The sequence below is a fragment of the Schistocerca cancellata genome, chromosome 8 (genome assembly GCF_023864275.1).
Source record: "Schistocerca cancellata isolate TAMUIC-IGC-003103 chromosome 8, iqSchCanc2.1, whole genome shotgun sequence".
Classification (NCBI taxonomy): domain Eukaryota; kingdom Metazoa; phylum Arthropoda; class Insecta; order Orthoptera; family Acrididae; genus Schistocerca; species Schistocerca cancellata.
The window spans coordinates 330,631,071-330,919,428 of record NC_064633.1 but is presented as its reverse complement, the minus strand read 5'-3'; the positions used below and the strand labels follow the sequence as shown (position 1 = coordinate 330,919,428).

Genomic DNA, 288,358 nt, shown 5'->3' with positions numbered 1-288,358 from the left:
CTAACCACTGCGCCACCTCGCTCGCACCGAAAATAAACCCAAGATATATCTATTCAGAAAAGCAGATAAAAAATCGCTTGGCGCCTTCCTAAGAAACAATATCCACTTCTTCCAAACTACTGTAGCTGTGTAGGCGTAGACCAGATGTAGCTTAAACACAAAGAAACAGAATCACAGCAATTGAGAGACTAGTAGCAAATAAATTAGTAAGAGACAGAACTGACCCCCATGCCACACAAAACAGATCGGAACACTGTTGCATAAACAACGAATAAAGTATGCCAGATTTAAAAGAAAGCAAAGTCACCAAGACCGCCGATGTTTTGAGGAATTATGTGTGTGATTGGGAAATGCAAAGGCTCAACCAGAATGTGGTGGGGGAGGGGGGAGGGAGGGGTTAGCGAAGTGAAATGGAAAGATAAGACATCCTGATACCAAAAATACGACCAGGAGATAGATATAACGGGCGTATGATTCGTTATGAGTGGGAAGATAGGACAGAGCTTGAGATACAGTGAGAATTCAGTGATAGGATTGTTATCGTTAGAATCGACAGGAAATTATGAACGCCAGGTATGCATTCCAACTTTACAATGAAAAGATGGAGAGGTGGAGAGTATAAGTGGATACTGACCGCGTAATTCAGTACTTAATGGGAGATAGTAATCCAGTAATAATGAGGTACTGGAAGGCTGAAGTTGGGTAAGGAGATAAAGAGGTTATGGGCTCCGTAGTAGGAATGAGGAAGTAAATTAGTTCCGCGATAAATTTCACATTGTGCAGCGAAAAACTTGTTGAAGAATCGCAAGAACTGGAGATGAACTTGGAAAGCCCCAGAGACACGAGAATATTCCAACTCGATTACATCATAGAGAGACAGAGATTCCAAATCAGATACTGGAGTGTAAGGCGCATCCAGGCGCTGATATAGATTCAGTCTAGTAATGATGAAGGTAACTGAAGTTTACGAGAAACGTTGTTAAGAATAAATGTGGACAGAAGTGTGATACTGAAGTACTGAGGAATGATTAGATACTATGAAGTTGCGACAATGAATACCACAGTAGACAGCTCAGTTGACGAGAAATAGACATCTCCAAAAATGTCAATCACGGATATTTGACTGAACATATTGGTGGAGGAGGTAACTGTGAAAAAAACAAAGGCTTTAATTAATAGCTGAAAGGAAGAAGTACAAAAATGTTCAGGGAAAGAGAGGAATACAAGGTTACAAGTCAGTCAGGAATGAAGAGAATAGGAATTGTAGGGACGCCAAGGCGAAATATTTGCAGGAAAAAGATGAAGATATAGAAAAAGTGCTTTGAGGGACTGACTCAAGTAACGTTACGAATATTTAGGCGATCTAATGGCCACCCACTACTGGCAAGAGGTGAATTTGCTTGTACGGTTGAGCCCTGGCGGACAGCCCCAGGGCCGTCAAAGTGCCGCAGCCGATCCAAAGGCAGCGACAACTGCTGGCGAGCCCAGGTGAGAGCACAGAGGCTTCGCCGGAAATGGGGAAAATCCCGTTTGGACGGCGCGTCGATCGCTTAGGAGGGCCGGTTTTGCTAACTCCAATGGCGGGCTATGAGACAAGCTGAAAGATGACTTCTTACAGCTCTTTGAGAGTCTATAATAATTAAACAATTACTAAAGCAAATCTGAATGCATCGGCGATCTCAGATAAATGAAGTACATCCATTGATACAACAACATCTCAATATCGTTAAAACTACAGAAGTTAGTACTTCACAGCGAATAAATGTTTACACAATGACCCCAGAATAAACAACTTTTAATCGCTTCATGTGATTCAATAAACAATATCTCAGAAGACTAAGGCTCTCATCCCTGAATGCTACGTATCTGAATCTACATTATTAATAGATTTATGATGTCTTTTATATCTTCCTCATTATGCAAATGTCTGGCAGAACATCTTATTCTCCACATTTACGCATCAAACGAACACAGTATCAGTAACTCATGTTTTGTCATACTTATGTTTGAATAAAAGTGATCAACTGCCTGTCAATCACATGTGTTAGGTTACTACTACGGAGCCCAGTTCATAACTTCTTTATCTCCTTTCCCAACTTCAGCCTTTCAGTACTGCATAATTATCAGATTATTATCTCCCTTTAAATACTGAATCACTCGGTCAGCAAAAAAGAACCAAAAGATGTATCTGTCAAGAAGGCATAAATAATATTTAACGGTAACTCGTTGTCATTTAACGTGAGGGCACTTTCTCAAGAATACTGGCCTATTTATTTATGGACAAACCTGTATTTACATTTATTGTGAATGTTCTGAGTGTTGTCGCATTTTACAACATTTATTTATTTGCATATTGTTATAATGTATTAATTTAGTCCAGGAAGTGGCCAAGACAAGTCAAATCATGTCTAGAACGATGTATTTTTGGTAGGGATGGCCTTTCAGCCAATGAAAAGCGGATAGTGGCGGAAAACCACGGGAGTCAAGTACAGACAGTGGCTTTTCAAGTGAAGCTCAGCTAAGCGATTCTGGACACTTTATGTCGAGTGCTGGCAGGAGACAAACCTGCTGTAGTAAAGAGGGACATTAGATCATGGAGCGGTTTGATTCTTGCCAGTGGACGGCCACTACCATACTTCAACTTCCGAAGGGACTTAATGTTTCGACAGGTCTGAATGTGCTCCATAATAGGACTCCTAACTTTTGCAACTTCATGTACAGAACTGAGAACAGACAGAGTATGAGTTACTATTCATTTTATCGCGAGTGTTAATTTGTGAATCATCATGTTCAAAAATGGTTCAAATGGCTCTGAGCACTATGGGACTTAACGTCTGTGGTCATCAGTCCCCTAAAACTTAGAACTACTTAAACCTAACTAACCTAAGGACATCACACACATCCTTGCTCGAGGCAGGATTCGAACCTGCGACGGTAGCGGTCACGCGGCTCCAGACTGAAGCGCCTAGAACCGCACAGCCACAACGGTCGGCATCATGTTCAACTCTAAACTGTTTTGAGCTGATGAATCATGTATTGTAATCACGAAACGAACGTAGTTTTCGCGAGTCTGTGATGACTATTTAATTTGAGGATTTTGCTACCGTTGTCGTATGACTGTCAATGTGACTTTGCTGCAGTTAAAGGTATTTTCTGTCAGCATTTTAACTGAATATCATAGGACCACTTCCTGTTTGTCTCAGACGTCCTTTCTTAAGTAAATGTTATTCAATATAATTCTCTGTCGTTTACATTCACTACTGGCCATTAAAATTGCTACACCAAGAAGAAATGCAGATAATAAACGGGTATTCATTGGACAAATATATCATACTAGAACTGACATGTGATTACATTTTCACGTAATTTGGGTGCATAGATCCTGAGAAATCAGTACCCAGAACAACCACCTCTGGCCGTAATAACGGCCTTGATACGCCTTGGCATTGAGTCAGATAGAGCTTTGATGGCGTGTACAGGTACAGCTGCCCATGCAGCTTCAACACGGTACCACAGTTCATCAAGAGTAGTGACTGGCGTATTATGACGAGCCAGTTACTCGGCCATCATTGACCAGACGTTTTCAGTTGGTGAGAGATCTGGAGAATGTGCTGGTCAGGGCAGCAGTCGAACATTTTCCGTATCCAGAAACGCCCGTACAGGACCTGCAACATGTGATCGTACATTGTCCTGCTGAAGTGTAGGGTTTCGCAGGGATCGAATAAAGGGTAGACCCACTGGTCGTAAAACATCTGAAATGTAACGTCCACTGTTCAAAGTGCCGTCAATGCGAACAAGAGGTGACCGAGACGTGTAACCAATGGCATCCCATACCATCACGCCGGGTGATACGCCCGTATGGCGATGACGAATACACGCTTCCGCGATGTCGCCAAATACGGATACGACCATCATGATGCTGTAAACAGAACCTGGATTCATCCGAAAAAATGACGTTTCGCCATTCGTGCACCCAGGTTCGTCGCTGAGTACACTATTGCTGGCGCTCTTGTCTGTGATGCAGCGTCAAGGGTTACCGCAGCCATGGTCTCCGAGCTGATAGTCCATGCTGCTGCAAACGTCGTCGAACTGTTCGCGGAGATGGTTGTTGTCTTGCAAACGTCCCCATCTGTTGACTCAGGGATCGAGACGTGGTTGCATGGTCCGTTACAGCCATGCGGATAAGATGCGGATACGAGACCGTTGGGATCCAGCACGGCGTTCCGTGTTACCATCCTGAATCCACCGATTCCATATTCTGATAACAGTCATTGGATCTCGATCAATGCGAGCAGCAATGTCGCGATATGATAAACCACAATCGCGATAGGCTACAATCCGACCTTTATCAAAGTCGGAAACGTGATGGTACGCATTTCTCCTCCTTACACGAGGCATCACAACAACGTTTCACCAGGCAACGGCGGTCAACTGCTTGTGTATGAGAAATCGGATGGAAACTTTCCTTATGTCAGCATGTTGTAGGCGTCGCCACAGGCGCCAACCTTGTTTGAATTGTTTGAATGCTCTGAAAAGCTTATCATTTGCAAATCACAGCATCTTCTTCCTGTCGGTTAAATTTCGCGTCTGTAGCACGTCATCTTCGTGGTGTAGCAATTTTAATGGACAGTAGTGTAAATTACTGTTGTTGGAACAGGACCCTTCATATTAAATTCATCGTTTGACTTTTATTTTGTATTTCTATGTATTTTATTTATTTGCAATTCTACCCAACGCATAGACTATTTGACTGTATGATCATAGGTACAAGTTATTATTTGCAGTGAATTGGCTGTGGGCCGTGAAAGCAGACGTGCACGGCTCGACCATATGACTACATTGAGCTATTATTTGTAAACAGAGTCGTGCATAGCCTAACTGCCTAAGGTATAAGCAATATCAGGCAAAGTCGCAACTCGTTTGCTTGCAGGAGATAGTGTATGGAACAGAATCTACTCAGCAGTAATCGTTAGGTACCGTCGCAAATGGAGTTTTCTCCTCCGGGTTCTAAAACTAATCCCTTTAGAATTGCAATTACAATTATAACACTTTACAATATCCTGTGATCCAGGACCAAACCTGTTGCATAATAGGTAGTTCGCGTGGGGGCTCCGAGCATGAGATTTTGCCGCAGCTGCAGGCCTTAGTACTACGAGAAAAAGCGAGGTCTGGGAAATTCGCCGCGCAAAGTTCAAAATGAAGAAGAAGTCTAGGCAGGTACGTGCGGAGTTCGAGTCTGCAGCGGCCAGCGGCATAGCGACAGTGGTGGTCACAGCATCGCGGGCTGCCAGGGGCTACTTCGAGTTGATCAGCATCGACTCTTTGGGCAGCAGTGCCATCATGTCCATCGAATTAATTACTTGCACCGATAGCGTTAATATGACCCCGCAGGGTAATCGTCAGTGTGTGTGGTTCAGATAATGTGAGTGGGCAAGGCTGACCAAAATCTGAAAGTGATAGTGTTGATAAAGACGACATTAGTAGCAGATATTCCGAAATCGGGGAAGGAAGATGGGTAATTGTGGATAATTCAATGACATGGTTAAGGTTCAAATGGTTCAAACGGCTCTAAGCACTATGAGACTTAATGTCTAAAGTCATCAGTCACCTAGACTTAAAACTACTTAAAACTAACTAACCTAAGGACATCACACACATCCATGCCCGAGGCAGGATTCGAACCTGCGACCATAGCAGCCGCGTGGTTCCTTACTGAAGCGCCTAGAGCCGCTCGGCCATAGCAGCCGGCCATGGTTAAGGGAAATGCTGACAAAAATTTGAGCTGTAAAATAAGGGTATTGGGTACTGAGATTGGTTCAATAAAAACGGAGATAGATTCAGTAGGGACAACTGTAGCAGAAACTGTAAGAGCTGAGGTGAAGAAAATTAAATCTGATATAGAAGTGAGGATAGATTTAAAATTAGAAGCTGTAAGGGCAGATGTAGGGAATTTTTCTGAAAAGGTTGGCCTAGTTAACACCGGAGTCGACACAGTGGGAATAGATTTCGGGGGCAATTTGGAAAAGATACAGGACGAACAGGGCAGCGAAGTGAAAATTTGTGTGCAAAGATAAAATGTGCTCGAGGATGTGACCAATAAGTCTGTTAACAGTTTCTCAGATAGAGTTGCAAAATATGAAAAGGAAGTGCATTGAAATAGAGAACACTTTGAATCACGATAACGAATGTACAATTAGAGAGATTCGAGCGCGCACGGAGGTTTTCAGACAGTCGTTCTTCCCGCGAACCATACGCGACTGGAACAGACAAGGGAGGTAATGACAGTGGCACGTAAAGTGCCCTCCGCCACACACCGTTGGGTGGCTTGCGGAGTATAAATGTAGATGTAGATGTAGATGTAGATTTAGACGATCAGACAAAGAAACTGTGCAGCATAAATAGCAGTTTATACACTTGAGGTCAGAATTAAATTTCTTAGCAGCGAATCAGGCTACTACTGTGACAGGTGTTTCATGCGTTAATTCAAGAACCATAAAGTGTTTTGCGAATGATGGAAGATACTGTACAGCTGATTTTCTTGCTTCGTGTAGAGACGATTTTGTGAGAGGAATGTCGCAAGAGGCAAAAACTAAGCTCGCTAGAAGGCATCATGAGCGCAACCCACAATCATGGGCAAATTTAATGTGAGCTTCATTTCCTACCTACTAAATTTTTAAGAGCTTTTTCCTGAACAAATGCAGGAATGAAGCGAAGCAAAAGCGATTTCAGAATGAGTTCCTAACGGACCAATTTTCACACACGGAAGTGAGTCGATGTGGTATTTGTGTGAGCGTGAACGGCCTAAGTTGACGGATATAAATCGTCCGCTGCGCTGGGAGTGTTGGCTGAGGTTCAAGACACGCTTACCGGAATATTTGCAATGGGATCTTGTCCACAGTCTGACAAATTCCACTGACGAGTTTTTAAATTTTTTTTGAGATGCATAAACAGGTGTTGAAATTCAAGCAGCATTATGAGAAAAGTAGGCAGCAAAATGGGTACCAGAATAGTAATTATAATAATCACAAAAATAGTTATTATTGTAATAACAATTACCAAAGGGGAAGTGAAGTGGAAACGGAAACTTTCATAATGAAAATCAAAACCGGGAACAAGATTTCGGGAGCAAGAGACTCTTGAAATGCAATACCAGAAAAAGATATCGGTAAACTAGAGATCGCCACACATCAGGTCTAGAGGCGGCGAAATAAAACGGCGTTGAAAAGGACATGTTATTTTAATAATTCTGTGGGTGTCGAAAAATTCGGCAAATGAGCCACAAATGTTGGTGATAGAGGTCATGAGAAATAAAATCAGAAAGGGGAATAATTTTAAGAAACACAACCATAAAGAGGGCGCAATAAACTTTGTAAAATGTGTTGAGAGATTCGATGGTGGTGAGAATTTATTTGGTGAAAGGGGGATGAATGAAGGAATGAATATAAGTTTGCTGAAAGAATATATATTTGCTGAAAGATATGTGATCAAAAGAGAGGCAGAGGTGGATCTGAATTTGGTGGAGGTGGAATGCAAACGAATTCTAATGAGGCACTAGTCAATAGGAACAATTATAGTAATGTAGGTGAAAATAATAAAGATGATTTTTTATCAGAGAAATTAGGTGAAGCTATCTCTGAAGGCGGTGAAGCAGTAGTCTCGTCAGTTGGTGACGAATTTTGTTATGTTTCTGCGGATGTGGGTGATTTATCGTTAATGGAAGCTGAAGATGATGTTTTAGGTGCTGAAGTTGCGAAAATTGAAGCAAGTGATTTTCATATCTCGGAAGAATGAATTTGTGCATTTATTTCTATTAATGAAAGTGAACCGATGACTCTTAATGAAAGCATGAATTCTGAGTAGGTGTGGAAGGAAGAATGTGAAAGTAAAGTGTTAGATGGTAGATCAGAATCCAAAATGTCAGAGGAATCTAACAGAGAAGAAAATGTAGAGGAGAACGGGCTAGATCCGTGCTTTCCTGAATTCATGTGTACTGCGACTTCTAATCTGGAACGATGTAGCAGTGGCAGTCTATTTGGTGTATCGTCGGGAGTTGACGGTGTTCAAATGGTTCAAATGGCTCTGAGCACTATGGGACTTAACTTCTGAGGTCATCAGTCCCCTAGAACTTAGAACTACTTAAACCTAACTAACGTAAGGGCATCACACACATACATGCCCGAGGCAGGACTCGAACCTGCGACCGTAGCGGTGTGACAAATTGTGAGAACGTTGCAGCTACCGATATCGTTACTTCAGAGGAAGGGATCAGCATATTTGACGTTTACGAGGATGTCGAAACGAAGGATGCTGAGGGTGATTTAAATCCTGCAGATGAGCTGGAGGTAGGTCAGGAGAATCTAGGATTGGAGAGTGAGATTGAGGGTTGTTCTGAAGTTATAGTGTGTACCATAAATATGGAAGGAAAAGGAAGGGACGTTGAAAATGTTCCCTCTGATGGAACAGTGTTTAGAGGGACGTTCAATAAATAAATGTGCGACCTGTAAGTGAAATAAACGATGCTTATGAAGAAATAAAGTGTGCGTTTCTCGAAACTAAGAAATGGTGTTCCACCGGTTTTGCCTCTAAACATGAGTCCGTTCGTGAACAAGGAAAGAGGTCTCCAATTTGAGCAGTTCAGAAAACACAAATAAAATAAGATTCAAAAGATACTCACATTGTCGGGATAAATGTGAGCGGCAACGGTGGTAGAGGTGCACCTTGTGAATGAAAAATGTGGTGTGTATTAATATAAGTGTCTAAAAAAGTGTAATTTCATGTGTTTTTTCTTAATTGTGGGGTATAATTATTTCTTGTGTTAGCGTTAATCTGGTAAATTTAAGATAAAAATGATAATATATGGAGGCAAAACTTCGTGCAAAGAGTTAGCTAATATGAGCTACATGACTGTTGGTGCTCGGAGGTCAGGAGAACATAATTAATTTCGTTATTTTTGAAAGAGAAAAGTATAAATTGTAGTGTACATAAGATTTGGGGAGAAATTTCAAGCCATTATTTAAACGTGTAACTTGTAGTATTTTGGATGGGTTTCTCGTGTAATATGTGTAATTATTGGTCGTACAAAATTTGGTGCCTAGACGTAGACAGACCTCAATATAAATTTTAAATTGTTTGTGGGGGTAGAACATGTGTTTAGCTGTAAGGTGGGGCAAAGTTTTGGGGGTTTATTTCGTTGAGTAATACTGTAATATATGTTACTTTGGAGGGGTTCTTAATAATTAATGTAAGTAAATGTTGGAGATAATTTCGTATAAAGGCCATTAAAATAATTCTGTGGTTGAGTAATTATTTATACTAATAACATATTAATGAATTATGAACCAATTATCCAATGATTTAAAATGACAGTGAAATGAGCGATTTCTGCACAGAGTGATATTAATTCAAGATTTCTATTTATACATAGTTAAATTTTAGAAAATCTTAAAATGTTAGTTGATTTATAGTGACGAACAAATTTCATAGCGTGGAGGACGTGCTTTTCTAGTGGGAACAGGGACAGAATGTTTGAACTTACGAGCTGAATCAAATGTGTTTTGCACACACTGTAAGTCAGTTTTTTCTTGCTATCCTGTTTGTGAATGTATCATTTCCACTGCGGAGGGCGTTCAGTGACTGATTTATGGACATCCGGGAAGTCGGATAGTTACTGGTAACCAAACCACAGTCATTTGTCGATGGTTATAGTCCTTCAGCACTGTCGGTGACTGTCGATTCACGCATGTTCATCGCAGTGTTTACCCAAGGGTGTCATGAATTTCTGAAGTGGCGTCTGGATTGCGAACCATCTAAACTTCCAATGCCAGAACAACGATTGTGTGCAGTGTTGGTGATGGTGAGGCGCTGCAATGAGGACGAAGCTAAAAAGTGCTGTCAGATGAGCGCAAAAGCTCTAAGAACTTTCGAAAATCCGAGGTGTTTCGAAAGCTACATAAACGTTACGTGTTTATTTGGGTAGTTAATTAGTGTGTCACAATTTTTATAATTTGCGTAAGATTAGAGTAAATGCATACTGATAAGATGATATGACGTATCCTATGAGATAAATGCTGTTTCGTACATCACTGCAAAGATGCTTTGTTCTGACAAGCAAATAGGGTATTCTATTTATTATGTTACGTAAGTATGTCAAATTTGGAGCGATTTAATGTGCCAAATTAGCGAGCTAATGTGCCACATTAAATTGAGATGTGCAACGTTACCCTTATTTAGGCGAGTACTAGCAAGGGTTGAATTTGCTTGTACGTCTGACCGCTGGTAGACAGTTCCAGGGCTGTCGAAACGCCGCAGTCGGTGAAGAGACAGCTACAATTTCTGGCGAGCCCAGGTGCGAGCACAAAGGCTTCGCCGGAAACGGGGAAAATCCCGTTTGGACGGCGCGTCGATCGCTTAGGAAGGCCGATTATTCTTACACCAATGGCGGGCTATGAGACAAACTGAAAGATGACTTCTTACAGCTCTTTGAGAGTCTATAATAATTAACATCAACTACTAAAGCAAATCTGAATACATCAGCCATCTCAGACAAATGAGGTGCAGCTACTGACACAACAGTATTTCTATATCTTTAAAATTACAGAAGTAAATACTTCACAGTGAATAAATATTTACACAATGAACAGCTTTTAATCGTTTCATGTGATTTCAACAAGCAATATCTCAGATGGTAGCATTTGATGTGGCTCTCATCCCTGAATGCTACATATCAGTATCTGTTTTACTACCTGATTTTTGATGTCTTTTATATCTTTCTGATTATGCAAAATTTTTGTTAGAACATCATATCTCCATATTCTCCACATTTGCACACCAAATGAACACAACATCAGTACCTCATATGTTGATGAACTAGTGTTTTAATAAAATGGACAGTTACTATTGTGTCACTAACTTTATTTAAATGTAAATCCCAACTGCTGTTAATGCTCTGGTCAATCGCTTGTGTTTGCGGGCACCATAATTCAAAAGATAACCAAAACACACTTCTGTCAAGAAGGCATAAATAATTTTTTAAAATAATATTTGATGACAACTCGTTGTCATTATGACATGAGCGCACTTGCACAAAAATACTGGCTTATTTATTTATGGAGAAACCTGTATTTATATTTATTATATATGTTCTGAGTGTAACCAAATGTTATAAGATTTCTTTGTATATATGTTGTTCTAATATATTAGTTCATTCCGGGAAATGGTCAAGATGAGAAAATCAGGCGTAGGAAGACGTAGGAAGACTATTCGCTGACTGATTAGTTTAGGAATCTCGCTACCATTCTCGTATCACTATCAACGTAACTTTACTGCAGTTGATGACTGTATTTTCTGTCAGCATTTTAACTGAATATCATAGGATCACTTCCTGTTTGATTCAGATGTCATTTCTTAAATAAATGTTATTCAATATAATTCTCTCTCCTTTATATCAATTACAGTTATTAGAACAGAACCAATGATATTAATCGTTTAACTTTTATTTTGTATTCGTGTATTTTATTAATTTTAGCTAATGCACAGACTATTTGACTGTACCATCACAGCTACATATTATTTGAAGCGAATTAGCTGTGGGACATGGAAGCAGAGGTGCACGGCTCGATCTACGACTACATCGAGCATTTTTAAACAGAGACGTACTTAGCCCAAGTACCTAAGGCATGTGCAACATCAGGCAAAGTCGAAACTGATTTGTCTTTGAGTGAAGCTCTTTGGAAAGCGCCTACTCAAGACAGAAAGAGCAAATAAGTGGGAGAACACGGTACAATCAGCTCAACGGTTCATGCGTTCAGGCTACTGAAAAAAGTAATACACAGAAGAGTGGGAAAGAAAAATTAAAGATCTGTTAGAGACAATCGCTTTGACTTTAGGAAACGTGTAAGCTTCAGAGAGGATATTCTCATGTAATGGAAGTAAGATATAAGAAAAATCAAGACACTTTTATAACATGTGTTAAAACGTGAAATGTCCGTGTGGCAATGTAGGCCGGGAGGTCCCATCAGGGGAATTTCGGCCGCCAGTTGCAAGTCTTTTTTCAGTCGATGCCGCATTGGGCGACTTGCGTGTCAGTTATGATGATGAAAGGATGATGAGGGCAACACCCAATCCACAATTGGAGAAAGCCTCCAACCCAACCCGGAATCGAACCCGTGCCCGCTGCGTGGCAGACAAACACGTTACCACTTCGATAAACATGCGGAAGTGAGAGCTTTAGTTCTCGAAATAGCATCGACAAATGTAAAATGGCACAAAATTTTCGAAATTATCAGAAAAACGTGTGTAAGCTACAGGGAGAGACGCATAATAAGTAACAATATATATAACAGAGATAAGTGTACAATGTGCGTGCCTCTAAAACTCAGAATCAAGTCACGGTACGATCAAGGGAGTTATAAGGCGTGTAGACCTATCCTCCAGCCGTGAAGAAGGTTCCCGTTTTTATCTGAAGGGCGTGCTTTTGAAGATATAAATGCTGGGAAGTTTAACCCTCTAGAAATTTCCAGAGCATTCCAGAACATTCGAGAGTATTCGAAAACATTCCAGAATATTTGAGAATATTCCAGAGAATTCCACAACATTCCAGAATGTTCCGGAATGTTCCACAATTATCTGGGATATTCTGGAATATTCTAGAATAGTATGGAACATTCGGGAAGATTCCAGATTCTGGAACATTGTGGACCATTCGAAGACATTTTAGTGTGTTTTGGAATTCGTCAGAATCCAGAATTGCGAAAAAGTAGTGCAGTGAGTGAATGAAAACAGAAAAGTGTGAGTACTCAAAGTGATACAGTGACTGAATATAAATCGAAAATAAAGTGTGAAAAGTGTACTTCGTGTACTTAGTGTATTTGTTAATAGAAAGTTGATTTGATTTATATTTTAGGAAATGTCCAAAAATACAATATGAGGAGATCTTGCCAGCTCTGAAGAAAAAAAGCGCGAGAACAAGAACAATAGCAAAAAAAAAACGAAACAGACGAAGATCGCGAAGCACATTTAGGCGCCCAACGAACTGTAGGAAGTGGAGTAACCGAAGAACAACGAAATGAACGGATCGAAGAATCTTTTAATGGAAGACTGCGAACTCACAGTCAGCCATGAAAATATCAGCCTATGAGAAACACGGACGAGGACAAGTAAACAGTACAACCTAACAAATGAAGCACTCTACCATGACCCGAAGAAAGAATATAATAAACTCCAACACTTCGTAATCGGAAAAATGGATGACATCTGCCAAACTTGCAGCGTGAAAAAATTCAATAGAGGAACTCCAGAATCTGTTGCATGAATTGAAACATTCGATTACCACCACTGGAAGTACCTCTGGAAGAATTTTTCATTATAGACCGGGGAAACTCCAGAATCAAAAAACTATCTTTAAAATATAAAAGCGTACAATGTTTCCAAATGACTTCTTTCGGTATCACTTTAATTAGTACTAACAGAGATGAAATCGATTATGTTTTTTCCATCCAAGGACAAATCTATCACAACGTAGCATCATTACTACCACTACTCAACGAAGACCACAAATTTCTGCCAGTACAGGTAGATTTCATCGGAAATGAAGAAACAGGAATTGATCAACGATGCACAAATACCAGTCGATTGAGACAAGGAATAGTCCATGATACACAGAGGATCTTACACTAAGACAATCAATTGATTCACATATTCAAAACAACACTAGACCGAGTGATTTCTGATAACCATCAAGTTATAATTCGAGCTGACACAAGACCACCACGAGAACGCGAACGTCGCTTTAATGCAATGAAACAACAATTACTTTAAAATTCTTTAAAGCTGAAGAGTAAGAGATTTAACATAACTTATGGACATTAATGGACGCATTTGCCCTGAGGATGAGAGAAATAAAGAACTACACCAACACAGTAACTCATCTCACGCATTCTGTCTTACTGCGAGACAAAAGAAGTCTACTTATAAGATGCACTAACTAATTCAAATTTTGCAACTGCAACTGCAAAATGTTTACCACATATAACAGAATTTGTAGCTATTAAACTGGAGCATTACTATGTGTAGACCCAGAATGAGGCCAGATGGACAAGATCCATTTTTAAATAAGAATTTAGAGCCACACGTTAGATTTTATTTACTGTTAGAGCCTTTTTTGCTTTCTTTGTCGCTGTGGAAAATTGTTGTAGGTAATTCTCAACTAATTCTCAGAGTAGCTTGTGAAATATATTCCGTCCAGCAATCCGCAAACTTGTGTCTAAACTGCAAAACATCTGTGCAGACTCAGACAGAATTTTATGCCCTTCCACCGAATTAGTGCTGAACACACGACCCCTGTGATTAAAATCACATTCGCCAGAAGAACTTTGCAGCAAGCGCTATTAATTCATTTATCTGGAAAATGAAATGTGCAACGGGCATAAATAGTGCTTAAATTCTGCAGGCCCTATCGGGATGTTACCAAGACTCAAAGCTGCTTACCACGGTCTCTTAGCTCTGCTCGCTGTATCTCAAGCAAGCGAAATACTTGTGCAGCACACTTACACACTTTTCACCACCAAAAACGTACCAAGTCTGAATCCATGACTCTAGACTACAGGGTATCTCTAATGGAATCGGATGTAGAGTGCGCCCTATTAATAAACGGACTAAATTAGTTACTGGAATAAGAAATAACAACTTTCACGAAAGAACATTGAACTTCATTCTTCAGTGAAACTTTTTAGTTAGTCCCTACAAGAATATTTATATTAGTTAAAGGAAGGACTTAGACTCACGTTCTAAATTTAGGCTGTTTACAAAAAGCGTCGCATATTACTGCAAAGGTAGTACTGGTCAAAACTAGAAGAAAAGTGACGATAATGATATGTCCTGAAACCAATACCTGTTGAGATGTGGTGTGGGCAGGATTTACAACAGATGATATCGTATGTACTCAGGTCTGGGTAGAAACAAATCCTGTAACAATCATGGATGTGAGACAATAGGATCACTTCAGCTATCTGAGTATGACTCACAACCCGTCCTCACAAATCGTGAGTCATGCTTGGGTAACTCAGTCGGTTCAGCGCTTGCCCGTGAAAGGCAAAAGTCCCGAGTTCGACTCTCGATCTGACACACAGTTTTAACCTACCAGGAAGTTTCATGTCAGTGCACACTCTGCTGCAGGGTGAGAATTTCATTCTTAAATGAAACATAAATGTGGCCTGCTCAACTGATGCGTCTTTACAAGCTCAGTCTACAGACGGCATTAAATCTTATGGATCATGTACCTTTTACGTCATAAAGGTTTTAATGGGAGCCAAAGTAACTTTTAAATATGATTCAGTAACAGTTACTAATAGATATAAATGTAATATGGCCACATATGGTTACATCTGACAATTGCCGTACAGTTTTCTTTTGCTGTATATCTGTGGAGGATACTATGAGTTTACATGTTTAGATGATTAAAAGATATAAAAGGCAATAATTCTATAAAGAAAATATGTCTATGTGTGACAGTCAGGGATAGCAGCTGGTCTCCAGAGCAATCATCCAGTACTTCAGTGATAAATATCGCATTAAGCATTCAGCAGTGACAATTGTAATTATACTTCTTGACTATGTTGAAGTAAGTCCTACAGTTTTTATGATAATAATAATATGAAGCTCTTAATAAACGCAACTCAATGCAATAAGCACACTGGATTTATTGAACTGTGAAACAACGATTTACAGAGTTACGACGTATTGTAATATGGCCGTCTTTCTCACTGTAGCAAAAGCCGCCATTGTACCATACATGTGCTCTAGACAAGGCTAAAGGTCCTCCGCTCGCTGCCTACTATTAGAGAAAAACTCTTCGTTGTCTACTGACTGCCGGTCCTTTGTCGATTTGTGCTGCCTGCCTTGAAAGCACCATCGCTACTATCTCATGAATCTGGCCCTTGCAACTGGAGCCAAATCTGATGATACTCTTTAACAAATATTTCAACTCCAACCAACCGATGTAGAAGACTTAGTCTCGCACAGAACAATTATTTTGATGACATATTTTTCTGATGTATTGGAAATGTATTGTGTGCTGCTGCAACGACCTTTGAAAATTAGTTTCTCATCAACAGTAACAAATTCTCCAATATTGTAACTATTCAAGAGTTCCTTACAAATGCATCCAGAAAGCTCCTGATAGCTGCTAACATATCTGCTTTACATCTCATAAACCGACCTTTTTTATCATCAAATCTAATACACCTAAGTAGTAATAAAAATCTCTTAATTCATGCCGGATCTCAAAACAATCATTTCTGTTCCATCAGTTGTCCAAAGTTCCTATGCATTTGTGTTGTTTCCACCTTTGACGCGAATCAAGCGAAAAATGCCTAATACTCCACATATTTCATTTCGATCTGTCCACTTAGCACTCCTATCTAAAATAATTTTCATCTTGTCTTTTTATGTGAATGTATACATTTATAAAACGCATAATTTCATCTATCATCAATACTGATGATCTTATGTTTCTTCTATAATGCTTTGTGCTACCATTTTGGGCCTGGAAAGATACTGATAATATTTATGCTGGTACACCGGATGTCTTTTTATGCACATCAGTTTTCATCTGTTTTATTTGTTTGTCCCTACCAATAAATATATCGTCTTCAATACTAAAGGAAGTTAATCTTTCGCCACCCCCGCTTTAAGAGTTATTATCATATATTGGTAAATAATGACTAGAAAGGTATCAACAATTAGATGGCTATACAAGTATTTTGGACAGGTCAGGAAAACTGCTGGTGAATCCTGTGGATGCCTTGGGCAGATGGAGGGAATATTTTGAAGAGTTGCTCAATGTAGGTGAAAATACGATCAGTAATGTTTCAGATTTCGAGGTAGAATGGGATAGGAATGATGATGGAAATAGGATCACGTTTGAGGAAGTGGAGAAAATGGTCAATAGATTGCAGTGTAATAAAGGAGCTGGGGTGGATGAAATTAAGTCGGAACTCATCAAGTACAGTGGAATGTCAGGTCTTAAATGGCTACACAGGATAATTGAAATGGCCTGGGAGTCGGGACAGGTTCCATCAGACTGGACAAAAGCAGTAATCACACGAATCTTTAAACATGGAAACAGAAAAGATTGTAACAACTACAGAGGTATCTCTTTAATCAGCGTTGTGGGTAAAATCTTCTCAGGTATTGTTGAAAGGAAAGTGCGAGTATTAGTTGAGGAGCAATTGGATGAAAATCAGTGTGGGTTTAGGCCTCCTAGAGGTTGTCAGGACCAGATCTTTAGCTTACGACAAATAATGGAGAAGTGTTATGAGTGGAACAGGGAATTGTATCTATGCTTTATAGATCTAGAAAAGGCATATGACCGGGTTCCTAGGAGGAAGTTATTGTCTGTTCTACAAGATTATGGAATAGGAGGCAAACTTTTGCAAGCAATTAAAGGTCTTTACATGGATAGTCAGGCAGCAGTTAGAGTTGACGGTAAACTGAGTTCATGGTTCACAGTAGTTTCAGGGGTAAGACAAGGCTGCAACCTGTCTCCACTGTTGTTCATATTATTTATGGATCATATGTTGAAAACAGTAGACTGGCTGGGTGAGATTAAGATATGTGAACACAAAACAAGCAGTCTTGCATATGCGGATGACTTAGTTGTGATGGCAGATTCGATTGAAAGTTTGCAGAGTAATATTTCAGAGCTAGATCAGAAATGTAAGTACTATGGTATGAAGATTAGCATCTCCAAAACGAAAGTAATGTCAGTGGGAAAGAAATATAAACGGATTGAGTGCCAAATAGGAGGAACAAAGTTAGAACAGGTGGACGGTTTCAAGTACTTAGGATGCATATTCTCACAGGATGGCAACATAGTGAAAGAACTGGAAGCGAGGTGTAGCAAGGCTAATGCAGTGAGCGCTCAGCTACGATCTACTCTCTTCTGCAAGAAGGAAGTCAGTACCAAGACTAAGTTATCTGTACACCGTTCAATCTTTCGACCAACTTGGTTGTATGGGAGCGAAAGCTGGGTGGATTCAGGTTACCTTATCAATAAGGTTGAGGTTACGGATATGAAAGTAGCTAGGATGATTGCAGGTACTAGTAGACGGGAACAATGGCAGGAGGGTGTCCACAATAAGGACATCAAAGAAAAACTGGGAATGAACTCTATAGATGTAGCAGTCAGGGCGAACAGGCTTAGATGGTGGGGTCATGTTACACAAATGGGAGAAGCAAGGTTACCCAAGAGACTCATGAGTTCAGCAGTAGAGGGTAGGAGGAGTCGGAGCAGACCAAGGAGAAGGTACCTGGATTCGGTTAAGAATGATTTTGAAGTAATAGGTTTAACATCAGAAGAGGCACCAATGTTAGCACTGAATAGGGGATCATGGAGGAATTTTATAAGGGGGGCTATGCTCCAGACTGAACGCTGAAAGGCGTAATCAGTCTTAAATGATGATGATGATGATGATGATGAGGGAAAAAGATGACTCTAGTGTATAAACTACATCACTGTGCCCACTCTCAGGTTAATACAGTTATAAAGCAGTTTTGAATACACTGTCCCATATCATCAACTTTTCCTCAGTTTTGGAAATGATGCCAATGTAGATGTCTGTAGCTGAAGTACATCAAAGAAATTTTATTTTGGTTTTAGGTAGCATTTTTCCACGTTTTTTGGCAGTGGGTTAATGTACTTCATGGCTTGGAATACCATATGAATTTGGGTATCCTGTTAAGACCACAACTTAAAATTCACATTCACATACGTAAATACATCAAGAGTCGATGTAAAACACTTGCAAATAGATTGATATAGTATTATTTGAATGGATATACACAAAGAATAAAACATAGATTTCAAAACATTTTAAAAATTCTTCTACAATATCGCTTGTGTTGTTTATCATTTGAATTTATATACACAAAGAATAAAACATAGATTTCAAAACATTTTAAAAATTCTTCTACAGTATCACTTGTGTCGCTCTGTGAGAAAAATTTGAGTACAAGTTTGTAAAACCCTGTTGTTGGTGTGATATTTTAACTATGGAAAGCATAACACTACCATGTTCAACATAAATAACAATTATTTTCACATAAAACAAATGCACAATAAACTATTATGAGGTTACGTTTAACACGAGTCAAGAAAATTACTAATAAAAATGTCTGGTGTTTTCACCATTTAATGTACTATATATATGTTGGTACTTTGAGCCGTATGACTGGCACCTATGAGCAGAGAGGTGCAGACTAATGTCTACATTCTTATTTTAATGCTAGAAGTGGTTAATGTGCATGGTGTGTAGATATGTGTGCAAATTTGTGGTCAAACCGATAATGGGCACGACATGGGAATCCATCTACCCTCATGGTTTCCATTGATACCTAGTAGAAATTTGTCTATTACCTTGGTAATTAATATTTTACTGGCATAATGTCAGACCCCCCCGCATGAACCATGGACCTTGCCATTGGTGGGGAGGCTTGCGTGCCTCAATAATACAGATAGCCGTACCGTAGGTGCAACCACAACAGAGGGGTATCTGTTGAGAGGCCAGACAAACGTGTGGTTCCTGAAGAGGGGCAGCAGCCTTTTCAGTAGTTGCAGGGGCAACAGTCTGGATTATTGACTGATCTGGCCTTGTAACACTAACCAAAATGGCCTTGCTGTTCTGGTACTGCGAACAGCTGCAAGCAAGGGGAAACTACAGCCGTAATTTTTCCTGAGGGCATGCAGCTTTGCTGTATGATTAAATGATGATGGCGTCCTCTCGGGTAAAATATTCCGGAGGTAAAATAGTCCCCCATTCGGATCTGCGGTCGGGGACTACTCGAGAGGACGTCGTTATCAGCAGAAAGAATACTGGCGTTCTACGGATCGGAGTGTGGAATGTCAGATCCCTTAATCGGGCAAGTAGGTTAGAAAATTCAAAAAGGGAAATGGATAGGCTAAAGTTAGATATAGTGGGAATTAGTGAAGTTCGGTGGCAGGAGGAACAAAACTTTTGGTCAGGTGAATACAGGGTTATAAATGCAAAATCAAATAGGGGTGCTGCAGTAGTAGGTTTAATAATGAATAAAAAAATAGCAGTTCGGGTAAGCTACTACAAACAGCATACTGAACGCATTATTGTGGCCAAGATAGACACGAAGCCCACACCTACTACAGTAGTACAAGTTTATATGCCAACTAGCTCTGCAGATGATCAAAGGAATTAATGAAATGTATGATGATATAAAAGAAATTGTTCAGGCAGTGAAGGGAGACGAAAATTTAATAGTCATGGGTGACTGGAATTCGGTAGTAGGAAAAGGGAGCGAAGGAAACGTAGTAGGTGAATATGGATTGGGGCTAAGGAATGAAAGAGGAAGCCGCCTGGTAGAATTTTGCACAGAGCATAACTTAATGATAGCTAACACTAGGTTCAAGAATCATGAAAGAAGGTTGTCTACATGGAAGAGGCCTGGAGATACGGGAAGGTTTCAGATAGATTATATAATGGTAAGACAGAGATTTAGGAACCAGGTTTTAAGCTGTAAGACATTTCCAGGGGCAGATGTGGACTCAGACCACGATATATTGGATATGAACTGTAACTTAAAACTGAAGAAACTGCAAAAAGGTGGGAATTTAAGGAGATGGGACCTGGATAAACAGAAAGGACCAGAGGTTGTAGAGAGTTTCAGGGAGAGCATAAGGGAACAACTGACAGGAATGGGGGTAAGAAATACAGTAGAAGAAGAATGGGTAGCTTTGAGGGATGAAATAGTGAAGGCAGCAGAGGATCAAATAGGTACAAAGACGAGGGCTAGTAGAAACCCTTGGATAACAGAAGAAATATTGAATTTAACTGATGAAAGGAGAAAATATGAAAATACTTTAAATGAAGCAGGCAAAAAGAAATACAAACGTCTCATCAATGAGATCGACAGAAAGTGCAAAATGGCTAAGCAGGGATGACTAGAGGACAAATGTAAGGATCTAGAGGCTTATCTCACTAGGGATAAGATAAATACTGCCTGGAGGAAAATTAAAGAGACCTTTGGAGAAAAGAGAACCACTTGCACGAATATCAAGAGCTCAGATGGAAACCAAGTTCTCAGCAAAGAAGGGAAAGCAGAAAGGTGGGAGTATATAGAGGGTCTATACAAGGGCGATGTTCTTGAGGACAATATTATGGAAATGGAAGAGGATGTAGATGAAGATGAAATGGGAGATATGATACTGCGTGAAGAGTTTGATAGAGCACTGAAACACCTGAGTCGAAACAAGGCCTCCGGAGTAGACAACATTCCATTAGAACTACTGACAGCCTTGGGAGAGCCAGTCCTGACAAAACTGTACCATCTGGTGAACAAGATGTATGAGACAGGCGAAATACCCTCAGACTTCAAGAAGAATATAATAATTCCAATCCCAAAGAAAGCAGGTGTTGACAGATGTGAAAATTACCGCGCTATCAGTTTAATAAGTCACAGCTGCAAATACTATCGCGAATTCTTTACAGACAAATGGAAAAACTGATAGAAGCCGACCTCAGGGAAGATCAGTTTGGATTCTGAAGAAATGTTGTAACACGTGAGGCAATACTGACCCTATGACTTATCTTAGAAGAAAGATTAAGAAAAGGCAAATCTATGTTTCTAGCATTTGTAGACTTAGAGAAAGCTTTTGACAATGTTGATTGGAATACTCTCTTTCAAATTCTGAAGGTGGCAGGGGTAAAATATAGGGAGCGAAAGGCCAATTACAATTTGTACAGAAACCAGATGGCAGTTATAAGAGTCGAGGGTATGAAAGGGAAGCAGTGGTTGGTAAGTGAGTGAGACAGGGTTGTAGCCTATCCCCAATGTTATTCAATCTGTATATTGAGCAAGCAATAAAGGAAACAAAAGAAAAGTTCGGAGTAGGTATTAAAATCCATGGAGAAGGAATAAAAGCTTTGAGGTTCGCCGATGACATTGTAATTCTGTCAGAGACAGCAAAGGACTTGGAAGAGCAGCTGAACGGAATGGACAGTGTCTTGAAAGGAGGATATAAGATGAACATCAACAAAAGCAAAACGAGGATAATGGATGTAGTCGAATTAAGTCGGGTGATGGTGAGGGAATTAGATAGGAAATGAGACACTTAAAGTAGTAAAGGAGTTTTGCTATTTGGGGAGCAAAATAACTGATGATGCTCGAAGCAGAGAGGATATAAAATGTAGACTGGCAATGGCAAGGGAAGCGTTTCTGAAGAAGTGAGATTTGTTAACATCGAGCATAGATTTAAGTGTCAGGGAGTCGTTTCTGAAAGTATTGTATGGAGTGTAGCCATGAATGGAAGTGAAACATGGACGATAAATAGTGTGGACAAGAAGAGGATAGAAGCTTTCGAAATATGGTGCTACAGAAGAATGCTGAAGATTAGGTGGGTAGATCACATAACTAATGAGGAGGTATTGAACAGAATTGGGGAGAAGAGGAGCTTGTGGCACAACTTGACTAGAAGAAGGGATCGGTTGGTAGGACATGTTCTGAGACATCGAGGGATCACCAATTTAGTATTGGAGGGCAGCGTGGAGGGTAAAAATCGTAGAGGGAGACCAAGGGATGAATACACTAAACAGATTCAGAAGGATTTAGGCTGCAGTAGGTACTGGGAGATGAAGAAGCTTGCACAGGATAGCGTAGCATGGAGAGCTGCATCAAACCAGTCTCAGGAATGAGGACCACAACAACAACTGTCAGACTAACTACTGCACTTGCAGCATGCACATCAATTTTTCTTTAGTCTCTTCATGAATAACAGTTCCTCATCACTTTCATAACTATTTCCATCCCTTTGTTCCTTGAATTCAGAATGATTCAAGAAAAATTCTAAATAAAACTGTCTGGTGTTTTTATCATTTAATGTACCATATAGATGTTGGCACTTTGAGCAATATGACTGGCACCTGTGAAGAGAGAGGTGCAATATAATTCATGGATAGTTACCAGAAACAAATAACAGAAACACATGTAACACACGGTAGGTAAGGCTAAAAGAATAGATAACACACTGTAAAGATCCTCCATTCGAAAACTATGTTTTCTGTATATATATCTCTGTGCCTGTGAACTTGGAAACATTATCTTTCAAATTACATTATACATCATCGTTTCGTTGGTGGGCTGTGCTTCTTCTTTTCCATTACATTTATAATTTCCAATTTGGACTTCCTCAGATGGCAGTTGTGCTCCTTGTGAAAATTGTAATAAGATGACGCAAAATGTTCTACTCCTTCAGTTCATCAAACTCTCAGACCTGCAAATGAAGAGGTGTCTATGTGCTCCAAATGTTCCTCTTAGTGACCCAGTGCTTCTCGCTAGTGACACTCTTTAAAAAAAATGTTGGCCAGCCCTCCATGAAGGCTGGAAAATCAACAAATCTTAGTGCTTCCACACTATCGGCAGTTGTAGGAGAGCATCCTGTAATTGGCACCTAATAACATCTCCGACATGCAAGTCATTCTAACTGAGCAAATTCATCCAAAAGCTTGTGCAGTGATTTCAACCTTGTCATCGTCCATACTGCTGCAATGGTACCAAATCTCATGTGAAGTCATCCAAGGTTTAATTTATCAAAATTCTTCTTGAGTTCGAACATGTGTTACTTTACATTTCCACACTTGTGGGATTTAGAATTTGCTATATGACCTCAAACTCTCTTTATTCTGTAAACCACTTCTGGTGGGAAAGGTCTTGCCATCTTTTTGATTTACGGCCCTGAATACTCTCAATCACCATGAGATTGTTCTGAAAAATTCTCCTAACTCAGCACAATAGAGAACTGAACAGACCTGGCGAAGACAATTCCGAAGGCATTACATTGAGGTCAGCCTCCCAGGAAACACAAACATAGATGGCGTAATGCAACGTATAATCAGGCGGTTGAACGAAGAGTTAAGGTATGGAAGAACTTTAGCAGCAACAGAACTGCAGAAACATGGCAGGATTTCCACAAAGTCCAAAAACAATCCTCGAAAGATATTAGAGCGGTGAAAAAGGCATACGACAAAAATAGACTAAATGTACTCAAGGAAGATTCCAAGAAAAATACGAGACATTTCTTTAAAATATTCAGGGAAAATGTAATGGGTTATCAGCCTCTAAATATCTGCTTGAGAAGAACAAATGGATCTCTAGAAACAAACGCTAAAGAAAATTGCAACATTCTTAAGGGATATTTTGATAAACTCCTCAACTGTGAGAAGCCCAAAGAAAAATTATAGTTCACGAGAACATTACTAAACCCAGACTCGAAGCCGCCTACAATCACAGAGGTAGATGAAGCTATGAAACAACTGAAGAGCAACAGAGACCCAGGGGAAGATGGCATTATCGCCGAGATCTGGAAACTCACAGACCAAAATATTACAAGCAAAATTCATAAAATTCTCTTGGAAATATGAAGTACAGAGAAAATTCCACAGGAATCTAAATGCGCACTGATTCACGCACTCCAAAAAAAGGGAGACAGGACAGACCCTTATAATTACAGAAAGATCTCATTATTACTAGTCGCTTACAAAATTCTGTCCACGGTGTTACTGAACCGACTGGAACCACAAATGTATACAAAGATAGATGAATACCAGGAAGGGTTCAGAAAGGGAAGATCCTGTACTGAACAAATTTGGAATCTGCAAACACTCTTGAATGTCAAAAAGGCGAACAACACTGTAGTTACATTTGTGGGCTTTAAGAAGGTCTGTGACTATACCGACAGGCAGACCATCTTTGACACACTAGAAGACTATGGAATATACCGAAAAACTAGGCCACTGATAGAACAGATGCTCACAGACACCACATCCAAAATAAAATTTGTGGGAGAAATCTCAGAGCCCTTGAGATACATACAGGGGTCAGACAAGGAGATGGTCTCTCACCATTTCTATTCAACATAGTCCTGGATAAAATTGTCAAGCAGTGGGAATAAAAAGTAAAAGGAAATCAGATAGGAAGAACAAGTGCAAACAAGACTATCATAAAATGTCCAGCATATGCATATGACTTGGCAATACTCAGCAACGACACAGAAGAAGCGCAAGAATCCCTGGAATATTTACATCAAGTCTCTGCTAAAACGGGGTTGCAGATATCATACGACAACACACAATATATGGAAAGAAAGACCAACAATAAACAAGTCACGCACACAAAATACGGATGGTTTAATAGAGTGGAAAAATTCAAGTATCTAGCAGAATACTTACAAATAGGAGGATCAAACAAGGCATCCAATACAGAACGAACAGAAAAACTCCAGAAAGCGTACAAACTTACATGGACGCACTGCAATAAAAGAAGCATCTCAAGACAGGCGAAACTCAGGCACTACAATACGGTTGTACTATGCATCAGAAACGACCACAATCGGAGCATCAGGCATCACAGAGACTGAAAAGATAGAACGTAAAATCCTTCAAAAAAATTTTGGGGCAGTACATAGAGATGGAATATGGATGAAGAGGCCAACCGAAGAACTATACTGACATACAGACAGACTCACAGACTCATAGACTCACAGACATTATCAAGAAACGACGATTAACATTGTTTAGGCACATACACAGAATGAACAATACCAGACTCACAAAGTGGTTTTTTGGTGTAGTCAACAGCTCAATCAAAAACACCTACTGGTTTCATGAAATAGAAGAAGACCTAAAACAAGCAGGAATCAATAAAGAAATGATGGATGAAAGAGACAAATTCAGAAACAAAATTATGAACACGAAGAGAAGAAGAGACCAGGGAAAATATGGACAAAACAAATATATATGTATGAGGGTTGTCCAGAAAGTAAGTTCCGATCGGTCGCGAAATGGAAACCACTGTGAAAATCCGGTAAAGCTTTGCACAGATGCGTTGGGCAGTGTCTCTAGTACACACGTAAAGATGCGTTGGAAATAGCGTCTCCCGCCAAGTATGAGGGCCTGGTTACAGATTTCGCCTGTGTCATGAAAACCACATAACGCAACTGTCGAGCAGTTACTTCTTCATGCCAATCCTCGGCGGCACACTGCAGGGGCAATGAAGACGCTCCTACAGTGTTTCCGATAAGAAGTGTTTGATCACCCACAATACAGTTCGTAACTGGCTCCCCCTGAGTCTCATCTCTGCTCACAAGAACCGCTGGCTATGAAGACAAAATATTTACACAGACAACGAGCTGCAGACCAGTACAGATAACTGGCCGAGAGCACAAGCGGCTGCTTTCTGTGACGAGGATATTGGAAAGCTGATGCAACACTGCGACAAAACTCGAAGTTGGAGCGGCGACTATGTAGAGAAATAGGTGGAAGGTGTACCTAACTGTTGCAAATAAAACGTTTCTGGTTTTCACTGTGGTTTCCATTTCGCGACCGATTGGAACTTACTTTTTGGACATTCCTCGTATGTACTCCTGCTTCCAGTATTTATTGTATATGCTCATCTCTTAATTTGAATAGATCGCTCCATGAATCCTCATCATCACTGTTCAGTGCTATAATTTCTGCCCCCTCTGTTTCAGTCATCAGAACACCTGGAATCCCAATGTCCATAAAATCTTTCTTTTCCATTCACACATTTGTACTCATCTTCACATGAATCATCACCTTCTTCTTCTTCCAGTAAATCTAATACTGCATCTATCCATTCTCTCGCATGTCAAATGTTTAGCCAGTGTCCTCTAAAGTATTCCATTCTAAGTATAGGTAATCTGCTTCCTCATCTTCAAAGCCGCTGCACCAAACATGTTCCTACTCTTCATCATCAGCATCTTTGCAATCTTCTGCAGAACATGACATTAATTCTGTCACTGGCAATGGAACATCTGTCCTCCCTTCTTCTTGGTCTAACTCCTCCTCAATTACGGCCAGTAATCGCTCTTCCTCACTTTCTGGTAGCTTTCTTCTTTCACCAGTGAGTACAGTTCTCAACATGTTTATGTGCTTATTAGCCAGACCATCAAAATTGTCCCTAAAGACTAATTTAAGATCTTTATCGTCCAGATATACCAATGCATGTCTTTGTTTTAAGTACAGTACTACATTGTAGAACTTCTAGAAGTCGAGTCACAGAACCACCTTCACAGTCAGATTCTAAGTAGTTACTATGTTAGCAATTACTCTGTGTGAAGACTCGAAATCGATGCTAATCTGCTCCTTGACTTCCATGTATTTTCCTTTTACTGCTCTGCACAGTTTCATCCCTTGCATTTTGCACGTAACACAGCATACCATCTTGCTCAGCACATCTGATGGAGATTGTGCGAGGCATTATATGGAAAAGTGATGCTCGTCGTAAACGAATAAAATGTCAGTACACCAATAAACTCTACACACTCTGCCTCAACAATAATTTTACCCACAAGATGACCATTTATGAAAAACTGAGATATCTAAAGAACTGTAGTAGTGTTCAGCCTGAAGCGACAAACACGAGGAGAGGGCCACACCAGGCTATGGCGCGATATCATTCGGCAAGTTTGGGTAGCGGCGTGGATCGTTGTTAGGACGTTAAGCTTCGGTAAACATGAAAACTGCATGAATAGTCAAACATTTTATACGTATTCAAACTAGTAAGACTTTTGGCAAGTTTAGCTCCTCACCACCACCAGCAATCTGACCGCAGGCTTAACTCTACCTTCTTGTACATGGCGCCTTCCCACTGTTGAGCCACGTTTTACTCACTCTGGGTACAGCAGACTTGTGTCCTGGACAGCAGCTGTCCAGGACCAGGGAATTGCAGCTGCACACCATCCTATGCTAGTGTGGGCATCAGTCACAAGGGCAAGTTCCAATTCCCAACTCCAACATCCCCTGCAAGTGTGAATGTATGCTTTCCCGGCGTATACAGCTGGCGAAGAGTTCTCGGGCTTCCAGCCGGGTGGCGGTGTCTTCAAACTGCGACGTTTCGACGAGTGACATACTCATCATCTTCTGGCGAAGTGCCGAGACTTTGCGGATGCCGGTCCCTTTATACCTGCGGTGTGCCCCCCACCACCTGGCCGCGGGAGGCTGGGTCCAGAGGAGCCGGCGGGCGAGGTGGAGGGGGAAGCGGGTGCGCCGTTCGTGTCTCCGTCAGAGCATTGTGATCGCGTCTCGTGAGCTGGACGGTTCTTGTTGCGTTCCCGGCGTATTGCGGCTAATGCTGGATTCCAGGCCGCGCTCAGTTGGTAGCCTTCGTCCCTGTTCACAAGATTCTCGTGGACCCGTATTTCTATTGATTCTTTAATGACGCTATCCCAATAGCTCCCGGCCCGGCACAGCACCCTGGTGTTTTCGAAGTCAAAGGTGTGGTTTTCTTTGATGCTATGTTCCGCTATAGCAGATTTCTCTATCTGTCCAAGTCGAACATGCCTGATGTGTTCTTCGCACCTTTTAGAGATGCAGCGCTGCGTTTGACCAATGTACTGCACACCACATTCGCAGGCAATGTTGTATATACCAGGTGTGTTAAGTTTGAGTGGGTCTTTAGCTGAGCCCAGCAGCTCTTTCGTCTTCGGCGGTGGTCGGAAGACGGTATTTATGTTAGATTTTCTTAATAGCCTCCCGATTTTGGCCGATGTGGGCCCCAAATATGGGAGAAAGGCGAGTCTCTTGTTCACTTCCTCTTCCTCAATTTGTCAGCCTGTCTCCTCTTGAAGGCCCTGTCAATCTGTGTTTTACTGTACCCGTTTTTCCGAAATACCTCTCTTAGGTGGTGTAATTCGTCTGAGAGGCTTTCTTTGTGACAAATGACGTGCGCCCTATGTACCAAGGTGGTCAGTACTGACTGGCGTTGCGCCGGATGGTGGTAGCTGGTTGCATGGAGGTACAGGTCTGTGTGCGTCTTTTTTCTATATACTGAATGGCCCAGCCTGCCATCCGCTTTCTTCCTGATCAGTATGTCCAGGAATGGAATACAGCCATTCTCTTCTACTTCCATCGTGAAGGTGATATTTTCATGTATGCCGTTTAGGTGGTCCATAAACTCCTCCAGTGCCTGCCTGCCATGCTGCCAGATCACGAAAGTGTCGTCCACATAGCGGAAGAAGTGCCTGGGTTTACGGTGAGCAGTTCGTAGTGCCACCTCCTCAAAGTGTTCCATATAAAGATTCGCGATCCCTGGAGCAAGGGGAGATCCCATGGCCACTCCATCCACTTGTTCATAATGCTCTCCATTGCACTTGAAGTAGGTGGTCGTAAGTGCATATTCAAAGAGCTTCACTGTTTCAGGCTCGAAGTGTTGATTAAGGAGCGCCAAGGCGTCTTGTAGCGGTACTCTTGTGAACAAGGAGGTGACGTCGAAGCTCACGAGTAGGTCATCACTCTGTATTCGGATGTCCTTCAGTATTCTAACGAAATCCGCGGAGTTTTTCACGTGATGACTGCAGTGTCCCACCAGTGGTTTCAATAGTGTCGCCAGGTATTTGGCCAGTCCATAACTGTGCGAGTTGATAGTGTCCAGAATCGGCCGTAGAGGCACCCCATCTTTGTGGATCTTGGGCAATCCATACAGGCGCGGTGTCGTTGGCGCTCTGGGATACAGGTGTTTCTGCACTGCCTCTGGTAGATCTGAGTCCTTCAGTAGCGCCACGGTTTTCCTGGTCATCGTCGATGTAGAGTCCTTGTTGAGTTTCCTGTAGGCTGGGTCTTGCAGCAGAGAGCAGATTTTCTGTTGGTAGTCGACTGTGCGAATCAGCACCGTCGCATTTCCCTTGTCTGCTGGGAGGACCATGATGTCAGCATCATCCCTCAGTGCACGGATAGCCTCTCGCTCCGGCGCAGAAATGTTAGCTTTAGGGAGTCGTGACTTGTCGATGATCCTGCAGGTCTCCCTTCGGATCTGCTCAACTTCCTCCTTGGGTAGGCCCCGGATTGCTTCCTCTACGCTGCTGATGATGTCCCGTTTCGGTATGGTCCTTGGTACAGGTGCAAAGTTTAACCCTTTCGTGAGGACAGAAGTTGTGGCTGCATCTAGCACCTTATCTGTCAAATTTACAATAGCTCTGGTGCTATTTGTCACCTTCTGGGTAGACTGAGCTCCAGAGAGTCTGCCGAATTTGTTGATCTGTTTTGCGGCAACCTGTCGTTTTTGCACCTCACTGTCGGCGTGAGAGCTGCAGTCAACCCACTCCCAAGTGTGTGCCGGTAATGCTTCTGCCATTTTCAGGTGACATGCGATCAGGATGCGTGCATTCTTGTCCACTCGTCGAAACGTCGCAGTTTGAAGACACCGCCACCCGGCTGGAAGCCCGAGAACTCTTCGCCATCCCCTGCAAGATTTACAAAAAACTTCCACATCTCCATATGCTGTTCTACTCACATGCCAAAGGGAGGCAAGGTCGCCGTGAAGCAGCGCCACGAGATTTTTTGGTCTGAATACGAATCAAATGTTTGTCTATTCACGCGGTTTTGATGTGTTATTGAAGGTTAACATCCTGACAACGATCCACGCCGCTATCCAACCCTGCAAGCGTGGAGGCCATCCACCCCATGCCACCACAGGTGAGATGAAACTCGGCTCGGCATACATCCTAACATGTGCTTTAATTAATTTACAAAGAGTCACAGAAAATCTATCTCGGGTTTAGTGTGGACGGGTATGGATTTCTACAAGTCTGCTTCCTTAAACGCTGCACCGTCTGGGGCTGGTGCACCGAAGCATTATTTGGAAAAGTGGTACTTTTTATAAGCGAGTGACATGTCAAAACACCAATTAATCCTATCCTCTCTCTCTCAAACTTGCCCTATTAAGGGGCCTATTTATGAAAACTGAGATACTTAAAGTACTTCTGTACGCCACAGAACCCCGTGTTTCAGGGAAGATACACAAAATACAAGGTCATGCTTACGTGAAATATTTGGGTCGTCTCGGTACCACAGAGCTTTGTTCATACCTGTAGTTAACCAGCATAAACCAAACATAGTGACGCACTATTGATGGTTCAAATGGCTCTGAGCACTATGGGACTTAACTTCTTTGGTCATCAGTCCCCTAGAAGTTAGAGCTACTTAAACCTAACTAACCTAAGGACATCACACACATCCATGTCCGAGGCAGGATTCGAACCTGCGACCGTAGCGGTCGCGCGGTTCCAGACTGTAGCGCCTAGAAGCGCTCGGCCACTCCGGCCAGGGCAATATTGAATAATACAACTTGTAGATCGTATCTGACGCTGTATGAGCCATGTGCAATAGGCTACTACTTGTGTGCTACATATGACCAACACAGACCTGCAAGAGAATTGACAAAGTTTTTGATTGTTGCGCACCGTGGCTGTAGACAATGAAATGCTCTTAGTCATCGTCCATTAACTTTGATTTAATGTCAACAGAAACAATCGCGACAGTAAGTGATTCATGGCTGCCTGCTATATCCAGTCTTCTCACACTCATTGACCTATAGATAAGTAACAACTCCGATGACGTTAAACGTAAGGCGTAGTGCTCAGATACGATGAGATATATGGCAACGAAAACACTTACACTGTCAGGAAAAACCAGAATGTCAGGTCAATTTGCGCAACATTTCCGTTCATGGGAACTGATAAATGTTCCAAGAGGAGCGATCGCCATTCATTACTATTCTACTGCTTGTCTGCGAGCTCTTTAAAGGCACAAACCTTGTATTTCTACTCCATTGATTCACTTACTGCCCACATGTATCACGTTAGCGAAAAGAAGCCATCTAAAATAATGTGTTTCCATTTAATGGCGTTGCTTGCTACTGAGTTTTCAGTGTGTCCACCTACACTTCAAAGAAATAGCTAAAAGCAGTCTGCTGTCAGAATCTTACTTATTTACAATTTCAATTTCAAATCAGATGTATGGAAACGTCAAAACTTGGATAAAAACTCCAGTCGCAGTAGTTAAACATCACTGCATTCTGAATTCAAATTCATGCGATTCGCGCAGATTTAAATTTTAGGCATTACAGATGTTGGAAACCATAACGAAAAATATTACTATCGTAGCACATAAAAAGTTGAATATGTCCCAGGCAGAGTTAGGGTATAAAAGAAGGGAACTTGCTTTTAAAATTATCTGGCAGCTTCAAATATATTTAAATCAAAACGTCTTTACATATTCGGGCCTTAATATTAGTACCCATGTCATGTAGTCTTATATAATGCATCCTGTCAAGTAAAGTAACATGATACAAGATGTCACGTCGTGTAACAAGACACATACCAGCATATTATCGAGCATGGCATTTGTTATGTCGCGCAATATGACAGGACGCATCAATAAAATTTAGGATGCATGCAACCCTACTCTGTGATACTTCTTATTAGAGTTGAATCCCCACTCCCTGACACTTCCAATTGTAGAGGCATGCCACTCGAAAGAAGCACATAAATTTGTATCTGTTTGTTCTCACACCCCTCACCTGATATGTACGAGTAGTGGGTTTGGGGGAGAAATGGTCTCGGAGAAGAAATCGACCACGCCCACCCAAAAGTCAAGAAACTGTTTTAGGGGTAGCATCCCCCAAAGAACAAATCCATCCCCAGAAATTTTATCCCGCCAGAAAAACTTTTTTCGCTATTACATGTATGCTCTTCAGCCTGTTTCGTGCTATAATAGGAGAACTTAACATTCTGGTTACCAAATTTCTACCGCAAAATGTTGCAACAACCAATCCGAATTAAGTATGAATATTATTGGCTGAAACAATGTATACACGACGAAATACCGTCAAATTTTCATTCCTATACGAAAACTGACTAACTTGTTTTGTCCTCCAATAAATTTTCAATGAGACAGTTTAGGAGTTTTTAAGATTTTCGTGCATTTTATGTGCATCTGTAGATCGCTATGTCGAGGTAATGGGTAAAGCTTTCACAAAACAACAGAACGACCATTAATTAAATGTGTCTACCTTCTTACAAAATTGTAAATGATTCTCACGAATCTGAAACCTGAATTAGCGCACATACGAAAACTCACCAAAAATATGTTTTCTGCGTGTAAAATTCGAATGAAGTAAGATTTATGAAAGCGAATTTTCAATTTTATCGTAACAATGCTTTTTTTAAATTTATTTGATTCACTTCAAACCGTTTCCGCGCATTCAATTCACTTGAGAACGAATTTTACGTCCTTCACGTAGGTCTCGACGACGGATCAAGATTTTTCGACGAAAAAATTCGTTTTTATTTTAGCTGTTTATGTATCGTCCTGGAAAGTTTGACCCGATTCGTGCAAGTTTAAAATACAAAAGACTCGCTTAAAAAACCTTCCAGAAATGTATTTCTTTGCACATAAAATATAGCGCTCTTGAAAAACCTCACACAAAACGCTTTTTGCACGTACAAACCGAATGAAAGAGAGTTTTCAATTTTATCGTAAGAATGCATTTTTTATTTATTTGCTTCACTTTAAAACGTTTCAACGCATTCAGTTCACTTAGAACGAATTTTACGTGTTACCCTATGCTCAAATTTAAACCACAGTACTTCAGGAACAGAAAAAGAATAAATCGATTTGCACAGTTTGCTGAGATATCGAATTGAACCTGTCGATTCAGTAAACAAGGATCTATCGATTCGTGTCTGAAATCAAATGGACTATCGCTTCGATGCTTCTCGAGCAACTCATAGTGCTCACGTCGAGTGTATTGTACAGTGTCTGTCCTACCACAAAACATTGTACTTTCCTCTATCCAGTGGCATGGACAATGTATATGTATCTTTCATAGTTTGTAATTGACAACCGAAATCAACAGTTGAAATCTGTTCATTCTTTTTGGATCACATGTACTACTGAAATGCTATTCTGGAAACCGGAAAGGGGCATCGAAATTTCGATTTTCAATATTTCGCGTAATTACTGACCGAATTTATAAAATCAATATGGTGTCATAATCTACTGACTATGAGCTACGCTCAAGTTTAACACAATAAGACAAATATTAAATTGCAAACCGTGTGTTTGTCTTGAAACAGCATTTCTGACGGCGAGCAAATTCACATACTTCATTCGACCAGTATTTGAGAATGAGAGCACTTAACGACTTTCAGCAAAGATTACACATAACTTTAAAACGCTAAGGAAGCTTTTCTCGCCGACATCGGGACTCTGTTCGTGGAGTCAGATGTCAGTATTTGGCCTGATGTTTTAGCTTATTACTCCATTACACTAACGGGTATTCAGACGCAATTAGCAAATGGTGTTACTGAATTAAGTTCACGGATATGCGAGTGGCTCGAAGACTGCTTAAAGTATTTTGTCGTCGACGGCGAATGTTCATCAGAGACATGGATATCGTCATGAGTGCCCCAGGGAAGTGTGATAGGACTGCTGTGGTTCTCTATACACATAAATGATTTGGCGGACAGGATAGACAGCAACCTGCTATTGTTTGCTGATGATGCAGTGGTGTACGGTAAGGTGTCGAAGTTGAGTCGCTGTAGGGAAACACAAGACGATTTAGACAAAATTTCTGGTTGGTGTGATGAATGGCAGCTAGCCCTAAATGTGAAGACATGTAAGTTAATGCGGATGAGCCGGAAGATCAAACGTGTAATGTTCGGATACAATATCACTAGTGTCTTGCTTGACACAGTCAAGTTGTTTAAATATCTGGGCGCAACGTTGCAAAGCGATATGAGGTGGAACGATTATGTGAGACCTGTTGGTAAAGAAGTCGAATGGTCGAGTTTGGTTTATTGGGAGAATTTTAGGAAAGAGTGGTTTAGCTGTAAAGGAGACCGAATATAGGAGGCTAGTGCTACCTATTCTTGAGTACTGCTCGAGTATTTGGGATCCGTACGAGGTTGCATTGAAGGAAGACATCGGAGCAATTCAGAAGCTGGCTGCTAGATTTTCTACCGGTGGGTTCGAACAACACGCAAGTGTTACGGAGATGCTTTGGGAACTGAAATGGGAATACCTGGAGGGAAGGCGACATTCTTTTCAAGAAACGCTATTGAGAAAGTTTAGAGAATCGGCATTTGAAGCTGACCCCCGAACGATTCTACTGCCGCCAGCATACATTGAGCTTAAGGACCACGAAGATGAGATATGAGAAATTAGGGTTCATACGGAGGCATACATACAGTAGTTTTTCCCTCGTTCTATTTGCGAGTAGGACAGGAAAGGAAATGACAGTTAGTGGTACAGGGTACCTCCGCCACGCGCCGTTCGCTGGCTTGCGGATTATCTATGAAGATGTAGATGTAGATATATCACTTCAGGAAACATAGTTCAGGAGATTATAAACGTTTAGTTGCGTGAAAAACTAACTTTTGCTTAAAATGCAGCTCAGTAAAACATCAACGCCAGGCATGTGTTTTAAATTATTACTTCTTTACTAGTAACACTTTCGCAACGCACTTTATGTACTGTGTCTACATATATTACGTAACGCACCTGCAAAATTACATCGTTGTACGGCATATAGTTAGGGGGTATGACGTCATAAACACTGAGATACGTCAAAAACTAACTTTGCTTCAAATTAACCGCTAATTATCCAGTTTGTATTCATTTTGGGCTTCATAAAGAGAGCACTTAGCGACTTCTAACCCACATTAAGCGTAATTTCTAAAGTTTCCCAAACTATTTCTTGATTATATGCTTAAAAAAATGGTTCAAATGGCTCTGAGCACTACGGGACTTAACTTCTGAGGTCATCAGTCCCCTAGAACATAGAACTACTTAAACCTAACTAACCTAAGGACATCACACACATCCATACCCGAGGCAGGATTCGAACCTGCGTCCGTGGCGGTCGCGTGGTTCCAGAGTGTAGCGCCTAGAACCGCTCGGCCACCTCGGCCGGCGATTATATGCTTAAAAGGAAACATGTAGCACATTAACAAAATTGCAGTCAGACATTTGAATCTGTTTCATGCGAGTACATGGGAGTTACATTATTTAGAAAATTGGGTGTTTGGTGGTCGATTAATAATACAATAATAATTTCCGCTGTATCTGAAAACAGGTCCGTATCGACGACTTTCGAAGCAAATGTTACGAAGCGAACAGCATGCTATGGAAGTCTGGAATGGTGCACCTCGCAAAAGGCAATTTCTCACAGCGCCACATAACGCTGCACGCCTTCAACGGGTTAACAACACAGAAATTGGAATACATATGACTAGAGCGTGGAAAATAATCCACCCAGTCGCAGATTTTCCTCTTTTCAATTGCTGCACCGCTTCCACTATGGCACAAATCGAAGGACTTAAGTTCCGTCCAAATGTGGTTCTGCGACGTTCTCGTGTTTGTTGCGATGCCTTAAGGTCGGTCATTACAATGAACATATTTCGATAACTTGGCGTAATCTTCGGGTGATACATGAAGAATGCGCTACGTCGCACCTGATTTATATACATTGTCTCAAAATATGGTAGAAAACCCAAAGAGATTCTGGTCGTATGTAAAGTACACCAGTGGGAAAAAAACAGCCAATACCGTCACTGCGCGATAGCGATGGAAATGTTACCGATGATGGTGCCACCAAAGCGGAGTTAGTAAATACAGTTTTACGTAATTCCTTCACGAAAGAAGATGAATAAATATTTCAGAATTAGAAACCAGAACAGCTGTTAGCATGAGTGACTTAAAAGTAGATACCTTACGTGTTGTGAAGCAACTCAAATCACTTAAGAAAGGCAAGTCTTCCGGTTCAGATGGTTTACCACTCAGATTCCTTTCAGAGTACGCAGACACAATGGCGCGTTTCTTAGCGATCATATACAACCGCTCACTTGACGAAAGGTCTCTTCCTGAAGACTGGAAAGAAGCACAGTTCTCACCAATATTCAAGAAAGGAAATAGGAGCAACCCATTGAGTTACAGACCCGTATCACTAACTTCAATTTGCAGTAGGATTTGGGAGCATATACTGTACTCAAACAATATGCACCACCTTGAAGAAAATGACTTACTTGTGCAGCACAGCTAGCTCTTTATTCCCTGACGCAATGAGTGCTGTCGACAAGGGATCTTAGATCGATTCCATATTCCTAGATTTCCAGAAGGCTATTGATACCGTTCCTCACAAGCGACTATTATAATCAAATTGCGTGCATATCGAGTATCGTCTCAGTTGTTTGACTGGATTCGTGATTTCCTCTCAGAGAAGTCACAGTTCGTAGTGACTGAGTGAAGATCATCTAGTAGAACAGAAGTGATATCTGGCGTTCCGCAAGGTAGAGTCATAGGCCCTCTGTTGTTCCTGATTTACATAAATTATCTAGGTGATAATCTGAGCAGCCCCCTTAGATTGTTTGCAGATGATGCTGTAATTTACTGTCTAGTAACATCATCAGACGATAAATTCCAATTACAAAATGATCTAGAGAGAATTTCTCTATGGTGCGAAAAGTGGCAATTGGCACTAAACAAAGAAAAGTGCGAGGCCATCCACATGGGTACTAAAAGAAATTCGATAAACTTTGGGTATACGATAAACCGCACAAATCTAAGGGCTGTCATTTCGACTAAATTCCAAGGAATTACAATTACGAGCAACTTAAATTGGAAAGACCACATAGATAATATGATGGGGAAGGCGAAATATAGACTGCGCTTTGTTGGCAGAACACTGATAAACCCACTAAAGAGACAGCCTACATTACACTTGTCCGTCCTCTGCTGGAATATTGCTGCGCGGTGTGGGATCCTTATCAGGTAGGTCTGACGGAGGACATCGAAAAAGTGCAAAGAAGGGCCGGCCGCGGTGGTCTCGCGGTTCTAGGCGTGCGACTGCTACGGTCGCAGGTTCGAATCCTGCCTCGGGCATGGATGTGTGTGATGTCCTTAGGTTAGTTAGGTTTAAGTAGTTCTAAGTTCTAGGGGACTGATAACCACAGCAGTTGAGTCCCATAGTGCTCAGAGCCATTTGAACTATTTTTTTTTTGCAAAGAAGGGCAGCCCGTTTCGTGTTATCGCGCAATAGGGGTGAGAGTGTCACTGATATGATATGCGAGTTGGGGTGGCAGTCACTGAAACAAAGGCGGTTTTCTTTGCGACGAGATCTATTTACCAAATTTCAATCACCAACTTTCTCTTCTGAATGCTAAAATTTTTGTTGACGCTCATCTACGTAGGGAGAAATGATCATCATTATAAAATAAGAGAAATCACTGCTCGAACGGAAAATTTAAGTGTTCCTTTTTCCCACGCGCCATTCGAGAGTGGAATGGTAGCGCAGTAGTTTGAAAATGGTTCGATGAACCCTCTACCAGGCACTTAAGTGTGAATTGCAGAGTAATCATGTAGATGTAGATGTAGATTTTATCGCTTCCCACCCCTATCTTCACAATTTGGTAGCATGCCACGTTGGGCAGAGTGGTTGGTAGACGTTATCGCCGACCGCTGGACGGAAATTCCGTTCGCTCAATGCCTCTGACGCCCAAGTCGGGCGTGGAACTCGCTCTCGTCTGATGTGTCACCAGCTGGCTGAGCGCTGGATTCCACGCTTTACTGAGAGCAATGAAGCCACAGCCTCTATTGATCAGGCTGTCGGCCCTCGGTGTTGCAATAGTCTCCCATAGTACACAGTCTCAGAACGAAGAGGTATGTCTTAACGCTTCAGTATTTTCATATTCCGCTGAATTCCCTATCGCCATGCGGTGTTCCGCAAGCACAGATTTTGTTCATTGTTTGAGTTCGCTGTGTCTCCTGTGGTCCTAGAACCGTTCTTTGTCTGTCCGTACAGTGTGCCTGATTAATGCCCTTTCACCTTTGCGTGGAATACAGTAGATACACGGTTTATGGAACCGCAAGTCATTATACACCTTGCTCGCGCTTCCGGAGGCGAACAGAAAACATTTCATATTACGTCGAGCCAAGATTCTGCCGACTTTGTCGGCACAAGGAAGATACACGATTGTAATATACTCCTCGTCGTGTTCTATTTGCTGGGCCTGATGATTCTGCCTGAAAGCACTTCGGATATGTCTCCCGCCATATCCGTTCTTCTTGAATATGTCCTTAAGGTGGTTGAGCTCCACTTATTTGCTTTTTCCCTCTGCTGTCGCACGAGTCCTGTGCACCAGTGTAAGTACCACACCCGATCACAGTGAAGAATGACGACAACTGGAGGCGTGGAGATATAAATCACAGAGAACGGTTTACCTGCACGTACTGTACCCCATAGTTCTGTTCAATTTTGGCTTGACTAGGACGTTCAAATATGGGAGTCCGCATACTTCACAGAACTATGTTTAATTTGATGCTGCGACGGAAAGATTTCAATTGTTGGAGAAACTCCTGAAGTTTGTCAGTCCGGTGTGGCTACAACGCGAATGGTCATCAACATATCTAAAAAGAAGCATGTGAGCTCCAGTGAAGCTTTCTTCAGAACTTTCCGTTCGGATTAGTCCATGAACAAGTTTGCCATAACTGGTGACAGAGAGCACTCCAAAACGACGACAGCCGTCTTTTCATAATAGCACGCTGGTACGCTGTCGAAATACCATATTTTGTAAACCATTGTATCTGGTTGGTCATTCGAGGACAGTACAGACAAAAACCAATACGTTTATTTCAGGACTGTCGATGACCTCTTTTCTTCTACGTCTTTATGAGAATACAGTCTCTCGCATCATCCTAGGTGGCAAGAGTCATATTCATCCAACAGTTCACATATGTTTATGGTTTGACAAATACTCGGGCACCCTAATGCACCATGATGTCCCTGGGGAATCTCACGATCGTAATCCAGTGATAACGTCTGAGGCTGTTTGGCACATCGAATGAAACTTAGCAGTTCACATCCCAAATAATATGGTAGCTCCACGAGATGTGCTCATCAGCGAGTGACTGGAGCTGGACATGGCAAACCTGAAGCAGCTTGTGGAGTTTCGCATCGCCAAATCGATGCATTATTAGAACTGGAGGCAATATTACGCGATATCAGAGTAATGTCAATGATGGAGGTCTCTACCCTTTTTCCATCTGGTGGGTTTGGACTAGGAATGGTAATGAGAATGAAAGTGATGCCATAGTTATTGTACTTATTGAAAATACCGATGCAGTAAAAAAATGATCAAATGGCTCTGAGCACTATGGGACTTAACAGCTGAGGTCATCAGTCCCCTAGAACTTAGAACTACTTAAACCTATCTAACCTAAGGACATCACACACATCCATGCCCGAGGCAGGATTCGAACCTGCGACCGTAGCGGTCGCACGGTTCCAGACTGAAGCGCCTAGAACCGCTCGGCCACTCCGAATGGCACCGATGCAGTAGTTGGAAGTAATTAGGAGCACACCCTTTTCCACGAAGTAGACTGCCGCGTTGATGGTCCCGGTGCTATCACTGAAGCCACCGCCGTAGGTGTTGAACATTACAGGTAATGGGAAGCTGCCGTTGTCTCGGACTGACTCGTACACGTTGATGTGGGGGTTATCCTCAGAGACGTCATCAGACCGCGGGCAACTGGGACCGAAGTTCAGGGCATCCCAGAGCACACACAAGTTGGCTGTCAGCAGAGGAGCCTACGCATACCATCGATTTTCAGCAAACGGAGGGGATGGTGACGTTTAACACTAATTAAAAAATGTTCGTTCTTTGAAATTTACATCTGAAGATAACTTAAAACATTGACAGCTGCCTCTTCCCATCTATATAGACACTATCTTTTTATTTCTACAGGCAAGTGCATTACAATAGAAACGCTCATTTGTGTGTGTGTGTGAATTAATTAGTATGTCATTTACTTGTAATCGTATGAAAAGGTGAATCATGGTAGAACTAATATAATGATAGATCTACATCACATTTAATTTTTCCACATCAGCTGTTATAGCAAGTCAGGCAGACTGCCGTCGTCAAATACTGTCATAAAAACGAGGAAAGTTATCTTTAACAAGGTAAGTGTTTTATTCGTATATATTTTGTGGGAAACTGTAATCGTGATGGAAGATTACACACCTAAATGTTTGACACAGCTGGTAGGAGAAAACGCTGCATATTAACCAAACCCCGCGCCTCCTCTCCGTATCCTCCTATGACACGAGCACAGGATTTTCCTCCTATAACGCTACAGAGCTGTTCCTAGAACAGCTGAGAATTGGCGCCGACCATGGTGGCCGAGCGGTTCTAGGCGCTACAGTCTAGAACCGCGCGACCGCTACGGTCGCAGGTTCGAATCCTGCTTCGGGCATGGATGTGTGTGATGTCCTTAGGTTAGTTAGGTTTAAGTAGTTCTAAGTTCTAGGTAACTGATGACTTTGGAAGTTAAGTCCCATAGTGCTCAGAGCCATTTGAACCATTTATGAGAATTGGCAACATCGTCACAAACATTTGGCAACACTGTGACAGTGCAATTACTTCCGCGTATGGTACTGAACTGACTCGCTAAATTCACTTGATATTCCCTTTCCATTTGAATGACTCGTGGTATATAATCCTCACGTAAACTCAGACACTGAGACAGAAATTTCAATTTTTTGGCTTAAGAAATGCTATTCTTCACATAAGTGACAACTTTTAACATCTTTCACGATGCGTTATGAGGCTGAGTGACCAATACCATGACGAGAGTGGCGTGCTGGCAGCAGCGTATCCGTAGCCCCGTCTCGTGTTCCACCGGTTAAGAAAATCGTCAGTTCTAATTGTGGTAGGGGCAGAACGTGCGAGCATTTTTTTGTGTATTGTTTCATGGAGCTGCGAATTCCCAGAAAAAATTCTATAACAAAATCAGAAGAAAACCTTTACACATCAAATCCTCTTGGCAGCTCGACTCAGTAACTTGTGTTAATGGTCGTAGATCTCGGCTTTCTGTCTGCCAAGCTGCTATACAATACAAGCGTCTCTGAAGAAATTCTAAACGAACGTCAACGATACGAAATGCAATGATGTTCTTCACTTAAGACTCCCATGCCAGGGTGATACGAATGAAGGAAATAAATTGATTAGCAAATCGTAAGAAAATACTTTCAGCTCATTGTGCAATGGTGAAAAACTTACAATGCTGCACAACAGGTAACGCCTCTTTCCGCTGCTGACAACTAAATTTAAGGGTTTCTAGGAATACGTAACTTTATTTATGAAATATCACGTTTGCATACCTGTTGAGTATGACACAGCATACCGTTTAAACACAGACCCAATCGAAACCTAAGTGAATAGTGTTTTCCTAATTCGTGCAGATAGAGGCACGCTTTTGTACAGATACTCAGTTTTGTTAAAACAGATTTTTGTCGTAAGGTTATCGTGGGTAATTTTATTTCCTTTCTTACAATACAGTGGACAGTTTTCGTAAGGTTTCTTTTAGTGTTGTTAAAACAATGCTAAACATGAGAGAGAAATTAATCATCAACGATATATGCGAATTCTCTGATGTTATCTATAACAGTCTGACAATGCACATGCAGTTTATTGATTACATGCATGTACAAAACTTGTTCTGAGTTAAAGCTGTCAAGCATGATTTGAAGAAGAATAAAATGCCACTACCAGACAACAGCTAATGCAGAAAATACTTTTCTGACTATTTTGGCACGATGCGCTCTCCCCATACATAATACAAAAGCTTCGAGCGCATCTGCTGGCTGGCCGTCTATTAAACCTGAAAAGAACAAAATGACGCAGAAGTTAGCCTTTTTCCCACATGCGACTATTTTGGGTTGAGAAGTGAAGAGAATTATGCTCAAAGTTCCATTAAATTGAATACTTTAGCAGACAGCAGAATTGCGTTTTAAAAAAATGTAGTAGCGAATGTAATATAACACGCGACGTCTTGTCATCAGTGCACGACGCTTACCGTCACGCTACTAGCTGTGACATAGGTACACCACCTCTGGAAGTGAACAACAGTTCCTCCAGAACTTTGGCATTCCATAGTGCTGTGAGATAATGCATATGGCCGGATATAGACTTCTGAGAGACAGACAGTTACAGCATTTATTTTGCACTGCACGATGGTTTCAACAAACAGATAGCGCAATAGAGTAGCTCAATTCGAAAGGAATACTTCCTTTTTAAATTTCTGCATCCTACACCGTTGGCAGTTCTGTGTAGGTGGCAGTTTATTTCGGTGATTACAAAATAGAGTCGAATGTATGCACTGGGTAGCCAAGGCAGCTAGTTCACGGCGATTCGGTCAACCAAGTAAATGAATGTACTGAACATCCTGCAAACCACTACAGGGAGCCTGTGTGTCGGAATTCTCATCTTGTGTGCCGCAACGGTGTTATGATAGAGAAAGGAGCCGTAGAGAAGTGGCTGTGGTGGTCTGTTGGACTGATGATAGTTTCATATGCTGTTGGTGCTGCGAATACATAGAAAGATAGATCCCTTATCATTTAGCTACAAAATAGCAGGTCAGCAACTGGAAGCAGTTAATTCCATAGATTATCTGGGAGTACGCATTAGGAGTGATTTAAAATGGAATGATCATATAAAGTTGATCGTCGGTAAAGTAGATGCCAGACTGAGATTCATTGGAAGAATGCTAAGGAAATGCAATCCGAAAACAAAGGAAGTAGGTTATAGTACGCTTGTTTGCTCACTGCTTGAATACTGCTCAGCAGTGTGGGATCCGTACCAGATAGGGTTGATAGAAGAGATAGAGAAGATCCAACGGAGAGCAGCGCGCTTCGTTTGTAATCGCGAAAGCGTTAAGGAGATGATAGATAAACTCCAGTGGAAGACTCTGCGGGAGAGACGCTCAGTAGCTCGGTACGGGCTTTTGTTAAAGTTTCGAGAACATACCTTCACCGATGAGTCAAGCAGTATATTTCTCCCTCCTACGTATATCTCGCGAAGACACCATGAGGATAAAATCAGAGAGATTAGAGCCTACACAGAAGCATACCGACAATCCTTCTTTCCACGAACGATACGAGACTGGAATAGAAGGGAGAACCTATAGAGGTACTCAGAGTAACCTCCGCCACACACCGTAAGGTGGCTTGCGGAGTATGGATGTAGATGTAGATGTAGATGGTCTCGGTTCGATTCCAACTTCTGCCGATATTATTTGATAAGGAGAGGTAGATTCTATTCTCTTCTGGCTACGCCAAGTGAAGAAGGTATAATGACATTGTGGTCTGAAAATCACATTAAACATGATATTCCTTCTCTACCAAGTAGACTTTACGTGGAACCACAATAAAGTAAGGAGTGGCGACATGTATAAACTCTATCACCAGTAACTTTTCTTAAACTAGTTATTTATTTCTAGTGACGAAACAAACCCTGTGTATGGTCACAGGACATTTATTCCGTCTCTTATTTGAGCTTCTGTATGTCGATATAATTGGTTCTGAACTGGGAATGCTGCTCAGACCGCCCTTAACGCGGAATTTGATCCCTTCGTGACAATACAGCTCGACTACAACTTGTTGTTTGTTCAAAACTGCAGATTCCTTAACATCTCCACATATTGCGCATGAATGGGTTGGAATCCTGGCCCAGCACTAAACTTTTCACTATGTATTCTCAAACTCTAGCATGAGAACACCTATCTGCTGGTGGATAATAATTTTTATTTTTAATGCATTTTCATTCGTTGTCAACACTAACGATATCTGACGTTTTTGACTCCCAGTGAGACAGAACTATTTGCGAGATCACTGTAAGTTCAGGGATGTTATTCCGAGCTGCTGGTGGAGAAAAATTCGGTAAGTGTCGCCGCTTTGTGTGTAGTCAACAATGATATTTTACGGGTTCGATTCTCAGTCAGCACTGAACACTTCATCATATTATTTCTAGTTCAAACATGCTCACATGTCGCTGCTGGTGTAACAAACCCATATTTAACGTTCCTTTTCTCTAGAATATAACAGCGATATGTGCCGGGTTGGAGTCCTGGAAAGGAAAAATTAATGTTTCGTCTCGTCATTTCATTTAATACATCTAACTACTGCTGAGAAAATCCGATATGTCAAAGTTGATTGTGCTTCGATAACAATCCGATTAGATTCTGGGTTCGAATCCTTGTCCAACACAAAGCTTTACCTCACTGCATTTCAAGTAAGTTACTTGTGAAGTAGCAATATTTAACATCTCTCGTAGTTCGTTAACAGGGACAAAAGATGCTGGATAGGAATTCGCGTCCGTTAAAAATGTTACACTATGTAATTTAAAGTTGATATTTGCTAACTGATACTGTCCACAAATGAGGTATATCACTCTCTGTATGCCTAGTCAGGAATGACTGTTAGTTTCCGTCAGTCACGAAATCTTAGTTTCCATGACCTGGGTTTGAATCCATATGCAGAACGAGTCGGTTCGTCGTGTCATTTGAAGTTCATACATATTCTCAACTAGCTGCTCGTGAATAACGTAAATTTTTAATGACATTTTGTGTTAAATAACAAGTATGGTATGTTACTTTGAAGAGGAAATCATGAATACGACGAACTTACTACGTGCATTACCTATCTGACGTAATAATGAGAGTGATAACATTTCAGGTATGTCAGTTATTGCAATAAATGCGAGCTTACAAGCCATAAGGACAGTCTTATCCGCGATGAGGTGTTCCCTGATATTTTTAGTATCGTGGTATTACTTGACATCCTGAGTTATTGCGATACAGAGCAGTGTTTTCTAGTGGTGACTTCTTGGAACCATTTTCAATAATTAAACGACTGTATCAAGGAGCGATTAGAGGACCTGCTAGACAGCTGCGTCATGTGGGTTGCATGGGAATCAGGCGAAATGCAATCCAGGTCGTTCGGATACTTTTGAGCATGAGTGTACTTCGTTAACAATCCGATTAGGTGCTGGGTTCGCATCCCTGTCACAAGCTTTATATGGTGGCATTTCAATTTTAAACATGAGCATACCTTGTTCCTTGTCAATGACACCATATTAAACGTCGTTGGGGGTAGTTCTCAGGACAGTAACTGTTATGACAGGATTTCCAGTTCAGTACAAAGATGTTCGTCATTTATTTTCAGGATCTGAATTGATGACTGATACTGGTGCAAACGTCTATACTTCACGTCTCTTTGTGCCCAGTTATCCGGTCTCAATAAGGCACAAACAAAGCTTAGCTTAGGAGGCAATGGCTATAGGTACTGGGTTTGAATCAAGGTCCATAACGACGACGGTGGTCATGTCATTTAAAGTTCAAATTTGTGTACACGTAACTGTTGATGTGTTACGAGAAATTACTGGTGATTCACTGTTAACGTTGATATTTCCTTAGAGTGCTTGTTGCCGTTAATCGCGTTTTTCTACTGGTTCGTCCAATATCCGGTTTCCAGAGCCACTCGCCGTTGAGCGACCTTCAGCACGTGGATGGAAAACTTTTAGAGAGCGAAAAACTTTTTTCCAATTGCCGTACAACTTTGTAACTCCATATATTGTCTCAAGTATTTAATTTTGACTAAGGATTACTGTATGATATATGTAAAATAATCCGTTTTCTCAGAACTTTTGGAATGTCACTTGTTGTAATTAAAGTTAGTTTATTAGTGTTATGGGGTTTCTCATCGCTAAGAACGTGTTTTCTAATATGTTTTGTATGACAATATTAGTTGACGCTTAGATTGACTGCCATAAAGACCTTTGGTCTCTTAGTAGTCTCTTGCGGTACCCATTGTGTGTAGTCAAACGACTGTACCCCACGGGGTTTTGGTGTTTAGAGGACCTGCAACACAGCTACGTAATGTTGGTTGCATTCGGCAGTGACCCCACTTTTTTTGCTGTCAAGTGTACATTAGTATGTTCTGCAGAAATGATAAGCATCTCAACCATGTCGGCCCGCGGCTTCAAGGTCAACATCGACAACACGGCGCAACACCACCTGCCTGTAAAATGGATCAGTGAGTCTTGAGCAGAAGTGCACCACGGCTCACAAACGTATGTGCGAACCGCACTGTTAAATCACTGAGTTTGAAAGACGGCGCATTATTGGCATGAGAGAATGCGACGCATCCATCCGGGAAATTGCTGCTTGTGTGGGACGAAGAGTTTCGGCAGTGCAACAGCTGTATGCAGAATGATTCACGGAATGTCGTATAACACGACGAGATGGTTCAAGCGCAACACCCAGACCAGATCCGAGAAGATCGACACCTAATTCGAATGGCATTGCTGGGCAGATCTACATCCTCCTCGGATCTGGCGCAAGAGTGGAACTGTGTAACACATCGTAGACTATCACAGGTGACAGTCCGCCATCGTTTATTACGGCATGGGTTACGTGTACGTCGTCCACTTCTCCGCCTACCTTTGATAAACGTGCAGAAACATGCTAGACGGCAATTGTGTACAGAACGACCTCACTGGGGACAGGAATGGCACCAGACAGTGTTTTCGGACGAGTCCAGGCACCCTTTGTTTGAAAATGATGGCCGCATATTGGTTCGCCGCAGACAGGGGCAGCGGCGTCAGTGTGACTGCATTAGCACAAGACATACAGCGCCAACTCGAGGCCTTATGGTATGGGGTGCTATTGGGTACGATCACAGATCACAGTTGGTGTGTGCCCAGTGCACTGTCACCAGAATGACCAATGTGAATGACATCCTCAGACTCCTGACCGCACCCTTTCTGTACAACACTCCAGACACCATTTTTCAGTACGACAATGCACAACCATATGTTGCTGCACGAAAACGTGCCTTCTTGGTGTCACAGGGTGTCAGAATTTTGCCAATGTCCGCCAATAGAAGATTTGCCCAATAGAAGATGTGTAGACTACTGTGAAACGACGGGTGCAACGCTGTGACCCAGTGCCAACCTCCACAGATGAATTTTGAAACCAGTTGAATGCAGCATGCATAGCTATACCACAGGACGCCATTCGCGCCTTATAAGCGTCGATGATTGAATTTCTGCAAAACATGCTAATGTACACGTCCTGTGAATATGAGCGTCATGTTTATGGTCGTTCAAGGTGTTCTGTTTTTTCTGAACGTGAGTGAATCTTTGTGTAACGTTCTAAGATTAAACAAGGGAAGAAAAAAGGTAAACTAAAAGAAATCAGATGCCAATAGGTATATGATCTTCAAATGCTTCGCTAAGAACCACCAGGATTATGTGTTAATCTAACATTGATAGGTTTGTAACGTAAACCTGTGTAGTAGCAATCACTCTCAGGGGCTAGAATCTGTCCACCACAGACCACAGTACAAGCTAGTAAACATACTTTTTCGCTAACTTGTAATGCCATAATTAAAGCAAAAGCTGGCTTATGCTGGAGAGTTGTTTGTATATTCCAGTCTCCGGTATGCTAACAGCAGAGGGTGTCGCCGACATGAAGGAGAACTTCACGGCCCTGATCGGCTCCCAGCTGCCGCTGCCCACGGAGGAGCAGCGGACCCGTGTGGCGGAACAGCTGGAGCAGTTGTATTTTGGGGACGAGGGCTTCTCTACAGAGGATATGCAAGCTGTTGTTGATATGCCTGGCGTGCGAGTTGAGGAGAGCAATGTAGTTTTAAATTAAACGTTCAATAAGTCGTTCACACAGGAGAATCGTACAAACATACCGTCATTTGACCATCGGATAGACTGCCGTATGGATGACGTTATAGTAAGCATCGCTGGCGTAGAGAAACAATTGAAAGATCTGAAGAAAATAAATCATCAGCTCCGGTTGGAATCCCAATTCGGTTTTAAAAAGAATTCTCTACGGCATTGGCCGCTTGCCTAGCTTGCATTTATCGTGAGACTCTCGCCCGGCACAAAGTCCCTAGGGACTCGAACAAAGCGCAGGTAACTCCAGTAACTATGTAAGAAGGGTAAAAGAACGGACCTGCAAAATTACAGGCCAATATCCCTAACAGCAGTTTGCTGCGGAATCATTGAACATATACTCAGTTCGAATATAATAAACTTTCTTGAGACTACGAAGCTTATGTCCAGCAATTAGCATGGTTTTAGAAAGAATCGCTCATGCGAAATTCTGCTTGCCCTTTTCTCACATTATACACTGCAAACTGCGGATGAAGGGCAACAGGCGGATTCCATACTTCTAGATTTCCGGAAATAATTTTATACGGTGACCCTTTGCAGGCTGTTAACGAAGTATATGGAAGTTCACAGACATACGAGTGGCTTGGAAACTTCTTAACTAATAGAACCCAGTACGTCGTCCTCGACGGCGAGTGTTCATCAGAGACAAGGGTACCGTCTGGAGTTCCCAGGGAACCCACTGTTAATAGGACCGATGTTGTTCTCTGTATACATAAATGATTTCGTGGACAGGATGGGCAGCAATCTGCAGTTGTTTGCTGATGATGCTGTTGTGTCCGGTAAGATGTTGAAGTTGAGTGACTGTAGGAGGGTACAAGATGACTTAGACAAAATTTCTAGTTGATGAGATGAATGGCAGCTAGCTCTAAATATAGAAAAATGAAGTTATTGTGGCTGAGTAGGAAAAACAACCCTTAATGATTGGATTCAGAGTTAATAGTGTCCTGCTTGACACAGTCAAATCATTTAAATATATGGGCGTTAAGTTGCAAAACTGTGAGAACTATGGTAGGGAAGGCAAACACAGTACAAACACTAGAAGCAAATTTCTAGTTCTACTAGAGTTACGCTGTGTTTCATACGTGGAAAATACTCTTATTTCTTTTACTTAGCTCACGTTTAGGTAAATGTAAGTTGTGCATCTCTTTTCCAGTGAGTGTGATTCTGGGAGGTCAGCCGAGTATCCATCTGCCACCGCCGTAACCTCTTCCCCGGATGGTACGAAGATACAATCAGTCGACAATAGTGTCGTTAAAGGCGAAAATAATCAAGAATTCCCCAAAGATCGGAAAATAAATCGGTCGTGTCCTTTTCACATTAACCGTGCCGGCATTATCTTGAACCATTTTGGGAAACGAAAGAAAATCTAAATATGGAAGATAGGATTGAGACTTGAACCCCTTCTCCTCCCGAATGGAAATCTGGTCGCTTAAGCACTGCGTCTAAATTGTGTTCTTCCAATAGTTTTGTTGTACGACGGTTCAAATGCCAAACATTGTATTTGCTTAGAGGGGGAAATAATCAGCCCTCTGAAGAACTACTCTGTATGTGTTGATGCGCTTGAATAGTGTCTCCAGATATTTCTACAAAGTAACTTTTTATTTGCAGCTGTTTTCCGACGTGTACTTCGTACAACCAGCGGACTCCTTCGCTAGGGCCGTGGCGAACTTCAGCAACATACCTGTTTACTTCTATTACTTCAGCTACAACGGAACCGGCTACATAGAATACGGTAAGTGTTCCCTACGACGCACTGCTTTTCATCTGCATCTGCATCTACAAGTCAGCTAATAGTGGGTGGCGGAAAGTACTTCTGGTACCTCTATTTGATCCTCCCCCCCCCCCCCCCCCCCACCTTGTCTGTTCCATTCGTGAATGGTGCGTGACTGTCGATAAATCCCCGTATTATTAGCTCAAATTTTTCGTATTTTTACGTTGTAATAATTTCGCGAGACTTATGTTGGAGGAAGTAATATGCTTTGTGTCAGGCCGAATTCTCACGGAATTTCAATATCAAATCTCTCCATAAAGCACTGTGCCTCTCTTGCATCGTCTGCAATTGGGGTTTGTTGAACATCTCCACAATGCTCGCGCGCCGACTAACCGACCCCAAGACGAAACGCGTCGCTCTTCCTTGGATCTTCTCTTTCACTTCTATTAATCCAACTCGGTAAGTGTGTCAGACTCATAACTAACACTCAAGAATCCATCTAACAAGAGTTTTGTTAGCCTCTTGTTTCGTGAATCAATTTCTGTGAATCTCAGCCTGACATCTCCTTATCCAACTGTTTGTTTTATGTGGTCATTCTACGGTAGGTCGTTCCAGATGGTCACTCCTAGATATTTTACTATAGTTACTGTTGCTAGCAGTTTGTCATCAATACTGCGACGGTACCCTAGTGAATTTCTTCTCCTACGTACGATCATTTTGTCACATTTCTTTACGTTCAGGCTCAACTCTCAGTCCTCGGATCCACCTGTCTTTTGATGCGGGCTACTGACGTTGCTACCTTGTTACAGACAACCACATAATCTGCCAACATATTCATGGAGCTTCCGATATTACATATACATTTTGAGAAAAAAAGTGAAACGCTCAGAAGGGTAGGAGGAAGTTAAATGAAACTTCGCGGAAGAAAAGCGTATGTGATGTTATTTCATCGTTCACTAATCGAGTCAGATTTGAGCCATCTAGGAAATATTAACCTACTTACCGGTAAGACGTTGCACCCCCTCTGGCCTGGCTGCGATGTATTTCATAAAGCTGATGAATCCTCTCGCAAAGCAAGCTGCGTCACAAACGTTGTAACTGTTCCTCGACATCCTGGATTTTTGTATCGCGACAGAGCTGATATCGGAGCTGGTCCAACACATGTTCTATCGAGGATACATCTGAGAATCTTTCTGGTCACGAGAGTACTCAACATTACCGTGTCATTCGATAGAGACACGTGCCATGTATGAACAAGCATTGCGCTGTTGAAAAATCGCACCACGATATTGTCGCATGAGACTTGGGAACGCAGGATGTCTGTGACGTACCGCTGCGCCATCAGAGCTCCCTCAACCACTACCTGCCGTGTCATAAAGTCATACCCAACGGCTTCCCAAACCAAGATGCCAGAAGTGACCCTGCAGAGGGTCTCTAAACTGTTGGAAAACTGGGACCTTCCCTCAGGTCACCACTGTACTCTCAAAGATGGTTATTCTAGGTTTTGCACACCTATTGTTTATCTCCGAACCCCGTATACCCCATGGGCCCACATTCCAGGCTTCCCAGTCATGGCAGCTCTCCAAACGCAGCCGTGTGTTTTGTGTCGTTAACGGCAGTCTACGCATGGGACAATCACTTCGTAGTCCGGGTTCTCTATACTCCAACTAGCTGTTCGTGATAGCCAAGAATGTTGTAGGGGGTTCATTGCTTCTTCTCGAATGGCGGTCACAGATGTGGAGAGGTTACGATGTGATTGGTTCACAATAACGGTGATCCTCCCCTGTGATGGCCAGACTTGTTGGAGCGGCGTCTTGACGACACGTCAACCTGCTCTGACGTTCCCATGTAGTCCAACATCCGAATGTCCCACAAATCTGGATACTGCACGACTGGACCAGACGGGCCGAAGGAGCCCCACAATGAGGCCCCTTTCACACTCTCTTGGGTGTTGATAACGCTGCCTCACTCTAGTACGTAACATCTCCCTGTCCTTCACGCTATTCATGCCCCTTGTATACTATGCCAAGTCTAGTAACAATACTTACGACGAACAGCAGCCGGCCACTGCGGCCGGGGGGTTCTAGGCGCTTCAGTCTGGAACCGCTTGACCGCTACGGTCGCAAGTTCGAATCCTGCCTCGGACATGGATGTGTGTGATGTCCTTAGGTTAGTTAGGTTTAAGTAGTTCTAAGTTCTAGAGGACTGATGACCTCTGTGCTTAGAACCATTTGAACCATTTTTTGAACGAACAGCAACAGCACTAATGCACTCTAGTGATCATTCTGCTTATTTACATGTCTAATCATTTACATACCAGGCTATATTGTGTAGTGTACGAAGTAACGTAAACATGGGACCACGTTTTCAGGATGCTTCACCAGTCTGTCAGGCAGTGTATGCACTGACGGAAGAAAATTGCACGTAAAACCTCTCCAATTAGGCTGCTGGATCAGCCCATCATGTTGTCCCAGCCAATCATGCCGTACGACTTAACTTTTTACTTGTCAGTTGCCCAGCCATATAGCAGTCGAAAGTAGCAACTGTCTACCTGTCTCTGGAAAAACTGTTTCAGAAGACTGCATTTAACTTTTCAGTATTGGTGTAATGTTGTTTCAATGTCATTATAGTGAGCGAGCATCTAGCCACGAACAGTGGAGCAAAATCCGCTATCTATATGGTCATTAATTATTATGACATCGGAACGAAAGAGCATAGGATGGATCTTTATCACAAGGTGTTAATCGTTTCTCGCATAACAGTCCGTATCACGCTATTGACTTTGCCGATCATTTGTCTGTCACCAAGGATTCGGCCTCTTTCAATCTGCTACGCCGCATTTCCTGAATTCGCGGTAATTCTCTAATATAATTCAGCACAGTCTTCCACGGCACAAACGTATATACTGTGGTCTCTAATTGCAATCCGTGTTAAGGAGAAATACCTTCCTCCTTTTGCAAGTTCTGGTTCATTACTATTCATCAACGATATTGCAATAGTTTTGTCGTGACCTCCAGTGAATGCAAAAGTTCGACCCTGTTTGTTAGCAATGTATTTAGTTTGTTACCTTACGGATAAGTAGCTAACACAGTGTCCGAGGCAATTTTAGAACACCATCTCGAGACTGTTTGTCCCTGTCATCCATTCTAAAATCATGCCTTTAACAACGCATCGTTTACAGACTGAAATATTCTCCTAACCACTTCCGCATGATCGAAGACATTATACATTATAATTCTGACGCTCTCTTCAAAGTGTTCACATATTGTTTTGTTATGTAGGTGACGACAGAACAAACCAATTATTATTTTGTGTTTCTAATTTGAAGCATATCATTCTTCGTTATCTCATAGTTTGACTCCATATTTATCACATGAAACATTGTTGAGTTTTTCACGACAAGTGACAGTCTATAACTATTGGTGTCCTCCCCGCCTACCGAGCCAGCTGGCGCAGTGGTTAACATACTGGACTCACATTTCGGAGGACGACGGTTCAATCCCGCGTCCGGCCATCCTGATTTAGGTTTTCCGTGATTTCCCTAAAGCACTCTAGGCACATGCAGGGATGGTTCCTGTGAAGGGGAAAGGCCGACTTCCTTCCCTGTCGTTCCCTAATACGATGAGACCGATGACCTTGCTGTTTGGTCTCTTCCCCCAAACAACCCAACCCAACCCAACCCTCCCTGCCTTACCAAAGTGTATTGCATTCGATATTTAAGATTTCGCTGCTGTTTATTTCTACTCAGTCAGATTTCTGTAGCGAATATAAATTGCCGCTTTAGTACTACTCACAAGTGACGACAGTTCTGTAATCTTTTCCGGTACACTTCTGTAACAATTAAACGGACTCACTACTGACTACACGCTTAGCCTAAAGTAGCTGTAAGTCTCAGGCTGCAACCTGACGTAGTCTTCCTTGTCCTTACCAGTGTACCGGTCGCTATTGCCACTGTTGGTCATGTCTGCCTTTATAAACGTAACGAAGTAGTTTTCCTAGCATAAAATTCACAATATTTGGTTTTCTCTTCCTTGAAAAACCACTAGTTTTTGGAATCATTCTATTTAGTACTTCTCTGGCAATAAGAAACAACTACGTCGTGGCTCCAACGACTACCATTTGCATACTTAACACATTTTTATTGGCAGACTGAACTATGTTGTTGAACAGTTAGCGTCAGCTAGAGAATCTGTTGCACATTCTACCACGATTTTTAGTAGAAGTACTGAAAATGCATATGCACCTGTGTAGCACTTTTCACGAAAAATAAAGTTAGGCCTTGATAGTGTGAAACATTCTCAAATACAGCTGATGTAAAAATATTTTGCAGGTATGATGCATGCCGGGGAAACCTCGTATCTGTTTCCGAAAGGCATACTGGGACCAGACAAGGACCCTAACTCCAACGATGGGAAGGTGGCAAGTCAGTTGACAAAACTGTGGACCAATTTCCCCAAATACGGGTACGTCCTGTGACAATTAATTCTGATTACTTAGTTTTAGCCGGAAATAGCGGCCTGAATCACCAATCACTTGAAGAGAGAGTTAATCAGGCTGTAACAGCGCCAGACTAAGGCAAGGGGACTCGTTCCCTTGAGGAAGCCACTTGCCGTAATACGATTTGCTGGCACAGCGTAGTACCATGGCACCCACCTGTGCTTCACTGCCAATTTGTCAGTCAGTGAGCAGCGAGTTACCGAAACACGGAACACTTCGATACAAGGCGGACATGATATATAACAAAAGTCATGAGCCACCTCCTAACGTCGTGTCGGATCTCCTTTCACCCAGCGTAGTGCAACAACTCAACGTGGCATGGACTCAACAAATCGATAAATCGTTGGAGCTCCCCATCATAAATATTGAGCCATGCTGCCTCTACCGCCGCCCATAGCTGAGAAAGTGTTGCCGGTGCAGGATTTTGTGCACAAACTGACTTCTCGATTACGTCCCACAAGCTGTGATACCCGGCTTCACCGGCTGACAGCACATGATGATAACTGCTGCCATGGACGTGGAAAATGCAATAGGCTTCTAACCACGCAAACGCCATCTTAGAAAAAGTAGTTCTTTTGGACCGTCCCTTTCATCATGTGCTGCTAGCAGTGATAGTACGAGGTGCGGCAATAAAGTAATGAGACTGATGTGAAAAAAAAAAATGTTGCCTACCGTTTTTGTTTAGTGTTTTCTCATTCAAAGTAGTTCCCTTCTGATTGTACACACTTTTTCCAGCGCTTCTACCATTGATGGTAACATTTCTGGAACTCGTCTTCTGTAATATCCTCCAAGACCCTCGTCACAGCTTTTTGGACATCTTGTGTCGTTTGAAAATGGTGTTCAAAAGTGATTCAAATGGCTCTGAGCACTATAAGACTTAACATCTGTGGTCATCAGTCCCCTAGAACTTAAAACTACTTAAACCTAACTAACCTAAGGACATCACACACATTCATGTCCGAGGCAGGATTCGAACCTGCGACCGTAGCTGTCACGCGGTTCCAGACTGAAGCGCCTAGAACCGCACGGCCACACCGGCCAGCGAAAATGGTGTCCCTTGACCGCTATTTTGACTCTTGGAAAAAGGAAACAGTCGCACACAGCGATATCTGGTGAATAAGGTAGATGTGGTAGTACAGAAATTTGTTCTGAGGTTAAAAATTGCTTTAATGACAGAGCAGTATGGGATGGCGCATTATCGTAATGGAGAATCCAATTATCAGCAACGTTGGCACGGACACGAAGAACCCTTTTACGAAGCCTTTCTAAAATTTCTTTGTAGTAATGTTGGTTAACTGTTTGTGCAGGAGGCACCTACTCTTTATGAACAATTCCCTTGGACTGGGTGATCCCTTTGAGCACCACTGCGAACTTTGCAGTTTTGTCTCTGGATCGTACTGAAAAAACCAACTTCATCACCAGTGATAACGTGGCTCAACAATTCTGGATTGATTTTCGTTTTCTCTAACAGATCGGCTGCCACATTTCCGTGACGAGAGCCACAAACACGTGTTAACTTATTACAGCATAACTCACAACTGAGCAGTTGCATCGAGGTGCCGTTTGCACTAGAAGCAGCTTATAGACCACGGTCAAAGATATTGTGCCTACGCAAGCCTGCAGGGTTGCCACATCTTGCAAAGAAAATCAGTCTCATTACCTCGTAGACAACAGGCAACTGGCATCAGGCATTTTGAGTCACTTTTCATCAATTGGTGCAAAAGCAAAGGCAACCATTAGAGTTTTTCTCGCGCAGGCTCACGGTGTCACAGGTAAGATGAATCAGATATTAACCATAAGCTACTACCTGTTTATGAAAAAATGTGACACTTTCGACCTATGTGGAAGCCAAACCATTCACCGTATATTTGGTTTTGGCAAAAGCAAAGACAGTTCCTCTTCAAAGCAATACCGACCACTAGAATGTATCAGCCAATTCACGACATGACTGACGCATACTAGAGGAGTCGACAACGCAGTGTCCGATTTTTTACGCGTATTGGAGCCATTACAAACACTGTTGATTATGAGCAACTCGCCAAGGCACAGGCTATCGATGGTCAATTGTAGGACCTTTTGCAAAAGAGCTCAACAAGACTGCAGATTAAGCATGTACAGCTACCGTGCAATTGTTATGATGTGGTGCAATGTGTCTAAAGCCAAACCCAAACCTTTCATACCCGAAGGACTGTGCAAGACGGTTTGATAACTTGACTCATCCTGGCGTGAACTCAAGCGTAAAACCTATGACAGATTCATATGGCCCAACATTAAGAAGGATTAGTCTAGCGGGGTGAGAGAGTGAGTAGCATGCTGGCAATGCAAGGTGGACAGATGTCTGCATAAGCAGGTCGGGGAGTTTCCAAAGCTGGCAGACCGATTCTCACATGTTTATTTAAATATTGTGGTACCACTGCCTCCCTCTAATGGTTTTCGCTACTTACTGACTGCCAATGACAGGAGTACTCAATCGGCCAAGACAGCACCATCACACGCATGCCAGCAGAAACGGCAGCAAGAACCTTTTTGTTAACATGGATAGTACGGTTCGGCTGCCCATCGCAGATCAACATGGGCCAAGGACGGAAGTTTGACTCAGTTCTGTTCCTAGATATGCCCAAACTGTCTGGGTTTTGGCGCCATTGTACCATACCATACATCGAGTAACAGGATGGTGGAGCGATGGCACAGAACATTAAAGGCCGCATTCATGTGCCATGAAAACATTTGGACCTTCATGCTGCCACTGGTTTTGTTTGGCCTCCAAACTGTGTGAAAACCAGACATCAGGACTTCCAGAGCGGGGTGTATGGAGAGGCTTTGTGCCTATCATAAGAGTTTTTTCTGTACTGCCCGGACCGGAAGTTGCGAACGTAACACATTTGCTTCAAAAATGGTTCAAATGGCTCTAAGCACTATGGGCTTTAACATTTAATGTCATCACTCCCCTAGACTTAGAACTACTTAAACCTAACTAACCTAAGGACATCACACACATCCATGTACGAGGCAGAATTCGAACCTGCGGCCATAGCAGCAACGCGGTTCCGGACTGAAACGCCTAGGACCACTCGGCCACAGCGGTCAGCTAGCGTGTCTGTGTTGCGAAATAAACATGTAATCCTGAGGAGTAAAGATGTTGAATGTTAAGTACATTTTTTTATTTAAAAAGCTTTAAGAGTCTTCACACAAAAAATTAGGAGGCCTTACTTGTCAGCACGTCCTCATATGACTACAAGTGACGACGAAAGTATCTGTTTACAAAGTCTAATTGTAGTTAACGATCTATACACATACTGTATTTCCAGTATCTAACACCAGGGGATACTGAACGCTCACAGGTGGTTACTCTGTAGCTTCAAAAAGTGGCAGTCCATACCCGGAAAACATAATATTGACAGCGGTGGTGTAACAGGTAATAACACTCACGAAGTACAATACTAGGCATTAAAATTGCTACACCAAGACGAAATGCAGATGATAAACGGCCATTCAATGGTCAAATATATTATACTAGAACTGACCTGTGATTACATTTTCACGCAGTTTGGGTGCACAGATACTGAGAAATCAGTACCCAGAACAACTACCTCTGGCCGTGATAACGACCTTGATACGCCTGGGCATTGAGTCAAACAGAGCTTGGATAGCGTGTACAGGTACAGCTGCCCATGCAGCTTCAGCACGGTAACACAGTTCATCAAGAGTAGAGATTGGTGTATTGTGACGAGCCAGTTGCTAGGCCACCATTGACCAGACGTTTTCAATTGGTGTGAGATCTGGAGAATGTGTTGACCAGGGCAGCAGTCTAACACTTTCTGTATCCAGAAAGGCCCGTACAGCATCTGCAACACGCGGTCGTGCATTATCCTGCTGAAATATAGGGTTTCGCAGGGAATGAAAGGTAGAGCCACGGGTCGTAACACATCTGAAATGTAACGTCCACTGTTCAGGGTGCCGTCAATGCGAATAAGAGGTTACCAAAACGTGTAACCAATGGCACCCCTACCATGAAGCCGGGTGATACGCCAGAATGGCGATGACGAATACAAGCTTCCAATGTGCGAACACCGCGATGTCGCCAAACGCGGATGCGACCATCATGATGCTGTAAACAGAACCTCGATTCATCCGAAAAAATGACGTTTTCCTATTTATGCACCCAGGTTCGTCGTTGATTACACCATCGCAGGCACCCCTGTCTGTGCATCAAGGGTAACCGCAGCCATGGTCTCCGAGCTGATAGTCCATGGTGCTGCAAACGTCGTCGAACTGTTCGTGCAGATGGTTGTTGTCTTGAAAACGTCCCCATCTGTTGACTCAGGAATCGAGACGTGGCTGCACGATCCGTTACAGCCATGCGGATAAGATGCCTGTCATCTCGACTGCTAGTGATACGAGGCAGTTGCGATCCAGCACGGCGTTCCGTATTATCCTCCTGAAGCTACCGATTCCATATTCTGCTAACAGTCACTGGATCCCGACCAACGCGAGCAACAATGTCGCGATACGATAAACCGCAGTCGCGATAGGCTACACTCCGACATTTATCAAAGTCGGAAACGTGATGGTACGCATTTCTTCTCCTTACACGAGGCATCACAACAACGTTTCACCAGGCAACACCGGTCAACTGCTGTTTGTGTATGAGAAATCGGTTGGAATCTTTCCTCATGTCAGCACATTTTAGGTGTCGCGAACGGCGCCAATCTTGTGTGAATGCTCTGAAAAGCTAATTATTTGCATATCACAGCATCTTCTTCCTGTCGGTTAAATTTCGCGTCTATAGCACGTCATCTTCGTGGTGTAGCAATTTTAATGGCCAGTAGCGTAGATACGATCTCATCCGGGGCAGGAGTGAACTTGTGTGAGGTCGAGATAAATAAGCCGAGATAACATTTTCTTGGCCTGGTACCTTTATGTAACGACCATACTTATACGGTGGCGTCAGAAAGGATATCACTCGTTCCTATCTCTTCTTTGACCACCAAGCAACATTATTTCGCTGAATCAGCTTCAAGTGTCCGATACCGTTAGAACGCGGCGCTCTTATGAGGATGACTTTCAGTTATAAAGGGCTTGAGAAATCTTCCTTGTCAGCGCAGTCTGAAGGTTCCCACCGTCAGGAACACTTCACGCAAAATGGACGGTTTCTGCTTGTCACTTGGTGCTATTTTCGTCTTGGCACTTGCTGCATCCTGTAATGTGAGTATTCAACGCAATATACAAAATATTTTTTCGAATGATTTTGAGTCCATGGCGGGACTGACTCGCAACTGACGGTAAAATAACAAGCACGCTCATAAGGCCACAAAAACAAGCATGTAGGAGTTTTTTTTCTTTCATAGTTTTTAGAAATAGTCGTAGGAAAGTCTTTGAGAGCATATGGGCGGAGAGATACGTCATGGAAAGTACAGAATGTCCCAGTATTGGTACTAATTATGTTTCTGTCCATACGCATATAACGAGACACGTGCAATGGAGGCAAAAAAAAATCAGACTGCAATTCTTCCTATATTTCATAATTTATATCTGTTTTTCTGTCATCCAAAGACATTGCTGTACCTTTGTAGATGGAACAGTCATCGAGATCTTTTTACCTTAGGGATAATAAAGTAGAATCAATAAACCTGAATCTGTTATTATTCGCAATATTTTAAGACTCATCTAAGGCTTTTGAATGTTTCAACCACAATATTCTCATATAAAGGATGGAATGTTATTGGAATAGTGAACACGGCAAGTTCGTAGCTTTAAAGGTAGGTGTGAGATAGAAAGTAGAATGCACCAGTTTCATGATGATCGCACTGCAGTGGTTACCCATACTTCAAAGTGATCAGGTGTGATATAACAAAGGGTCTTATTTGGGTCCTTTGTTGTTTCTGACATATCGCACATTTGTGTTGTCAGAGGATTAAAATTTTGTCCTTTCTGCAGACGGTGCAGCTATAGAAACGGAAATAGTACCAGTCCTCTAGCTGAAGAGACAGATTATAAAACATTTGTGTTAAGGAGTAAGTGAATGGGGGGCTAGGTTGAAGTGAGTGTGATACTTTTTTTTTCAAAACACATTAAAATTGTATTTCCAGAGCTCTCGCTCAATTTAAATGCACTACTCTTTGGAGAAAGTGAAACACCAAGACCGAGAGATGTGATCACAATAAAATTTATTCCACCGATTAGGGACATGACACTACACAAATGATAAGATTTACAGACCTGTGCATGCAAGTGACTCTGGTAATTCAGAACGGACTAGCGGCACCATACGCTTCGTTCAGTGTCGTTAGACGTCGTGGCATTGTACCAGAGAGCATCAGGATATGATGCTGGGGAATACTTTGCCACGCGGTTTCTAGGCGCAACCACAAAGCTTCAACTGTAGCTGCAAGAGGACCTGAACGAACAAGTTGCCGACCGACCATATCCCAGATATGCTGGAGGGGTGACATTTCAGGCGAACGGGCAGGCCAGGGAAGCAGTGGTACCCCTCGTTCTTCGAAGAAGGCTTGCACATTCCTCGCTACATAGGGCCGGGCGTTCTCCTGCTGAAATCTGGCATGTGGAACGACCTGTAGAAAGGGCAGTGCCTCGAGCTGTAAAACCTCCATGAAGTGGCTGTATGTGTTCAGATTTCTCTCCAGACGTGGGAGGCGGGATCTCTTGTTATAGGCAATGGCGCCCTATGCCATCACATTTGGCGTTTGTCCGCGATGCCGTTCAACAATACGGTCCACCCGACTGCGTCCACCACAGCGGCGTCGAAGGCGTATGAGGCCATCATTGTTGGACAAGCTGAAGCGGGACTTGTCCGAGAACACTACATTTTGCCACTTAGCACGCCAGTTCCGGTGTTCACGTGTACATTGGTCTCTGCGGCGTTGGTGGGTTCTGGTCGATGGAAACCGTCGCAGTGACATGCGTGCCACCAGTCCAGCTCTCAGAAGAGGGCATCGAACCACAGCCACAGACGTGTCCACACCCGTTGCAGTGATTCAATGTCGCGCCAAATGTAGGGACGAAGCTGTTCAGTCTGTTACGGCCAAGCGAAGAAGATGACGTTCATCTCGTGCTGTGTCGTCCAGTACCCTGTCGGTGCTCTCTTCTCCACTGGTTCCACAGACGCCTCACTGTTGGAGCAGCGTGTCCTGTACAGGCCGCAATGCCACAGAATGGCAGACCCGTCTCCCAGTGAAAAATCATTCTGTCCCGCTCGAACGCACTCACATGCCGATACTCCACCCCGTGATATCGGAGAGCCATGGTGGTACTTGGTTACAGGATTCCGCTTCTTATGACACCTCCGCACTGACTGAGCGTTGCATAACGCTGACGTGTCCGGTCACACAAAAGAGGGCGCTGTTGGACCCATGTGCATGCCACTGTACTGCCATTTAAAACACTTATTACGGTTCCCCTGTTCTACACGTCCTCTTATCATGGCGTGTTGCATACCATTGCTTCTGTGTGTCTCGTTTTTTCAAAACAGAAGTGGATAATTTTAGAACAGTAAAATGGATGTATTTCATTAACTTCCTCATCCATTACAAAATGTAACAACAATAATTTGTGAAAGACACAATGGTAAAACAAGGTTTTCCAGGAGTGCTAGTTCTGCAAGGTTCGCAGGAGAGCTTCTGTGAAGTTTGGAAGGTAGGAGACGAGGTACTGGCGGAAGTAGAGTTGCGAGGACGGAGCGTGAGTAGTGCTTGGGTAGTTCAGTTGGTAGAGCAGTTGCCCGCGAAAGGCAAAGGTCGCGAGTTCGAGTCTCGGTCCGGCACACGGTTTTAATCTGCCAGGAAGTTTCATATCAACGCAAATTCCGCTGTAGAGTGAAAATTTCATTCTAGAAACATCCCCTAGGCTGTGGCTAAGCCATGTCTCCGCAATATCTTTTCTTCGAGGAGTGCTAGTTCTGCAAGGTTCGCAGGAGAGCTTCTGTGAAGTTTGGAAGGTAGGAGACGAGATACTAGCAGAAGTAGAGCTGTGAGGACCGGGCGGGAGTCGTGCTTGGATAACTCAGTTGGTAGAGCAGTTGCCCGCAAAAGGCTAAGGTCCCGAGTTCGAGTCTCGGTCCGGCACACAGTTTTAATCTGCCAGGAAGTTTCAAACCAAGGTTGTTACACAAATTTATAAATTTGTGATTATCCACTTACAGTAAAATACTGCTGTGACATGAATGACGTTAAGCCTCAATTTAAAAAAAAATTCCTTTGCGCAAAAAACACTATTCACATTTATGAACATAGTCAATAAAATTTGTCTTGTCCTCAAACTGAACTCCGCTGAAATACAGCAACCGATAAGATTGTAGACACCACAGACAAACTTAAGACAGCGAACTTGTCTTTGGCCAGCCATACCAACTGTTTCCTGAATCACGAACGAAGTGTTTCTGGATAATAAATGAAGCCACCCAGCAGTCCTGCAGCGAGGCACATCACAGTTCACAGGCCAGAGCAGCCGACTTCTAGCACACTAGATCACCCGATGGTAGACCACACCACAGATGGTGCTGAGCCCCCGAAAACAAATATGCCCAATTAGGGCTCCATTGGAGGGTGGGGCGTTGGGGGGGGGGGTGAGAGGATTCCGCCGAGGGTCGCTGCAGGTTTCCAACTGGTGGCGGTAATATAACTCGTGACGTCACTCCGCGGCAGAAGGCAGGCGGCACCATATAGGACGCGCGATAGTCGCACCACTAGAAGTGCCAGCGGCAGAGGCGCGCGCGGGAGTTCAAACTCATCGGAACGGTAGAGACTTGAAAACATCGAAAATTTATCATTAAACTTGAACAAGATTCAGTCATACAATGAGGTGAGAAAAGTCAGGGAATACCTCCCAATATCGTGTCCGACCTCCTTTTTCCCGGCGTAGTGCAGCAACTCGATATATCGTGGACTCAACAAGTCCTTAGAAAACCCCTTCAGGAATATCGAGCCACGCTGCCTCTATAGCTGTCCGTAATTACGAAAGTGTGTAGCCGGTGCAGGATTTTGTTCACGAACTGACCTTTCGATTATGCCTCGTAAAGGTTCGATAGGATTCATGTCGGGCGATCTAGCTGGCCAAATCATTCACCTGAATCGTACAGAGTGTTCTCCAAACCTGTCGCGAACAATTGTGGCCCGGTGACATGGCGCATTGACATCCGTAATAATGCCGTCGTTGTTTGGGAACAAATGGTCTCCAAGTAGCCGAACATAACCATTTCCAGTTAACCATCGGTTCAGTGGGATCAGAGGATCCAGTCCATTCAGGGTGAACACAGCCCACACCATTATGGAGCCACTACCAGCTTGCGTACGCTTTGTTGAAAACAAGGTTCATGTCTTCGTGGGGTCTGCGCCACACTCGAACCCTACCATCAGCTCTTAGCTGAAATCGGGACTCATCTGACTAGGCCATGGTTTTCTCGTTGTCTTGGGTCACGAGCCCAGGAGAGTCACTACATTGGCCTGGAGTCTCCATAGTTTTACTACTGGAAAGTCTTTTCCTTCCAGTCTTTCCTTATTCAACTTACTTGGTTGAAGACACAGAGGAATTACAGACACTGGCAGTCAGGGGACATCGATTTAAATCAGTGAGGAAGGTTGAAAATTTGTGCCGGACTGGGATTCGAACCTGGGTCTGCCGCTTACTAAGCAGATGCCCTGACCACTGCGCCATCCAGACTCAGTGGTCATCGCATGTGCAAGGATAACCGACAGATCCAAATTCTCAACTTATTCACACACTACAGATGCAGAGCCCCTTTTCCATGTCTCAAAGAACAGACTCCACGTATATACGTATAATAAAGGCGAGGACGTTCAATGATATCTTTCGTGCGCATGCACACCAGGCTCAAACTCTTACAGGAATAGGCAATATGCCGTCAGTAATGAGGATAATGGGCAAGGTTCACTACATCAGTAGTGTGTGGATAGGTTGGGAATTTGGGTCTGGCGGAAGATGCGCTAAAGTAGCCCGTGCTGTTGCGATGTCTACTGTGTCTAGATGGCGCAGTGGTCACCACATATTGCCCTTAAACAGGAGATCCGGGTATGAATTCCGGTCTGGAATAAATTTTAAACCTTCCCAACGAATTTAAATCAATATCTGCTCGCAGCCAATGCCTACAATTACTTTGTGCCTTAATTCATTCTGGTTGCTGGACCAAAATGGTGTCTGTTCTTTCGGACATGTCTGAAAGAACAGGAACTACATATATGTATTATTGTGGTTTGACTCACCAACCGTGGCGCCTTTGTTGTTGACAACAACTACTGTCAAACCGTGAATGTGAACCTATACTTGGCTGGAATGTTACCGGCCAGTCCGCTAGGCAGGCCACGTGAGGTTTCTCGGTGAAGAGATGACTTAATTCGTCTCCTAGCAACAGAAACCTCCTCAAAATAACCTTTAACAATGCAACGACGTGCGACAAACTAACTTCCGTCATCCAGCACCCTCTCACTACGTCTTGCTATTCAGGATGGCCTGAGGCTAGGCTCATCCTGCGCCAAGGTCGCCAAAGACTGTAATGCGCCGACTGGCGTTAGCAAAAATCGAACTTACGACAATGGATCGTACTGTACCAACGTCGCTACGCAGTTAATGTATGGCTTCCTAACGCCCAAAATACTTGGACGAACCAATCGACCACTACACATTTAATTAGGTACAGTTTTTAATTTCACAGTTGATGTTATGACTGCGGATCGCTATCTTATTTTAGAAGATTCCAGACGTAGTGGAGGGCCTGGCGACTACTAGAAGTCTATCTCGCACCGTATTCGCACTCTCAAGTAACAAATTGAAGCCAGATCACCCTTAGTATAATTACTACTGCGGCAACCTCAAGCACTGCCTATGCAGCCGGCTCGAATATAGAATAAACACATCGTCGAGATCGAACAATGACACGATTACATTACGAATAAACACATCCAAACATTCTAATGACAACGATCACCAATATCAAGCAGTAATTACGAGATAGGCCATTTCAGATAACAACTCTCGTTATCTCGAGATCAAGCCCACACAGAGGCATACCGACAATCCTTTTTTTCCACGAACAATACGGGACGTGAATAGAAGGAAGAACCGATAGAGGTACTCAAAGTACCATCCGCCACACACTGTCAGGTGGCTTGCGGAGTATGGATGTATATGTAGATCTAAGCTACTGGTCGGATTCAAGCATCAAATCTCTTTAAATATATAGTACCTGTTTATATTATGTCGAGATAAATCATCCATCTAGCTTGCAATTGTTCTCCCACACAGCGAAATTCTCAAATCGCAGTACATTATCTCTGGAAAACACTTGTAACTTTTTAATTACTTACAAAATTCATATTCGATATACCCTCGTGTTATGACCAGTTTGTATTAAGACGCTTCCACCAATATCTGTAAGAACTGAAATAGTTTATGCTACCACTAAATCTCTTTCCACTTAGACCAGCGTTTGTATGTAAATAATATGACGTCGCGTACTTCACAGATTTACTTATCTTTGTCCTTGGTGTAATCGTTTACCATCCCGTAACAAACTACGACAACTTCAATTCTACTTTCATTTACCTAGACACTCTTTCCATCAATGAAATCGTTTTAACTTTTTAGAATGTCTACCCTCTGTAGGTTTATCGTGGTTCCACTCAATGAACTTTTGATTAGGCAAACTTACTAATACCAGCGTATACTTGTGACCCGGAATTCACCCTTTTCTTTTCTCGTAAAATATATATGCATACACCAGATACTAATTAAATACACTAAGGTTTATATTAACCCAAGACAACTTGAATTTATTTTCTCTAGGTATTTCAATACAATTCCATTCACGTAAGTGAGCGAGTGCCATCAAAGACTATACCCCATAACACGGAAATTCAGTAATAAAAAAATTAAACAAAAACCCTAAGTGCCACCGCCACTTGAAATCTAACCTTAAGTGACAATTTAAAACAATCCCGAACCTCCTCAGGCGTTGACAATACGCGACCCGCTAAGTTCCCTTCTTGAATTCGGCCACTCGTCACTTTGGCTAATTAAGTTTTTGTTTATCTGCGTGCTGATTGTAAAATGGTTCCTTCATTTTCTCGTCGGTTATCCACTTAACTGTTGGTGCACTCTATCACAATATAGTGAAACAGTTCGTATTTATTCGAGCCAATTCTCGACCCGCTGTAAGACAGTGGTATTTAAACAACAACTACGAACATGTGTTTGAGGCTTTCCCTTCTCGACACGCACACCGACCACACCAACCCACTTCAACGAAACGGCTAACAACCCAATTACCTCTGGGCGAGCCGCGACCACTAATCGTACAACACGGACAGGACATCGGTTCCACCGATTCCCAAAAACTTAGCACCTACAATCTACTTCTCTCTCTAACCAGGCTCACGCTGGATTTACCACAGCAAACTTTACCACCGAAACTGTCCACAAGACGACAATCAATTGATAGCTCGTGTACCTAAATTCGCCAAAACCAGTGTATCACCAGCGACTACTCAGAAAATCCCACAGAATCTCTGTATACTCCGTTGCTCAACTTTGGGAGGAAACAACCACCACAGCCACTTATATGAGCAGGGGCTATCAGGCTAAATAGCCACGCTGCCTCCGCGAACTGTACCCAAATTAAATTACTGGTAGTACCAATGAAAACTCCTTTCCCTCTCCCAAGCCTTAATCGCCAGCTGCCGTGCCTCACTACACCACGCAGGAGGTCGCACTACTATCGGACCTAGACGCACACCGATATATCCACTAAGTCAGTGAGAGGTCTACATGGAAACTAACTAACTCTTTATGTCATACCACAGGAACCATTTAAAACGAACAAATACGCAGCGCCACGACAACTTTTGACAGTTAATTATTATTTGCTGCTGTCGGTTCTCTAAGACAGAAAGCTAGAGTTCGATCTGAAGAAAACGAAGAAGATAATTTCATAAAGAATTACTGGCGCACTAGAGACATTGCCATTATCAGCTACTTGGCCTGTTAGTTATCAGAATGTGAAAGTGTGATGCATGTGAAAACTCTAGTTATCTAGTGTTGACCTGATGTGATAGGGTAGCAGATGGTCACGTCGTGCTTATCTGAGTCTCAGTCTTACGTGTAAAGTGATAACTTTTGGAACAACTTTGTCCTTTAGCCTTTTCAGCAAGGTTACAAGAAAGTGATTTGTTTCCGTATCTGCCACGCGCTTCAGGCCGTTGCTAGTTCTAACCTCTCGCCCAGAGTTGCACATGCTTCATAACTAAGTGGAAAACGTTTTACGGATGCTTAATTTTTTCATAAGTCTGAAAACAAGGGGAAACTACGGCCGTAATTTTTCCCGAGGGCATGCAGCTCTACTGTATTGATAAATGATGATGGCGTCCTCTTGGGTAAAATATTCCGGAGGTAAAATAATCCCCCATTCGGATCCCCGAGCGGGGACTACTCAAGAGGACGTCGTTATCAGGAGAAAGAGAACTGGCGTTCTACGGATCGGAGAGTGGAATGTCAGATCCCTTAATCGGGCAGGTAGGTTAGAAAATTCAAAAAGGGAAATGGATATGTTAAAGTTAGATATAGTGGGAATAAGTGAAGTTCGGTGGCAGGAGGAACAAGACTTTTGGTCAGGTGAATACAGGGTTATAAATACAAAATCAAATAGGGGTAATGCAGGAGTAGGTTTCATAATGAATAAAAAATAGGAGTACGGGTAAGCTACTACAAACAGCATAGTGAACGCATTATTGTGGCCAAGATAGACACGAAGCCTACGCCTACTACAGTAGTACAAGTTTATATGCCAACTAGCTCTACAGATGACGAAGAAATTGATGAAATGTATGATGAGATAAAAGAAATTATTCAGGTGGTAGTGAAGGGAGACGAAAATTTAATAGTCATGGGTGTCTGGAATTCAAGAGTAGGAAAAAGGAGAGAAGGAAACATAGTAGTTGAATATGGATTGGGGCTAAGAAATGAAAGAGGAAGCCGCCTGGTAGAATTTTGCGCAGAGCATAACTTAATCATAGCTAACGCTTGGTTTAAGAATCATGAAAGAAGGTTGTATACAAGGAAGAACCCTGCAGATACTCTAAGGTTTCAGATAGGTTATATAATGGTAAGACAAAGATTTAGGAACCAGGTTTTAAATTGTAAGACATTTCCAGGGGCAGATGTGGACTCCGACCACAATCCACTGGTTATGAACTGTAGATTAAAACTGAAGAAACTGCAAAAAGGTGGGAATTTAAGGAGATGGGACCTGGATAAACTGACTAAACCAGAGGTTCTACAGAGTTTCAGGGAGAGCATAAGGGAACAATTGACAAGAATGGGGGAAAGAAATACAGTAGAAGAGGAATGGGTAGCTTTGAGGGATGAAGTAGTGAAGGCAGCAGAGGATCAAGTAGGTAAAAAGACGCGGGCTAGTAAAAATCCTTGGGTGACAGAAGAAATATTGAATTTAATTGATGAAAGGAGAAAATATAAAAATGCAGTGAATGAAGCAGGCAAAAAGGAATACAAATGCCTCAAAAATGAGATCGACAGGAAGTCCAAAATGGCTAAGCAGGCATGGCTAGAGGATAAATGTAAGGATGTAGAGGCTTATCTCACTAGGGGTAAGATAGATACTGCCTACAGGAAAATTAAAGAGACCTTTGGAGAAAAGAGAGCCACTTGTATGAGTATCAAGAGCTCAGATGGAAACCCAGTTCTAAGAAAAGAAGGGCAAGCAGAAAGGTGGAAGGAGTATATAGAGGGTCTATACAAGGGCGATTTACTTGAGGGCATTGTTATAGAAATGGAAGAGGATGTAGATGAAGATGAAATGGGAGATATGATACTGCGTGAAGAGTTTGATAGAGGACTGAAAGAGCTAAGTCGAAACAAGGCCCCGGGAGTAGACAACATTCCATTAGAACTACTGACAGCCTTGGGAGAGCCTGTTCTGACAAAACTCTATCATCTGGTGAGCAAGATGTATGAGACAGGCGAAATACCCTCAGACTTCAAGAAGAATATAATAATTCCAATCCCAAAGAAAGCAGGCGTTGACAGATGTGAAAATTACCGAACTATCAGTTTAATAAGTCACGACGGCAAAATACTAACGCTAATTCTTTACAGCCGAATGGAAAAACTGGTAGAAGCTGATCTCGGGGAATATCATTTTGGATTCCGTAGAAATATGGGAACAAGTGAGGCAATACTGACTCTACGACTTATTTTAGAAGCTAGATTAAGAAAAGGCAAACCTACGTTTCTAGCATTTGTAGACTTAGAGAAAGCTTAAGCAATGTTGACTGGAATACTCTGTATCAAATTCTGAAGGTTGCAGGGATAAAATACAGAGAGCGAAAGGCTATTTACAATTCGTACAGAAAGCAGATGGCACTTATAAGGGTCGAGGGACGTGAAAGGGAAGCAGTGGTTGGGAAGGGAGTGAGACAGGGTTGCAGCCTCTCCCCGATGCTATTCAATCTGTATATTGAGGAAGCAGTAAAGGAAACAAAAGAAAAATTTGGAGTAGGTATTAAAGTCCATGGAGAAAAAATAAAAACTTTAAGGTTCGCCGATGACATTGTAATTCTGTCGGAGGCAGCAAAGGACTTGGAAGAGCAGTTGAACGGAATGGACAGTGTCTTGAAAGGAGGATATAAGATGAACATCAACAAAAGTAAAACGAGGATAATGGAATGTAGTCAAATTAAATCAGGAGATACTGAGGGAATTAGATTAGGAAATGAGACACTTAAAGTAGTAAAGGAGTTTTCCTATTTGGGGAGCAAAATAACTGATGATGGTCGAAGTAGAGAGGAATTAAAATGTAGACTGGCAATGGCAAGGAGAGCGTTTCCGAAGAAGAGAAATTTGTTAACATCGAGCATAGATTTAAGTGTCAGGAAGCCGATTCTGAAAGTTTTTGTATGGAGTGTGGCCTTGTATGGAAGTGAAACATGGACAATAAATAGTTTGGACAAGAAGAGAATAGAAGCTTTCGAAATGTGGAGCTACAGAAGAATGCTGAAGATTAGATGGGTAGAACACATAACTAAAGAGGAGGTACTGAGTAGGATTGGGGAGAAGAGGAGTTTGTGGCACAACTTGACTAGAAGAAGGGATCGGTTGGTAGGACATGTTCTGTGACATCGAGGGATCACCAATTTAGTATTGGAGGGCAGCGTGGAGGGTAAAAATCGTAGAGGGATACCAAGAGATGAATACACTAAGTAGATTCAGAAGGATGTAGGTTGCAGTAGGTACTGGGAGATGAAGCAGCTTGCACAGGATAGAGTAGCATGGAGAGCTGCATCAAACCAGTCTCAGGACTGAAGACCACAACAACAACAACAACATCTATTGAAGTCCTAAGGGAAGCAATATAACTATATATCCTCTTATATGAAGTCGGTGGGTGTGCGGCTCATCGGGGAGTGCAGAATCGAATTGCAATCCCCAATGTGGCCGACAGAAGTTCACCGTGGTGAGGTGCACATCGACAGACGATGATGATCAGGAACAGCGTTTGTCCGCATGGAGTTTGTCTGCACAGGTAATGAGACTTGGCCAGCAGTCGTCGAAAGATAACCAGTATGTGGCCCACCGGCTGTGAGGCACGAAATGAGCACCATTCAGACTTACAATGGATCCAAGCCTACTCGTCACCATCAATTTATGATACATGCATGAGTTGGCCAGAAATGAAAGTGACAGAAGTTGGAGCTCTAGATGGTGAAGCTTTTAGGAAAAATTGCACACTTTTTTGGCACCAGAAGGCGAAGCACAAGCCTTTTATGTTAGCGTAGTTTCAAGGCAGCAGTTGGAGCAACCGAAAGAATGCAGAACGGTAATCCGTGAGTCCTGGATTTGAAACTCTGTGTGTAAACGTTTTTCTTTTTTCTACTTTCCATTCTTACGTTACTTGCGATGCAGATAAACAGAAATAATGTTTAACAAATCGTATTACTTAACATCTTCATAAAATGCTCGAAAAGGGAAGGTAGTAGAAAGTTTGAAATAGCAAATAATTTCCCACAGAGGACTGTACTTACAGCACCCACGAGGACTCTGCAAATAAGTTTCTAAGAGGGGATAGTAATTACGGCCTTTGCATTGCGTTAGTTTGGCTTTGATCATCGAGCAGCCCTCAGCAGCTGCAAACGAAGAATAGGTTCCCCTGTTTGTACGATGAATAGCACCCCAGCACTTGTAAGTCATCAGCTGTAAATTAATAAAATGATTTAATTTTATTTATGGATGTCCATCTTACTGCATGGCCGAGGGACTTCAGCTGATGACATATCTGTATCGTGAGAATGAATTTATTGTCGCACACGACTACTTTCAGCGGCACATTACCGCCGTCCTCAGGCCCACTGTCAAAAGAGTATTAAATTTTCTTGGTGCATTTATTGTGGAGCCCTTGTTACTAGTACACGTGGGCTAGTTCACCTCAGGAGTCTCCGCTCGACACCTTGTTGTCTCCAATGCATTGGACTCCACAATAAATGCGCCAAGGAAATCTAATACTTCTGTTACTTGTAAAACAAATGTGTTTAATACTGTTTTGGCAGTGGGCATGAATGAGGATGGCGAAAATGTGGTACTGAAACTAGTCATGTGAGACAATAAAGTCATTCTCAAGATACATCTGTGGTGGTGCTTAAAAACTGACAATGAAAAGAAGTTTAGACAGAGGGATTCGAGAAAGTGATGCTTGTCTTATCGTTCTGTACTTTTTCCGCTGCGCCAACTGCTGCACGGCAACTACGCTAGCATCAATGGCTCACACAACGCCTAAACCGCGCCAAAAATGTTTTGTAAACGCTTGGCGATTTGGAGCTCAGATTCTGTCACTTTCATTTCTGCCCAACCCCTGCGTATACCATAAATTTGGACGAAACTCGTAGGCTGGCGTGAACCTCCCCTTGTAACCCTCTCCAGATGGTGACTGATAATGCCAAAACTGGCTATATGCTCTGACGGAGAAAAATCTCAAAACCGCAATATAATTATTAAAATTTCGATAGTACATTTGTCTAGGATTTAAGCGATTAACATTGCAAGATCACAGGTTAATACACTCCTGGAAATTGAAATAAGAACATCGTGAATTCATTGTCCCAGGAAGGGGAAACTTTATTGACACATTCCTGGGGTCAGATACATCACATGATCACACTGACAGAACCACAGGCACATAGACACAGGCAACAGAGCATGCACAATGTCGGCACTAGTACAGTGTATATCCACCTTTCGCAGCAATGCAGGCTGCTATTCTCCCATGGAGACGATCGTAGAGATGCTGGATGTAGTCCTGTGGAACGGCTTGCCATGCCATTTCCACCTGGCGCCTCAGTTGGACCAGCGTTCGTGCTGGACGTGCAGACCGCGTGAGACGACGCTTCATCCAGTCCCAAACATGCTCAATGGGGGACAGATCCGGAGATCTTGCTGGCCAGGGTAGTTGACTTACACCTTCTAGAGCACGTTGGGTGGCACGGGATACATGCGGACGTGCATTGTCCTGTTGGAACAGCAAGTTCCCTTGCCGGTCTAGGAATGGTAGAACGATGGGTTCGATGACGGTTTGGATGTACCGTGCACTATTCAGTGTCCCCTCGACGATCACCAGTGGTGTACGGCCAGTGTAGGAGATCGCTCCCCACACCATGATGCCGGATGTTGGCCCTGTGTGCCTCGGTCGTATGCAGTCCTGATTATGGCGCTCACCTGCACGGCGCCAAACACGCATACGACCATCATTGGCACCAAGGCAGAAGCGACTCTCATCGCTGAAGACGACACGTCTCCATTTGTCCCTCCATTCACGCCTGTCGCGACACCACTGGAGGCGGGCTGCACGATGTTGGGGCGTGAGCGGAAGACGGCCTAACGGTGTGCGGGATCGTAGCCCAGCTTCATGGAGACGGTTGCGAATGGTCCTCGCTGATACCCCAGGAGCAACAGTGTCCCTAATCTGCTGGGAAGTGGCGGTGCGGTCCCCTACGGCACTGCGTAGGATCCCACGGTCTTGGCGTGCATCCGTGCGTCGCTGCGGTCCGGTCCCAGGTCGACGGGCACGTGCACCTTCCGCCGACCACTGGCGACAACATCGATGTACTGTGGAGACCTCACGCCCCACGTGTTGAGCAATTTGGCGGTACGTCCACCCGGCCTCCCGCATGCCCACTATACGCCCTCGCTCAAAGTCCGTCAACTGCACATACGGTTCACGTCCACGCTGTCGCGGCATGCTACCAGTGTTAAAGACTGCGATGGAGCTCCATATGCCACGGCAAACTGGCTGACACTGACGGCGGCGGTGCACAAATGCTGCGCAGCTAGCGCCATTCGACGGCCAACACCGCGGTTCCTGGTGTGTCCGCTGTGCCGTGCGTGTGATCATTGCTTGTACAGCCCTCTCGCAGTGTCCGGAGCAAGTATGGTGGGTCTGACACACCGGTGTCAATGTGTTCTTTTTTCCATTTCCAGGAGTGTATAAGCGGGAGATAAGCCACTGCAAATGCGAAATGCTGGTACATTAATAAACGGTGTAACTGCCGGAATGGTGTGTGCAAGCATGCAAACGTACGTGCACTGTGTTGTACAGGTGCCGGATGTCGGTTTGTGGGATGGCGATCCATGCCGCTTGCACTTGTTCAGTCAATACAGGAGTGGTTAATGCAGGTTGTCGATGATGCTGGAGTTGTCGTCCGATGATGTCCCATACGTGCTCGATTGGAGACAGAGCTGGTAATCGTGTAGGCCAAGGCAACATGTCGGCACTCTGTAGAACATATTGGGGTTACAACAGAGGTGTGCGGACACGCGTTATCGTGTTGGAAAATACCCCCTGGAATACTGTTAATGAATGGCAGAGCAACAAGCCGAATCACCAAATTTACTTAAAAATTTGCTGTCAGGGTGCGTGGGATAACCACGAGAGTGCCCCTCCTGTCATACGAAATCGCACCTCAGACCATAACTCCAGATGAAAGTTCAGTGTTTCTAGCACGCAGACAGGTTTGTTGCAGGTTCTCAACTGGTCTCCATCAGTGGCAGCGAGGCAAAACCATTTCTCATCCGAAAACACAACAGACCTCCATCCTGCCTGCCAATGAGCTCTCGCTTGACACCACTGAAGTCGCAAATGGAGGTTATTTGTGGTCGGTGGGATGCACGCTACAGGGAGTCGGGCTCGGAGCTGTCCTTGAAATAACCGACTTGTAACAGTTCGTTGTGTCACTGTGGTACCAAGTGCTGCTCAAATTACTGCTGCAGATGAAGTACCATGCGCCAGAGCCATTCGCGGAACACGATGGTCTTCCCTCTGTGTAGTTTCACGTGAGCATCCGGAGTCCGATGTTCTTGCGGCCGTACATTCTCGTGGCCACAGCTGCCAGCAATCATGCACAGTGACTACATTCCTGCCAAGTTTTTCTGAAGTATCGCAGAAGGAACATCCAGCTTCTCGTAGCCCTATTATAACACTTCGTTCAAACTTAGTGAGATGCTGGCAATAGCGTCTTCTACATCTACATGGGTACTCTGCAAATAACATTTAAGTGCCTGCCAGAGAGTTCATCGAACCACTTTCACAATTCTCTATTATTTCAATCTCGTATAGCGCGCGGAAAGAACGAACACCTGTATCTTTCAGTACGAGCTCTGATTTCCTTTATTTTACCGTGGTGATCGTTCCTTCGTACGTAGGCCGGTGTCAACAAAATTTTTCGCATTCGGAGGAGAAAGTTAGTGACTAGAATTTCGTGAGAACGAAATACGGATTTCTTTTAATGATGTCCAGCCCAAATCCTGTATCATTTCAGTGACACACTCTCCCACGTTTCGCAATAATACAAAACGTGCTGTCTGTCTTTGAACTTTATCTATGTGCTCCGTCAGTCCTATCTGGTAAGGATCCCACACCGCGCAGCAGTATTCTAAAAGAGGGTGGACAAGCGTAGTGTAGGCAGTCTCCTTAGTGGTCTGTTACATTTTCTAAGTATCCTGCCAATAAAACGCAGTCTTTGATTAGCCTCCCCCACAAAATTTTCTATGTATTCCTTCCAATTTAAGTTGTTCGTAATTGTAATTCATAGGTATTTGGTTGAATTTACCGCCTTTAGATTTGACTGCTTTATCATGTAACCGAAGTTTAACGAATTCCTTTTAGCTCTCATGTGGATGGCCTCACGCTTTTCGTTATTTAGGGTCAACTGCCAATAAGGAACAGAAAAGGGCCTATAACACTACCTTGGGGAACGCCAGAAATCACTTCTGTTTTACTCGATGAGTTTCCGTCAATTACTACGAACTGTGACCTCTCTGAAGTAAATAACAAATCCAGTCACATAACTGAGACGATATTCCATAAGCACGCAATATCACTACCAGCCGCTTGTGTGGTACAGTGTCACAAGCCTTCCGGAAATCCATAAATACGGAATCGATCCTAAATCCCTTGTCAATAGCACTCAACACTTCATGCGAATAAAGAGCTAGTTGTGTTTCACAAGAACAAGTTTTCTAAACGCTTGTTGACTGTATGCCAATAGACCGTTTTCTTCGAGGTAATTCATAATGTTCTAACACAATATATGTTCCAAAAGCCTGCTGCATATCGACGTTAAGGATATGGGCCTGTAATTTAGTGGATTACTCCTACTACCTTTCTTGAATATTGGTGTGACCTGTGCAACTTTCCAGTCTTTGGGTGTGGATCTTTCGTCTGGCGAACGTTTGTACATGATTGTTAAGTATGGAGCTAATGCGTCAGCATACACTGAAAGGAGCCTAATTGGTATACAGTCTGGGCCAGAAACTTGCGTTTATTAACTGATTTAAATTGCTTCACTGCTCCCAGGATATTTACTTCTACGTCTTTGTCATCTTAAAGGCTTTCTTGAGTAACGTTACTTCACCACGTCCAGAGTGTACTTAAAGGAAACCTCGCCTGCACCCTCATTGGGGCGCTATTAGCGCCACTCTTATGAGACTGGCGTGAAATATGAATAGACGGCATCTTTCAGATGTAGAATCACGCCCACCAACTTTTGTTTACGTCGCACAACACCTTCTTGGTGTTGCGCATGGTTTCCGTCAGTGTATATGCAAAGCTGGCCTGTAGTTATTTTCGACAAGCTGGGGCTTTTGCCCTCGAAGTCAAAACAGGATTGAAGCGCAAAGCATAATCGTCGTGCAACGAGCTTCCCCGTCGTGCCAGTGGCTCGACAGCTCTGGCTGTGTAATAACTTAGCTTTCCAGAAACGATAATTAATTTAGAGAGATCTTCTTCAGTTCTGCCAATACACTTTGTGGTATAAAGAAATGTTAGTACAACTGAATCAGATGTGTGATGTGTCTGAATTAATTATCATGCGCCTCAGTTGTGGACGCCCTGCGTACCAAATCCTGTGTTTTCAGAAACGGTTTCTACAGTGTCAACACAATCAGCTTAGAGTGTCTTACGCAAAGACATCTGACTCGTCCTGAACAGTGGCTTCTTGCATCAGCTTGGAGTGACTTCTCTGCAAAGTCTTCTGGTGCGAGAGGCGGAACGTTAACGTAACAGAGTGACGCAGTTTTTTGATGTGGAATTTCTCCACTTCCGCCTGTGTGCTAAGCCACTGATTCTATTCAGTGGGTCTATTTAGTTTTTCCCTTTCTTCATCCAGAAACCGTACGTTGACTGTTATGCTTGGCGTTTGTATATGTTTGCTTTGTATTCTCACTATTCATTCAATGAAGTACGATTCCTCAAAAACAATAATGGACCATTGCAGTTCAAATTTTAACATCTACCGCACAGCTGCACGCCCTTGGCATGGATGTGCTTGATGCCGTCAGGCTGGTTAGGTTAGATGTAATTGTTTAATATAACAATTTCATTTTAATGTGATTAATTGTGTGCTAAATTTTAACCTGAATATGCAATATTTTTTCATATTCAATGCATTGTATTTCCAACATTTTACTGTCTTCACGTTAATGTCTAGGATGTTCGGAATTTCCCGTTACAAACTGCTGAGACTTGTAGAGGGAAGTGCGTAAATATTTTGAATTGGAACTCATGTCCGTAAATCTACCGTTTCCATGCTACAACCATTTGAAAACATGTTGGTAGTGCGACCACTTTAACAAGTAACCGATTAGGCGTGGCCTAGTACATCGCTTGTTTTACAATTCCACTCACTGATAGCCAAATAAATTGTTCATGTGCTTGTTGATGAGCTTTCTTCAACGTAATGCAGTACGGCCTCGTGTGTGCGGCGTCTATTTGCAGCGCCACAGTCACGGCTGCTGACTGTGAAGGTCCCCTTTTCGAAGCTCTTAGGTGATTGTGGCGAAAAGGGTATGCAATGGAATCGATGGAGAACGATCTTGATAAAGGCGACTTCGCCTTTCAGGAGGATCATGTCGGTGTTTCTGGAAACGAGTACTGAACATTTTTGCTGTAACACTCACAGACACATGAGTGAGCGTTGAACCAGGTCATAGAGGTAGGATAGATATCAAATGACGCCAGCCCATTCGACGTAACCACCTGCCACCATGGCTACCCTGTTGCAAACCTACCTAGCAAACATCTTTTCAACCGGCTGTAGCACGAAAACGGTAGGCTTCCGGAAATCGGTTCCTATTCAGAATATTCGTATTCACTCCCCTCTACAAGCCATAGAAGTTTGTAACGGAAATATCCAAACACCCTCTACATACTGTTCTGTATCACTTTATTTTCCGTTAGGTAGTGCAGTGTTAACATACTGGACTCACTTTCGATTCAGTTCAAATCTCCTGCCAGTTATCCAGATTTACGCTTACCGTGTTTTTCATAAATCACACGAGGCAAATTCTGGGACGGTTTTCGTAAATTGGACACAGCTTAATTCTTCCCCATATTTCCCCTATTCCTACCATTTCTTTTTCTATTCCCACAAGGAGGTCAGTTTCCTTTCACAGAAAAACAGCCACGACTTTTCTTTCTGAGCTATTCGTTTGTACATATTTTATATTAAGCTTTGGCACTTATTGTTGCCGGTACTATTACGAAAGTAACGACTAAAGCCACTTGTACTACTACTACTACTACTACTACTACTACTAGAATTACTACCTCTAGTAATGCTACTGAAAATGCCACAGAAGACTCTCTTATTACTTGAATCTATTACATCAGTAACCACTAGTGATATGTAGGCTACTATTATTAATACCATACCTTTAAAAGAGCTGTTTTAGCTTATTATCATTTGATTTATTTTTGACAATTTATACTGAAAGTATAGTTCGCAGGAGAGCTTCTGTAAAGTTTGGAAGGTAGGAGACGAGGTACTGGCAGAAGTAAAGCTGTGAGTACCGGGCGTGAGTCGTGCTTCGGTAGCTCAGATGGTAGAGCACTTGCCCGCGAAAGGCAAAGGTCCCGAGTTCGAGTCTCGGTCGGGCACACAGTTTTAATCTGCCAGGAAGTTTCATATCAGCGCACACTCCGCTGCAGAGTGAAAATCTCATTCTGGATTATAGTTTACTAGTCTATTGCCTTGCCTCACGAGAATATTTATCTGTTAACGTTAGTCTGTTTTAGGAGTGAGACAAGTCACTCTACTCTTTCTGCACCAGAATGGCCGCACTGTCGGATCCATCAGTACTTCTGGCCTCCAGATCACTTGACGACGGATAAGAATGTTCATTTCACATTTGATCAAGATTTATTGTTCTCTCTGCGCTCAGCCTCTTTTCATTGTTCCGCTACTGAACCAAGCGGTCGTAGATTCCTGACCGAGAAAAAAGATCACTGTTTTAATGTGGATTTGATCCAAAAAGCTCAGCCCAAATACAATTTTCCGCATTTTTTCCTCTTCTCCCTGAAGCATAAAAATGAAAAGGAAATGGTAAGAAGCTGCAACGATCGCTGTAGTTTTACACAAAGTTATCCTACGGGATCGTCCATTATAATAACACCTGCTTGGTACCTGTTGATATCGTAGATGATCTCTGAACTTAATCGTGATTCTTTTTAGGATTTGATTCGTCGTGTTCGGCCTTGCACAGTCGGAGTGTTTCACTAGGTCCACGGATGCTATAAAATCATCTTTGATTTTTGTTTTTCTTCCGTTTGTTAATAAACGCCACACTTTATTCTACCCATAGTTTTTATGATGCCGCAAGCATATTCGTCCAGTTACTCTTACTTTTTTTTAAAGGTATTCCGCTGTCTTTTACTCCAGCCAGTAATTTAAAAGTCTGAGATATAAAAAAGTACTTACATTTGTTATTGGCTTGAATTTTCTTATGTGATATGGCGATGGCAGGTCTATCTCATGGATAATGGATAACAAATCAAATGGCCATCTAGTAGTACAAATTCCACTGATTTTAGTAACATTGAAGGAGCCGCAATTACTTTTTGTAGTTACGTCATTCGATTCTCTATCTCTGACCACTGCTGAAGTATCTGTGTTTGCCACGTCGAATTCTTTCTTTTATCTTATCGTACTTGGAGATGACACTACTTTATCTCGACTACCTACCTAGAGTAAAGGTTTGATTGGTTTCCGTAAGCGACTACAAGTGATTAACAGAATGGCTGCCTGCAAATCACACTACCGATTCCTTCTGTTCCTATCCTTTCCCTAACAACAGCGATATGGCGAGAGTTAAGCGGTTCCCTTAAATTCGTGGATGAATTTCTTCGAATGAATCTCGGTCTGGATTTTGATTTTCTCACAACTAGTCTTCCGTGATATATCCTTCTCCATTATCTCCCCATCGATACTCTATTTATTTATTTATTGATAATGCCTGTTTACAATGAATAAAAGGCGATGGATTACTACACAATATCTGGTCTTTTATTTAAATGCTTGAATTCATTTAGATGAGCCACATCTCCTTCATCAAATACTTAGTCTGTGACTCAGCTACAGATAGTTCATACCACGTTTCACTTCGTTTGTATGGTATGTTACTCATATTTTATTTTATATGTCTTTTGGTGGCCGCATTTAGCGATTTACGTTGATAATAGATGTGAAGTAAATACTTAGAATGATACCAGTAGATAGTTGCCATGCTCTTCCGTCGAAGATCGGTTTTATGCAGCTCTCCTCACTAATCTATCCTGTACAAGTCTCTTCATCTCTGCATAATTACTGGGGCCTAGATCCATTTTAACCTGCTTACTGTATGCGAACCTTTGGCTCCCTCTACATTTTTCATCTCACACACTTCCTTCCACTACCAAATGGACTATTCCTCCATCAGTCAGCATGTACCCTATCAATCAATCCCCTCTTTTAAACTGGTTGTGCCATAAATTTCTTTTTTTCTCAGTTCGACTTAGTACCTCCACATTAGTTTCTCCATCTACCCTTATAAATTTCAGCTTTCTTCTGTATCATGAACTTCAAAAGCTTCTATTCTCTTCTTGTCTGAACTGTTTACTGCCCACGTTCACTTCTGTAAAAGGTTACACACTTCCTTCCACTACCAAATGGACTATTCCTCCATCAGTCAGCATGTACCCTATCGATCGATCCCCTCTTTTAAACTGGTTGTGCCATAAATTTCTTTTTTTCTCAGTTCGACTTAGTACCTCCACATTAGTTTCTCCATCTACCCTTGTAAATTTCAGCTTTCTTCTGTACCATGAACTTCAAAAGCTTCTATTCTCTTCTTGTCTGAACTGTTTACTGCCCACGTTCACTTCTGTAAAAGGTTACATTCCAGAAAACACCTCCAGGAAAGATTTCCGTACGAACTTGCAACATGTTGGAGTACCTGCGGATCAGCAACTTCTGTTAATCACTACAACGGAAAACCAATCCAAAGTTGCAATATTTACTTTTTTTTATTCACTCGATGACTATTTTCGGGCCGAGACCGATTTTCAAATCATTCTACAGGGCAGTAAACCAAATTTAAGCTCATTTGTAATACAGGTTTTACCAGTTTGTTTGAAGCATGTGCCAAAATCGGAGAACATATCGTTTTTGACTATGTTACGTAAGTCTTGGAACAATATGTTCTGAATTTTTGGCATATGCTTAAAAGAATTGTTAATACCTGTATTACAAATGAGCTGCCTTGGTTTTCTGCCCTGTCGAATGATTTGAAAATCGGTCTCTGCCCGAAATTAGTCATCGTGTGAATAAAAAAAAGTAAAATTTGCAATTTTTGACTAGTTTTTCGTTGTACTGAAGATTTCCTCATATTTAAATTTAAATTCGATGTTGACGAATTCCTTGTTTTCGGAAATACTTCCCATGCTATTGCTGGACTGCATTATATACCCCCCCCCCCCCCCCACTCCGGCCTTCATCAGTTACTTTTCTGCCCAAATAACAAAATCCATCTTTCAGTAGTTCAAATAGTTCAAATGGCTCTGGGCACTATGGGACTTAACATCTGTGGTCATCAGTCCCCTAGAACTAAGAACTAATTAAACCTAACTAACCTAAGGACATCACACACATCCATGCCCGAGGCAGGATTCGAACCTGAGACAGTAGCGGTCACGCGGTTCCAGACTGAAGCGCCCAGAACCGCCTTTCAGTTTTTTTAGATTAGATTAGATTAGATTTACTTTCAATTCAATTGATCCGTAGTGAGGAGGTCCTCCAGGATGTGGAACATGTCAGAAAAACAACAATACATGACAAATATTTACAACTAAAACAAATAAGCTAATGTACCATTCCACAGGTCCCAAGTGGAATGATCGTCATTTTTAATGAACACTAAGAGTCATTTTACAAATACTATTGCACTGAATTTAAAATAAAAAAGTTTTTTATTTATTTATAAGGTAAGAAACATGTAATACAACTACTGTAATACTTATTTACAATGAACACATTACTGCACTGAAATGGTGCAGAAGTTAGATTATACTTACACACTTACACACACACAAGCACACACACACACACACACACACACACACACACACACACACACACAAATTTTCAGTGAACACATTACTGCACTGAAATTGTGCAGAAGTTATGTTGTACTTATATACAAATCAGTTGGTTTTACTAAGAAATTCATCAATGGAGTAGAAGGAGTTGGCCACCAATAAATCCTTTAGGCTTCTCTTAAACTGAATTTCATTGGTTGTTAAGCTTTTTATGGCTGCTGGCAAGTTATTGAAAATGTGTGTTCCTGAATAATGCACACCTTTTTGTACAAGACTAAGTGACTTTAAATCCTTGTGAAGATTATTCTTATTTCTAGTATTGATTCCATGAATTGAGCTGTTGGTTTGAAAAAGTGATATATTTTTAATGACAAATTTCATTAAGGAATAAATATATTGGGAAGCTGTAGTTAGTATCCCTAGTTCCCTAAACAGGCTTCTGCAGGATGTTCTTGAGTTCACACCACATATAATTCTTACTGCACGTTTTTGTGCCCAGAAAACTTTAGCTTGGCTTGATGAATTACCCCAGAAAATAATCCCATATGACATTATGGAATGAAAGTAAGCATAGTATGCCAGCTTTTTCATTTTTATATCCCCTATGTCTGACGAAATTCGCATTGCAAACAGAGATTTGTTAAGACGCTTCAGCAGTTCTGTGGTGTGCTCCTCCCAGTTGAATTTATTATCAAGCTGTAATCCCAAGAATTTAACACCGTCCACTTCTTCTATCTTCTTGTCATCATATGTTAGACATATACTCTTGGGACACCCCTTACAAGTTCTGAACTGCATGTAGTGTGTTTTTTCAAAGTTTAGTGACAAAGAATTGGCTAGGAACCAGTGATTAATGTCCGCAAATATTTTATTGGCTGATCTTTCTTAGACTACACTTGATTTGCTATTTATTGCAATGTTTGTATCATCAGCAAACAAAACAAACTTGGCATCTGGTAATGTTACTGATGAAAGGTCATTGATATACACAAGAAAAAGTAAGGGCCCCAAAATGGAACCTTGTGGGACCCCACATGTAATTAGTTCCCAGTTGGATGATGCCTGATAGCTTGATACATGTCTCTTTCCTAATAACACCCTCTGTTTCCTGCCAGAGATATAAGATTTGAACCATTTTGCAGCATTTCCTGTTACACTATAATATTCTAGTTTACTTAAAAGGATATTGTGATTTACACAGTCAAATGCCTTTGACAGATCACAAAATATACCAGTTGCCTGCAATTTTTTGTCTAATGAATTAAGTACATTTTCACTGTAAGTGTAGATAGCCTTCTCAATATCAGAACCTTTTAGAAATCCAAACTGTGACTTTGACAGTATGTTATTTGAGATAAGATGGTTATAAAGACGACTGTACATTACTTTTTCGAAAATTTTTGAGAATGCTGGCAACAGTGAAATTGGACGGAAATTTGATGCTGTTTCTTTATCTCCCTTCTTAAACAGTGGCTTAACTTCAGCATATTTCAGCCATTCAGGAAATATTCCACTGATAAACGACTGGTTACACAGATAGCTTAATATGTTACTTAGCTCAGAATCACATTCTTTAATTAACTTTGTTGATATTTCATCATACCCACTAGATGTTTTTGATTTTAAAGATTTTATGATGGACATTATTTCTGTTGGGGTAGTGAGGGTCAAATTCATATTATGGAAGTTACTTGAAATGTCTGGTCTAAGGTAATCCATAGCAGCATCTACCAAACCTGACAACCCCATCTTTTCAGTAACAGTTATAAAATGTTTGTTAAAAAGTTCTGCAACACTATACACATCTGTCACCAATGCATCATTTACTCTTAATGCTATTTGTTCCTCTTCATGTCTGGTTCTACCGGTCTCCTCCTTCACTATATCCCATATTGTCTTTATTTTGTTATCTGATATGACTATCTTTTCCTTGTAATATATTTGCTTTGACATCCGTATTACAGACTTTAATATTTTGCAGTATTTCTTATAATGTGCTATAGCATCAACATTGGAAATGTTTCGGATTGACAGATACAGTTTTCTTTTGGTTTTACAAGATACCCCTATTCCTCGAGTAACCCATGGCTTCTTTGTAGACTTTGCTCTAACCTTGGTAAGTTTTGGGGAAAAGCAGTGTTCGAATAAGGTAAGCACTTTATTAGCAAAAATGTTATATTTTTCATTCATGCCATGAGCACTGTAAACATCAGTCCAGTGAATGTCTCTGAGGAGTGTCCTAAAATCAATTTTTGGCTTACTGATTACCCTCTTGAGCTCAGATTTAACAGATTTTATATCCTGTTCAGTATGAACATTTAACAGAAGGAACTGCATGTCATGGTCTGAGAGGCCATTGACTATTGGTTTTGTAATATAATTTTGTTCATTTGACTTTTCTATAAAGATATTATCAATGGCTGTTTGTGAGCAAGTGGCTATCCTAGTGGGGAACTTTACTGTGGGAATTAAGTTAAATGATAGTGTTACTAACTCAAATAAGTTCTTATTGGGAGAGTCTTTAAGGAAATCTACATTGAAATCACCAGCAACCACTATTTCTTTGTTTTTGGTTGTTAAATGGGGCAGTACAGCTTCAAGGTGGTTTACAAACAGATTAAAGTTACCTGCAGGTGCTCGATATACACTTAATATTATGAAAGATTTTTTGTGAAAATCTAATTCTGTTGCACATGCTTCCATATGCTGTTCTAGGCAAAATTTATGAATGTCTATGTTCTTAAATTTATGACAGTTCCTGATGAATGTGGCAACTCCTCCTTTCTCCATTTCTGATCTACAAAAGTGAGATGCTAACCTAAACCCTGTAACACTTAAAAGTTCTATACCAGTGGTCACATGATGTTCGGAGAGGCAGATTATGTCAGCTGGGTTTGAAGACTCTAATTCATCTATGCAGTAGTATCGGCTAATTTAATTCGACTTCTTAACCTTGCCTTTGTTTTACTTTTGTTGACGTTCGTCTTGTAACATCTGTTCAAGACACTATTTATTCCGTTCAATTGCTCTTCTCAGGCCTTAGCCGTCCCTGACAGAACTGCAAAGTCATCGTCAAACATCAAAGTTTTTAATTCCTTCTCTTCGAACTTCAGTCTCCGTTCCAAATTTCTCCTTGATTTACTTCACAATTTGCTCAATGTACAGTCGTGCTCAAAAGTATCCGAACGACATGAATTGCATTTCGCCTGATTCGAATGCAACCCACACATCGCAGCTGTCTAGCAGGTCCTCTAATCACCCCTCAGTACAGTCGTTTGACTATTGAAAATGGTTCCAACAAGTCACCACTAGAAAACACTGCTCTGCATCGCAATAATTCAAGACGTTACGTAATACCAAGGTACTACAAATATCAAGGAACATCCCATCACAGATAGGACGGTTCTTCAGCATTGTAAGCTCACATTTGTTACAATAAATGACATACATGAAATGTTGGCACACTCATTATTACGTCAGATAGGTAATTCACGTAGAAAGTTCGTCGTATTCATGATTTCCTCTTCCAAATAACATACCGAACTTATTACTTAACACAAAACGACATTAAAAATTTAAGTTATTCACGAGCAGCTAGTTGAGAATATGTATTAACTTCAAATGACACGACGAACCGTCTCGTTCTGCATATGGGTTCAAACCCAAGTCATGCACACTAAGCAAAGACTACGTAACTGACGGAATCTAACAGTCATTCCTGACTAGGCATACAGAGAGTGATATACCTCGATTTTAGACAGTATCAGTTACCAAATATCAACTTTAAATTACATAACGTAAACATTGTTAACGGACGCGAATTCCAACCCAGCATCTATTGTCCTTGTTAACGAACAACGAGAGATGTTAAATATTGCTTCTTCACAAGTAACTTACTTGAAATACTGTGAGGTAAAGCTTTGTGTTTGACAGGGATTCGAACCCAGAACCTAATTGGATTGCCATCGAAGCACAATCAATTGTGACATATCGGATTTTCTCGGCAGTAGCTAGATGTTTTCTTTCCCACCACTCCAACCTGGCACCTATCGCTGTTATATTCTAGAGAAAACGAACGTTAAAAATGGGTTTGTTACACCAGCAGCGACATGTGAGCATGTTTGAACTAGAAATAATATGACGAAGAGTTCAGTGCTGACTGGGAATCGAGCCCCACACATATCGTTGTTGACTGCACACAAAGAGACGTCAGCTACCGAATTTTTCTCCACCAGCAGCTCGGAATAACATCCTTGAATTTACAATGACTTCGCAAACAGTTCTGTATCTCACTGGGACTCAAAAACGTCAGATACCGTTAGTGTTGACAACGAATGAAAATACATTAAAAATCAAAATTATTACCCACCAGCAGATAGGTGTTCTCATGCTTTAGTGCCAGGCCAGGAATCGAACCCTTTCACGCGCAATATGTGGAGATGTTGAGGAATCTGCAGTTTTGAACAAACAACAAATTGCAGTCGAGCTCTTTGTCACGAAGGGATCAAATTCCGCGTTAAGGGCGGTCTGAGTTGCAATCCCAGATCAGAACCAATTTTATCGGCAAACAGAAGCTCGAATAAAAGATGGAATAAGTGTCCTGTGACCCTACATAACGTTTTTTTCGTCACTAGAAACAAATAACTAGTATAAGAAAGGTTACTGTTGATAGAGTTTCTACGTGTCGCGACTCCTGACTTTATTGTGGTTCAACCTAACGTCTACTTGGTAGAGACGGAATATCACGTTAACATGAATGTCAGACCACAATGCCATTATACCTTCTTCACTTGGCGTAGCCAGAAGAGAACAGAATCTGTCTCTCCTTATCAAAAATTATCAGCAGAAGTTGGAATCGAACCCAGACGATAAGTATATGAATCTAGCATCAATCCAAGGGACCACCAAATTGTCTTCCCTATCACGTATTTTTCTATCATAACAATGTTGCGCCACAGTGGATGAGAATTCTGACACACAGACTCCCTGTAGTGGTTTGCAGCATGTTCAGTACATTCATTTACTTGGTTGACCGAATCGCCATGAACTAGCTGCCTCGGCTACCCAGTGCATACATTCGTCTCTATTTTGTAATCACCGAAATAAAATCACGTAACTGACACCTACACAGAACTGACAACAGTGTAGGATGCAGAAATTTAAACAGGAAATAGTCCTTTCGACTTGAGCTACTCTATTGCGCTATCTGTTTGTTAAAAACGTCGTGCAGTGCCAAAGAAAAGCTGTAACTGTCTGTCTCTCATAAGTCTAGATCCGGCCATATGCATTATCTCACAGCACTGTGCAATGCGCAAGTTCTGGAGGAGTTGTTGTTGAGTTCTGGAGGTGATATAGCTATGTGTCAGCTAGTAGCGTAACGGTACGCGTATTTCACTGTTGATAATACGTCGCGAGTATGGGTACATTCACTGCTGCATTTTTTAAAACGCCATGCTGCTATCTGCTGTAGTTATCGATGTAATGGAACTTTGGACATAATTCCCTTCACTTCTCAACCCAAAATAGTCGCATGTGGAAAAAGGGCTAACTTTTGCGACATTTTGTTCTTTTCAGGTGTAATAGATGGCCAGGCTGCAGATGCATCTCGAAACTTTTGTATTATGTATGGGGAGAGCGCATCGTGCCAATATACAACAGAAAAGTATTTTCTACATTAGCTTTCGTGTGGCAGTGGCACTTTATTCTTCATAAAACCTTGTTTGACAACTTTAACTCAGAACATGCATGTAATCAATAAACTGCATGTGCATTGTCAGACTGTTATAGATAACATCAGAGAATTCGTATATATCGTTGATGATTAATTTCTCTCTCATGGTAACTAACGTTTTAACAACACTGAAAGAAACCGTACGAAATCTGTGCACTGTATTATAAGAAATGAAATAAAACTACCCACGATAACCTTACGACGAAAGTCTGTTTCAATAGAACTGAGTATCTGTACACAAGCGTGCCTCTATCGGCACGAATTAGTAAAATACTAATCACTTAGATTTCGATTGGGTCTGTGTTTGATTGGTATGCCGTGTCATACTAAAGTGTTATGCTAATGTGGCATTTCATAAATAAAGTTATGTGTTCCTAGAAACCCAAAATTTGTTTGTCAGCAGCGGAAAGAGGCGTTACCTGTTGTGCAGCATTGTAAGTTTTTCACTATTGCACTATGAGCCGAAAGCATTTGCATGCGATTTCCTTATCGATGTGCAATCTGACTGCTTGTAGCTCTTTCACAGAAGGGATAAAAACGTTACAGTCAGGGAAACTGGAACCGCAAACCATAACAGACGCTTTGTCTCAAGTTAGCACGTTCCCACAGAGCTAGGGAAGAGGCATGTGTCTAGGTCTCCTCTTACGAGACGAATAGTGGCTACAACTCGTAAACCGCTATTTAAAGGACGAGATTAGATGCGATTTTCACGTGCAACGACTATCCTGGGCAGAAAACCGTAAATTTACAATCTTTTGTTATAGCTCAAGAGTTAATAATAACTCAGATTATTCAATGGAAATGACAGGAAAAATCAAGTGAACTTTGAGGCTTAATTCCGTGCACACCAGGAAGTAACTCGTCGATCAGAGTTGCCAAATATACCTTGCCTTGTTGCCAAATCTCAGTCACATTACCAGCAGGAAGAAGACGAACCGATTGATCCTACAGTGTGCTGGGAAGTGACCATAGCTGACGTCTTAAAGACGCGGCTGCTACGGCCTGGAATACGTTTATTGCAAAGGTAAACAATTGATTTTCTAAAACATTCTCTGCCATACACAACTTGAAACAGGTCACATATACCAAATCTTGTGGAAGGACTGACAACGACGTATAACGGAAGGCAGTAAGATCCCTTGGCTTTTGGTTTGGCAATATTCGACAGCCATTTCTAGGCGTAAGTAAATTAAGAAAGGCAGCGCGTTTTTGTTATCAAGTAACGTCTTTATGAATTACTTTAGTTTTAATGTAATCTGCGAGTAATTTCTGATGTTTGATATTAACATGAAAACGAGTCCGTAGACAGGGAAAGAACCTTTTCGTGGGCAACTACTTCTATAATGACCAAAAGGCATTAAATGATCTTCAAGCACTTGTGTTCCAGCAACGGTGTGACGATATGATAGTAACAATGACGGTAATAATCGAATTATCCGGTAACTTCACACTTCACAGTGGATTTTCTCGAACTAAGAAATTTGCTGAATTAGTGAATATTTCAAAATGGCTTTACATCGAGGCTATGGTGCCTAGAAGAGTCTTTACATCCTGCTGACATGAGAATAGCATAAACTCCACGTCAGAAGATTGTTTCTACTTAACCATTTAATAGACTCGTATTTTTTCCACCGTGACTAATTTTGTAAGCTAAGCACATCATCCGTTACAGCACACTCCTGGGGCTGGGAAATGTGGCCACAATGGTCTGGTGGAACGAACTATCACAGGTGCAATGCGTGGGTTCAGGCATTTACTTTTAAGAGGCACAAACAGATTTACTTTACCTCTGGTAACCTCAAGAGAAAGACGTTCTAATCCAGAATCCGCATTAAACATCACGTTCCTTCATTACCAATTGGGCAGAGCCGGTTTACGTTGGGAAATGACATAGGCGGAAGTCATGGTAAACAGAAATACTGTCTCCAGTAAACTTACTTACATTAGAAAATTTTATTTTATTTGATGAAACGATAGCCATTTAAAGGAACAGGGCTCTTATTTTTCTTGTACTTGATTGAACTAGAGACGTTGAAAAATTTGGTGCTGGACTGTGATTCGAATTCGTATCTCCTCTTTCGAGGATCTGAATCTCTCGGAACAGTATAGTTCAATCATTTCGTTCCTTTTCCCAAGACTGCAATCTTCTCTAGGTCTCCTCCAAAGGTAAGTATGTGGGCCCGAATCCTGATCCAGTACAAAAATATTCATAATTTAATTTCAAGCCCTGTCACGTATATACGAGTCTGCTAGTGAAACTTAACGAGCATTTTTAATGTCTGTTCATGTGTTGCCAACAATCGCAATAGGTGTCGTTATTTCTGGTGAAACACGCACGCATCTTACTGTTGGTGAGTAAGCAAGTGTTACTTAAGCTATGTTCGTGGATGATAAAGAAGGACGGTAGGTGTGCGGTTCGACTGTCGCTCAGGCACAAAAATTTGTATCCTTATTTTAGATTCAAGCATCTAGTAGTTGGTAAGAAAAACCGATACGTAACATTTGATTTTACTTAGTTAACAATCCGATTGCATGCTGGGTTCGTATCTCCATCACAGAACATCACATCATGCGCTTCATCTTTAAATGCATGAAAACTTTGTTCCTTCTGAATGGAGGTATATCATACGTCTTTTGTGGTTAGTTAACAGGGACGAAAGGGTCTTTACAGGAGCCCCGGTTTATTAGAAAACTGTCGTCCTTTTTTTTAAGTTTAGATTTGGTTACTGATATTGGCGGAAATTTCTGTAATTCGTGCCTCTTCATGACTAGTCAGCAATATGATATGATTAGATTAGATTAGATTATTCATTGTTCCATAGATCATGAATACGACATTTCGTAATGATGTAGAACATGTCATTTTAATGAAAGATTTCTTTACATACCATGATACAGTTTCTTTGCAACAATTTTTTACTCTCTCTCTCTCACTCTTTTTTATTTTCATCTCTCTCCCTTACACTCTCTCTCTTTTCTCTCTCTCTCTCTCTCTCTCTCTCTCTCTCTCTCTCTCTCTCTCTCTCTCACACACACACACAAACACACCCACACACAAACACACCCACACACACAGTCTTTTTTTTATTTGTTTGTTGTGCTCGACTATCGTCGAGGCACGAAAACGTTCGTCTATGATTTTCTTAGTTTTGAGTACACTTACGAAAGATATACAAAAACAACTCTGAGATTTACTGATTTATGAAGCTTAGTTTGCAGTCAGTTCTGAGTATTATTAGTAACTTCGCTCCAGGCCCTAAACCCAGTTATAGAAATGTGAATCGGACGGATTACGTATTCCAGGCCGTAGCAGCCGCGTCTTTGAGAAGTCAGCTATGGTCACTTCCCAGCCCACAGTAGGATCACATCGGTTCGTCTTCTTCCTGCTGGTAATGTAACTGAGATTTGGCAACAAGGCAAGGTATATTTGGCAACTCTGTGATCGACGAGTTACTTCCTGGTGTGCACGGAATTAAGCCTCAAAGTTCACTTGATTTTTCGTGCCGATAGAGGCACGCTTGTGTACAGATACTCAGTTCTATTGAAACAGACTTTCGTCGTAAGGTTATCGTGGGTAGTTTTATTTCATTTCTTATAATACAGTGCACAGATTTCGTACGGTTTCTTTCAGTGTTGTTAAAACGTTAGTTACCATGAGAGAGAAATTAATCATCAACGATATATACGAATTCTCTGATGTTATCTATAACAGTCTGACAATGCACATGCAGTTTATTGATTACATGCATGTTCTGAGTTAAAGTTGTCAAACAAGGTTTTATGAAGAATAAAGTGCCACTGCCACACGAAAGCTAATGTAGAAAATACTTTTCTGTTGTATATTGGCACGATGCGCTCTCCCCATACATAATACAAAAGTTTCGAGATGCATCTGCAGCCTGGCCATCTATTACACCTGAAAAGAACAAAATGTCGCAAAAGTTAGCCCTTTTTCCACATGCGACTATTTTGGGTTGAGAAGTGAAGGGAATTATGTCCAAAGTTCCATTACATCGATAACTACAGCAGATAGCAGCATGGCGTTTTAAAAAATGCAGCAGTGAATGTACCCATACTCGCGACGTATTATCAACAGTGAAATACGCGTACCGTTACGCTACTAGCTGACACATAGCTATATCACCTCCAGAACTCAACAACAACTCCTCCAGAACTTGCGCATTGCACAGTGCTGTGAGATAATGCATATGGCCGGATCTAGACTTATGAGAGACAGACAGTTACAGCTTTTCTTTGGCACTGCACGACGTTTTTAACAAACAGATAGCGCAATAGAGTAGCTCAAGTCGAAAGGACTATTTCCTGTTTAAATTTCTGCATCCTACACTGTTGTCAGTTCTGTGTAGGTGTCAGTTACGTGATTTTATTTCGGTGATTACAAAATAGAGACGAATGTATGCACTGGGTAGCCGAGGCAGCTAGTTCATGGCGATTCGGTCAACCAAGTAAATGAATGTACTGAACATGCTGCAAACCACTACAGGGAGTCTGTGTGTCAGAATTCTCATCCACTGTGGCGCAACATTGTTATGATAGAAAAATACGTGATAGGGAAGACAATTTGGTGGTCCCTTGGATTGATGCTAGATTCATATACTTATCGTCTGGGTTCGATTCCAACTTCTGCTGATAATTTTTGATAAGGAGAGACAGATTCTGTTCTCTTCTGGCTACGCCAAGTGAAGAAGGTATAATGGCATTGTGGTCTGACATTCATGTTAACGTGATATTCCGTCTCTACCAAGTAGACGTTAGGTTGAACCACAATAAAGTCAGGAGTCGCGACACGTAGAAACTCTATCAACAGTAACCTTTCTTATACTAGTTATTTATTTCTAGTGACGAAAAAAACGTTATGTAGGGTCACAGGACACTTATTCCATCTTTTATTCGAGCTTCTGTTTGCCGATAAAATTGGTTCTGATCTGGGATTGCAACTCAGACCGCCCTTAACGCGGAATTTGATCCCTTCGTGACAAAGAGCTCGACTGCAATTTGTTGTTTGTTCAAAACTGCAGATTCCTCAACATCTCCACATATTGCGCGTGAAAGGGTTCGATTCCTGGCCTGGCACTAAAGCATGAGAACACCTATCTGCTGGTGGGTAATAATTTTGATTTTTAATGTATTTTCATTCGTTGTCAACACTAACGGTATCTGACGTTTTTGAGTCCCAGTGAGATACAGAACTGTTTGCGAAGTCATTGTAAATTCAAGGATGTTATTCCGAGCTGCTGGTGGAGAAAAATTCGGTAGCTGACGTCTCTTTGTGTGCAGTCAACAACGATATGTGTGGGGCTCGATTCCCAGTCAGCACTGAACTCTTCGTCATATTATTTCTAGTTCAAACATGCTCACATGTCGCTGCTGGTGTAACAAACCCATTTTTAACGTTCGTTTTCTCTAGAATATAACAGCGATAGGTGCCAGGTTGGAGTGGTGGGAAAGAAAACATCTAGCTACTGCCGAGAAAATCCGATATGTCACAATTGATTGTGCTTCGATGACAATCCAATTAGGTTCTGGGTTCGAATCCCTGTCAAACACAAAGCTTTACCTCACAGTATTTCAAGTAAGTTACTTGTGAAGAAGCAATATTTAACATCTCTCGTTGTTCGTTAACAAGGACAATAGATGCTGGGTTGGAATTCGCGTCCGTTAACAATGTTTACGTTATGTAATTTAAAGTTGATATTTGGTAACTGATACTGTCTAAAATCGAGGTATATCACTCTCTGTATGCCTAGTCAGGAATGACTGTTAGATTCCGTCAGTTACGTAGTCTTTGCTTAGTGTGCATGACTTGGGTTTGAACCCATATGCAGAACGAGACGGTTCGTCGTGTCATTTGAAGTTAATACATATTCTCAACTAGCTGCTCGTGAATAACTTAAATTTTTAATGTCGTTTTGTGTTAAGTAATAAGTTCGGTATGTTATTTGGAAGAGGAAATCATGAATACGACGAACTTTCTACGTGAGTTACCTTTCTGACGTGATAATAAGTGTGCCAACATTTCATGTATGTCATTTATTGTAACAAATGTGAGCTTACAATGCTGAAGAACCGTCCTATCTGTGATGGGATGTTCCTTGATATTTGTAGTACCTTGGTATTACGTAACATCTTGAATTATTGCGATGCAGAGCAGTGTTTTCTAGTGGTGACTTGTTGGAACCATTTTCAATAGTCAAATGACTCTACCGAGGAGCGATTAGAGGACCTGCTAGACAGCTGCGCTATGTGGGTTGCATTCGAATCAGGCGAAATGTAATTCAGGTCGTTCGAGTACTTTTGAGCGCGACTGTACATGTTGATTAACATCAAGATTAGGCTACAAATCCTATTCACCCGCTGAGTTACTGCTCTGCTTTCAACTACATCGGCTCTTATTACTGTAGCCTGGCTTCTATACAATTTGGAAACAGCCGTTCCCTCCATTTTTTGAAGGTATTCTTTTATCGTACTATATTGCGCAACACAGTTAAATGTTCACTTTTTCAAAACCCTGTACTTGTCTCCCGTTGCTGCGCATAAATTTGAAATTTGGCTCAAAGATACCTACCACTTTCCTCTGTAATAGTACAAAAGCATGGCGTACTGAGAAGTCATGCTCGGGCTAGGTGACACTCAGACAGCAATGTCGAAATACGTGGAAAAAAAGGCCAGTGCACAGAAGTTCGTGTCAAGTGTACGTTATGGGTTAATGATGTCACAGTGGAACCAATTTTCACCACCATTATGCTCAGCACCATCTCGGATGTTTCACACAATGGGAAGGTCGTCAACACTTCCCCCCTGAATGTGATCACACACATTTAGAGTGCGATGCGACCGCAGTTTTTGGTCTGCTGTACAGAATGTTACTATTAGGGGTCGTTAAAAGCCATTCGACGAAATTTCAAGATGATGCGAAGCAGCAAAAGATGTTTATGATTCTTCGGGCCTGCTGTTCCGTACCCTCCTGCGGATTGCTAACGGAAGAGTGCGACTTATGCGTGAATAAGCCTCGGATATACGCAACCCCTTGATACCCTTGCTGTTCAACATGCATACTAGCAGGCGCAAGGGCATCAGCGTAACCTGCCTGCAGGACCTAGGCCTTTCATCATTGGTTGTCTCTGTAGAGGTAGGTACAATCTTAAAGTGCTCAAAAATCGTAGACGGGTGTTGCCGATCAGGATCCTCTTCGATTGACCTTTCGGCTTTTTATTCATGCATGTGTCACTGTCGCACTCTCCTGTATGATGTCACAAGAGGGCACGAAACAGAAGGGCTGGAAACGCAAAGTACCCTTTGCTGCTTCGGAACCCGTTCGAATTTCATCGAATGGATCTGGACGGTCCCTAGTGATTGCACCTTGTACACCAGAGCAAAAATTGCGGTCGCACTGCACTCCTGAGAGATGTGATCACATTCAGTGTGGTTGCTGGCCCATGATGCCCTTAGACAAGTATTGAGTTGTCCGGGGCGGCGGGGGGGGGGGGGGGGGAGGAATTGGGGGGGGGGGAGGAATTGGGGGGGGGGAGGAATTGGGGGGGGGGCGGATGTCAACAGTGTCAAAGGTTGTTGCTTATCACATTGCGAACTAAAATTAAAATTTAAAACAGTCTTGATCGCAATCTTGTTAAATTATCTTTTTATTGGAGTGAGTGACCGGTTTCAACTCTATGAAAGAGTCATCTTCAGAATCCAGAGCGGTGGATGGACATTGCTAGATGAGTTCCGTCGACCCTCTACCCTCCTGTAACTGCTCAGACTGCGATCAAGACTGTTTTAAATTTTAATTTTAACTACTTTTAAGATCGATGACTATGTTTTCAAAAATTTCAAAAATCTTACATTGCGAACTGTTGTTTTCGATTTTAAAATGTATGGGAACCAACGCCACAAGTCATGAGATGGTTTCATTGATGCCCTTCATACCTTCCCTCTGAGGCCTTTTCGAGTCGATTTTGATCGGTGGCTTGTTTGAGATGTTTTCCTCGCCACCTATAAGAAAACAGCGTGGTTTCAGTTCTGGATGTCGTGGTTCATACTCATAGCGGCGTCGAAAGAAGGGGTAAAATGTGAGAAAGAGAGGATACGACGACCTTTTCATGCGTACAAGTCCGTAGCGGCATTTGGGAGAGTTGTGGTGAAATTTGGTGCCAGTGCGGCATCATTAACCCACCTTACTGCTCTGGTCTTTCTTTATGCATGTGCCTGTGCTGGTAGCTCGCTATTTGAAGCGTCAACGAGGCCAAGGGTGAATATCGTAAAGCCAAGCCTTTTCACCATAAGAAGGAAGGTTGTAGGCACCTTTGAGCCATATTTCAAACTTATACGTCGGAACAGGAGACAATTATGTGGTTTTGAAAAAGTGATGCTTTAATTGTTTTTCACGGAGTAGTCTGTATTCTTTTTCGTCACAATAAATATTTTTTTCACGCTAGAGTGTCAGGTATTGCATTACCTGATAAGTACACGCGGATTTTTATTTAAAACACTGCATGCTTCCACCGTCATTTATTGGTCACTATCAAGCAAGCTATTAAAGGACTTCTCTCAGGTATTTAACCAGTGTGATAGCGGATTACAATTGTGGTAGTCATGTAAAACGCAACGCTTATTCATTTTCAGGCGCAGTACGTGTACGCTACGGTGGAGCAGGGTGAACTGGAAGGCGAACTCCAGCAGACCATTCTGGGGACCACCTACCGCCGATTCATCGCCGTTCCGTTCGCTGAGCCGCCCATCGGGGAGCTGCGGTTCGCGGTGAGTGGCAATATCTGCACTACAACGGCGCGTCAGCTGTAATTAACAGATGCTCTGGGTCTTGTTTCTGGCTTTCCCGGAAGAATATTCGGCAGAATGGCATATCATTTTCCTGCACTTCGTATGGGACATTGGCATTACATCATGTACCCGACAGAACAAGACGGGGAATTATTAGGTAACTGTGACTTTGAGGAATCGGAACGCCAGACCATACTGTCCGGGAATGTATTCATTCGCATCACCGAATGTGGAACAGCTGAAATAGGGAATGGAACAGTATACACTGAGATGACAAAAGTCATGAGACTGCGGTATGCACGTACACAAACTATAAAAGGTCAGCTGTCATTTGTACTCAGGTGATTCGTGCAAAAAGGTTTCTGTCGTGATTACGGCCGCCTGATGGGAATTAGCAAACGTTGAACGCGGAATGGTAGCTCTAGCTAAATGCATGGGACATTTCATCTCGGAAATCGTTAGGTAATTCAATTTTCCGAGACGCACAGTGTCAGAAGTGTGCCGAGAATACCAAATTTCAGGTATTAGCTCTCACCATGGACAACGTAGAGGCCGACGGCCTCCACTCACAGACCGAGAGAGAAAAGCGGTATTTGAGTAGAGTTGTCACTGCTGACAGACAAGCAACACTGTTGAAATGTCGCAGCAATCAATGTGGGACGTGCGAAGAACGTATTCGTTAGCACGGTGAGGCAAAATTTGACGTTAATGGGCTAAGGCAGCCGTCGACCTGTCTGAGGGCCTTTGCTAACAGACGACATCGCCCCTTCCTGGGCTCGTGACAATACGGATTGGACTCTAGACGAGAAGAAAACCATGGCTTGTCAGATGAGTTCCAATTTCCGTCGGTAAGAGCTGCTGGCCCCACGAAGCCCTGAACCCAAGTATCAACAAGGCACGGTGCAAGCTGGGGGTGGTTCCATGATGGTGTGGGATATGTTTACGTAGAATGAGCTTGGTGCTCTTGTCCAACTGAACCGATCATTGACTCGAAGTGGTTAGGCTATATTCGGCTACTTGGAGGTTATTTGCTACCATTCATGGACTTAATGTTCCCAAGCAACGATGGAATTTTTATGGATGACAATGCGGCATGTCACAGGGCCACAATTGTTCGCAACTAGTATGAAGAACATGTGGAAACTTTGAGCGATTGGTTTGCTCATCCAGATAGCCCACTGTGAATCCCATTGAAGTTTTAAGGGATATAATCGAGAGGTCAGTTCGTGCGCAACATCCTGCACCGGCAACACTTCCATAATGATGGACACCTACAGAGGCAGCATGACTCGATATTCCTGCAGGGGATTTCTGGGGACTTGTTGAGTCCACGGTATGTCGAATTGCTGCACTAAGCCGGGGAAAAGAAGGTCCGACCCGACACCAGTAGGTATGCAGTGACTTTCTTCACCTCACTGTAGCACATTGCATGAGTTTTATCGCTGTGGCGCAAGCTAAACAAAATAGCTAAATAATTGTCCGCGTGGGATTCGGAAATAAACCTTCAGAAAAAGAGAACTACGGACTCAGAAAAAGAAATTAATTATAGCAAAAGTAGGCATAAAATGTTAGGTAATACAAAATGACAGGGAGAGTAAGTGAAGTATATTCCCATTACTAGCGATACATTCAACCAACAATTTTTGTTCATCGGAAGATATATTTTAGGAAATTGCAATAAGCAGGTTTTTATCATACTTAATAGCTATAACTGACAAAGATGAAACTATACAATAACGGTCCAATATACCTGAGCCCTCAAACAAGTAGTCCGCGGGAACATTCTACATATGTGGTTACGAGTTCCACTAATTTCAGTATGAAGTTAATACAAATGTGTTTGTAATGTAAACTTTCCGATTAAGTCCCCATGTAATTAGGCTATAATTTTATCTTGGTTTCCTCTACTGCTTGCTCACTACACAAACTGAGTAGCATTGAGGATAGTCAAGAGCTGTGTCTCTCCCTCGTCAACCACCGTCTCCCTTCCATGTCCTACGTACGACTCTTGTAAATGCTGTCTGGTTTCTGTACAAGTTCTATGAGGGCAAGTCAGTAAGTGAGGACAGGTTATGTTTCTGCTCCCCGGGTTGACAGCAAAGTCTCAGTAATTACTTATCTTCTCTTACTGTCGTTCTCGTGCATCAGGTGTATCGGTACAGCGAGTATCTTCATTTATAAAGATTTCAGGGTATTTCGTTATGTGCGACAGTTGTTCGTGTTCTGTAATCTGAAAGGATTAAAGCTGTGGACATTATACACAGAATGAATACGAAGGCTAATGAGAGCTGTGCTAGCGGACTAAAAACTTACCAGTGGACAAATCACTTTAAAATTAGAGGTATATCCGCTGCGAAGAGAGTCCTGCTGTACCTCCACTTAGAAAACGGACGGTAACTTCGAGACAGCTGAGCAAATGGTTGTCGTGCCAGAACTGCTGACATAGCGCATGAGCTGATAGTTTGCCATACTTCATCACATGCAGTTTTCCGTGAATTTCGTAAGAATCGTAAAGTTTGTACTCGCTGGGTACCACATCAACTGACATACAAGCACAAACAGAAACCAATGGAAATGTTGAAATCATATTTAAAGGGATTTGAAAAGGAAGGATGACATTCTCAGTCGCGTAATAGGCGTCGTTAGTCATGGGTATGTTAAGCAGATTATAGATTAAGCGACAGAGTATGTAACGAAAACCTCCATCTCCGCTTTCAGAAGGAAATTTCAAAAGTCAAGCTTCTCTACGAAAGTTGATGATGACCGTGGTTCGGGATATTAAAGATCCGCGGCTGGTTCATTACTTACTTAAAGGTTAAACGGTGGTTAGTGACAGGTACTGAGAGCTAGTATTAGATCTGAAACCCAAAATCAAAACGGAGAGGTGTGGGAAACTTTCAAGAGGTGTGATTTTGCTTCAGAATAAGATCCGCCATCATTCAGTTGAAAGAACAATCGATTCTGTTCAAAATCTTCGACCTGGAATACAGACCTGACCTAGCTTCAAGTGATTTTTACAATGTGGGGCAGATGAATGTGCACCTGTAGGAGGAGTCCAAGTGTTCTTCAGAAGACGGTGTTGGAAACTTGACTAGAGATGGACCAAGTGAAAAGAGGTTGGCGGAGACTATGTAGAGAAATGAAATTACTTGCAATGTGTTTCTGCAATAAAAAATTCATTTTAAAGAATGCCTTTACTTGTTTATTTGCTCTCATGGTTGGCCTTATAGAGAGGAAAACAATGTCAGTCTTTGTGAGTTCATGTACGTGCGTTAGTCATAAAGATTTGCACTGTGGAGTCACATTAATGTGACCACCGCCTATGTTAGAAGTGAACATGCAATGACCACTCACAGGCCGCAAGTGGCAGTTCTAGCAGTGGAGCGTATTTAAAGTGCGTCAAGGGGACGCGCGAAACAGTGCAGTCGTTGTCATGATGTGGAAACCGAGCGATTTATTTGACGTTGAAATGGGCAGGAATATTGATTTTTGGGCAAATTGCAACTGTCGAGCAACTAACCGTCCAGATGAACCAACCACTCCTCAACGCCCGTCTAGAGAACGTTGCTGCCTATGGGCCTCCGCAGCAGACACCTGTTACATGCACCCATGCTGACTACTGTTCATCAGCGACAAATGCTGGAAATTGCACACCAGTACCGCATCTGGATGTCCACGGTGGGGCAACAGGTGGCTTTTTCAGATGAACCACTTTTTATGATCCATCCTTGGCATGTATTGCGCGAAACGTCTGTAAGAAGACACCCTGTATGCTTTATGGGCTGAGGAATATGTTAGTGGCGTTCCCTGGGTGATCTCACATGTGGCCGTGCATTGTCATGCAACAGCAAAACATCGTGCTTTTGACGATGTGGTCGAACACGACTCAGTCGAGCTAGAAAGTTTCTTCAGTGTCGTCACATATGCATCAGAATTTATGGTGGTTCCACTTCGCATGATGTCCACAAGCAAGAGTCTTTCGGAATCGAAAAACATAGTAGCCATAACTTTTCCAGCAGAAGGTGTGGTTTTTAATTTTTTTTTTTTTTGTGGGGTGAAGTTGCGTGATGCCACTCCATTGATTGCCTCTTCGTCTCTGGTGAAAAATGATGGAGCCATGTTTCATCACCTGTCAGAATTCTTCCAAGAAATTCATCTCCACCATTCTCGTACTGTTCCAAAAGCTCGCTGCATACCGTTTTTCTTGTTTCTTTGTGAGCCACTGTCAGCATCCTGGGAACCCACCTGGCACAGACCTTTTTTAACGCCAACACTTTCAGTATTCTGCAAACACTTCCTTCCCCTATCCAAAAATAGTGTGACAGTTGGTTCACTGTGATGCCTCTGTCAGCAGTCACCAATTCGTTAAATCTCTGCTCATTGTCTGGAGTGTGTGCAGTACGAGGTGTGCCCCTGCGAGGACAATCCTCAATATTGCCGTGCCCGCTTTCATCACGTAACCTGCTTGCCCACCGACTAACTGTACTGCGATCGACAGCAGCATCTCCATACACCTTTTTTAACCTTTTGTGGATGTTTCCACCGTCTCGCTTTCACAGCACAGGAATTCTATGACAGCACATTGCTTCTGACGAACGTAGAGTGTAGCAGCCACCTTGAAGATATGCTGTGACAGCGCCACTCACGGGAACAGGTTGAACTAAATTTGAAAACAAGCGGCAAGGATGTATCTACACACTGTAAAACTTTCACACATGCAGAATGGAAATTGTATTTTTACAAAAATAGTGTGCATTTCTCTTGGAGTGACCCTCGTACTACAAAATATTTTCTTGCGATGCCTCCTCAAACTTATTTGCTTGGATTGTTAAAACAAGGTCGTCTCCGCATATGAAGCTTTTGCACATCTTAGGCCATGGTTGGTCGCTGGTGTATACATTACGGAATACAAGAAAGGAAGGACGATTAAGGTTTAACGTCCCGGCGACACTGGACGCATCAGAGACGAAGCAGAAGCTCGTTGTGTTGCAAGGATGGGGAAGGAAATAGGCCGCACCCTTGCAAATGAATCATCCCAGAATTTGCCTACGGCGATTTAGGGAATTCACAAAAAACTTAAATCTGATGGCTGAATGCGGCTGCCGGATGCGGATTCGACCCATCGTCCTCTTGAATGCGAGTTCAATGAGTTAACTACTGCGCCATCTCGCTCGATTAAAGAGTACAGGACACAAAAATGTCCCTTGGTTCCTCCAACGATTTCGTATTCTTTGAAACTCAACAAAGGACCTTTTATTGTGCAATAAAGTGTCAGTTATATTTGTGAAGCCATAATAATTTCACAATGTAGGTCCTCTGGAGCATTATACAATACTGAATTACATCATAGACTGAAGATAGCGTAATAAAAAGAGCTCCGATGGTGTCACCTGTTTGAAGTCCGTCCTCTATGGAATGGGCTAAATTGGGCTGTGCAATTTGTTCTAGATGTGAAACCTACCTGTCCCGTCTTAATGGATTACGAAACACAGATAGTTCAAAAGAAACCCTTCAGATACCTTATACAGAAGACGGCAAATATGATATTGATGCATAAGTTCGTAGCGTTTTTGTTTTGCATGTTGATATTCCGGTTACTAAGAGTTTATTTATCGCTTGTCATTTTAATATGTAGTACATTGCTGCTATTTGAGTTTATATATGTCATTTTGTCATTTGGAGATAGTGAGTGGAGCTCTGGACGCTAGAAAATGGAGTGACAAGTGGAGAAATCGGAACATTTGCGACATATTCTTCTGTTTGAGTTCAATAAAGGGGTGCGAGAAGCGGAAGCAGCCAGAAACACTTGCGCCATGTATAGGAATACTGCCATTGGACAGAGGATGGCAAGAAAATGGTTTCTCGTCTTAAGGAGGATCGTTTTGACACTAGTGACTCGGTGTTTGATGAAGATCGTTTAAACGTATTTATCCACAATGTTGCACGTCATTGTACTCGAGAACTGGAAAATGTGACGACTTGTGACCATTTCACCATTGTGCGACGTTTGCATGCAATGGCGAAGGTTAGAAAATCGGGTGTGTGGGTACCGCAAGCTCTAAGCCAAAATCACATAAATCAGCGGGTGGCTATATGTGCATCTCTGCTTGCTAGTCATTAGCTGGCTCGTGAAAAACACCGAACATTCCTATCCTGTAAATGGTCTCATGAAGCTGATGTAAGTATAAGAAAGTAATTGGCAGAGCCCAAATAAAAGAGCAACTTCCCATACAAAGGCCTGCCCGTATACACAAAAGATATCGTTATGCATCTGGTGGAACAGCGACTGTGTTATGCACCACGAATTGCTTCTCCGAGGTGTAACCAGCACTGCTGACATTTATCGTCAGCAACTGAGCCGTCTTCAGGCGGAATCCAAGAACAACGATCAGGAATACTGAGTGAAGTGAAGCTACTCAGGATAACGCCCGCCCGCATTCTGGTAGAGTGAAAAAAAAAGATACAAAGGAGTTGTGTTGGGATGTCATTGAGCACACACCTCATTCACTTAATTTTGTGACCTCAGATTTTAACCTTTTCTGCAGTCTATAGAACAACTTTCACGGAACATCCTTTCCGGATGAAAATGCGCTTCGAATATGGCTAAGCGAGTTCTTCGCCTCATAATCACATGGTTTCTACAATCGCGAATCGGAAAGTAACACCAGCATTGACAAGCTGTTGTAAATAGTGAAGGAAACTACAGAATAATACACTACTCGCCATTAAAATTGCTACACCACGAAGATGACGTGCTACAGACTCGAAATTTAGCCGACAGAAAGAAGCTGCTATGATATGCAAATGATTAGCTTTTCAGAGCATTCACACAAGGCTGGCGCCGGTGGCGACACCTACAACGTGCTGACATCAGGAAAGTTTCCAACCGATTTCTCATACACAAACAGCAGTTGACCGGCGTTGCCTGGTGAAACGTTGTTGTGACGCCTCGTGTAAGGAGGAGAAATGCGTACCATCACGTTTCCGACTTTGATAAAGGTCGGATTGTAGCCTATCGCAATTGCGGTTTATCGTATCGGGACATTGCTGCTCGCGTTGGTAGAGTTCCAATGACTGTTAGCAGCATATGGAATCGGTGGGTTCAGGAGGGTAATACGGAACGCCGTGCTGGATCCCAACGGCCTCGTATCACTAGCAATCGAGATGACAGGCATATTATCCGCATGGCTGTAACGGATCGTGCAGTCACATCTTGATCCCTGAGTCAACAGATGGGGACGTTTGCAAGACAACAACCATCTGCACGAACAGTTCGACGACGTTTACAGCAGCATGGACTATCAGCTCGGAGACCATGGCTGCGGTTACCCTTGACGCTGCATCACAGACAGGAGCGCCTGCGATGGTGTACTCAACGACGAACCTTGGTGCACGAATGGCAAAACGTCATTTTTTCGGATGAATCCATGTTCTGTTTACAGCAGCGTGATGGTCGCATCCGTGATTGGCGACATCGCGGTGAACGCACATTGGAAGCGTGTATTCGTCATTGCCATACTGGCGTATCACCCGGCGTGTTGGTATGGGGTGCCATCGGTTACACGTCTTGGTCACCTCTTGTTCGCATTGACGGCTCTTTGAACAGTAGACGTTACATTTCAGATGTGTTACGACCCGTGGCTCTACCCTTCATTCGATCCCTGCGAAACTCTACATTTCAACAGAATAATACACGATTGCATGTTGCAGGTCCTGTACGGGCCTTTCTGGATACAGAAAATGTTCGACTGCTGCCCTGGGCAGCACATTCTCCAGATCTCTCACCAATTGAAGACGTCTGGTCAATGGTGGCCGAACAACTGGCTCGTCACAATACGCCAGTCACTACTCTTGATGAACTGTGGTATCGTGCTGAAGATGCATGGGCAGTTGTACCTGTACACGCCATCCAAGCTCCGTTTGACTCAATACCCAGGAGTATCAAGGCCGTTATTACAGCCAGAGGTGGTTGTTCTGGGTACTGATTTCTTAGGATCTATGCACCCAAATTGCGTGAAAATGTAATCACATGTCAGTTCTAGTATTATATATTTGTCCATGAATACCCGTTTATCATCTGTATTTCTTCTTGGTGTAGCAATTTTAATGGCCAGTAGAGTATTCACGACTAAAGTCTCTGTTATCTATATCCGTTGTGTTTATTGAAAATATGCAAAAACGCTACGAACTTATGCACACTTCGGTTTACTCCATATTTTTTTGAGATGGCAATTAAAACCTTACGACTATTCCTCACATCTTGAATAATCCAACGAACGCAGCCTCGTTCCCTGTGATCCAGAGAGAGTGTGACTGACGAGGCGTCTCTGGTGCAGAGGTCTCGACCACCAGCCAGCTGGGAAGGCGTCCGCAGGGTGCAGCGCGACCTCCCGGTGTGCCTGCAGGCGGGCGCCGGCTCCGAGGACTGCCTCTACCTGAACGTGTTCGTGCCCCACGAGGCGGCCACCAACGCCAGCGAGCCGCTGCCCGTGCTCGTCTGGATCCCAGGGGGCGGCTTCGAAGCAGGCAGCGGCACTCAGTTCGACTACGGCCCGGACTTCTTCTTAGAGCACGGCATCATCGTGGTCACCATCAACTACCGGCTCGGCGCGTTCGGTGAGTCACTTCTGCAGACTTTCCTTTGCGTCCGCGTCGGCTGAGCTGTTGTCGAAAGGAGGCGACTAGTGTGGCGATGCATAGTACAGAGGGGCAGTGCACCACGTGACACACCCGCAACTAGCTTCGTTCTGCCGCGTCTGTCTGTAGCGTGCGGCTCAGGATGCACGTAGAAAATGTTGCGTTTATTTTCGTATGAGGTACCAAATAGCTGCTGCTGAGATGAGAAACACCGATAGTGCTCAGAGCCATTTGAACCATTTGAAAGAAACGTAGACGAATGTGCGTAAGAGAAATTTTGATCCGACCACTTCTCTCCGTTTTTCGTTTGTTTGTTTTGCACGTAATTAGAACCGCATATCGTACGATGTTACTCTATTGAGTATTTTATCTCCTCACACAATATAAATTGCATTTTATGTGTAATACTACTTGGTTGACTGCGTAACTTCTGCGCTTTTATGTAACCAAAGCAATTACTTTTGATGCAAGTACAGTTTACTTGGGCATACATAAAAATATGTATGTAATTATTGTCGTTGTGTTGTACTCAGTAGAATATTCTTCTTTTTGATCAAAGGTTAGACTTCCTTGTTACTATCGATAAGCGCGAAAGTTGTGTATGCCTAACAGAAACCTGTTTTATATAAGCTCGATGAAGCGCTGAAGTGTTTGATATACAGGGTGTAAATTTTAAGTTGACAAACCAGAATAACTCGAAAAATAAGCTTCACACGAAAAAATGTGTAGAATCCAATGTTGATCATTTTCGAGGGGGACATCTGCTGGTGCTAAAATTAGCGCGCCACCCCAGCCCCCTAGGAGTGGGGCGGAAGGCAATTTTAAAATTTCAAACGGGAACCCCCATTTTTTATTGCAGAATCAGATACTACAAAATAAATTACGTACATTTTGTCTTAAACATTTGTTTTGATTCTTGGTAGCTGGTTCTGTAATTCAAGAAAATCCATGTTCTCATTTTTGTGTGGAAAATGGTTACGGATAAATAAAAAATACTTATTTGCTTCGTAAATTTTGATTCGCTAAAACTAAAACTCTCCATCTCTCCCCTAGGGTGGGGTTTGAGAGAGAGGAATTAGAGTTTTACAAATGTTGACCCAGTCCGAATCTGCGGAAAAAATTCAAATTCGGGTCAACATTTGTAAAAATCTAATTCCTCTCTCTCAAACCCCACCATATAGGGAGAGTATTAGTTTTAGCGAATGAAAATTTACGAAGTAAATAAGTATTTTTTATTTATCCGTAACCATTTTCCACACAAAAATGAGAACATGGATTTTCTTGAATTACAGAACCAGCTACCAAGAATCAAAACAAATGTTTAAGACAAAATGTACGTAATTTATTTTGTAGTATCTGATTCTGCAATAAAAAATGGGGGTTCCCGTTTGAAATTTTAAAGTTGCCTCCTGCCCCACTCCCAGGGGGCTGGGGTGGCGGGCTAACCAGTAGAGGGGAGTGATGACCTCAGAAGTTAAGTCCCATAGTGCTCAGAGCCATAAACAGTAGATGTCCGCCTCGAAAATAATCAACTTTGGATTCTATACATTTTTTCGTGTGCTGCTTATTTTTCAGGTTATTCTGTTACACCCTGAATGTATATTTTGCCTTTTTTTATTTTATTAATTTTACTCCTTTTTTTAAGGAAATTGCGTTTTCTACCGCTATATGACAATAACTGTCAGGAGGATAACTTTGCAGTAGAAAAATATTCTTTAGGTTATGCAGCCCTGCATATATCCTCACTCGCCGCTCTCGGTTTTTAGGGGAACGTAGTAAGAGACAGATAGCATTCGCAAACGGAGCGATCGAAATGAAGTAGCGCACAATAGGTATGCAACATTACTATGGGTAGGTGCTGCGGTTACGATCTTAACGGACCAAAGCTACTAGGAAAACTACCATATTCTACGCTTACTTACGACACTCTATGGTAGTTTCACATCTCTACTAAGGACGCAACGACGAATGAAGTACAAGAGCGATGCATCCCACCAAATAGTGTCTTTCCAGTAGTTACAGACATAGCCAAAAACTAATGGAACAAGACATGGGAGACCGAAGATCTGCATTAGGGCATCAGGTACAAACAAGTCCATCCTCATCTACTGAAGGCCCAGTGGTATGTTAAATAGCGAGCATCTAGCATAGGTAATGAGACACAGTTTGGGAGGATCACTGCCAGGTTGAAGCTCGACCACAGCTGGTACTGACACCACCTTTCTAGACTACTCCTCGTACCATCATCATATTGCAACTCTGCGGAGCTGCAGGAAATTACATTTCCTTCAGCTGCCCTCGATACAGAACGGAATCCGGATGGTAGGTAATGGATACATCAGGCGCTTACTTCTCATACGCTAATACTATTTCTTCCTAACAATTTAGGCTTTTATAAATTAGTAATAGGCATTTCAGTTGAAGAGGAATGAATTGACATCTCCAAAAGCGGCAATCACAGAAATCGAAAAGAAAAGCATGGGTACAAAGAAGGTAACTGCGAAGAAACTATGGGTAACAGGAGAAAAATTTCAGTTAATTGATGAGAGAAGGAAGCAAAAAAATGTTCAGGAAAATTCAGGAATACAGAAATAAAAGTCGCTTAGGAATAAAATAAATAGAAAGTGCAAGGAAGCTAAGACGAAATGGCTGCATGAAAAATGGGAATAAATCGAAAAACAAATGATTATCGGAAGGACTGACTAATCATACAGAAAAGTCGAAATAACCTTCAGTGTACGTGAAAGCAAGGGTGGTAACTTTAAGAGTACAATGCGAATTCAACTGTTAACTGCTGAGGAGAGAGCGGATAGGTGAAAAGAGTACGCTGAAGGCCTGTATGAGGGGGAAGACTTGTTTGATGACGTGACGGAAAAAGATATATATTAGGCTATCCAGTAATAGAATCATAATTTAAAAGATCTTATGAAGACTTAAGGTCGAATAAGACAGAAGGATAGACAAGATTCCATCAGAATTTCTAAAATCATTGCTGGGAGTGGTAACAATTATCGACATAGGTGTGTGGAATGTATGAATCTGGCGGTATACCATTTGACTTACGGAAAAACATATTCCACACAATTTCAATGGTTTCAAGGGCCGACAAGTGCGAGAAATATCGCACAATCAGCTTAGCAGCTCACGCATCCAAGTTGTTGGCAAGAATGATGTACAGAAGCATGGAAAAGAAAACTGAAGATGTGTTAGATAACGGTCGGTTTGGCTTTGGGAAAGGTAACGGCAGCAGAGAGGCAATTCTGAGTGTGGGGCTGATAACGGAAGAATGTCTAAATAAAAATCAAGACACGTTCATAGGATTTGTCGACCTTGAAAAAGAGGAATCAAATCGCGCAAGATGTTCGAAATTCTGCGAAAAACTGGAGTAAGCAATAGGGGGAGACGGTAATATATAATAACTACGTGAGCCAAGAGTGAACAATGAGAGCGGAAGACCAAACACGAAGTGCTCGGATTAAAAAGGCTGTATACTATTTTTACAGTAAAGGAGTAATGACGGAAATAAAAGAATGTTCAAGAGTGGTATTAAACTACAGGGTGAAAGAATATCAGTGGTAAGATTCTCTTACGACAATTGTCAGTGGAAATGAAGAAGACTTACAGGATCTGCTGAATGGAATTAACAGTCTAATGAGCGCAGAATATGGATTGAGGTTAAATCGAAGGAAGACGAAAGTAATGAGAAGTAGCAGAAATGAGAACAGCGAGAAATTTACAATCAGGATTGGTGATCACGAAGTAGATCAAATTAACGAAATCTGCTACCTGGGCATCAAAATAACCCATGACGGACGGAGCATGGAGGACATAAAAAAGGAAACTAGCATTGGTAAAGAGGGCATTCTTGGCCAATAGAAGTCTACGGACGTCAAACACAGGCATTAATCTGAGGAAGAGATTTCTGAGAATGTGCGTTTGGAGCACAGCATTGCATGCTAGTGAAACATGGACTGTGGGAAAACCGGAACAGAAGAAAATCGAAGCATTTGAGGTGTGAACCTACAGAAAAATGTTGAAAATTAGGTGGACTGATAAGGAATGAGGAGGTCCTCTGGAGAATCGGTGGGGAAAGGAATGTGTGGAAAACAGTGATAAGAGGAAGGGACAGGATCGTAGAACAAAAAAAAAAAAAAATAAAATGGTTCAAATGACTCTGAGCACTATGGAACTTAACAGCTGTGGTCATCAGTCCCCTAGAACTTAGAACTACTTAAACCTAACTAACCTAAGGACATCACACACATCCATGCCCGAGGCAGGATTCGAATCTGCGACCGTAGCAGTCGCGCAGTTCCGAAATGAGCGCCTAGAACCGCTCGGCCACCACGGCCGGCGATAAAATTTGTTAAGACATCAGGGAGTAACTTCCGTGGTATTAGAGGGTAGAAACTGTAGAGGAAAACAGAGATTGGAATACATCCAGCAAGTAATTGAGGGCGTAGGTTGCAAGTGCTTCACTGAGGTGAAAAAGTTGGCACAGGAGAGAAATTCCTGGTGGGCCGCATCAAACCAGTTAGAAGACTGATGACTCAAAAAATAAAGAAGTACCGATGGATCTGGTTTTAAAAGTGTAAATTAAACTGTAGCTGTTAAGTGTGGGCACGAGTCGTGTATAAGCGTGTGGTGTGCTGGTGTTTTTGTGTGTTTGAAATCTGACTGTTACCGTAAGGGGCCGAAGTATTTCTGCCTGTATTATTATGCTTGAACTGTCCATGACATTGTATTTTCGGTTTCTATACCATTCACCAAGGACCTGCAGCTTTTTATCTTTTAAGACACTGTGTGTTTGGACTATCTGTTTGCATGCAACCGAAATCCAATAAATAAGTAAAAAGAAACTTAACCATATCACATCTTCTTAACTTCCTACCTTTTTACTAACTCTTTACTGGTAATGTACACCTCATAACCAATAAATTATGTCAGAGCTCACTTTTATCATTGGAAAAATCTTACTGTTTCAAATCTTGTTCTGGGATCTCTATCTTAACATTATATAAGCAGTCTAAAACCTTCCACGTTTCCTGGCCTCTTCCACGTATATAGCCATCTTTCATGATTCTTTAACCAAGTGACAGCGATGATTACATTATCCTCTGTTCAAAGCTCCTTCCTGTGCTGCCACGAGGGATAGCCGCGCGGTCTAGGCGTCTTGCCACAATTCTCGCGGTTCCCCCCCGTCAGAGGTTCGACTCCTCCCGTGGGCATGGGTGTGTGTGTTGTCCTTATCGTAAGTTAGATTAAGTAGTGTGTAAACCTACTAGGGACCGATGACCTGAACAGTTTGGTCCCATAGGAACCTATCACCACCAGCTTCCTGCCCTTCCTGTTCCATTTCTTTGCCATCAATCCACTACTATTTCTCCAGTCTACTATTTTTCCTTCTCTTCCTCTTGCTACTATTAAATTCTAGTCCCAATTAAATTTTATTCTCCCTTAATAATATGAGGGCAACGGCCTTGCCGCAGTGGATACACCAGTTCCCGTCAGATCACCGAAGTTAAGCGCTGTCGGGCGTGGCCGACACTTGAATGGGTGACCTTCCGGGCCACCATGCGCTGTTGCCATTTTTTGGGGTGCATTCAGCCTCGTGATGCCAACTGAGGAGCTACTCGACCGAATAGTAGCGGCCGTGGTCTAAGAAAATCATCGTAACGGCCGGGAGAGCGGTGTGCTGACCACAGGCCCCTCCTATCCGTATCCTCATCTGAGGATGACGCGGCGGTCGGATGGTCCCGATGGGCCACTTGTAGCCTGATGACGGAGTGCTTTAATAATATGAGTAATTTCTTTTATAACATCACACATTCTTTCAATCTTTTCTATGGGACTAACACTGGATGAGTTAGTGGGTCAGTCGAATTGCAATAGTGCTGAGTGTTCCATAAATTGGAAGCATAAGCGCGAAACCTACTTAACACGGTTGTCGTCATACCGGAAGATGGAGAGCCCCGAGCATTCACATAATGAAGACGCAGAAGAAAGGACAGCACTTGGTCATCGAAAAAGTTGGAATAAACATTCTGATTATTGAATTTCATGGTAAGCTGAATGAGTAAACTCAAGCCATGGTCAGCAAAAACACTCCCAAAAAACTGGCTGGCTTGAACTACATTTTCTACACACTCTGGTAAAATGTCTCATCAGTCTGTCGGTGCACTCGACGCCCCACAACATTTGAAAAGGAGCAAAGTCGCTACTTGTTAAAAAAAAAAAAAAAAAAAAATTAAACCTAACCAACCTAAGGACATCACACACATCCATACCTGAGGCAGGATTCGAACCTGCGACTGTAGCGGTCACGCGGTTCCAGACTGAAGTGCCTAGGACCGCTCGGCCACACTGGCCGGCCGCCACTTCTTAGCCCACATTACATGCCTCCACTCAGCTGATTTTGAGTTTCTCCATTGTTGAGTACTGGAGTTTTTCGAGGTATTTCAGTCCAGATGTGGATTGCATGCAGTTTCCTTCACGATGTCCACCTGTAAACTTCAGTACCTGAGCTTCCTTCAATTTTGAGAGCATAAAAGATTACCAGCCAGTTTACATTATCTAAAGCTTTCTGCATGTCAATGAAAGTGGATAGCATTTCTTCACTTATATGTAATGTCTTCTCGGTGATTACTCAAGGACATAGAATAAATGTTTTTCCTCTGTTTCTCCTGTACCCAGTATGAATAGGTGGTGTGACACTTTAAATTCGATAATTACGTTTGTTTCAAAGAGTCAGAAATAAGGAGAGAAACAATAAGGAAAATTTGTAACTGACGAGGACTCGCCCCTTTCTTCTTTGCACATTAGACTGCAATTTGTGTTAAACCAGTAATAAGTAATCTTTTTATGTAGGAGTCGATCTACTTGCTAATCAAATGTAAATACTCTGAAACTGTAACCCAGTATTGGACAGTCCACTTCGAAACAAGAACAAGCTGAAAAACTTTATTTACTGTGTGGTCTTGAGAACGTCCAAACACGATAGCGCTACTGTGCCACATCTCCAAGTCGACTGACCTTACTACTGTGATTCCATACAGTCAACTGACACATGTGCACCACTGCACTGTCATCACCGCTTTGTGCCAGTTCTGACAAAAGTAATGAGACCGACAACACTGCGAGCGATTTGGCAACGCTGTGTTGTTCTACTTGTGTAGACTGGTGTGTTCGCTCCTTCCAGATGCTCACTCGGAATTTCAACTCCATGCAGCCATTACGTGATTTTTCAGAGTACCATCAGTCAAGTTGTGTTATTGTTGTATGTACGAAAATGGAACAGCAGAATTTAGAGCAACATTATGCAATCAAATTTTCTGTTAAACTTGGGAAATTCGCGAGTGCGACCTTTGAAAAGTTGAATAAGGCTTATGGGAACATTCTTCATCCAAGACCAAAAGTTTTTCGCTGTCACAAATAATTTTTGGAAGGCAGAGAATACGTTGAAGATGAAACTCGTTTAGGGAGACCTTCAACTTCAAAAACAGACGAACATGTGCGTGCTCTTGTGAGATTGGACAAACATTTATCGATAAGGATTACAGGACAGCCGGCCGCTGCGGCCGAGCGGTTCTAGGTGCTTCAGTCCGGAACTGCACTGCTGCTATGGTCGCAGGTTCGAATCCTGCCTTGGGCATTGATGTGTGTGATGTCCTTAGGTTAGTTAGGTTTAAGTAGTTCTAAGTCTAGGGGCTGATGACCTCAGATGTTAAGTCCCATAGTGCTTAGAGCCATTTGATTATAGGAGACCTGTTAAGCTTAAATACCTTCATTGTAAATCAGATTTTGACTGAAGATTTGCAGATGCAAAAGGTTTGTGCCAAAATGGTGCCAAAGAACCTAAGAATTGAGCAGAACCACAATTGAAGAAACGTGTGTGACTATCTTCTTGAGAGGATTGCCAATGGCCACGAATGGTTCAGTTGTGTGTTCCCAGGTGATGTATCCTGGATCACTGAGTATCATCCTGAGACAAAGTGGTAAAGTGAGGAGTAGTGGCATTTTGAGACATCTCCTCGACAGCAAAAAGCTTGAATGAGCTAAAAAAAGACCAAAACAATGCTGATTTTGTCTGGTGCGCTAAAATATCCCTTTCGTCTATGTCTGTATGACTGATTTTCCGAGACGTTGAGTTTATACTGGTACAGTCCAACATCTTTCAAGAAAAGGAAGTTCCCTTCAGTTTTATGTAAAAAGTTTGTCGCCATATGCCAACAGGTTTCCTGAGCTTGGAGGATGAGGTGATACCAGGCAACGCAGGCCTCAAGGACCAGCAGATGGCGCTGCAGTGGGTGCAGCGCAACGTTGCGGCCTTTGGTGGCGACCCCGCCAAGGTCACCATTGGGGGCCAGAGCGCCGGCGGTTGCTCCGCCTCGCACCACTTCACCTCACCGCAGTCTGCGGGTATGCCTGCTCCCGTTGCCTCACAAACTTTGAAAGCGCACTGCTTTTAGTTAATCACGGTCTATGTTGATTAGGATGCTCAGCAAGCTGCATAAGACTACTAGTCCTTCCTCTGCGAGTCAAACTTCAGATTCTTGGGTGCTTACGGTTACACTAGCCATTTCCTTGTCCAGTGAAATGGTTTCCAGCTTATCTGTTTACAGAGGGTGTATTTCTTCAAGGTGGCTAGTTGTGCGAAAATTAAGATAGAAACTTTGATTAAATCAGAACTTACCAATAGGAATATTGGCATGCATTACTGGCATAAGGTTGCCTGGGAGTGGAAGGACTGGGAAAAATAAGGATTGAACATTATTGATATTAAGATTTTTACTAGTGCTCCTCAGAATAAATAATTTTATCAATTAGGTCAACAGGACCTTGACATACTAAGACAAACCCAATAATTACATAAAAATTTAAGAACAACTGCTGATAATCGACCAACAATGTTAGCAAATATTTCAGTGAGACCAAATAACAAAACGGTTGTAATGTTAAATGAAATAATTGCTCTCAACTCTCCAAAAGCCATTCATGGGAATATGATGTATGAAAGTTTAAATTTACAACAAATGTTATGCTCTTTCCAAAAGTATGCAAATTGTGTGTGTCACTAGTTACTATTGTTGAAATATTTACAGAAAAAAATCAATAAGAGAAGCAAGATAATATTTCATCAAATGAAGTTACATAACAAGCTCTTTAAAGGTTCTAAGCATACAATCTTCAAAACAAGTAGGCCAATAAGATCTTTAGAACGCATTTGACCAAAATAGAACAAATAATTCAAATTTTCCTAAAAAGGATTTCATTGAAAGGAAACAAAAATAAAGGTGCTTGATATGAAGCCACCATGCTTCGGACAATGTGGTGCGGATGAATGGATCAGAAATTACTTAGGGCAGGCCCGATACGCTGCTCCCCACAATCCTTTTGTAAGCCACCAGTGAGAACAAACCTCAAGCAAAAACGTACAATGATAGGCTGATGAACAGAGAACCAATATTTAAGCAAAACGAGTAAAAAACGTCAGTTACCAGATTACACGCTGGCAGCGTAGACAAAACAGCTGTGAAAAGTTACTGAAAGATAATAGGGCAATTGGACAAGGCTGCTACGCCCACTTACACCTGATAGTAAAGAAGTTGAGCGGCCAACCGAGATTCAGCTTCAAATCACGCCACGAGGTGGAAACGGTAAATACTTAACAGCCGCGGGACAGAAAACATAGGTGGATGGAGGACCGAACGATTGGCTGGTGAACCTCAACTACCTAAACACAAGCTTGGCTTGGAAGTTGGAAGTACGATGTAACCCACCAAAACACATGCAACAAGATTTGCCCCTATATATATATATATATATATATATATATATATATATATATATATATATATATATATATATATATATATATATATATATATATATATATAGAGGGTGGTCCATTGATAGTGACTGGGCCAAATATCTCACGAAATACGACGAGAAAACTACAAAGAACGAAACTCGTCTGGCTTAAAGGGGGAAACCAGATGGCGCTATGGTTAGCCCGCTAGATGGCGCTGCCATAGGTCAAACAAATATCAACTGCGTTTTTTAAAATAGGAACCCGCATTTTTTTCTTACATATTCGTGTAGTACGTAAAGATATATGAATGTTTTAGTTGGAGCACTTTTTTCGCTTTGTGATTTTTAATTTTAAAAACCTACCTGTTACCAACTGTTCGTCACAAAGCGAAAAAGTGGTCCAACTAAAACATTCATATTTCTTTGCGTACTACAGGAATATGTAATAAAAAATGGGGGTTACTATTTAAAAAAAACGCAGTTGATATCCGTTTGACCTATGGCAGCGCCACCTAGCGGGCCAACCATAGCGCCATCTGGTTTCCCCATTCAAGCTAGACAAGTTTCATTTTTTGTAGTTTTTTCGTTTGACGCTTATTTCGTGAGATATTTGGCCCGGTCACGATCAATGGACCACCCTGTATATTGGAAGCCCTTACGAATAACGCATTGAACAGAAAAGAAATTTACAAAACCCCAATATTGTAAAATACACAATCAAATCACAGCTCTATGGCAAGTACCAAACAGAAGCTATTATGTTCTGATACGAGTGACACGCTCCTCAATTATCCTGACCAGACCCAGGAACAGGGAACAACCGGAGGCTGAACTGAGTTCGATATAGAAGAAGCAGGGCACCAAAATGTGCAGGAAGCGAAAAGCCACAATTATCACATCTCTCACTGGGGCGGAAGATCAGTCTTTACGAATGCCTTGTGGTCTCGACACCGAAGAAACGAACTAAATGTAGCTCACCGAGCATGCAAAGCCGCTGTGCGACGACAAACAGTGGAAAAACTTGGAGCCTCCACGAGACTTGTGGATGACGACGACCCACCGCTCGCCTCCAGACCCGGTCGGCCAAAGGAATAATGTGTCCACTACCGTTTCCGGTGCACGTCTCTCGTGTCCGGAAGATGCACGGCCAGGTCAACTTGCAAGTCACACGGGCTGTAGAACAAACAGCTGGGCCGTTGCCCTGCATACTTGCGCTGTCCGTGTTGGTTCACTGACTGCCTCTCCTGGGAAACGGCCTCCATGACATTTGCGGCAAACGTGCCACGTCCCCCTTCACGCCAAAGATTCTGTTCTAGGAGACGTGGCGCGAGTTGTCGATCGTGCAACGGTTAAAATACAAAGATGCATGCTTATATAACGTTGAGGTAGTTTTTAGATTACGTTTAGTATCAGAGTGAAACGGTGAGGATGCGGGGATCTGGGAGTGGTAAGCTGCCAAGCCTACACTCAGCAAAATGAAGTTTCACAATTTATTTCACACTAATAATTTCATACAAGGCACACACTGGTAACCTGAGCACACTCGGTTATAAACACTCACAAGGTAAATGCTGAGTTGTTTAAAATAACTAACAACTAAATCAGACGCCCTAAATATCAGAATATCTTTTCTTAAAAGAATCTCTGTGCCTCAGAGTTCAATTAATTCAGAACTAGTAGCTGACAAAATTCCGATTAGAAGTGTTATGTTGCAGTCAACAACTTAATTACAGCACCAGAACAGCAAACCAATATCTGACGAAAGAAGTTAACAGACTCACCCCTGAAAAACTTCGTCCAGAAGTTGATGTAAGAGTTATTTACATTCACCACAGGTCTAAACAGACCTTTCGCACATTTAGACAGGTGTAAAGAAACGATTAGGTTTTAGAAAAATCACAATTACAAGGCATGCCATAACATCTTAAAACAGTTACTTGTAATTTAAGCGAAGGTACCTGAGTTGCACCTTATCCACAAATCAATAGCATAAATCAATTCATTATATCAGTGTTCCTGTAACTCCATAGATCACAGGGCCCCTTTATCCCAGTCGCGCACATTTAAACAGGATATCAGGTGGTACTTAAGGAACCGTAACTGGGGAATTGTCTCTCAGATGATGCCATTAAATAAATTCAACCCCTGAGATAATCCATGTCGAGAAAAGATACCATAATAAAAAAGGAACTTCACCTCAATCCACGGCCACTTCAACCAGTTCAAAAGAAAGAGAAGTTTGCGGTAAGATCTCACCCATGGCTGCAATATCTACAGATTAAATTAAATTGCAGAAATGCACAAGTTACTGTTGGCGTTCTCTTTATAAAAGGAACACAATTTAAAATATTGAACCACAATACTTCGCGCCTGATTTCTAAACATCGAACACAGAATCACTTTTCGTCTACAAGTAAATGTTGGGACTATCAAGATTTACGCTCGCGAGTAATACAGGGTGACAATTATAGAACTATATGAAATCAAAAAGTTATAGATCCTTAACGGTTTAGGTTAGGACGTTCAAACTGCACGGTTGGCCGCGGGACGTGATGGGAATTAGTATGGACATTATGGGTTGGTTTAGCGACGAAGTCTACTTTCATTTGGATGGGTTCGTCAATGAGCAAAATTGGCGCATTTGGAGGACTGAGAATCCGCATTTCGCGATCGAGAAGTCTCTTCACCTTCAAAGGATGACTGTGTGATGTGCAATATCCAGTCACGGAATAATCGGTGCAATATTCCTTGACTCTCGCACAGTGAGTGAAGGTTTTGGAAGATGATTTCATTCTCATTATCCAAAGTGACCGTTGCAATGGTTTATGCAAGACGGAGCACGACCCCTCGAAGCAGGTGAGGGTTTGATGTCTGGTGAAGTACTTTGGCGACCGCATTCTGGCTCACCCCAGAGCCAGAACGCGGTCTAGCATGGGCCTCGATTGGCCACCTAATTCTCCGGATCTGAATACATGCGGCTCACTTTTGTGGGGCTATATTAAAGACAAGGTGTGCAGCAACAACCCAAAAGCCACTTCTGAGCCCGAAACAGCCATTCAGGAGGTAATCGACAGCATCGATGTTCCGACACTTCATCTGGTCATGCAGAATTTCGCTATTCTCCTGCGCCACATAATCGCCAGTGATGACAGGCATATCGAACATGATATAACCTAAATCCGAATATCTGTAGTGACATTTACATGTTTAAGAAAGTGTGTTCACGCAGTAGTTTGTAACTAATTTACGTTTTTTTCCCCCTGTATCTTCCGTCGCTTTGGCGCAAGTAACAATGGAAGGCCACGACGTTCGGATGACATATTTACTTCAAACTTTGTACACCTTTAATAGTCCATTAGGACAACACAATGTGCAAGTAGTAAGACATACTAGTTAGGCCATTTCGAGAAAATCACAAGAGAAGTTGACAACAGACTGGCGGCGGTTATGTCCTTAGCGTCCAAACTCAGTAGTGGGTGGATCGCTGGATTGAGTCCCGCTCATCTAATAATTTATATTATTTTCAACACTATTCGTATTATTTCGTACATATTAGATTTGAAAGGTAGCGTGATGAAAACTCATGTATATTTGCACGAACTGTTATTGAAATTCCAGTGTTATTCCTTGTTTACTAAATTTTATAGTTACTAGAAATATGATACGACTTGTGTTTCTACAGGCAAGCTGATACCATTATCCAGCGCCTTCAGTCTTGTACATATTTGATCCACAACGAACGAGAAACTGCCTCTTTTGAATAAATGATTATGAATCGAACCTATAGCTGCCGACCGCTGTTGCTGATATACCTCAGTGGGTATAGCCACCGAGGACACAGATGGATAGCGCGACTTCAGGGACTTATCCCTCGCACGCTTCTCGTGAAACCCACATTCCCAAATGTCCGCAATCTACATTCGTAATGTTCGTAATAGATATTTGCCCATCCACTCATTACTCGCGCCAGCTAAGGTGACGATTCCCGTAAGTGTTCGGAAAACCTGTGCTCATTCACACAGACGAAGATCAATGGCCGGGTAGCCTTTAACTGTATATGAAGAAAGTAACTGTTGCCTAAAGAACAGATACCATGATGACCTTGCAGATTCTCTAGAATAAATGATTATGAATCAAAACCCGCAGCTGCCGACAAATGGATAGAGCGTCTGCCATGTAAGTAGGAGATCCCGGGTTCGCGTCACACATTTTCAGCTGTCCCCATTGAGGTATATCAACAACACCTATCGGCAGCTGAGGGTTTCGATTCATAATCATTTATTCTAGAAAAGCTGCACGGTCATCTATGGTATCTGTTCTTTCGGTAACAGTTACTGTCTTCATATATAGTTAAAGGCTACCCAGCCAATGACCTTCGTCTGTGCGAATGCGCACAGGTTGCCCGAACTCTTACGGGAATCGTCACCTTAGTTGGCGCGAGTAATGAGTGGATGGGTAAATATCTATTACGAACATTACGAATGTAGATTGTGGACAGTTGGGAATGTGGGTCTTACGAGAAGCGTGCAAGGGATACGTCCCTGAAGTCGCTGTATTCATCTGTGTCCTCGGTGGCTCAGATGTATGCCGGCACGGTAGGTCAGCGTGTTCGGTCAGAGGGTTAGCTGCCCTCTATAATAATAATAAAGAAACTGAGTGAATGAATCAATAACTAACTTCAACGGGCGTCAGAGGACGTCCGCCACGAACATCAGCAACGAACTATAACGAACAAATTGAGAGTAAAAAAAAATAAATAAAGATGGATAGAGCTTCTTCCCTGTAAGCAAGAGATCCCGGGTTCGAGTCCCTGTCGGGGCACACATTTTCAGCTGTCCCCATTAAGGTATATCAACAACACCTGTCGGCAGCTGAGGGGTGGTTCGATTCATAATCATTTATTCCAGAAAAGCTGCACGTTCATCTATGGTATCTGTTCTTTCGGCAACAGTTACTCTTCTTTTGAAGATGCTATGAAAATACATTCAGTCGTACTTCGACAAATTAAGACATCAGTATTTACGAAAATTTCTCGTTACGCATGGTTTGCATCCAAACAAAGAAAAATTTTTCAAAATGTCTGCGAGCTTTGTTTTTCCTGGAGCCACATTTGGTCTATGCTTACATAGTTTGGAAGGAATGGCGATTGTCCCTTAGGAAGCAGTCAAGAGAGCTTTCGAGACCTTAACTTTTCCCGGCGAATTGAATGTCCAAATAACTTACGGGTTTGCTGCCGGTTGACGTCGTCGAACACCGCCGATATTTCCACAGGAGCACACCCTGCCATTCTCAAGGCATAAATGCAAGGAAGAAGAAATGTGCAAGGAAATTTAATACCTCGGTTCACAGAGGAGAAACAAGGAAGACAGCACACACAGAACAAGTGGCAACACAAACAAAGATAACCAACATCAGAAATATCTATAGTTAGTTGCTATTAATCAACAGGTGAGGTAGCACTAATTCTGTCCCTCTGTATTTTGATGAGGGACAGAGCCGGATTCCAAGCAGCATTTAAGCAAAATCCACCATCTCTGTTAATAAGGTTGCTTGATAGTTTGATTTCAACAGCTTCCTTAATAACACTATCCCAATAGCTGGACGTGCAAGCCAGAATCTCCGTGTTGTTGTATTGCATTGGATGATCGGCGTCAAGGCAATGTTCTGCAATAGCGGATTTGCTCGGCTGTTGTAAGTGTGTGTGACGCTTATATTCAATACACCGGTCTTCCACAGACCTGATTGTCTGACCAATATGTGACGTGCCACAACTACAAGGAATACGATGGACCCCAGCCTTACGCAAACCAAGATAATCTTTTACGGACGCCAACAGGGCCTTAATCTTAGAAGGTGATCGAAAAACACGTTTCACATCATATTTCCGCAAAATACGGGCAATCCTGCTGGAAATGCTTCCTGCGTAAGGTAAAAAGGCCGTAGACTTAGGTGCCACTGCGTTGCTATCGTCACTCACCCGTTGCACAGAAGGCTGATGGCGCAACGCACGTTTGATCTGCCTCTCACTATAACCATTCTGACGAAAGGTGACTTCGAGATGTGATAGCTCAGCTGCCAAACTTTCAGGGTCTGAGATAACGTGGGCCCTGTGAACCAAGGTGCGAAGTACTCCTTCACGCTCAGCTGGATGGTGACAACTATCAGCTGGCAGATACAAGTCAGTGTGAGTAGGCTTCCTATATACAGAATGTCCCAACGTACAATCAGTCTTCCTTCTGACCAACACATCAAGGAAGGGAAGGCATCCATTCTTTTCCACCTTCATAGTGAACTGAATATTCGGGTGGATTGAATTCAGATGCTCCAAAAACCGGTTTAAATTCTCGCTACCATGAGGCCAAACAACAAACGTATCGTCTACATATCTGAAAAAAACAGGCAGGTTTCAAGGTCGCTGACTCCAATGCACGTTCCTCAAAGTCCTCCATAAACAAATTGGCCACAATAGGTGACAACGGGCTTCCCATTGCAACTCCATCAGTCTGTTCGTAGTGCTGACCATTGAATAAAGATTAAGTGGAAGTCAGCACATGTGGAAACAAATTTGTTATCAGACTCTGATATTTTAGTCAGTTTTGATGTGGTTTCTCTTTTCACTCGCGTTCCTCTCTCTGTTTCGTTGCAGCTAGTTGAGGTTAAGTTTGGTGTCGAGATAACAAATTTGCTTCGACATGTGCTGACTTCCGATGTGGGTTGCAGGGATAATTTGGACTATGTCTTTCGGGCTGAAGCTGCGCCTGCCTTAGAAGCCGGACGTGTGCGCAGGTCTGTTCCGCGGGGTGATCATCCAGAACGGGCAGTCGGTGTCACCGTGGGGGATCTTCCCCAACGCCCGCGACATGGCCTTCCGACTGGGCGCGCTGCTCGGCCTGCAGACCAACGACTCCCAGGAGCTGGCGGCCTTCCTCAGGGCGCAGGAGGCCAGCGACCTCGTCGACCGCGGCAACGAGATCCTCACTGACGACGTGAGTATAGCTGGCAGCCAGGGGGCGCAGCGCTGGCTGTCGTTGGGCCCACTGGCGTCCCAGGAGGTCTAGCATCCTGTTTGGAACATCGGTTCTCCGACCGGTTAGGTACTGATGGAAGCTAATCCCTAATGCCCTAACTAACGCTGTACTTTCTTCTAGTTTCTTCCAGACATTCATTTCCTCGGCAATTCTGCGAAGAACCTTCTCATTCCTTCCTTACATAAGCTTCAGCGTAGTCTGTAACATTTTATACCGACACTCCCTCCTAAGTCGTTCAGGCGTATTTTCTGTGATATTTCAGCAACCATCTACAGTCTCGTTTCTGCCGTGTGTCACTGGAATGAACCCAAGCAGCCGGCTGGGGTGGCCGAGCGGTTCTAGGCGCTTCAGTCTGGAACCGCGCGACCGCTACGGTCGCAGGTTCGAATCCTGCCTCGGGCATGAATGTGAGTGATGTTCTTAGGTTAGTTAGGTTTAAGTAGTTCTAAGTTCTTGGGGACTGATGACCTCAGCTGTTAAGTCCCATAGTGCTCAGAACCATATGAACCAACCCAAGCAAATATGGCTCGTGTCGGTATTTCATGAGACATTCAGTGTCGACGATAAGCGTCAGTTTGTTTAGCGTTGCAAACAAAATGATTTTTAATGCGGAATTTTACGAGGTCATTCGATAAACCGTATCCAAATTAGTATAGTGCGATATCTGTTTTATCGACATACATATTAACAGGGACAGTACAACACCAAAAATAGCCGGTACTGCAGCAGCGACGAAGCAGCTCTGCTGCTTGGCGGTTAGGGTGTCCCTTATTTTTCGACTTAAGCATATATATAAACGAAGATGCTGTGACTTACCAAACGAAAGCGTTGGTATGTTGATAGAGACAATAACAAACACAAACACACACACCAATTTCAAGCTTTCGCAACCCACGGTTGCTTCATCAGGAAAGAGGGAAGGAGAGGGAAAGACGAAAGGATGTGGGTTTTAAGGGAGAGGGTAAGGAGTCATTCCAGTCCCGGGAGCGGAAAGACTTACCTTAGGGGGAAAAAGAAACAGGTATACACTCGCAAACACACACACATATCCATCCGCACATATACAGACACAAGCAGAGATATTGGCGTTTACATATATCTACTTGTGTCTGTATATGTGCGGATGGATATGTGTGTGTGTTTGCGAGTGTATACCTGTCTCTTTTTCCCCCTAAGGTAAGTCTTTCCGCTCCCGGGACTGGAATGAATCCTTACCCTCTCCCTTAAAACCCACATCGTTTCGTCTTTCCCTCTCCTTCCCTCTTTACTGATGAAGCAACCGTGGGTTGCGAAAGCTTGAAATTGGTGTGTGTGTTTGTGTTTGTTATTGTCTCTATCAACATGCCAACGCTTTCGTTTGGTAAGTTACAGCATCTTTGTTTTTAGATATATTTTTCACACGTGGAACGTTTCCCTCTGTTTATATATATATATATATATATAAATTTTTGCTGAGATCGAAGCACTATAACTCCGGCCGACTTGAGTGCACTGAGTTTAGTGTTATTCTAATTACCATTTATTAGTGGTTTTAATTCGCTAATTTCCTTTTCGTAATGCACTCTCATCTTCATTTCAGAGAAAACATTAGCGACTTCGTGTCAATCAAGAGCAGAGGTCTGTTCTCTTGCCTGAAGATCATGAACACTAATTTTATTCAAGAATGCCCTTCGACAGGGATGAGCAGCATCTCAGTTTTGGGTGGTAAAGGGGTAGTTAAGGACTTGTAAGTTGTTTATGACTCTGCAGAAACGTGCATTAAATTAATGCAAGATTTAGACGGACTACTGACTGTAGACGTGGTGCAAAAGGAATTTGTATTTTGTTGCGTTCAAGAACATCGTATACTGTAACTAGATGGCAAGAAAGAATCACTGAAAAGAAAACATTAAACGGATCCTAAGAGATAAAAAGGCGTTTAATTTTCATTTTATCCGGTCATTACTACCTATTACACTAACGAAAAATTACGAAATCTAAAATTCCGATATTAAAACATGTCACTCTAGTCGACAAGGGTGTCATCCCACTGAGATGAATTTTTTCCCATAGTAGATGTAACCAAAGAGAAAACATTTAAAAATGAGCATAAAATATTTCGAAAAGAATAATTTTGGTGGGAAAATAAGGAACGTCCTAATGGCGGTGGCAGTCAGTGCACGCCAGGGCGGCGCTGTAGCTGCTGGAGTGCTGGTTATTCTTGGTGTTTTACTGCACCAGTGAAGAAATGTGAAGTGTTGGCAGAAGTGCCAACAACGTGTTCTTAGAGGAGGCCGAAATGCACGCTATAAGCTCACGCAGGCTGGCGCGATGTATGGAACAGGACAATGTCTTGAGAATTGCAATAAAGTACGAAAATCTTGTAATACTTAACTTTAATCCATAATCGGTGTACATCGCTCTTGTACAGATATAATCTCCATTTCAATATACACTGGTAATGGCGCCTTGCTAGGTCGTAGCAAATGACGTAGCTGAAGGCTATGCTAACTAACGTCTCGGCAAATGAGAGCGTATTTGTCAGTGAACCATTCCTGTCTAAGTCGGCTGTACAACTGGGGCGAGTGCTAGTAAGTCTCTCTAGACCTGCCGTGTGGCGGCGCTCGGTCTGCAATCGCTGATAGTGGCGACACGCGGGTCCGACGTATACTAATGGACCGCGGCCGATTTAAAGGCTACCACCTAGCAAGTGTGGTGTCTGGCGGTGACACCACATTCCTCCCCCGCAAATCGGCGAACGGTTGTGTTATAAGGCTTCCGCCCGCCGTGGGGAGGACCCCATGTTGACGTATGCGACGAGGTGGGGAGCCTAACAACAGGCGAGGCTGTGCCACCCGCACCCGGCCATTCGGTCCGAGGGGAGCTAGGAAACGCCTGAAAACCTAGTCCAGGGTGCACGCCAACATGCGGTGTATGCGCCCGGAAAGAGACAGGAGGGGCCGAAGAGTCGACCTCCATCTGGTCGGGGCAGCCGACGGGCGAAGACGACATTTGGTCCGGAGCGGGCAAAAGGTCCATGTCGGAGGACAGCTGGTCACCGGAAGCGATAGGCGGCGCGTGACCCAGGGAGGCGCCCGGCGGCAGCAGCGACGCGTCCACTGCGGGCGGCGCCGGCGGGATAACAGGCGGTGGCGGCGGCGCGTCGCCATGGGGCAAAATGGAAGGCAGCGTCGGTAACACCTGGGGATGAGGCGAGCCAGTAGATGGGTCCCCAGGGCGCTGACCGGACGGCACCGTCGCTGAAAGCAGACGGGGAGCGGCAGAACCCGTGCGACGACAGAGGCGCAGCTGATTGAGATGCCGACGCACCTCACCAGAGGCCCCCAAAACCAAATACATAGCGCGGCCGAGGCAGCGAAGAATGCGCCCTGCGAGCCAACGCTGTGAACCGCGATAGTTGCGATAAGAGACAACGTCGCCTGGAGCAAAAGCAGTTGTCTGGCGCTGCACAGGAACCTGATGCGGCGGATGCAGCAAAGACATCAAGGTTCGATGACGACCGTGGAGCAACTCAGCCGGCGAGCTACCATCTCGGGGCTGAGAGCGATACGAGGACAAGAAGAGCAATAACGCGTCCTCCCGAGAATGCGACTCTTTCAACTTCAACATCTGTGACTTGAAAGTCCGGACCAATCGTTCAGCGGCACCGTTTGACTGAGGCGAAAACGGCGCGGATGTCATGTTGAATACCATTGGCCTTGCAGAATGACTGAAATTCTGCAGACATGAATTGTGGGCCATTGTCGGAAACAATAGTCTGCGGAAGACCTTCAATGCAAAAGACAGCGGATAACGCTTGGATGGTGGCAGATGACGTCGCGGAAGACATCCGGACAACAAAAGGAAAATTACTGAAGGAATCGACCAGAACCAACCATCGAGCATTCCAGAAGGGACCAGCAAAATCGATGTGTAAGCGTTGCCAAAGAGAAGTGGCTTTCAGCCATGCAACGAATTTCCGCGGTGGTGCGGATTGTTGTTCGGCACATGCCAGGCAAGAAGAGCACATATTCGTAATCGCAGCAGCGATTCCGAACCAAGTACAGTGCTGACGAGCAAGTTGTTTCGTTCTCACTAAACCCCAATGTCCTTGGTGGAGAAGCTGTAAGGCAGAGGACTGTAACGAACGTGGTACCACGACCCTGGACTGATCATTATCAGAACCCAACAGCAAAACACCACGTCATACAAAAAGTCTTTCCTTATGAGCAAAAATTCGGCGAACCAACGGATCCCCGATCCGTGACTTTGACAAGGGCCATTGCATAGCAACAAAACGCAGAACGGTAGCAAGGACAGGGTCAGCAGCTGTGGCTGTAGCTACACGACGAAAATCAATCGGAAACGTTTCGACCACGTCATCGGTTTCCGCATCAATGAACATGCAAGCAAGTTTGGAGGAAGCGAATGCTCTATCCTCAGCAACAGGCAAACGGGACAACGCATCGGCGTTTCTGTGCTTAGCAGTGGACCGATACAAGATATCGTAGCGGTACTGCGAGAGGAAAATAAACCAGCGAATGAATTTCTGCGCTGTACGAGGAGGTACAGGCTTGTTCAGATGAAAAAGCGATGTCAAAGGTTTGTGGTCTGTGATGATGGTGGTAAAGTGACGACCATACAAGAAATCATGGAACTTAGTAACACCAAAGACGAGAGCCAACGCTTCTTTCTCGATCTGTGAATAATTTTGTTGCTCGGACGAGAGCAATTTGAACGCAAAGGCAATAGGGCGATCATGCGATCCATCTTTGTGCGCAAGCACAGCACCAGTCCCGAAATCCGATGCATCTACCATCAACAAAAGGGGTTTCTGGGGATCGAATGGCGTAAGGCAAGTATTAGAAAGCAACGCCGATTTCAACTGGCGAAAGGCGCGTTCGCATTCCGTCATCCAGACGAACGGAACACCTTTACGGCGTAAGCGATGCAGCGGAGCTGAAATGGAAGAGGCATGGCGCATATAGCGGTGGTAATAATTGATTTTGCCCAGCACACTCTGTAGCTGCTTCAAATTCTGCGGCGAAGGCAAGTCTTGTATGGCACGTAGGTGCTCTGGACTGGGATGTGTGCCTTGGGCATTGAGTACATGGCCCAGATATGGTAAGTCACGAGAAAAAAACACACATTTGTCCTTCCGCAAGCGAAGACCATTTTGTCGCAAGACCTGAAATAATGTTCGGAGATTGGCTAAATGTTCTTCTTCTGTCTTTCCGGAGATCACAATATCGTCCAGATAGTTTGCTGCAGTAGGGACCGACGCACAAACAGTTTGCAGATACTGCTGAAACAATGCAGGGGCGGATGCACATCCGAATGGTAGTATTTTGAATCTGTACAAACCAAGATGCGTGTTAACCACCAAAACTCGCTGGGATTCTTCGTCCACCGGTATTTGCAAGTACGCATCTGCTATGTCCAACTTCGAAAAATATTTACCCGGGCACAGTTTGTGAAAAAGATCTTCCGGGCGGGGTAACGGAAAAGTTGCAATCACTAGTTGTGGATTCACTGTAGCTTTGAAGTCCACACAAAGTTTCAATTTTCCGGAAGGTTGTGGCAAAATGACTAAGGGTGATGCCCAGAGAGAAGCCTGCACACGTTCAATCACACCTTGTGATTCCAAATCGTGTAATGTTCTTGCGACTTCATCACGCAATGCGTGGGGAACATTGCACGCTCTGAAAAATTTCGTTTGCGCGTTTACTTTCAGTTCCAAATGTGCTTCATAGTTCTTAGCGCAACCTAGGCCCGGTGCAAAAATGTTTGCAAATTCTTCACACAGACGAGAAACACTGTCTGAAGGCACAGTCTGGTTCACTGAGAGGACCTGATTGACTATTGACAAGTTAAACTACTGAAATAAATCTAAACCAAACAAGTTCACTGCAGAAGAAGAACAAAGTACGTAAAATGACACAAGTTTCGTTTGTCCCTTGTGTGTTGCAGGAAGGCTGCACTGTCCTAACACAGGGATCTTCTGACCTGAATAACTATTTAACTTAACATTTGCGGCACGCAACGGAGGTGTGCCCAGTTGTTTGTACGTGTCGTTATTGATCAATGAAACTGCAGCTCCGGTATCGAGCTGGAATGGGATCACGTTGCCATGAATGTCCAAGTCTACAAAAAGTTTATTGTCCTGCTGACGACAAGAGCGACTGTCTCGTGCAACGTGAACTGACACTGGTACAGAAGCACTTGCGACTTGACGGGATTTACCGCGACGTCGACGCACACTATTTGTGGGACGAACACAGTCACTGATAGAGAAACTGGCACTGGGCGGAGTGGAATTAACTACAAGAATGCCCATGGGCGAATGTTCACGAGCCTGAGTATCCTTGGTTCGATTCCGGCGCGAAGCAAAGGGCCTGGAATGGTTGTGAGTGTCCCTTCTGAGCTTTTTCTGGCAAACACTCTGAACATGTCCTTTTTTATTACAGAAAAAGCAAATAGCTTGGCGTGACAGGCAATTCTCACGCGAATGTCTAGTAGCACACCGCGGGCATGATTTGAGCACCGCATTGGCCTGCTTACGCGGCACACGTGGCTGCGCGGACAGGCGCGAGGGCTGTTTACTGTTCCGTGCAGCTCGCCCGGCGGGCCGGTTAACGTGACACACGGCTGGCGAAGTTTCAAATGATTCCTGAGCAAAGTCAAGTGTGTCTTGCCTATCCAATATGTCTATCACTTGTTGAAGGGAGGGATTGAGTAATTTAAAAATTTGGTCCCGTATACGAACATCAGAAACGTTCTGTGCAATTACATCACGCACCATAGTATCTGAATAAGGGAGTCCACATTCACACTCAAAAGCACAATCCCTAGTAAGGCCTTGCAAAGTTGCAACCCACTCCCTGTTAGCTTGACCGGCCGTACGTTTTGTACGAAAGAATGTATACCTTTTTGCAACTACATTGACTGTTTCTTTGAAATATATATGCATCTAATGCAGACAAAATTTCTTCGTAGGACAGAGTTGCTACGTCGCGTTGGGGAAACAATTTCACTATCACACGGTAGGTGGACACACCTACACATGCCAACAAAAAAGGCTGCCGCTAGTTACCTTGAATTCTGTAGGCGGCGAGATGGAATCCAAATTGGCGTGACCACTCCGTCCAGCTTTCCAGTGCCGCATCAAACGGACGAAAAGGTGGTGCAACTGCATGTTGTGGCTGCGGTAGCGGTGGAGCGGCGGCGGCCGCATCGTTTTGCATTGCACGTTGACCCTGGACGAGCTGTCCAAGGGCATCCAATAAGGCCTGCGTCTGCTGATTCTGCAAGCAATAAAATTCGGACAGTACATCTGGAGATGGTGGCGAAGCCATGACACAAGTAAATTAAGGCAAGATCAATTGGTACAAACGCGATTTAGCTCGTCGCCAATATGAAGTGTTGGCAGAAGTGCCAACAACGTGTTCTTAGAGGAGGCCGAAATGCACGCTATAAGCTCACGCAGGCTGGCGCGATGTATGGAACAGGACAATGTCTTGAGAATTGCAATAAAGTACGAAAATCTTGTAATACTTAACTTTAATCCATAATCGGTGTACATCGCTCTTGTACAGATATAATCTCCATTTCAATATACACTGGTAATGGCGCCTTGCTAGGTCGTAGCAAATGACGTAGCTGAAGGCTATGCTAACTAACGTCTCGGCAAATGAGAGCGTATTTGTCAGTGAACCATTCCTGTCTAAGTCGGCTGTACAACTGGGGCGAGTGCTAGTAAGTCTCTCTAGACCTGCCGTGTGGCGGCGCTCGGTCTGCAATCGCTGATAGTGGCGACACGCGGGTCCGACGTATACTAATGGACCGCGGCCGATTTAAAGGCTACCACCTAGCAAGTGTGGTGTCTGGCGGTGAGACCACAAAATGTAGATAAAACTAATATCACACTAGAGTAATTTTGAACCGTTCTATCAAATTGGAACATAAGATTCCCCCTTAAAAATCCTTTTATTTGTAACGCAAAACAAATCGATATTTTCCCTCAACGCTGGGCTTCGCTTGAAAGACGTGATGAGTAGTATATTTTTTTGGCTGGCCCCAGCTACGCACTGCAAAACCGAAATTTCAGATACATACCGAAAAATTAGAGATAATACGCCTGACGTCTCTTAGTGACGACGTCTTGTATGAGTTTTTTTTCTAAGTTGATTTTTTTGTCATGAGGATTTGAATGGTGACTAAGGTCTGTGTACGTGGGATGATACTGTACATCATTGAATATTATGTTTCTAAAAATCTCGATAGATACAAACATTGTACACAGATTATTTTTAGATTTTTCCATGACAGACAAACGAACGTTCAAAGATCTTTGAGTCGATAACTCTGCCGTTGTTGTCTCTGATGTATACATAATGAGGTATTACAATCAGTGGTGTGTAAAATGTGGTTGACTTTCGTTAGTAAGCAGGGATCTGTGAGAGTGACAAACACAACCAGTTACGAACATTATTATCGTGATATGCATGTTGTAGACACACTTTGTCGATACCATAGGATGTTGACAACAAACCCCGAATTGTCACTGATGTGAGTGTAAACAAGGGCAATACTCAAAAAATGGTTCAAATGGCTCCAAGCACTATGGGACCCATCTGAGGACATCAGTTCCCTAGACTTAGAACTATTTAAACCTAACCAACCTAAGGACATCACACACATCCAAGCCCGAGGCAGGATACGAACCTGCGACCGTAGCAGCAGCGTGGTTCCGGTCTGCAGCGCCTAGAATGGCTCGGTCACAGCAGCCGGCCAAGGGCAGTACTGCTAATCGCATATCAGGGACGCTTGTCTACAAACACAACTAGTGAAACGGCAACTCTATTTCCAAAAACACATTTTTATCCAGTCAGACACAAATACTTATCTTCAAGAGATTGTTGTACAATATTCCTAGTCCTGGTCTGAGGCTAAGTTAATTTGTAATACGGTACAGACTAGTACCCAGCGTAGCCACTGCTGTGGGAGTGTCAGGTGTTGCCGAAGAGCGGTCGATACTCTTCAGATGGCTGAGATGCAATGACTGGATCTATAGTGGAGGCTACAATTGGAACTGGAACTGGAACTGGCGGTCAATCTAAACCTCACTGGAAATCTCTCGGCTTAAGCTGCAGAACGCGACACATGACCTGGGGCCCAGTGGTACTAAGTTCCGCACTATCAGTTCCGCGTGATACGTGATGTGAAACATAGTTCCGGCCCTTGAAATTCGCTGGCGGAGTCGCTTCACTTGAGAGTGTAGGCTGTTTACCCTCCGTTGTTGGAGGGAAGTATTGCGACTTGCGGCCGCTGCAATGTATGATATACGAGTTGTGTGAGAAAAGCAATGAGACAGAATTTTTATCTACCTAAGCTGTAATTTTTTTCAACCAAAAATATTGTCCACTTCAAAGTAGTTCCCTTAGGCAGCTATACTCCGGCGGAGTCGTTGTTCTCAGTCTTGGCAGGCGCACTGAAAGGCTTCAACTAGTAGGGCATTCAACATGTCAGCCACATTCTTTTGAATGTTCTTGAGAGTCCTAAAATGACGTCATTTTAAGATATTAAAGAATTTCATGAAAAGAAAAAGTCACAAAGACGCAGATCATGTGAACAGAGGGTCTGTGGAACAACAGGAATGCTTTTTGAGGCCAAAAGTTCCGTGATGGAAGTGGCCGTGTGACATGGGGCATTGTTATGATGCAGCATCGAATCGTCCGCAGTGTTCGGTCTCACTCGTTTCACGATTTTCCTGAGCGTTTCAAGGACATCTTTGTGAATCACTTAGTTGACAGTTTGTCCTGGAGGAACAAATTCTTTATGCACTATACCCCTACTGTCATAAAAGCAAATCGGCATTGTTTTGTCTTTGATTTACTCATTCGAACTTTTTTCGGCCGATGAAGTGTCTCAGTGTGCCATTCCTCACTTTGCCGTCTTGTCTGACGATCTTACTAAAAAATCCAGGATTTTTCATCTGTGATAACACAACTGAACCTGTCGTGGTCATTGGCAATATTCTCAAGAAGCCCAAAGCACACATTTCTTTGACTGTCCTTCTACTCAGTTTTGAGCATATACGGCACCATTGTGCCACAGACTTTCTAGTGTTGTAGATTTTGATATTCACACACATTTAATCAAATATAACTGTAATGATAATCATGTCTGTCAGTGTGACTTCGAAGGCTTTCCCGGCGATATAATTGATAATATTCTTCTCGGGTGTGCAGCCGGATAATAACGTCATCTTGACACAATATTTCAGCGGTCCACCTGGTCTCCATCTTCAGGTGAGAGTGCTGGTACACGATCTAGCCGAAAGTCAGTTCTGGCGAGATCGTGTACCAGCACTCTGACCTGAAGATGTCGGCCAGGTGGACGGCTGAAATATTGTGTCCAGATGACGTTATGCTTCGGCTGCACACCCGAGAAGAATATTATCATATTTGGCAATGTTTGCCGACAAGTTAAAGAATGCAACCTATAACACTAGATTGCGTACTCACTGCAGTTCTGCTTTACCGTTTTTGGTATGACTTAGAAAGAGAAAAAAATTAATGTATGATCGCCGATGTGTCGGTTCTCGACTGTGTTCAGGAGACGTAAGGTTTGATGACGTGAAGGTGGTTTCGCGACTGACCTTTGACCCGGATTGCCTTCACGCAATCAGAAACTTCGATGAAAATACCTAAGGGACCAGTTTGAATAATAACAAATGGAAATGAATGCAAAACAGTGAAATTTTGTAAAATGTTGTCAGATTGGAAATTGAACACATTAATGACTTCCCGAATACAATCGAGATACCGCGATGAAGAGCGAACCTGTAACAAAGCTTACATACTCTGAGAAATCATGATGAGCTTAAAGAAAAGAATAAGCAGAGATTTTCTGTAAAGTGAAGCAAGTGTGTCAAGGAAGGACGTTAAACTCCCGTCAAGGTAGGACGTTAAACGCCCCCAACCCAAGGCGAAAGCAAAGGGTGCATGGCATAGGGGGAGCTGTGTCTGAGGGACTATCCATCTGTCCCTCCGTTATTTCGCAGGGCACAATACCAGCTGGTGCTCTGCATGTTTGTCGGCGTGGGCGTGGGAACTCGGCGCGAGTCGGCAAGTGCGCTTCGCCGCGCCCGTGGGTAACTGGGGCGTGTTCTGCCAAACCCAGGGGGTGGTGACATCGCCTGGGCCAGGTTAGCTGGGTCCAGACCGTCGAACGACTGGGTGACCGGCCCGCCACCTGAGTAGGAGCGGGTCCCTGGCCTGCAAGGTGGGAGCTCGGGCTTGTAGGCGGCGAAGGACGAGAAGTGCATCCGCTTCTCCGGAGTGCGGGGTCACTTGCCGATAAACACTGCGAGAAATCGTCGGTGACGAGGCCACTGAGGGGGACCAGGACACTGGCAACGGTGTACTGAACTCGGCGGCTCAGGGATGCCCTTGACCTAGGGACGAGGTTGGTGGGCGAGCTGCATCTTAGTCCCCCCCATGCCAGAGGAGCCGGTCCGGGGTAAGAGACGGGCTTCCAACCCTTTTTTCGCTTGTCTAACGATGATGGCCACTGAAGAGACAAGCGACTTAAGTGCGCCCATAAGGGCTTCGATGCTATCTGATCCCTCGCCACAGGATGGCCTGGGTCAGACCACGGAAGAAAGCAATCTAGACAGACATATGAGGATTACACAGCTTTTAGATCAAAAAATTAAAAATGGGAAAATTAGTCAGGCCGCAGTGCAGGCAATTAAAAATGAACTGGCGGCATGGGCGATAGCCAATGCGAAACTAGAAGGGAGAATTGAAGAGCTGGAAAAGGAAAACGAACGGCTCAGGAAACAACCAGGGAAGACATGGGCCGGCGTCGCAGCACAAGCTGCGCCAAAGGCCCAAACAACAAAAGAGACCATTGCAAAAGTGTCTAAACGACCAGACACAGCAGTCTTCTTAAGACCATTACCCGGCCAGGATATTAAAAAGGTGCAGGAAGTTTTTGCTACCACAGTAAATCCCGTTAAAGAAAAGATCAGGATTAACAAGGTAAAGGTAACAAAAAATGTAGTTATTGTAGATGTAGCTTCAGAGGAAGATAAAAATAAGCTTTTAGAAAACCAAAAATTATGTAAGTCAGTAAAATGTGAACCCCCCCGAAAGCGAAATCCACTGGTCATTTTGTATGATGTCCCCAAATCAATGACGGACGAGGACCTGTGTGAGACCCTGTATCAACAAAACCTTGGCGATTCAAACATAAGTATGGAAACCTTTCTAAAAGATTTTAAACTCAGATTCAAGACAGGACCTAGGGACAGAGACGTAGTTCACCATGTTGCTGAAGTTACAGGGGGACTTTGGAGAACACTGACAGCTATGGGCAGGGTGTACATAGGTTTTCACGCCATAAACGTGAAAGACTACCTAATCGTACCCCGTTGCCACAATTGTGGGGACATTGATCATATTCATAAATATTGCAGTAGGAAGCCGGCCTGCTCCAGATGTGGAGAGGACGATCATGTAAGAAAAGATTGTAGGAAATCCGCTGTATGCATACCATGTATACGAAGGGGCAAAAAGACGTGCGGCACAACCGGAAGAAATTGCCCAACATATAAAATGCTCGAACAACGCCTAATCTCCAGGACAGATTATGGCTAATGGCAACAACAAAATCGAATCAACCAACAAAAGAAAATCTCCAAGTAAGAAGAAAAGGGACGCAGAAAGAGCAGAGAAATTCAAAGAATTTCTGAAATCTGTCCAGGAGATAAAGAAAAAGGAGATAACTGTGGTTGATTCAAGCACCCAAACCGAACCAGAAATAGAAATTGAAGAAATAGAAGAAACGGCTGACTCAGATATTTTGACAGAGCCAAAGACTCTGGATCATTTGAGTGTCAATTCGACACTCAACCCAGAGGCAGATATCTTCATCACCAATCATGAAATAACAAGCCCAAAACAGACAATCATGGTTGACCAATGCATACAGACGGAGCCAGAAGAGGAAACAGAAGACAGTCCGCGACCGGTAGAAAGTAATAGCATGGTTCCGCTTCAGGAAGGGTCTCTGTAAACCATAGTACAAGATAATACAATCACAAGTACAATGCATATGGAAGTATTTCCGAGAGCCCCAGATCCGGATCTTAGAAGGATCTACCCGAATCTGGAGCTTGCTATGCAGCTTTCACGCTTGGAGCAGCCAGCTGTCCTTACCACAGCACTCAGGCACGTCGTACGTATAGGACATAAATATGGCAGAAAGGTCACCTTCTCGACAATGGAGGCCGTGGATAGGATACAGTTAAAGTCAATGAATCTTCCCACAGATTTCGGAGCTCTGCGTGACTTTCTCAGAAGGGTCTTCGAGAGAAGAGGTGAGGAATTCAACATGCAAGAGATCTCTGTGCAATCAGTCCTTGCAAATGGCCGAATTGCCTCAGATTACAATAAACCATGGCCTGATTGCTATTTCCACACCTACTTCCCATAACATCTGAAATTGTAATAGGACAAATAAACACCCATAAGAGTCGGCTGGTCATGCAAGAGCTTCGGAAGGTAGTGGAGGAGAGGAGACTGGATGTAGTCTGTCTGCAGGAGCCATACTCCAGTTCGGGGCAGATCTCCTTCATGTCTACCACTTGGCAGACTATCTCTACCGGAGAAGAGCCGAAGGCAGTCTTAATAGTTACAAACAAGGCCCTAAGGGCCACTACACTAACACAGTTATCAAACAGTCATTGCAATGTGGTAGAATTACAAACACCAGTAGGAGTAATACACCTCGTAAACATGTATTTCCAATACGGAGGTAATTTTGAAGATTTCTCAGACCACCTTGCGAGAATCATCACGACACTACGCGGGCGCAAGGTAATTGTTACAGCAGATATCAATGCCAAATCCCCTATGTGGTACAGCGGCACAAGGGATGCCAATGGTGAGAAGGCTGAACAATTAATCATGGCTTCCCAACTTGTAGTGGCAAATAAACCTGGTAATCCCCCCACCTATAGTGGAGGTGGAGGGCAGGGGACAAACATCGATGTCACCCTGGCAAGTGCTAACGCCATCAGCATCATTGAAGGCTGGAAAGTTATTGAACACGCCACTACGAGTGATCACAACTTAATTACCTTCTGCCTCAGAGAAGAAGAGTGCCGCTGGGACCTAGGATGGGAGATCCAACTAAATTACAATAAAACTGATTGGGACTGCCTGGCTCGGGAGTGTGACATTTCGCCATTGCCGGAAGGTGACCTGGACATACATAGGTACGCCGAAGAGCTGGTAGGGTCGATAGTTAGAGCGGTCAAGGCCGCTGTGCCAACCAGGAGGAGAGCCGTGGCGGCTTCCCCATCGCCATGGTCTGCCGATCTTGAACGTATGCGTCAGTCTGTGAGACGGGCGAGGAGGTACTACCAGCGAAGTGCCGTCTGGCGAGAAAAACAGTTCTGGCTGCAGCAGTACAGGGAAGAAAAAGAACGATTCCACAAAGAATTAAAACAAGTAAGAATGAAAAGTTGGGAGAGGTATGTTCTGAGCCAGCTAGCCACAGATCCTTGGGGAATACCATACAAACTGGTTAGGGAGAAAATCAGGTCCCCTGCGGTTCTCTCGACAGTCAGAGACGGAGACAGAATGACAGAGTCGTGGCAGGAAACTGCTGAAGCTCTCCTGCGCACTCTGTTGCCAGATGATGAGGTAAATGAGGAGGATGACCTCCAACAACAAATTCGCAGGGAGGATCTAAATGAATACACCAACAACACCAAGGTGTACCCCTTCTCAGAGGAAGAAGTGGCAGCACAAATCAAAACACTAAAAAAGGGCAAAGCACCGGGGCCAGACGGCATAATCGCGGAGGTGGTGCAGTTCCTTGACCCCCCCCCCCCTCCAGCTAGTGGCGTCTCTCACATGACTGTTCAATGAGTGTCTAAGAACAGGGAGATTCCCTAAAATCTGGAAAAGGGCCAACGTAATAATCATTAAAAAAGGGAAGGATAAGGACCCCACAGAACCCAAATCCTACATGCCAATCTGTCTCCTGGACAATCTAGGAAAACTGTTGGAGAAGCTACTGGCTGACAGACTGACAGCGCATAGGATACTGCGCGGGATGAGCGACAGGCAGTTTGGCTTTAGGCCGGGGCGATCGGCGTCTGACGCAATTGCCCTGGAAGCTGAGGTCTGCAGCTCAACCCCGCACAAGTATGTGGTAGGCATCATGGTGGACATCAGTGGCGCCTTCGACAACCTGTGGTGGCCCTCGCTCTTCTCCCGCTTGCGTGAGAAGGAGTGCCCAGGGCCCCTCTATGGCTGTCTGAGGAGCTATTGCATGGACAGGGAGGTATGGCTATCGTCACCTAGCGGAAGAACAAGTAAAACCATCACGAAGGGGTGTCCCCAGGGATCAGTTCTGGGGCCACTCTTTTGGGATATAAACATAGAACCCCTCCTAGAGAAATTACAACTAAGTGAGGACGTGCTAGACGTGATAGCTTATGCTGACGACCTCCTCCTGCTGGTAGGCGGCCGCAGCCGAGAGGAACTCGAGCCTAAGGTAGAGCAAGCTATGATAGTGCTTCAGAAATGGTGCCAAGAAGCAAAGATGAAAGTTGCACCGCACAAATCCACATATTTATTAATGAAAGGCAGTCTCGTCAGAAATCCAACCGTCAGAATAGAGGGAACTCCAGTTCTTCGGCGTAGAGAGGCTAGATATCTAGGAGTTACAATAGACGAAAAATGGAATTATAATACTCATATAGAAAACATTACGCAGCGAGCATTAGAAGTTCTAAATAATAGTATAGGCCATAGAAGATTCCACCTACCTCCCAACTTGATCAAACTTTATCACAACAGGATCCTAACATCCTTAGTAGGATATGCGAGCGGGGTTTGGGCACACAGGCTCACGAGGGTGGTGCCCGCAATGACCGTAAGAAGGGTGCAGCGGAACATGCTGTTACGTTCAGTCGGGGCATACCGAACAACACCTGGGGGGGCCTTACTGACAATAATAGGATTATGTCCCTTAGACATAAAAATTAGAGAACAGGGAGCGTGGTACTGGGTCTCCAAAGGAAAGATAGATAAGACCAAGGAAATCATGGGGGTACAAGTTGGGGATAGATATGCCATAAGGAGAAGGGGCGAAGAGTTATGGCAACAGTAATGGGAAACTGAGGAAACGGGAAGAAGGGTATTCCAGCTACTACCGAACATCAGAGAAAGGCTTCAAATGAGCCACTTTGAGCCGAGCAGCGGACTGCTGCATTTTCTTACAGGTCATGGGCCATATCCGACATATCTATGTCGATTTGGAAAACGGGCGACACCAGCGTGCGACTGTGGTGCTCCGGATGGAACACCCGAACATGTCGTCTATGACTGCACGTTATATGACGATGTGGCGCTCGAACTTAGGAATCAATTACCAAACAGGGACACATACACACTACTGCGACGTGCCGAGACCTTCAATGTACTCAACAATTTGGCAAATGAAATATCCCAAAAGATCTTGAGGGATTTTATTAGTACCCAACACGGTTAGAAATCAAAAAATATAACCCGATGAAGACTCAGGTGCACCTGCAATTTCCGCCGAGCGCGGTACTGGCCGGTTGCTTCACAACTGGAATCCGCCGCGCTACCGGATCAGGGGAGCAGGAACACCATTCCCGGACTTGACATATGCACTAAGATTTGATAGGAAGTAGTTACACTAGAATTAACGTAAAATTAGAATACTAACATCACTAACATAGGTAGGGACTGCAGCGATTCCAAAAGTAGTAGGCCAGCACAGTGCCAGGGGCACGCTCACTGGGATTAGCTCAGTGAGCAGGCCTTAATAGTAGGTTTGTATTTAGTCTGGCACACCTGTAACACTGCAGAGCAGCTAGATTTAGAATAACTAGAGTAGTCAAGTAGTTAGATTAACCCTGTCCATAGTAAGTGCCATTAATTAAGTAGTATAAGCTGCTTGTTGTTCAAGTATAATAATTGGACCCACTAATTACATAAGGTGGTGGGTTTTGTGTGTATCATACAATATTTTGTGTTTATAAATAATTTGTATCACAATACCTTCTTTTTTTGATTGTTTTTTTATAATGTTGTTGTATCAATAAAGTTTTTTTTTTTTTTAAGAACGTGAAGCATCAATATATTCTCAAAGAACAAAGGCATTAAACTAGTAGACATTAACAAATATACAATGTCTACAAAACTTACGTTTTGATGTTTTCTCACACATGGAGCAGTTCAACAATCGCTGCTTTTGTCTGTCCGAGATTTCTTGAAACTTAAATGTTCTGGCGTGCTCACAGTTTACCGAAGCGTTTTGCTTGGTGATTTACATGGTTTTTGACACTAAATAGCCGGCCGGTGTGGCCGAGCGGTTCTAGGCGCTTCAGTCTGGAACCGCACGACCACTAAGGTCGCAGGTCCGAATCCTGCCTCGGGCATGGATGTGTGTGAGGTCCTTAGGTTAGTTAGGTTTAAATAGTTCTAAGTTCTAGGGGACTGATGACCTCAGATGTTAAGTCCCATAGTGCTCAGAGCCATTTGAACCAGTTGACACTAAATAACATATAACTTGTACCGGTGCTACATAACACGTCTTAACAAGTCGGCGATCAAACGCAAATAGCGTAATGAAGTCTATAGAACATTTGTTAACAAATGATGGACTGTTCTTTCAAATGTTTCGCAGCTTATTGCTATCGAGCGCTGTGGCAATAATTTAAATATCTGCGCACAGCGGGTCATACTGTTTATTTGAAATATTTTAACGCTGGACGCGCGTCTTGGTGTAGGCGCACATTATAAAGTATTTTGTCTCTTTACACATGCGCTGTGATGCTTAATATCTTTACTAAATACAGCCCGATGGCTGTTCCTCTCTTTTATGACAAATATCTCATCTGCAAAGTATCTGAAATCCAATAATATTACAACCTGCAGCATGTGCAAAACTTCTGTGAAAATTTGATTTATGGTGAATATGTTTAACAGGTCACTCATTATCTTTTTTGTTAAACGTCGATCTGATCTCACAAGAGCACGCATATGTTCGACGTTTCCGTCGACTGTTGAAGGTCTTCCTGAGCGAGGTTCATTTCCACTATGTTCTCGGCATTTCCAAAATGATCTGCACAAGCGAAAACCTTGTGCTCTTGATGAGGAATGTTCGCCATAGGCCTGTTTCAACTTTTCAATGCTCACACTTGCGGATTCCCCAGGTTTAACACAAAACTTCATTGCATAGCATTACTCTAAATTCCACTGTTCCATTTTCATTACACACAACATAAACACAACTTCACTGGTTGCGCCCTGAAAAATCACATAATGGCTGTATGGATCTTAAACTCGGACTGATTACCGAAGAAGGATGAGCACAACGGTCTACACAAATAGAATAACGCAGCGTTGCCACATCGCTCGTAGTGTTATCTTTCTCATTACTATTCTCACACACCTCGTAAAAGGCAAACAAAAAGTTTCGGTTTGGGTTCATTCCTGCAGCGTATATGCAACGTAGAGCAAATATAATGCTAGTGAATAAGCACCGACGTATAGGCAAGGGATTGCTGTGGCATTCGTGTCTTTACGTCATACGTTTGTTAAATGCGGCGACGTTACTACCAAAATCGTTCAAACAGGGCCAGCATGCTGTTATCCTTTTCTTGGCTGGTGGAGGACACATGGCATGCATCGGAGAATGAAGAATCTGTATGGTGCACCATGACTGTTGAACGGCTTCCAAGAGCCAGAGTGGAGGATTTGGACAGGTACATTTGTAAAGTGCTCCACTAAGGTGCCTGAGTGGCACCCAGGGTGTTGCCAAACTTGAGGATGTTAGAGGGGCCCCTTTGCCATTTTATTCACGCACATCTCAATGGTGCGTCCCTACCTCCCCCTTCCTCCCCGTGATGACGCCACAAGAGGGCGCGAAAAAGAAGGGATGAAAATGCATAAGTGCCCTTGCCTACCACAGGTCACGTCCAAATTTCGGCGAATGGTTTTGAACAGTTTCTAAAGGCCCCAGCCGGCCGAAGTGGCCGTGCGGTTCTAGGCGCTGCAGTCTGGAACCGCGAGACCGCTACGGTCGCAGGTTCGAATCCTGCCTCGGGCATGGATGTGTGTGATGTCCTTAGGTTAGTTAGGTTTAACTAGTTCTAAGTTCTAGGGGACTAATGACCTCAGAAGTTGAGTCCCATAGTGCTCAGAACCATTTGAACCATTTTTAAAGGCCCCAAACTGTACACAAGAGCTTAATTTACGGTCGTGCTGCCGTCCAAAGCTGTCAGAGCACGTTTAATGCGAATGCAGCCTCACGACATCTTTAGATAGGGGTTGGAACTTCCGATAGTGTCAGCAGAGTCTGTCGTCGAGCCCGAAAGTGACAAACATTAGGGTAGAAGATCGTATGCACCTTTCAACCAAATTTCAAACTTATGTTTCGCAATGGGAGACAATTACGGGTTTTCGAAAAAGTCATTCTTTCAAGGCGCGTAGTACTACATGGACAATATGGATAGATTTCTATTAGGTGTGTCTTAGGGTGTGAAACAATGCGGCATACCACAAGTTTGTGGTAATGTTCCTGACTTACTTTTAATATAAATTTATTTTTTTTTTATTTTTTTTTTACAATGTAATTTGCATTTATGGCTGGTGTTTCAGGAGAAAGTGAAGCTAGCGCGTCTGGCCTTCGCTCCGGTTGTCGAACCAGACGTGGAGGATGCTTTTGTGAGAGAGCACCCCATCACTGTACTCAAAGAGGGTCGCTTCAACAAGGTGCCGGTCCTCACTGGAGTCGACTCGGGCGAGGGCGTTCTCTTCATAATCGGTAAGTCTGCTGTCGGATACGCTTTGTAGAGGTGTCGGAGTCAGACCATTGACTTAGAATCCTGAATCCTGGCCGGTAAGCGTTCTACAAGCTTTTCTGCAATTTTTGGTTGGTCATAGACACAACTGATTCCATCAACAATGTCCATTCAGGTGAAACAGAACCTCACACCTCAGGTTTTTCGAAATCACAAGGAACATCTGACATATCAGTAATTATCAACGACACATGAATAAACATGAACGACAGAATAATTTGCTGAGGTATAAAATTTAATAGTTGATTAAAACCATGTGTCGACGTATTAATTTTCGGGTAATAATTTTAAGGTGATGACTTGTTTGTAATTACTAATATCGTTGTGTCTCTGAACTTCATACAATATTTACTTCCCAATTAGAAGTTACAATGGCAACACAGAGCACCATAAAAACGTAAGAAACTTCAGCTCCAACAACGAAATTATAGGTTAATGATTTTGCTTTCACATTCCCATGGAATAAATTCCACTGAATACCTGTATCTAATACTAATCTGTATTGGAAATGAGATAAATGTCGAGATGGGAATACGATTAGTGATGGAAAAAATAGCTTTTGGGAAGAAATATGTAATATCAGCCTCAGGCCCAAACAGTTTTCAATGCTGATGGCGACTGGTAACATTGTGGTCTTTAACAATTATGAAAAGATCTTTGTAATAGAAGTCATAAAATTTCTGTAAATATGGGCTTTCTCTAATTTTGACGTTTTTATGTTACAACTGGCAAATATCTTTTCTTCATTCTGAGTGTTCGCTTTCATGAAGTACCAATTTTTTTCTTCATATATGTTTGTAAGCATAATCATTAACTGGCTGGTTGTATGACACCTTTTGAACACATTAAACACCAGCTTGAATACGAACGCTGTCATCGGGGGACATCTTACTGGAATAATGTGGAATTCTAGGGAACTGCACGGATACTAAGATAAAAAAATTGTGACAAAAAGAAACCAATGGTGAAATTTTTATGTTACATTACATTATAATACACTACCTTAATACTTGTTCCATAGATCATGAATATGACACCTCGTAATTATTTGGAACGTGTCACTTTGACACAAGTTTCCTTTACACAATATAATTATTATTTCTTTTTCACTTACTACTTCACATCTAAAAATTCATCTATTGTCATTCAGAAATTCTTTTAATTTGTTTTTAATTGTTGGTTAGCTATCTGTCAGACTTTTAATGCTATTTGGCAAATGACCAAAGATTTTTTTGGCAGCGTAATTCACCCCTTCCTGTGCCAAAGTCCGATTCACCCCAGAGTAGTGAAGATAATCCTTTTTTCTAGTGCTGTAGCTATGCACTTGGCTGTTATTGTTGAACTGGGATGGGTTAGTAATAACAAATTTACTAAGTGAATATACACACATAAAAAAAAGTTTTGCATCACCTCGGTTCCGAGAGTTCCAGAACCTGTACAGAAAATTGGAATAGAGATCAACATAAACATCATTTCCGCCATTTTTATTGCTCATGGAAACCACACATTGCGTGTTGTACCACCATACAGACAAACCTTCACAGGTGGTGGTCCAGATTGCTGTACACACCAATACCTTTAATACCCAGTAGCACATCCTCTTGCATTGATGCATGTCAATATTTGTCGTGACATACTATCCACAAGTTCATCAAAGCACTGTTGGTCCAGATTGTCCCACTCCTCAATGAAGATTCGGCATAGATCCCTAAGAGTGGTTGGTGGGTCACGTCGTCCATAAACAGCCCTTTTCAATCTATCCCAGGCATGTTTGGAGGACATGCTGGCCACTCTAGTTGAGCGATGTCATTATCCTGAAGGAAGTCATTCACAAGATGTGCACGGTGTGGGGGGGGGCGAACTGGCGTCCATGAAGACGAATGCCTCACCAATATGCTGCCGATATGGTTGTACTATCGGTCGGTGGATGGCATTTACATATCGTACAGCCTTTAAAGCGCCTTCCGTGACCGCCAGCGGCGTACGTCGGCCCCACATAATGCCACCCCAAAACAGAGGGAACCTCCACCTTGCTGGACTCGCTGGACAGTGTGTCAGCCTGACCGGGTTGCCTTTAAACACGTTTCCGACGATTGTCTGGTTGACACTCATCGGTGAAGACAACGTGATGCCAATCCTGAGCGGTCCATTCGGCATGTTGTTGGCCCATCTGTATCGCGCTTCATGGCGTCGTGGTTGCAAAGATAGACCTCGCCATGGACGTCGGGAGTGATGTTGAGCATCATGCAGCCTATTGCGCACAGTTTGAGTTGTAACAAGACTTACTGTGGCTGCACGAAAGGCATTATTCAACATAGTGACGTTGCTGTCAGGGTTCCTCCAGCCATAATCCGTAGGTAGCGGTCATCCACTGCATTAGTAGCCCTAGGGCGGCCTGAGCAAGACATGTCATCGACAGTTCCTGTCTCTCTGTATCTCCTCCATGCCCGAACACCATCGCTTCGGTTCATTTCGAGACGCCTGGACACTTCCCTTGTTGAGAGCCATCCTGGCACAAAGTAAGAATGCGGACGCGATCGAACAGCGGTATTGACCGTCTAGGCATGGTTGAATTACAGGCAACACGAGCCGTGTACCTCCTTCCTGGTGGAATGACTCTAACTGATCGGCTGTCGGACCCCCTTCGTCTAATAGGTGCTGCTCAAGCATGGTTGTTTACATCTTTGGGTAGGTTTAGTGACCTCTCTGAACAGTCAAAGGGACTGTGTCTGTGATACAATATCCACAGTCAATGTCTACCTTCAGAAGTTCTGGGAACCGGGATGATGCAAAACTTTTTTTGATGTGTGTATGAATTGTGGAGGTACTGCGAATATTCCAAGTTACTTAGATAAATGTCTGCAAGATGATCTTCGGTGGGATCCAGCTGTTAATCTGATTACACGCTTTTGTGCAACGAATAATTTTTCTCTTAATGATGAATTACCCCAAAGTATGATGCCATATGAAATCAGCGAATGAAAATAGGCATAGTAGGCTAATTTACTGATATGTTTATCACCAAAATTTGCAGTAACCCTAACAGCATAAGTAGCTAAACCGAACCGTTTCAGCAGATCAGCAATATGTTTTCACAATTCAATTTCTCATCAATGTACACACCAAGAAATTTTGTATATTCTGCCTTAGCAACAGTCTTCTGTTCATAGTCTGCATTTATCAGTGGTGATATGGCATTTGCTGTAGAGAATTATATATACTGTGTTTTCTCAAAATTTTGTGAGAGTCCATATGCAGAGAACAATTTCATAATTTTCTGAAAGACGATATTTGCAATTTCCCAAGCTGTTTCTTGTTTGTTGGGTGTGATAACTATACTTGTATCATCAGCAAAAACAACTAGCTTTGTGTCCTCATGAATATTGCGTGGCAAGTGATTAATGTATATTAAGGATAATAAGGGACCCAAGACTGAATACTGATACCTCCCAAGTTAGTTGTTGATTTTTGCAGATTACCTGTACTGTTAACTTCAACCTTCTGCGTTCTTCCAGTTAATTATGAAGTAAACCATTTGTGCACTGTCACAATGCTTAAGCTTATCTAGAAGAATTTCATGATTCATACAGTCAAATGCCTTTGAGAAATCGCATAATATTCCAGTGGTTGCTGTTCAGTTATTTAAAGCATTTAATATTTGACCAGTGAAAAAATATATATAACTTATTCTATTGAAAAGCTTTTATGAAAATAACACTGAAATTTTATTGGTACTTCATTTTTACAGAAATATATTACGCTACTCTTGAATACATTACTTTTTCAAGAATTTTGGATAAAGCTGTCAGAACTGAAATATGGCCATAGTTGTTAGCACCAACCTATCCACTTTTTTATGCTACGGTAACAGTAGCGTTTTACAATTCATTTGAAGAAATCCCTTATTTTGGTGAGCTACTATATATATATATATATATATATATATATATATATATATATGTGTGTGTGTGTGTGTGTGTGTGTGTGTGTGTGTGCTGTGTGTGTGTGTGTGTGTGTGTCTGTGTGTGTGTGGCTGAGAATCCTACTCATCTGTTGTGAACAAGCTTTTAGTACTCTGTTAGAAATGCCATCAATTCCGTGTGAGCTTTTACTTTTGAGTGAATTTATTATTTCCTAATTTCAGTAGATGAGGTGAGTTGAATTTCAATTTTAACAAATTGCATAGTTATGCCTCTTCCATATATTTCCTTGCATTTTCTAATTAATAGCTGGATCCTCTTTTTGTTAACAATCTCTTCATTGAGTTTGAGAAACATACAGTTTTCCTGTGCTCTCAGTTGTCTGTTTCCCTTTTAACAGTATTCCAAATTGTTTTAATTTTATTATCAGATATGCTAATCTCAGATGTAATGCATATAATTCTGAAATTTTAATAACTTTTCTTAATACAGTGCAGTAGTTTCTATAATGTTTCAATATTTCTGGATCATTACTCCTCATAGCTATAAGCTACATTGCCCTTTTCTGTTTACAAATATTTTCATCCCTTTAGTAAGTCATGGTTTTTTAGATGGTTTCATACAATTATATTTCACTGCCTTATTAGGGAAATTGTTTTCAAATATACTAGAAACTTATCATGAAGTAGGTTAAATTTTAAATTAGCACCAGGTTCGCTGTACACCTCATCCCATTCTAACTGTCACAAGCTTTCCCTAAAATTTTCAATTGTTACATTGTTAATTGAGCGCACTATTTTGGAGGACTGTTTTGTGTTACTGTGTGGAGTTATGTCATATATTGTAACAAGCTGTTCATCGTGATCAGACAGACCATTCTTAACAGAAAAAAGTATTTATTCGATTAAATTTATCTTGATCTATAAAAACATTGTCTATCACTGTGGTGCTTTCCTGTACCATCCAAGTAGAAAAATCAGTAACTGACGTCAAATTGAAAGAACCAAATAATACTTCAGTGTCAATATTTCTATCGAACTCTTTCAGAAAATCTACATTCAAATCCCCACAAACAATCAGTTTCTTCCTTATGTCTGACAGATAGCACAACAAATAAGCAAAGTTTTTCTAAAACAGCTGAAAATTTCCCAATGGGGACCTATACATGGATACAGTTATAAAATTACCATTATTTAATTTAAGATCACACGCACGTGCTTCTATATGTTACCCTACACACAATTTTTTACTTTCTACATTTTTCACACTATACCAGATTTTAACGTATATGCCAACCCCCTCCTCTTTCCATAGTGTCTCTACTTACATGTGCTGGAAGCATATACCCACCTACACTTACCTTTTCCATACCTCTGATTATATGATGTTCAGACAGCCCCTTCGTTCCTAAATCTCCTAAATAAACAAGAGGAGCACCTACTTCATTTTTTAATCCCCTGATATTCTGATGAAATATACTAACATTATTTTTCATTGTGATTTTACGAGAATCTTGTGACATACCAATAGTATTTTTCACTGTTCTTTTATGAGAATCTTGTGATGTTCTAACATCTCAGATACCCTTGTGCCTGAACTTCTCATTAAGCTTAATTTCATTCAAAGTTGAATCATTGGACACTGATCTTAGCCTAAAAAAGAGGTATTCCCATGAGTTTCAGTGTCCCACCCTTCAAAATTTTGCCATCATCCCACCCAGTTTTACGAATTATTCTGTTTTTGTACAATTGCCTGAGTCGACCTCTTTAGTTGCTTCCAGAGGTCGAGCTACGTATCATAGCTGCTTGAGTGGGACATACCACCTGTCGAACACGCCAAGCAAATAGTAAGAAACAAATTTATAAGTAACAATGGATTTTAGTACATGTGAAGCTACTCTGAAAATTTACATCTACATCAATACACCACCGGGCAGTTCAAGGTGTCTGGCGCAAGATACATTGTGTTCTCCTGTTAATTCTCTCCTTCCCCGTTGAAGTCTCAAATGGTGCTCTAGGAGATCAAATTCTCATAAGCTTCCGTGTAATCTCGAATCTCTCTCATTTTGCCTTCGTGTTCTTTTCGGTAGATGCACGTAGGAAGAGGCAACATTTTGTTTGACTCCTCTAGGATCGTACACTGTTTGAATTCCAACAATAAACCTAACCGTAACGCACAATGTCTCCCTTGTAGCATCTGCTGCTGCAGTTGGATGAAAATCTCACTGATGTTTTTGCGATTATTAAACGAATCTGTGACGAAACACAATATTCATCTTTGGATAGCCTCTATTTTCACTATTAATCCTAAAAACGCGTTTCGTAAGCGATCTTCTTCGTTGGTGGACTGCATATAGCGAAGATTGTCCGAAGGAATTTCAGTCTGTCATTTGCCTTTCATTAAGATAAGTTTTATGTGGTGGTTCCACTTCAGGGCACTCCATACGCATACTCGCCCCTATTTAATTGTCGTGTATGTTTCAAGAGGTTGCTCGGCAATCCTGTAATGGTACAATAACGTCTCTTTCCGCCTATTTATATACCACATGGCAGATTTGTTTATGTTGAGGGTCGAGTGAAAATGCCGGCACGAAGTGTCGACTCTCAGCTGGTCTTCTTGCATTTCGAAATAATTTCCTGGCGCTGCTACATCTCTGTATACAACAGTGTCCTCAGAGAAGAACCACATGAAATTTACGACGTTTTCCAGTAGGTTATTGTATACAATGATGTCCAAAATTAAAGCAACAAACGGAAAGTTTGCAAGGTTGCTTTTATTTTGTCACAAAACGATATAAACAGGTAATAGCAAAACGGAAACACTGTAAAGAATACAGAACAGACAAAAATGTTCTTCGTTTTTTTTCCATCTTAAGGGATTTGCACACACATTACGACAACTGGTTAATGTGCTCAGTATGGGGTGTGACTACCTCTTGCAGCAATGCACAGACCAGACAATGACAGGCCATGCTGTGAATGATGACACCAGTCCCGTGTTGAGGCAATAACGCCCATTCTTTCTGTAGAAACTGCTCACAATCTTGGAGAGTGGTTGGTGACTTGATGCAAGCCATCTTCCTAGTGAATTGCAGGCATGCTACTCGTCTATGGGATTCAAATCGGGAGAGCGAGCAGGCGACGCCATGTATGCAACATCTTCCATTTCCAAGAAAAATCAACCACCTGTGCTATATGAGGTCGAGCATTATGGTCCACCAGTAAGAAGTCTGGGCCCACAGCACCTCGCAACAACCGTAAACGAGATCCCAAGATCTCGTCACGATACCTGAGAGCAGTTAAACCTTGCCGATTCACCTGTACAATTTCGTGAAGAGGGGTTCTAGAGTTAACTGTTACACTATTAGGGATCCTCCACGATACCAATCTCCTTCCACAATATTTGGGCCCCGAAATCGTGTTCCACATTCCCTCTATGTGCGAATCCCTCGCGAATCACTTTCCAGTCCACTGTTAGAGTGTCCAAGTGGCATGTTGATGATTCCATTCTAGACGTACTCTACTGTGAAGACGCGTAAGAAGTACACATACAACAGGTCTCTGACAATAAAGGCTGTTCTGCTGAAGCCTTCTGCAAACCCGTTTACCTTGACACAACACGTCCAGTAGATGCTGCGAGGTCATATGCCAGTTGCCGTGCAGTATTAAGTCGGTACTGTCCTGCCCTTACAACAAAAATACGGTCATCTCTTCTGAAGTCACACGTGGTCGCCCTGCCTTGGTCTTCGGGATACAGTTTCGGTCTCTATAAACTGTCGCCACATCCGAGGAACAAAGAACGATTCACATCAAGACATGAGGCCAAATCAGTTTGCGACTGTCCTGCTTCCTTTCTTTGTATGGCCTTCCACTGCAGAGAGTCTGGTAGGAATCTTCTCTGAGCCATCCTGCACCACCTGTGACTGTGTACACAGCGATTGTGGATATCGGGCTACCCGGCAACACTACCTAGTTTCGTAGGTGCCCTGACAACATCGTTGGCACGGTTGTCCGTTGACTGGAATGCCATCTTCCGCGCAGAACACCATCGAACGGACATCTGGTTGACAGTTCGTATGATTACATCGTGAATTAGACATAAGGCGGGGAAACAGCTTTAATTTTGGAATAAAGTGTATATTATGAACAGAAATGGTATTGTAATATTCTCTTGAGACACGCGAGAAGTTTTAAGTCCAGAGATTTATGCTCGTTAAGAATTACATACTGAGTTCTAGTTGCTGGGAATTCCTCAATCCAATCACAAACATGAAGTAATATTTTATACGCTGATATTTTGTTCATTAAGCGATAGTACGGAAATGTATCGAGTGTCTGTGTCAATAAACACGACATCACCTGGGCGCTGGTATATACTGCCTTTAGGGTCTCGTGGAAGAACATAGAGAGCTAGGTTAAACACGTTCATGATGCGGAATCCATACAATTATCATTAGAGATAAAGTTGGAGACAAAGTTATACATACTTAAAACAGTACTGAGATTAAATTTTGTGTAGGCTGTTCCTTCTTAGAATGGTTGAGATCGCGAAGGAACCCTTCTGTCCTTCCTTCCGTCACTTCCCTTCATCCCTTACCCAGATCACATGATTTCGTGATGTACTTCTGTTTGTCCACTCTAAACTGTAATTTCTAATTTTCCTTCAGAGGAGGTCGCTAATATATGGTGTTCTGCGAATATTTTTGTTAATAACGCTCTGTTGACCTTTCCAACATCCCAACGCCACTACCACTACACCACCAGGTGATGTGTAACAATACGTAGTATTTCTAATGGCAGTACGCAGTCAGTTGGCCGCCGGGCTAGCCGCGCGGTCTGACACACTGCTACTCTAGCGGGAAGGCGTGCCGGTCCCCGGCACGAATCCGCCCGGCGGATTAGTGTCGAGGTCCGGTGTGCCGGCCAGCCTGTGGATGGTTTTTAAGGCGGTTTTCTTTCTGCCTCGGTGAATGTGGGCTGGTCCCCCTTATTCCGCCTCAGTTACACTATGTCGGCGATTGCTGCGCAACCACTGTCTCCACGTACACGTACACCATAATTCATCAAACACGCAAACATTTGGGATTGCACTTGTCTGGTATGAGACATTCCCATGGAGGGGGGGAGGGGGGGCACTGGCGGCCGAAACGCACAATAACCCTGGATTCGGCGTGGGGCGGCGGTGGGGTGAGTGGACTGCTGTAGCCTGTTCTGGGGTTGTGAACCACTGGGGTTCTATGGCGGGCGAAGCCTCTCTGTCGTTCTAGGTACACGGTTCAACCCCTAATTCACCCAATCAGTTGAGCAGCAATGTCAAGACTGAAATTATGTGACATCATATTCTTTGTGAAGTCTTATTTTGTCTGGTAAGCAAACTGTTATGACACTATATTAATTGTAATGTTGTTCAGATGTTGTGTTTGCACTTTTATGACAATTGGTGATGCTTTTGCCAGATATTCTGAGCAGAGACTATGCCCGAAACGCATAAATGAAAAATTCTCACTCTGCAGCGGAGTGTGCACAGATATGAAACTTCCTGGTAGATTAAAACTCGAACTCGGGACCTTTGACTTTTGCGGACAAAATTTGTTTTCTACTCAAAACTGTATTTGACAAAATAACGTTACAGAAATATATCACAGTAACATATGAACAAAATAATCAGTTAATGAATTGTTATGCACATTGTAACGTTCTCACACTCGAGTGTTATGCGTGGATAGGTAAAAGTTCCGAATTCGAGTCTAGTCCGGCACACAGTTTTAGCCTGCCAGGAAGTCCACATCAGCGCACATTCCGCTGCAGAATGAAAATTAATTCTGGAAACATTTCCCAGACTATGGCTAAGCGACGTCTCCACAACATCCTTTCTTCCTGGAGTGCTAGTCCTGCAAATTTCACAAGAGATCTTTTATGCAGTTTTGAAAGCTGGAGATGAGGTATTGGTGGAAGTAAAGCTGTGAGGACAGATCGTGTATCGTGCTTGGGTAGTTGAGTTTGTAGAGCTCTTATCTCCGAAAGACAAAGGTCCCGTGTTCGAGACTCGGTCTAGCATACAGTTTTAATCTGGCTGGAAATTTCAAGAGAATTGTGTACACTTATTTTCAGCGGTCAAAAATCAGTGGAAAAGGCATGTTCAGTATTCACATAATGGTCACAGGCGTCCAGTGCGACTTTTTGTTAGAACTTAAACTAGATTTGATTCAAATTATTCAGGGCGTTTTAGAGTTATGACTGTACGTCATCAGTTTTTGACCTCTTCTAACAAATAGGAGCCCTTGGGGAAGGAAGGGCTTAACGTCCCGTCGACATCGAGGTTATTAGAGACAGAGCAGAAGCTCGGATTGCGTCAAGGGTGGGGAAGGAAATCGGCCGTGCACTTTCAAAGGAGCCATCCCTGCATTTGCCTGGAGCGACTTAGGGAAATTACGGAAACCCTATATCAGGATGGCGGGACACGGGTGTGAACCGTCGTCCTGCCGAATGCGAGTCCAGTGTGCTAGCCACTGCGCCATTTCGTTCGGTAGAGGCTCCATTGGGTGTCGTCCCCTTACGATAATGGTGTTCTAATACTGTGTCGTATACATACCATGTTAGGTTGAATTTAATCCAGAGCGGTACCGGAACACAAAACCATAAACTCTCTCTCTCTCTCTCGCCTCGCCTCGCCTAGCCTCGACCGCGTCACGTCGCAATTTTCAATTCTGGGCGCGTAGTGAGTACGTAGAGTACCCCACGAAGTGTGAAGTGGTACTGAGGGGCTCCATCTCATTTCGTGCAGCCTACATAACGTAATTGCATGTGTTTCCTCCTTCATGAGAATGTTCGGCCGCACACTGCTGGTGGAACAATGACACTTCTCCAGCGTTTCACCACGCACCATACAGCCCGGACATGGCTCCCTCTGATATTCGCCTCTGCTCACATGAACCGCCGTCTGTGAGGACATCATTTTGGAAAACACAGTGAACTCCAGACCAGAGCACGAAATTGACGGAAAGCACAGGTGGCTGCGTTCTATGACGAAAGTACCACGCTACGACAAATGTCTAAGCCAGGCCGTCGACTAGTTAGAGAAGCAGTTGGAAGGTTGTAGCTAGACGTGGCAAATAAAACATTTTTTGTTTTAACTGTGATTCCCACTTCGCGACCGATCGGAGGGGAAAAAAGCAGTCGTACTTTCACTCTCTCTAAAATACTTTAGATAAAGCCAAATGTCTGAGAATTTCTGTGCAGAAACGAAGCTGCATGTGAATGTTAAAAAAATAAAATAAAATAAAATACACCGTATTGAACTTCCTCCCAATTATTTTGGTTATAAAGCTAATATGAACAGTGTAGTGTATCCGTCCTCTGCTCTGCAGGTGACGGCTACCTGACAGACCCGGAAGTCCTGAGAACGTTCAACGAGAATTTCGAGGTCGCCACGGCGCCGGACATCCATCTGCCAACGGAGGAGGAGCGGATAAACGCCACGCGGGAGCTCCACGACTTCTACTTTGGGGAAGGAGACATCACGCTAGACGATGCGCAGTCGCTTGTCGACGTGAGCAGACTCCAGCGAATCTTTTCTGCTCTTTGTTGCACATCTTCTGTGGGACCTTGGTCTTCATTTCTTTCATACTAGACACTGATGGTAGTTTCTACTCTTATTATCTTATTATACTCTTATTATCTTATTGTATTAGATACAGGCTCCCAGGTAGATGCCATTTTCCTTGACTTCCGGAAGGCGTTCGACACAGTTCCGCATTGTCGCCTGATAAAGTAAGAGCCTACGGAATATCAGACCAGCTGTGTGGCTAGATTGAACAGTTTTTAGCAAACAGAACACAGCATGTTGTTCTCAATGGAGAGACGTCTACAGACGTTAAAGTAACCTCTGGCGTGCCACAGGGGAGTGTTATGGGACCATTGCTTTTCACAATATATATAAATGACCTAGGAGATAGTGTCGGAAGTTCCATGTGGCTCTTCGCGGATGATGCTGTAGTATACAGAGAAGTTGCAGCATTAGAAAATTGCAGCGAAATTCAGGAAGATCTGCAGCGGATAAGCACTTGGTGCAGGGAGTGGCAACTGACCCTTAACATAGACAAATGTAATGTAGTGCGAATACATAGAAAGAAGGATCCTTTATTGTATGATTATATGATAGCGGAACAAACACTGGTAGCAGTTACTTCTGTAAAATATCTGGGAGTATGCGTGCGTAACGATTTGAAGTGGAATGATCATATAAAATTAATTGTTGGTAAGGCGGGTGCCAGGTTGAGATTCATTGGGAGAGTCCTTAGAAAATGTAGTCCATCAACAAAGGAGGTGGCTTACAAAACACTCATTCGACGTATACTTGAGTACTGCTCATCAGTGTGGGATCCATGCCAGGTCGGGTTGGCAGAGGAGATAGAGAAGATCCAAAGAAGAGCGGCGCGTTTCATCACAGGGTTATTTGGTAAGCGCGATAGCGTTACGGAGATGTTAAGTAAACTCAAGTAGCAGACTCTGCAAGAGAGGCGCTCTGCATCGCGGTGTAGGTTGCTGTTCAGGTTTCGAGAGGATGAGTTTCTGGATAAGGTAACGAATATATTGCTTCTCCCTACTTACACCTCCCGAGGAGATCACGAATGTAAAATTAGAGAGATTAGAGCGCGCACTGAGGCTTTCCGGCAGTCGTTCTTCCCGCGAACCATACGCGACTGGAACAGGGAAGGGAGGTAATGACAGTGGCACGTAAAGTGCCCCCCGCCACACACCTTTGGGTGGCTTGTGGAGTATAAATGTAGATGTAGATGTAGATTATCCCACAGATGGTGTACATATTACATGCTGTCTGGAGGATAGTATGACCAAGTATCGTATACAGGCTGACTTTTCAGTGTGTATGGAAAGTCAAAGGGCATACAGATAATGCTTAAATGAATGAAAACTTATGTGGCATTTTTTACGAAAACCGGTAATAACTACTATGTTATCAGTGCTTTTCTGTAAAGACTAGTCAGGAAAACATAAAACTAACGCTAAAGCAAAATGTTAGCTTTATAAAGATTTCACCTAGCTTCTTCGATTAAAGGAAGTACTCTAGTCACAAAATACACGAAACGTTAAAGTAATGAAGCAAACGAAAGATAGTTTTTCATACATCGCACTTTCTCCAAGCTTCACTGGTCGCGCTGCTTGACGAGTTCTGTCGATTGAATGTGGCAGAGTTTTTTCCTCGCACTCGTCTTCGGCATATTGAAAGTACGAGTCGGGAAGCCTCTCGTATGGCAGGTTGTTTTCACCACTGCACGTTTCCAAAGGCTGGCGGTATTAATAAATGATTTTGACGCTGATTATGGACTAAACGGTCAACTAAAGACAAAAATTTTTGCTCGCGCAGTGGGGGTCCACGCTGTAGATTTTTGGCGGAAACGCTGAGATAAAATCATAATAAGCGTTTTGTATAAATAAGTAATTTTTAATCATCAATCTCTTCATTGCCTATACAAGCAGTACTGTAGTTACAGAATAGATAACTCACAAGTTTACCGAATGTAGAAACGGTCTATGGGCTCATGAACTCGAAGCAAGTATGTCAGGTGATGCTGCATAGTATCGCCATCGATGAAGTCAACATGATCAACAGTGGCATCTTTCATAAAATAGATATCCGCCTGAGGCAGATCACAGGCTCACATGCGCGATAATTTGCCCGATCGGCTAGCTACGCAATCGCTTTGCTACATTTTTTCATTCCTTTGGACGCCGTCGTAACTCTCGCTTTCTTCGGCATTGGACTTTATAGGCTTTTTAGATCGTTTCGATGCGAGCTTTCCTCTGACTTGTGTCTTCTATATTTCCGTGCACGTTAACGACTGGTATAGACGACATCATTCACTGTTTTGTAGTTTTCTAAGTAATTACCGATTTTTACTTATACTCCGGCGAATATTTTTAGCTTCTCACATTGAGTCCTGTTAGTGCTCCGCAAGCTCTTAACAATGACACCCGAATCAATGTCCAAGCTAAACGACTTTCATGCTAAACCAATGTGTAACTTCGCATCAACTTAATCCGTAATAATTACGCGGATGAACCTACACTGGTACCATGATCTATCCATTGCGGGTTCAACCATTGTTTACACCTCGTAGTTATTAGTAGAATCTGCCGATATTTTGTCACCCAAGCAAGTTCGACTGACGACTGAATACGAGCGGTCTATGGCGCTGCAGTCATGGACTGTGCGGCTAGCCCCGGCGGAGGCTCGAGTCCTTCCACGGGCATGGGTGTGTGTTTGTCCTTAGGATAATTTAGGTTAAGTAGTTTGTAAGCTTAGGGACTGACGACCTTAGCAGTTAAGTCCCATAATATTTTACACAGATTTGAACATTTGACGACTGAATAGTTGTTTTCGCGTCAAAAAGTCAAGGAAGGAATATTTTTGTCTGAAAATTATCTACGTTTTCTGCTGGCGACATTTCCGTACGCACCGGAAAGTCACCGTGTGTAATAGTGTGCCGCATTGAATTGTGGAGGGGGGGGGAGGGGGGAGGAAGGGGGGAGAAGCTGTAGTCCCATTGCAATTACTCGACAGTTGGTGGTCTGTCGCTTGCCGTTAGACTGTTACCACATCGGTTGTCGACTATTGCTCGCTTATAGGCGACACGCAAACACAGCAATATACCCGAGAAAACGGTGGTCAACGGTCTGCGGCAGAATTAAAATCACGGTCGCTTTGTTCACGGGGATTAGACCTAACATGTACGAGCAAATTCAAGAGAGAAAAATTTAATAATCGAGAAAATACACTGTCATTCTATACGTGTTGGACTAACCTTGCTTATTTGTTCAGCAACATAATTTACAGTGTGGGACATCATATGGTGGACCAACATTACTGAGTCTCTTATACTTTCCATTCCGGCCCTGCACATGGATACACTTCCTACAAGAATATTTTGGTTTCAGTACTGAAAGCGTCCGCTCCTGGTAGCTGAGTGGTCAGCGCGACAGAATGTTAATCCTAAGGGCCCGGGTTCGACTCCCTGCTGGGTCAGAAATTTTCCCCGCAGACGGACTGTGTATTGTGTTGTCATAATCATCAACATCTCATCTTCATCGACGCGCAAGTCGCCGAAGTGGCGTCAAATCGAGAGACTTGCACCCGGCGAACGGTCTACCCCACAGGAGGCCCTAGTCACACGACACAGTGCTGAAAGCAAACTGCAGTTTTTCGTTATCTTGGTTACATGAGATTATGCTCACTTTGGGCGCACGACCTGTCGCATTACCAACCAATGTGCAGTCCTGGTTGCCACTTGGTAGCAGATTACGGGTGACACAGGCAGATACCAAGCGAAAAGGAAAGATAGGAACAAAAAAGTCAGTACGATGACGCGCCAAAGTTTTCGAAATAAAAAAAAATATTTAAATGAATTCTTTGAATAAAAATTGTAATCCAAGTCTTTTGATTAGATTTAGAAATGACAGAAAAATTCGTGGGGTTTGTATAAAATCTAACCCATGATCTGCTACACATCAAGTATATGCGCTAACCACTACGCTCCGCTATCACGTGGTTGGAGATTTTGGTAGTTACTTTCTTCCAGTTACAATAAGTGAGAATGACAAGGCACGAGATAACCTAACATACTACTTTCTTTTAGATACTAGCAATGACTAAACGACCAAGGAATGAACAACAAAAACTGTTCATCAGATTTACAAGTCCTTGACGCTATAACGCAATACTCTCGTTTCTTTAGCCGCTACTCTGTGGCGAAATATTAATGTCACCACAAAGTTTTATTTATGACTCTAGTGACTCAGCTGCAACGATGAATTGCAGGCTCCAAAAATTCGGCTTCACTTAGTGTCATGCGAAACTGATCTGATGTAAGACGATCTCTGTGATTATAATCAATGTACATGTGATAGTGAATGGCGTTTTGTGCGAAAGGATCGAGTAGTGTTTGGTTGGTGCTTTGGATGAAACGTGTATATTTCATTAGAATCTTTGTGAATGTATTGTTTAAGTGTGGTTTACTTGTGTTTATCATGTGTGATGGAATAAGAAATAAAAGGACCAGATTTGGGATCCAAACACAGGAAGAAAGGAAGCTGGACAAATAATTGGAAGTGAACTGACCAACTGTAATGGCAATTTGGCAACAGCAAACAGTTTTGGTGCGACCTTGAGAGTCTTGATAGGAGGAAACCAGCTCCAACGCATGAAATGTCAGCTATAAAGTAATTTTAATCGGACTGTAGTTACTCTGAAGAATTATTGTATTTACCAAACGCAATTGGATCCCTGCCACCGAAAATACTCGTAGTTGCTGTTATGAGATCACCAGCTTACATGCAGCAACTATACAGCCCCGTCACTGGGACAAATAAGGCTAGCAACAGCTATGGAAAAAAAGATGGCAATACAGATTGGCAACATCTTGCAATGATTTAGCGATAGAATTTTTAAACTACTTAGCTGCATTATGAAGATTGTGCGTGGCAATATAGGTCAGTGTTTACATGCACTGTTCTGTCTTTAACACTGGCATAGTCCTAGATCCAGTGAATGGTGACTGACATCACTTGTATAACATCCAGTTTGGAACCTCTTGGCGGCAACTGTAGAGGTGTCGTGAGTATCTCGCAACACAGTCCTCTGTTGAGGTACTGCAGTATTGTGTCGAGGTTCTGACTACCACCGAGGGCAGGCCGCTGTGGCCTAGCGGTTCTAGGAGCTACAGTCTGGAACCACGCGACCGCTACTGTCGCAGGTTCGAATCCTGACTCGGGCATGGATGTGTGTGATGTCTTTAGGTTAGTTAGGTTTAAATACTTCTAAGTTCTAGGGGACTGATGACCTCAGATGTTAAGTCCCATAGTGCTCAGAGCCATTTGAACCATTGTGAACGAACGAGGCCACATAGCAATCGGTTTTTCTAATTTTTTATATTTATGTTACGTGAAGTCCAGAACTGAGACATCAGTTCCCTGAAACATGTCGATACAACTGTAACAAATTATCTATAAAATCGACTTTGAAGTTTCTGAGAGCATTTAACACGCGAAAGTAAGGTAGAGTTTTCGACAGACAGTGTGACTCTGTGGTGAAATACTCACCTGTTCCGAAAGGTTAAATTTTGAAACAAAGTGTATTTTTACGAGCATTTAGTGAAGCATGATACACATAAATATCGAAAAAATCAGTAGCGCTCGAGACTGCTTATCATTCGAACGTTCGATCAAGCCTCGTTTTGTGGTCATTACTTTTTCCGTTTTTCTTCTGTTCAGTTCGAATGCCTAAGATTTTAAATATAAAATTCACTGAATATATGCTAATTAACACATATAATTGCCATTCTTATGACAGATGCACATCTTTTTATTTGTAATTACGTGTCTCAAACAAAGATAAAGTTTTCGTAGCAAATACAAAAACTTAATTACCAATATTTTATAAAAGATTGTTAGTAAGGATTCTTTAAATTAAAAGAAACACTACAAATTAAATTGATTTTACACTTCACAGCCAGGAATAGAACCAGGGCCACCTACGTGGCACGCGAGCATTCTACCCATCGAAAGAAAAATGACCCTCATTTAAGATATTAAAAACTCTCGGAAATCTTCAAAGTTGATTTTCTCGTAAATTTTTGAGAGATGCATGGCCTTTGATGACTGATTATTGAGTTCTGAAGTTAACGTACCATAAATACAAAAAATTACAAAAATTAAATTGCTGTGTGGTTTCTTTTTAAGTGGAGCTGTGTTTGTGCTTACGTCCACGTTTCGTGGATAGATGTATACTTGGGGGTTATTTGTGTGGCGTAAGTGACTATTACAACGCCATCTATCACAAAGCGAAAAACTAAAACATTCATATTTCTTTACGTACTACACGAATATGTAATAAAAAAATGGGGGTTCCAATTTAAAAAAACGCAGTTGATATCCGTTTGACCTATGGCAGCGCCATCGAGCGGGCCTACCATAGCGTCATCTGGTTTCCCGCTTCAAGCTAGACAAGTTTTGTTCTTCGCAATTTTTTCGTTTGACGCTTATTTCGTGAGGTATTTGGCCCGGTATACCCGAAAATCACAAATGGACGACAATGATTATCGAATTGATTCAGTCGCTGTGTGTCAAACATCAGATTTTGGCACTTTCTGTAAGACATGGTTAGTTTCCATCATTAAATTGAATTTTTTATTTATAATGTCTTTAGTTATGGAGAACAAATACAGTAACAACAACTAAAAAAATCGAGAACCCAATATAGAATGAAGAGATATGTGTACTCTCAGTACAGAGGTAGATTTATATTAACAGAGCAACGAGCAAATATTGATGTTAAAATACTGAAAGAGATAAAATTACTAGCATTCAGGACAATTCCTAACTTAACAAATTTAGAACGTGAAAAGACACAGGTGTGTAGTTCATTCTGGTCTCATCTTTTTCTGATCCATGGCCGTGGCAATGAAATGTGATTGCCTATTTTATCAAATAACTGAGGATAGGAAAAAATGTGAGAGATGATCCTGATTATTACTGTATGAGAGATGGACTACTTTACGTGATCATCTTATGCAGAATGCCCATTGATTACACGGAGGGAAACTGCCGCATCCTCTTACGTATTTGAATCTGCCGATGGGCAATTGACAGGATGTCAAAACTAGCTATCTTTCTAACAGAGATTTCAGCTCCATCTGGCCGCGTGGTGACCGTCAAGCAACTGTTGCCTGAAATCTAGAAATGCGGATACATTTATACTCTACCATTCACTGTGGAGTGTGCCCACACGGCGAAAAGAGCTCTTGTTCAATTGGCGGCTACATTAGAGAAAGAAGCGACTCCCTTAAATCTCTTCGGCGACAAGCGAAGACACAACACAGCAGACACGGATCGAGGGCTAGGTTCTGTGGGATTGGGAAGGGAGAAGTAGGAGGGGCGGACGATTGAGGAGGGGAGGGACTGAAAGGGAAGAACGGGGCAAAGCGGGAAGAGAGCTGGAATTCACAGTTTCTTACTTTCTCCTCTCCCCCACCCAAAACATAATTCTCTGTCACTCCTGCTTTTAATGTTCCTAGAATTTAATAATAATAATGGTAATACATATAAAATGTTTTAATGTAATGATAATAACTAGCTTACATTAGTATTAGGGTACTGGTGAGCAAAACGCAAGGGTAAAAGCAACTTTCGCATGATATTTCACTGTGAAGTAACGTAGGCCGACCTCGATGAAACTTGGACCATACATAAAAAGAATTCCTGCGGTCTAGTACAGAACGTTACTGAAAGAAATACGCAATGACACGAACAGAGTTGACACGTCTATACAAAGACGATTATTACATTCATGTCAACGCTACTCATGATGGTCTCCTGAACAATTCAAACGGCGCGCTATGGTTCTTAATATGGTGTATGATCACTACGGAGGACAGGGGTCGCAAGGGGGGTTTTTATTTTCTATTGTTTAAGTAGCCTCGCAATTTTGGCCGAGAGCAGTCCAAAGTACGAAGGAAAGCGGATGTCTTGTCTTCTTCTTCCTCTTCGTGGATTCCAACTTCTTGTATATTCTTGAATGCCCCACTCCTCTACACTTTGCTGTACCAATTTTTGCGGAATTCTTCCTTCAGGTGTTGCAGTTCGTCTGACAGGTTTTCTTCATCGCAGATGACGCCTGCTCTATATACCAGGGTGGTCAGCACTGTCTGCTATTGCACTGGATCGTGGCAGCTTGTTGTAGGCACACGTCTATATGTGTCTTCTTCCTATCCAGGGTGCTCGGAAATTCCCATTACAAACTTCTGTGACTTGTAGAGAGGAGTGAGTAGATAACATTTTGAACAGGAACCCATGTCTCGAAACGTACCGTTTCCGTGTTACAGTCATTTAAAACACGTTTCCTATATGAGCATGCAGCAGGATAGTCATGGTGGGAGGTAAGCATGTTGGGAGGCGGATACGTCGGATCAGCTGATGTCATTTGACGTGTATCTTGCCTCTCTGACCTGGTTCGTGACTTATTCACGTGGCTGTGAGTGCTAGCGCAACACGGTTTGAGTACACGTTTCCAGCATATACCGGCATGGTCCTTCTCAATAGCGAAGAGACAACGTCGGATTTCATCGCATACCCTTTTTGCCACAATTTCGCAACGAGAGCTATGAGCACTTGTTCATCTTCGAAACTCTGAAACAGATCTCTTGTACTGCAGGGAATTTGCTTCTCATATTTTTGGAGTAGATAGTATGGAGCAAATAAAGAAAAAAAAATATACAGTACACGTGGGGTCTACAATGCACCCTTCAAGAATTATGAGCACTTGTTTATTTCACTAGTGTGGGACATATGTCTTGTATTGAACAATTGCTTATCGATCTTTAGGTATGCCTTTTAGAGTCCATGCCGGCCGTTGTGGCCGAGAGCTTCTAGGCACTTTAGTCCGGAACAGCACTGTTGCCACAGTCGCAGGTTCGAGTCCTCTCTTGGGAATGGATGTGTGTGATGTCCTTAGGTTAGTTAGGTTTAAGTAGTTCCAAGTCTAGGGGACTAACGACCCCATATGTTAAGTCCCATAGTCCTCAGAGCCATCAGAGGCATTAGAGTCCATAAAAATGTGTGTGAATTCCTACGGGACCAAATTACTGAGGTTATCGGTTTCTAGACTTAGACACTACGTAAATTAAATTAAATTAACTTATGCCAAGAACAACACACACCCATGCCCGAGGGAGGACTTGAACCTCCGGCGGGAGGGCCGCGCACTCCGTTACATGGGGCCTTAAACCGCGCGGTCACCCTGCACTGCTTTAGGGTCCATGTTAACAGATTTTTTTTTATTGTCATGGTGTAAGGAATCTGTCCCTAAAACTTGTCGGTGTTTTTATGAGGCACTCTAAGATCGGCTGTCATTCCATCGTCTATCCTGGCAAGGATGGATGAAGTGAAATTTTATGGAAAGTAGTTGAAGGACAGTGAAAATACAAATAGGTGACAAAACGTTCGACATTCACGCATGATCACAGAAGGTGGATGTCGGAGGCTTACCCGCTCTGTACAGCAGGATAGGCGGCGACTTGCGGCAGATCTGACAATAGAGTACAAAGCTGGTGCATGGACAAGTGCCTCGGAGCACATCGCTAAGCGCACGCTGTTGATCATGACGCTCCGTAGCTGACAACCCGTATGTTGACTCAACGACAGTGTCAGTATTATTGGATTGGGCTCGATCATTGTAGTGAGAATCAATGAAAATGTGTCACCTACTCGGATGAATCACCTTTACTGGTACACCAGATCGATGGCCATGGCGAGAAACGCCATCATCCTGAGTGAACGTTATTGCGAACCACATGCATCCCTGCATGACTGATATCTTTCCCTGCGACGATGGCATCTTCCAACAGGATAACAATTCGTGTCATACGCACACAATCGTTCTACAGAGGATTGGGTAGCGTGTTAATGACGTTGATATATTGGTTACCATATTCGCCTGACATGAATATAATAGAACACATCTCGGACCGAGCGAGGTGGCGCAGTGGTTAGCACACTGGACTCGTATTCGGAAGGACGACGGATCAATCCCGCGTCCGGCCATCCTGATTTAGATTTTCCGTGATTTCCCTAAATCACTCCAGGCAAATTCCGGGATGGTTCCTTTGAAAGGGCACGGCCGACTTCCTTCCCTAATCCTATGAGACCGATAACCTCGCTGTTTGGTCTCTTCCCCCAACCAACCAACGCTGTCGGAGGCTAGCTCCGTAGACCAACACGTTATTAAGCTGTTCATCATAATGTTTTGGCTGATCAGTGCAGCGGTAGCAGAGCAATGTGGAAAGAGATATGGTCGGCGTGTGAAGCTCTATAACCGAGACGCTGCAACACACTTCCAATTGTAGCACCACAACAGAATGTTTTGATTATAAAAGTTGAAAAAAAAAAATTCGCAACGATCAAAAACTGGACCAAAGGATAAATCTATTAAAAATGTTTTGTATTAATTCTGATTTGTTTAACTAAAAAGTAAAAGATTTATAAAACAATAATTTGCGTGTTGGATACATTCAGATTCACTAATGGCGAATTGGCGAATCTGTTACGAACTTTGATTTTATGTACTGTTAATTTATCGGTACTTAATGAAGGGCATAGGGACTTTCAAATTATGCCACATAACGATTAATTTTTGTTTCAAGTCATCAATGTCGATTTCTGGAAGATAGTACATTTGCCTAGCTCAAATAAATGCTAATTAATGGCTTTCCTTTAATTATTCAAGACGGCTGTAACATATCATGCTTATCATATTGGCTACTACATGCGAGTGAAGATGTACGTATGTCATCGAGACATGGCCAACGCCCACTCAGGATTTAGTACAGGTAACTACGTTGTCCAAGCAGCAGCTCCCTGTACCACGTATCGGCCAGAGAAATTCTCCAGTGGCATCACTACTGCCTACTGGCAACGAGGTAGAGCACACATATGACATGACCACAGAGTTAGCTCGCAACATTTCTGAATTGACCCAAAGACATGTAGGTAGCATAATTATAATACACTCCTGTAAACTGAAATAAGAACACCGTGAATTCATTGTCCCAGAAAGGGGAAACTTTATTGACACATTCCTGGGGTCAGATACATCACATGATCACACTGACAGAACCACAGGCACATAGACACAGGCAACAGAGCATGCACAATGTCGGCACTAGTACAGTGTATATCCACCTTTCGCAGCAATGCAGGCTGCTATTCTCCCATGGAGACGATCGCAGAGATGCTGGATGTAGTCCTGTGGAACGGCTTGCCATGCCATTTCCACCTGGCGCCTCAGTTGGACCAGCGTTCGTGCTGGACGTGCAGACCGCGTGAGACGACGCTTCATCCAGTCCCAAACATGCTCAATGGGGGACAGATCCGGAGATCTTGCTGGCCAGGGTAGTTGACTTACACCTTCTAGAGCACGTTGGGTGGCACGGGATACATGCGGACGTGCATTGTCCTGTTGGAACAGCAAGTTCCCTTGCCGGTCTAGGAATGGTAGAACGATGGGTTCGATGACGGTTTGGATGTACCGTGCACTATTCAGTGTCCCCTCGACGATCACCAGTGGTGTACGGCCAGTGTAGGAGATCGCTCCCCACACCATGATGCCGGGTGTTGGCCCTGTGTGCCTCGGTCGTATGCAGTCCTGATTGTGGCGCTCACCTGCACGGCGCCAAACACGCATACGACCATCATTGGCACCAAGGCAGAAGCGACTCTCATCGCTGAAGACGACACGTCTCCATTCGTCCCTCCATTCACGCCTGTCGCGACACCACTGGAGGCGGGCTGCACGATGTTGGGGCGTGAGCGGAAGACGGCCTAACGGTGTGCGGGACCGTAGCCCAGCTTCATGGAGACGGTTGCGAATGGTCCTCGCCGATACCCCAGGAGCAACAGTGTCCCTAATTTGCTGGGAAGTGGCGGTGCGGTCCCCTACGGCACTGCGTAGGATCCTACGGTCTTGGCGTGCATCCGTGCGTCGCTGCGGTCCGGTCCCAGGTCGACGGGCACGTGCACCTTCCGCCGACCACTGGCGACAACATCGATGTACTGTGGAGACGTCACGCCCCACGTGTTGAGCAATTCGGCGGTACGTCCACCCGGCCTCCCGCATGCCCACTATACGCCCTCGCTCAAAGTCCGTCAACTGCACATACGGTTCACGTCCACGCTGTCGCGGCATGCTACCAGTGTTAAAGACTGCGATGGAGCTCCGTATGCCACGGCAAACTGGCTGACACTGACGGCGGCGGTGCACAAATGCTGCGCAGCTAGCGCCATTCGACGGCCAACACCGCGGTTCCTGGTGTGTCCGCTGTGCCGTGCGTGTGATCATTGCTTGTACAGCCCTCTCGCAGTGTCCGGAGCAAGTATGGTGGGTCTGACACACCGGTGTCAATGTGTTCTTTTTTCCATTTCCAGGAGTGTATTTTAGTAATGCTGTTAGATGAATACTCCATTAAGAAAGATAATATTTTCCTCGTCCCCGTCATCATCTGACCAGCATCCTGGTCTCGTACACTGTCGAGAGAGAAGTTTCTAGTAACCTGAGGTATCCCTATAACGGTAAATCGATGCTGTCCTCAGCCTACATTGTAGTTGTCTTTAATTCATTTCCCCATTAAGAATAACTGCTGCAAACATTACAAGTAAATATTTTTTTCCTTCAGCCTCTCTAGCGACACATACCAAATGTTTGCACTGCCGCCTGGAATCGTCTATCTACACAGTGGAGTTACCTGACATGAGGGTGACTATTTATTACTGAACGCAGACTTTCCAGCTTGTATTTATCCTCGCGGACTCCCAAAGTGTGTTGCAGAAACTACAACATCCAGCGTTTGATAAACAGGACGTAATAGACGTGAAGGCATTGGCCTTTGACGCCCACTTACTTTGGATAAAAGGGCACCAAGGCATTCTCCTCGCTGAGAGAAGTATTACGGAAGTACAGTTCGGCGCAATACCAATCGCTTGTAAGGATTTCATCCCGATGGTCAAGGAAGCTGCTTATCACGACCAGAATTGTGAATGACACATATTCCAGCACTACAAGGACGGCCATCTGGTGGCCATACAATCGAATGTCTCTTCTCTGCCATGGTTCACCTCTGTGAAGCTTTGTAGACGTTATGTACATCTCTCATCAGCATGAAGCTTGGGTACGGGTGTTACCCCGCCTACCTGTTACGACTGAAAATCTTAGCTTCTCGGCACTGTGATCAGGATGTAACGGTGGTAATGGATCTGAATCACAGGTGGTCTTGTACAAAACTTTGGTTACGACCTGTTACTTTCTCACCTGTTCGATATAAACACTGACCAAAAAAACTCAACAACAAAAAATAATTAATGTAGAGTAACGAAAATACCGGTATACATTTGTCTAGGTAACATATTTAAGCGAATAACCTTGCAAGATCACATGTTAACGTAAGCGGGAGACAAGCAGTTGCAAATGTGAAATGCTAGTGCATTAATAATAGGAGTACAGCCAGAATGTTGAACGTGAGAGTGGAAACATGCATGCATGGTGTTACACGGCTGCCGGATGTCTGTTTGTGGGATGGAATTTCATGCCTATTCCACTTGGTCTATTAATGCAGGAATGGTTAACGCTGTTTGTGGATGACTCTGGAGTTGTCATCCGAAGATGCCCCATAGGTGCTTGACTGGAGATAGATCTGGTGATCGAGCAGGCCAAGGCAACGTGTTGATACTGTGTAGGGCATGTTGGGTTACAACAGCGGTATGTGGGCGAGCGTTATCCTGCAGGAAAACACCCCATGGAATACCGTTCATGAATGGCAGCACGACAGGTCGAATCACCAGATTGACGTAGAAATTTGCAGTTAGGGTGCTTGTGATGACGACGAGAGTGCTCCTGCTGTCATGCGAGATCACACCTCAGACCTTAACTCCAAGGATAGCTTCATTGAGTCTAGCAAGCAGACTGGTTTGTTGCAGGTCCTCAACTGGCCTCCTCCTAACCAACACACGGCCATCACTGGCAGCGAGCCAGTGCCAGCTGACCACTCTGCCATCCAATGAGCTCTCGCTTGACACCACTGAAGTCGCAAATGTTGGTGGTTTGGGGTCGGTGGAAAGCACACCACAGGGCGTCCTGGCTCGGAGCTGTCTTTGAAGTAATCGATTTGTAACAGTTCGTTGTGTCGCTGTGGTGCCAGGAGCTGCTCAAATTGCTGCTGCAGCTGCATCACGATGCGCCAGAGCCAGAAGCCGAACTCGCTGATTTTCTGTGTTGGTAGTGCCACGTGGCTGTCTGGAGCCCGATCTTCTTGCGACTGTACAGTCCCGTGACCACCGCTGCCATGAATTACATAAAGTGGCTATATTCCTACCAATTTTTTCTGCAGTACCGCACACGGAGCATGCAGCTTCTCGTAACTCTATTACACTACCTGCAACAAAGTCAGTGAGGTGTTGATAATGACGGCTTGGTCGCCTTAAAGGCATTTTTGAGTAACACAAACTCAGCACGCCCAGTACCAAAGGTTGCTAACGCTCTCGATCGTTACAGAGTGTGATTAAAACAAATCTGATTTGCATGCTCATATTTGCGCTACTAGCTCCAAACCGCCAGTATAGCCGAGAGTGACTCGATTTTTGGACATACCTCAATGAACGTCATTATGTCGTTGTCTGTCACCCAAAATACAGACAATTTTTCTCGAACTTCCTTGGGAGTGCTTTCCACGACCCGCCTCGCAGCTGGAATGTGTTAAGCCAAGAGAGAAGAAGGTATCCTGTTTCAACCAATGAACATTTCTGAACAAGTGAACGGAACACATCAATTTCGAGAAGACGTGACTCAACATATTACCAGCGGGGCGCAGAAGGCCTCTGATCAATTACACAACAAAAATAACCAAAAAATAAATGTAAATAAAAATAAAATTCAGAAAAAGGAAGATTTTGTTTTGTTTGTAAGAATAGCCCTAACCTTGATTTCCCATATTTCCCCTGGTATATAGGCAGCTCTCTGGGGTAGGTTTAGTCAGGAGCCAACGCCTGAAGTGGACCAGATTTTTTTGTTATGGGATGAAAAGTGGCGGTGGCACTTAGTTTTTTTTGGTAGTTCCATTTTCCTAAGGGGCTTTAAAATAAGACAGGAAAAAAGGGGGCAAATTAAAAAAAAATAGAAAAAAGGTGTCGGAAGTTTTTACAAAAATAAAAAAGAGAAAAAATAAAAAATTAAAAAATACATAGAAAAGTTGGCAGGAAAAAAATAAAAAAAATAAAAAATTAGGTAAAGGCTTATCATGCAGCGGACCCGGTTTCGATTCCCGCTGCTCGCAATTTTTTTTCATTTTATGTCATTGCCCGCAATGTTGAACTATTAATTATAAAATTTAAATATACTTAAACAGGTCATAAAAAAGAGCACTAATACGCTGCTTCCTGGGCTCGGGTACGCGCGCTGGCCCCAGATCGAATCCGCCTGCCGGATTAACGACGAGGGCTGGTATGCTGGCCAGTCTGGAAATGGTTTTTAGGCGGTTTCCCTCATCCCTTTAGGAGAATACCGACCTGGGCCCCACGTTCCGCCTTAGTTACACGACTCGCAGACATTTGAAAACGTTCGTACTACCATGGTTTACACTAGACGTAGACAGCCGGGGCGCACTGATTCCGTCCCAGGGGGTTCGGGGTAGCGACAGGAAGGGCATCTGGCCACCCTCTTTAACGAACACCGCCACATCCGTAGTAATAAGGCCGACCCAGCGTTGAAGCGGGACAAAGGCCCAAAGAAAATGATGATGAATGATTTGTGCCACTAACTCCACTCTTATACGACTGGCGCGAAATTTGAATAGACGTCGTCTTTCAGATGTAGAAACATGCCTACCAACTTCAATTATGTCGCGCAACTGTTTGCTGATGTTGCAATTTTTTCTGTCAGTGTGTAAGAATTATCTGCTCGCGAACTATTTAAAAGACGCCGATGTCCAACTTTGATCTATAAGTTGTGTGGATCTTGTCCTCCAATGGGACCATCTCGTTCGAAAAGTGGAACATCTTTTTGTGTTTTAACTTTGCGTTAAGAACTTGCGTTATATTGTGAACTTATCATTGTACTTCACACTCTTATCCTTGTTCTATTGTGAAAATTGCACTAATGTTAACTTGGCGCTATTGCAACTACTGACGGCTGTGGTGTTCGTCTTTGAGTGTTTTTATTTTACATTAAGAACTTACGTTTGTACATGGAACTTTTTTGTTGTTATACCGTGGAAATTGCAGTTATGTTAATATGGTACTCTTGTAACCACTGTTGGCTGTATGATGTTTGCTGTCGAAAGCTAAAAATAAATAAATAAAGTAAAACACTTTTGCGTGTTGCAGCTAGCGACTGACCAGCACTTCGCAGAGCCGACAGACTCTCTGGTGAGATACGTGTCGCAGCTGTCCGAGCTGCCAGTATTCTACTACCTCTTCGACTACCGCGGCGCCAATTTAGGCAACACCACTTACGGTAAACGGCTGATAGCTCCTTTCTGCCTATCATTTTTACGTAGTTGGTAATGAACGTTTGAACAAATCTTAATTTACAAACGTCTATGCGTTACAGCATTTCAGTGCGTGCAAATGCTTGAATTTGCGTTAGAAAGGAACTCGCTTTCATAATCTCTGTTGCTCTCTCTTTTTTTTTCAATTAGTATTACATAAAAATAACCAGTACCGTATGTCGAAACATTACGGAATTAGAGAAAAAGCTTGCAATGGTTTCAGGTTTGCTCATTGCTCACTTACCTCAAAAAGTCCACAAATTCGCTGTCTCGTGGAGGGCAATGAGCAATGCAACCAATTCAAAAATAGCTGTAATAATTAAACGCAATGTGCGTCTCCCTAAACATATTTTATTCGTTAGTCTGTTGTATGTTTGTTATACAAGTCAAATCTAAGTTGTCCAAATAAATGAGGACAGCTCTTTGCCAAAAAAACTGTACGGTATATTCATGTAGAAAAGTCAGAAGTACTGAAGCCAAGACAGGGCTAAACAGAAAGTAAAACTTTTCGAGCGCAATGTTATTAGTACGAATTTTAATATTTCTTTTTCTATTCTCTTCATTCAACCTAAACATTCTTAGTAACAGACATCACCCATATGGAACCAACGACCTACCGAATAGAAATAGCAAAACAATAAGCTTGTTAACAATTAAATATTCGCATCGTATTCGTTTGTCACTGACCTAGTGTTTCTAAGCAGAGGCTGATGCACCAGATGCAACATACAATGTCACTTATAGTAAACAGGGTAGTTTCGGTTTGGCTAATCAAACTCTCAGAAAATTTATAAAAATAGGATATTAACGACCATGTTCTCTATCATACTTTTACTTGCCAGAATAAGTGCTGAAACTTTGCCAAAATTTTCAAAGCAGCTGCAGGCACGTCTATCCCCTTTGAAAACTAGCCTCTCGTATAAGTAGGTACTTCTCCTACCCGACCTGTCTTAAACCTTTAGGTGATATTCGAAGTCCGCCAAATTACAAGCTCGATGGAACCCAAACGATATTTGAATATCTTTGCGTGTTGTAGGACTAAAGTGAAGATATTACTTCCTCAGTATGTGTATAACAACTGTCTTACAAACGTGTTGGTTACGTGTAAACCGGTGACAAGTGAAATAATACCTACAGAGGACTTGCAAGATACAACTAATTTATTACTGATCAACAGTTTAACCTAAAGGGCACAGTATTTACCCAAAAACTTTCTACAAGTGTCTATTATTCACAAATCAGAAAAATATATTACACAATACCTTTCTAATGGAATTAGGTGCAAACAAGAACTTCTTATAAGCGCTTCAATAATAAAAGGTGAAATCAAATTCATTTAACAAGGGCACTTGAACAATAAAGGTGAAACAAGTTTCTTTTGAACAGGATACACAAGTCAAAAAGTACATTACACAAAACCTTTCTGATTGAATTACTTGTAAACAAGAACTTCTTATAACTTGTATACTATCTGTAACCATTTCAATAATAAAAGGTAAAATCAGTTTCATTTAACAAGGGACACTTGAATAATAAAGGTGAAATAAGATTCTTTTAAATAGGTCACCTGGGCAAGCAGAAGAGGACGATTCACATAATTTCCAGTTTCCGCAACCCATCAAGTATTTCTCTAAGTTCAACTCCCGCTGCACGTAAGATATAATTCAGAACACTAGTCTCCTTCCTTTATAGTTTTGAAGGTCATACTCCGGACATCGATTTAGACATGGACTAGGTGCCCGCTGCAGTGCTGCAACAGAAAAGCACAAACACACAGCCACAGCCAAAAGAAACAATGTTAACAACCCCAGAATATAGTAAGATAAAATTCTGCAAAGACAGATCACATCAAGACAAAGGCAAATTAAAAATGGTTAAAAGCATTAACTGTAGACTTCAAATTTCAAAATATGTAAAATTGCCCCAGCACAAACAGACTAGTTTTAAAAGGGCAACGATAATACAAAGCATAATATTATTACACCAGTACGTCACAGTTCCAATACAATATTGACACTCATAAGAAAAGGTAGAAGCTAGTGATAACACAGGTAGGCCCGATTGCAAAACTAGAAAGCTTGAATGTCTACTTCTTCAGTAGACAGCTGCGTGGTACATAGTTCTATGCCACTATTAAAAATGTGTAACACATTGCTCAGCGTCCTGTTTAGAAGACCATGACCCAGTCACGTTTCAAGAACTTGCAATAACTGGCCCGCTTCCGCACTCCGAGACACATACACCGGTCAATTCCAGCTAACTCCACGCAAACACAAGTTTCACCCTCTGTGGAGCGACACATACCAGCCGTTCCAAAGCCAAAACCCAGTCTGCCCGCCAGCCCATCAGCACCACCACCGGCCAACGAGGCAAAGATAAGCAACGCCAGAGGGAAACAATTGATCTGGGTGAATCGAACGGAGAAAGCAACTGGCGCCGGCGCCTCCCCACGTATCAGGTAGCATGAAGTCAATGGATGTTTGCAAACTGTCTCCCAGGTTGCCGAGCGTAACCATTTTCAGTCAATGATCGGTTCAGTTGGACCAGAGCACGTAGTCCATTCCACGTAAAGACAGCCCACACCATTATGGAGCCACCACTAACTCGCTCAGCATCGTGTGGACAACTTTGGTGCATGGCTTCGCGAAGTCTGCACCCCACTCGAACCCTAGCATCAGTTCTTACCAACTGAAGTCGGGACTCATCTGACCAGTCGTGGAGGGTCCAGGAGAGCCGCTGAAGGTGATGTCATGGTGTTAGCAAAGGCAATCACGTCGCTCGTCTGCTGCCATAGCCCACTGACACCAGAAGTACCCTCGCGCATAGTACTCGATCAATCTCTCTGCATATGGCGGTCACAGAGCAATCTTGCCGTCATACGTTAAAAGACTATCCTCACCTGGGCAATGACCAATTTACCCTGCAAGGTGAAGGATGTCCACCTGCTTTCCTAATAGCATATGTGGTGCCAGCTGCCCTAGACTCAGGAAGCAGCCTCTCTGTAGGGGTGCATTCAGGTGCCGCATTACGTCTTTTGGAGTGCAGTGGAGGTTCGTGGTGATATTGGCTCTCAGCTGAAAGTGGTCAGTTGGCCTCTACTCTGGCTGATAGCGGCACAGTGGTGGCTGCTGTTGCCCAACACAGTCCGGCGAGTGTTCGTGTCGACTTTGTGGCAACGGCGAAGCGAAAAGCAGAGCCCTTGCCCAGTGTGATGTTAAATAAAGACACAATTGTTTCTATCCTATTCTAACTAAAGATGAACGCGACACCTATACGGGCTACATCAGTGGAATAGACATTTTTAAGGTTAGGACAAGTGCTCTAGTTATGAAAACCAGCATACTTGGATTTTCTTATCATATTAAGTTTATAGAACTGGTGTGGAGGCATAATGATTCAAACTGTATTGCTAGAAAGGCGGTGGTTTAAACTTGGGGGAAAGTGGCTTTACGATTTTCGAATTTAAATAACACATGTAGTGTGACATATGTGTTGGCCATTTTGCATTTCCTACCAAACTTAAATTCAGGGTGACAATTGTTTAAATGGTGACATTAGAGGTGGAGAAACCTGGAATTCTGTAAGTGACCTGACTACTATAAATAGCCATAAAAGTCAGAGTGAATAATAGTTTGGGGAAAACATGTAGTAGGACAGCAGACATGTTACTTCATTTTATCCCAGCATCTTGGATTATGACTTCATAGAGACTGTGTCCATATCCCAGGTCGACCATCTTTGAGTCTATACTTAGCACACATGACCTACTTCCACAGTTACATCAGGGCAAAAACCCAGTCGCCGTCTTCAATTATGTATTTTGCACAAGTGATCTACCTCCACCAACAGGGCAATGCACTATCTTGGAATATTTTATTTTCTGCCAATTTATACTTAAGACAACAGCCCTACTTCCACAGTGACATTATGTGAGTGGGACAAAGACACTTTAGTGCAGTTGGGCTATTTTGAATTTCCTGCTTGTTTTTGAATTTCTTGTCATTTTACACATAGAGTCCTTTGCCTATGTAAAGGGGGGGGGGGGCAGGAAATCCGATGACTCAACGATGACATCACCGACGACTTTCTTTGTCCCAGAACTCTCACAGTCTACCTACTCAAATCCCAGCTTAGAAAGGCAAAATCACAATTTCTGTCGGAGGTTGCATTTAATCTCACATTTGAAATCTATTTATACCAAATACCACTTTAGAACCCCCCCCCCCCTCTATGAACCTTGGCGTTGGTGGGGGGGCTTGCGTGCCTCAGCGATACAGATAGCCGAACCATAGGTTCAACCACAACGGAGGCCGGACAAACATGTGGTTCCTGAAGAGGGGCAGCAGCCTTTTCAGTAGTTGCAGGGGCAGCAGTTTGGACGATTGACTATTCTGGCCTTGTAACACTAACCAAAATGGTCTGGCTGTGCTGGTACTGCGAATGGCTGAAAGCAAGGGGAAACTACAGATTTAATTTTTCCCGAGGGCATGCAGCTTTACTGTATGGTTAAATGACACTGGCGTCCTCTTGGATAAAATATTCTGGAGGTAAAATAGTCCCCCATTCGGATCTCCGGGTGAGGACTACTTCTGGTCAGGTAAATACAGGGTTATAAATACAAAATCAAATAGAGGTAACGCTGGAGTAGGTTTAATAATGAATAAAAAAATAGGAGTGCGGGTAAGCTACTACAAACGGCATAGTGAACGCATTACTGTAATCAAAATCGAAACGAAGCCCACGCCTACGGCAGTAGTACAAGTTTATATGTCCACTAGTTCCGCAGATGACGAAGAAATTGATGAAATGTATGATGAGATAAAGGAAATAATTCAGATAGTGAAGGGACGCAAAACTTAATAGTCATGGGTGAGTAGAATTCGATAGCAGGAAAAGGAAGAGAAGGAAACGTAGTAGGTGAATATGGAAGGGGGTAAGAAATGAAAGAGGAAATTGCCTGGTAGAATTTTGCACAGAGCATAACTTAATGATAGCTAACACTTTGTTCAAGGACCATGAAAGAAAGTTGTATACATGGAGGAGGCCTGGAGATAATAGAAGGTATCAGATAGATTATATAATGGTAAGACAGAGATTTAGGAACCAGGTTTTAAATTGTAAGACATTTACAGAGGCAGATGTGAACTCTGACCACAATCTATTGGTTATGAACTGCAGATTAAAAATGAAGAAACTATAAAAAGGTTGGAATTTACGGAGCTGAGACTTGGATAAACTGACAGAACCAGAGGCTGTAGACAGTTTCAGGGAGAGCAGAAGGGAACAATTGACAAGAATGGGGGAAAGAAATACAGTAGAAGAAGAATGCTCAGCTTTGAGGGATGAAATAGTGAAGGCAGCAGAGGCTCAAGTAGGTAAAAAGACGAGTGCTAGTAGAAATCCTTGGGTAACAGAAGATATATTGAATTTAATTGATGGAAGGAGAAAATACAAAAATGCAGTAAATGAAGCAGGCAAAAAGGAGTACAAACGTCCCAAAAATGAGATCGACAGGAAGTGTAAAATGGCTAAGCAGGGATGGCAAGAGGACAAATGAAAGGATGTAGAGTCCTATCTCACTACGTGTAAGATGATACTGCCTACATGAAAATAAAAGAAACCTTTGGAGAAAAGGGAACCACTTGTATGAATATCAAGAGCCCAGATGGAAACCCAGTTCTAAGCAAAGAAGGGAAAGCAGAAGGGTGGAAGGAGTATATGGAGGATCTATACAAGGGCTATGTACTTGAAGACAATATTATGGAAATGGAAGAGGATGTAGATGAAGATGATATGGGAGATACGATACTGCGTGAAGAGTTTGACAGAGCACTGAAAGACCTAAGTCGAAAAAAGGCCTCGGGAATAGACAGCATTCCATTAGAACTACTGATAGCCTTGGGAGAGCTAGTCCTGACAAAACTCTACCATCTGGTGAGCAAGATGTATGAGACAGGCGAAATGCCCTCAGACTTCAAAAAGAATATAATAATTCCAATCCCGAAGGAAGCAGGGGTTGACAGATCTGAATATTATCGAACTATCTGTTCAATAAGCGACGCCTGCAAAATACAAACACGAATTCTTTACAGACGAATGGAAAAACTGGTAGAAGCTGACCTCGGGGAAGATCAGTTTGGATTCCGTAGAAATGATGGAACACGTGAGGCAATACTGACCCTACGATTTATCTTAGAAGATAGATTAGGGAAAGGCAAACCTACTTTTCTGGCATTTGTAGACTTAGAGAAAGGCATTGACAATGTTAACTGGAGTACTCTCATTAAAATTCTGAAGGTGGCAGGGGTAAAATAGAGGGAGAAAAAGGCTATTTACAATTAGTGCAGAAACCAGATGGCGGTTATAAGCGTCGAGGGGCATGAAAAGGAAGCAGTGATTATGAAGGGAGAGAGACAGGGTTGTAGACTATCCCCGATGTTATTCAATCTGTATATTGAGCAAGCAGTAAAGGAAACAAAAGAATAATTCGGAGTAGGTATTAAAATCCATGCAGAAGAAATAAAAACTTCGAGGTTCGCCGATGACATTGTAATTCTGTCAGAGACAGCAAAGGACTTGGAAGAGCACCTTGGATAGTGTCTTGAAAGGAAGAAAAAAGATGAACATCAACAAAAGAAAACCGAGAATAATGGAATGTTGTCGAATTAAATCGGGTAATGCTGAGGGTATTAGATTAGGAAACGAGACGCTTAAAGTAGTAAATGAGTTTTGCTATTTGGGGAGAAAAATAACTGATGATGGTCGAAGTAGAAACGATATAAAATGTAGACTAGCAATGGCAAGGAAAGCGTTTTTCAAGAAGAGAAATTTGTTAACATCAAGTATAGATTTACTAATCAGGAAGTCGTTTCTGAAAGTATTTGTATGGAGTGTAGCCATGTATGGAAGTGAAACGTGGACGATAAATAGTTTGGACAAGATGAGAAAAGAAGCTTTTGAAATGTGGTACTACAGAAGAATGCTGAAGATTAAATGGGTAGATCACATAACTAATGTGGAGGTATTGAATTGAATTGGGGATAAGAGAAATTTGTGGCATAACTTGACTAGAAGAGGGATCGGTTGGTAGGAGACATCAAGGGATCACCAATTTAGTACTGGAGGGCAGCGTGGAAGGTAAAAATCGTAGAGGGAGACGAAGAGACGAATACACTAAGCAGATTCAGAAGGATGTAGGTTGCAGTAGGTACTGGGAGATGAAGAAGCTTGCACAGGATAGAGTAGCATGGAGAGCTGCATCCAACCAGTTTCTGGACTGAAGACTACTACAACAACCACAACCACTTTAGAGTGCAACACCTTTCATATTATGAGTCACTTCACGCCTCTTTCAGCGTAGTTGCTCGTAAAAGTCCAATCATGGACATGGTAACAGGCATATAGAGTTCCAAACACTTCTTCTGAGATATATTCGAAGACAAAAAAAAAAAAAAAGAAATGTCGTACCACGAAGGAATTATCCGAATGGGCCAGAAATCGATAGTTGTGATGTACGTGTACAGAGAAACAAATGATTATAATTTCAGAAATATTGTATCATTTATCTACCAGAAAGAGTTTCACAAATTAAGGAAGTCAATAATGTGTTGGTTCACCTCTGGCCCTTATGCAAGCAGCTATGAGGTTTTGAATTGACTGACAGAGTTGTTGGGCGTCTTCCTGAGAAATACTGCGCCAAATTTTGTCCAATTGGCGAGTTAGATCGTCAAAATTCCGAGATCGTTGGAGGGCCCTGACCATAATTATCCAAATATTCGCAGTTGGGTAGAGATTAGGTGAATATGCTGTCCAAGGTAGGGTTTTCCAAGGACAACGACAAGCACTACAATCTCTTGCCGTTTGCGGGCGGGCATTATTTTGGTGAAATGCAATCCCAGAATGGCTTGGCCTGAAGTGCAACAAAATGAGGTGTTTGGAATATACGTACCAATGTGTTGTAGGGGTGCTGTTGATGATAACCAAGGTGGTCCTGCTATGGAAAGAAATGACACCTCAGACCATCACTCCCGGCCATCAGATCGCTTAGATGGCAGTAGCCAGGTTGGTATCCCACTGTTGTACCGGGCGTCTCCAGACATCTCTTCGCTGGTCATCGGCGCTCATTTCTCAGCGCGACTCATCACTGAAGACAACTCTTCCCCAATGAATGATATTCCAAGACAAAGACGTGTCGGTGAATAATCGCCATGGGATCTCTTGTTACCACCTAGAATCAGCCACTTTTCCGCGGTACAGTTACACTAAATAGCCAAAGAACCCGGTACATCTGCCTAATATCGTATATGGCCCCCGCGAGCACGCAAAAGTGCCACAACGCGACGTGGCATGGACTCGAATAATGTTTGAAGTAGAGCTGTAGGGAAATGACACCATGAATTGAGCAGGGCTGTCCATAAATCTGAGTACGAAGCAGTAGAGACTTTTTCTGAACTGCAGGTTGCAGGGCATCTCAGACATGATCAATAATGTTCATGTCTGGGGAGTCTGGTGGCCAGCATAAGTGTTTAAACTCATAAGAGTGTTCCTGGAGCCACTGTGTAGTAAATCTGGACTTATGGGGTGTCGCATTGTCCTGCTGGAATTGCCAAAGTCCGTTGGAATGCACAATGGACATGAATGGATGCAGGTGATCAGACACGATGCGTACGTATGTGTCACCTGTCAGAGTCGTATCTAGACGTATTAGGGGTCCCATATCACTCCAAGTGCACACATCCCACACGACAGCAGAGCCTGCACCAGCCTGAACAGTCCCCTGTTGACGTGCACGGTCCATGGATTCATGACGTCCATCCGCTCACTACAATTTGAAACGACACTCATCCGTCCAGGCAACAAGTTTCCAGTCATCAAAAGGCCACTGTTGACGGGCCCAGACGAGGCGTAATGCTTTATGTCGTCAGTCACCAAGGGTACACGAGTGGGCCTTTGGCTATGAATGCCCATATCGATCATGTTTCGTTGAATGATTCGCACACTGACACTTGCTGATGGCCCACCATTGAAATCTGCAGCAATTTGTGGAAGGGTTGCACTTCTGCAACGTTGAACGAATCTCTTCAGTCGTCACTGGTATCGTTGTTGCAATGTCGGAGATTTGACGTTTTACCGGATTCCTGATATTCAAGGTACACTCATGAAATGGTGTACGGGAAAATCCCCACTTCATCGCTACCTAGGACATGCTGTGTCCTACCACTGGTGCGCCTACTATAACGTTCAAACTCACTTAAATGTTGTTAACCTACCACTGTAGGAGCAGTAACAGATCTAACAAATGCTCCAGACACTTGTCTTATATAGGCGTTGCCGACTGCAGTGCCATCTTCTGCCTGTTTACATGTCCTTGTATTTGAATACGCATGCCTGTATCAGTATCTTTGGCGTTTCAATGTATGTTATAATGAAGCCTTGTGTGTCTGAACTGTTATTTTAGCTCTCATTTTAGTTCAAATTTTGTGAGACATGATACACATTTTTTTGAGAGTGGATATACTGACTTTCTGTGCATGAGTGCTTGTGTGAGTGTGTGTGTGTATGTGTGTGTGTGTGTGTGAGAGAGAGAGAGAGAGAGAGACAGACAGAGAGAGAGAGAGAGAGAGAGAGAGTGTAACAGGAATCATTCTCATTATTGTGATGAGCTAGTCAGCAGTTTTTCTTGGTACCACCTTCCATTGCCGTGTTATAGATGGCTGTAAATGCTAGATACTCTTCTTAAATGGATCCAACTATGAGCAATTACAATGTCATTTCATGTAAATTAAAACAAAATTTAAAGTACTAAGATTCAATTGCTTGGTAAGATATATAGAAATGTCAATGCTTCAAATTTCTTTTGTAGGTAGTCCACACGCAGCAGAATTAGCGTTCATCTTCCACAGAAACGACAGTGCTGTAGAATGGGAACCAGGGACGGTAGAAGGCGACCTTACCCAAAGAATGGTGAACAGCTGGAGCAGTTTCATCAAATATGGGTATGTTTACACCAAAGACGAGAAAAAAACCAAACCCATAAAACCATGTCCACTAGTATGTAGCTGAAAGATGAATGTTGCTTTGATGAACTCTGTTGAACAAATGCAAGTTCAAACACTGTCGACTTGCGTAATACGAGGGTAATCCCGAAAGTAAGGTCTCCTATTTTTTGTAAGTACATAGACCTGTTTATTTCTACAATGGTTTACATCAGTTTACAGCTTTAACATTTAGCTATTTTTCGACATAATCATCATTTCTGTCGATGCATTTTTGTAGACGCTGTGGCAGTTTTTGTATGCTCATGTCATACCAGCGAGCCGCCATGCTGCTCAGAATGTTATGAACCTCTCCTTTCATATCGTCGTCGGAGCTGAATCGCTGGGACCACAATGAACACTGAAAGGTACTTTGAGACTCTGGGAAAACTCAAACGGTCAATTCAGAACCGGAGAAGAGGAATGCTGAGCAAGGGCGTACACATTCTCAATGACAACGCTTGCCCACACATCGCTCGGCAAACCGTTGCTCTCCTGCAACAGTTTTAGTGGAACATAATCGCCCATTCACACTATATTCCTGACTTGGCGCCCAGTGACTATCACCTGTTCCCTAGGTTAAAAGAACCCTTGGCCGGAAAGTGATTCAACTCCGACGACGAGGTGAAGAAAAAGGTTCATAACTTTCTGAACAGCATGGCGGCTAGCTGGTATGACTTGAGCATACAAAAACTGCCACAGCTTCTACAAAAATGCATCGACAGAAATGGTGATTATGTCGAAAAATAGCTAAATGTTAAAGCTGTAATCTGATGTAAACCATTGTAGAAATAAGCAGGTCTATGTACTTACAAAAAATAGGAGACCTTACTTTTGGGATTACCCACGTAGTTACCGAAATCTATCTATTTAATTCTAGTTTAATATTCACGCCATATATTCTGAATTTTGAGAGGAAATCGGTTTCCAAATAGTGCAGTTAAAGTATTTGAGAAGGGATGTGGTTATTCACAGATTAACGAGTGCAAATGTAGCGGCAAGCTTCTAACAGTTAAAAGTTGCTCCACAACTAGTGTAGCGTGTCTACTACAGCTAGCAGTTTGAAATGTCATTTATACTTTACAAAAACTGTTTCGCAGTTACTTGAAATTTTCTAGTCTTTTCTTTATAGAGCTTTATGTCCGTATAGTAAAAACATCTTCATGCGTTCATAGAATGAAGGCTTTCACGACCGGATGACATAGCTGCTGGTAATGTCTTCATCAGAAACATAATGATGTTTCGTCTCCTGTCACAACTGAATGGAGAAAGACGTCACCTTCATTATCGTAACGCAAGAGAAGTTCCTGGCAAATTTCGAGTCTGTGCGCTTTCATTTCAGGAGTCAGCATCTGGGGTACCCATCGTGCACAGATCTTTCGATAGCCAAGCAAAGCAATAGTGTGACCCACACGTTCTTGTGGGATGCCGATTGTGCTTGCAATTTCTCTCTGAGTGATACGACGATCGTCCTGAATCAATCTGTCCACATTTTGCTTGTGAAACTCGGTGGTTGCTGTCACAGGTCGTCCAACTCTTTGTTTGTCACGCAGGTCAGATGTTCCCGCCTCAACATCTTTAAACTTACTCGCCCAGCGACGCACAGTAGTCACATAAACACAATCGCCATAAACTGCTTTCACTCTCTAATGAATCTCCTTGGGGTGACAACTTCTGCTGTCAAGAACTCCCTGACTGCACGTTGCTGAAATAGCATTGACTGACAGTCTGCGCAAGGTTCCATAATTTACACAGTAACAACACAACCGTTCAATGCTAAGGCTTACGGCCAACTGGAACTGTAGAGAAGTGGCTACGGAACAAGCCAGTACCTGCCGCAAACCAATGCTGCCAACTGTTGAAGAGTTACGAATGTCTAAGCATTATTTTTCAGTCAACCCTCGTATAAAATCAGGTCGCTGCTTACCGTAGACTATGTAGTCAAAATTTAATTTACAGTTCATGTCACAGGTACAGGTTTGCTTCTCCGTACATGTTATGCGTGTAATGAATGGAAAAAGAACGGTATATGGATTGAGAAGTACAATTTCGTAGTTTACACACTTCACCCGAAAGATATTATTTCTGATTCTGTTTCTGCAACTATTTTCCTCTCAAAATTGAGTTCTGTTGAACGAATCTATGCGCTAATCAGTTTCTGATAGTGAGACTAGTGTAATGTTTCAGAGATCCAAACAATGGTAACGACAGCGTCGTGTGGGAGCCTTTCAGTGTGTCGTCGACAAACTACTTGCACATCACGACGGACTACGAGCTGAGGCAGAACAAAGACCAGGGGCGCATGGACTTCTGGCACGAGAACATTCCTATGTAAAAGAGTGACTTAAAAGTTTTCTCGGCCCTCAACGAGTTCGTCCGAAAGATCACCAACTGATGACTCTTATCTTCTTCACAATGGGAGATGCGAATGATAGATTTTCCAAACGTTACATTATTCTCTAAAACTGTTTCAGATAATGTGGCTTGCTAAGAACATATTGTGAATAAAAATTAAATTACTGTTGTATGGGATTTTATTGTTTTTGTATTAGCTTCCTTTAGTAGTAAATTGAGAGTTTTGTTTTGTGCTAATATTTTGCTGTCGTGCACGTTTCAGAGGATTTACCATCCTCGCTGTACCCTATACTCAACTTCAAAACTTGACTGAAAATCAATGTAGATTTACAACAGTGTAGGGAACTAGGCAAGCTATAATTATATTAGACAAAATATTCCCAAAGTTTTGTGGAATCTATTGACGAAGGAATTACTTTCGATTGTGCGGTCTAAAACGGAATAGATTCTGAACTGCTTTACATTGGCTCATAGAGACAGGAAAGTAACACACCTACTGCAGAAACTAGGTTAAAAGGCCTGTGTTTAGCCTAGGTGCAGCTTTCCTCCTTACAATTCAACACCTACGATGAAGTTATAAGAAATAAATGTGAAGAAACGTGTGATGAAATAGCAGTTTTAGACAGGATAAACATGTAGGTTCTTAAATATGCAGACAAATTAACAATTATAGCTGAATAAAATTAAATTTTGAGAAGGCTATAGGTTGCAAATATAACAGATTTTCAGAAATATGTAACATGAAAATATATAAACAAATGTGATATTTTCGTTGGTAACTCACAGTCAGTTTCCGTACAGAACTTACTAAAACAGCATAAGACAAAAAGAAGAAACTATTGACACCAAACGACATTAGTACTTACATCAAGAAACGACTTATAAAATAGTGCAATTAATTTGAAGCATTGGGCCTCGTTCACAAATACGAGTTGTAGGAGTCCTGAGAAGAAAAGTCTGCATTGCCTCTAACACAAATGTATTGATATGTTTTGGAGGTTGCTCGTGATGATCCGTACCATAAACTGCAATTAGTAACACGGAACTAAGAGGGTGTCGCAGACTACGTTATAAGGTGAAGAAAGGATATACTGTGAAAATCAATGTTGGCATGAGAAAGATCAAGCAACAACAGAGGTCCCTTTAGGTGACTTGTGTCTTGCCTAACGACCTCTCCTCTCACCCATTTGTTTATAGGCCTACAGAGAAACTGAAAATGACATGGCCAACGAAGACATATAGAACCGAAGGGGTAACGACTGCGGTTTACTGATTACTTATTCAAGGCACTCTACGGATGCGAATATTACGTAAATATTTATTTCATGCCCCAGATTTGACAACTATTTCACACTGAATCTTCAGCTTCAACGAATCACTGAAAAAGTAAGGAACCACAAGAGTGCATGGTGTCTGCGTAAGCCGTGATAACTTCCTATAGCCGACTAAACTAAATCGTACCGCGCAAACACTACTGTTAACAGGATCCGTTTCTGATGCACAGAGCGGTAATTTTCTTATTTTGCAATAGGCTTACAGCCTTTGAAGGAATTAATAAACAACAGGACCACAAAATCATTGCCGTGTGGGGTTAGCCGAACGGTCTCGGGCGCTGCAGTCATGGACTGTGCAGCTGGTCCCGGCGGAGGTTCGGGTCATCCCTCGGGCATGGGTGTGTGTGTTTGTCCTCAGGATAATTTAGGTTAAGAAGCGTGTAAGCCTAGGGACTGATGACCTTATCAGTTAAGTCCCATAAGATTTCAGACACATTTTTGAATGCAAAATCATTACATGAGTGAATCCTCCCAACCAGCTAAGCACAATCCAGTTTTTCTACAAGAGTTTATTTGAAAGTCTTGAATATTAATAACGCATCAAGCAGTGAGCACATAAAATGTATATGGCAGTTGTTTTACGGACACTGACGATAGTGGTTTCACTGTGCAAGTTTTTAGTGTCTCGCCGTGTGACACGTTAGGGGCACCCGATTGAGTATGCTCCTTACATGTTAGAAGTATGAACTTTCACTACGTGGTTAGTCATCTTACCCCGCTCGTTTACCTTACAACGCTCGTTACCTACATTTGATCACGAGAGAAGCGAAATCTTTTGGTGTAAAACGATTTTTTTTTCGTTTAGAAAGAAAAAATGCATCAGGTGTCCTAGTATTTTGTTGATCGCAGTATTACAGTGTATTTCTTTCCAGCTTAATATGTCAAATCTCCTCAACAAATAACAACTTCCATAAAACGAAAGAATTTGCTTTCCTGTGATTATTCTCACTGTTTTGTATGACTGTATTTTACTGTTACGTACACGTTGATGTCTTCGGATATACGAGGTTTTTTCGACACTTTATTGATACCATATTTGCAATTTTAAATGGGAAACCTCTGTCGGAGATAAAGAGAAACTTATTCGGAATGAACTGCATTTAGACTTTCCGTCGCTTCCTTTGTATACTTCATTTCGGCTGATATTCTGAAGGTCTCTTCTGAAGCTGTTTATTGTGACATCATTGAGTGTTTTGTGTTTCTATTTTAGACTGCACTTTTGAACTATCTCATCGTCTATTGTGTGTAGCTGACCATCAGTATCTGCGACTGCTTTTTAAATTGAACAAACGTAAACTTAGTACTCAAATAAAAATGTGACAAAAAGGTTCATCCACCCTGCACACTTCTTTCCCAGGTATATTGCTGACGTTACACGGAAAATATTAAGAAGTTTTCCTGTATGTTATTTCTTTCCAAACTCCTTAAAGTTGACAACTAAAACGCCACTCTATGTTGAACACTATCACATTAACTTCTAATCTCTCTAAAACTCCTGAAAATATTCCGTAGGGAGTGTGCAAAGTGTGATAACTGTAGGTGTGTTGCTAGCTAGTGTCCTTTCTCAATCGGATCGTGTGTATAAATTTGAATATGGTTATTTTGTACATAAAAAGTAATGAATGATCTTTCTTCAGCCAAGATATTGTTATACAAATAGCCGATTTAGATATTTTTATGTTCCATTCTGAAATGTATCGCTGATTATTTTATTGATTACCAAAAATTAACACAAGGTCTTGTGCTTGCATCTTTCGTGAAGTGTCTGACTGGCTCATTAAGACGGTTACTTTTTTTTCACAGACATAAAAATGGATAAAATTTTCTTTAGGTTCTGATCAAAGAGATTTTTATGTATACGGCGTCAGCCTGCTAAAGTATTTATCGTGCTACTACCTGTTTTGACCGTAAGTAATCATCTTGCAGACTTTAGAAATTTAAGTCTGCCAGAAGAGACGTATGGTCGAAACAGATAGCACCACAATACGTATTTTAGCAAGTTGTCGTCTTATACATATAAGTGTCTTTGAAAGCTGTTTATAACCCCATTGTGCTTTTGGAGTAGTAAGATGCTAATTTATAGTTTTTAATAGCCTACACCAGCCATAGAATGTTAACAGTATTCAATTTCCTAATTAATTTAAACAAACAATAAAACTGACTTCTTTCCGCACCATATATCTGGTGTACCTAGACTGGAGATCGAACTTCCATGTCTATGTAGGTACGAGAATTTAGAGACGATATGACATAATGAGTGTTTGCTCGCTAGCGATATTTGCATGCGTACAAAATGAAGGAACAAGTGTGGGAGTTTACAAATTAAAGCTATCGAGCTCTGATACTTGACAAGCGTGTTACGGAAAGAGAAGACATGGGCTAGCTGAATAAAGCCAATTTATACAAATTGAATGTGATATGTACAATTCCACTAGTTGTCAAAGTTTCATCAGAGAATATACCTGGTAAACGTGGCACTGAAAATCGAAGCTATTCTTTCATTGCACATATCAAAGACATTCAAGGTGTTTCTTCAAGATTTATCTGATTTCTAAGACTGTATCCTATGCAATATCCTATCCAGTTAGAATATAAAGTTTTTATTTTTCAATGGAGTTCAGTTTTCATTTATATTTCACAGAAGTTTAATGTCTCATCCAAGTGACTTAAGGCACATATGTAGATGACAGTAAACTTCATTGCATACTTTTCCAAGCATGTACCTAGTTACTGCATTCACGTTTGCTGTCACACAGCGTCGCAGTTGACATAAACTGAATTTCACGGGACTTTTTCCCCCCTCCCGTCCTGTCTGTCGAGACAGTAATGCTCTGGTGCTGTCAGTTATCGGATATTTTGTTACGGAGATTCGAGTTTAAGCTTTAATAAAAAACGAATGAATACCCCTGTTGCAAAATGACTTATACTTGTTGTAACAAGTGACAGTTGTACTGCATATGCTGGATTCTGCCAAAGTTTCGATATTACAGTGTATACGCATACATATCCTGTAAAAGAGAGTGATGTGATGCCAACTGTCCATCGCAATGGATGTAGACAGATGGATATTAAAAACAAAGGTCACCCATACAGTTGCAAGCCAGCACCCAGCATTATACTTTGAAATAGCTATGTAACCTCCTGTACATCGTCTGACGATGAGCCTGAAAAAAATTCGAAAACAGCTTCATGGAAGAAATAACTGCTTCAGAAAATGGACTGGTTGCAGTTTTCTGTATTTGCTAATCTTGTTGTAATGCCAGGAGTGCTGAAAATACTGTTGGTGTCTCACGACTTACTAAAGAGACAAACATAAGCTTGAAATAATGAGCAGTGAATGTCAACAAGAAAACGGCCTACAATACTGAGGACTGACCGTTCTCCACACAAAATTTAAAATGGTACATATCTCAACAACTATTTTCTTTCCGAACACGCGTTTTTACAGGACGTGTTTTTTACACGCGTCGCTCTGTTTGAGTGTTCCAAAATTTCTCGAAATTTGTCTCAGTCACTTGCTCTGGAACTTAAAGGTGCATCCTTCTCTGAAGTCTTCGAGTAGATTCAGGTGACAAGTAACTGTGTAACTTCATATTTTTTGCAAGGAAACAAATTAATTACTACAAATAATTTTCATAAAAAATACTTGAATAGTTAGTGTGTGATCTTTGTATGAGAGAACGCAGATGTAGGGCTAAGAATATGAAAAAAACTGGGCACTTCATTTAGCATGGAAACATACTTACTATATCATGCTGGACTACAAACGACAAATCACCGCTGGAACATCCACATCTAAAAACTTTAAATAAGAAACTGTGGGTCAGAACCTGAAATGAAACTCAGACTGGCATTGTGATTAAATGTTGTTTTCAAACTAAACGCATTAAAATGTATTTTGCAGTGAGCAGAACATAATAAAGAATATCACAGCATTCAACTCTTTAAGAAGCTAGTATATCTCTCCAGAAATCCATCCGTTCCTTGAGGACGTCCTGACGTGTTGTAAACTCCAGTTGCATATCCAGATAGTTGGAAGCATTCGCCGTCAACGTTTCCCACACCACTGGACTTCCGGATGGCGCCGGATCACTGGAATACGAAAAACAGCCGTGTGATAAATTGTACATACCTGTGGGAGGTAAAACGTACAATGACGCTGCTCTTCTTGAACTTCGACATATGCACTTAATTCTTAAGTGTGTCGGAACGGAAACGAAATTTTTTACGGTACGGCATAATGCAATGATTAACAGTATCATAACAGTATCATCCTTACCGCGAAAGAGGCAGAATCTGATTATCTGAGAGTACATTGGATGCTGTGGAATTAAAGGAAGACACCTCGCATTGTGAAGTCGTATTCTTGCCACAAGCAGCAATGGAAGTTCAATATCAGCTGTGTAGAGTAAGAATCGCTAGGTGTTTAATAGCTTGCCCTTCTGGTGTTCGTGGCAATAATTCCTGACCATGGATTCAACGTTCAGTGGATTCAGGGAAGGACCGTTATTTTTTGCTATTATCTATGGTACTAAGAATGCGATACCATTAAATCACGATGAGCTCTTACGAATACATTCAAATAATAGTGTTATTGACAACTATTCGCAGAAGACTTCGGGAAGGCGGCATGCAATTTAGCCGTACCACTTTCATCCAGTCACAACAGAAAGGTTTTTCAAATGGCTCTTAACATGTACACTGGACTAACGTCGATGACAAACGTTATTCTACTGGTTGAGTCTGTTTCATTAGCAAAGCTAACGTGTTTTTATCTAGTGAGAAGTTTGTCAAACATCTGTGAAAAGAATGTATCGACCACGCAGTGAACGTATGTTGCTGATTTGGTTCATGCTGAGGATGTAGAAGATGGCATCCCTGTACAAAAGACAGGCATCACGGAAACATCTCAAGTCGCTGTAGATAACATTTTATTTCCAGGGAACTAGTCATGGTTTGACAGTGTAGCAAGTATAAGGAAGGTTTCTAGGGGGCAAATACATGACTCTTTTTACTTTCAGAATCTGTCATATACACATGTGTCTGTTATACATTTTCCAGCGGTCATCTTGTGCAAAATCGAGAGCCTATTACAGTGTTAAGTGTACTGTCTATACGAAATCGTACGATAAACTTGGTAAGTTTATTGTACAGACTTTTGCACGTATATGGAACAGACTTTGACACCTAAGAACCTCCCTTACAGGCGATGTAGTATTAAGCCATGACTTGCAGGTTTCTGCTTACCAGAGATTAGTTATCTGGAAATACGTACTCAGTACAGTAGAACTTGGTGGTTCCACGATGCCCTTCTTTAAAGAGATTCAATCTGTGCAAAACTGTCTACAGAAAACGTTTCTGTATGTCGACAAAACTTCGACAGCACAGCGTTCGTCTAGCAGGTGAATATATTCAGCATCAAACACTTCAGCGCTAGAAATTATCAGCATGATCCCCTACATTAATGTCATAGGGCACGTCTGGAATGATCCCATGAGACATGTTGTTCTCACATTCGTTCTCCAAACACCCTTGCCGGAGAGCAGTTTTATATGACGTTGCTCATTCACATCTTACGGAAGTTGCTGGTACCATCATTGCTGTGTTGGTACTCCCGTTAATCACACAACATATTAGAACTACTTGTGCTGTAGTAGACTGGTATGGTTTTTTATACTTTTTAAAGCTTTTATGTATGAACACGTGGTCTTTGACTGAACTGGGCTCTGATACTGGATTCATAATGTGTCTTGACATAGTCCATCTATATCACAATCGACAAAAAAATCTTAGATTTATCACTATTATTCAGAGTTGTTCCTTTTTTCATATAAAGCTGTACCGGTACCACATTGTTTGAAAGACATCAACAAATACAGTCTCACTATGCATCCACTGGACGTATCTGGAGTTCCTATGATGAAATCATTCCACTATTCAGAGTATAGTAGGTTTCACTCAATCACAACGCTCTCAAGTTCACACTTTTAATTTATGAAGCAACTGATAATGACCACGTACTGAAATCAACTAATAGTGTAGGATAAAATATTGGTAAAAGGAGTCATTGATTTTTAACGTTCTGAGTAGTCCAATATGGTGAAAAGGCTATAACCATAAAAATGCAAAGCTTCATTGCTTGTAGAACAGCCTCCAGTTAAATGTCGACGTCTGATTGCCAAATCTTAATGCTTAAAATACATCCAGATTGTAAACTTTCCATTTTTCAGATACAGTAAATCAAAATATTAGTTTCGAAAATATAGATTATTCTACTGTGTGCACACGAGCCCATACCAACTCTTTCGATAATTTCTTTCTGCATCCATCGAGTCGTTGTCTACAGCTGCCCCAAGTAAAACACGTACAGCAACAGTAGTACAACTTCATTGTTCATCTGAAGTATTTTATTTCCATGTTTTGGTCATAGATAATTTTAGTATTACTGTAATGGATTTTTTGGTCAACACTCAAAGATGCCCTTCTAGCGTTTCACATTAGTTGTGGAATTTTATTTGCACTAAAAGCAAACATCAAAATGTTGTCACCTAAGCAAAGGTGGTATACGTATGTTTCAGTAGCACAGTTTCCGCAGTTAAAAGACCTGAAAATTTCCACTTGGACTGATAAGAATGATTTGGGTGATAAAATTATGTTATTCCCTATCCTGGTTCCTCATCTATTTCTGAGTTTTCCACTGTCATGCCGATGTTAAATGGAAGCATTTTACTGACGCATACATTCTTCAGTGTACAAATGTTTCTCAAGGGCATTGTCCTTTATGGAGAGATAGTGGATAGATAGAAAAGTTTTTGCCTCGCGAAGTACCATAATTACGCCATTTTCCCAGTTTTCTAGAACTGTATTCCTTAAGTAATTCAACAAGTTCTTTGCGTATTATTTAACTTTCTGCATTTCTATTGCAGCACCAGCATCTAATCATCACATCGTTATTGCTCTTGTTTCAGATTCATTTCTTAAACAACACAATGTTGCTAGCTACGTCATCTTAAGAAATGGAATGTGACGTTTAACCAGCACTAGTTTCTACTTGCTTTCTCCATACCATTTCACTATTTTCAATTGTTTCTTTTATGCAAATTGACGTTGTTTTCTCACATACTCTCGAATCTACTTACGCATAATTTAGATTAAACCAACACATTCTCTAACATTCCTTCTATCATTTGTTGGAAATGTTGCCTGTTTCACTGCTGCCTTGTTCCACTTGAGATTTTCGTTTCATTAACTTTCTTCATATCTGAAATATCTTTCTTGTTTGCTTAAGAATCTTTGTTAAATAATATCCTCTTTCAGCTATGTATACCTACATTTACTTTGAAGCTTCGTGTAGTAAAATTCCCTTGTTTTATAAATTATCATAGTATACATTTCTGATTTGCTGCTTGATGAGTGTTCGTTACAAGATTTTTATTTATTTTTGCTCCAGTTCTTATGTGAGTAAGATCATTTAAAACTGTAAAATTGTTTAGGGTCATCACATACTATACAATTTCTTTGTTGTTTGCTACAATATAGTCACTTTTATTTTAATTCCATTTGATTCTTATCATGGACATTTACTACTCGTTTCCTTGTGGAAGAATGTATTAAAGGGAAATACGCTAGCCGTCGGCAGAACTGTGCTCATTGCAGTTTCAACCCAGACGTGCGTGCTTCTAAATTACAAACCCCTTTAACACAGTGCCGAATTCGCATCGCAATCAGTTTTTATGTCATTAATGATATTTTTAGACCAGATATGAACTCTTATTCTTTTCCACACCATTATTCAGCCGGCCTCACAGTTTCAATTCTAACCGTATCTCGTCTCCTACCTTCCAAACTTCACAGAAGCTCTACTGCAGATCTTGAAGAACTAAAACTCCTGGAAGAAAGGATATTGCGGGGACATGGCTTAGCCACAGCCTGGGGATGTTTCCACAGTCAAATTTTCGCTTGAAGCGGAATGCTTTGCCATTCATTGGCATGTGCTGTGCCATCTGAGCTCCTCAGGGACGGCTCACGACCCTCCTCACAGCTTTAATTCCGCCAGTACTTCGTCTCCTACCTTCCAAACTTCACAGAAGCCCTCCTGCAGACCTTTTAAAACTAGCCCTCCTGGAAAGAAGGATACTGCGGAGACATGGCTTAGATGGTAGAGCACTAGACCGCGAAAGACAATGATCCTGAGTTCGAGTCTCGGTCCGGCACATAGTTTTAATCTGCCAGGAAGTTTCACATTAGCGCACACTCCACTGCAGAGTGAAAATTTCATCTTGGATAGTAACTGTGGTTCACAAGTTTCGGTCAATTAGTCTAATAGTCTACAATATCTCTCTTCCTGAAAAAGGGGAAATTTGAAAAACTTATGATTAGCGGGCATCCTGTCCACATTCACTGATTGGTGTGTTACTACATGCCACACGATGCAAATGTTTGGGATATGAATCGTGACCTATCAATAGGTGCACCACATCTCGAGTAAGAGAAGTGTTGCACAGTTTGGAGCTGTTCTCGATGATTGGCAACATGCAGTGCTTCTAGTGTTCCAGTCAGACTGCCATTCATCTAACTTGCAGGCTTGTAAACGTCTTTTATCAGTAATATGAGTGATGTGACCTCGTACGCTCGATCACATTGCCCACGCCCCAACCAATGCAGCACTGCCCTGTAACGTACAACGACATCCATCGGACGTATCCCGTGAATCACCAAAAAGGCCTCCACCAGTACAGTGCGCAAGAAGCCAGTGAGCCTCAGAAGTACGCTCCAGTGAACTGGGGGCAGTATTGTTTCGCAGCTTCCTTGTCGAAGGCGATGCATCCAGACTCTGACAGGGAAGCCCGCAACGATGTAGAAGATAGCTTCGTGATATAATCGCTCCACAAGCAACGGCAATTTATAATCAGTAGTGTCAGTACGGGCAGCCGTATTCATAATATTAGCCGATTTCTGAGTACCAGCTTTTATATTTTCTAGAAAGTTTCTTTTCTCGTATAGAAGAACACTTAAATACCTACAAATACTGCTGCGTTTTGCAGGGTTTCCATGAAGCCTCAAAAAAGGATTTCTGGGGAGAGAAAGTCTTCCCTTCCGTTTGTTGTCCTTGCACCAATGCAGCAGCTGAGCGAGGCACATCATTCGTCATTGCCTCAAGTCTCGCCTGGAGTCTGCAGACACAACTACTAGAATGTCATCTGTGTGTACAACAACACGTTCAGTGGCGTCTGCTCGTCTGACAGATATAGTAGGGTTCAATACTAAGATCCCAAAACAACGGACCACTTATGAAGTCTTGTGGACAGCCCATGTAAATCTTTTTGTTTATAGTGCTCTGCCCCGCAAGTCACTGGATGTGACGTCCGCTACAATAATCTACAAATCTCTTATATAGACGTTACAGTCACGGGTGAAGGGATTCCCATCGCCATTTTCTGCTGGATTGGGTGAAAAGTTATGGTGTACGTGTCTTCATCACCAAATTTTACGTCGATGTTCTGGGTTAAGTTCCAAAATTCACTGGAGTATTGAGGCATGAGATACTTGATGGTGATCTGCTTTCGATAACCCCTCCAATGAAAGTGTTACTTTCGGCAACCCTCCTGGTGGTGTCCGAGACGATTAAGTTATGTGCCGACATGACTTTTCAAGCTCTCCCTTCTTTTTCACGACAATCAACAACTTAAACTCCATACCGTACAGCCGAATTTGTGGCCGAGCGGTTCTAGGCGCTTCAGTCCGGAACCGCCGTGCTGCTACGGTCACAGATTCGAATCCTGCCTCCGGCATCAATGTGTGTGATGTCCTTAGGTTAGTTAGGTTTAAGTAGTTCTAAGTTTAGGGGACTGATGATCTCGGATGTTAAGCCCCATAGTGCTTAGCGCCATTTGAACCATACCATACACACACTCATACCAAACGCACATCGGGAACATTACCTTCAAAATGCCTTACATGTAGTCTTTCCAAGTAGTCAAATTAGGAAAAACACAGGCTTGGACTAGGCCCTGAGATACAAGGGTAAATAAAATTACCTGTTTGTATGTCAGCTCATCTCTCTAGAATATGTCATACACATAACTGAGATCAACAGAGAGAACCAAAGATTTCAAATCAATAAAAGTTGTTAGTGAAGGCATTTGTTCAAAACATGGCTGCCAGAATGTCTTCTAAACTATCTGATCATTTCACTTGTTACTACAAATACGTTCCGTTTCCAGTGACTCAGCATCATTATTACTGATTATTATGCGGTTACTGGTATACAATTTATGATATATTCGGGATAATACACTACTGACCATTAAAATTTCTACACCAAGAAGAAATGCAGATGATATTCATTGGGCAAATATATTATATTAGAACTGACATGTGATTACATTTTCATGTAATTTGGGTGCATAGATCCTGAGAAATCAGTACCCAGAACAACCACCTCTGGCCGTAATAACGAAAACAAAATTCATATGAACATTTACAATGCCAATGCAACTTCTCTTTTGATAACTTGTATACAAGCCTATACTTATTTCTACCCTGATCAGGAGACCTCACTAACTGTGAGGCCATTTTCTATAATGGCCTTCGGCTGTGCGTCTGAGGTATGACTTGTGAGGTTAATTTATTGAGGTTCTAATAATTGTACCACAACGGCCTATTACGACTTTGCCTAAAATCAAAGTACCTATAACAACAAAGTGTTGTTTTCCACCAACAGAAGAAGCATCCACTGTGATAAGAAACGAATCGCTACTCTTTTTATACCCATGGCGGCGCATAGGAGTTGCGTCACCATCTGGCACATGTCCAAGCCGGTCATGCACGTCCTGGCCTGCACGCGGCCTTGAGGATGTTGCGCAAGACCGAAATCGCGGAATCGTGCCACTAGTAATACTAGGTGGCAACGATTGACTTTCTAATGGGGCTCCCACAGGGTTTTCGCTGGCAGCGGGTGCCCCTGCAGTTCCGAATAGGTACGCTGGCATGGGCGACAGTGACACTTCCTATCCGTCGTTAAATTCAGATTGAGTCAAACGGAGCTTGGATGGCGTGTACAGGTACAGTTGCCCATGCAGCTTCAACACGATACCACAGATCATCAAGAGTGGTGACTGGCGTATTGTGACAAGCCAGTTGCTCGGCCACCAATGACCAGACGTTTTCAGTTGGTGAGAGATCTGGAGAATGTGCTGACCAGGTCTGCAGTCGAACATTTTCTGTATCCAGAAAGGCCCGTACAGGACCTGCAACATGTGGTCGTGCATTATCCTGCTGAAATGTAGTGTTTCACAGGGATCTAATGATGGGTAGAGCCACGAGTCGTAACACATCTGAAATGTAACGTCTACTGTTCAAAGTGCCGTCAATGCGAGCAAGAGGTGACCGAGATGTGTAACCAATGGCACCCCATACCAACACGCCGGGTGATACGCCAGTATGGCGATGACGAATACACGCTTCCAATGTGTGTTCACCGCGATGTCGCCAAACACGGATGCGACCATCACGATGCTGTAAACAGAACATGGATTCATCCGAAAAATGACGTTTTGCCATTCGTGCACCCTGGTTCGTCGTTGAGTACACCATCGCATGCGCTCCTGGTTGTGATGCAGCGTCGAGGGTAATCGCAGCCATGGTCTCCGAGCTGATAGACCATGCTGCTGCAAACGTCGTCGAACTGTTCGTGCAGATGGTTGCTGTCTTGCAAACATCTCCATCTGTTGACTCAGGGATCGAGACGTGGCTGTACGATCCGTTACAGCCATGCGGATAAGATGGCTGTCATCTCGACTGCTAGTGATACGAGGCCGTTGGGATCCAGCACGGTGTTCCGTATTACCCTCCTGAACCCACCGATTCCATATTCTGCTAACAGTCATTGGATCTCGACCAACGCGAGCAGCAATGCCGCGATACGATAAACGGCAATCGCGATAGGCTACAATCCAACCTTTATCGAAGTAGGAAACGTGACGGTACGCATTTCTCCTCCTTACACGAGGCATCAGAACAACATTTTACCATGCAAAGCCGGTCAACTGCTGTTTGTGTATGAGAAATCGGTTGGAAACTTTCCTGATGTCAGCACGTTGTAGGTGTCGCCACCGGCGCCAACCTTGTGTGAATGCTCTGAAAAGCTAATCATTTGCATATCACAGCATCTTCTTCCTGTCGGTTAAATTTCGCGTGTGTAGCACGTCATCTTCGTGGTGCAGCAATTTTAATGGCCAGTAGTGTATTTAAATACCACTAGTTAACAAACTTTTCAAGTCATAATTGATTTAGGAATCCATTGCTCGACAAAATTAAATATGTAGAATTCTTATTGTCATGCCTTACCTGTATTTGGGGAAATTGGTCCACAGAGTTGTCAACAGGTCTGCCACCTGCCCATCGATGGAATTGGAGTCCGTGTCTGGTCCCGATGAGTTGCTCGGAAACTGATACGGAGTTTCCCCTGCATGCTTCATACCTGCAAACATTCGTACAACAAACATAGGTGGGAATATAATAGGCAGCTTTCCGTGGCTGGAGCCAGTTGACATGAAAGTTTTCTGGTGTTGCGGTAGGGAGCGTGTGCATGACAGCGTGGAGCATGCTTGTGCTTTTACCGAACCAAATATCAATTCTTCGTTTACAAATGAACACCACACTTCATTGTAAGAGGAATTTCACTACAGCTGGCCACAACACGGTTCAACATCCAGGTATGTTTAATCAACTCTGGCAATAAGAAAACAAATGTTCCGTCTTACAAGTGACAGTAAAAATATTTTTCTGTAATCTTTCATGCACATTATAAAAAAACCAAGACTCAACCATATATATACTACTAGTTAACAAACACAGTACTGCCCAAGTATTCATTTTGCCAATTTTCTATTAGAAAAGAAAGCAAAAGATGAACTGTGTTAATAGTGTAGATTTTAATTCCCTTTTGTGTTATATGTAAGATTTTCATTGTGTTTTGGAAGGAATCGAAATCTTTATACACTCACATACAGACACTGATAAAATATTAAACGAACAAACGGACCTAAAACATAAATAGTTTCTAAATCACTTTACTGAAATCTTACAGCTCGATTCGGGCTAGTTGTAATAAAACAAAAACAGAGAAATATACACACTACAAAAACGTAACAAAGATTATAATACTACTCCATAGATAATTAACAAATGAATAAACAAATTGTAATCATACAGCATCGCTGGATTAGTTGTAAACTACAATAATATATACAAACGATAGAAGGCCTAGCTTACATCTGCGAACAACTGCAATTAACAGACATTAAGACAGATATTTAAAAACTTGGCTGTAGATGGAAACGACCTACGCAACAGTAAGATTATAAGCCAACGACTGCGCCACGTTGGAATATAGAAGTAGGTACTAGCATACAGTAAAATAAAGTTGTTATTAATTATAATGTTACGATATATAGAAAGGCTCATCCTTTATATGCGTGTGTGTAGCACAGGCTAAAGTAACTGGCTGACAGTTGTTTAGGTTCAGTCTCTGCTATATTGCTTTATGAAATTCGAAGAAACAAAGCTGACAACTATGAACTGAGTAATACATCAAACTGAAAAGAAAATGCTATAGATTTAGACAACTAGCACTATTACTCAATAATTAAAGTAAAATAAAGTTGTTATTAGTTATGATGTTACAATTTTAACAAAGCGTATTTAGTTGCAGATAACCTGAAGATGACGATTTTGCCGAAATAGACCTATTGTTAATCTAACACGTCGAGCAACATTTATAGTAGCATTCTGGAACATTACCGCCTTTTATTTTATTTATGTTGGATTGTTTCAGGGTCATATTCGTTGCTTCGGAGGTTCTGAAACGATAGAAAGGCTCATCCTTTATATGCGCGTGAGTAGCATAGGCTAAAGCAACTGGCTGACAGTTATTTAGGTTCAGTCTCTGTTATATTGCTTTATGAAATTCAAAGTAACAAAACTGACAACTATGTACTGAGTAATACGTCACACTGAAAGGAAAATGCTATAGATTTAGACAACTAGCAGTATTACCCAGTAATTAAAGCTATTCTGGATTAGGATTATGTGACACGTTGTAAGAGTAATACTGCACACAAGGAGGTACACCTTGCAATAAATTGTTTATCAGAACTACGAAATTTTCGGTAATACTTTTTACGTCATTAATAAAAAAATGGTTCAATTGGCTCTGAGCACTATGGGACTTAACATCTGTGGTCATCAGTCCCCTAGAACTTAGAACTACTTAAACCTAACTAACCTAAGGACAGCACACACATCCATGCCCGTGGCAGGATTCGAACCTCTGACCGTATCGGTCACGCGGTTCCAGACTGAAGCGCCTAGAACCGAACGGCCACACCGGCCGGCCCGTCATTAATACCACACTAAATGTAATCATTATGCTTCTCAGGAACATAATATATTTACATGCAACAGTAACGTCTCACGACAAACACATACCATAGTCTGTAGAGCCAGTTCCATTGTACTCGAAGAAAAAGAAGTGAACAGGTAGGCTGTTGGAGTTGGCTACGGTCCTAGCGAAGGAGTCCGCTGATTGTATGAAGTACAAGTCTGAAAACAGCTGCAAATAAACAGTTACGTTGTAGAAATACTTGGGAGACAGCAGTTAATTGCATCAACACATACAAAGTAGCACTAGAGACATCTGTCCTGATAGTGTTTCACAACAAAAAAGTGTTCAAATGTGTGTGAAATCTTATGGGACTTAACTGCTAAGGTCATCAGTCCCTAAGCTTACACACTACTTAACCTAAATTATCCAATGGACAAACACACACACCCATGCCCGAGGGAGTACTCGAACCTCCGCAGGGACCAGCCGCACAGTCCATGACTGCAGCGCCTGAGACCGCTCGGCTGATCCCGCGCGGCGTTTCGCAACAAGCGTAGAAAATGTTTGCCATTTGAACCGTCTTACAATACCAGTATAGGGGAAACACAGCTTATTCGGAGTGCTTAAGCCACTTAATTGGCATTAGGGAGAAGGAGCGCCTCAAATTTCCATCCGGTCCTTCATGCTTATGTTTTCCGTGGTATTCCAAAATGGTTGAAGATGAATGCCGGTATGATTCCTTTGAAAAGAGCGCGATCGATTTCCTCACAGATACAGGCACAAAAGCATATACCAAAAATTTTTAATTTTAGTCTTTAATATGAAGGTAATCTTTTGGATTGAACCCACTGCATTATTTCGACGCTCTCAGAAGTCTTTAATTATTATAGTAGCAAACGCAGGCATGGCCTACCGAGGACGTAGTGACCGTTGTAAATAGTATTCAGATAAACAGCCACTGGTGTTTGACTGTGTTACCGATCCGTACTTTTAATCCCGTTGTGTGCAGGGTAATCTGACGGTGCTCGCGGCAGAGAATCGAAACCAGTTATGGCAAATGAAACAGTTTGCGATCAGTGGCTGTTTTATCTTAATGTTAGACAGTAGTATGAAAATCCTGACTTCCGCAGTAGATAAAATCAAATTTTTAAGGGAGAAAAGGTGATGAGAGGTAGAACACTGCTGAAAATCTATTCAGGTAGAGGAGACAGTAAAGCAGTGAGGACAAGAATGTAGGAAATATAAACTCGCCGTAATATGTTAGTGATGTTAAAGCCCTGGTAAGGAGATAATTATACTTCAATGACTTTCCGTAGTTTTATGGTTTCATGGCCTTTTAGTGGCGCTGTTTTATTGCTCTCACTATCACATCTTTAATACACGACGATGCTTAGGACAAGTATGCAATGATTCGTTTTGTTTTATTTTCTGTTGAGATGAGCAGCCTCTTCCTTTTCCGTTTCCAGGTCCTGATTTCTTTATCTGCATGATGTGGAAGCATGGGTGTGTGTGCCGAGTGCATCAGAGAAGTTTCCTTCTCACAATAGTGTCCACACCAACCTTATGTTCCTTTCCTCTGAGTTGAGCTCCAATAAAATAACGTGAAGCGAATCCTGAGCGTTACTCGTCTTTCCGTTTTACCAGTAAAAAAGAAGAAAAAAAACACCGCGGATTGTGAGCTCTCTCGTTTTTCTATTTTACTCGATTGACTAGCCTAGGGCCCTTGAGGAAAAAGGGAGGCCGCTTTTTCAATGGACGAGAGGAACCTAGATTTTTTTTTTTTTTTGCGGACTCTCTTCCTGCAGACTTCGACGTGTGAGTGTGGCGATTCGTTTGGAAAATGGTCTTAGTATAAGCCGGATTGAGTTGTGTGAGTGAAGGTGTTCTTAGTTGAAAGTATCAGAGCTTTCATTTTCAGTTTCTGGTAAATAGTATTCCCGCTGAATACTGAACACCAATAGATTCGTGTTCAAATTAAGGCCTTGTGTTCATATTTTGTTCTTTGTCCTATCTGTCGATATCTTCCATGTCTTGCCTCAGTTAGCCAGTGCTCTTAGTTTAGCGGAGTAATGATTGAACGAAATGCTTAACGGCAACGAAATTCTAGTAGTGGAGCGGGCTTTGTATCTTTTATGAATGAGTGCCCCATGTACGATGTGGTGTCACCGCCAGACACCACACTTGCTAGGTGGTAGCCTTTAAATCGGCCGCGGTCCGGTAGTATACGTCGGACCCGCGTGTCGCCACTATCAGTGATTGCAGACCGAGCGCCGCCACACGGCAGGTATAGAGAGACTTCCTAGCACTCGCCCCAGTTGTACAGCTGACTTTGCTAGCAATGGCTCACTGACAAATTACGCTCTCATTAGCCGAGACGATAGTTAGCATAGCCTTCAGCTACGTCATTTGCTACGACCTAGCAAGGCGCCATTATCATTTGCCATTTATCTTGTGATGCATGTACAGTCAGACAGATGTTCACCAATTATGGATTAAAGTTAAGTATTCCAGCAGCTACGTACTTTTCTTGATAGTATAATTACTTTACCTTGTTCCAGACCTCACGCCAGTCTGCGTGAGCTTAAACGCGTGCCTTTCGGCTACCTCATAGTGGCTTGGCTGTCTTGCCAAGTCACAACATACGATCCTTAGTAATCTTGAGTTCTAATTATTATTTCTTCTTTCAGTCGCTGTAAACGAGCTTTACCATTAAGATTCATAAGCCATCTGGTTGTTATCTTTCTAGAAGCAAAACGTTTAGTAGGATCATGTCCATCCTTTGTGTGGTGCTGGAGAACACGTGGGGACAAAGCGGTGCTTTACGGTTAATAATTCCTTTTACCAGAGAGAACTCGATTCTAAGAGCATACTGAATATCCATATCAATAATATATAGCTCTTGTAATGAATTTTACTTGAGTTAACTTACTTTGCTGACGTGAGTGGTCTGTTTCCATTATCCATTCTTAGCCTCTGAAATAATCGTGTGACACCAGTTATCCTGAATAGAATGAACCCACACATACAGGGTGATGCTTTCCTTGAACAGGTATTACCGGAATAATTAAATTCTTAAAGGGCATGTTCATCTTGGAGCTTTCTTCTCTCCAGTTTAAATTACATCCCACCTATTATCGAGAAGTGCTCTTGCTGATCAATGTAATTAAGTTAATCAATGTCTTTTCATGTCTATCGAAGACCACAGTAATCTAAGATTTATCTCTGATAAGGTCGTTCTTTATGTTGAACTGAAATTTTGTGTAAAAAATAACTGATTTCTACGGGAATTAATCTTCAGTTTGAGTCACCCCTTGAAAGACTCCCCCACTGCAGAAGCATTTGAGAAATGCACTAAAATCCGAAATGTGTAAGGAATCGCAATAGAATGGTTTGTCATCGTATGTAATCACGTGCGTTTCCATTGTGTGCTTTTATCATGAAGATCAAATATATTACGGATTAATCTCTTACCCTACTACGATTCAGTACGACCCTTTTACGTACGATACTGGACGTTTCTACTTAAATGAGAATAGAGAGAAGCCAGAAACCTTGTTACTATTGTCAGGACTGTCGCGGCAATCGATCTCAAATCCATTTTCTGTGGTGAAAGAGGGGATTCGTTAGAAGATGACTGACGAACGCTACAGTAAAGCCTAACATTGAATGATTTCGTGGTTAATTATAAAAAGGCAATAGCAGATAAGGATAATTTTATTGCTTCACAACTGTTGATTGGAAGAACTTGGAATTTTAAACAAGACTGTACCATTTTTAACCTAATTCTATCAACGATTATTCGAGATTTTAACCGTATCAGCTGTTAGCAATATGCTTTTCCAAGTTAAAAAGTGATATACGAGATTAAATATTATGCAAGAAAGGTCATTCCTGTTTACAATCGTTTGTGTTGGATGTAGCGATGAGTTTGATGGTTATTGTCTACAAATAACACGGGACCAATAAACTTCGATGGATTATTGTCATTGTAATGACAAATGATGGTTACCCCTTTTTAAAATACTAACTCAGATAATGTTTCACTCATTCTGTAATAAGAACTCTTGAAACGTTTTAAAAGTTGTGAGTTACACAGTAATTTTTGTCGTGGTTACCCTACGGAGAGTCAGAATGATGAGCCGGCTGTGGTGGCCGAGCGGTTCTAGGCGCTACAGTCTGGAACCGCGCGACCGCTACGGTCGCAGGTTCGAATCCTGCCTCGGGCATGGATGTGTGTGATGTCCTTAGGTTAGTTAGGTTTAAGTAGTTCTAAGTTCTAGGGGACTGATGACCTCAGATGTTAAGTCCCATTGTGCTCAGAGCCTATCAGAATGATGAGGCTCCGTCATGTATTACTCGTATTATTATATTACATACAACATAACAGAATTAAGGAAGCACAAGCTTTTTATTTTGTATTTTCTACGACACTACAAATAAACTCCATTTAATGATTATCGATTTAATGAGCACCTCTCATGTTACAATCCAAACCATTCCAAACAAGTTGGTCCTCAGGTAGAGATACGCACGCAACTCTTTTGAAACATTTCTTTTGTTTTCAGAAGCCTATAACCTCAACTTGTTGTTGAGGATGTGGTTCTTCCAAGCGGGCAAACTAAGTTTGCCTCTCAAATCGACTCTGAGACTGACGTCATCTCAGCACTACCTTAGAAGATTTCTCTGCTACAGTATAGTGGTGAATGACATATACTTACATCAATAACGGCTTGCATGTCGTCCGTGGAGAAGCCCTCGTCCCCAAAGTAGAATTGCTGCAGCTGCTCCGCAGCACGAGTCCGCTGTTCCTCCGTGGGCAGTGGCAGCTGGGAGCCGATCAGCATTGTGAAGTTCTCCTTCAAGTCCGCGATCTTTGCTTCGGTCACTAGAAGAAACAAACAGTTCCGCAGTTGCACCCGGATCCTGCGCGCTACAAGTCCATAAAATGTGCGTCCAGCAGCTTCTACAGGACTAGGGGTGAACAGTTTCTGACTCCTGTGGCGTGCACTTACATGTTTCTTTAAATTCCCGAACTATCAATGTCAGATTGACACGTTAGTCTGGTGGTCTATTGGGAGTTTGTTGAGATCTAGTCTGTACTGACATCTAATTATTTTCGTTCATCTTTTTCCTTGCCATGTCAATACTACACGAAGATTCATCACAGACAACGTAAACAAACATCAACAAGATAATAAATGTAAAGTATTATGATCTGCCCTACGAAGGTCATTAAAGGCTTTAGAACTTTCCATGCTCCACTCTCGATATTGGCAACTGAAGCAGCTGTGACGACCAATATCCACATGGCTCAGAGTTTAGCATTATTCAGGAGTGTGCAGTAATCGAACTTTATTGTGAACCGACTGCTTTATCAACTACAGTTAGATACATACTCCTCAAGCCACTGTGCGGTGCAGGGCGGAGGGTACCACGTACCATTACTAGTCATTTCCGTTCCTGTTCCACTCGCAAATAGAGCGAGGGAATAACGGCAGTCTATAAGCCTCCTTTTGACCCCTAATTTCTCTCGTCTTATCTTCGTGGTCCTTACGCGAAACGCACGTTGATAGTGGTAGAATTGATCTGAAGTCGGCCTGAAATGCTGGTTCCCTTATTTTCGCAGTAGTCCCTCGCGAAAATAGCGTTGTTTCCGAAGCACCTCCATGATTCTCGAGTGCTGATCGAACCTGCCTGTCAGAGATCTGACAGCACTCCTCTGAATTACTTCGATATCTTCCTTTAATCCGACCTTGTGGAGATCTCAAAAACTCTCTCAGTAGTCAAGGATGGGTTGCACTAGCATTCTACGCACCGTTTCCTTTATAGATGCGCTACACTTTCTCAAAATTTCCTCAATAAAACGAAGTCGAGCATTCGTCCTCCCTACTACCAACATCATGTGCTCATTTAATTCCGGATCGCTTTGCAACGTTACACCTAGATATTCAGTCAACATGATTGTTAAGCAGCACACTGCTAATGCTGTGTTAGAACATAATATGATTGTTTTTCGTACTCATCGGTATTAGCTTACATCTCTCTGTATTTAGGGTAAATTGCCACTCATCACAGCAACTGGAAATTCTGTGTAAGTCAGCTTATGCTCCTACAGTCACTCAACAACAAACCCTTCCTGTAGACTGCCGTGCCATCAGCAAACAACTGTAAATTGCTGCTCACCCTGTCCGTCAGATCATTATGTATGTAGAGGTTAAGAGCAGTCCTGTTACACTTCCGTGGGGCACTGGTGAACACGCGTCATCGCGGACAACGCAGTGGGTTGTATTAGGGTAATCCCAAAAGTAAGGTCTCCTATTTTTTTATAAGTACAGAACTCTGTTTGTGTGGCGATTGGTCACACTGTTATGAAGAGTGCTTCACGCGCTGTGCGTAAACATACGCACGCAGCACTGAGGCGCTCAGTGTTGGCTTGGCAGCCGTTGACACAGGGGCTCCCGTTGGATGTTACCGTCAAGTGCGAATTGCTCGCATTTCTTCGGTTTTTGGACGCAAAGGGCACTGCGCCAATTTATATCCACCGCCAATTGACGAACGTGTATGGTGAGTCGTGCATGGAGGTCAAAAATGTTCGTAAGTGGTGGGGAGAGTTTGCAGCTGGTCGGATCGAAATTCACGACGAACGAAGGAGCGGGAGACCGTCAATTTCTGAGGAGACAGTGTTGAAGGTTGAGCAAAGCATGCTTGAAGATCGGCGGATGACCCTGGATGATGTCTGCACTTTGGTTCCTGAGGTTTCCCGAAGCACCGCTGACAGAATTTCAACGAAAACATTGAACTACCGGAACGTGTGCGCAAAATGGGTACCGCGCATGCTGACTGAGGACCACATGCGGCAACGAGTTGATGCTTCCCGCGCATTTCTTCACCGCCTTGCAGCCGAACAGGACAACTTTCTGAACTCAATTGTCACGGGTGACGAAACCTGGGCATCCCACTATACACCTGAGACCAAGCAACAGTCACGGCAGTGGCGGCATCCTTCTTCGCCAAAGCCGCGGAAATTCAAACAAACACAGTATGTCGGTAAAGTCATGACAACCGTTTCTTGGTATCGGAAAGGGGTATTGTTGGTCGACTTTGTGCCCACTGGGACCACAATTAACGCTGACAGGTACTGTGAGACTCTGAAAAAACTCAAACGGGCAATTCAGAACCGGAGAAGAGGAATGCTGAGCAAGGGCGTACATATTCTCCATGACAACACTCGGCGCCGGCCGGTGTGGCCGTGCGGTTCTAGGCGCTTCAGTCTGGCACCGCGTGACCGCTACGGTCGCAGGTTCGAATCCTGCCTCAGGCATGGATGTGTGTGATGTCCTTAGGTTAGTTAGGTTTAATTAGTTCTGAGTTATAGGCGACTGATGACTTCAGAAGTTAAGTCGCATAGTGCTCAGAGCCATTTGAACCATTTTGAACAACACTCGGCCACACATCGCTCGGCAAACCGTTGTTCTCCTGCAACAGTTTCAGTGGAACATAATCATTCACCCACACTGCAGTCCTGACTTGGCGCCCAGCGACTATCACCAGTTCCTTAGGTTAAAGGAACATTTGACCAGAAAGCGATTCAGCTCCGACGACGAGGTGAAAGAAGAGGCTCGTAACTTTCTGAACAGCATAGCGGCGAGCTGGTATGACATGGGCATACAAAAATTGCCACAGCGTCTACAAAAATGCATCGACAGAAATTGTGATTATGTCGAAAATAGCTACATGTTCAGTTGTAAACTGATGTAAACCACTGTAGATATTCGCAGGTCTATGTACTTATAAAAAAATAGGAGACCTTACTTTTGGGATTACCTTCGTATTACTTAAAGAGGCTTCGAGCCACTCACGTATCTAGGAACCTATTCCATATGCTCGGACCTTCGTTAGTGTTTACAGAGAGGCACCGTGTCAAACGCTTTCCGGAAATCTGGGAACATGAAATCTGCCTGTTGCTCTCCATCCTCGGTTTGTAGAAAATCATGTGAGAAAACTGGCAAGCTGCATTTCACACGAGCGGTGCTTTCTGAATCAGTGCTCATTTGTGGACAGGAGCTTTTATGTCTCAAGGACATTTATTGTATTCTTGCTCACAAAGCGTTCAAGAATTCTGCAGCAAACCAAAGGACATTAGCCCGTGATTATGTGAGTGCGTTGTCTTACCTTTGTTATATACCTACCTTTTTTGCCGTCGCTCGGGAGTTTTTGTAGGCGACAGATTAACGGTAAAGGCAAGCTAAGTAAGGGGCCAACGCCGCAGAATATTTTCTGTGAAATTGATTTGGGGTTCCATCAGGACCTGAATCAAAACATGGTGACCTTCGCAGGAAGATCTGGGCTATTTTGGATTTTTCGACACTCCCTGACAAGTGCGTGTTCTCTGCGCAAATGTGGCGGCGGGATATGGCTCAATACAGGCAGCCATTGGACAGATCATGTTACTTACAGGTGGATACGACGGTGCCTTCTGCGGAAGTGACGCCCACAATTATGGGCACCTGGTTGTAACTGCCGGTCCTGAGAATGTCTGCTGGAGGCTCGACGATCACCGCCGAGTCCGTTGGCGGTTCCACGGCGGGTACGAACGCCAGCGAAAGTGGACAGCGGTTCTCCTGTAAATTTTAGTAGTACCAAAGTCATCATCTACTCGTTGGTATAAACGAGAAACGTTCGTCATAACTGACACGAGATATCACCTGAAGCGCAAACTTCCTAAAATAATGTGTATGGAAACAGTCCACCTAGGGTAGTGTGTAACTACAAGACATTAGGTTACAGCTGTAACAATATCTCGTTTCAGAATGACTAGTATTCTTTGGATAGTTTTTCCATGATTCTGCTCTCCAATTTCAAAGGATTTTCCTGATTAGATCAAGAGGTCTGGACCACTTGCTTCTATTTTGTTTCGTTGTTGCTTGTGATGTACATCAGTGACCAAATGGTTCAAATGGCTCTGAGCACCATGGGTCTTAACATCTGAGGTCATCAGTCCCCTAGGTATTGACTCTGGCATCCAATCGATAGTACAGATGACGATTACTCTCCTCGGATACATTTTGCCACGCCTGCTCGACCTGTGCACGTAGTCCTGTAAGTACTGTTGGTTGCCGAGTCGCACGACTCACTTCTCGTCCCATCATGTCGGTTGGAGACAAGTCTGGAGATCGTGCTCGCCACGGAAGTTGCTGCACGTCTTGCAGAGCACGTTGAATTTCACGGCCAGTGTGTGGGTGAACATTTCCTGTTGGGACAACATATTACCTTCTTGTTTCAAGAAAGGCGAGAAAACGGGTCTAACAACATCCCGCACTTACCGAGCGCTGGTTAGCATCCCCACCCCCAACAAACACCAAAGCTGAACGAGAGTTGTGGCTTATCTGACAGGGCCTGGGATGGGACCGGTGAGTAATGGACAATGAATTCTACGAGATAGTGCTTACTAGGTCTACGACGCACGCGCAGAGGACTATCAACTGCGTGCAGGCAGCATCTTCTTCTACCGCTGAAGACCACAGCACGCCATTCCATCTTCCAAGTTTATCTTCTGACGGCACGTCGATGCTGTGGCGTGAGTGGAAGACGGGCTATAGGTACGCATGTCCGCAGTCTCACTGCTAATAACCGATTCGCAACAGTTCGTGTTGACACGTCTGGGCTCACAAGCGCTGCGCTGTGGTAGCTGGACGGTCTGCCACTGGTGCCCTTACAATACGACAATCGGCGCTGCTTGGACGTCCAGAACCTCGCCTACGGATGTGAGAATGTACAAGTGACCACTGTCACCAGCGTCGTTGTACAGTTGATGCACCACCTCCAACTTGTGTGGCAGTTCAACGAAAGGAAATTCAGCCACTCGGTAGGCCACGATGTAACCCTTTTCAAACTCGTTCAGTTGGCTATAGGAAGCACGAGTGCACCTCCGTGATATGGTTGCCTGCTTGCTTCACACTTTTGCAACACACTGAGCCTTCTACCTGCGAGAATCCCCTTTCAAAGGGTAGACACATATGGCGCCCTGTTATTATCTGTTGGCAAACAACGTTGAAACCATTATCAGTACGTATACCATCCACCTTCGGGGTGCACTCAGCCTCGTGATGCCAATTGAGGAGCTACTCGATCGAATAGTAGCGGCTTCGGTCAAGAATACCATCATAACGACCGGGAGTGTGGTGTGCTGACCCCACGCCCCTCCTATCCGCATCCTCCACTGCGGATGACACGGCGGTCGGATGGTCCCGGTAGGCCACTCGTGGCCTGAAGACGGAGTGCTTTTTTTTAATACCATCCACCAGCTGGCATATACTGTCATAGGATCAAAATCGACGTCGTTTTTCCGGGTGTGCCAATATTTTCCGGCAGTGTGTATGGACTGCATGTAATCTTGATAACAGAAACAAGCTTTTGAAAAGTAGTTCTACAGAAGAATGTTGAAAATTTGTTTGGTAGATTGAATACAGAATGAAGATGTACTGAATCGAATTGGGAAAGCACGAAATTTATGGCGCAACTTTTCTCAAAAAGGGGATCGATTGACAGGATGTGTCCTGAGGTATTAAGGAATTGTGAAATTGGTAATCGAAGGGAGCAGGGGGGGGGGGGCTAAAACAGTAGAAGAAGGCCAAGGCTTGAGTACAGTACAATGTTGGAATGGATACAGGTCACAGTAGCTATATGGAGTTGCAGGGGCTTGCACAGGATGGACTGGCGTGGAGAGCTTATAAAGGCACATTTGCATGCCGAGCGTGAGTTTCCTCGGAAACGCGAAATATTAATTAAATAAATAATCAGTGACAAATAAATAAAGCCTATGGCACACAACTGCAGCGCTGTGTCGCTGATAAAACAAAAGCACAATTACGTTACTCTTATGTTTGATTAAAAAAAGAGAGAGCTCTGGTAGAAGTGGTGCGAGAAGCACGTATTTTATTCTATTGTCTGGCACACCGCCATATTTCATGTTATAGAAGAATACTGCGAGTTGCAACCAGACTAGGCACTCGATTCTGTAAAGAATTTATATTTATAAAAGTAAGTAGGATTATGAACTGTAGGCTTATTCATTGAATATATCTGATTTAACTAACTGTGTAACTTTTTATGTTTAGTAGACAATCACCTCTGTACGACGTATTGGCATGGCTGGCAAATTATTGAAATATTGAGATTTAGATTATGAGTCCGCACCTACCGCAGCAGTCTTTGGAAACGATTTATTTACGAAGTCCGATTATTTCAGTTTTATTTCACGGTCAACTACGAGTAACATTGCCTTTACGAGAAAGCCATTGTCAAGCGTCTGATACCGAATAATTAAACGTCCACGTTCCAGATAAGCAAATATTAATTACAATTACAATCACAATCACCATCATACAGATAGAAAAATTAATATTTAAATAATATTTTTTATTTTATTTATTTTATAAGCTGCTTGGAACCAGTCTTTGGACTGAAGACAACAACGACAACAATATGCTTTGAATATATGGTTCGAGCGTAATTTGTTCATTAAAGTACATGGTTCACTTACGAGATCCGAGAGTGCGATTGAGGTGTCGTTAATGAGGTCTGAGTAGTTGGCAGCGCGAAAGAAGGCAGCCAACCGTACGTCGTCGTCCTCAGTGTGGTTGTCGCTCTGCGCCTGGAAACCGAGCGCCTCCGCCATACGGTATGCCTTCTCGCGAGGATTATCAGCCAGCGCCCAGGGGGTCGTCGCTACTCCACTCTGCATGATCACTTGGCTGAAGAGCCCTGTCGAGAAGTTCCAATGAAAATGGATGACTCACATATAATAATCACATGTAGTAATTACAAATGAAATTTATCCCCTACTGTCCTGCATTGATTGTATGTAATATTCGTAAGAAGATTAAATTTTGTATCATGCTATTATTTCAGGACAGCTACCTGTGTTTCACGAGCAACAGGTTTTAAGATCGGAGATTCTCGAACAAAAATTTGATAAAAAACAGTAAAAACCAGTAAGACTGTTGACCAACACACTTAAAACAAAGTCTGATACATCACGACTAATGCCTTTGTGTGCGCATCCTATTAGTCAGTATCCAATGATCGTTCTACGTTTTTTCAAAGCAATTTTGAATTGGTATTTCGGTTGTTTTGGTGGGACAGGATTTGACTTAGGTTTGTAATTACAATTATTCGTATAAATACAATTACTTATATATTTGGAGACTGAGTGAAACGTAATAATGTGCAAATAACTAGACTCCGCTCAAATTACCTGTTGCTTATTGGCGTCACGCTAAGAATATACAGAAACCAAACTATAATGGCCGACTCATGAAAGGCTGCCAGAAGAAAAGAATAATTACCTAACCATGATTATTGCAGTAGGTCGTGTAACTTAGTGGAGACATACAGTGCAAGCCGCTTTCGTCAGTTCAGTAGGAGGTCATATGCATTGAGGAACTGATGATTTCACGATCGCTGATTGCGAATTGAAGGCAAGGCGATGCAGACATGTAACACGTATAAGCAAAAAGGCCCAAAGACCTATATAGAGGCCCTCAAACATCAAGCAGGGTAGAGTTCCAGACAGAGAAGAGTTGCATCCAGCAGCCTCGTATTAACAACGGCCTGCAGCAGATACTGTGTGTGTGAGCATTACATTCAAGTAAGCTTGCACAGTAACAAGGACATGTAAAGCTTGCGTGAACGTACCTTTGGACTATGGTCACTGATATAATTCGTATATTTGTCTTCATGTACGTGCTTCTGTTTGTCACTTCCATGGTGAAGTGTGCAACTGACCCTAAGGTTTCGATTAAGAAAACCGGATCTGGCTGTTCCATGACCTGTGGTCTGTATTACCATACGTTGCTAATCTGTATGTCCGAATCCTGTGAGAGTTATAGGCCGGTGTGGCTATTGTTCTTATTACTGATTGGCCGCATTATTTATGTATTACACTTACTGAATTTATAAAACTGTGTCTGTGCTCTTCTGCATGTTCATGGTAAACACATGAAGAAGCATTAAGGGCAGACCAGTAAGCCAACCCAGATTCTCATTTCCTTGTCGTTCCCATCTCTATCTTCTTAGCCTGACATGGGACTCACTTTGTACTGTCTCAAATCAAAGAGACCTGAAAAATCTCAGCGTGATCCAACTGCTATCTCACTTCTGTACGCATCAGCTCGCTTGTCAAAGGTGGATGACCTGAAATCCCTCGTCATCTCTCATCAGAGTGTCAGCTTCTGAGTAAGTACGTTGCGACGTACGGTCACATTTTAAAAAATGGAAACAGGTACTTAAAGAACGCCGCTCTTGACACATTGTATAAGCTGATGAGGATGCCACTGAATGGAAACATGAAGCAAGACGGCAAGAAAAAAAAGTTGTAAACTACATTCATTGATTTGTACTACCCAACCATGCAATTGTTATCCACTGGTATGTTACAGAGATATTTTATGATACTGAAGTTGTACAAATACAATCTGGGGTCAATGATCATGCATTTCATCTTTATAATTAGGAGTTATAAAAGTTCTCAGAAAAGAGAAATTGGAACACTGTGGACTGCGACGAGGCTTTACTCCTGGAATGTTAACATAGAGAGAAGTTTCTTTCTGCAAATTCTGCTTGGATAGGGGTCTGGATAGATGATTTGTATTGTTAAGAGACGCCTTTGGAGCAATTTTGTAATTGTAAACTTATTGTCCGAGCTTTGGATGATATTCAGTATTAATGTAATAATCAGTAGTAGGGAAAAGTTTTTCCGAACTATGAGAATATAACTCACGTGTATAAAAGGGAATTTCGACGTGTTACTGTCAATATTAATGATTCTGCGTACAATTGTACGTCGGCGGGTTATGGATCGAATGAATCAGTGGACTTGTGGAACGAACGTGTACTTCTGAATTAGCCCTGCCTGGGGAAATATTCAAATTAATTTTAACATACAGTACGACAGCTACGATCCATTAGCCACTGACAGCACCACACTTGAACAACGTGTGAACTTCCTTCCATCTATAAACTATTAAAGAGATTCGAAGAGCAGCTTGACTTAACTAAAAAAGCGACCTTTACTATAAGATATTGTTACACCTTCTGAGGAATGCACCTTTCGCATCCAGAGAGAACGCATAAGACAGTAGTCATAATGGTTAGCTCAATTAGTTACACTCAAATCTTATGATTAAGATTAAAAACTAATAAAAATTAAGTCGTCATGTGCTTTACTATTTAATGAAATTCCAAAGCTTGAGTCAACACTACAAGTTTCTCGCTGATTTGTCTATTCAGTGATTCTGTCTACTGATTCGACAGGATTATGTAGTGTGTGTACTGTCTTTATTGTATTCATTGGTAACAATTGTACTACGTTTATGTTGCATGTTTTGAGATTGGTGGAGCATACAGGTCCAGACGGTATCAAATCAAGGACCATCATAAACGAGCTTCATAGTACAGTAGCAGAAAACAAAGTCAGTCGCACACACTAACTTTTGTTACCAGCTCTCACCTGTACCAAACTGTCAAAGAGTAGCGTTCCTTTTAGTTAATTTATTGGTGTTGGGCTGCTGCTGTGGACCGAAATCAAACTGGAGTCTCTAAATGGAAGATGAACAACACCAAATACTGTCTCAAATAGGAAATGCTATTTGTTTCTTGCTGAATACTGATGTAAAGCCAAGATCCCAGATTTCTATACGGTCCAGGGTTCAATTAACATCTGAAAAACTGAGATTAATTTACAATATTTTTAACAGAAAACTTTAAAAATTTGTAAAACGAATAGGGTAAAATGGATGGAACTCAAAAAGAATAACAGAGTGGATAACAATGTCTGTAAACAATAATGACAAGGAGACTAAACTTCCCAGTCAAGGATTTCACATAACGGCCGACAGTCTGATGCAGAAGGTTGTGACACTCGTTTGGTAACTCAAAGGCAAACACAAGTGGAGTAGGGAAGTGACGAAAAATTTTAATTCCGTCTAATGAGGTGATATATTTTCTTTCTGTATCTGGTTTAGAAGTCTTATAGTTCTTGAATGAATCCATATGGTTTATAGCCTTTATAACTTAAGGGGTGCTTCTCACCTCTGGTCGCTGGCGAAAGGAAGAGATGTGATGTCGAGGCGCCGCCAGCACTCTCACAAAAAATGGCGACCTTGCTAGGATCCCCACCGAAGGCGGCGATGTTGTTCTGCACCCACTGCAGCGCCAGCACCTGGTCCTTGAGGCCCGCATTGCCCAGGATGTCATCGTTCTGCAGGCTCATGAAACCTACCACATGCCAGCAACACATAAATTTCTCAAACTACTAGACATCAGCTCCTTAACGTCTAGTTCCTGAATTTTTTGTTCTGAAAAACAAAAATAAAAAATCCAACATAGAAACAATAGAAAACTAGCCAGAGGAGTCTAGTTAGCGGCATCTGCCAGATGACTCTTTATGGTTTCTTTGTCTGCTGTACTCAGAGTCATATGTATCAATTTTCTATAGGTGCAGATTAAAGTTGTTGGATAGGACGACACAGTGTCATACCCTGACATGCTAATCTTTAGAACGTAATGCATATGGTTTTTGTTTCATTCAAAACATTAAACTTTTAAATGTATTTTCTGTTTTACATTAAAGACAGTGAACCACTTCACGTAATGGAATACTTCGTCAGCACATCACCGGCTGTATGTTCCATTTGCCAACAGGTCATGCAAGGACATCACGATAGACAAATATGACTGTTGGATTGAAAATTTATTAGAGATCTAAAACGTGTCAAATACTGGAAAATACTGCACACTCACTATCATAATAAATGAATCCAGATTGTTTTGGACCATGCCTAGAGCAGTTTATTCAGATGATAGCAGACTCGAACTTCCGAAACGGTCTTTCATGTCAACATGGAAACAATTCTACAAACGCCAGTGTCATTTTACTGTGACCTCAGAGTTGTGATATTCTTCTGTGCAGTTTTTTTGAAAAATCTGACATTTCGCGTTACGTCCTTACTGTGGAGGAAAGATTTATGTCCTCAGAGTCTTTCAGGCAATACAATTGAATAATATCTTCTCAGTTTTCAAGACACATCGTTTGCGATAAAATACTCGAGCGTTCCATGACTGTCTCCACATCGTCGTCAGGCGTCAAAATCACTAACTGCCGGGGCTAGTGTGGTTTCCGTATATATAGGTATGACTCCAGCATCTGGCACTAATCATAGAGTGCCGAAACGCCGCGTCGCGGAAGGTGACTCGGTTAGCTCTTAGCAGCTCCTTCCCGCCATGGGGCTGGCACCACCTCTGAAGATGGATGCAAGACTTGATTATTGTTTCGTTATTTCATTATGTTATGTAAGGTGTGAAAACAGTGAAAATTGATCTCCACAACATAAATATCAGGTACTGCTAAGATGTGCATGTCACATTGAGATAAATCCCTTTTCTTCGAGAACCTCTGATAATCTGCAAATATTCTTCAATGCTAAATAATACCTTCACCAGCCGACTGACGTAATGTGGATCTGACTCGGCTGTGGAGACCATTGTAACATTTTCTTTAGGCATGATGTCTGGACAATGCGAGCTGCGGATATCGTTTTTTGGTAGAGAGAGATGTTGGCGACTGGGCATGATTATTGGATTTTAAAGTTCTGGGTTCTAAGTTTCTGAAGCTCAAATCTTGCTGTTGTTCAGCACATACCATGTACTGGGCTCTAGTATGGAAAAGAGTCCACTCGTCGCAAGTATATCACAATTAGTAGAAATCAAGAACAAAAAATAAAGACAATTAAAAGAAAAAGCAGTAACAGCGTTACTTTCACCCTTATCAAATATTAACATCCCATTATAGTGATCAGTCTCAAGACACTACAGTGCAGCATATCTCGTGCAAGTCTTTCATATTCTTACATTTTTCTTCGTCGATGGACGAAGATGTATCGATGACAGAAACCGTAGCTTTCGTAGTTCAGCGGCCCCGTCAGAATCGGAAGTAAATGCAGAACATAACCGCCAGACATGCAATTCACACGCCTGGGGAACTACAAAACTGGCGATGTAACTGCCAGCAGGGCAGATGGAAATAAATGCTCTTCCTGCAGCCATTTCAAGAAGGTGCACGTCAGCTGTGCTATGCCACCGTCTTCCTTCTACGACCACCACTGGACACTGTTAGTCTCCTCTGCTAGACTTGCCCAATGCCTTGCCTCGTCATGCTCTACTCCCAGAGGAGTTCGCCAGCAGCGTTCGACTGCGGATGATAGGCTCGGAAACATTTTCACCGGATAGATGCTCTACCGATGTCTGAGTCCTGTGGTGCTTTCTGTACTTTCTTACGTTATTATCAAGTGCCACTAACTGGATCCTGTGATAGACACTGATCTCCTGAAACTTTGTCAGTTCCTTCCACTTTTTGATAACTAACAAATAATGTAATTGAAAGAATGTTTACTCGTTACTGTAGGTTTCAGCACATATACACTCCTGGAAATGGAAAAAAGAACACATTGACACCGGTGTGTCAGACCCACCATACTTGCTCCGGACACTGCGAGAGGGCTGTACAAGCAATAATCACACGCACGGCACAGCGGACACACCAGGAACCGCGGTGTTAGCCGTCGAATGGCGCTAGCTGCGCAGCATTTGTGCACCGCCGCCGTCAGTGTCAGCCAGTTTGCAGTGGCATACGGAGCTCCATCGCAATCTTTAACACTGGTAGCATGCCGCGACAGCGTGGACGTGAACCGTATGTGCAGTTGACGGACTTTGAGCGAGGGCGTATAGTGGGCATGCGGGAGGCCGGGTGGAGGTACCGCCGAATTGCTCAACACGTGGGGCGTGAGGTCTCCACAGTACATCGATGTTGTCGCCAGTGGTCAGCGGAAGGTGCACGTGCCCGTCGACCTGGGACCGGACCGCAGCGACGCACGGATGCACCCCAAGACCGTAGGATCCTACGCAGTGCCGTAGGGGACCGCACCGCCACTTCCCAGCAAATTAGGGACACTGTTGCTCCTGGGGTATCGGCGAGGACCATTCGCAACCGTCTCCATGAAGCTGGGCTACGGTCCCGCACACCGTTAGGCCGTCTTCCGCTCACGCCCCAACATCGTGCAGCCCGCCTCCAGTGGTGTCGCGACAGGCGTGAATGGAGGGACGAATGGAGACGTGTCGTCTTCAGCAATGAGAGTCGCTTCTGCCTTGGTGCCAATGATGGTCGTATGCGTGTTTGGCGCCGTGCAGGTGAGCGCCACAATCAGGACTGCATACGACCGAGGCACACAGGGCCAACACCCGGCATCATGGTGTGGGGAGCGATCTCCTACACTGGCCGTACACCACTGGTGTGCACTGAATAGTGCACGGTACATCCAAACCGTCATCGAACCCATCGTTCTACCATTCCTAGACCGGCAAGGGAACTTGCTGTTCCAACAGGACAATGCACGTCCGCATGTATCCCGTGCCACCCAACGTGCTCTAGAAGGTGTAAGTCAACTACCCTGGCCAGCAAGATCTCCGGATCTGTCCCCCATTGAGCATGTTTGGGACTGGATGAAGCGTCGTCTCACGCGGTCTGCACGTCCAGCACGAACGCTGGTCCAACTGAGGCGCCAGGTGGAAATGGCATGGCAAGCCGTTCCACAGGACTACATCCAGCATCTCTACGATCGTCTCCATGGGAGAATAGCAGCCTACATTGCTGCGAAAGGTGGATATACACTGTACTAGTGCCGACATTGTGCATGCTCTGTTGCCTGTGTCTATGTGCCTGTGGTTCTGTCAGTGTGATCATGTGGTGTATCTGACCCCAGGAATGTGTCAATAAAGTTTCCCCTTCCTGGGACAATGAATTCACGGTGTTCTTATTTCAATTTCCAGGAGTGTATGTGCAGTACCCTACATCCACTTGAACCTCTTTATTGTGTTCAAGCTTTGGTCCGTACATTTTTTTACATGCACAATTCCTTTACCAGTGCCTTGATGCCTCTGTATATCGCCTGTTCATTAATATCTCTCAAATCCATAGAACCAACTCAATGCACCCATTGAATCTTCAGCATTCTTCTGTAGCACCACATTTCAAATCTTTTATTCTCTCTTGTTTTTCGCCTATGTCAACGTGAAAATAACCACTGGTAGCACTAGCAGTGGAGGGTAAATGAAACGTGTCGCGGTTTTGGGGGAGGGTACACGGAGAACAGTGCAGTCATTGTCGTTACACAGAAACGGAGCGATTTATCTGACATCCAAAAAGGACATGATCACTGGCTTTCGGAACAATAGTTGGAAGCATTTTGGAAATAGTGAACTTTGTAAACTGCCGTGGTTAAAGCATACCGTGCATGGTAAAATGGTCTATCCAAAACTGGAGCCAAAGCAACTGTGGCGCACCACGAGCCATAGATGAATGGAGTAAACGACGGCTGCGGAGATGTGTACAGGCGAACAGACGTGCAACTGTTGAGCAACTGACCGCCCAGATGAACCAAGGGGTTACCTACAGTGTCCCTCAACGACGATTCAGCGAACGTTGCTGAGTATGGGTTCTTCGCAGCTGGTGCCTGAATTTGTGCACCAACACTAACTACTGGTGATCGGTGATGAAGGCTGGAACTTGCACGCCAATGCCGCAAATGGACATCCTTTTCAGAAATTTCACGTTTTGTGTACCATGGGACAGATGGCCGTTGGCGTCTGTGACATGAAACGTCCTAAAGCAAACATCCTTCAACAATCGTCGTATGCGTCCGGGAGGGTGGATGGAGCGTTACGGTCTGGGGACTGTGACTGGACAGTGTATATAAAAAATCTTTCAGAAAGGACTTCGTAATAAGACTGCCTAAATTAGGAACTCCGATTATAAACTTCAATTTTTCGCGGCGATTCCAGAGGAATTATCCGAATTCGGACAGAAAATTACCGTCCAGTTGTACACTTCTTCTCACGAGCCAAAAAATTATGACTGCTGGTCACAGCGGAACCGAATGAGTTCTGATGTGCTTCTAGGTGTGCGAGGCGATAAGGAAGTATACAAACAAAGCAGACACGAATGGGGAATTATTCTACAGACGATGCTGGCCGCAAATTGCAAAATCCAGTGATATATAGCGGTCGTTGACGTGCGTATGTTGAAAGTACGAGTAGGCGACGAGATATTGGACATCCACGGCATCAGAGAACTTTGGGGTTGGGCCATCCCCTCCCCTTACAAGTGGGCCGAGCGGTCCTAGGCGCTTCCGTCTGGAACCGCGCGACCGCTAAGGTCACAGGTTCGAATGCTGCCTCGGGCATGGATGTGTGTGATGTCCTTAGGTTAGGTTTAACTAGTTCTAAGTTCAAGGCGACTGATGACCTCAGATGTTAAGTCCCATAGTGCTCAGAGCCATTTGAACTATTATTGTTGTATATCAGGCTACAGAGTACAATGCTGCTGCAGGCAATTAATTGGAGGGTAATTTTCTTTCCGATTTCGGATAATTCCTCAGGAATCCCCACAAGAAGTTTATGATTAGAGACCCTAATTTAGGCAGTGTTATTACGAAGTCTTCCCTAAAATGTTTATATATATATATATATATATATATATATATATATATATATATATATATATAGTGTTGAGTCACATTTCCCAGACCGTAACGCTCCGGCCTCCTTCCTGGACCCTTTTAATGATTGTTGCAGGATGTTTGCTCTGAGACGTTTCACGCCATACACGCCTCTTTCGCCAGACACCATTACGTGTTTCCATGATGACCCAACGACATTGTGCAGTGGGCACAGGATCAACGAGACTGGACCGTGGATGAATATAAATGTGTCAACTGGTCGGATAAACCACGTTTCTTGTTGCAGAAGGTCGGTAGTCGTGTCTGGATAGCCATTTTCCAGGAGAACAGCAGCTGGAAACGAACACCGCGCTACGGACGCAGGCTGGTGAGAGTAGTACGAAGGCGAGTCAAATGAAAACTTTAAACATATTTTTAAATTTTATTTATTGTGCAGAAGTGGTACAAAGCTGTATCACTTTCCAACATAATCTCCCCCATGCTCAATGCAAGTCATCCAGCGCTTACAAAGTGCATAAATTTCTTCTTCAGGAAAAAAACTTTTGTTAGTCTGCGGAACCACTCATGCACCGCGTGTCGTTCCTCCTCATCAGAACACAACTTTTTCCTCCCATTGCGTCTTTGAGTGGTCCAAACATATGGAAATCACTTGGGGCAAGGTCCGGTGAGTATGGTGGATGAGGAAGAGACTCAAAATGCAGGTCTGTGTTTGTTGCAACTGTTGCACGGGCAGTGTGGGGCCTTGCATTGTCATGTTGCAAAAGGACACCTGCTGACAGTAATCCACGTCACTTTGATTTGATTGCAGGCCGCAGATGATTTTTAGGAGATCTGTATATGATGCACTGATGACAGTGGTCCCTCTAGGCATGTAATGCTCCAAAATGACGCCTTTTTCGTCCCAAAAGAGAGTCAGCACAACCTTGCTGCTGATGGTTCTGTTCTAAACATCTTTGGTTTTGGTGATGAGAAATGGCGCCATTCCTTGCTCGCTCTCTTCGTTTCCGGTTGGTGGAAGTGAACCCAGGTTTCGTCCCCAGTAACAATTCTTGCAAGGAAGCCATCACCTTCTCGTTCAAAGCGCGTAAGAAGTTATTCACAAGCATCAACACGTCGTTCTCTCATTTCAGGAGTCAGCTGCCATGGTACCCATCTTGCAGACACTTTGTGAAACCGGAGCACATCATGCACAATGTGATGTGCTGACCCGTGACTAATCTGTAAACATGCTGCAATGTTATTCAGTGTCACTCGGCGGTTTTCCTTCACTACGGCTTCAACTGCTGCAATGTTCTGGGGTGTCACAACTCGTTGTGCCTGACCTGGACTAGGAGCATCTTCCACTGAAGTCACACCATTTGCGAACTTCCTACTCCATTCATAGATTTGCTGTTGTGACAAACGTGCATCATTACACTCAACGTTTATTCGTCGATGAATTTCAATAAGTTTCACACCTTCACTACCCAAAAACCGAATAACAGAACGCTGTTCTTCCCTGGTGCAAGTCGAAAGTGGGGCGACCATCTTTATACTGATACTCGGGCGGTATGTGTACATCTGCACTACGCTGCCACCTACAGGCCATTCTGCACGCTGTTTGTAGCACGCTTACCAACTTACAGAATAACGGCGCGAAATTTCGATTTGTTATTACAAATTTAAGGTTTACATTTGACTCACCCTCGTATTATAGTATGAGGAACATTCATCTAGTCCTCCATGGAAAGTGTGGTAATAATCGAAGGCACCATGGCAGCTGTGGACTACGAGAACATTATTGTGTTCTACCTGCAGCCCTTCATACTTCATGTCTTCCCTGACAAGGATGGCCCCTTCTAGCAGGATAGCTGTCCGTGTCACCAGGCCAAAATCATACCACTGTGGTTTGAGGAACGTGATAGCTGATTCACGGTCGTGTCTTGTCCACTAAAGTCACCTGATCACAAAACGACAGAACGCATTTAGGACGCCATAGGTCACCAGCTCCGCCACACAAACAACCGACCCTATTTTACGGGAATTCCCTGCCCTGTGCGTAGAACTCTGCTGCCAGACACTTCCAAAAACCAGACACACCCAGAAACCTACCAAGGAGTTTTTAATTCAATGCCATGCAGAATCATTGCGTTCCAAGAGTTGACCAACATGCTATTATGCAGGTGGTAAAAATGTACATCGGTGTATACAATGTGCGACTGGACCATGATGATCACTCTAGTCTTGATAATGCGGTGTTCTGAGTTTTCATGTAGCTCTAATTTTTTCTGTGAGTTCTATTACTTTCTTAAGTCAGTTTTGCACCTGTTTTCTTCTCTGTCTTAGTCTGACAGCACTTCCCATCTGTCAAAATCTTATATGTATTGGCTCTGAGAACTATGGTACTGAACTTCTGAGGTCACCAGTCCCCTATAACTTAGAACTACTTAAACCGAACTAACCTAAGGACATCACACACATCCATGCTCAAGGCAGGATTCGAACCTGCGACCGTAACGGTCGCGCGATTCCAGACTGTAGCGCCTAGAACCTGCTCGGCCAGCGCGGCCGGCCTTATATGTACTATTTCTGTATAAAACGTCCGAGGAATTTATCTGAACTCTATGTAGATCGGTTTTAACGTGTTGAATACGGAGTTGTTGCTTGTACGAGTATCTTAAAATTTCGTGGGTAACTCTTTTTGCTGGGAGTTTGTGGATGCTCCACTAAGACTATAATGTTGTTTTTCGAATCCATGCGGCGATGTCAAATAATTTTTCTGTTGTTTCATTTTAGTTTGGTTTGTATCCATCTGTTCTCACCCAGCATATCTCACATATCACCTCCAACAAGGGGCGATCAACACCTTTCCGTTCAAAGTCAGCACAGTCTACAATCGGTATGCCGATCACGCAAAATTGCCGTGAGGATTCTACGTCTGCATCTATATCTACATGGGTACTCCACAAATCACACTAAGGTGCCTGGCAGAGGGTTCATGAACCACCTTCACAATTCTCTATTATTCCAATCTCGTACAGCGCGCGGAAGGAATGAACATCTATATCTTTCCGTACGAGCTCTGATTTCCCTTATTTTATCGTGGTGACCGTTCCTCCCTATATTGGTCTGTGTCAACAAAATATTTTCGCATTCAGAGGAGAAAGTTGGTGATTGGAATTTCGTGAGAAGATTCCGTTGCAACGAAAAACGCCTTTCTTTTAATGATTTCCATTCCAGATCCTGTATCATTTATGTAACACTCTCTCCCATATTTCGCGATAACACAAAACGTGCTGCCTTTCTTTGAAGTTTTTCGATGTACTTCGTCAGTCCTATCTGATAAGGATTCCTCATCGCGCAGCAGTATTCTAAAAGAGGACGGACAAGCGTAGTGTAGGCAGTCTCCTTAGTAAATATGTTATATTTTCTAAGTGTTCTGCCAATAAAACGCAGCCTTTGGTTAGCCTTCCCCACAACATTTTCTGTGTGTTCCTTCCAATTTAAGTTGTTCGTAATTGTAATACCTAGGTATTTAGTTGATTTTACGGCTTTTGGATTAGACTGATTTATCGTGTAACCAAAGTTTAACCACTTCCTTTTAGCACTCATGTGGATCACCTCACACTTTTTGTTATTTAGGGTCAAATGCCACTTTTCGTAGCATTCAGATATCCTTTCTAAAGCGTTCCGCAGTTTGTTTTCATCTTCTGATGACTTTATTAGTCGATAAACGACAGGGTCAACTGCAAACAACCGAAGGCGGCTGCTCAGATTGTCTCAAAAATCGTTTATATAGGCAAGGAACAGCAAAGGGACTATAACACTACCTTGGGGAACGCCAGAAATCACTTCTGTTTTACTTGATGACTTTCCGTCAATTACTATGAACTGTGACCTCTCTGACAGGAAATCACAAATCCAGTCACATAACTGAGACGATATTCCATAAGCAAGCAATTTCACTATGAGCCGCTTGTGTGGCACAGTGTCAAAAGCCTTCCGGAATTCCATAAATACGGAATCGATCTGAAATCCCTTGTCAATAGCACTCAACACTTCGGGTGAATAGAGAGATATTCGTGTTTCACAGGAACGACGTTTTCTAAACCCATGTTGACTGTGTGTCAATAGACCGTTTCCTTCGAGGTAATTCATAATGTTCGAATACAATATATGTTCTAAAATACTGCTGCATATGGACGTTAACGATATGGGCCTGTAATTTAGTGGATTACTCCTACTACCTTTCTTGAAAATTGGTGTGACCTGTGCAACTTTTCAGTCTTTGAGTACGGAGATTTCGTCTAGCGAAAGGTTGTATATGATTGTTAAGTAAGGAGCTAATGCATTACCATACTCCGAAAGGAACCTAATTGGTAAATAGTCTTTAGAGGTAATCATCCCACCGGTGCACCAGGATGAAGATATCCGTTTGGTAAAATACCGTGTCCAGCTCAGTGGAGAGATCCGTAAGTGCCTCCTGCTCATACCTGTCCGACAGGAGTCGTCGACTCTACAAGGCCTTCGTTTAGGGACTCGATGCGTGTTATTCGCATGGCTTGGCGGAACTACTGCTTCCCTCCCAGACCTTGTGTCGAATCGTGACCAGCACGAAACTTGGCACACCATTCCACTACGGTAGTTTTCGTGAGACATCTCCCCTATACAAATTCTTCATTCTCCCTTGGATGACTACCGGCGTTTGCCTTTCGGCAGCTAAGAAAAATAACAGCACATTGCTCCCGTTTGAATGCATTTGGTAATAACGTCGTCATAGTTCACATACTTGCATTTACCGCACGCACGTCGAAAAGACACAAATACCTACACGTCGGTTTTTATATATCCGCATCGGAACAACGCTCTCTAACGGAAACACACTACTGGCCATTAAAATTGCTACATCACGAAGATGACGTGCTACGACGCGAAATTTAACCGACAGGAAAGAGATGCTGTGATATGCAAATGATTAGCTTTTCAGAGCATTCACACAAGGTTGGCGCCGGTGGCGACACCTACAACGTGCTGACACGAGGAAAGTTTCCAACCGATTTCTTATACACAAACAGCAGTTGACCGGCGTTGCCTGGTGAAACGTTGTTGTGATGCCCCGTGTGAGGAGGAGAAATGCGTACCATCACTTTTCCGACTTTCATAAAGGTCAGATTGTAGCCTATCGCGATTGCCGTTTATCGTATCGCGACATTGCTGCTCGCGTTGGTCGAGATCCAATGACTGTTAGCAGAATATGGAATCGATGGGTTGAGGAGGGTAATACGGAACACCGTGCTGGATCCCAACGGCCTCGTATCACTAGCAGTCGAGATGACAGCCATTTTATACGCATGACTGTAATGGCTCGTGCAGCCACATCTTGATCCCTGAGCCAACAGATGCGGACGTTTACAAGACAACAACCATCTGCACGAACAGTTCGACGACGTTGGCAGCGGCATGGACTATCAGCTCGGAGAACATGGCTGCGGTTACCCTTGATGCTGCATCACAGACAGGAGCGCCAGCGATGGTGTACTCAACGACGAACCTGGGTGCACGAATGGCAAAACGTCATTTTTTCGGATGAATCCAGGTTCTGTTTACAGCATCATGATAGTCCCATCTGTGTTTGGCGACATCGCGATGAACGCACATTAGAAGCGCGTATTCGTCATCGCCATGCTGGCGTATCACTCGGCGTGATGGTATGGGGTGCCATTGGTTACACGTCTCAGTCACCTCTTGTTCGCATTGACGGCACTTTGAACAGTGGACGTTACATTTCAGATGTGTTACGACCCGTGGCTCTACCCTTCATTAGATCCCTGCGCAGCCCTACATTTCAGCAGGATCATGCACGACCGCATGTTGCAGGTCCTGTACGGGCCTTTCTGGATATAGAAAATGTTCGACTGCTGCCCTGGCCAGCACATTCTCCAGATTTCTCACCAATTGAAAACGTCTGGTCAATGGTGTCCGAGCAACTGGCTCGTCACAATACGCCAGTCACTACTCTTGATGAAGTTGCATGGGCAGCTGTACATGTACACGCCATCCAAGCTCTGTTTGGCTCAATGCCCAGGCGTATCAAGGCCGTTATTACGGCCAGAGGTGGTTGTTCTGGGTACTGATATCTTTGGATCTATGCATCCAAATTGCGTGAAAATGTAATCACATGTCAGTTCTAGTATAATACACTCCTGGAAATGGAAAAAGAACACATTGACACCGGTGTGTCAGACCCACCATACTTGCTCCGGACACTGTGAGAGGGCTGTACAAGCAATGATCACACGCACGGCACAGCGGACACACCAGGAACCGCGGTGTTGGCCGTCGAATGGCGCTAGCTGCGCAGCATTTGTGCACCACCGCCGTCAGTGTCAGCCAGTTTGCCGTGGCATACGGAGCTCCATCGCAGTCTTTAACACTGGTAGCATGCCGCGACAGCGTGGACGTGAACCGTATGTGCAGTTGACGAACTTTGAGCGAGGGCGTATAGTGGGCATGCGGGAGGCCAGGTGGACGTACCGCCGAATTGCTCAACACGTGGGGCGTGAGGTCTCCACAGTACATCGATGTTGTCGCCAGTGGTCGGCGGAAGGTGCACGTGCCCGTCGACTTGGGACCGGACCGCAGCGACGCACGGATGCACGCCAAGACCGTAGGATCCTACGCAGTGCCGTAGGGGACCGCACCGCCACTTCCCAGCAAATTAGGGACACTGTTGCTCCTGGGGTATCGGCGAGGACCATTCGCAACCGTCTCCATGAAGCTGGGCTACGGTCCCGCACACCGTTAGGCCGTCTTCCGCTCACGCCCCAACATCGTGCAGCCCGCCTCCAGTGGTGTCGCGACAGGCGTGAATGGAGGGACGAATGGAGACGTGTCGTCTTCAGCGATGAGAGTCGCTTCTGCCTTGGTGCCAATGATGGTCGTATGCGTGTTTGGCGCCGTGCAGGTGAGCGCCACAATCAGGACTGCATACGACCGAGGCACACAGGGCCAGCACCCGGCATCATGGTGTGGGGAGTGATCTCCTACACTGGCCGTACACCACTGGTGATCGTCGAGGGGACACTGAATAGTGCACGGTACATCCAAACCGTCATCGAACCCATCGTTCTACCATTCCTAGACCGGCAAGGGAACTTGCTGTTCCAACAGGACAATGCACGTCCGCATGTATCCCGTGCCACCCAACGTGCTCTAGAAGGTGTAAGTCAACTACCCTGGCCAGCAAGATCTCCGGATGTGTCCCCCATTGAGCATGTTTGGGACTGGATGAAGCGTCGTCTCACGCGGTCTGCACGTCCAGCACGAACGCTGGTCCAACTGAGGCGCCAGGTGGAAATGGCATGGCAAGCCGTTCCACAGGACTACATCCAGCATCTCTACGATCGTCTCCATGGGAGAATAGCAGCCTGCATTGCTGCGAAAGGTGGATATACAATGTACTAGTGCCGACATTGTGCATGCTCTGTTGCCTATGTCTATGTGCCTGTGGTTCTGTTAGTGTGATCATGTGATGTATCTGACCCCAGGAATGAGTCAATAAAGTTTCCCCTTCCTGGGACAATGAATTCACGGTGTTCTTATTTCAATTTCCAGGAGTGTATATTTGTCCAATGTATACCCGTTTATCATCTGAATTTCTCCTTGGTGTAGCAATTTTAATGGCCAGTAGTGTATCTTGCTTGCCCCATATATATGAATATAAGATTTTTGCAGACATACAGGCCTTATGATTTGATAATGATGTTGTATAGTTTGTTTTTTGTATTGTGTGCGTGGATTTTAATAGAGAAATTCTCTGTTCCATTTTTATTTCTTCCACAGTAGATTCAAGGAACTCGCATAGGAATATTAAGTACGGAACTCCCTCGAATCAACCATACTTTTTGGACAATTTTTCTATGTCGTGGTTACAGCACATGAACTGAGTTCTTTTTTGGGAGAAAGTATGTAAGCCAAGCTTTTGAGCGTATTAAGTGTCCGAAAAATGTCACATTACAGCCTTAAGCTACTGGTTAAATTATTTATTCAACCTTTTCAGTCGTCTGACCGTCATCAAGTTCATAAAAGTACTCGCAGCATCATGTGATATTGCTGAAGACTTGGCAGAAACGTAGTCACAGTACATTATTGGTGGCAGAGGTGGTGATAAATCCATTAACAATAGACTGTCACCATATGTTAATAGAAATTATGTCGAAAATCTATAAAAACTGTGCTACGGAGAGCACACGTTCATAACAGGATTGCAGTTTTAACGTGAGTGTGTACACTCCACAGCGCAGTTCTTAAAGATCAACGACGTAATTTATATTGTGATAGGATGACAGTGTATTGTCTATGTTTTTATGAACTGACAATAACGAGTTTATATTTCTTCTAACATGATGCTGTGAATAATTCTATGAACTTGATGATGGCCAGACGATTGGAACTGGTTGTATAAATAAAGTATTTTACCAGCAGCTCAAGACGATAATACGACATTTTTCAAATATATAAAAGCTGTTGGGCACTTCCTCCTGAAAATATATTAATTTCTGTTTCATTCCAGTGGTTTCGAAATTTGCTAATATTGCCAAACAGCGAAAGCACAGCATGACATACCATCATAAGTACATTTTTTAAGTATCGATCGTAAGATTTCGATTTGTCTCTTGCTGTCCTCATTTCGACGTCGCATGATTCTGTGTTGCTTTAATCGCCCTAAGCGATTTCCCTTACGACCAGAATCTTCTGGATTTCTCAAAAATAGTCGTAGGTAACGCCTGTCCTGACAAAAATAAAATGATTTACTTACCAAGGGCGCCGAGACGATAGGCGGTTGTGACCAACACAACGCCCTTCTCCACGAAATAGTGTGGAGTACCACTGAAGGAAAAACCCCTTGAGAAGCCGCCACCATGAATGTAGACCATGACGGGGAAAGGACCACCCCCCGTAGCCGGCACATACACGTTGAGGTAGAGGCAGTCTTCGGAGCCGTCGTAGTCGGTCTGGGGGCAGCCTCGCGCGAGGGTAAGCGCGTCTCGAACCCCGGACCACGAGCTGCGGGTCCTGCGCACGTCAGCACATGCGTCAAGGATCGGCTAGCAAGACCAATCGCTACTGCCACACATACATGCACGCATCACAGTACGACATATTGATCCACACATTTAAACATTAATACACTTTGGGAGGTTCCTGCCCCATTCTGTGGCATCTAATAGTCAGTCTACCAGACGAGTGGCTTGCCAAGCGAGTGCAATTATTATTCGTACATCAGAAATATTTTCATGATTGTCGTACCCTCTGCAACTATGCTTGAAATATGAGCCCTAGTGCCAATCAGTTAAGCTATAATTTATTCTCGTCCTTACTTTTTAATGCAACGGAATGGATAACGCATCTGAATAGTAGCTATTACACATTTCTGATGGACTCACTCCACCCTGGCAAGACCACATTTCCTTCCTGTGGTGTATATTTTATCCAAGGCTTGGACATCCCAGCAAGAAAATGGAGGTTATGGTAAAATACTTCAACAAAATGGCTACCCACAACCCACTAATCAAGACCACTATTTGTCTCATATATCTCCTCTTTTATTACAATAAATTCTTTCATGCTAATGTTGCAAAATTTCTTGCATAACACTTAAACACAATAGTAAAACAAGTGATTCTCCACCCAATGGGCATGATATAACATAAGCATTATACTATTCTATGGTCTCGTGATGTTTCTGTCTTTTGCTACTGTGCATTTTCTGCATTAGTAAGGAATCTTTTGCTACTTCATTCTCTCCCACACTCTCATAATCTCATTCATTAGCAACATAACGAATTTACTGACTTTCGTGCTGTACTAGGAAAAATCATGCTTGACCCACTAAATTCGCTACTGTCGCATGCAAATCACACATATTAAATACACATTATAAATCACACTGACAGTATAAAGTACACCTCTAAAAACAAAATGTTTTGTTTTCCACTCGTTCTGCTTTCCCACACCAAACAGTAGTCATCTCAGATTCACACGTCACTGATCCATGTAATAATTTTCCTACCACAAACTCTGGAGGATTTATGCACATCTCCCTGTGCAATGCAACCCTCATGGCGTTGCCGAGTAGGTGGCTGACACACCTTAATTCACTCTCAGAGTATCTTAATATCAAGCTGGTGTCACACGAATGTATCGCATAATGGAAGTTTTGGTATCTTATTTATTTGACACATGGATCCTCAACTGAATGCTAGGACAAGCACTTCTAATTCTTTTTATTGTCTCATAGTCAGGTTGAGACTCACACTGTACTCACCATGTGGAAGTGCATGTCTCTAATTCAAGTTCTGCAAACGGAAATTTTAATTATTTTCAACTTAGATTTACACACGCAAGTATTTCATCTTAATACTAACACACGCTAGTATTTCGTCTTATGATTACAACACGTGGTTTCTTTGTCACTTCCGAAGAATCCTATATTCTCCATGAATTTTTACCTGCATAACTTTCTCAGAATAATTTATATCAGCCTCCCACCAAAAGTTTCTGAAAAGAGAAACTATTAGTTCATATACTCCTAAATATTCTACATGCATACCATTTTCATTTAACTTTGTTTTTCTGGAGCACACATAGAGCACGTCTTCACACCTCAGGAACCAGCGACATAGTGCTGAAACATGGCAGCTCATCCGGTCACCCAGCGCTTCCACACAAGTGACGGAGGACCTTGCCACCGTTTTGGTCAGCCACATTCCAGGCCCTCTGGTGCTCTGGTCTACTCCCTCTCTTTGGTTCGGCCAAAGGTGACCAGAGAACCGTCTCAAGGTTGATTATAGTATCTACCTTCACTATCTGGGGTCAGCAGACGACCAACCATTCATTCCATTCACAAACATTACCAAACTGGATTCAGGGATCTATTTTAAGGAAGTGCACATCTGAATAATTAAACATACAAATTGCCCTTCTTTCATACATTGGTAACTGGCTTCGGTGTATTAAATAAAATGGTTTTGGTCTATAAAAAACGCTGTTCTGACAAAAACAACAAAGTATGTTATTGTACATCTTTTCTATGTCGGACAGTACTCTACCCTTTCAACTTAAACAACGTTACTCTACACTGAAGGGAAAAATCTCTGCAGCAAAAAGTAATTAATGTGGACTAAAGAAATTTCGGGAATACATTTGTCTAGGTAACTTTTTAAGTGATTACCGTTGCAAATCGCAGCTTAATGCAAGTGTGAGATAAGCCATTGCAAATGTGAAATGCTGGTACATTAATAACCGGTGTAAATGCTAAAATGTTGAATGCGAGCATGCAAAGGCGCTTGCGTTGTGTTGTACAGGTGCCGAATGTCAATTTGTGGGTTGGGGTTCCAAGCTTGTTGCACTTGGTCGGTCAATACAGGAACGGTTAATGCTGTTTGTGATGGACAACGCTGGAGTTGTCGTCTGTAGAGCTTGTTGGGCTAAAAAAGCGGTAGGTGGGCGAGCGTTGTCCTGTTGGAAAATACGCCGCAGACTGCTGTTCATGAATGGCATCACAACAGGTTGAAGCACCAGAATTACTACAAATTTGCACTCAGGTTGCTTGGAACAACCACGAGAATGTTCCTGTTGTCAAACAAAATCGCAATCCAGACCATAACTCCAAAGCAGCCATGGACGCGGATAGGGCAGCCTTTAAGGCCACCCTGACTGCAGAGACGGAGGAGGCATGCAACCAGCTGCGGCAATTGCGCTCGCAGATGGCGCACGACATCTGTGAGGACGCCGCAAGCGAAGAGAAGACACCAGCCGCCGCTCCCCTGACGGAGCAGCCGGCGGAAGGACACACCGCGGCGGACACACTGGACACCGAAGACGACGGAACGCGCCGCAACAACGCCGAAGCCTATCGGCTCCGAGCAGCTCTGCTCTGACGAGTGGGGTACCAGAGCGATCAGGACGCTCAAGGGCATGGGCTACGTCGTCCGCCACACGGGCAAGACTCAGCCGCGGCGCTCGGCTTCGACGCACACCCACCAGACACCGATGGACGACCTGGACCCTCCCCCGAGCGAAGTCACCACTGGCAGCGGGGCTTTGGGCTCTCACAGCTCAAACTGTAGCACACAGTGCTGCAGTATCGCCACGGACTGATCTCTAATGACGAACACTTGGCATGAGATGGTATCCGATTGCACGATACCCGCTTCTAACTTAACTCATCCTTACATGACCTATCGCAGTCCGCAAGACATCCACTACTGCTCTTACTACCCTAACTATCGCAGAGGTTTTTTTTTCCTTGGCGCTTGCCTTGACACTTTTTTCCCTCTGACCTTCAAACCGCTTCCCTTCGTTCGACTTTCGACCCAATCTGTCTCCAGATGGGCGCATATTAATGGTTAACCTTAACCAGACGTACGCAAACATCGCAGTACCCACATCCTGCGACACCTCACTTTAGTGAGAACTAACCCTTATGCACAGATGGCAGTAGACCTTTTCAGTTGGCCATCATGCCGGTGTGGGCGTGGAAGGGCTCCACTTCTTAAAAACAAAATCCAGGTGTAGGTCATGCGTGTAGCACGTAGAGAGGTTGTTTCGGGCCATCAGCTGGCCTCCTCCTAACCAAACACGGCTGTCACTGGCACTGTAGAAAGACCAGCTTTCATCTGAAAACAAAAGAGATCTCCACCCTGCCCTCCAATGAGCTCTAGCTTGACAGCACTGAAATCGCAAATGGTGGTGGTTTCCGGTCAGTGGAATGCATGCTAGAGGGCATCTGCCTCGGAGTTGTCCTTGAAGTAACCGATTAGTCACTGTTCGTTGTGTCACTGTGATGCCAAATTCTGCTCAAATTGTTGTTGCAGTTGCTGAACGATGCGTCAGAGCCATACGCTGGACACGATGGTCTTCCCTCCCGGCAGTGTCACGTGAGCGTCCGGAGCCCAGTCTGCCTGTACCCTTACATCCTCGTGACTACCGCTGCCAGTGGTCATGTGCAGTAGCTACATTTGGTTAAAATGGTTCAAATGGTTCTGAGCTCTGTAGGACTTAACATCTGAGGCCATCAGTCCCCTAGAACTTAGAACTACTTAAACCTAACTAACCTAAGGTCATTACACACATCCATGCCCGAGGCAGGATTCGAACCTGCGACCGTAGCAGTCGCGCGGTTCCGGACTGAAGCACCTAGAACCGCTCGGCCACCGCGGCCGGCAGCTACATTTCTGCCACGTCTTTCAGCAATATCTCAGGAGAAACATCCTTCTCGTAGCCCTATTATACGACCTAATTCAAACTGAATGAGATGTTGAGAACGGCATTTTTGTCGCCTTAATGGCGTTCTTGATTAACATCTACTCAGCACGTCCAGGTTCAAAGGTAACTTATACCCACGACCGTTGTTGCGTGTATTTGAAGCAAACCTGATCCGCATCGTCATAGTGACGCTACTAGCGCGACTCTTATGAGACTGGCACGAAATATGAATAAACATCAGCTTTCAGATGTAGAAAGATTCCCTCCAGCATTCTTTGATGTCGCACAACTCCTTCTTCAGGCAACGATAGGTTCAAAGTTTATTTATTCATTTATTCAGTGATTTGGTCTGGGCATATTGAGATCTCCAGGTCCTCAGACCAGATCAAACACCTCACATAAGTTTGCAAAATTTTACACACCCGTATAAAGGACACTTGGCGCTTTGGAGCGCTACGTACAGGGTTTTAGGGATATGAGAGCAGATATTTTTATTGATGACTGAGGACAGTGTACTGAACAACATTATATCGGTATGTACTTCATCTGCAGACTAACAATTATAACTACTAGGAGTAGTATGTTTCTAGATAGGTTAGTATCTTCAAGTAGTTGTGCCAAGAGAATTCATTAACGCTTACGAGGGCTGTTCAGGAAGTAAGCTCCGATCGGTCGCGAAATGGAAATGACAGTGAAAATCCGATGAAGCTTTGCACAGATGTGTTGAGCAGTGTCTCTAGCAATCCTGTCGATCGTTTCCCGTATCTCTTTTTAGTTCCGAGCACACAGTGAACACGTAAAGATGCCTAGACCAACAGTGTCTCCCTCTAAGTATGGGTCCTAGAGATTTCGCCTTATTTCATGCAGCCGCACATAACGTAACTCTCATGCATTTCTTTCTTCATGACAGTTCTTGGCCGCACACTATAGGGGCAATGAGAACGCCCCTGCAGCGTTTTAGATGGAACGTGTTTGATCAACCACCATGCAGTCCGGACTTGGCTCTCTACTCACGTGAACCGCTATGAAGACATTTTGGTGCAGACAACGAAATGCAGACCAGCGTAGAGAAACCACAGGCAGCTGTTTTTTATGGTAGGATGTTGGAAAGTTGGTACAATGCTACGACAAATGTCTAAGTCGGAGCGACGCCTGTGTAAAGAAGTAGCTGGAAGGTATAGCAAACTGTTACAAATAAAACATTTTTGATTATCACTGCGGTTTCCATTTCGCAACCGATCGATCCTTACTTTCCGAACAGCTGTCAGTTACTTTCTCCTGGGCAGCAGGTCAGGTGTTGAAGAGTGGACGCATGGACGCAAAACATGTGGCCTATAGTGACAGTTGTAGTCCACTTAGCGGTGAAGTTACGACTGTGCAGAAAGGATCAGGTAGTAAATTATGTGACCTGTTTATGGGATGAGTGTTAGACGTAGAGAGAAACACACACACACTGGAGTGGACACATATTATAGTACCAACGATAACAGTATCTGCAGTTACAGTTGTGTTTGAAAAGTCATAGTCTTTCTAAAAATCACAATCAGCATTTTTGTGTAGAGAATTTTAGAAACAATGTATGTTTATTTTTTTGTTTAAAGTTTAAAAAGGATCTAAATTCTGACAGGTAAAGGTAAAAAGACAAAATTGACGTTTGAAAACTTTAAAAAGGACGGCGACCATTATTAAAAAGAAGCACTGCACTTTCATTAACAAGCTGAAGGATCTGCGCTGGATGTAGAAGTTGTGTACGGATTAACTGTTGGATGGTTGTGGGTGTTAATTTACAAGCCGCTATGTGGTATCTGTAGGAGCAGGGTAGGTGGATGGGGTGAAAATTTGGAAAGACAGAAAAAAGGGTGAGTTTGGTAGACGAGCAGCGCCGAGATATCAGGAGAGGAAGGGAAGGAGTAAAATGAAGAGGGAGGAGAGAGGGGCGTCCTGATGTGGAGTACAAAAAGATGGGAAAAGCATAGCTGGTAGGGTGGATAAATATCAGAGCTTTCATTTTCTGGGAGAGGCAGGAGGTTGAAGTTTCGTTGGGATATGATATGGACTGTATGAAGGTGTAGAAATGGTGAGACGTGTTTACAAAGGTGCTGCAGCATACCGGGATGGCGATCAGAGGGAAACAATGGGGTTATCAGAATCGAGTTTTGTGGGCAGTATAGGAAATACAGGGGTATTAGATGTGACTGAGGAGAGTTAGGAATTCAATGAGATTGCAGAGGATCCACGCGAAAGCGTATCTGCTGTTACTGAGTGCACGGCAGCAGCGATCCGGTTCCGCAGATCGTTCAAAATGGTTAGCAGAGTCGAGACGTAAACAGCTGCCGCCTTCTGAAACCATCACCGCCAGCCTGCCAAAACTTTGAAACTTCCTCTTTCCATTGGTATAAAGCTTGTTCATTTTGGATAACTTGAATACATACGAATGTTTGAAAATGGGTCCATCGTTTAGAATGAGTTGTAGACACTTGTGAGAAGCGACACTTGTGAGAAACTGGAAAGTGGCGACACTTGTGAGAAATCCGGGATACTGAGGGACCGGCACATGGTGTGTCGCAAATGCTGCGCCACTACCTGCTCGGTCACTTCCTGCTGCCGCTTGGTGTGACTGAGCGTTCGGCTTGTGCCGGCCCGGGCAGCTGCCGAGGGACATTCACACTCCTCCAGTGCAGTCACCTTACATTATTTCAGAATTTGTTTGGGCAAGGAAGAGTGGCCTTAGCCAAATTAGAAATCGGAGCTGATTTTGCCCCCACGATATTATGTCAACCATTAGTTGCAGCACAGTTATGCGTAAGACCTTTTTCATTGGAATTTTTTTTCTGATTAATCTTACGTAGGGCATAATTTCGCTCAACCTCATACTTAACGATCTATTTTACAGAAACTATAGAAACCGAAAATGTTTTCCATCTTTCAACCTCTCACCCAAAATTTGATATTATAGGAGTGGCAACCTTTTACTATATATTAAGAGGAACTAACTAAAGAACTTGGTTCTCAGTAGAAACTTTTTTCTTTAATTATTTCGAAATAAACCTCAATTTTACCGTACCTCGAAGGGAAGTGTACTGAGGTCTATTGTGAGTCCAGATAGCAATTAGCGTTAAGGAATGAAATTTATGTATTGAAACAAGATGTATTCATCGTCCACTCAAACAGACATTGTCTCTAAAATTCTCTACACAAAAATGCTGATTGTGTTTTTTAGAAAAACTATGACTTTTCAAACTTCATTAGTGAATCTTTTACAATTTGCAAGAGACATTTAGCCGACTTTGAGTCGTTTCCAGGGAACACCAAGAGGGGGTAGTCTCTCTTCATCCCTCATTATATTTATTTACAATATTTACAGGATGATTATTTATTTAGAATTTTTACAATAGGGTGAACGGTGTGAACTGAACCCCTTTTCAATATTTACAAGTGTTGCCGTTGCTTCAGCCATTACCTTTTCATTGTAATTTCTGTGCATAGGCCACGTAAGTAAGAAATGATTTTATGTTGCCGTCAACTTGAAGTTTTGTAAGGGCCTTAGAAACTATCTCATTGTCTTAATTGCGGACTTCTTTCTTCTTTTCCCACCTAGATTTAAAACTGGTCGCTCAAATTGGTGCCCATGATATTCTGCGTCCTCTCTGAGAATTTTTAATAAAGAGTAAAATTTTGGATGAACCTTGAAATTAATGTCTTTATCCTCCGATACCATCCTTCTGAAACATTGTTGGTGCGGTGACGCCTTCCTGCGCAGTTCCATATATCCCTTGGCATGTCTTCATTATCCAGCCATTGTTCAACAAAATAATCGTAAAAATCCTGCAGTTTTTCATCATCTGGCATGCTCTCCTGAATGCATAGCCACCCATCATCTAACATGTCCAGAGGAATGCGAGCCAAAGCGGTACACAATATTATGTGAAAACGAATTTCTTCCTTTTTCCTTGCAGGCAGCAACAAGGCCGCGATTCTGCAGTTGCCTCCACAAGCACTGATTGAAATGGTAGTTTCAGCCATTAATCTTTGCATCAGGAAACAAATGTGTTACTGACTGGATGATTGCAGCTTCAAATTCCATCATGATAGCTGTAGGATTCCATCCAGGTACGTTGCTCTTAGCAGCTGTGAAAAAGCGACCGTACGTTTCTCGCTTTTTATTGGGTAGCAATGCGTACACGGTTGGAACTGTGTTTGTTTCCTCCTCAGAACTACAAATATCGGCATGAACAATAAATAACCGTCCAAACTGCTTGCTGTAGCTTTTGAACGTTCCATCGACAAAGAACGGATTGCAGTCTGTTAAACAGGGTTTTCCCCTTTCGCTGGCGAACACCAATATCCTATCATTTGGTCCTCTGTCGCCATCTGCAAGTAAAAATTTGCTCCCATCATTCATTAGCAAATGATATTCTTGCAGAAATATTCCTGCAGCATCGGTCGGATCTTGTGTAGATCCCATGCTTTTTTGCCTGATGCATTGCAGCGATCGTTTTGCACTCCTGTGTGACGGCAGTGATGTGACGATTGATTGAACAGCGGCCCTACTTCTTCGGTGTAAACAGAAGAATTTGAAGTGTCCGTTTCTTTTGCACGCCTTTTGGCGTTTGTCACGTGTTTTCACACTTCATTGGCCGCGACGTCGGGAATACATGTATGGCTGCCTTCGCCTAAAACTAAGTTGTTTCTGATAGATAGTCTTCCTTTGTACATCTTGTTTACGTTTACACACCGACAATAACTTATACCTTCATTGTTGGTATATTCCACTATGTACTGGTAACCGTTATACACTCCTGGAAATGGAAAAAGGAACACATTGACACCGGTGTGTCAGACCCACCATACTTGCTCCGGACACTGCGAGAGAGCTGTACAAGCAATGATCACACGCACGGCACAGCGGACACACCAGGAACCGCGGTGTTGGCCGTCGAATGGCGCTAGCTGCGCAGCATTTGTGCACCGCCGCCGTCAGTGTCAGCCAGTTTGCCGTGGCATACGGAGCTCCATCGCAGTCTTTAACACTGGTAGCATGCCGCGACAGCGTGGACGTGAACCGTATGTGCAGTTGACGGACTTTGAGCGAGGGCGTATAGTGGGCATGCGGGAGGCCGGGTGGACGTACCGCCGAATTGCTCAACACGTGGGGCGTGAGGTCTCCACAGTACATCGATGTTGTCGCCAGTGGTCGGCGGAAGGTGCACGTGCCCGTCGACTTGGGACCGGACCGCAGCGACGCACGGATGCACGCCAAGACCGTAGGATCCTACGCAGTGCCGTAGGGGACCGCACCGCCACTTCCCAGCAAATTAGGGACACTGTTGCTCCTGGGGTATCGGCGAGGACCATTCGCAACCGTCTCCATGAAGCTGGGCTACGGTCCCGCACACCGTTAGGCCGTCTTCCGCTCACGCCCCAACATCGTGCAGCCCGCCTCCAGTGGTGTCGCGACAGGCGTGAATGGAGGGACGAATGGAGACGTGTCGTCTTCAGCGATGAGAGTCGCTTCTGCCTTGGTGCCAATGATGGTCGTATGCGTGTTTGGCGCCGTGCAGATGAGCGCCACAATCAAGACTGCATACGACCGAGGCACACAGGGCCAACACCCAGCATCATGGTGTGGGGAGCGATCTCCTACACTGGCCGTACACCACTGGTGATCGTCGAGGGGACACTGAATAGTGCACGGTACATCCAAACCGTCATCGAACCCATCGTTCTACCATTCCTAGACCGGCAAGGGAACTTGCTGTTCCAACAGGACAATGCACGTCCGCATGTATCCCGTGCCACCCAACGTGCTCTAGAAGGTGTAAGTCAACTACCCTGGCCAGCAAGATCTCCGGATGTGTCCCCCATTGAGCATGTTTGGGACTGGATGAAGCGTCGTCTCACGCGGTCTGCACGTCCAGCACGAACGCTGGTCCAACTGAGGCGCCAGGTGGAAATGGCATGGCAAGCCGTTCCACAGGACTACATCCAGCATCTCTACGATCGTCTCCATGGGAGAATAGCAGCCTGCATTGCTGCGAAAGGTGGATATACACTGTACTAGTGCCGAAATTGTGCATGCTCTGTTGCCTGTGTCTATGTGCCTGTGGTTCTGTCAGTGTGATCATGTGATGTATCTGACGCCAGGAATGTGTCAATAAAGTTTCCCCTTCCTGGGACAATGAATTCACGGTGTTCTTATTTCAATTTCCAGGAGTGTAAATCCTTAGAGGCTTCCCTTTTGTTGTCGTGGTGAATTCCATGTTTACAACAGCAGTACTGAACTGCGGTGCACTACCTGTTTGGTGTCCACAGCTGTACTGAACTGCTGTGCGCTACTTGTTTGGTGTCCCTGTAGACCACACTCTACCTGTTCGGCCGGGTCTCCTCACAACTGTCGCTCCTCACAAGTGTCCCAAGCCCGTTTAGAAAAACCCTGTAATATTGGAACATGAGGGAGGGATATGTGGGTTAAATGATTTGCTGCTACCCGGTAGTCCGCCTCGAATTAGCGACAAGCTTCTGGAAGGCGGTGTTTTCCTGCTGCTAACTGCAGCGAAGCGACGTCAGTTGTGCGTGCAGCGTTTGTTTAGCTGGTCGCGGCACTGTCAGGGGAATCCGCTGCCCTGCAATCGCACGCGGCCCGTCGTATCGTGACTGCTGTCAGCCGGGGAGCCGGAAGCCTGTAGCAGTCTCCCTGTCGATGTTGACAGGCCGCTTCTTGATTCAGTTGTCTCTCTTATTTTGCGTGTGCGCTTCCACGGCGGTCTTGTAGATATTCATACTTAAGACACTGAACACAATGGCAATGGTGCTCCGGTAGTGCGGATCTGTTGTGCTGCCGGAACTGAACATAGGGTTCAGGTTTTGTTGCACGGGTGCTAAAAGCCCATCAAGTTTCCCCAACGTAGGCGACACCGCACTTACATTGTATCTCGTATACTCCTTTACCGTGGAAGCTTTTATGCATCTTAGAGGACCCTACCAAATCCAGGATACTGGGGCCACTCCGGAAAACTGGTTTGATTTTTGCTCGGCAAATCATCTTGCCTTCTTTATTACTGACGAAGGAAATTAAGAGCACGACTGGGAGCTGTTCTTTTATTTCTTTTTCTGTATCTGCCCTTATGCTGAACTTACAAGTGGACCGCGATTATTCGTCATGTACAATTTTGTCCAAATTTATGGTATATGCATGGCTTGTCCAGAAATGAAAATGAAGGAAGTGGAGCTCCAGATAGACAAACATTTACAAAAAGCAGTGTCGGGCGAGCTAAGAGCCTATTGATTAGCAAAGTCCCCACGCAGTGGTTAGAGCCACGTAAAGCGTACGAAACGGTAAATGGAGGGTCGTGAGGTCGAGTGTCTATGCGGAAACGTTTTTATTCTGTTTTATTTTCAGTTTCTACGTTCCTTACTCTGTAAATAAACCGAAATGATTCTCAGTATGTTGAATCTATTCATACTTTCATAAAAGGTATGAAAATGAAAGGTCATCGAAAATTTGGGATTGCAAATAAATTTCCGGGAGCAGATCGTAAGGCGCACACGAGAACTTCGTATTTAAAATTAGATAAATCTGTTATTTTGCCCTTGATGATTTACACCTTAGCGGGTATATTCATCGTAAAAACGCAGTAAGCGGTAATTTTCTTGTCATATTGTACACGTTATGAAGCCGCATTTTTACAATTACATCGTGATTTTAAAATTTCTGTGCATAAACTGACTTGGTTTACATTCATAAAAGTTTCTGTAATTTCACAGCGTAGCAGCAAAACACGCGCAACGCATCATTTCACAAAACATAGCCAATTGGACACATTTTGATGCAGTCTTCTCGAGATGTGATTTCTTTTTCTCTCTCGATGACATCAGAACCGTTTCGAAGCTTTTTGTCAAACAATTTGCCTGACAATAGAAATAGACATCGCAGAGGGGCTCACTAGCGAGTCCATTTTGGTGGGTGGGGAATCAGTTTAATACGGCATGACGACAGTCGTCCATCTTGAAAAGTCTCGTCGTATAACTGTGAATTTGTCTCCTGCATTTAAGGCTTCGTCACATAATTCAAATAATATCTCTACAGGTTTTCCAGATTTTGATAAAAGAATGGCAACGTTCCTATATTTTGCCAACTCTTCGTTTGCCTTTTATTTTCAAGCATTTTATAATAATACGAATATTAATGAATACAATGTATTAAGCATTATTTAGGTTTATTTGCAGTGTAAATAACATAAAAACCGAAAATTAAAAAAAATGAAAACACTTTTACGCATAGCCACGCGACATCAAGACCGATGATGACAGAGAGGCTCGCACATGAGGAATGTCATGGGAGTTGGTAGGCTCTTGTGTGGAGTTGAAGTCCTCACCCTCAAACAGCGGCGATTCAATAGAGAAGGTATGTTGTTCGTGGAGCCGGGTAGTGAGTATACATTTAGGGTGTGGATGCCCAACAGTCTGAAAGAAATACCTCTAGCATTAGGAAGGTACACTATACCTTCACTGGGGAGACGTGCGCGGAGAGGACGGCCACTTATCGACACATGGATGAAGGCTCATGGCTCGCAAGCAGGTTTCGCATACTTTACGATGCACTCGTCTAGTCTCCTCGACCTTATCTACTTCCAACGTTCCCTTGCTGGCGATAATCCACTTGCCGAAGTTTGGCCTCTGGCTTTCTCCATCAATGAGGCCTACATCTATAGTGTCGACCTCGTGCGTCAATTGGTGTGGCACAGTCGTGGCCTGTGGAAATTATATGTTTCCCACCTGACAGTCCCTGACTGTTAACGTATCGTTGAGGACGCGTGGGACCTCTTTCATCGACGTTGCCTCGCCTAAACATCTATCCTAGCCTGGGGACTATCCTTTGCCAAACCGACTCTATGCAGGGTACTGATGGGATATGGCAAACACAACAAGGCTTGCATGCGAGCACCATGGGCTTTCGTTACGCAATCCTATGTGACTGCAACTCGATGACATTCTCTCCCGTCCGTTAGGTGACAGTGCGCCATGCTAAGCACAGATCACTTCACTCAAACATTGACGCTTGGAAGGGCTCTTGTCAGGTCTCGCACTCATGTCCATATGACTCAAAAAACGCCATCGATGTACCATCTCCTCGCAGAATGCCGGCATTGTCGTCAAGTTCTCATACGCAACATCACAGATGCAGAAGGATGACAATACATTACGCATTTAGCCATTGGTCATATTTTCCATTCTCACTTCACCCAACTGCAAGCTGTCATCCCGCATCCCCTATCCTTAATTGTGGAAGTTGTAGCACTCACCGTAAACACCGTAATGCAGAACGTGGCTCAATAACTTTAGAAAGATGTTACCATGGATGAAGTCCTAGACGTTACCAAGGCAGGAGCCTCCAATAAGTTCCCTGCACCTGACGGTCTCCCCCTCGAATTTTACAAGTGTTTTAGCTATACGTTGGTACCTACATGGACGTCCATCTGTCGTGAACTGATGTGGCCAATAATGACAATACCAGCCACATTCCTTGATGGGTCATTATCCCAGTCCCCAAATTGCATAGGCGATTCCGGATCTGTGATTACCGGCTCAGCACTCTACTCAACAACGACATGAAAATTTTCATCCATTTGTGGGAATCAATAATGGAGACAGCAGCATGATACATCACGTCCCTTGATTAGACATCTCTGGGTGGTGATAACAATATTCATATAGCCCTTTACCATTACAGGGACATGATCACACTCGCCAGGTCGCTACATCTGCCATGTGCATTGGCATCGCTTCATTTCAGTCAAGCATTTGGCTGTGTTTATCACACCTTTCTGAAGATGGTCCTTCAGGACACGGATGTACTGGCTCATGTAGTTCAGTGACGATGCGCCTCTTCAGCAGTAAGACTTCAAAAATAATCTAGAATGGCCGCCTCACCGCGCTTCGCGATTGAGCTCTCTGTCCGACACGGTTGCCCATTTTCCACGATGCTGTTTGCTTTGGCGTTAGGATCCCTACTCCAGGGGCTTCGTCAACGCCTGGTATGCCCGTCATTGCACGGACACTGCTGATGTTCTATGGTCTATAATGATGATTCTGTTCTCTACCTGCTCAGTGAAGATCACGTCCATGCGGCTCTGATATGGGTGGTGACATATGGTGTGTCATCGGACAGTTCTCTTAACGTTTAGAAATAGCAGGTTCTGTTAATTGGTGAGGGCCTACTTGAAAGATATGCCGATCCTCTGTGACCACCACCGTATGCTGCTTGGGCATTGCTTTTACGAAGATCTTCGTCCTTCTGGGGCAACAAACACCAGATGCCTCCTCCAAACAATAATGGCTGGCCTCATTGATCATTGGCTTAGATCCTTCGACATTGTGATACATGAATGTGTATCGCGCCGCTCACTTACCTCACATGGCACAAGTATTCCCAGTCCTGATTACACTCGCCCGTTGTATGTTGACCACGATGTGATCCTTTACCCGTATCAGCATGTTGTTCAAAGTTCAAAATGTCTCCCTTGCCCTCCCACGGGAACGTGGTGTTCGTGGCTTACGCCACGCGTTCGTCAGTCATGGCACGTTTGGTTAGCTTCCATCTGAAAGTCTGGTGTCATTTCCCAACGACTTCCAGAGGACTGCTTTTACATTATGTCTCGGTCTTCAAGTCAGCCCCAGTCATGTTATCAGACCTTCCACAACCCTTTTATCACTTCTAGCATTTGTTTCCAGAGTTAAGCAACATCGTCCAATCCTTACTACTTTCACAACTACTCCGAACAAAGACTGTCTACAAGCTATACAGGTACAAGTGCAACGGCCCCCAAATCCCATCAAACAGAAGTTTCCCGAGATCATATGGTGTCGTGTATGGAAAACATCACATGCAGGCTTTGTCGACACCAGCGTCCAATCAGCTTGGTATATCACTGTCAGTGACAAAAAGGTCAACCAGTCTCGTTTGCACCCACATCCACCTCACTGACACACCCTAATGTTTTCCCTGTGGTGTGGACGACACAGAAGCCCACTGATTTTCATGTGGTCTGTCGTATGGCATTTGGAGCCTCTCTTAGCGTATCTTTCTTTCTACATCTACATCTACATCTACATGATTACTCTGCAACTCACATTTAAGTGCTTGGCAGAGGGTTCATCGAACCACAATCATACTATCTCCCTACGAATCCACTCCCGAACAGCGCGCGGGAAAAACGAACACCTAAACCTTTCTGTTCGAGTTCTGATTTCTCTTATTTTATTTTGATGATCATTCCTACCTATGTAGGTTGGGCTCAACAAAATATTTTCGCATTCGGAAGAGAAAGTTGGCGACTGAAAATTCGTAAATAGATCTCGCCGCGACGAAAAACGTCTTTACTTTAATGACTTCCATCCCAACTCGCGTATCATATCTACCACACTCTCTCCCCTATTACGCGATAATACAAAACTAGCTGCCCTTTTTTGCACCCTTTCGATGTCCTCGGTCAATCCCACCTGGTAAGGATCCCACACGGCGCAGCAATATTCTAACAGAGGACGAACGAGTGTAGTGTAAGCTGTCTCTTTAGTGGACTTTTTGCATCTTCTAAGTGTCCTGCCAATGAAACGCAACCTTTGGCTCGCCTTCCCCACAATATTATCTATGTGGTCTTTCCAACTGAAGTTGTTTGTAATTTTTACACCCAGGTACTTAGTTGAATTGACAGCCTTGAGAATTGTACTATTTATCGAGTAATCGAATTCCAACGGATTTCTTTTGGAACTCATGTGGATCACCTCGCACTTTTCGTTATTTAGCGTCAACTGCCACCTGCCACACCACACAGCTATCTTTTCTAAATCGCTTTGCAACTGATACTGGTCTTCGGATGACCTTACTAGACGGTAAATTACAGCATCATCTGCGAACAACCTAAGAGAACTGCTAAGATTGTCACCCAGATCATTTATATAGATCAGGAACAGCAGAGGTCCCAGGACGCTTCCCTGGGGAACACCTTATCACTTCAGTTTTACTCGATGATTTGCCGTCTATTACTACGAACTGCGACCTTCCTGACAGGAAATCACGAATCCAGTCGCACAACTGAGACGATACTCCAGAGGCCCGCAGCTTGATTAGAAGTCGCTTGTGAGGAACGGTGTCAAAAGCTTTCCGGAAATCTAGAAATACGGAATCAACTTGAGATCCCCTGTCGATAGCGGCCATTACTTCGTGCGAATAAAGACCTTGCTGCGTTGCACAAGAACGATGTTTTCTGAAACCATCCTGATTACGTATCAATAGATCGTTCCCCTCGAGGTGATTCATTATGTTTGAATACAGTATATGCTCCAAAACCCTACTGCAAACCGACGTCAATGATATAGGTCTGTAGTTCGGTGGATTACTCCTACTACCCTTCTTAAACACTGGTGCGACCTGCGCAATTTTCCGATCTGTAGGTACAGATCTATCGGTGAGCGAGCGGTTGTATATGATTGCTAAGTAGGGAGCTATTGTATCAGCGTAATCCGAAAGAACCTATTCGGCATACAATCTGCCCGTATCAAGCGATTTGAGTTGCTTCGCAACCCCTAAGGTATCTACTTCTAAGAAACTCATGCTAGCAGCTGTTCGTGTTTCAAATTTTGGAATATTCCATTCGTCTTCCCTGGTGAAGGAATTTCGGAAAACTGCGTTCAATAACTCCGCTTTAGCGGCGCAGTCGTCGGTAACAGTACCATCGGCACTGCGCAGCGAAGGTATTGACTGCGTCTTGCCGCTTGGGAACTTTACATACGACCAGAATTTCTTCGGATTTTCTACCAAATTTCGAGACAATGTTTCGTTGTGGAACCTACTAAAGGCATCTCGCATTGAAGTCCGTGCCAAATTTTACGCGTCTGTAAATTTTAGCCAATCTTCTGAATTTCGCGTTCTTCTGAACTTCGCATGCTTTTTCCGTTGCCTCTGCAACAGCGTTCGGACCTGTTTTGTGTACCATGGGGGATCAGTTCCATCTCTTACCAATTTATGAGGTATGAATCTCTCAATTGCTGTTGCTACTATATCTTTGAATTTGAGCCACATCTCGTCTACATTTGCATAGTCAGTTCGGAAGGAATGGAGATTGTCTGTTAGGAAGCCTTCTAGTGACACTTTATCCGCTTTTTTAAATAAAATTATTTTGCGTTTGTTTCTGGTGGATTTGGAAGAAACGGTATTGAGCCTAGCTACAACGACCTTGTGATCACTGATCCCCGTATCAGTCATGATGCTCTCTATTAGCTCTGGATTGTTTGTGGCTAAGAGGTCAAGTGTGTTTTCGCAACGATTTACAATTCGCGTGGGTTCGTGGGCTAAATTCTCGAAATAATTTTCGGAGAAAGCATTTAGGACAATCTCGGAAGATGTTTTCTGCCTACCACCGGTTTTGAACAAGTATTTTTGCCAACATTTCGAGGGAAGGTTGAAGTCCCCACCAACTTTAATCGTATGAGTGGGGTATTTATTTGTTACGAGACTCAACTGTTCAGCAACTATATCATCGGAGTCTGGGGGTCGGTAGAACGAGCCAATTATTAACTTAGTTCGGCTGTTAAGTATAACCTCCACCCATACCAATTCGCACGGAGTATCTACTTCGACTTCACTACAAGATAAACCACTACTGACAGACACAAACACTCCACCACCAATTCTGCCTAATCTATCTTTCCTGAACACCGTCTGAGACTTTGTAAAAATTTCTGCAGAACTTATTACAGGCTTTAGCCCGCTTTCTGTACCTATAACGATTTCAGCTTCTGTGCTTTCTATTAGCGCTTGAAGCTCAGGGACTTTCCCAGCACAACTACAACAATTTCAACTACAATCCCGACTGTACCCTTGATCCAAGCTCGTCCTGTATTTGCCATGCAACCTTTGAGATTGCAGCCCATCCCGTACTTTCCCGAGGCCTTCTAACCTAAAAAACCGCCCAGTCCACGCCACACATCCTCCGCTACCCGTGTAGTGAACTCCTGACCTATTCAGCGGAACCAGAAACCCCACCACCCTATGGCGCAAGTCAAGGAATCTGCAGCCAACACGGTCGCAAAACCGTCTGAGCCTCTGATTCAGACCCTCCACCCGGCTCTGCACCAAAGGTCCGCCGTCGGTTCTGTCAACGATGCTGCAGATGGTGAGCTCTGCCTTCATCTCGTAAGCAAGACCGGCAGCTTTCACCAAATCAGATAGCCGCTGGTATCCAGAGAGAATTTCCTCAGATCCAAAGCGACACACGTCATTAGTGCCGACATGTGCCACCACCTGCAGCTGGCGGCACCCTGTGCTCTTCATGGCATCCGGAAGGACCTTTTCCACATCAGGAATGACTCCACCCGGAATGCACACGGAGTGCACACTGGATTTCTTCCCCTCCTTAGCCGCCATATCCCTAAGGGGCCCCATTGCGCGCCTAACATTGGAGCTCCCAACTACCAATAAGCCCATCCTCTACGCTTGCCCCGACCTTGAAGGCTGAGAATCATCCTCTGAAACAGGGCAGGCAGCTGCATCTGGCTCAGCCAGAGACAGTACCTGAAACCTGTTTGTCAGACGCACCGAGGAGGCTTTCTGATCAGCCTCCGGGGACGTCTTTCGCTGCCTGCCACGCCTTGGAACGACCTCCCAATCAACCACAGGCGAGGGCTCAGCCCCACTGCGGGCAGCAACCGGGGCAACCACAGCGGCAGACCATTCTGGGGACAGACGGGACGAGGTTGACATTCCTGTGATACCCAAGTCAGGCTCCCCACAGTGGTGCCCATTGGCAACAGCCTCAAGCTGCGCGACCGAAGTCAGCGCCGCCTCCAACTGTGAGCGAAGGGATGCCAACTCAGCCCTCATCCGAACACAGCAATCACAGTCCCTGTCCATTCTAATCGATGTTGAACAACAGTTACTGAAACACGAGTCCGTGCCTAGATAACGCAAGGGAAACACGCAAAGAATGTATGAACTGACCTGTACAAATGCCTAACGACTGCGCTACAATCTGCCTGAATTTACGATTACAGTAAATAAAACTCGAAATTACACCTCCTATACGAAACTATGTAACAAATAAGTGAGCTAGGAGTATACGACTTGCTGCTGGCAGCTGCTGATCCAACGGCGGCAGGGAGCTTTCCTTACCCGACAGACACCTGCTCAGATCGCTTTCAAAAGGTTTTTATTCCCGAGCGTGATTCATTACCCCGCAACGAAAACTAATGCATTGAATTGGATACGTGGTAATTCGGTCCTCTACCTTTTTGGCGCCAAAGAGAAATTGGAACTTGGCTATTGGACGCACCATAATGATCAACACTGTGCACTGATTCGCAACCCCAGATACAAGCAGCGCTTTTCCAATTTTCTATGGAGCACCTTTCACGATCCGCCTTCCAACTGTAATTTCCAAGTCATGAGATGCTCATACTTATTTTGCCCACATGACGACGCTCTGAACGAAATACAAACTGAATCATCACAAAAAATTTTGAGAAGACCCGTTTGGATTTTCCATTATCCAAAGGCGCGAAAGGCTCCCTGAATTCTGGTACATAAAAAATTAAAAAATTACATAAAATAAAATAATCCCCTACACCACTCCTTTAATTTTCATCGATCCCTTGTATATTCTCTTCCCCTACAGCCTTCCTTTGCTAACCCCTCTTAGTAATAGGTTAGTTGTTTTGGAACAGGCATAGTTAGGTGCCAATGCCTGAAGAGGTGCAGTTCTTTTTTATATATCTTCTGATTGGTTTGATGCGGCCCACGATGAATCCCTCTCTTGTGCCAATCTCTTCATCTCAGCGTAGTTCTTGCACCCTACATCCAAAATTATTTGTCGGATGTATTCAAATCTCTGTCTCCCCAACAATTTATACCCTCTGTAGCTCCCTATACTATTGTAGATCTTTTTCCCTGCTGCCATTTTTTGGGTCAACGAGAGGAGTGTCCATCAAATTCTTCTATTAAGGCAGTACCTCATTCCATGCACGGCACCTGTTCTCGTAATAGTACTTTTCCTTTCCCAACTTTCCCACTTGCAAAGAAAGTGGGAATACTCTGTGTACCCAAGTTGAATGTTGAGAAGAGTTTCAGTTAACACATGAACACCACTTATATTTCTCAAACTGGGGAAGTATGAATACCGGGTCTCATATGTCTCCTTCGACTTAACTGCATCGGCAGTCAGAGATAAAGGATCACTGTGGCCGCTGTGCAGAAATACTGCTTTCAGACTTTACTGCAATCTATGAACAAGCGCCATTTCAGTTACAATGAACACATGCACAAGAGTGTCCATGACGGATTCGATGTAATAAAAAGCATGTTAACTTCCTTGGAGAAATAATCAGAAAAAAAACAGCATGGTGGTAAGGAAAAGACTTTCATATCGCCAAGAAAAAGATTCAGTTATTTTAATCGTGAAGCTGACTCAGACTATGGCATGGAAAAATTAAAATCACAACAAGATCTTTTAGATCCACTGAAACAAAACGTACAGTTCATTTGATTCCTAGTGGCCTTGAAATGTTGGACCGGCATGCCTCTCTTCGTTGCAGTCTCCTGCGTGGTCGCCGCTGTATTCGTCTTCACTCACAGTGACATTCTGAGGAAGCATGTTACCCGTAATTTTTCACTGTGATATAGGAGTTATAGCAGAAGCTAAATAAGGACATTGCACAATGTTCTTTGTTTTTTGCGAAAAAAAATAAAATGCTGTAGTGTGGTCACTTAGTTCTCTGTTACAGCAGTGAACAGTAAGGAGCTGAAAATCAGAAAAAATTATTAAAATTCATTCACCTTGCCACGAGCAAAGTGCGGCCACACCATAGACAGAACCAGGAAATAAGTGGTATGCGGGAAATGGATCAGACCTCAGCACATTACATCACCGCGCCGAAAGAGAGAGAGAGAGAGAGAGAGAGAGAGAGGATGAGCTGAGCAGAAAAAGCATGGGACAGAAAACCAACGGAAACGTGACATGCATATTCGAACACCACATCGCGGAGTGCTGACTGCACCGAACTTCAGTGCGGAAACCGGCAGCAGGGCCTCATGAGTCCCACGTTACTGTTCTACACCTGGGCACTATGATTGAGATCGACCGACCACTCGACTTCTAGCAGCACCGCGTCACGGATGAGTCATCACGAGTCAACAAAGAATTCGGAGTGGGACTGAGCACATTTCAGCATCTAGTAAGAGACCATTCGTGCTGGACTATAGCCGCGCCGGCAGCGCAACGCGGCACGAGGTCACTCATTCTTCGCCTAGGTCTGCAGACGAGGAGCTGAATCGGCAGCCGTTAGCGGAAATACTTCACGCAGGTGGATGAGGCATCGGCTGTAAACATGGTTAATAAATAATTGAACTCTGACAGTGTTTTACTAGCGCCAGAGGCGCTTCGACTGCTATCCTGACTTCATGCAGACGGGGCTGCACTCGGGCCTCTGTGTCTTTCCAAAACGCCGTAACAGCAATCGACATGTGTTGTGAATATTGGTCTTAACCGCCCTGTCAAAAATGTAGCACATAACGAACTGCATATGTAGGACCCTAATTGTTACAATGGTGTCCACCCTCAAAACACGAAATAAATTTCCTGTGAACAGTACGGTAAAGTACCGAAACTCTTCGTGAATACCAAAAAGAAATAATAGTATTAATTTTCTAGATTTGTGATAGAAATTCAAAACAACAGGCACATTTAAGATATACAAAAAAAGACCACTTCCAGGAACACAGTCCCTTCCCATCACATCACCCAGATGTACGCAGGGAAGCTCCATAAAAATGGATGGTATACAGAGCAAACAAAACCACGTTGAACAAAGAGGGCAGGGAGAGAGAAGTAGACATCATTAAGCGAATTTCAGTGGGTAATGTCTTCCCCAAGTCAATGATAGACAAAATGCAAAAACAAATAACAAAAGAGAAAGAAATTTCGAGCTCTTTAGAAGGAATCAATAACACAATCGAATGTATGACCGGCATACCTTACGTAGGTAACATTTCTCAGACAATAGTAAACCTGTTTAGGTCACATAAAGTAGAAATAGCTTTCTCCACGAACAACAAGCTATAACATACATTACTCTACACCGGGAACAATAAAAAAGATAAATTCTCAGACGCAGGAATATACAAAACCACACGTAAAACTAGCTCAAGCTACATAAGTCTAAATGGAAGCAACTTTCAGATTAAATGCACGTTCACACGTCAACTATTATGCTCGTAACCAATTTACAAAATCAACAATAGCAACACACATAAAATACAATTGACACCCGTTCAAAAACATAAAAGCAGATGTTAACATACTCTACTATTTACAAAAATGGCATACAATGGATGTAATTGAATAGCTGGAAATTTTTGTAACCACAAAAAGCAAAGAGAAAGACTTCTGAGTGATGAACTAGAGAACGAATCAGTTAAATTTTTTTAATACTTCTCCTGCATATAATGACTAATAATTTCCAAAAATGTGTACATTTCCTCATAGATTTTAGTCAACGTCTGCACAAATTAGAAACATAATCTAGAATTCAATAGTCAACAATGGTAGAATTAAATTTAAAAAGGAAAACTAAAAGCGGGCTTACAAGGGCATGTTTACGCGCGCCAAATGCCTTAGACATGCGCCAGTGATCATTCACACCGGCATGAAGATTTTCAGTCCAAGCAAGGCCACTTTAGCTTTTAACATTGCGATAACTGACTCAATATGAGCGGGCACTCGATTCTTGTATTTAATTACAATTTAGAAGGTTGTAGAACTCTTGAAGAGGGAAAACAGGACACACAGATTTTGGCTTAGAAAGTGGACTGCGAGGAGAAACTAGATGAGAGCGTCTAGAATGGTAATTAGGAATGAGGAATGAGGACAAAGCTTCCTTCAAAAACCGTTTTCGAATGAACAGATGTAGTTCTGAACACTTATTGAGACTCGTAGGCACTTCTATTCAGAGAAAAGATTCCCTAACGTGAGATGCTATTCCTGCTCTTCTAAAGTTGCACGCTGCCTTAACGTATCTTGCATCAGGGGGTTCATTTGCCTCATCGCAATATACTTTCCTCATCCCTAAGTTTACAACGTCCAAGCTCATGCCCGAAGTTCTCTATGCAATGTATGAAGCATTAAAAGAGCCTCTGAAAGTAAATTATTCTTAATCTTGTTGTTCTCTATCATGTGCGCATTTCGTAAATTTAGGAGTTCGGATTTTAGTCAGTTTTCATCAATATGTGGTACGTATTACCTCAGTCTGTTTACAGTGATAGAACTTAGAACTACTTAAACCTAACTAACCTAAGGACATCACACACGTCCACGCCCGAGGATTCGAACCTGTGAGCGCAACAGTCGTCCAGTTCCAGACTGAAGCGCCTAGAACCGCAAGGCCACACCGGCCGGCGGGGTATTTCAAGGTAGCTGTATTCTGCACCTTACTGTAATATAATAAATGTTGCAAAGACGAGTTAGATGTCGGTTATTATGTTATTTATCAGGCAATCAGCCTATTGAAATTAATATAGGGAGTATCAGACGGCACAAGATGCGTATTAACTTATAGAAATTCGCATGTTGCATGAAGTCGGGGTTCAGGTGATATTTTCACGAAGTTTGGCTGGAGCGGACGAGCGGCACCGCTCAAAGACAGGGCAGAGGGGTGCGGAAGTTTACAACCGACCATTACGAGTCGGCATGCGAAAGCGTCCCTCTGGGGGAGATGCGCCGCCGCGCAGGTAGGCACCCATTGCGCGAACAACAAAGGCAGGACTTCGAGGGACGGCGCCTCGTTGGTGCTGGGCGTTACGCCGACGTCACTACGTCGAGATGAGCTGGCGCCTAAGGGAGCCTTACCACGAGTTTTCTGGGGCTTTCTAAAAAACGCGGTTAAGCTAGTGCAATGACCTTTACCAGCGGGAGGGAGAACAGAGAGACACGATTGGTAGGTTCAATTTTGAACGGAGTTTCAGTTAGTTCCAGAACATTCTAGGCGCAGTAAGGCGCGGAATCGTTTGATGTTGTTGTTGTTGTGGTCTTCGGTCCTGAGACTGGTTTGATGCAGCTCTCCATGCTACTCTATCCTGTGCAAGCTTCTTCATCTCCCAGTACCTACTGCAGCATACATCCTTCTGAATCTGCTTGGTGTATTCATCTCTTGGTCTCCCTCTACGATTTTTACCCTCCACGCTGCCCTCCAGTACTAAATTGGCTGGAAGAAGCCAAGAAATTATAGTGGGAGCGAACTGTGCTGGTCTAGAGCCACGGGATTGGCCAGCTCGAAAAACAGCGTGGGGGTGCCGATTTTTGCAGAGGGAATCTTTTGGAGCTGTTATCGAGGAGAAGCGTCTTAGCTCCTGTAGTGAGCGGATGTCGTGCTTTCGGCTCTACTGTAGGAGAGTAAATTCTTTTCAGTGTGCTGTGCAGAACTTTGAATAAGTCTGCCAGCTGCAACTGAAACTAGTATTCATTTAGGGGTACTGTCATGTGTTACTATTAGAGACAGGCTGATGCCGCTAATTACGGTTGGGAATACTGTCTCACAGGAAGCAAACAGGAGCAGAGCAATATCCTTGAGCCTCACTTTATTAAAGACGTTTTTGGATTCCGCCTTGGGCTGGTGAGTCCCGTCTTAGCGAGTGCGAGACGATTGGAAAGAAAACAGAATTAGCTTTTGAATAGGGGTTTACGAACAGGAAGCTAGTTCGCGAAAATAAATTCATTTTTGTTACTATTGAGGCTTCTCGACGACGCAGACGCCATCGGCAGCTTGCTGACCTGTCCACGACGCTGCATTTGGTAACGTGATGCTCAGTTTCGGCATTTAATCCGATATTACGCACGCCTGTGATTACCAGGGCTCAGTTTTCCAGCCACGCTCTTATCGAGAATTTGTTAATTGCAGTAGATTTGTCTGACGTATTTTATGCCATCTGACAAGGGGGAGAGTAGAAAATATCCGACCTTAAGAGTTAGTTTTTGAATTTAAGGGCCATTGCCAGTACTAGCTTAATTTTATCACTTATAAATGTATGTCATTGTTCAGTTTGATGTTAGGAAGATTGGTGTTCAATAAATGTGTTCAATGCTATCTTTGTTTGTTTCGTAGTGATCAGTTTGTGATATTATTAGATTTCAGACATTTTGCATATGAGAAAAGGACAGCCATCGAGCTGTAGTTTGTATTGATACTAAGCATGACAACCCGAGAGTAAAGAAACGAAATCTGTTTGTAACGTGCGCCTATACCAAGACGCGCGGCCAGCGTTTAAAAGGTACTTTTAAACACTATGACTCGCTGGGCGCAGATATTTAAAATTATTGCCGCAGCGCTTGATAGCAAGAAGCTGCGAAACAGAAGAAAGAACAATTTATCATTTGTTAGGAAAATTCTAGAGTCTTTATAGTTAGTTGTACTTCTGGTCGCCGATATGTTAACATGTACTTCATTACCTTTGATGTTTGGTCGCCGACTTGTTAAGACGTGTTGTGTAGCACCGCTACAAGTTATATTTCATTTAGTGTGAAAAACGACGTTATCACCAAGAAAAAAAACGCTTTTGTTAACCTTGTGACGATAAAAAATACTTACGCGCACGCCAGGACATTTAATTTTTACAAAATATCACACATACAAAAGCAGCGATTGTTGGACTGCTCCATGTATGAGAAAAACATAAAAATGTAAGTTTTGTATTCATTGTAAATTTGTTAATGTTTATAGTTTAACGCTTTTGTTCTTTGAGAATATATTGATGCTTCACTGTACAGAAAATCTATGCTTATTCTTTTCTTTAAATTAATCACAAATAATGTTTATGTTTAAATGAACTTTGTTGCAGGTTCGCTCTTTATCGCGGTGTCTCGATTGTATTTGGGAGACCATTAATGTGTTCAATTTCCGATCTGACAACTTTTTTTACAACATTTCACTGTTTTGCATTCATTTCCAATTTTTTATTATTATTCAAATAGGTCCCTTAGGTAATTTCATTGAAGAGTCTGATTGCGTGAAAGCAATCCGGGTTAAGAGGTCATTTGAGAAACTATTTTCACGCAATCAATCTGTACGTCTCCTGAACACAATCGAGAACTGACGCATCGTCGATCATCCATTAATTTTTCTCTTTCCAAGTCGTACCAAAAAAGGGCAAAGGAGAACTGCCGTGAGTACGCAATCTAGTGTTAAAGGTTGCATTCTTTATCTTGTCGGCAAACATTGCCATAAATTATCATCATCAATGTTATATTTGGTTAAATGTGAAAAGCAAAAAACCTTTTAACGCTAGATGTGGCGCCCGAACAGGGACTTGACTAAAAAACTAATTTGTTCTTTTTATTTTCATGCTACCATCTCGAGAAAATTGGAAGCCAAAACCAATGATAAAAAAAAGGACGCATATGCAGAAAATCGCAGTAAGAATCCACAACAGCAATAAATAGCAGCGCGCAAGACAACTAATGTGAGTACGATTTTTCATTACTTTTGAAGCTTTGCGTACCGAGCATTCAGTCGGCTCGTGACATTCACTCTCTACGCTTTTTTCCTTTTCCTCGAGCAATTTAATTTCCAAATATCTGTTTCCTTTTGCTATTAGATCAGCCTCTATCACATCATTTCGCTTACAATAGTTAGAAATAGTTAGCAAGAATTTTCATTGTTGTGCATTTTAGTAAACCACAATGGCAGCTATCTGTCCCAATTTCAGTGTTCTATAAGTGTTTTTCATTTATTTTATCACTCCCGTTGCCATATTGGCATTTTCGTGTGTCATAGTTTCAATTGTTTATAACGCGCAAGCAATATCTGAGAAATCAGGACGCGAAATCCTGGCGCACCTGACAAGTGAAAATCATAATTAAAAAAAAATATCTTTTCTAGCTCGTGCAGTGTAACTACTTTAAATTTACGATGGCTGATGAGCAACCAAGGCAACTTAGACCGCGCGCGGGTGCAAACAAACCTGAATCTCGTATTGAGGGAACAACAGACGACGAAGGGACACGTGAGCTGTCGGCGCCACAGACCGCGTCGCAGTCACGTGAATGCTCGCTGTCAGATATACTACAATTGTTTGCTGATATGAAAACCAGTTTTGAAGCAAACATGGCACAGATTACAAACCAAAGTGACAACCTTGGAACGCAAATCAGTCAGTTAGCAAATCAAAGTGACAGCAGGTTCAGCAGTTTAGAATCAAGGATAGAGGACATCCAAGCACAAATCAAAAATTCGAATGACACCATGGAGGAAAAAATTAAAGCCATTACCACTGCTTACGCAAGCGAGCTAAACGCAAGCGTACACGCAAAAATTGATAGTGTTCTTTCGACGGTGGAATCCGCCGAGACCAATATTGGTAGCAAGTTCATAGATATGCAGGCCCAAATAGGTGTGTGTAAATCAACTACGAGTGACTCTTTGAAACATTACAGTGATGTTTCAAAGAGAGTAAGCCAATTGACAGAAAGTGTCAACCACGTTGGCGAGCGAGTCGAAGACCTTGCTCAGCAAATATCCGATGTCAATATTGACAAAAAGATCGCAGATGTCAACACCGGTATAAGAAATACACTTAATAGGGAATTTGAAGGGTGGATGCAATCTAAAGAACGGTACATTATCAGCAAGGTACACGCTGAACTAAAGGGTACGGTTAAATCTGCTACAGCAGAAATCTTAACCGCTCCCGGTACTTCTGGTGACACTTTAACCAGTGAATTAGGTGAAATCAGACGAGCATTTAGCCACGATCTTCCGGAATGGAAACGTCAGCTAAGCAATGATATAGATCAACTGAAACGACAAGTTACGGAATTGCAAGGTGACAATCAAAGTGAGTATTCGCTACCGCCAGAACACGATAATCGTCAATATCCCGAGTGTCAGGTACAATTCAAAACAACAGTAAATAATACACGTGACGAAACTTCCACGTCACGTAGTCATGCCGATGAACTAACTCTCGTTGAACTAATGCGAGACGAGAGTGTGCTAAAACACAGAGTTTTTCAGCCTTTTATACCTGAAAAACGAAATATACATCCCATAGTATTTCTAAAATCATTCACAGGTGCTTTTCCGGAATCATGGAACGACAGGCAGCGGATACAGTTCATCTTAGGCTACGTACACGGTGAAGGATCAATTTGGGGTACAGAAATAATAGACAAATGTCACATCTATGCAGATTTTGAAAAGCATTTTTTGAATAAATTCTGGAGTTCAGGTATACAACAAAGGCTCGGAAAGGAGGTTTACAACGCCGAACCTTTCAACACCAAAGGAGGAGGTTTGAGACGTTATTTTGGAAAATATCTACGTAAAATTCAGTATTGGGACACGCCCATTTCAACCAAAGATGTAATCATGATCTTAAAGTCAAAACTTCCTGTGTCAATAAGAGAAAAACTAGTTAACGTGGGTGAAGAAGACCTAGAAGCCTTTCTTTCTGTTCTTGACAATTTGGACATGATCTATGAGGATGTGCGTGCGAGCGCGCGGAATAATTATAATAATGGACCGCCCGCTCCGCAGCAGCACATAACAAATTGCGTCAATGGAATGTCGTACCAACATAACACGGGACAACCAAACGCTCAGCCTTACGGCAATCATAACAGTTTCAATCGCCGTAATGGAAAACAATATAACAAATATCCACGCCAGAATAGATACAATCCGATTTATCAAAACACACATAAACAATACGGTAATTCACCGATAAATCACAACGGTAATTACCAGTACCAGAACAACAAGACGAATAATGGAAATCGGCACCAGGGAAAGAAATGGAACAATTGTAACAGACCACAACAGTACAGTCAGCCGAGTCACTTCACTCCCTCTCACCAAATGAATTTTTCACAGCCGAAAAATGCGACATTTTCTCACCAACCCAATCAACAGTTCAGGAGCAATAGTCAAGACAATTCGTCACATGCTTTTCCTGACACCGCCGGTCATAATAGCCAAGGAAATCCGACCATTTTCTACACACAGGCGATCCAAGCACCAAACGCGATGTCAAATGACACGCAATCAAGAGATGCACAAGTCGTATGGGATACGAACGCAAATTTTCGACCTGGTATGTCGTAAAATACTAGTCAAGTAAAAATAACTGACATTTCAGCTCCACCCCAGTCGGAAAACCATTAGCAGCTTCTTTAGGCCTCCACGGGGAAGCTGCGGAGCCAACCACGGGGAAGCTGCGGAACCAATAAGATCTCATATCTTTAACCACTCATGCCAACCTAAGAAAAAAGGCGCATGACAAACACATTAGCAAAGTCTTATCGTATCGTATAAATGAACGAGTGCTATTAAAGACCCACTTCAAACCATCTTCGATTCATCATAAGAATCGCAAGTGGCAGCACTTGTATGAAGGACCATATATTATATTAAGAAAGCCGCACATTGGTTGCTATCTATTACTGACCCTGTATCTGGACGAATAAAAGGATTGTTTCATCAAGCAGACTGGAAGAAATACCGAGTCAACCATTGAAAATATCTGTTAAGTTAAGCTGCTAAAATAAAATATACACACACTATTAAGTTGTCATATTATGTGTGAAGTACCAACGTATGTAAGAGTAATGCACAGGACAAACACCCTGTCGACTTGCCACAACAAGATAAGTAATTTATATGAGCACCTTAAGTAAAACACATTTATTGTAGGAGAGCAAGATTTGCCTTAGATGTAAGTTAGTTTTTAGTTAATTGAGCCATGAACGGCCACAGCCGAAAGAGCTGACAAATAAATATTATAGTAGGGACGTGCTAAGTGCCACCTGCTATCACTAGTTTTAAGTATAGCAAAGCTCTCTCCTCTTGAATGAAATAAATTAAAATGATCATTCAGACCAGAATGATTGCTCGTAGGTAAAATAAAAAGAAATAAAAAAAAATATTAAGGTCGCTTACTCTAATGAGGTAAATGTTATGTTATGCATAAGGAGTGTGTGACAACAAATTTTATGAGACCACCTATGAAACGCAGCAGGCAAAAAGCAGCAGCTTAGCATGTAAGAATCAAGTAAGTCAATCCAGGTAGCAGGAAAGAAGTGCGCAACTCAATTATTTTATTATAATACGGAGAAAACCGTATACGCTCGTAACAATTTTACGGCACAGTGCAGCTGAAATACTTACAGAGACCATTTATAAATAAACTAATTTAGTACTAGAAATATCTATTTCAGGTCCTCGAGATACGAAGATTTTTTTTTAAACCAATTTTACGATACATGGAACAGAAGATACTTAACGGACACAGTTCACTGCTAATGCATGGTTTAAGTAATTTTAGATATGCATAGAAAATTGTTTAGAGAGCTGGATCAGACGACACTGAAACTACTGTATCGATTTAATTATACTATTGTCATGAAAAACTAAGGTGATAATAATTTATGTTAAGCTCATCATATCATACGTCATTAACACTGTGTCTTCAAATCTCTTCACTCCATAAAAGTCTTTTGTGTTTTCCTCTAACCAGTATCCTTACCATCCTACCTTATCCAGTAGAGAAGTGAATTTTACGAGCTGGTTGCATGATTGATACATACAGGCTATACGAATGGATAGTCGTGACACATTGGTTGTCGACGGGCTATGCTTATTCTCCGCAAATTGCGAGTTCAATTAAGATTTGCTATGTGCAATTGCACGACAGGGAACACCAAGCTTCCCAATTTCCCAATGGTAGTTTGAACACGAACTGTTCATCACGTAAACGAAGCCACATTGACTATGTCTTCAAACTAACGACGTAATAGAGAGAAAATAAAAGAGCTGAACTTGCGAAAAGAGTAACTATTGTAAAAAGAAAAGAATAACAAGATTTCGAACAAAGTGTAAACCTGAAGTGCCTTGGAAGCACAAACTACGAATAAGAGACACGCTTTTTGTCAGGCCTTGTAGTCACACAGACTAAATATTTCTTTGTAAATAATTTTTAGACATGATATGTATAGTAAGTGTTAACTGTACTTTGTAGTAATAATGTAGTCAGTAATAAATGGACACGTATATGCTGCTGTGTGTGAACCGACTATAGACAAGTAATTAATGGACACGTATAAAAGTGGTGCGTGTAAACCTTAACATGACGACCAAATAAATGTGAACACGAATTAATAATAACGTGTGAACTGAAAAGGTGATAACTCCAAGGACACGTGTGAAATACCGCGTGTGAAGTAATGTTATAAGTACTTGTACCACGATGTAGAAAGCCGAAGAGTGAAAGTGAATAAGTGTTGTACTTACCACAAACGGTACTGTACGCCTTTCCACGGACACATTCTTCGAAACAGCTGCGGGAGTCGCCGCATCTGGCTGCTTCCGTAATCCAGAGTCGATGAAAAACTGTATAAAAACTCACACCACGGCTAGTAGACACCAAACGCTCTGCTTCTCGCAGAATACTGCTGCTAGCGTTGTGGAACTGTCAAGTTATTATCACGTGATTGTGACCAACGGACGTAACACTGTGTACGCTGAGCGCTCAACTATCAATTTTTCTTTGCACAACGAGCGCGGATGCCAAATGTGTTTGAAATGCATTCAAAATAAAATATGATAAAGCAATGAATTAAGCACTCATGTACCTTGTGAAATTATAAAGACACTAATCGGAAGAGTCTTAAGCTCGATTTTGACATTTGCTACCGAATTTACTGACCAGGCCGAGTAGTGACGAAACCGTGTCGAGCCAAATAAAACCAGAAAAATAGATAAATATGAGAACTAAGCATTCCTAAGAGAATGAGACCTTATGTACATAAACAATTGTTATCCTTACCTAATGCAATTTTCTTTTAGACTAAGTTATTAGTAAGTAAGCACATTCTAATACAGATTTTTTTCTGTATTTTTCATGTACGAAAACATAAATGGAAGCACGGACATGTGCCAAGTGAAATAGAGACCGCCACCATACGGCTCAACATGTTGCAGAACCAATCTTCCAGTTCCTGACCCACGACGTATTTCCAACGCAACATCACACCCCGACAACTACTCCAACTTCCACAGTGAAAGTGATGCCCTACTTTTCCTCCACTGTGAAAGTGTAATCAATTTCCCCACTCAAGTGCAGTGCTATCATTTATACCCGAAGTTCTACCACACCCAGTGCAACTCATACCTACCCAAGTGTACTGAAACATTTTTTTTTGCAGGTCATGAAAGCCACAAATAAGTAAAGTGATATGTATTTACTGCAAGAAATCTTCGACGAAACAACGACAAAAATATTCCTGTAATATGTCATTGTAAAACAAGAATGTCAATTTTTTGTAACATATTTTTTCCACGAGTGCACACAGCACCCAGACTTCCTGCGAAGTCAAGTAATTTATTTCTTTGTTATTTTTTAATATTTATTATGCCATGTATAATGTATCTATGTATGTGTATCTTTATCTTAATTTCATTATCTTTTACCGAGAAATGAACATTTGTTATCCTTGTACAACACATTAGAAAGAGCACAGTTCAATTGTCATGTAGTTACCCTATGGACAAATTACTATCAATTTCAGTCGTACGAATATACTTACCTAATACTCTGTATGTTAACCACTTTGCCTGATGCAGTGGGTAACATCTATTGTAAAGAATTTTTGCAAGTAATACTAACTTGATTCATGAAAGCAATAATATCACGACTACGCTTGAGTCGCGATGATCCTGACGGAGTCATCGCTCCTCACGCGGGAAGCAATGTGATATTATTGGATTTCAGACATTTTGCATATGAGAAAAGGACAGCCATCGAGCTGTAGTTTGTATTGATACTAAGCATGACAACCCGAGAGTAAAGAAACGAAATCTGTTTGTAACGTGCGCCTATACCAAGACGCGCGGCCAGCGTTTAAAAGGTACTTTTAAACACTATGACTCGCTGGGCGCAGATATTTAAAATTATTGCCGCAGCGCTTGATAGCAAGAAGCTGCGAAACAGAAGAAAGAACAATTTATCATTTGTTAGGAAAATTCTAGAGTCTTTATAGTTAGTTGTACTTCTGGTCGCCGATATGTTAACATGTACTTCATTACCTTTGATGTTTGGTCGCCGACTTGTTAAGACGTGTTGTGTAGCACCGCTACAAGTTATATTTCATTTAGTGTGAAAAACCACGTTATCACCAAGAAAAAAAAAACGCTTTCGTAAACCTTATGACGATAAAAAATACTTACGCGCACGCCAGGACATTTAATTTTTACAAAATATCACACATACAAAAGCAGCGATTGTTGGACTGCTCCATGTATGAGAAAAACATAAAAATGTAAGTTTTGTATTCATTGTAAATTTGTTAATGTTTATAGTTTAATGCTTTTGTTCTTTGAGAATATATTGATGCTTCACTGTACAGAAAATCTATGCTTATTCTTTTATTTAAATTAATCACAAATAATGTTTATGTTTAAATGAACTTTGTTGCAGGTTCGCTATTTATCGCGGTGTCTCGATTGTATTTGGGAGACCATTAATGTGTTCAATTTCCGATCTGACAACTTTTTTTACAACATTTCACTGTTTTGCATTCATTTCCAATTTTTTATTATTATTCAAATAGGTCCCTTAGGTAATTTCATTGAAGAGTCTGATTGCGTGAAAGCAATCCGGGTTAAGAGGTCATTTGAGAAACTATTTTCACGCAATCAATCTGTACGTCTCCTGAACACAATCGAGAACTGACGCATCGTCGATCATCCATTAATTTTTCTCTTTCCAAGTCGTACCAAAAAAGGGCAAAGGAGAACTGCCGTGAGTACACAATCTAGTGTTAAAGGTTGCATTCTTTATCTTGTCGGCAAACATTGCCATAAATTATCATCATCAATGTTATATTTGGTTAAATGTGAAAAGCAAAAAACCTTTTAACGCTAGAAGTTCCCTGAACACTATTTAGTTATTAAATATTAATCAAAATTAGTGAAGGGTCAGATTTAATTAACAGGTTGGGTCTCATAACAGGCCTTCAGCCAGAGCCAACGACCCGACCCAGTAGGCAAAGTGAACAAGTAAAGCATTCTTGTTAAAAAAAAAAAAAAAAAGACATTTGGCGGACCCGCCTAGGGTCCCTAATCATCATTTTATTGAAAGAAACCCCTTCCCCGTGGCTGACCCTGCCTAGGATGCGTAGACAGCTGTAATCTTCTGATTAGTAATCACAGCGGCAGTTATTTGTGCGAGGTAAATTCTTTATATTTGTGTTTGTGTATTGGTGTTGTGTATTTGTTTCAGTGTTTCTATGTATTGCTGCCGCGTCGTTAATTTGTTGTTGTTGGGATTATTGTGTTGTTTTGTGTTCTGTGTTTTGTCACAGATTGAATAAATATATGGATTAGGGAAATAATCGGAGTAATTGGTTAGGAATAGGATCCGCAGGGATCGGGAAGATTTGTGGGATTTGTTGGGTAACCTGTTTGTGGATATTGTAGAGATACTGGGAGTTAATGATTATAATGCGTATTTCTTGTGTAAAATTTTGGTAGTGTATAACGTTAGTGGGTAAGGAAACATAGATGATTACGAGGGCTAAGGCGTGCTTAATAGAGACAGTTCAGGGCGGAACAGGTGTTGACAGAATGGCAGTCATGAGAGGAAGCAGCGACAGCTTACACGAATTAGCGGCAGCGGAATTCGAAAGAGAAAACAGCTATTTTCGGGAACGAATAGAGCGCATGGCGTCACAGGACGACTTGGAGCATGATGCAGGGATTGGTGGGCCATTGGCGAGTCCAAGAGGTGTAATCAGGCACATTGAACCGATGATACGCACGCGCGAGTTCCGCAGTGTGTCACCGCGGTGGTAAACGTCGCCTACGAGAAGCATGAGTGGTTTACGTTCAGGCGGATCGGAACGGAATGGCCCGACACTGTCGTACCGAACAGGGTTTAGACCTTACTCGACAGGAGACGAAAGAATGAGCACTGGATCACCTGCAAGTCATGACAGTAGTTATCGTGCGGAAAACGGAGACTTGGCGGTTGACGGTTCAGGTATCGCTGGATTGTTGGAGCGTATGATGCAGAAGATAGACGCTAGTACGAAAGTGACGCAGGAAAGAATTGAAACGTGTAGAAAGGAGACGCCAGCTAGTCTGGAAAGAATCAGTGAAGAAACACAGAGCAGCATACAGGAGTGTAGAAAGGAAACACGGGAGCAGCTTGCCATCATAAAGCGTGCGGCGTGAATGATGAAGTAAAAGCGTTGCGCGAGAAGTTAGAGCGAGAGATAGCCGAAGCGAAAAGAATCGGCAATGAGGCGAAATTAATTGCGCGGAGAGCCAAGAGAATAGCGAGAGAAACGAAGGAGGTCACAGAAAACACGACCAAGGTCGGCAAAACTGTTATAAACAAGCTGCAGACGCGAGTGAAAAAGGTTGAGAAAACCGTATCGAGCAGGAAGTAGGAAGCCGGAGAGGCACCACTGATGGCAGTATTTGCGAAGTTTAAACGACAAATCGAGAGTAGGGTAGAGGCATTGTCAGTCGACAGAACTTCTACAAATACAGGACAAACTGGATCCGATATTCAGACGGTATCCACGGAAGAGGTAACCTCGGAAGTACGGCAACGGGACACAGTATCTGTCACAGGAGCTGTGAACCGACGTGATAATGAAGCACGCATGCCGGAAACCAGACCGTTAGAACGTCAGGGCAGCTATGAACCGCGAGTCACACGTACGGAAGTACCGCGCATAGTAAGTGATTTGCTGGAGGCGGAGTTCAGTAGCAGAACAACTGGCGCAAACAATTGCTACCCGTTTAGGCGACCCACCTCGCACTTGCGAGAGCCACAGGATATCCAGGAAGCGCACACGGAGGTAGTTTATGAAAACATCGAAACGCCACCACAGAAAGATGAAACTAGGCAGTTTGATTATAAACACTTTCTGTCGGTACGCAAGTTCCAGCACTATAAGGATGATAATAATACGTTACATCCAAAAACGTTCATTGGACAGTTTGATCTAACGTTACCACCACAGTGGCCGTTAATGTACAAATTTGACTTTATGTGTGCGCACTTGGAAGGTGCATCAGCGGAAAGTATGCGTAGTGTTGCTAAAGGCTGCATAACGTACCAAGAGTTCTACGACGCATTTATGAGCAGATATTGGTCAAAGGAGACCCAAGACAGAATTAAACAGGAAATCCTTATGACACGCGACTTCGAGAGCTCAGGTTTCCGAAGTGTTGTGAAGTTTATTGACAACACGCTGAAAAAGAATCAGTATCTGGACGAACCGTGCAGCCCTGGGGAGATTATAGGCGTATGCTATATGAATTTGTCACTTACATATCAGCAGACGCTAGCTGTCAGATGCGGAAATGACGTAGAAGCATTTAAGGGCATTCTTAGGGAACTGGAGTATATCTATTACGAGCAGCAGGTGCGTGAGTAGAAGAAGCAAAGGGAACCGCATGAGGAAGGCCAAGGCGCGAATATAGACAGAAACAGAAGCCAGAATTGACAAGGAAACAGAAACCAGATGAGGAATAACTATGCCGGTAACGGTTACAATAGAGGAAACAACCCACAGTGGCACGATAATAGACGACAAAATTTTCCGCCACAGGAACGTAGATGGAACCAGGATAATAATAACTGGAACCCAGCCACTCAAAATAGAAGGGAGCAACCAGTGCAGAACTGGAGAGCGAGTGAAGATCGCAATCCACAACCTGCACAATACGTCCGGCGAACCCTGGCCGTACCCAAACTGCGCAAAACAGACAAGAATGACTAGGGCGGCACAGCTGGAATCACTGAAAACCGGCAAATTACTGGCTTACACCACGTGAGTCACATAAAATCATTTGTAGGGAAGGTTTGGGTAACCACAAGTGTGGAGAATGTATGTAAATAGTGTATAATTAGATTAGATTTTGTGATTTGTTGGCGATGTTTATTTGTATTAGTATAGGCAGTGTTTTATTTTTGTTTTGTGATTATTTGTCTTGTGTATTTATTTTGTTATTTTTCATGAGTTTGTCTTATTTTGGTATGGATTGTGTCTATATTATGCGTTTCATGTTAAATTTTGTTGTATGGGGACCGCTGGGTCGCTTAGTATAGAAAATTTGCTTCAGCTATGACACAAACAATATTTAGAAGTATTAGATTAACTGTAGAGGGGATTATCTTATGTAGATAACTTCCTATACAAAATTTTAAGGCAAGGCTATTGGACAGGAGAACTTTCAGGACAAAATCTGGATCTGTGGTGGAAGGATTTGGGGTGTGTTGAGCGTGTTGTGATATGGTAGGTGGACATTGCGTCCCACCGAATGTGTTGCATTTCTTGAGACGAGTGCAGGGTGGGATGTCCGACGCGGTAATGTCCAGGACACACCCGTTGCGTTATCTGTGTATAGCGATAGTGGGTGTTTCGGGTGATAATTATGAGGTGGTCTGTCCGACGCAGTAATGTTCGAGACGCACCTGTTTTGTCAATTGTATTGCTAGTGTGAGTATGGTGATTGAAACGATTATCCGGTGGCCAGTCAATCGCAATTAGGCGATAAGGACGCACCAGACATGGACAATTTGTAAGGTGAGCGATGAGGGCGTTGTGTGAAAAGGCGAGTTTTGAGCCGTCATAGAAAGACATAAATTAGGTGGCTGGTCGCACTCAATAGCGTGATCGACACACCTTATTGATGTTTTTCGCCGCGTAGGAGTGTTGTAGAGTCGTGTTAGCGACGCTATCCGAGTCTGTGCTTAACTATTTGAGTTAAGCAGAGACGCTAAAACATTACGCCACTCAGTTTAAAGGAAGATAATGAAGTTCACCACAAGAGATAGATGCTCTGAACAAAAGTCCAGCTAAGAACCTTGACCACTACCACTGATGTTTACTTTCTGTAACGTGCAAAACTAACTCTTGTTTTGTTCAACAGATAAGCACGATGTTGAACTGAGCCTACCATTACAGACAGAAGCAGACTAGGAGCGGAAGACCAATGCCATAACCAGTCAAACAAGCACAACATCAAAGGGGTATTGGCAAAATTCAGAGTCACGGTAACCTACAATAATGTGCAACAAATGTTTTTAATTGTTCACAGATAATAACAGCAACTGAGCGACGCCAGGGAAAGGAGTTTACTATAAAAGGTCACAGTATGTAGTAGTAACATGTTGACATCAACTGTAGAAAGCAGAAACAGAGAAATTAGTAGTTAGAGACCATGTGGTGATGGGATGAGTAAAATAATAAACGTTTATTTTATCCAGAGGAAAATACCATCATTCTTGTTTCTATAATTTTGTTTTGAACATTTTGTTTAAGAAATGTCTTTCTGTAAAATAATTGTAATGTGTTGTACGTGATGACGTAAGAGGAAGTGGCTTAGGGAATAAGTAATCATGTATAAAATATCGTATCTTTAGTGAGTGCAGTTACACTTAGTGGCGGTGATGGCCAGCTGACGACGAGAGAGACAGCAGACGAGAACCACGAGGGCACAGCGCAGAGCGGCGCGTGACCAGGGCGAGATGAACGTCAGGTCGGCGGTAGAGATGGGGGATCCGCTCTTGAACTAATTCATAGAGTTGAATCTTTCAAAGGAGTGAACAATCAATGATTCAGAAAAAAAGAACGGTAGCTCCAAACGTTTCCCACGGCAGAGAGAGAGAGAGAGAGAGAGAGAGAGAGAGAGACGGAGCATATCAGCAACGCCTCTGCTGGTCAGAGCACAGTGCACGCCACACAACACAGCCAGCGCCGGCCTCTGCCCTGCTTCTACCTTGGCTGCCTGCATTGTGCAGTGCCCCATTGGATTTTGTGTTTCACATATGCCGTGCCATCTCTGTGCGTCGTCTGCCGTGTGCAGTGTCTGGCGCAGCTTAACTTCGCATCGCACTCTGTTGGCGATCGTTTCAGTCGCTCGTCCTGCCCTCTGGGCAGTTGATGCGAGCAACAGGACAGAGAGCCACCTAGCGGATAACATAGGAACTACTTGCAAAAACCTGCTCGCAAGGGAACGGACGATTTGTCTCGGAGTGGGTGAGTTCACCACTCCCCCTACCCTCGGAACTCGCCCGCTCAACGCTCACCCCACCGTCTCGACTCTAGCCAGAGCGTTGAACAAAGCGACTCAGGTGTCATTCTGGTCTCTGCGGTCTCAGCTCATGCAGTAATACAGCTCGCGGCTCGACCTGCTCGACTCAGCGCCTCTGCATCGGAGTTCGTCCCCACTGGATATTGTTCTTCGTAGTAATACCGCTATGTATATTACATTATTATGTTATGTATACATCAATTTTTTTATTTTATTTTTATTTGTTTAAACTGATTAGATTAGGTTCCTGATGACTCCTCTTACTATAGGATTTTTATTATGGACACTCGAATTTACGCTTTAATTACGAGCGAACCGATAAACGTATCGCAAAATGTGATACACCAATATTTTCCTTGTTTTATTCTGCGTGAGGCTATATGCAGCACTTTCGTTTTACAGTCAAATTTATATTTTTTTTTCTTATTCTGGTACGGATTTTGCGATTTTAGGCGTCTTCGGAAGGAAACATTCACTTTAAAAATATATGGCTTGCGATGTATATGTATGATGTTAATGAAATTTTAATACATTATAACCAAATATATTGTTAATGTAAATCTCAAGTTACAACATTTTCCGATCACCCAAAAAACTACGATAGTGCAAAATAAATCAATAATCAAAAACTTTGTCATATCGTGGAAATTTCAATAAACAATACAAAATTCTTACTCATTATCTGTGTTACTTCAAAATAGGATCAAATAAGATCAAAATACAGGTATAGTACTGGAATAAACCAAGTTTAAAGGGCAATGTGCCTTCCATTTATTTTCTATTGTAAATGAGTGGTGAGTCATGAAAAAGAGCTAATTCATTTCAGGGAGTGAACAGTTCTGATCCAATCTCTGAAAAGAACAGTTTTGCCCGTCTCTAGTCGGCGGACGGTGGCATAAGTCAGCACAGCATGGTGCGGCTCTCCAGCAGTCACAACGGCCCAGCTGGAAGGAAGGTGGGGGTTACGACCCTCCCCGGGACGCAGGGAAGCGGTCTCGCCTCTGAATTTCGCCTTCGCCAGGCAGGTGACGCAATGTGGAGAGGAGGACTGTCATGCAGAGAAGCGTGAGTCCAGGCGTTTGGTTCGTGCGCCTGAAAGCTTCTGATATGTGGAGGACAGAAGGTGGGAATTCCTACAAATGGACGTTCTGCTGAGGAACCTAAAACCTTACCTTTACCTTATCCTAAAACATGAGACTGCAAGAATCGAAGAAACATGAAAGAGCCTGTATTTAGGTACACTACTTAAATGTTCATACATGAAGATTGACAATTAGATACAGATACACAGAATCCTTAGCCAGTGCAGAAGAATGATTAGGTTCTGAAGCCCCACCGAAATCTAACCATCAATATTTCAGTATCCACGACCACAAATGACGAACAACGTCTGTTCACAGTCACATACCAGGCTACCACTGGAGACACAGGGAGCGATACGCCATGGCCAGGTGACGACAAGGCTGGAGCCGCAAGGGACACTGCGCCACGGCTGTGGGTGCAGTGGTACGATCGAGTTGAGAGCAGTTGGTCTTTGCAGAATTCAGAGCTGCCACCCAAATTTGTTAGCGTGTGCTAAGTGCTTGCGAATGGTGCCAGTGCTTGTGAATTAAATTTGCTGTGTTTAAGCTTGCATACAAAGTGATAAAATTGTAACGATATACCCTAAGTCACTAGACACAAAATTTGAAAGACAGCTAGGAAATGTGTACTCACTAACCTCATTTATGTGTTTGCTTTTGTATAGATTCACTGTAGTAGGCCACTTCGTAGTTATGACAATATGTCTGTCTCATGATTAACATTAATGAATAAGGCAAGGCTCATTTGATCATCACTCATAATTTTCTTGTCGATTTTATTAATGTATATGTTGTGGAGTTTTTGGGTATTTGTTTGTTTTGTATTGATTTGATTCATGTGTGTTTAAATTTGTTGTGTGTCCTATGTTGTTTTATCTGTCACCTCTCTGATATATGCCAATTGTTTTATGTGATTTTGTACTCTGTGTTTTTGGTCACTGTTTGAATATGTTTTTACGAAATTCTTTCTGTGGTAGATAGTGTTGAAAGAATACACGTAGATGTGATATTATTCTTTCCAGCAGTTGCCACACTAACTCAATAATTATTTCAGTGCTATTTCACAAAATGTTAACACTTTGGCAGGCACTGGACCTGAGCAGACCGTATTGAAATTTTGTAAAGCTAGAATGTCACGTTGTCACCATAAACACTAAAACACCCAACAACAGGAACATGATTTTGACTGAATGAAGTGAGTTTCAGATGGAAGCATATGTTAAAATTATTTTGTACAACTTTTCGGCAATTTGCTGAGCGTAAATTAAAGAGGGTCTAACTGTCGAAAACAGCGGACGCTTTAATGTGTAGTTGTAAAGTAGGGAAGGATGAATGGGATATATGGATCTTATGTCAAAATCATGAACAAGATAGGATGTACTAATTTGAAAATAAATAATTAAGATCATTTGATCATGGACAAGAGTAAGTTTTGCTGAGTTTTGTTATACCTGTGGACTGTGTTCCAGCAAAGAGGAAGAGAATGTAAATGTAAAAATATTCTTGTCCATTAGTAATTTACTTGCCTTTCAGTACTTTATGGGACACGAATCAGTTTTGACTTGCAATTAGCTTTTTTTCGAACCTCAGGACTATGTACCAGCATAAGAGGATGAGTTAAATATAAATGTAAATGCGTTTGTGTCCATAACATATTTAATTGATTTTGAGTATTTTGGGGAACATGAGACCAAAATTTTTTTTTTTTTTGCGTTTGTCGTAACTCAAGACTACGATCCAACATTATAGAGGCGACTATAGAATAAATGTCCGTGTTCCATAACAATGCTAAATGTATGTATACAAGTATGATATGAGAGTAAATGTGCAGGAGGCATTGGCACTTAAATTTCCTTCTCACAAACGTGATGTAGCGAACTCATAATATGTACAGATATGAATTTCGTACCGTGTGAGGTAACTCCAAATGAGTCAGCTCACTTGTACAAAATTAATGGAGGAGGATGGGGTATTGCAAAATGGTTCAAATGGCTCTGAGCACTATGGGACTTAACATCTGAGGTCATCAGCCCCCTACAACTTAGAACTACTTAAACCTAACTAACCTAAGGACATCACACACGTCCACGCCCGAGGATTCGAACCTGCGAGCGTAACAGTCGTCCGGTTCGAGACTGAAGCGCCAAGAACCGCAAGGCCACACCGGCCGGCGGGGTATTTCAAGGTAGCAGTATTCTTCACCTTACTGTAATATAATAAATGTTGCAAAGACGAGTTAGATGTCGGTTATTACGTTATTTATCAGGCAATCAGCCTATTGAAATTAATATAGGGAGTATCAGATGGCATAAGACGCGTATTAACTTTAAGAAATTCGCATGTTGCATGAAGTTGGGGTTCAGGTGATATTTTCACGGAGTTTGGCTGGAGCGGACGAGCGGCACCGCTCAAAGGCAGGGCAGAGGGGTGCGGAAGTTTACAACCGACCATTACGAGTCGGCATGCGAAAGCGTCCCACTGGGGGAGACGCGCCGCGAAGCAAGTAGGCACCAATTTCGCGGACAACAGAGGCAGGACTCCGAGGGACGGCGCCTCGTTGGCGCTGGGTGTTACGTCGACGCTACTATGTCGAGATGAGCTGGCGCCTAAGGGAGCCTTCCCACGAGTCTTAACGTTTTCTGGGGCTGTCTAAGAAACGCTGTTAAGCTAGTACAATGACCTTTTCCCGCGCGAGGGCGAACAGAGAGACACGATTGGTGGGTTCAATTTCGAACGGAGTTTCAGTTTTTTCAGAACATTCTAGGCGCAGTAAGGCGCGGAATGTTTTGATTGGCGGGGAGAAGCCAGGAAATTATAGTGGGAGCAAACTGTGCTGGTCTAGAGCCACGGGATTGGCCAGCTCGAAAAACAGCGTGGGGGTGCTGATTTTTGCAGGAGGGAAGCTTTTGGAGCTGTTATCGAGGAGAAGCGTCTTAGCTCCTGTAGTGAGCGGACGTCGTGCTTTCGGCTCTGCTGTGGGAGAGTAAATTCTTTTCAGTGTGCTGTGCAGAACTTTGAATAAGTCTGCCAGCTGCAACTGAAACTAGTATTCAGTTAGGGGTACTGTCATGTTTTATTGTTAGAGACAGGTTGATTCCGCTAATTACAGTCGGGAACACTGTCTCACAGGAGGCAGACACGAGCAGAGCAATTTCCTTGAGCCACACTTTATTAAAGACGTTACTGGATTCCGCCTTGGGCTGGTGAATTCCGTCTTAGCGAGTGGGAGACGATTGGAAAGAAAACAGAATTAGCTTTTGAATAGGAGTTTACGAACAGGAAGCCAGTTCGCGAAAATAAATTCATTTTTGTTACAATTGAGTCTCCTTGACGACGCAGACGCCATCGGCAGCTTGCTGACCTGTCCACGACGCTGCATTTGGTAACTTGATGCTCAGTTTCGACATTTAATCCGATATTACGCACGCCTGCTTTTACCAGAGCTCAGTTTTCCAGCCACGCTCTTATCGACAATTTTTTAATTTCAGTAGGTTTGTCTGGCGTATTTTATGCCGTCTAACAAGGGGAGAGAGTAGAAAATAAGAATTACAGATGCGTTCTCCGACCTTAAGAGTTAGGTTTGGAATTTAAGGGCCATTGCCATTACTAGTTTAATGTTATCAATTATAAATGTATGTCATTGTTCAGTTTGATGTTAGGAAGATTGGTGTTCAATAAATGTGTTTAATGTTATCCTTGTTTGTTTAGTAGTGATCAGTTCCCTGAACGTTTTAGTTATTAAATATTAATCAAAATTAGTGAAGGGGCAGATTTCATTAACAGGTTGGGTCTCATAACAGGCCTTCAGCCAGAGCCAACGACTCGATCCAGTAGGCAAAGTGAACAAGTAAAAGCATCCTTGTTAAAAAAAACCGACATTTGGCGGACCCGCCTAGGGTCCCTAATGATAATTTTTATTGAAATAAACCCCTTCCACAATATCCTGTGATCCAGGACCAAACCTGTTGCATAGTAGGTAGGTCGCGTGGGGGCTCCGAGCATAAGATTTTGCAACTGCCGCACGCCTTAGTACTATGAGCAAATGCGAGGCCTGGAAAGTTCGCCACGCAAATTCAAAAATGAAGAAGGGTACGCAGAGGCGTGCGGAGTTCGAGTCTGCAGCGGCCAGCAGCCAGCCGCATAGCGACAGTGGTGGTCACAGCAACGCGGGCTGCCACAGACTACTTCGAGTTGATCAGCAGCGACTCTTTGGACAGTAGTGCCATCATGTCCATCGAATTAAGTACTTGCACCGATACCGTTAATCTGACCCTGCAGGGTAATCGTCAGTGGAGGAGATTCCAGTGATTAAACAACCATCCTGTGTGTGTGGTATAGATAATGTGAGTGGGCAAGGTTGTCCAAAATCTGAAAGTGGTAGTGTCGATAAAGACGACATTAGCAGCAGATATTTCGAAATCGGAGAAGGAAGACGTAATTGTGTATAATTCAGTGGTATGGTTAACGTTCAAATGGTTCAAATGGCTCTAAGCGCTATGGGACTTAACATCTGATGTCTTCAGTCCCCTAGACTTAGAACTACTTACACCAAACTAACCTAAGGACATCACACACGTCCATACCCGAGGCAGAATTCGAACCTGTGACCGTAGCAGCCGCGTGGTTCCGGACTGAAGCGCCTAGAGCCACTGGACCACAGCAGCCGGCCATGGTTAAGGGAAATGCTGACAAATTTGGGCTCTAAAATACGGGTACTCTGTAGAGAGACGGGTTCAATAAAAACAGGTTCAGTAGGGACAAATGTGGCAGAAAGTGTAAGAGCTGAGGTGAAGAAAATTAAATCTGATATAGAAGTGAGGATATATTTAAAATTAGAAGCTGTAAAGGCAGATGTAGGCAATATTTCTGAGAAGGTTGGCCTAGTTAACACCAGAGTCGACACAGTAGGAAAAGATTTCGGGGGCAGTTTGGAAAAGATACTGGATGAACAGGGCAGCGAAGTGAAAATTTGTGTTCAGGGGCAAAATGTGCTCGAGGACGTGACCAATAAGTCTGTTAACAGTTTCTCAGGTAGAGTTGCAAAATGTGGAAAGGAGATGCTTTGAATTAGAGAACACTTTGAATCACGATCAAATAAAGAAACTGAGCAGCATAAACAGCAGTTTATACACTTGAGGTCAGAATTAAATTTTTTAGCAGCGAATGAGGCTACTACTGCGACAAGTGTTTCATGAGTTAATTCAGGAACGATAAAGTGTTTTGTGATTGATGGAAGATACTGTCCAGTTGATTTGCTTGCTTCGCGTAGAGTGAGAGGAATGCCGCAAGAGGCAAAAACTGAGTTCGCCAGAAGGCATCATAAGAGCAATCCACAATCATGGGTAAATTTAATGTGATCTTCATTTCCTACCTTTGAAGTGTTTAAGAGCTTTTTCTTGAACAAATGCAGGAGTGAAGCGAAGCAAAAGCGATTTCAGAATGAGTTCCTAACGGACCAGTTTTCAGACACAGAAGTGACTCGATGTGGTATTTGTGTGAGCGTGAACGGGCTAAGTTGACGGATATAAATCGTCCCCTGCGCTGGGAGTGTTGGCTGAGATCACGAAGTTCAAGATACGCTTACCGGAATATTTGCAATGGGATCTTGCCCACAGTCTGACAAATTCCATTGACGAGTTTTTAAATTTTTTTGAGATGCTTGAACAGGTGTTGAAATTAAAGCAGCATTATGAGAAAAGTAGGCAGCAAAATGAGTACCAGAATGGTAATTATAATAATCACCAAAATAGTTGTAATTGTAATAACAATTTCCAAAGGGGAAATAAAGTGGAAACTGAAACTTTCATAACGGAAATCAAAACCGGGAACAAAGATTTCGGGAGCAAGAGACTCTTGAAATGCAATACCAGAAAAAGATATCGGTAAACTAGAGATCGCCACATGTCAGGTCCAGAGGTGGCGAAATAAAACGGCGTTGAAAAGGACACGTTATTTTAAGAATTCTGTGGGTGTCGAAAAATTCGGCAAATGAGCCACAAATGTTGGTGACAGAGGTTATGAGAAATAAAATTAGAAAGGGGAATAATTAAGAAACACAACCATAAAGAGGGCGCAATAAACATTGTAAAATGTGTTGAGAGATTCGATGGTGGTATGGGGCTGGAGAATTTATTTGGTGAAAGGGGAATGAATGACGGAATGAATATAAGTTTGCTGAAAGAATATATATTTGATGAAAGATCTGTGATCAAAAGAGAGGCAGAGGTGGATCTGAATTTGATGGAGGTGGAATGCAAACGAATTCTAATGAGGCACTAATCAATAGGAACATTTATAGTAATGTAGGTGAAAGTAATAAAGATGATTTTTTATCAGAGAAATTAGGTGAAGCTATCTCTGAAGGCAGTGAAGCAGTAGTCTCCTCAGATGGTGACGAATTTTGTTATGTTTCTGCAGATGTGGGTGATTTATTGTAAATGGAAGCTGAAGATGATGTTTTAGCTGCTGAAGTTGTGAAGATTGAAGCAATTGATTTACATATCTCGGAAGAATGAATTTGTGCATTTTATTTCTATTAATGGAAGTGAACCGATGACTCTTAATGAAAGCATGAATTCTGAGTAGGTGTGGAAGGAAGATTGTGAAAGTAAAGTGTTAGATGGTAGATCAGAATCCAAAATGTCAGAGGAATCTAACAGAGAAGAAAATGTAGAGGAGAAAGGGCTAGATCCGTGTTTTCCTGAATTCATGTGTACTGCGATTTCTAATCTGGAACGATGGAGCAGTGGCAGTCTATTTGGTGTATCGTCGGAAACTGGCGGTGTTCAAATGGCTCTGAGCACTATGGGACTTAACTTCTGAGGTCATCAGTTCCCTAGAACTTAGAACTACTTAAACCTAACTAACCTAAGGGCACACACACATTCATGCCCGAGGCAGGATTCGAACCTGCGACCGTAGCGGTCGCGCGGGTTGACGGTGTAATTGCTGGTGCATTCTATAATGTATCTGCGGATGTAATGGATGTCTTAAGTAAAGAAGCTTATGAATTATCGGTGGATGCTAATAGAGTTAATTGTGACGAAGTTTGTAGTGTTTCGGGGGAAACAAGTGATTTGTTTGAGAGAGATGAAGCTTTAAAATGTGTGATAAATTGTGAGACCATTGCAGCTACCGACATAGTTACTTCAGAGAAAGGGATCGCATATTTGACGTTTACGAGGATGACGAAACGAAGGATGCTGAGGGTGATTTAAATCCTACAGATGAGCTGGAGGTAGGTCAGGAGAATCTAGGATTGGAGAGTGAGATTGAGGGTTGTTCTGAAGTTATAGTGTGTACCATAAATATGGAAGGAAAAGGAAGGGACGTTGAAAATGTTCCCTCTGATGGAACAGTGTTTAGAGGGACGTTAAATAAATAAATGTGCGACCTGTAAGTGAAATAAACGATGCTTATGAAGAAATAAAGTGTGCGTTTCTCGAAACTAAGAAATGGTGTTCCAGCGGTTTTGCCTCTAAACATAAGAGTACGTTCGTGAACAAGGAAAGAGGTCTCCAATTTGAGCAGTTCAGAAAACACAAATAAAATAAAATTCAAAAGATACTCACATTGTCGGGATAAATGTGAGCAGCAACGGTGGTAGAGGTGCACCTTGTGAATGAAAAATATGGTGTGTATTAATATAAGTGTCTAAAAAAGTGTAATTTCATGTGTTTTTTTTTAATTGTGGGGGATAATTCTGTCTTGTGTAAGCGGTAATCTGGTAAATTTAAGATAAAAATGATAATATATGAAGGCAAAACTTCGTGCAAGGAGGAAGCTAATATGAGCTACACGACTATTGGTGCTCGGAAGTCAGCAGAACATAATTAATTTCGTTATTTTTGAAAGAGAAAAGTATAAATTGTAGTGTACATAAGATTTGGGGAGAAATTTCAAGCCATTATTTAAACGTGTAACTTGTAGTATTTTGGATGGGTTTCTCGTGTAATATGTGTAATTATTAGTCGTACAAAATTTGGTGCCTAGACGTAGACAGACCTCAATATAAATTTTAAATTGTTTGTGGGGGTAGAACATGTGTTTAGCTGTAAGGTGGGGCAAAGTTTTGGGGGTAATACTGTAGTATATGTTATTTTGGAGGGGTTCTTAATAAATTAATGTAAGTAAATGTTGGAGATAATTTCATATAAAAGCCATTAAAATAATTCTGTGGTTGAATACTTATTTATACTAATAACATATTGATGAATTATGAACCAATTATCCAATGAGTTAAAATGACAGCGAAATGAGCGATTTCTGCACAGAGTGATATTAATTCAAGATTTCTAATTATACGAAGTTAAATTTTAGACAAGTCTTAAAATGTTAGTTTATTTATAGTGAAGAACAAATTTCACAGCGTGGAAGACGTGCTTTTCTAGTGGTAACGTGGACAGAATGTTTGAACTTACGAGCTGAATCAAATGTGTTTTGCACACGCTATAAGTCAGTTTTTTCTTGCTATCCTGTTTGTGAATGTATCATTTCCACTGCAGAGGGCGTTCAGTGACTGATTTATGGACATTCGGGAAGTCGGATGGTTACTGGTAACCAAACCACAGTCATTTGTCGATGGTTATAGTCCTTTAGCACTGTCGGTGACTGTAGATTCACGCATGTTCATCGCAGTATTTACCCAAGGGTGTCATGAATTTCTGAAGAGTCGTCTGGATTGCGAACCATCTAAACTTCCATGCCAGAACAACGATTGCGTGCAGTGTTGGTGATGGTGAGGCGCTGCAATGTGGACAAAGCAAAAAAGTGATGTTAGATGAGCGCAAAAGCTCTAAGAACTTTCGAAAATCCGAGTTGTTTCGAAAGCTACATAAACGTTACGTGTTTATTTGGGTAGTTAATTAGTGTGCCACAATTTTTATAATTTGTGTTAGATTTAGTAAATGCATACTGATAAAATGATATGACGTATCCTATGAGATAAATGCTGTTTCGTACACCACTGCAAAGATGCTTTGTTCTGACAAGCAAGTAGGGTATTCTATTTATTATGTTACGTAAGTATGTCAAATTTGGAGCGATTTAATGTGCCACATTAAATTGAGATGTGCAGCGTTACCCTTATTTAGGCGAGTACTAGCAAGAGGTGAATTTGCTTGTACGTCTGACCGCTGGTAGACAGTTCCAGGGCTGTCGAAACGCCGCAGTCGGTGAAGAGACAGCTACAATTGCTGGCGAGCCCAGGTGCGAGCACAAAGGCTTCGCCGGAAACGGGGAAAATCCCGTTTGGACGGCGCGTCGATCGCTTAGGAAGGCCGGTTATTCTTACACCAATGGCGAGCTATGAGACAAACTGAAAGATGACTTCTTACAGCTCTTTGAGAGTCTATAATAATTAACATCAACTACTAAAGCAAATCTGAATACATCGGCCATCTCAGACAAATGAGGTGCAGCTACTGACACAACAGTATTTCTATATCTTTAAAAATACAGAAGTTAATACTTCACAGTGAATAAATATTTACACAATGAACCCATGAATTAACAGCTTTTAATCGTTTCATGTGATTTCAACAAGCAATATCTCAGATGGTAGCATTTGGTGTGGCTCTCATCCCTGAATGCTACATATCAGTGTCTGTTTTACTAGCTGATTCTTGATGTCTTTTATGTCTTTCTGATTATGCAAAATTTTTGTTAGAATATCATATTCTCCACATTTGTACACCAAATGAACACAACATCAGTACCTCATATTTTGATGATCTAGTGTTTTAATAAAATGGACAGTTTACTATTGTGTCACTAACTTTATTTAAATGTTGATCCCAGCTGCTATTAATGCTCTGGTCAATCGCTTGTGTTAGCGGACACCATAATTCAAAAGATAACCAAAAGACACTTCTGTCAAGAAGGCATAAATAATTTTTTAAATATCATTTGATGACAACTCGTTGTCATTATGACATGAGCGCACTTGCACAAAAATACTGGCTTATTTATTTATGGACAAACCTGTATTTATAATTATTATATATGTTCTGAGTGTAACCAAATGCTATAAGATTTCTTTGTTTATATGTTGTTCTAATATATTAGTTCAGTCCGAGAAATGGTCAAGATGAGCAAACCATGCGTAGGAAGATGTATTTTTGGTGACGATGGCCTTCAGGCAATGGAAAAGTAGATAGTAGCGGAACACTTCGGGAATAAAATGCAGGTTGGGGCTTTTCGAGTGAAAAGCTCAAGCGAACGATTCTGGGTACTGTGTCAAGTGCTGGAAGGAGGCGGACCTGCCTCTAGAGAATGTTTGATCAGGGAGGTGTTTTATTGTTGCCAGTGAACAGCCACTATCATACTTTAACTTCTGAAGGACTTTATATTTCGAGAAGGTCTGAGTGTGTTCCTTAGTAGGGCTTTAACTTTTGTTACTTGATGTATGGAACTGAGAACGGAGTTACTATTCTTCGTATCATGTGTGTTAATTTGAACTCTGGACTATTTTGAGCTGATGAATCTTTTGTGTATTTTGTTCACGAAATGGAGTTAGTTTTCGCGACTCTTCGATGAGTTTAGGGATCTCGCTACCATTCTCGTATCACTATCAATGTAACTTTACTGCAGTTGATGAGTGTATTTTCTGTCAGCATTTTAACTGAATATCATAGCACCACTTCCTGTTTGTTTCAGATGCCCTTTGATAAATAAATTTTATCCAAATAATTCTCTGTCGTTTATATCAATTACAGTTAATAGAACAGATCCCTTGTTACTAATATTTTAACTTTTATTTTGTCTTTGTGGATTTTATTAATTTTAGCCAATGCATAGACTATTCCACTTACGATGACTGGTACATATTATTTGAAGCGAATTAGCTGTGGATCACGGTAGCAGAGGTGCGCGGCTCGATCTACGACTACAACGAGCATTTTTAAACAGAGACGTACTTAGCCCAAGTACCTAAGGCATGTGCAACATCAGGCAAAGTCGAAACTGATTTGTCTTTGAGTGAAGCTCTTTGGAAAGCGCCTACTCACCAGTAATTGTTAGCTACCATCGCACTCAGTATCCAGAAAAATCAAAACACCCTTGGAGTTTCCGCCCTTGCTTTTAATTTAACCCAAGATATCAAAACCACTTCCACGGTTGAACGCAGAGAAGAGTGTAGATACGTGGAAAGAGCACTTTGTAGGCCTCAGAGATGGGGATGACTTGTCTAATGTCACAATAGAAAAAGAAATTGGAGTCGACATGTAAGACATAGGGGATCCAGTGTTGGAGTCCAGAGTTTAACGGAGCTTTGGAGAATCAGATATCAGATAAAGCATACGGGTTATACAACATTCTTTCGGAATTTCCGAATTCGTTGGTGGAAGTGACGACAAAATGACTATTAAAAACTGGAGTTTTAAATCAGTGAGACTGGAAAAAACTATCAGATTTCTGGAAGCAATTCATCCACACAATTCAAAAGACAGAAAGAGCAAATAAGTGGGAGAACATGGTACAATCAGCTTTACGGTTCATGCGTTCAGGCTACTGAAAAAAGTAATACACAGAAGAGTGGGAAAGAAAAATTAAAGATCTGTTAGAGACAATCGCTTTGACTTTAGGAAACGTGTAAGCTTCAGAGAGGATATTCTCATGTAATGGAAGTAAGATATAAGAAAAATCAAGACATTTTTATAACATGTGTTAAAACGTGAAATGTCCGTGTGGCATTGTAGGGCGGGAGGTCTCATCAGGGGAATTTCGGCCGCCAGTTGCAAGTCTTTTTCCAGTCGATGCAGCATTGGGCGACTTGCGTGTCAGTTATGATGATGAAAGGATGATGAGGGCAACACCCAATCCACAACTGGAGAAAGCCTCCAACCCAGCCCGGAATCGAATCCGTGCCCGCTGCGTGGCAGACAAACACGTTACCACTTCGATAAACATGCGGAAGTGGGAGCTTTAGTTCTCGAAATAGCATCGACAAATGTAAAATGGATCAAAGATTTTCGAAATTATCAGAAAAACGTGTGTAAGTTACAGGGAGAGGCGCGAAATAAGTAACAATATATATAACAAAGATAAGTGTACAATGTGCGTGCTTCTAAAACTCAGAATCAAGTCACAGTACGATCAAGGGAGTTATATAGCGTGGTAGACCTATCCTCCATCCGTGAAGAAGGTTCCCGTTTTTATCTGAAGGGCGTGCTTTTGAAGATATAAAGGCTGGGAAGTTTAACCCTCTAGAAATTTCCAGAGCATTCCAGAACATTCGAGAGTATTCGAAAACATTCCAGAACATTTGAGAATATTCGAGAGAATTCCACAACATTCCAGAATGTTTCGGAATGTTCCACAATTATGTGGGATATTCTGGAATATTCTTGAATAGTCTGGAACATTCGGGAAGATTCCAGATTCTGGAACACTGTAAACCATTCTAAGACATTTTAGTGTTTTTTAGAATTCGTCAGAATCAAGAATTGCGAAAAAGAAGTGTAGTGAGTGAATGAATACAGAGAAGTGTGAGTACTCAAAGTGATACAGTGACTGAATATAAATCGAAAATAAAGTGTGAAAGGTGTACTTCGTGTTCTTAGTGTATTTGTTAATAGAAAGTTGATTTTATTTATATTTTAGAAAATGTCCAAAAATACAAAAGGAGGAGATCTTGCAAGTTCTGAAGCAAATCGGTGAAAACAAAAAGAATAGCGAAAAAACGAAACAGATGAAGAGCGCGAAGCACATTTAGGCTCCCAACGAACGAAAACGAGCACCGTGAGAAGCGGAGAAACCGTAGAACAACGAAATGAACGGATCGAAGAATCAATAATTGTGACACAATCTTATAATGAAACATTGCGAACTCAAGCCAGCCATGAAAATATCAGCCTACGAGAAACACGGACGAGGACATGTAAACAGTGCAACATAAAAAATGAAGCACTCCACTATGACCCGAAGAAAGAATATAATAAACTCCAACACTTCGTAATCGGAAAAATGGATGACATCTGCCAATCTGGCAGCGTAAAAAAATTCAATAGAGGAACGCCAGAATCTGTTGCATGAATAGAAACATTCGATTACCACCGCTGGATGTAACTCCGTAGGAATTTTTACATTATAGACCGAGGAACCTCCAGAATCAAAACACTTTCTTTAAAATATAAAAGCGTAGAATGTCTGTTTCCAAATGACTTCTTTCGGTGTCACTTTAATCAGTACTAACAGAGATGAAATCGATTATGTTTTTTCCATCCAAGGACAAATCTATCACAGCGTAGCATCATTACTACCACTATTCAACGAAGACCATAAATTTCTGCCAGTACAGGTAGATTTCATCGGAAATGAAGAAACAGGAATTGATCAACGAGGCACAAATACAAGTGGATTGAGACAAGGAATAGTCCATGATGCACTGAGGATCTTACACGAAGACAATCAATTGATTCACATATTCAAAACAGCACTAGACCGAGTGATTTCTGATAACTATCAAGTTATAATTCGAGCCGACAAAAGACCACCAGGAGAACGCGAACGTCGCTTTAATGCAATGAAACAACAATTACTTTAAAATTCTTTAAAGCTGAAGAGTAACAGATTTAAGGTAACTTATGGACATTAATGGAAGCATATGCCCTGAGGATGAGAGAAATAAAGAACTACACCAACACAGTAACTCATCTCACGCATTCTGTCTTACTGCGAGACAAAAGAAGTCTACTTATAAGATGCACTAACTAATTCAAATTTTGCAACTGCAAAATGTTTACCACTTATAACAGAATTTGTAGCTATTAAACTGGAGCACTACTATGTGTAGAATCAGACTGAGGCCAGATGGACAAGATCTAGTTTTAAATAAGAATTTAGAGCCACACGTTAGATTTTATTTACTGTTAGAGCCGTTTTTGCTTTCTTTGTCGCTGTGAAAAATTGTTGTAGGTTATTCCCAACTAATTCTCAGAGTAGCTTGTGAAATATATTCCGTCCAGCAATCCGCAAACTTGTGTCTAAACTGCAAAACATCTGTGCAGACTCAGACAGAATTTTATGCCCTTCCACTGAATTAGTGCTGAACACACGACTCCTGTGATTAAAATCACATTCGCCAGAAGAACTTTGCAGCAAGCGCTGTTAATTCATTTAACTGGAAAATGAAACGTGCGACGGACATAAATAGTGCTTAAATTCTGCAGGCCCAATCGGAATGTTACCAGAACTCAAAGCTGCTTACCACGGTCTCTTAGCTCTGCTCGCTGTATCTCAAGCAAGCGAAATACTTGTGCAGCACATTTACAGACTTTTCACTACCAAAAACATGACCACATTTATCAAGTCTGAATCAATGACTCTAGAGTACAGGGTATCTCTAATGGAATCGGATATAGAGTGTGCCCTATTAATAAATGGACTAAATTAGTTACTGGAATAAGAAATAACAACTTTCACGAAAGAACATTGAACTTCATTCTTCGGTGAAACTTTTTATTTAGTCCCTACAAGAAAATTTATATTAGTTAAAGGAAGCACTTAGACTCACGTTCTAAATTTAGGCTGTTTACAAAAAGCGTCGCATATTACTGCAAAGGTAGTACTGGTCAAAACTAGAATAGAAGTGACGATAATGATATGTCTTGAAACCAATACCTGTTGAGATGTGGTGTGGGCAGGATTTACAACAGATGATATCGTATGTACTCAGGTCTGGGTAGAGACAAATCCTATAACAACCATGGATGTGAGACAATAGGATCACTTCAGCTATCTGAGTATGACTCACAACCCGTCCTCACAAATCGTGAGTCATGCTTGGGTAGCTCAGTCGGTTCAGCGCTTGCCCGTGAAAGGCAAAAGTCCCGAGTTCGACTCTCGGTCTGGCACACAGTTTTAACCTGCCAGGAAGTTTCATGTCAGTGCACACTCTGCTGCAGGGTGAGAATTTCATTCTTACGTGAAACATAAATGTGGCCTGCTCAACTGATGCGTCTTTACACGCTCAGTCTACTGACGGCACTAAATCTTATGGATCGTTTACCTTTTACGTCATAAAGGTTTTAATGGGAGCCAAAGTAACTTTTAAATATCATTCAGTAACAGTTACTAATAGATATAAATGTAATACGGCCACATATGGTTACATCTGACAATTGCCATACTGTTTTCTTTTGCTGTATATCTGTGGAGGATACTATGAGTTTACATGTTCAGATGATAAAAAGATATAAAACGCAATAATTCAATAAAGAAAATTTGTCTTTGTGTGACAGTCAGGGATAGCAGCTGGTCTCCAGAGCAATCATCCAGTACTTCAGTGATAAATATCGCATTAAGCATTCAGCTGTGACTATTGTAATTATACTTCTTGACTATGTTGAACTAAGTTCTACAGTTTTTATGATAATAATAATATGAAGCTCTTATTAAACGCGCCTCAATGCAATAAGCACACTGATATGTTTGGATTTATTGAACTGTGAAACAACGATTTACAGAGTTACGACGTATTGTAATATGGCCGTCTTTCTCACTGTAGCAAAAGCCGCCATTGTACCATACATGTACTCTAGACCAGGCTAAAGGTCCTCCGCTCGCTGCCTACTATTAGAGAAAAACTCTTCGTTGTCTACTGACTGCTGGTCCTTTGCCGATTTGTGCTGCCTGCCTTGAAAGCACCATCGCTACTATCTCATGAATCTGGCCCTTGCAACTGGAGCCAAATCTGATGATACACTTTAAAAAATATTTCAACTTCCAACCAACCGATGTAGAAGACTTAGTCTCGCACAGAACAATTATTTTGAAGACATATTTTTCTAATGTATTGGGAATGTATTGTGTGCTGCTGCAACGACCTTGCCGGCCGAAGTGGCCAAGCGGTTCTAGGCGCTGCAGTCTGGAACCGCGCGACCGCTACGGTCGCAAGTTCGAATTCTGCCTCGGGCATGGATGTGTGTGTCCTTAGGTTAGTTAGGTTTAAGTAGTTCTAAGTTCTAGGGGACTTATGACCTCAGCAGTTGAGTCCCATAGTGCTTAGAGCCATTTTGCAACGACCTTCGAAAATTAGTTTCTCATCAGCAGTAACAAATTCTCCAATATTGTAACTATTCAAGAGTTCCTTACAAATGCATCCAGAAAGCTCCTAATAGCTGCTAACATATCCGCTTTACGTCTCATAACCCTACCTTTTTTATCATCAAATCTAATACACCTAAGTAGCAATAAAAATCTCTTAATTCATGCCAGATCTCAAAACAATCATTTCTATTCCATCAGTTAACCAAAGTTCCAATACATTTGTGTTGTTTCCACCTTTGAGGCGAATCAAATGAAAAATGCCTAATACTCCACATATTTCATTTCGATCTGTCCACTTAGCACTCCTATCTAAAATAATTTTCATCTTGCCTTTTTATGGGAATGTATACATTTGTAAAACGCACAATTTCATCTATCATCAATACCGATGATTTTATGTTTCTTCTATAATGCTTTGTGCTAACAATTTTCGGCCTGGATATATACTGATAATATTTTTGCTGGTACACCGGATGTCTTTTTATGCACATCAGTTTTCATCCGTTTTGTTTGTTTGTCCCTACCAATAAATATATCGTCTTCAATACTAAAGGAAGTTAATTTGTCGCCACCCTCGATTTCAGAGTTACTATCATATATTGGTAAATAATTACTAGAAATGTATCTACAATTAGATGGCTATAAGGCTTCACATTTTTCCAGTAGAGGGAAAAAGATGACTCTAGTGTATAAACTACATCACTGTGCCCACTCTCAGGTTAATACAGTTATAAAGCAGTTTTGAAATAACTGTCCCGTATCATCAACTCTTCCTCAGTTTTGGAAATGATGCCAATGTAGATGTCTGTAGCAGAAGTACATCAAAGAAATTTTATTTTGGTTTTAGTTGGCATTTTTCCACGTTTTTTAGTAGTGGGTTAATGTACTTCATGGCTTGGAATAACATATCAATTTGGGTATGCTGTTAAGACTACAACTTAAAATTCACATTCACACTTAAACACAAGCCTCCACATGAGAAAACCTATTTCCTTGTGTGAGGGTAATTTTTGTTTGGAATATATGTAAAAAGCAGAGTGCCAGCTGTGGCGTTTGCTGTGTTATTCAGTAGTTTGGTATTTAACTAATTTGTAAATGGAAATGATAATCTTATTTTATTACTTTGTGTAATTACTAAATAATTTTTCTCCCAGCTAAAGATTTGATCAAGTTGCTAAAGAACTCCAAGTTAACGTCGTGTTAAAGCGTTGTCTGTAAGTTGTGTAAGTGTCACTAAATCACAGTTCACACAACAGATTCCTTACAACTATTGATTAAGATGTAAGCAGTTATCTTCAGCAAAATGATCATTACCGAATATCAGCCGCGCGCAACACTGACGTATGTTACCTGAAACAATATTCTTCGCAACTCGTGCGTAATTTATTTCGGCTCCATACATCAACTAGAAAAGTTTCTTATAAGGATCGTGCTATGAGCACTGTTTTTAAAGAACCAATCTGATTCGAATCATTTTCATTAAACGGGACCACTGGTGCACATTTATTTTCACACATTTGTATTACCTTCGGCATTTATTCTTCAGAGTTGCGTAATTTAAATTTGAATTTGTCGCTGAGATAATTGTTAAGATGGCGGCAGACAATTGATAGAGACTTTCTATTGTTAGAGCAAATAAGTAAATATTTAAAATGCTTATTAAACGCTATAAAATCTACTTTCGTATTGTGCACTATTTAGACTTCATCAAGCAAACATTTGATTTGTTTCTAAGGAAAACACAAACAAAATCACGATACAAATCGCTATCATCAATGGCTGCGCTCCTAGCAGCGGAAAGAAATAATTAACACAGATAATGCTTACTGAGCAGGCTCCCACAACCGCACGAGTGGTCCACTGTGAAGAGCGGACAAATTGAATAGCTGGCCGGCGGCCATTAGAGTGGTAAACTGACGCGCGGATTTCGAATGTTTATACATCGCTTTTGGCTATAAAATGCCTTCCCTAGAGTTAGGTCACAAACATAATGCCTCATTTAAATACGTTACTACAATATAGTTTTTAATTTATGAACAAACAACAACTCGTCACTGTTTATGAATTTATATTACGTAGTACATGGAATCTGCCGTAGCTACAAGTTATGCACTGGACCCCTAGCATTTTTCGTAGTTCATTTACGATAGATGTACGCAAAATGCATCAAAATACTCGAAGATTTGCCCACTATGTTAATAGATATTTTCTGACTCTACCTTGCTTTAGATTTTATGACGAAAAGTGCATTATATATGGCGTAGTGCTTTGACAACTCACGACCAAATTATCAAGTTTCAACCTAACCTAGACCATGAAAACACTACCGATCAGCCAGCTACAACAAACAAGACTTCAGGCAGGCATCCAGTATCGCATTAGTCACAATATTTACTTTCGAAGATGTACACTTCAGTTTATATGTGTGGTTTTTTCATATAATAAATAAAACTCAACAACTGTTCCATCGAGAGAAGTTGTGAAATCAGATTACAATTACACACATTCAGTTGAATTTTATAACGATAAAAAGCCTGCTAACTCAAATTTCGTGTTGCTTGCAACTCAACTTTCATAGTTAAAATAAAATGTGGTTCACAAAGAAAAATTTATCTTCTGCTGTATATGATCCAGAAAACGAAAGATGGATCAAACAGCATCATCTTTCAGCTTTCTGTGATTTACGTAATTTTCAAGGAAACAACTTTCTTCAAAATGATCGGAACATATAAAATGGTATTCTGTCGGTCGGAAATCTTGCCTCCTGACAGCGTGTAACCATTTTTGTAACAGCTGTGGTTTTGAGAAAGGAAACTTGCAAATATATGCACAGACATTATGCTAATACCGTGTTACAAAAACATTTACTAAGCAAGTGCACTGACATACAAAACAACTTAAAACATCCACATACCTGTGAAATGTAATATTCGTTCCTTTTTCGAATTTATTTGTACAATTAATCGCTGCACAACTCTTCACCATTGTACTTCTTTTGATTGGAACGTACAGACAGTACAATTACGAGTAACAAATACTGTATGTACGCCCCAACAAATATACAACGTTGAATCAGGGTCTTCATAAACAACAGTACTACACAACACATCAGACTACCACCACTATAATGGCGTCCAGCTGAAGTTCAAATTATCCCGCGACGTCAGTGCCATCAGTGAGTCTAGTTATTTTTTACAAGGTCTTTGTTTCTGAGAGAGGAATTAAAGTTACAAATAATTATTCACTCATGTTTATAATAATAATGAACTCTATTTTCAAGTAATAATTAACAAATAATTACAATTTCTTAACAGACCTCAGTTCGATATGCATTCGAAGCCTACAAAAGCCAACCAACAAAAGGTAAACACAAAGGAAGACAAACGCAGATCATAAAAGGAGTTTACAATTATCATTGTCTTTCTATGATACACATCGATATGTCCAATTACATCATAGAATATTATATAAATAATTAATATTTATCATCGTTTTCACTGTTTTTTCATATGTCGAATAGATAATGTTTATAACTGTTAGAGGCATAATTTTTTCTCGTCGCACTGTAGCCAAAAATTTATCACATGGATGTTACACAGTCCACAAAATTCCAGTCATATTTACTATTTCATTTCACAGTAATCCAGAGGATAGACATTGTCTTAAGAGCATTACATACACAGGGATGGC

General features: G+C 42.7%; 2 protein-coding genes and 1 pseudogene across 2 annotated transcripts; 2 read left to right on the top strand and 1 right to left on the bottom strand.

Moving 5' to 3' along the window:
- Positions 1-59,714: 59,714 nt before the first annotated feature.
- LOC126095015 (acetylcholinesterase-like) lies at positions 59,715-182,990 on the top strand. The gene is made up of 10 exons (XM_049909674.1): positions 59,715-59,813; positions 96,920-97,054; positions 105,412-105,691; positions 113,945-114,130; positions 122,309-122,508; positions 142,245-142,410; positions 153,734-153,915; positions 170,304-170,433; positions 180,330-180,462; positions 182,689-182,990. The coding sequence occupies exons 1-10, from the start codon at positions 59,751-59,753 to the stop codon at positions 182,834-182,836; spliced, it is 1,623 nt and encodes a 540-aa protein (XP_049765631.1). The 5' UTR covers positions 59,715-59,750; the 3' UTR covers positions 182,837-182,990.
- Positions 111,183-111,300, top strand: LOC126095853 (5S ribosomal RNA; annotated as a pseudogene).
- Positions 182,991-207,023: 24,033 nt separating the features above from the next.
- LOC126095549 (cholinesterase 1-like) lies at positions 207,024-228,287 on the bottom strand. Its single transcript, XM_049910328.1, has 5 exons — positions 228,283-228,287; positions 227,944-228,200; positions 213,667-213,852; positions 210,119-210,339; positions 207,024-207,197 (listed from the first exon to the last, which is right to left on the bottom strand). The coding sequence occupies exons 1-5, from the start codon at positions 228,285-228,287 to the stop codon at positions 207,024-207,026; spliced, it is 843 nt and encodes a 280-aa protein (XP_049766285.1).
- Positions 228,288-288,358: the final 60,071 nt, after the last annotated feature.

Bases quoted from the DNA above. Each gene is read 5' to 3' on its own strand.
- LOC126095015 (XM_049909674.1), top strand. From the start codon at position 59,751: ATGGACGGTTTCTGCTTGTCACTTGGTGCTATTTTCGTCTTGGCACTT. The intron at 153,916-170,303 runs GTGAGCAGACTC...TGCGTGTTGCAG, and splicing joins ATGCGCAGTCGCTTGTCGAC to CTAGCGACTGACCAGCACTT. The intron at 180,463-182,688 runs GTATGTTTACAC...GTAATGTTTCAG, and splicing joins AGCAGTTTCATCAAATATGG to AGATCCAAACAATGGTAACG.
- LOC126095549 (XM_049910328.1), bottom strand. The intron at 210,340-213,666 runs GTGAGAAGCACC...ACTTCTCGACAG, and splicing joins CCTTTCGCCAGCGACCAGAG to GGCTCTTCAGCCAAGTGATC. The intron at 207,198-210,118 runs GTAAGTGAACCA...TAAAATTTACAG, and splicing joins CAATCGCACTCTCGGATCTC to GAGAACCGCTGTCCACTTTC.